Below are 288,358 nucleotides of genomic sequence, written 5' to 3' on the forward strand. Positions count from 1 at the left end.
AATTTAGTAACCCATTTATGTTGTGTTTTAGTAGTGTGGCCTCTCACGTGTTATCTGAGTAAATAGAACAGATGCAGATGCTTGCCAGAGGTTCAGAGTCTCATAAACTTGTCTCTACAGTTTAGCTTGAATATGCCTTATAAATTCACTGCTCTTCATTTGCTCAACTCAAGCTTCAAAGCAAGCATGAAAGCTAGAAATGCAATATTTATACTTACAGATCCAGTTGTTGTCACTCAGATCAGTCAAACAGCAAGAATTAGCTAGAGAGAGAAACAAGAGTGGCACATAAAGTACCACTTTTATTAACAATTTTCCACTGGCTTTACTGAATCTGTCTTCCTTCAGTGTCTGAGACATGGTGAAGAGAGTTATCTTGCTATCTTTGTAGAGGCATTTTCAGTCTCCTGCAGATCTAGTTACCTAATTGAGGGACAACTAGTTTAGAGATGAACAAGACTTTTGCTCTGTGGTTTGTGTTTCTTTTTCTGGTTCCCTCTCAGTTTTCTGTACTTTTTCTGTATGGGGGAATCCATCTCCAGTGAAAGGTGCCTGTGTGCTTTGGAGTGCATTTGCTGAGGATGATGAGAAATAGCTGCTGTGTGTTGATAGTTGTAAATAAAAGCAAATCCGTGAGAAAATCCAGTAGCTAATCCAGTTCTCCAAAAAACACTGATGGACATAAATAAGGCAAAGCTTGTCACCCTTCAGCCCCTGCACCAGAAGGGTTCTCAGGTGAAGGCAGGTAACGTCTGTGTCTTGAGCAAATCCCTGAGCATGCTGGTCCAGCTTCACAGCAAACTGACTGGGTGCAGGCCACCAGCAACTTGGAGGTCAGCATGGAACCTGCATGAAAGGTAGCCGGGATGCTGGGGGAGGCAGAGACACCACAGCATCCTTCTGTGCCTGACAGCAGTCATAAAACTTGCCAGGGGAATGGGACCCACCAAGGGTGACTGTTGTTATCACTGCTCAGCACCATCTCTTTGCCAGTGTAAGAAATAATGACATCTGTCTCAAGATTTGTCTTTTTAACACCAGAGATATAATTTCTTCCTCTTCCATAATGGATTCATTTGAAGCCCTAACTTTCAGCTGGTTTTCCATGAGCATATTAATTTTTTGAGAATTAACTCAGTTTTTCCAGTTGCCTTCTTGATTAGTCTAATGAATATTTGTCCTTGTCTTCCCATCATCAAATACACTTTCCCAGATGATGGGGAGGTTCTTCTCTGGAGGAAAAAGATTCTTTTCTGACACAGAAAAGGATTTAAATGAAGATTTTTAAAGTGCCTAGTGATTTAGGGGTTCTCAATATTTCAAGTACTAAGTTTGAAACATTGTAAAGTGACAGCAAATGCTGGGTACCTGCCCTCTGATTCCTGATGCTATTTATTTGAGATATCCTAAACTGGTATACAAATCATCACTCATTTTTGGCCCAAAATGTTCAATCTAATTCTTTCTGCCTTTTGGAGAGAGAAGATTTCCCTTCTGCCTTGCTTTCTAACTAACTAATTAGCTAGGCTAAGGAGTTAAAAAAAAAAAATTGCACAACTGAAGGAACTTTCCTAAATAGGGCATGTCTGCCTACAGCCCAGGCCTGAGCACAGAGCCTAGATCCTATACTCACCTTGACTCTATACATCCAAGCTAACACCAACTAGTCACTGTACAGGCATGTTGGCAGATCTTCCGTACTTACCTAATGCAAATCTTCTCTCCGTCTTTCTGCACAGCGTCTCCTGTGATCACACATGAGACCTTGTGGTGCCCAGCTGCTGCTTTTTGCCCAGCCGTTCTGCAGGGCTCCATCATGCGTCTCGGCATCCCATGGCAAAAAGACTGGGGGAGGTAACTGCCATGCTTCACATCCAAGGTACAAATCATGTTACTTTTTACCTGTCCTGCTTAATACAATTCACGTATTTCCATTTTTAGATTTATTGTTTACTCTTGCTAGAAACCAAGGATGTTAATGCAGACTTCCTCACTCCCTAGACCTGAACACCCAAAGGCACTGTGAGTCTTCACCAAGCATTCCTTAAAGAACAACTCAATATGAGAAATCCTATTACAAATCCCACACAAATCCATGTAATCAGCCCTGCCAATCCACTGCAGACTGCAAACAGCCATAGGCAGGATTCCAAACAGTTAATTTCAAATAGCTCATTTTCTCTCATCTCCACACAAATTCCTGTCATGTTGCATTACATGTAAGCAACTCAGAAACTTAATGACATGCCTTTCAGTCAAAAACTAGTATGGCTTTTCAGTCTGAGCCGATTAATTGCAGTTTCTAACAATACAGAGTGATGCAGTCTGATTAGAGTTTCTGTTTTTCTTTGGGATAAAGTATTTTATGTGAATGTAAAACCACGTTTTCTGCTGGCATGACTTTATTGACTTCTGTGGAAATAGAAAATACTCATGTAAAATCCATAGTACATCATTGTTTGTGTGCTGTTGTAGTAAATAAATTTTATAAGCTTCTGTAAATTAGATGTGCCAGATCAGATTCCAGACCCTATGGAAATGGCATTGCCAATGAAGTGAGGCAATAGGAATATTTTGCTTTGGAGGATACACTTCTGAATTAATCTTTTAGCACTTTTGAAGGGGTTTTGAAGGGGTTTCCTACTTCCATTTTTTTCACTGCCCCTGTCTTCTTCCTGATATATTGCTCTTAAAACCTACTTGTCATTCTCTTTAGTTTCATTCCTATGTATTCTAGAGTTGTTTTTCTATTCTTGCTACAGGCATTGCTCTGGTGTTTTGTAGTGATCCTGTACACCCAAGCCCAGAAGCCCTGCAACACAAGTTCTGCTAGCTGCCAACAGGATTAATGTGAGGAACTTCCATGAAACCTCTCTGAATACATCCCTCACTAACCAGTATGTCCCTCAACACTTTAGGATAGGATCTTTCTCGTCCTTTTTTTAACCTCCAACTGCTCTCCTCTCATTTTTTAAAGCAAAGCATTGGAGAAAAGTCATTCAAGTGGATAATTAATGCATCGTTTGCTTGGGGTTTTTTTTTTTGGTGGGGGGGCAGAATCTCTCTGACATACTAATGCATAGCTGCTTGGCTGTATTGGTTTTGTGTGGCAAGGTTTTGGTAACAGGGGGGGTTACAGGGGTGGCTTCTGTAAGAAGCTGCTGGAAGCTTCCCCTGTGTTCGAGAGAGAGCCCATACAAGCCGGCTCTAAGACAGACCCGCCGCCGGCCAAGGCCGAGCCAATCAGCGATAGTGGTAACGCCTCTATGATAACATTTTTAAGAAGGAAAAAGTTGGGACAGGCAGTAAACGGCAGCCGGAGAGAGGAGTGAGAACATGTAAGAGAAACAACCCTGCGGACACCAAGGTCAGTGAAGAAGGAGGGGGAGGAGGTGCTCCAGGCACCGGAGCACAGATTCCCCTGCAGCCCGTGGTGAAGACCATGGTGAGGCAGGCTGTCCCCCTGCAGTCCATGGAGGTCCACGGTGGAGCAGATATCCACCTGTAGCCCGTGGAGGACCCCACGCCGGAGCAGGTGGGTTCCTGAAGGAGGCTGTGACCCCGTGGGAACCCTGCGCTGGAGCAGGCTCCTGGCAGGACCTGCGGATCTGTGGAGAGAGGAGCCCACGGAGCAGGTTTTCTGGCAGGACTTGTGACCCTGTGGGGGACCCACGCTGGAGCAGTGTGCTCCTGAAGGACTGCACACCGTGGAAAGGACCCATGCTGTAGCAGTTCGTGAAGAACTGCAGCCCGTGGGAAGGGCCCATGTCGGAGAAGTTCATGGAGGACTGTCTCCCGTGGGTGGGACCCCAAGCTGGAGCAGGGGAAGAGTGTGATGAGTCCTCCCCCTGAGGAGGATGAAGCGGCAGAAAACAATGTGTGATGAACTGACCGTAAACCCCATTCCCCGTCCCCCTGTGCTGCTGGAGGGGGTTGGTAGAGAAGCTGGGAGTAAAGTTGTGCCCGGGAAGAAGGGAGGGGTGGAGGGAAGGTGTTCTGAGATTTGGTTTTATTTCTCATTACCCTACTCTGGTTGATTTGTAATAAAGTGAGTTAATTTTCCCCAAGTTGAGTCTGTTTTGCCCGTGATGGTAAGTGGTGAGTGATCTCTCTCCTGTCCTTATCTCGACCCACAAGCTCTTTGTTATATTTTCTCTCCCCTGTCCAGCTGAGGAGGGGGAGTGATAGAATGGCTTTGGTGGGCACCTGGCAACCAGCCAGGGTCAACCCATCACATTGGCTCAGTCTCTTCCTTTGAAACATTTTTAGTGTGTTTGTCTGTTGTTTTGTATAAAACCAGATTTCTTTAGTTTAGTTGTCTTTGTTTATTTTACCAGTTTGCAGAATGCCATGACTGGGGTCACTGCTCAGAGAGGTCAGAAGTTGTTTGTGGTGTTTTGAATCCCATGTAACTGCACCAGGGGGGGTTTAAACTTTTTGGCAAGAGTGTGGGCTTGCCAGTGCAATTCCACCCTGTCCATGCTGCTGGACTAAAAATGAAGGTCACAAATATTCTACAGAAACTGCCAGCATCTGGTTGTTTTGCCTCCTCCAACAGGAAGGAGGCAACTGGGTTTCACTTTTACAGGACTAGCACATTTTATAGAACAGGAGATATTTTTAATGTAATATTTGCAATATTACATTTCACTATTACAATACTGCCTGACATCGGGGTCCAAAGCAAGAGTACTAGATGGAAAAGTACAAGCTGCTGCACTTTGAACTAAAGCTGTGTGTATTGGCACAGGGGAGCGTGTAGTTCACATCACCAGTGGGACATGTTATATATAGATCACATTAAACCAGGCTGCAGAATTGGAGATGTTTAAATCAGCATTGTAAAATCCTGAAAAAGTGTAAAAATGAGGAAAAAAATTACATTATCAAAATATTGAGTCATTACTTTGATATGTGTAGAAATCCTTTCTATAGAAATACATTCTTTATCCCTGTCCATTGCTGCAAGGCATCCTCTTTATTTTATATATCCACTCTGAGTGGGTAGAAGCTTTTAGTTTTTGATGGGAGGGGTTTTGAAAGAAGCTATTTTCACACTGCATGTAATAGCATGTTCAGAAAGACAATTACTGCAAATTCTTCCATTTCTGGGTGTGAAGATCCCCAAAGGCAGCAGGAACCACTATTGCTACCCATGTGGTTTGTCACTTGAGGGTTGGGGGTTTTTATTTTATTTATCCAGCCTATCTGCTGTAAGCCATCACTCCTTAGGCAAGTACATGGAGTTTTGATCTCAGATTGCATGTTTGCATGTAGTTTTTGCTTACTACGAACAACTTCAGATGAAATATTACTTAATTGTTCAATAATTGTATGCAATTTTAGGACCAATTAATTCTTCTTTGGGTGACTTTAATTACTTTGATGACTATTGAGGCATGGTACAATATGTTCCTTCCATGAGAATGTTTAGCTGTTCTTAAGTCAGGCTGTTGGGAATAAAACAAAACATCTGACAGAATCAGGTTTTCATTAAAAAAAAAAAAAAAACCACCCCTCATAAAGACTTTTTAAAGGGAAACTTCAATGTCAGTTGAACGTTACTGATAATTTGTGCAGCTGGATTCTTTTACAGCTGTGGTAGGTAGAGCATGAGGGTACTGGAAAAAAATGTGGTTTTATATTGAATTTTCCTTAACTGAGCTTTCTTAAAGCAACGTGGGTTAACAGGTCAGGAGGTGACTGCATGGGCAAAAAAGCTAGAGAGCAGAGAATGACAGAAATCAAAACTAAGAGGGATGGTGTTTTTTAGACCCACTCTGGTCATCACCAAACCTTGCCAGTCAAGAACTGTTTGCTGTAGTATAGGCCAGATTTAAGCAGAACATTTATTGCCACAATCAGTAGCTGTAAGTATCAGTAACTCTGAAAACAAGGGATTATATTTTCTTTTTTCTTCAGGTTGTTTTGTATACTGAATGGGGAGTGGATCATTAGCAGAGCACAGGTACGTCCACCTCTGGCTTACCTGTGGCCTCCACCAGCGGTGACCAAAAGCTGTGGTTACCTAACCACCCTCTGAAGTCTTGCATGAGGTACCCATAAGTGCATGTCTGCAATGTGAAAACCCTGATGGTGGGCAGCACTCAGAGCTGTCATCAGCAGTCGATCCTTTAGGACTTCTTCAGGCAAGTGCTGCAAGCACAGAGAGGACAGGCAGCCTTTCCATGCCTATGCTGTAAAAGTAAAGCAGATACATGGGTGATCGCAGTTACCCCACATTTCAGGCCAACACCTTTCACAAGCAATTCAGGATCAGCTGCAAAGGCATGCAACTCAGAATACTGAGAAGATGTGTACAGGAGGTCAGACTAACTGTCTAGTCTTGGAAAAATCAGAATATAATTTTCTATCTTCTTTTTTTTTTTTTCATCAGGCATTTTTCTTTAAAATAGATAAGAAACTTTTTTTTGTAAGAAATCTGGGAATTATTGCTTAAAATCAAGCAATAATACCTAATATTTTAAGTCTCAGTAGAAGTTATTTGTTGGCCATGTTAACATATTTACCTTATTCTAGCACAGTAAAACATGGATTTGCAATTCCAATGAGTATGAGAAGGGCCTATCTGGAGCAGTTGGGTTTATACCCTCAAGGGAGAAGTTGAAGAAAAGAAAGGGAAAAAACAGGAGTACATGATTGTTTCTGTACTGATTCCCAGATCTGTTTGCCATCAGATCTAGTATTGTGGTGGTGACACGGACTTGTTACAGCTAAAAGCAAAGAATGCAGCAAGTAAGGGGGTTTGACCCTAAAGCTTGAAATACTCAAAGGTTTAGTGTTTTGAGTAAAGTGATGATCCAAAGCCTATAAAGGCAGAAGAAAAACAGCCTTTGGCTTCAGTAGGCATTGCATCAGGCCTTCAGATGACTAGCAATCAGCAGACTTCCTTCTGTGTAATTCTGTATGAAAGAAGCATTAGTTCTCCAATGTACAGTCAGCTGAGGAGGAATAACACACTCTGTCTTTGCAACTTACCCTTCCAGTCAGCAGATATCCCCATCACTGAAGGCAATGGAGATGTTCTTGCACAACTGGTGGAAAGGCGTATAGTTGTTCTTTGCTGCTTCCCACTAAGTCATCACCAGAGAGAGAATTAGCAGAGACTCCATCGTCACATACCCCAAATCTGAACCCTGGGTTATATTTAAACAAGCACAGGAAAGAGTCTGAAGACTCTCTGACCCTGGTGAATTGGGGGATTGGTTTTTCCAAACTGGAAGGCGAATGTCGGAAGATCGGATTACAAGTGTCTACCCACATGTTTTCACTTCGTGATGGGTCAGCTGGAGTTCAGGCTCTGCAAATACCAAGGAGGTGGTTCCAGAGCAGTAAGCACTTCAGCAATTTCTAGCACCAGTGGTCTCAACTTGGGAAGGATTTCATAACATGTCTGAAAGCCAAAAGCTTCTTTGACTGCTAATTTAATAAAGAAGAGCGAACCACTGGGTAAGTCCCTGGAAGATAGACTAAATCAGGCTAATTTGTTATATAATCCCTTTTTAATATGGACGATTAAGGTGACAGCAAGATGACTGCGTGTTTAATACTCCAAATAATTACTGGCAGGTATTGACATTAAAGATGGGAGAGAGCAAGTTAATTTCTGCTTGTTGTTTTCGACACCTGCCAAACTCTTACTTCACACCAGTGAGGAAAGGCTGGAAGTTGTGTGTTTCATATGCATGAAGTAACAGTTGGCACAAATCGCCAAGGGGAGAAAAATAAAAACCACTAAAGCCCAGCAACCCAAACTGTCACTTGCTGACAATTTTTTTACTCTCTCTGCTGAAAAAAAAAAAAAGGTAAATGAAGGCCTCATGCAGAGTATTCCACCTGAGTAAACCCAGGTGTCTGGTACTCCTCAAGGCAAATAGTGTGCTGAGAAGGCAGCAATAGCCTCAGTTTTCCAACCTCCTCCTCTCCTCCCTCGGGAAGTGCTATCACGGGCAGTCCCAGAGTGGGACAAGAGCGGAGCAGGGGAGGATGACAGCACTTGACTCAAGTTGGTCCTTTCTTCTGCTGAGACTCTTGGCCATGAAAAACCTATTCTTCCCCGTTGCTAGGAACAGAGGTGCTGGGGCTTTTAATGGCTAACAGCATCTGCCCTTCTTGGGGCAACTCCGCCATGTGGATCAGGGTAATGGAGTTTACATCCTCCCTTTACCAGCACTGCTGGATTTTCCCCAAAACAGCTGGAGGTAGCTGTATCTGCACAACCTGCCTCTAACTCATGTCTTCACATAGGCCTGGGATATCTTTGGCATTTGGGCCATGGCTGCCAGGGCCTTGGAGGCACTCAGGGTCCCTAATGTCCCTGCCCAGCCCCCTGCTCACCGTGCCCAAGGTGCAGGAGCCTGTGTCAGCACCCTGAGCCCATCAGTGTCCGCTCCAGCAATGCCGCAGCAGGGTCAGGCTCCAGCTCCCCACAGCCCTGCCTAGCCATGGGCCCCACCGAGGCCCACATCCCATCCTGTCCCCACAGCCCATGTGGGCCTCTGGCAATGGCCATGGGTTACATGAGTTTTCTCAGCGTGTTTTCTGTTCGAGATGACATCCTGTGCTCACAGGACTTGATGACCATCTAAGCCTTCCCTGTCACTTATGTAAGTAAATATGTGAGTAAATATGTTTATTGAGAGTCAAAACATGTATGTGATATATGGGATATAACATACAGAAGTACTGTGTATTGTTTCTCTATGATTTCCTCACACCTCGCTATCCTGTGATCTCCCTTTCTCCTCTTTGTTCTGTCTAACTTGATATCTACAGGGCAGGAGAGCAGCTGGGGATGAAGTCATGCAGACTGGAAAGCAAGGGATGACACTGGGCAAATTCATATTGAGTTAATTTCAGATTGTTTCCTATCAAATCACCCAGGAATCACAAAAATTGACACTTTCCTCTTATTTTGTTGATGGCTAGAATATTACTTGTAAGCCAAAGCTTGCTTGTTCAATTCGTTCCCTTATTTTATTAAAGAAACTGTTTTTGCAGTTTGACATGTTTCTTGTTTTCAGACTGTGTTGATTTTCTGTGTGGTTCACTCTAGGCTTCCTACAACTGACAGCTTATTATCTCGCCTTATGAAAATCCTGCATGACTTCTGGGAGCCGTCTATCAAAAGGAGAGAACACACTGAGAAGCTGGTACCTTCTCTCTCATTATCTGGGCTGATGGGTTGTTCAATGACCCTATTAACCGCCTGAAGTGACTTGCACCTTTACAGGTACGGTACTGCATGGTCTTTCTCTGCAATGTTTAAATGGCAAATGATACCCCTGTGTAGTGTCCCAGTCTAACTTCACCTCTGGTCTGATGGTTCCCAAATGCAGCTGGCTTCACTCACATTGGACAGTAGACCCCTTCCTGTGCCTTCAGAAGTAATTCCCTCCTCCCCTTATCTCCCATCCTCTGACAACCGCCTCGATTCAAGGTCTATGCTTTTCAGTGAAGCATTTAAACACACACTTAGCTCTAAGCACTTCTTTCCTGTCATTTCATTGAATAGGAATGGGTTTAAGTGCCTACTTGTAGTTCATAGCTTGCCAGCACTTCAAGAGTTTCTTTTGCAGTGGCCGATAAGATAAAAGTTAGGAGCCAGCCCTGGCACTCCTGAGCCTGGGGGAATGGTTTGCCTTCTGGTAGTGATGGACAACACAATTCAAACCTTTTATGATACTCCAAAGTATCCAAAGATTGATGGGGCCCTAGGTCCACCTGCTCACTGAGGATGGAGGAAAGGTGCTCTTCAGAAACCTAGGTCTGACCTGCAGGAAAATGGGAGAGGAAAAGATTTCCCAGCTTTCTCTGTTTGTGGCCCAGTGGTAGTACCACGCTCTCCTGGGGCAGGACACCCCAGCAGCACAGCAGGGAGTCAAGCCTTCGTGCTGTGGCCATAATATCTCAATTCCCCAGCACAGATCTGGTGGAGGCAGCTGTGCCCTATCCCTTCCAAATCCTATACCACCATCCCCAGTCTCCCACACAGATCTCTTCTCTGCTGTGCCTCCTTAAGAGTCAAGAGTATGTATGTTTAAGGGCAGCTCAGGAAGCAAAAAGAGAGAGGAAAAACATCATTCATGTTGTTTAGCATCTGATGAAGCTAACAAAGCCTGAGCACTTTGTCCACACGGGGATTGAGTGCTAAGAAATAACTGATCATAAGAATAAGAGAAAAATAAAGAGAAAAAATACTCATCTGAATGGTAGAAATCATCTTCGGGGGTGATGCCAAAATGAAATGGGATGTGTTGAAATGTGGCCAGTGATAGACTCCAGTTTTTCACACCAGTTACAACACAGATGAGTTCAGAAGCTGTACCTGTCCCGGGAGGAGGGGTTGTAGGGTAGCATGTAGTAAGCTGTCTCAAACTGAGACTTTTTAGAGAGTATTTGGCTGGCATTTGGAAATATCCTTGGAATCTTTACAATCATCTCATTTTGCTTAAATTGGTGTGCATTAGCATTTTTATCTATGGCAATGAAGAAGGAGTTTGGCTTAGGACTAGTTGCCACTGGCTTCCCAAGGATTAGAAAAGCCAGGCTAATAAGTGGGCCTTGGCCAGATGGCAAACCTCACTCTTGTCCCCCTATGGCTCTATTCCACAGAGGATTATATCCAGCCAGTTTCCAGCCCAGGGAGCTGCTGGGGAAGAGTGGATCACTACATCCACCAGAGCTTGGCAGAGCTGTAACCAGCTTTATTTAAAGGCTTTTTTCGAACATATGATCAAGCATACTCTACTCTCAGTTATACCGGGTAAAAACATGATATGAGTTGCTGGCCCTGTTCTGGTCCTTTTGTGCTGCTGCAGCAACAAAAGGAGTCAGAAAACTGCACTCACCAATAAAGCGTGAAGAAGTCATTCTGCAAAGGAGTCACATGGCTTGAGCAGCCCTGTGCCCCTGCTCTGCTCCCTGTGCTGGCAGCACAGCTGAGTGCCTCTGGGAGTGTGGTCACCTAAAACCTCTGGGCTGCTAGAGTGGCTCTGGCAGGTCTAAGTGGCATGGCTCTGCAGAGGAGCCCTGTGGCTGCGCTACCTTGTGCTGGCAGCCATGGACAAGCTGCATTTGTGCCCCTGCACCACCCTGATTATAAGTGTGGCCATCAGGGATGGCTAAAACAGAAGGAAAATCTAGGCAACTTTGTAGACATGGGGCTTTTAAGTTGTGTAGGTAAGGATTGACAAGTTAAGTTGGGGAGGAAGGACACTAGTCAGCCACCTTGGGAATCCCTCTTTCTGAACATGTGTTGTGGTTTAACCCCAGCCAGCAACTAAGCACCATGCAGCCGCTCACTCACTCCCCCCGCCCCCCCAGTGGGATGGGGGAGAAAATCGAGAAAAGAAGTAAAACTCGTGGGTTGAAATAAGAACGGTTTAATAGCACAGAAAAGAAGAAACGAATAATGATAATGATAACACTAATAAAATGACAACAGCAATAATGAAAGGATTGGAATGTACAAATGATGCGCAGTGCAATTGCTCACCACCTGCCAATCGACACCCAGCTAGTCCCCGAGCGGCGATTCCCCACCCCCACTCCCCAGTTCCTATACTAGACGTGACGTCACATGGTATGGAATACCCCATTGGCCAGTTTGGGTCAGCTGCCCTGGCTGTGTCCTGTGCCAACTTCTCGTATCCCTCCAGCTTTCTCACTGGCTGGGGATGAGAAGCTGAAAAATCCTTGACTTCAGTCTAAACACTACTTGGCAACAACTGAAAACATCAGTGTTATCAACATTCTTCGCATACTGAACTCAAAACATAGCACTGTACCAGCTACTAGGAAGACAATTAACTCTGTCCCAGCTGAAACCAGGGCAACGTGGATGGTATCTTTTGTGGCACTGTTTTGGATAGCCGTGTTCTGCAAACTCCTGGCTCTTTAGAGATCCAGTGGATTATCACACAAAAAAACCCCCACATCATATGTCATTCTGGGTACGTACTTGCTGTGAATGAATATAAGGACCTCTTCATCACTCCTAGTGCTCACATAACTGACAGATTAAATCACTCTCTGGCTGTGAAGATGACAGTGGCCCAATAGCTAATGCTGTGTAACAGTTTCCATTAGAAGGCCTTGTTTCCGATTGTTTATAATTTTGCCAGGCTTCAGCTGCTTGCACTGAAATTTCCCATGCCATATGTCACCAGAAACTGAAGTTTTGTGTGTTGAAGGGCCTACATGAATAGTCACGGCATTCCCAAGCTCACGTATCACTGAAAAGTCACTTGAACACAAATTTTCAGAGAGCATCTGTACATTTCTCCTTTATTGAGGGAGCAGGAAAAACATCTGGAGTTAGATGCTCCCCAGCGGTCGGTGCTCAGGCTGAAGTTGGAGTTGCAGCTAAACAGCCTGATTGCAAGAGGTTCCATGTCCAAGGCACTCAACTTGGTAGACATTCTTGACAGTTTTAACCTTTTCCAAAATGACCAATGTCTTTTAAGGCTGTATTTTGGTCCACTGACATACTTAGTCCCATATTGTAGCCCATGTTGTTGACGGAAGTTGTTTTAAGCAGACTGAGATTATGCTACCAGGAAGCACAATTCGGGAAGATGGCATCTAATGGCTTAAGTTTGAGCACATCTCAGGTTTGGGTATGTATGATGGCTTTATATCTTTCTTCTGCTCACCCTTTATCTTCTCCACTGCTGTCCAGTTGTTGTATTTCTGAGTGGCATTCCCTGTCTGAGAGGATCAGGACCAGTTTTTCAGATCTCCTTGCTGGTCTGAGCACCAGGCTGAAGTTGCTAGTTCCTGGAGATGAGTTAGTTTGGCAGCTTTTAGAATGACTTCAATTTGGTCCACTGAATCAATTTTTTTTCTCTGCATTTGCAAACAATACTGGAGAGGTCAACAGGAAGAGCTTTCAGGCTGAACTGAGTTGTCTCCAGGTGAGGTGGTTGTGTTGGGAGGCCATTTGGTGACCAGAAATAAGTGGCATGGGTGCGGGTCAGGAGTGGGATGGGGTTTAGCAGACCTAAAGTAACTTTGAGGATGATAAAGCTATTTCTGGGAGTAGTATCCACAGATGACAGCTCAATTGCACATTGGGCAGAAAGGTGCTCTCTGATCTGCAGCCTATATAACCCTTTCTCTACAGACATTTTTATTGGAGTGAGCTTTACAAGCCCCTAGAAAGGACCTCTAACTGCCATAAGAATCTGAGAAGGCTTGTGTAAGGTCCCTAGAGGAGTTTTTCCTTAACCATTGCACAACCCAGAAAATTTCCAGATCTCAGTAAAAATTCTGCGTGAGCTATGTTTTCCTAAACTGGGCATCAACGTGAATTGTGGGAGCTATTGGCTAGGAACTATCTAGAGGCAGACTTTATAACCACCCAGAATATTTTCATTTAACTACCCACACTACTGGACTTTCAGATGATTTAGAGCTCTGACAAACCTGAATTCCCATTAAACTAGATAGCTTGGGTCTAATTAGTAACATTATCCCAGGAAGACAGTGTTCAGGATAGCCTGCAAAAAATATTTGACCATTTACTGTTCTCTGCTTTAATAGTGGGTTTTGCAGTTGTGCTGTGTTCTGTAATGGCATTGCCATGGTGTTAGCAGCACCTTAGCCGGCTAATTTAAAGCTAGTTGGTTATGTCAATGCCATGCTGCAATTTTAAAAACGTCTGTGGTAGAGACACATCTGCAGTCAGAAATTGTCACCATTCTGCACTGCCACATGGTGTAATACTCTGCACAAATTCTCAAGCCAGACCTTAGGAAATGAATCTGGATCCTATAAACATTTTAGGGGGAGGAAGCAAAAGTACTTGCATGAACTGCCAGGTCTTTTTGTCTCATAGGTAGGACTTCATGTGGAGGAAGTGGTCTTTTCCCTTGGTGATAATAAAAGCACTTTATATTTTTGCCACAATGGAAAGATCATGCATTATATAGATCACACTGAACGGTATTCAGTAAACTGCAGATGTCCTTAAGTTTCCATTATAAACTTGATTTTATTCCTATTCCTCACTTTGCCAAAATTAGCGCTATACACCTACAACTTTACAGGCATAATCTTATTCTGGGACAGATTTTTTGGAAGAGTTGAAGGAAACTGGTCAAGGTGTTTAAGAGAGATGATGGCTAAAAAAAATGAGATCATCTGCTTGGAGAGTTTCCTAAAGACTTTTTGGCTTGTCATATCCTGAAAATTCATTTGCCTAGAGATTCAAAACATACTTCAAATCTGTTCGTCTTGGCTAGAAATGGTGCCTTTGAATAGTTTTAGGCTGTCTGGTGACAGAATTATTTGGTTACTGAAAGTGGTTCCTGCCTCTGTGTGTACGTATATGTGTTATGTGTTCTTTGGAGATCTTAGCTCAATTAGTCAGTGCCAATGTGCTCATAAATTTATGGCGGCATATATAAGGTTTCTAAACAACTCTGCATGAATCCTAACCAGACATGTTCCTTCTCTGAGACTAATCCTCTCTTGCATGTACTGCTGTCTAAAATCCTCACCTGTGTGTTTCCTGACTCCCACTGCAATCCATGCTGAAGCTGACAGCATGCGTTTACAGTCCCTTCTGCACAGTCACTGGAGACCTCTCCCAAAGGGAACAGCATTCAAATCTCATTCTACTCATCCCAGTGCTCTTTTCTGGATCAAAAAATTCATACCTGGCATAACTTGTGCCAATATGTCAGTCTCTGATGGCTGTGAGCCACACATGATGACATTCAGTATTATTTTTCAGCATATATGATTTGTGGCTCATTTCTGGTTTTATGACAAAATAAGTTCTGAGGCATAATGTTCTATTCTTAAAGAGGATTTATTTCAAAATATGTGCTTAGGGCTTTCTCATCATTGGGTCATTTTTAAAGATGGTTCTTGAAGTGTGACCAAAACCAGAGGCAAACAGATTCATTAGACAATTTTCAGTGTCTCTCACTTAAAGAGGAATGTGACATCTGGAAACAGTATAGTTTTGCTATACCACTGCATTAATGCGGTCTCCTGGGATCACTACTTACGCACTGCATCATCTCTTTAGCTTATACTGAAGGTTGCAGCGTAGCAATGTCAACAGTAAAGTCTGCCCAGCATGTATCATTGACCGTGGGACATTGCCCATGTCCCATGAGACCTTGTTTTTAGTTAATAAAGTTGCCAGACTTTAACATTTAAGCCTCAATCTTTCTGAGCTCCTGACTTTAGTCAGTTTTGTTGTTGAAGTCAAGTGTCTGACTTACAAAATGCTGGAGCCTGTACTGGGACAAGTGTGACACTGTGCTTTCTCTGTTTATTATTCCATCAGCATCTGGTTTTGGCCACTACTGAAGCAAGCTCTTGGGCTAGGTGGACCTTTGTTTTGACTCAGTATGGATGGTCTTACGCTATATTCTCAGTGCCAACAAAAATAGTTGCCTATTTGCTGCAAACAGGGCTAGGAATTCACTTTGTCATTTTAAAGACTCTTAACAGTCTTTTTACTATTGTTCATTTTTGTGAAGAAGCTTTGGTATCTCTGTGCTCTCCAGCTGGGACTTGAATCCTATGTGAAGCATTATCTTGGAGTCACGGATAGGCTTTTTTCCCCCATTCTGGTTCAAAGTGTTCACTTCTGGCTCTTGATAATCACGTTTTGAATGTGCTCAGTAGAAACTTGGTAGGGTTTTGCACTTAAATGCTGTTGACAGTGAGCATACCCTGACAGAACTGAGCAGGACATTGCTGGTTGCAGACTGCTCTGCCACGCCGCACAGGAACTCCGTGCAGCAGGACTGTCCAAATGGCCATTGTCTTCTGGGACTGAAGAACTGCCTGACTGGAAGGCAGAAGTGACGAATAAGTTCTCAGGGGCTTTTAAGAGGGAAAATGGGTTGTGATGGTAAGAAGATGAGTTGTAAAACTGTTATCTAGATGGATTAGGGGAAAACTGGAATATGGCTGGTTCAGTAAGAGTTTACAGAGATGATAAGGAGAAGAGGAAAGGCTTACAGCAGGGAGAGGGAAGGATGGTCTGTGATCTTGGAGAAGACCTCTCTGAGACCTTTTGTTGAGCACAGGCTTCCACTATTCAGTTCCTGTGTTCAGCTTTTGGCTGTGGAACCCACCATAAGGGACGACTTCTCCCTATACAAGTCCACACAGATGTTGACAGTCATAGACTCACTGAGAGACAGGCTTTCACTGGAGAAGTCATTAACTCCACCTTTCTATCCCAAGACCAAGTTACAATCACGTCACCCCAAGGTACAGTATCTTATTGTTGATATTGAAGTTTTGTCCAGTGTCTAATCTAAATCTCCCAAGCTGCTTGGTTTATGCTTCTTTATGTTTTATTCTTCCTGATCTTTCCACCAAGGACATATTCCTTTCTTTGCAACAGCTTTTTAGTTGAAGACTATTAACCTTCCTTCTTCTCAGTTGTTACTTCTTCAGCAAAAAACCCCCAAATTTCTTGCAATCTTCCCTCACGTTTTCTGGACCGCTGTCTATTTTTGCTGATCTCCACTGGCCTCTTGCCAACTACATCATATCTTTATTGAAGTGCAGTGTACTAAACAGGATAGAGTCTTCCAAGTGAATCTTTAACAGTGGATATCAGCACACATGGACTCTTTCAGTAGTCTTTAAGACCCTTCAGACATTCCAATGTGAGGGCTTTCCCATTCATGTTCAGCTTCTTCCACCATAGTCCCTGGATTTTTCTCTTGTGAACTGGTACCTAGACAGTTATGCAAGTACAGATGAGTATTTCTGTGTAAGCATGGTATTTTGCATTATTGCATTCCATCCATTTTAAATGATTTCTCTAAATATATCAAGATAATTTTAAATTCTCATCTTTTAGTATCTGTAACATCTGCAGTCCATCCTTGCTCTATCTGCAAGTTTAATAATCATACTTTATATTCCATCTTCTATGCCTTCAATGAAAACATCAAATAAAACTTGATATGGGACCAAGGCCCACAGAATTCCTTGCAAAACACATGTATTTTGATAGGTTACAATGGAATTACCCTGTGGATACAATTACCCAACCAGACTTGACCTCCTGCCCCTTCCCACAGCAGTTTCATTTAGATCACAGTTCACTAGCCAGTTCATGAGAATATTATAGGGAAGTACTGCTAATGGCCTTGCAAAAAATTAAATAAAATAAATAAATTCAAGCTATATGACATCTGTGGCCACTACTTCACCCTCCCTTTAAGACTCCTAGAGTGAAGCTGATCAGGCTTAGGCAACTGGAAAACTTCTAACCTAACTGGTTACTCTCTAAGCAGGTTTTGCATATTTGGGGCTGAAATTTTACCCCTTTTTCTTGGTAATAATTGCACTGTCTGCTTCCTGTTGACCTTTTAAGTAAAGATTGATGAAAAAGGGAGGAAAAAAAAGGACACTAAACTCTTTGGCTTCCTTAATGTCCCCTGCTGGTAGCACCCCCCCCCCCCCAACTTTGAGTCGTAGTCAAAACTTCCCTTTGTTTTCTCTTACAACTGTACCTGTAAAATTTCTTTTACTTTTGGCAAGTTTTGCTAGTTGCATCTTGTGCATTTTATCTTTACTAACTGTATACACACCCCCTAACCCCCCATGAATGGAGTATTGTGCTGGGTTCTCAACCAGCTGACCTAGTTTCTAGCTTACAGATCTCTTTCTCTCTCTTATGCTTGTGGTCAATTAAAAGGTTGTGAATTACCTGACTTCTGCTGAATTTCCTTACTTTCCTCTAAAATGGCATAGGTTGCACTTGGTTTCTTACTAGCATTTCTTGAAGGAACTGACAGCTCTCTGTAATTTGTTTTTCCCTGAATTTGCCTCTTATGAGTTCTTCCCTACCCATTCTCTGAGTTTATGGACATCTGCCTTGTTGAAATCTAGTGCCGTCAGTCATTCAGTTGCAAGCGGCAGAAGTTGACACTATGTTTGCTTCTTGTAAAATGCCCTATCTGGCAGTAGACTTTATATGTTACACTGCCCTCTACCTACGTGTAAAACTGCCACTCAGCTGAGGAAGGTAGTGACAATTACAGTCTGTGTTAGCCCTTAAGATTTAGGCTGCTGTTCAGAATTTAGCACGAAGAATCGGAAGAAAAATGTAACTTCACAGAAACCTTCTGTAAGGCATTAATAACTGCCCTTATAATGGATCTCATTCAACGTGGACAGAGGATCTGTGCTGATGAAACATTTAGAACACAAATTCCTTATGATAAGACTAAGGTATGCAATGATCCTTGCCCTAATTTGTTTACTAAAAACTTAGAACTTTATGCAAGCTGACTTCATGGTGCAATGGGCAGACAGTGAGACCATAACAGGGGAGAGGAAGAAAAAAGCAGTAAGCTTCACCTTAAGCAAAAATGGCTGATCAGACCACACTGGACCTATGCCTTATAAGAACAGTGACAGAAGCTCTTACTGACATCTAATGCAGAACCAATAAGACTTCAGGTCTTACTAAACCCCTCTAATATTCTTTAATGTTGCCTGAGACCACTGTAGATACCTCATGGATCCTCTCATAGGTCAACTACAGATGGTCAAGAAGTCAGGCCAAGCATGGTGCTTGTATTAGAAAGCCTTCCTGTCACACAGTTACTTTTACTGACAATATTGCAATGCAAGTTTCTTTACTATCACTTCAAGTCGATTTGGATTCCCTAAAAAATGCAAATTAATTACCAATAACCAGTCCCAGCTATAGTCAATTTTTATGATGGGTGTGAACTAATAAAAATGTGGGCATCATATGGTGTTGGAAGACCGAGGACCAAGCCTTGACTATGATCAGAGTAGTGGTGATGGTTTAAAGAAATTCAGGTTACTGAGTCACTGCAAGTTACATACAGGAGGGAAGGAATGCGCAGTGTCAACACGCCATCTAGTGGCTGTATCGATTATGACAAGATTCCTGAATTGCTGTTCCGCTTGTGAATTGTAGTATTAAAAAATACTTTAGACGGAATCAGGATATGTAAGTCTGTAACAATTCTTTAATGAATCTAAGATATTTTGAGGTTAGAGGTGATTAATTAAAAAAAAGGCAATAAAGTCTGTGTCAATGTGCAGACAAAACTGTTGCTGGGAAGTTCTAGGCAGTCACTTTTGTAATTAACAGCATTCTGACAAGGTACTGGATAAGCAGTTAAGATTTTTCTCCTTCATATACAATGTTCTAGATCAACTAATAAAAAACCTGCTCAGTTTAGAAACTGCTTCAAGAACAAGTTTAAGTATTTTCTTTAGCTGCTAGATTATGCAGTATTTTGTGAGGTAAAAGCAGACAATCTAGATGAGATACTTTAAATTGGGCACATAGTATATGGTAATGCAAGGCCAGATGTGTTGTCCTCTAATGGGGAAAACTAATCCCCATCCCTTGAGATCATAGACTAGGAAGAAGTGATGGCACACAACAGCATTCTCCCAGTTTTCTGTTTCTGCCTGGGATGTGATTGACCTTCAGTAAATCATACACCCCTTCTGCTTTGATATTTATCTGTGAAATGGAGGTAGTACTGTTCCACAGAAGCTAAAACAGCGTTATAGTTGATGAGTACTTCTGTTTGTTGTAAAGGCTGTATTTTCTATATTTTATATATATATGAAATAGAAAATACTATATGTATATATGACCTGTACCAGCATATTTAGGTACACCACATGAGCTACAACTAGCACACAAGTTACTTAGTTATATTTAAACATCTGACTCACCATCGCTCTCGGCAATTTTGCACTTTTCTACTTAACTGAGAAAGCTCCCTAGACAGCTGTTAAACCATTTATCTTTAAATGCATTTAATTAAGTATGTGTATTTGTTTTAGGAGGCTGAGTAAAGACATGCTGATGCAGGTTTCAGCTTGGGTAGCATTTCTTGAACTGTCCTTTCTAGGAAAGCAGAAATTTTGTTTTCATCTTTCTTCATGCATCGTGAAATCAAAGGTGCCAAGTGTGCTCTCCATTTTGGGGAAATAATTTTTCTATCTGTACATACTTCTGAACCCTTAAAAACAAGTTTAAAATAGTTCATAAACAATGTTCACATTACCTGTGTTTATCATAATTATTTCTGATATAAAGCTTTTATGGTGCACGTCTTTTGCCACATACAATAGCAGTTAATAATTATGTATATGAATACAACATACGTATATAAATGTGCCCCACAGGTGGTTGCTGGACAAATTACAGACTGTGCTTGATAAGAAAACCATGATTTTTAAGAGAAGTGCATAAAAGTCAGTTTCTTGGTCTTGCTCTTTCTTCCCAAATAAATCTAAAACTCAGAAGCTTATGCAATAAGCATATAAGAGTTGACAGGTCTAAAGGCAACCTGCTTGAAGTGATCAAAGCTGAGGAGCTTAACCTCTTCTCCCCTCCTACCTGCAAGCATTTTCTAGACTTTCTTCTGATTCAACATTCACTCCAGATTAATTAACCTCAAAAGAGGTATTTAAAAAATGATTTAACTGAAAGAACTTTCTTTTAAGATGACTGCTAGTAACAGAGATGGGCTTAAAAATACATCAGAAAATTAGGTACGTTTCTCACTAGGACTTCCAGCCTTGCGTGTCTGGCTCCAGAGTGCATGAACCCCAACTTATTTTTACTGCTTGTACAACCAGCACAACCCTGGCCACAAAAGGTATCAAAATAAGTAATTAGTACAAGAAAAAAAGTCCAATGCTCAGGCTTCATTGCACAAACATTTAAACAGAGGAGATAATTTCTTTTACAAATGTGTTTCTCTTGTATAAGAATAATTTTGTACAGAAAATAGCTCTTCATACGTTTTACAGAAATACACTAACATTTAGATTCTCTATTAATGGATAATGATGGAATGCAATTTAAGATTTCAGTTATGTTTTAGAGTCACCAAATATCATAACACAGCAATACAACACTTCTCTAACTGCTTGATTTATCAAGTATTGAGTCAAGACAGTGAAAACATTCCTAGAACCATGTTTATTGGCAAACACTCAAGTATCTTGAAACTGTTAGTTATGAAATACGTCCTGAAAGTAATACCGTTAACTTAAGTGTCAAGGAATATGAACTTAAACCTTAACAAGACAGCATTACTTGCCCACTCAGATTATCCTGCTGGCTAATACTGTAAAAACCAAATTGAACAGAAGCTTTTATATCAAACTGGTTTACTGTTAATGTGACCTTCAAAACAAGATAGCAGAAGCTACTCTAGTAAATGCTATACAGCATTAATACAACATATAAATGTAATAAAAATACTTTCATTTTCTTAAGAAAACACCATGGAAGGTAAAGGAAAACATCAGTTAAGATATAAAAAGTAAAACTGTGAAGGACAAGAAGAAATTTAAAGACACATGTATATTTATGTAAAATGTAAGGGTATGCTAGGAAGTACATATATTTAAAAATACTCAATTTCTTCAAAGACTGTGTTAAAGTCCATATGGTATCATGTGGACCTCAAACATAAACCACATTCAAACGCTTTTCTTCTACAATTGCTGTTTCAAGCACCTGTACTCATATGCAAATTTCCTTTGCAATTAGTGGGAAGGTAAGGACATTTATCCTTGAAATACAACTATATGCAGTAATCTTTTCTTGCTTTCTATGTATTTTATAAGTTTAAATAGAAGATGTAAGCAAACAAGTACTATATAACCCAATGACAGAAAACCTGAAATTTAGATTGTACACGATCTATTTAATATTCATACACAGCTACTTAAGAGTTTGCCAGCTGTACCCTATATGAGTACCATTGACGCTTCCATGCTTCAAGATTCAAATGGTGTAGCTACCTTTAGTCAAACATCACTCTCGCTCTGAGTTAGCCAGTCTCTTAACACATACAACTTTCAAATAAATTCAGCTGGAAGTGGTACACACCTCTCCTTCTCACAGCACAGAGGTTGATATGAGACAGTAATGAATCACATTATACTGGTTCACATTTCCACGTAGTTAGAAGGAGAAATAAGCCCCCTGCAAAACCTTATTCCAGTGATTTTGCAAATTCTGCATAGTCAATGTATCCATCATTGTTCTTATCATCATCTCTTAAGACATCATCTATTAGACTAATCAGCTCTTCTTCTTTCATTGCCTGGGTATGCTCACCACCTTCCTACAAAAACAAAACCACATCAAACAGTTTAGCAGTGTTTCCCATCTAGTGGCACATAACAACAGATTACTGACAGATAATTTTTTGTTAAGCTATTCACATTTGGTGCCTAATTTGGCACTAAGTTTTACGTAATCATTTATACCAATATAAGCAACTTTCACTAGGCACAAGCTACGAAGACCAAGATCTCTGAACTTCAGAACAAGCCCTCTGTATCCAGTTAATATCCTTAGCCAAAAGTTCTAAAACCTGAATAGCGCAGTGTATAATGATGGAGAATAATCTAACAGATGTATTCTTAATTTGGATCTTGATGTCATATAGACATTATAGTTTCTATACAGTACAGAAACATCTTCCTTGCAAAATGCAGAGCTTGACAGTAACAGAGTAGTGAAAAAATCCAGCACTGTAGCTTAATGTCAGTAAAATTCTTAGTAACACCCCTTACAAGCAAAGGGGAATACAAAGAGGTGCCTCTGCACAAGAAACAGCAAGTCATTATTCTGTTCTCGGCTAGGTATTTTTTGCCACAGCTGTATGCAGGAAGTTATGCTATTCTGAATTGTGACTTCCAAAAGGTCAGTACAAGATAATGTGTTAGTATCGTCTTCATAATGATTTTATCCTCCTACTTTGTCCTTAAATGTTCCTAACTGGAAAGAGAATTTGTGTTTAGAAGGCGGCAGACTGCAACTGGTTCTTCTAACACTACTTCTGTACAAAAGGTCTCTTAGCAGTTTGTGTAACCACAGCAGTAACAGTCTGGAGTTGAAAACAGCAGCCTTAAAACCTCGAACAGCATGGTATCACATGCTATTTCTACAAACCTTCATGAGCATTATCATATTTTGGATAATTTCCCTTTCTCCCCATCCCTGCCTCTGTATCCCCTCTGTCAAATAATTTTCACTCTACAGTCCTTCCTCACTCTAACATCTACACTACAATGGAGACTTCTTGAAGACTGCAATGTGACATGAAAAGCTGTGATAAAGCTAGCACATTTATAAATCAAACCAAAACTATCAGGGGGAAAAATAATCTCATTTTCAGGCAAAACTGTAACTCCAATCAAGATGTATTGTAACTGTTCCACTCTATTGTCAGCTGCTTTTACCGAGTCAGAACTGTTTCCAAACACACATGCTGTTACAAAATTCCACCTACCTCTTTGTGGACGTGTGATATAGCAGTAGCAAGCTCTAACCCATCTAACAAATTATTGCCATCATAATCATGCATTTTGAAGTAATGAAGCTGCAACTCTTGTGGAGACATCTCAGATTCTGGTTTCTCAATAACACCTTCTAAATGTTCCATGATGTGGCTAAGAGGAAAAAAAAAACCAAACCCCACAACATATCCATCAGTTAATATTTGATGTTCTGTTTACATCAAATGTAGTCTCTGATCAAACAGTCAAGTACACAGGAAATATTGTATCTCTAAAAGCACCCTGGCCAACCAGGGCAACCAAAAGCTACAGTTTTATACTAAGATAAAGGGGGCACAAAGGTTGTTTCTTACAGGTGCTGTAGTGGCCTCTAATACCTTTGATAGCTATTTCTGTTTCTTCTGGCCTACTTAGCAGGCTATCAAAACAACTGAAGCAGTGCCCAAAAGCTCCTTTTGGCTGCCTTCCAAAGCACAGGAACTGAAGGAAGATCTTTCCCAGTCAAACATGAAGTATTATAGGGAGTTTTATTTGCAGCTACCACTGTTCTGTCTGTATGAAGAAGCAAATGAGAAAAAAAACCTCTCACTACCTGTTCAGAGTATGATTTTGCCTAAAGTATGTTGATCTAGGTAAGCAGGATTCCTGTAAGAAACTCTTTATGGCATGAGTAGGGCTAAAGGCTCCAGAGAGACCTTTCTAGGTCTAGTATCTCTACAAACTTACTGAGCAAGCATATCTCATATCTGACTCCAGCTAGTCATACAACACGCTGAGAAAAAAAGGTGCCCTAGGCTTAAGTCCAACTCATGTAACAAGACTTAGGAGATAAGCAAATCATTAAGAAGTAAAGTTTACATTTTTAGAACATGGAACACATACTCTTTATCTTGTACCAAGTTCTTATCAAGGCGAATATTTGCATGTTGACTCTCTCCTATGTGTTCCTCAGCTAGGGCAGAGATGAAGAACGCAGCCAGAAAGCAGAACAGCAAATGTATTCTACTCCTTTGGGCCATCATGATCTCCTACAAAAAGGAAAACATTCCCCCCCCCCCCCCCCAAAAAAAACAGATGAAAAATACAATCTACTTTCAGCAGATATACAGAGTGCTTAGAAATAACCCCTCTAAGTTCTAGAATAGAAGAACCCGCTTCATTTCAAGCACTTGGCAAGCAGAAGACCAGAGAGCTCCAATTAAGAAATTCTATGAGGGTCCCTATTTCAAGGAAGTATGCAGTAATTTTCAGAGAATGACTTTTTTTTCATGCAGCAAACGTGCACCCTTTAGCCATGCTCAAGTCTTCATACAGCGTCCAAACCAACCACGCCAGCTTCAGGCAGACCTGCCCCACAGCAATGGGAGCAAAGGACGCTTACGGTATCAAAGGGGCTACATCTAATTAGTAGATCTATTAAGACTGCGTACCCTAAATAACGTACAACTTTAAAAACGCAACAGTCAGTGCAGCGCTTACTTCACAGGCAAGTGAAACGCTAACGCCCTTCGGCGAGGCGAGTGGAGCGGAGTGCCCTACCCCGGCGAGCAAAGGAGCCGATCGTTGGGTTCGGCTTCCCTCTTTCTCTCCCACCTCCAGCAGCGCCCGCTAAAGCAACCCCCGGTTTGCAACCGGCTCGGCACGGAGGTCCCGACAGCTAGCACCGCGCTGGCCGCCCGCCTCCCACCCGCGGCTCCCCGCCTGGCAGGTCCCCCGGGGAAACCCTCGCCGCAGCGAGAGGAGGGTGGGCCCGCCGCCCCCCCGCAACACACCCCGCTCCAGCCTCAGCGGGCGAAGGGGCCACACCACCGCCAGGCTACGCACCCTCCGGCGAACCGCCGCCACGCCGGCCGTCCCTCCCGCGGGCTCCGCGTCACGGGCAGGTGGAGCCGAGCTCGGTGCAGGGCAGCCACCATCCCCGGCGTCACCTTTGACCCGACGCACGCGCCGCGCTCCCGCCCCGCCCCGCCTCCTCTTCTCGTCCATTGGCTGCACCTTTCCGCCGAGCGAGGACTACGTCACCGCTCCTGGAATTCCACGTGGAGACCTCGCTGAGGGGCAGGTGGAGCGCCCCACCCAGCGCGGGGCGGGGCGGGGCCCCGGGCGCGGCCGTTGAGGTGGGCGCGCGGGGGCGCCGGTCGCCTGCGAGAACCGCTTACCGGCCTCCGGTGAGGAGAACCCCGCTTCGAAGCGACGCACCGGGAGGGTCCAACCAGCGAAGACCCGGGCGGAGGGCGGGTGCTTCCGGCGAAGCCGAGAGGAAGGGGGGCAGTGGGAAGGGGCAGTGTAAGCCCAGCGTGGTGCCCACTCATGGGGCTGTCCCTGGCCGCCCCTGCTCTGTACAGTTCCCTTGGGACCTCTCACCAGCCCCTTCCACAAAGGACCAGCTGTGCTTCTCCTGCCCCACTGCTCTTTTGGGAACGCAGCGCCGTTACCCTCTGTAGTTTATAAACTGTTCATTCTCTTTGCTTCCCCCTCTCACCAACCGTCAAAGGTCTCGTTATTTTTATACCTGATGTTGGAACAGCAGTGGCTTTCGCCTCTCGAGGTCATAACCCTCGGAGCAAACTCCAACCTCGGAAAGCAAAGTGGGCTTTTGGCTCGTTACTCAGGCCTCAGGCGCTAGCTGTTTACTCCGTGCTGAAGTCGCTATGGAAGGGGGGCGGTGGCTGTCGGGAGCTGCTGGCAGAAGAGGTCTGAGGTTTAGGTGACTTCCGAGGGCCTTGGTAAGGGACTGCACCCCTGGCCCTTCCCGCCGAGGAAGGGAGTCCTGGGGCCTCAGTAGCAGGTCAGCAAACGCACCACCACAGGGGTGATGCCCGCCTTCCTCGGGCGCCACGGACCCGCTGTGTGTGGCAGGCCCAGGGCAGTTGGGTAGGCGCGGTGCCCCCGGTGGGCCGCGATGCCGGGACACGCGTTGGGGCACCGCTCTCCGGCCCGGGCGTCAAGTGAGAGGCGGCAGGGAGGGGCGGCCGTAAAGGAGCCCCAGTCCCCCGTCGCAGGCCTCGGGCAGGGAGTCGCCCCGCCCGCGCACGACCCGCCGGGCACCGGGCGGGGCCGGGGCCGCCTGTCCGCCCGGCCGGAACCGTGGCCCCGCACATGCAGCAGGCGCTTCCCGGGCGCTGCCGCTGGGGACTCCCCGCCGGGCGGGGCGAGGCGGGCCCGACGCGGCGCTAAGATGGCGGCCAAGGGCTCGCAGTCGCACGTGAAGCTGGAGGGGGAGATCGAGCGGTGCCGGGCGGAGGGGCACTGGGGGCAGCTCCGACACCTGGCCCAGCAGCTGCTGCCGCTGGCGCGGCCCCCGCGCAAGGTGGCGGCGGCGGCGGGGTGCGCGCAGGACGCGGGTAAGCGGCGGCGGGGCGGCTGCCGTTACCGGACCGCCCGGGCGTGGGGCGGCGGCGGGGCCGGCTTGTCGCTCCGTGCCGCTGCCCGGGGCTCGGCACTCGCGGCCTGGTGGGCTGACGTGGGCGGGAGCTGCGGCTGCTCCGTCTGCCGGGGTTGCGGGAGAGGGCTGGGGAACGCCGGGGTGGCGGCGGAGGGAGCGGGGCGTCGCCCGGTGTCCCCTGTAGGCGCCCCGGCCTGGCGGCGGGAGGGAGGGATGCCTAGGAGAGGCGGCGGGAGCCCAGGAAACGGCGTTCAGGGAGATAACTCTGTGCTTCATGTCAGCGCTTCCGAGCCCCTCGGGCTGCGAGGAGCAATGCACTGCTTGGGGCTCTCAGTGGGAGTAAGGGGCAGCAGCGCTTGCTCGGTGGCTTCTGTACGTTTGGGATGTTGCCCTCGCCTCGATAAGCACCTGGACGCGGGTGGCGGCTGCTGTGCTCGGTGCCTGCCTTTAATTTAACAAGCTCGGCTGGGCTGCGGCCAGGCTACCGACCGAAATCTTCCGTGTTTGGAAATATCTCTCTTCAACTTCTCAATACGTGTGATGCTGATTCCCTCTTGCCCTGTCCCTACTCTGTTATGGATGCCCTTCTATTATCTCCCTCCCATTTCTGAAGGGGATTGCTTTATTTAAAGGCTTGGGCTCATCCAAGTATCCTTTCACATGTAAGACAGCTTTCATAAATAGTAAATGTATTCTTTTTTTCCTGTTACGACACAGTACTTTGCTTCTTTTTAAATGAAATGGCTTGTGAGAAGTGAGGCAGCCTAACTTAGAAATATAAAATTCTGTGTCTGTAGTCAACAACAGTAAGTTGTGAAGAGGACCTGAACCTAGCCACCGCACTGGTACAAGACGTTCTGCTGCTGAAGTCAGAGGAGCTATTTCTATGAATAAACACACTTTAGAGGAGTGTTTCTAGGATATGGCCCTAGAGTTAATTGAAGCTTACTGGGGTGCAATAAACTTCAGAGTGGGAAAGCATGGTGGGGGAAGATGTTGGTAGCTTAATACATGTTTATTTATGAGGCTTTCCAAGTGTGTACATGATGCAGATTGAACACTGTGTTGAGAACCGCATGGCCAACCTTTGAACTTTCGTCAGGTTTCAGCAGCGCTTCCCAGGTGCAGAGATCATCATGCAGTTTGGGGGTATTAATAGTTGAAGAGTTCGTATTAGTTTGTTCCCTTGTAATTAAGAGGCATAACAGTATGATTGCTGTAAAAACATTTGTTAATTTGCTGCTATGTCATCATAACTTGCTAGTTATGAAAGAGTAATGCTTTGTTATTGCTACAGAACTTTTCTTCCGCAAGGGACTAGCTACAGTTTTGTGTTTCTAGAAACAATAGTGTGTCTGGATGGGATTTTTTTAATGGTGGTATTGGCTTTGAGAGATTCTGTACATTTATTTCTTAATGATATATGGTCTTGTGTAATTCCTTAAGTTTGGTTGAGAGATTAGTGATTACCTGAAAGCTCTTCAGTGTTGTGTAGAAATGATTGCATGCAAGGTTGAGGGGGGAAATATACTTGAACATATATACTTCCCTTTTTATGCACCTATACTTTGTTTATGCAAGTTAGTTGTAGACCTGCAATTGCACAGGAAGATCTATGGTTGTAATTCAATATGCAGCTGAACACTTAAGCCACAACAACAAAAAATCTAAAACAAAAAAACCCCCCACAAGTTGATTATTAATGCTGTATGTAATGTACAGGTAGTAAGTATGCATAAGTTGTCCCATGGACTGAAAGTAGAGAAATATATACACTATTGTGTTTCCTGCATTGTAGAATTTCAGACTTTGAAATGTGAAATATATACGAAACGTAGGGCTTGGCTCTTTGATTTATGAAGAATTTCTTACCCTGCTTGACCCACTAGTCCGCTGACTGAGGTACTACTTTTATGAATAAATGAACTGCAGAACTGGACCCATCATGCAGGAACTCCAGGTGAAAATTTTTTTTTTTTCCAGCACATGATTGCAACATCGCATGATCCGTCGTGCTGTATCCAGTGCTACTACCTATGTTTGAGTTTTGCTTCTGTGGAACTGTGAACAGGAATGGATTTTAATGTAAAAAGAATTTTATGTGGCATGTTAGTTATGTCATTGGATCAAGCCTTCTGTATCTTTAGTAATAGATGTGTAGAATGTGTCTGAATTCTCTATTTTTACTTTTTTCTGTGAATTTTCAGGAAAATCTTAAAAAATTCTGATGTGGTTACTGTTCTGCAGTGAAATTCATAGCTTATGTGTAGTCCAAAGCATGTATTTCATGCTTGCACATTTGTAAATCTAAAGCATGCACTTAAACATTTGCCAAGATTGGTCTTATACTTTTGAAAGTAAGTTTTGTAATGAAAATTCTTAACTGTTATATTAGTGACAACACAAGAATGAACTGTGCTGTCAAAATTAAAGGATTCATTAGGGAAAATCTTTAAGTTAAAAGGAAATGTTTCAGTTTTTCATAGGAAACATACTGTTTCCAATACCTAGAAGTTAATGTAACTTTTTTCTGAGTTACTGTTTCTGTGTCTCAAAGGTGTGTTTTGTTTTTGTAATGTTATTTATCAGCAGTATGGCATTAAGTGATGTTTCTTGTTGGTTGGTATGTGCTTTCAGAGGACTACGGGAGTATGCTGCTTGCAGAGGCTCTGCTGGAAGAATGTTTGAAGGAAAAGTTTGCCAAACTGAAGGACTCCATTCCACTGACAGAGAAGAATGAGCCAAAACTGAGTGAAGCTAAACAGTATCTGACCAATATCTTAAGCAGAGGAAAGCTACGAGTAAGTAGGCTCTGTGGTCATAATGCCTACCAACTGGATGCTTCTTTCATATGATTATTAGTCTGATACATGGTGTCGGTGTTGCCTGTTCATGTCCCTGTATTTTTAGGTATTACTAATGGACTAGTAATTCAATACCTCCTTGCAGCATCTTCTGTTGGGAGACTTGCTTTTTCATATGCAAACAAATTATGTACTACAAGTATATATTCTGTTTATTTTTTTATTAGAAAGAAGCAGGATAAATATTTAGGAATTCTCTGGGGTGGTGAGGCATGGCCACATAACAGTGCTATCAGGCTAGCACAGCAGAGTGACCTACTGCTCCTGGTCTGAGGAATTGTGTACACCTGGTCAGTTCCAGATCAGAGGTAAAATGTGCTGCAAGCTGCTGTCAGGCACTTATGGTTGTGGTGTGAGTCCAGGATTACAGCCTTCCATTGCTTTCAGTCTCTGCCAGAGAAGTTATGCGAAGTTATGCTTTTATTTTATTTTGTGGTCTGGGTGTGTGGTTGGTAGCTGCCTGTCAACTCAGCTGCAGAGTGGCTGCTGCTGTGTTGGTGTCCTTGGACACACAGTTGCATAACTTGCTTTAAAAAGATGAAGAATTACAACAGCCTGTTCTAGACTTGTATTACTTTTAGTGCTGAAACTTACAGGCTAGTTAGCTTGGAAGTGTATGTTACACTTGTTTTTCTTGTTACACATGTTTTTCGTGTTAATTTCCAGGGAGCAGGTGTGCAGTGGCTTTTCTGGGGGATTTCCTTGCTCTTAACTTCTTGAAAGTTGGTTTATTTAAAAAGTAAAAAGGAGGGGGGAAGGAAGGGGAGTCCATCAAACCCTCTTTCTTTATAGTTTAGCCCCAGTGACAGCCAGAACCACTGAATTCTTCCAGGTCTCGGTGTTAAGTTTGGCTGCATGAATTGCCATTACTATTTCTTTGTTCATGGTGACTTGGCTACTCATGCAGCATTGACCTTGTGTTGACTGCATGTATGAAAAAAAATGAATGTGAAGGCTTGGGAACCTTTTCATGCTTTCCAAAGCATAAAAAGGGTCTGAACAGTTGTATTTTACTGAGATTTTTTTGTTACACAGATTTGTATGCATGTTTTCAATCCTTAAGAAATGAAACAAATCTTGGAAATAGCAAGCATGCTTTCTGTTTTTCTACTGTTGCCTGAAAATTCTTTGATAACTTAAATTTTGGGAGCTTTCTCGCTCTTTAATTAAATGTATAGAGGAGAGGGGAGCACTTGACTAAAAAGTGATGCTTTCTGCCTAGCTTAAAAGCAGGGGATTTTCTTGGTGTGTATGTAGGTAGTTATGACAATGCCAGACTTTTATCTGCTGTCTATGGCTGGTGAATCAATAGAGTAGGTCAGCTGAGGTGGCTTTTAAGCTGTGTGTTTCCAAACTGAACTCCAAAGTAGTTGCCTGACCTTTGTTGCCTGCTGCTCTCATGAGCATAGCCCTAAGATGTCTAGACACTTAAATCCTTTCTACTCTGGCCTGTGGAGCTAGCAACATTGAGAGGAAAGCATTATGAATCTGCTTAATTTGTTTTGAATTTTTGTTTGTCTTGCTGTCTGGTATTTTACCATGTAAACACTCTTTTCCTCTCCCTGCTCCATTTCAGCCTAAGTATATGACAGAAGCTATGCTGATCCTAGGAAAGCTTCATTATGTGGAGGGATCCTACAGAGATGCCATCAGCATGTATGCAAGAGCAGGAATTGATGATCTCTCAACAAAAGGTGAACCTCTGTACATGCTGCGTTTGGTAACTGAAGCCTTTGTTATTAAAGGTAAAGGACCACATATGCATATTTGAAGTATGCTTTGTTTAGGTTGAAGTTGAAGGTTTTCTCCAAGTGATTTGATTGGAGCAGAGTTAGGGCAATGTTGTGTGCTTTAGAAAATCCAAGTGGGTATGGTGTGTGTAGTTTAAACTTAAAGACATTATGGAGTCTTAGTCCATGGTTTTTAAACTTGGCTGGCTTTTAAAGACAAGCTTGAAATTGGAAATCTTGTGGTAAGTGTTGGCTGTAAGTCAGCAACACACTTGAACTTGCGTTATCCATTTTGGGAAAATCTAAATCAAGCACTTGGCTGAATTGGGGCCTGTGTTTTCTCTTAGAAAGAGTTCATCTACTTGTAAATTTTAATGATTTCTGTGAATTAAGCAAGGATGATGTTTCCAAGTTTTTAACTCTGGACTAACAGAATATGTGCTTTCAAAGCAGGTAGTATATTTTTGCAATGCATGTCACACGGTATCAGACCTTATGTACAAACAGGAATCTCTCCTCCCGCTTGTAATTCTACAGACATTGCACTGTTTGAGAGATCCTAATAAAAACTGCCTCTACATGTAGTGAAATTGCATTTCCTTTTTGAGTGGGGGAAAGGAAGACCCTAGTCAGTTTTTGACTTGGGGGGGAAAAAGATCAGTAAACTTCTACTTCATTTGCTTTCAGTTCCTTTATAAATGTTGCTCAATACTGCTACCTATCTACTGCTTTCTACTCTTTTCAGCATGTCCACCAGCTAATTAGGTGAATGAGAACTCTGATGATCAGATACCTTCAACTGGTATGTAACAGAGTGAAACCAAATCAACCCAAATTACTGTTTGACTGGGCTGCTAGTATTACTGATAATAATTTGGGTGTTTTATGATGTCACACAGTCATTCGGCTTTTTTGAAAACCTGTTTGTGCTGCTTTGCTTGTTTTGATTTTGTTTTCTGTGGCACTGGTTGAATCTGCTTCAATAATGAGCTTTTGTGGAGCAGGACTAACTTACTTGTAACTCACGCTAACACTTGCACAGTGCAAAGGAGTGAGTAACTGCCAGTGCATTCATAGCAGTGTATTTGAGAGCAAGTATTGGTGCACTCCAGAGTCTGATGGAGATGCACTGTCCTCACTGGGAACTGGATAAGGCGCTTGGTGAGGTGTGAGTGTAATGATAAGGTATGCATGAGCACCGATGGAATAACACTGTTCCTGTAAGGCCTCTTCTATGATATTCACTGCCTCAATTGAATATGAAGGTATTGAGGGTGGAGGTGTTTGCCTCAGAGGATCAGGCTGTAATTTCTTTTTCCATGTGGTTTAGCACGGAATGTAAATATTGTGTTGCCCCTGTGTTTGTGTGTAAACTGTAAGGAGCCCCTGCCATTGCAGAGCAACCTCTGTGTATTACTGTTCCACAGTTTTATGTCCTCCATGATGATTATTTTCAGATTAGCCAAGACATCAAGGGTATAGTAAGTCACTTGGTGTTCTACTAAAGTTTCTGACACAGGAAAGTCTAGCAGAGTGGAGCTTGTCCAGCTGAGTTTGGAGAGGGCACTCACTGCTATGATCACTGTTCCACCATGCCATGTGTTCAACTTCTCAGTCTTAGAGAAGTAAGCCCTTAAATGTTAGAAATTTGTACAGATAACTACGGCAATAGTGGTGTGGATTTAAAATTTAATTTCAAACCATGTCTGTCCAGGCTAACTCTGCAGGGCAAATAACAGCATGGAGTTGAATTATTTAAAATTCATTTATACTTTATGCTAAAGATTTTTCTTATTCCCCGTTTTCATTTGGTATGTCTGCAGAAATTCTGTTGATCCATACCATATTATTGCATTTGGTTGAACTACTGGCTGCTTATGCAAGCTGAAACCTTCTTTAAAGACGCTCTTGAACATCGCTGGTGTCATGGTTTAACCCCAGCCAGCAACTAAGCACCATGCAGCCACTCACTCACTCCCTGCCCTGCAGTGGAATGGGGGAGATAATTGGAAAAAAAAAAAGTAAAACTCATGGGCTGAGATAAAGACAGTTTAATAGGACAGAAAAGGAAGGAAATAATAATATTAATTAAAAAATGTCAATAATAATAATAAAAGAATTGGAATATACAAAACAAGTGATGCACAATGCAATTGCTTACCATTTGCCAACCAATCCCCAGTCAGTTCCTGAACAGCAATCCGCCCCTCCCAGCCAACTCCCCCCAGTTTATATACTGAGCATGTTGTCACATGCTATAGAATATCCCTTTGGCCAGTTTGGGTCAGCTGTCCTGGCTGTGTCCCCTCCCAACTTCTTGTGCCCCTCCAGCCTTCTTGCTGGCTGGGCATGAGAAGCTGAAAAATCCTTGACTTAGTCTAAACACTACTTAGCAACAACTGAAAACATCAGTGTGTTATCAACATTATTCTGTACTAAATCCAAAACACAACACTATGCTAGCTATCCCAGCCAAAACCAGGACAGCTGGTAGTAAAATTTTTGCAAGGATCATTTAAGCAGCAATCCAGAAAAGCCACAGTCCTGTCTTTATTTCAAGGCAGAACTTAGGTTCCCCGCCTAATTTCTTATTCACATTTTCAGTAATGGGAGGAAGCTGTTGGTTTAATAGAATATTCCTGTTCACCCAGCATTAGTTAAACACCAGAACTTTGTCTCATTTAGTATGAACTTGAAACCACTTTGGTTTTGTGTAGGTAGTACTGCTGGGTTGTGCCTATATGCAGCATGGCAGTGTAGGTTCTCAAGCACTCAGGATTATGCTGGAAAGGTCATGGAAGAAAGAAGAGTCAAATTGAAGGCACTCACACTTACCCTTTTGCAGTTGGAAACAAATAAAAATGTAATGAGAAAGATATGGGATACACTGGTAGGAGCTGCATAGGTGAAATCAGTGGTAGAAATGAAATGTGAACCAGCAAAACTGAGTTTGCTTTTTTTAGAGCACCTTTTGAGCTCCAAAACACTGAAGGTTGGACATTGAGCTAAATCTCTGGGGTCTTCCTCTGAAGGTCCATAGCATGTAGTAGGTTCATATTATGCTAAGAAGCAATATGGATTTGCACCCTTGTGATTGGACTGCAGAAGTTGAACAGGGAAAAAGTTTCTTGCTTACCTTGCTCAGTAGACTTCCACCCAAGGTGAGTATCAAGCAGTAAACATTGAAGTTCTTTATAAATGCAGGGACTTGAGCAGTTGACAAGTCAAAGGAGAAGTGGCAGAGAGGGCACAACTCTTCCACTCTCCATCATCTATCACCAATCCGGGTCAACAGGGGAGGTCCCAGAGGACTGGAGGCTTGCCAATGTGACACCCATTTACAAGAAGGGTCAGAGGGAGGATCCGGGGAACTACAGGCCTGTCAGCCTGACCTCGGTACTGGGGAAGATTATGGAACAGTTTGTCTTGAGAGCACTCACATGGCAAGTCCAGGACAAGCAGGGGATCAGGCCCAGTCAGCATGGGTTTACGAAAGGCAGGTCCTGCTTGACCAACCTGATCTCCTTCTATGACCAGGTGACCCACCTAGTGGATGAGTGAAAGGCTGTGGATGTTATCTACCTTGACTTCAGCAAGGCCTTTGACACTGTCTCTCATCATGGCATACTCCTTGAGAAGCTGGCGGCTCACGGCTTCGACAAGTGTACTTTTCGCTGGGTGAAAAGCTGGATGGATGGATGAGCCCAGAGGGTTGTGGTGAATGGAGTTAAATCCAGTTGGCGGTGGGTCACAAGTGGTGTTCCCCAGGGGTCACTATTGGGGCCAGTTCTGTTTAATATCTTTATCAATGATCTGGATGAGGGGATCGAGTGCACCCTCAGCAAGTTTGCAGACGATACCAAGTTGGGAGGCAGGGTTGATCTGCTTGAGGGTAGGGAGACTCTACAGAGAGATCTGGACAGGCTGGATTGATGGGCTGAGGCCAATTGTATGAAGTTCCACAAGGCCAAGTGCCAGGTCCTGCACTTTGGTCAAAACAACCCCATGCAGCGCTACAGGCTTGGGGAAGAGTGGCTGGAAAGCTGCCCAGCAGAGAAAGACCTGGGGGTGCTGGTTGACAGCCGGCTGAATATGAGCCAGCAGTGTGCCCAGGTGGCCAAGAAGGCCAACGGCATCCTGGCCTGCATCAGAAATAGTGTGGCCAGCAGGAGCAGGGAGGTGATTGTTCCCCTGTACTCAGCACTGGTGAGGCCCCACCTCAAGTACTGTGTTCAGTTTTGGGCCCCTCACTACAGGAAAGACATTGAGTTGCTGGAGCGTGTCCAGAGAAGGGCAACCAAGTTGGTGAGGGGCCTGGAGCACAAGTCTTATGAGGAGCGGCTGAGGGAGCTGGGGTTGTTTAGCCTGGAGAAAAGGAGGCTGAGGGGAGACCTTATTGCTCTCTACAACTACCTGAAGGGGGGTTGTAGTGAGGTAGGTGCTGGTCTCTTCTGCCAGGTGGCTGGAGATAGGACAAGAGGAAATGGTCTCGCGTTGCGGCAAGGGAGGTTTAGGTTGGATATTAGGAAAAATTTCTTTACTGGGAGGGTTGTCAGACATTGGAGTAGGCTTCCCAGGGAAGTGGTTGAGTCACCATCCCTGGAGGTATTCAAAAAGCGTGTAGACGAGGTACTCCAGAACATGTTTAGTGGGCATGGATGATGGTTGGACTTGATGATCTTGAAGGTCTTTTCCAACCTAAATGATTCTATGATTCTATGATTCTCAACTGGCTGCTTCTCCTTGTCCTGTTTCTAAATCCCTGCATTGTGAGGAGAGAAGTTATGTGTACACTGTGAGTGGAGCTCTGACAACAGTTTGATTTTTCACTATGACTAACCTCAATGGTTAGTTAATAGGTGGTTGGTCTGTACTTGTCTCCTTCCTCCCCATCCTCTGTGAAGTTAATTCCTCCTTAAAACCTCTGCTTAGTTCACAATGATGCACGCAGTTTTGTCTGTTGCATAAAACAGTACTGAGTAAGCAAACTAGCTCTTATTTTGCTTCTGATTCACTTGGGACACATTGTGGCTTTGTTACCTGGTGTTGTCCATTTGACACAAGCAAGTAAAAAAGACTTTGGACCAACATGTGTAACTGCCAGAGCCCATTGTTTTCCCTCTGTCTGTGCTTGCTGCAGAAACCCTGCAGAGATCTCTGCTACCAGTGGATAAATATTCCTAGTAGTAGGGTAGGTCACAACCTAACCTTTGCAAAGCACAGTATAGTTCTAGTCAGGGTTTCAGCATACCTAAATTCCAAGTTTGTAGGAAGGCTCCTATGTTGTTGCAATGTTTGTTGCACAGCCTTTTTTCCTGCGCTGTGTAAGAGCATGCTGAGAGCCGTGTTAATTGAGGGAGGCTGTTGCCAGCCTGAGTGATGAAAGCTCAGGCAGGGCTGATGTGGCGTGTGGGTCCTATCTTTGTAATGAATGAGAAGGTTTTTGGCTTGCAGTCAGGATGTGTAGCATCAGAGCTGCTGCAAGGTGAGGCAGCCCTGTGCAGAGGAGCTCCCTGTGTTCACCAGATCAGCTGTCAGGCCAAGCACTGTACTACTTTGACCTGGAGTGGGGTAGTCTGGAGATAGGTAGCTATCTGCATCTGTGCAGCAATGACATAGGATTGCAAATGGTATCTAGCTGGTTTTCTAGCGAGTTAAAGCTTTAATAGTCCCACTGCCTCCTTTTTTATCCTTTTCTCCCAGTTCATCCTGCAGTAATTTTTGTGTTATTATTGGCCACATTGAGCTCAGGATGGGTTTAATTTGTGCAGCTCCAGTCTGAACTCTCTATACAGTCAGAATTTGGCAGTTCTGGGGTGATTAATCACCTCTTCAAATGGTGTATGACATGGATGAAGTGCATGGTATTGTACAATACAGCCTCCTCTTTGGCAACTGTGAGAGGAGGTTGTGGACTAACTTGTTTGTGGGTGTCTAAAGATGGGTGAAATGAATCCCTTGTAAATTCGTTTCTAAAAATTTTTTTTTTAACACTTTAGAAAAGGGATCCATTGAATCAAAAGGCTGCATTGTAAGGTCGGCCTTTTTAGGTCTAGAAAAATCCATGTGGAAGAGAATAAGGTGATACTGTGTCTGTGTAAGAAGCCTTGATCGTAGTCTGCGTTTTGGTATAACAAGTCCAACCATAAGTGACACGTACAAGGAAATGAGACTCTGTTAGTTCAGTGGCTTGGAGCAATTTTTATTTTGTTCTTGAGCCCATTTAAGTCATTAAAGTTGTTTAAGATCTGTAGTGTGACACTTCTGAAAAAATGTAAGATCATGAGACAAACTCTGCTGGATTGAGCCACTGGTCTTTAAAGCCCTCCTAAGAGCTGTGAATGCTATTGCTGAAAGCCAAACCCTGAATCCACCATGTGAGGGTTTTTCCTGACCTTGATAAACAGCCTGGAGTGTGCAACCAGGGTTCTGGGTTCAGTCCAGCTCGTTGTGGGTTTTTAGGGGTTTTTGGTTTGGTTTGGGTTTTGTTAATTTTTAGGACAAATTGCTGAGCTTACATGTTTTCCTGTTCCTCTCTTATGGTTGTATCTTTTAAAACTTTGATGATAATGTGGTCGGTATTGCTTGGAAGTATATTGTTCTGCTTTCTCCCCATGTGAAATCTTTGTCATGGGTTTGTAATGCTGGAAGTGGTTGTTTGGAGGTTATGGTGGTGTCCTAAAAGGAAAATGGTGAGCCTTTTACTTGGCTGGTTTGAAAACTACCTGTTTGGTTGTAGTCATGATTTTAAGTTGACCAACTGAAGCCTCAAAACTTGAATAATGTATTTTAAACTTCCTTTGTGCTTGTGCTGCTTAATTAATTTTTTATTTTGTTGATTTGCAGAACTCTTAAAACATGTAGGTTTGCATTCAGCAAACACAAGTCTGGTATTAAATTGTTCATTCTAGCTAATCAGAGGATTATCACCCACTTGTTCACACACTTCAATGGAGCCTTTAATTTTGACATTTGCTTGGTGTCATTCATTTTCTGATAATTTCCTAGGTGAGATTTGTATTCAGCTGCATTTGTTTGGAAATTAGAATAAAATGTACAGTTAAAGGTAGCTTTATTGCAAAAATCTACTTTTTCCTCCTCTCTTGAAAGAATTTGATTAAGAAAATCTTTTAAGTTAAACAAATGAATTTCATTTGCTACAGAGAGTGTTTTAACTCAATGTTTCTGGTACGTGTTGAAACTGGTAAATTTCTTGTCATGTGTGTATTTTTTTTAATTTGTAGATTAAAATGGGAAAAATAAGCTTTCCTGTTTGGTTTTATTTAGTCAAAGCTTTATTGGTTCATCAGCTTTGAAAAGCTAATCATTGAACTAAATTAGTGGAGAGAACTGAAAGGGAGAAAGAAAGGTGGGTTTTTTCTTGTGTGGGTTTTTTTTTGTTTTTTTTTTTCCCTCTCCCTGGAAGAGAGCACCTCTGTTTTAAAGACTCATTTCAGTACTTCATCAAACTCTTATTTCAGTTCCTAAGCCACTAACTTCTCCAGTTCAATTTTTTTTACTGAATGCTACTGATCCCATAGTGCAAGGATATATTCCATTCAAATAATGTTAATGGGTTATTGTGTGTTATGGGCTTAACTTACACAGCCTTACTTTTAAATAGAGTCGTTTTGAAAGAAGAGTTTCCAGTTAGCTTCTCTGGGATGAGATTTTTGTCCACTTAGTTGTTGGTAAGTGAGATGTCAGTACCAAAACTGGTACTGTGTACTGGAGTGTACTGGAATACAGACTGTGTGGAATGATTTTGAGTGCCAGTAGTTTGAACAATTCCAAGTACAGATAAACTGAGTTTGGAAACATTATGTAGCTTTGCAGGGTCGTAATTTCTTTGTAATCTTCTTTTGAAAATGAGTTTACACTTCTAACTTTTTTTTGCAAGAAGCATTTTTAATTCAGGTCATGTTTTACAAACCTGTTAGCAGGCTACATGTGCATTTTCTGAGACTGCTCCTCATTTCAGAGGGCATAACATTTTGCAAGGTGTGTTATCCTTTTTGCAGACGAGTGTTAGGAATGCTATTCTGCCTCTTGGATGCCAAAAAACCCTCCCTGTGGTTATGCATACTCTTATGCTTGGGATCTTTTCTACAGGCTGATTTTTAAGAGTTCTTGAAGTTCTCTAAGAAAAACTTTGATGTAATACCTAGAAAGAGATAGTGTGTGTGGATCTTACTATGTATGGACATACCTTGTCCTGTCAACTGAGACAAGTGTAGGAAATGGATTAATGGAAGGTTGATGGCATTTTTTCCACGTTCAAATAAGTAATGTTCTTTATGTCCTCTCTGGGCACTAATGGGGGAAGGTAAAAGCATGCTGTAATTGCGCATGCCAAGATAAAGATGATCCATTTCTGTATTACTGTTCAGTAGCCACATGACTACAAGGAAAATATCCAGATCTGCTAGTGGTAAAAAAAGAGGGAACTCAGCTCTTCCTCCCCTCCTCCCAGCACAACTGACTCTCCCATAAAAAGCTGAGTTTTCGTCCTGCCTGCTTTGCTACTACTGACTGACATGGAGGCAACGTGCTATAGTGTACCCATTTAGCAGAAATGGGCAGTAGGTTGTAAGGGGCAGGGAAAATCCTAAGAGCCTGAATTCTTTCCCTACCTCTCCCCATTAGTTTCAGTGTTGATTATGATGTTGTTTAGGCACTGTTGACATTATGGCATGCTTCCTGTAGGCTTTTCTTGAAAGTTTAAATCTTCTTTACTCTAATCATCCTGTTTAAACCAGGAGGGTTGTTATTTTAAAGTTTGCTGACTTCCCTGGGGTCCCAATTCACTACTGTCTGGAACTTCCTACCTTGGAAGCAACAATGCTGGTTGAGGTGCTTGAATTCCTTGTAGTGTTTAGGAGGGCAAATAAGACTTTCCTAAAGACACCACCAGCATTCCTTGTAGTCTTTAGGAAAGTTTGTTGATCCTGAAGAGCCAGAATTATACTGGGCACAAAGTTAAGAAGAGAAAAGCATAGGCTTGGGTGACAGTTGAGGGAAAAATTATCTAAAACTTTGCTTACACTTTTTTCGTACAAATATGTTGCTCTTGGTTGATAATGGGCTTCATGAGTATGATTGACACTTGGCAGTGTGCAGCTGTGTTAACCTATATGTTGCTTTTGATATGATATATTGGCTTGCAATAGTCTCCTATTCCTTAACTGCTGTTTCTTCTACTAGCAGCTAGTCAGTGAGGTTACTTTCATCAGTATTTTCAGCTGCTGCTGTGACTAAGTAGAACTGCAATGGAAAAAAAATTTCTTTGCTTTTTTTTTTTTTTTAAATAAAGGATCTGTCAGGGACAGGGTACAAATTCCTTTGTTGGAATCCTTCTCTGATGACTAAGAAGGGGTGAGATTCATCTCTCTGTGCATAGAGATCTGTGGGGAGATGGGTTCCTTTAAACAGAGCCTAAATAATAAAACTCATTTTCTTGCATGGGCATTAGAAAAACTGAGTCCCAGCCACAAGGATATATGATACAATATGACATTAAGAACTGAGTAACTGAGGGTAAGGCATTTTGTTGGCAGAAGTTGTTTTCCCTTTTGCTTTATAAAAGCTCCATCTTTTAAATGTTAATCCACATCAGAGAGAGAGAGAGAGACTTTGTTCTATACCTGGTGTACACTGCAAAGTTCTAGTTTTCACAATTCTCGCAGCTTGACAGGAAGCATGCTGTTTATTGATGTTGGCATCAGAGTAGCTGATAGGCAAAAGCCCCGGTTTTATCAAGACATCAGCATCTACAAAGGGCCTGGTATTAGTATGTCTTATTTGGGTTTTCAGAATAGAAATTTAAGAGTTTGGAGTTGCTTTCCTGTTGTGACAGTGATGACTTTGAAGCTGTTGCATGTTGGTGAATTGTGTGCGTCGGTGCCGCTACTTTCCAGCTTGGATGTGGAAGAGTTGCCAAGCCCAGCCTTGGCATTCTTGGTGCACTTAGGCTTTGCTGTTGCACTCTATGAGCTCTTTTCTGCTGTTGGATAGGATAGTTTACTTTTCGTTCTGTTTGCATTTTAGAAGTAGTTTGTTTAGCACAATCTGCTTTGCACAAATCCAGCATGGGTGTGACTTTAGACTTCTGAGGAGAGTTAGCTGCAGGCCACTAAATGCAAATAACTGAAATTTGGAAAGTGGAAAAAGAAAATAACTTCTTGTTCCTTTTGTTAATGTGATTTGGTTTCTGTGATGGTAAAGTTTTGTTAGTCTTCCACTCCCTTCTCCACACGCAATTCCAGGTGCTGGTTGCACACACGCACAAAACCTTCTCTACCTTCTGCACTATGATTTAGTTCTCTAAAGCTGTGGGGTCAGCAGCACCAGGGGATACAAGAATATTTGCACATGCATTTCTGAGGAGATGGAACAAAACATACAAATGGACTCTCAGATGGCCTAAGCTAGAGGTAGCTTTTAGATGGCTACGATGCTGTCCCCATGCTGGGGCTGTGTTGTGTATCATGATATGTGTCCAGTGGCTATGGGAAGATTTCCATGTACTGGTATATCCTTGAGTACGGTCTGAATGTCTTTGACCATCTTTTAAGCGACAGGGCAACAATCCTGTTAGTCCTCCCAGGCAATGACGGTTCTAACAAATTTGAAGTAGAATTGGCTTGAGTTCTTGATATGAATCAGCATAGTAAAATCAGAATTACCTTCCTCTTTTCTCCCTCCTGCTCCCAAAGTACACATGAAAGTGGGGTAGTCTGGTTCAGTGACTGTGACTGCATCACTGCTGGTGATGCTGCCTAGCTGTGATGCAGGTGAGCTCAAGCTGAATAGATCCAAATACGTGGTTATCAGCACCTTCTCTCTTCCTTGTGCCCCATCCACTTTTCATTTTTTCTCTTCTGCTTCTGCCTGTTGTATTTAGACCAGGGAAAAAAAATTAATTCTTGCAGCATGCCGTGAAAGTTTATGGATGTGGATGGTGTAGACCAAGTCCTTTAGATGTGGGGCTGTAAGAGATTGCTGTTCTCCCCTGTGTTTGCTGTGCCCCAGAGCATCACTCCAGCAAAGATGTCTCCTTAACTGCTATCAGATATGTTATGGAATGGAGGTGGCCTCTTGTACCAGGACAATTAAGACGTTTATAACAGTGGTCCCCAAAGTGGGGTGCGTGTGTCCCAGGGGGTGTGTAAGATGATCCACTGGGGTGCAGGAGAGAAATATTGGAACTTTTATTTATATTTATTTTTTCTTAAAAAAAATTTAAAATTAAGCTCTACTAATGTATTGGATTGACAGTGGTGCCCTCCCTCAGTCTGTATGTCAGAGGGTCCCATGTCACATACAGCCCATGAAGTGTCTTGCAAAAGAGTGGGTGTTCCACACAGCAGAGGGGCTCACAGGGGCACCCTTACTTTTTTGTTCACTGCCAGTGTATTGCAGTTCTCGTGTGCCTGGTTAAGTGGATTTATGTATTATATTATCTAGTTTTAACTAAACTAACCCTCATGAAATAGACAAGTAGCTTAAAGATTCCCTCAAAGAAACTGTGGATTGCAGGTAATACTAATAGCATGAGCACAAGTGAACAGTAAGAAAATGGCAGAGCTAACACTACTCCTAGCATGAGCTCTTCATCAGGTAAAAGCAATGGCAGACTAATCAGATCTCATCAGTGATATTTAAAGTCCAATGATACTCAATTCAGTACTTCAAAAAATTTCATTAAACTTAAATTTTTAGAAGCCTCTGAGGTTTCATACATGAGAGCAAGAGATGAAAAACCACATACCATTGGGGAAACACTTGTTCTTCCTGCCATGGCAAAACGGCTGAAATAATACACAGAAAACAATATGGTAACAAACTAAAATGCGTTCCTTTGGAAGACACATAGAAGACATTGCCAAAGACTTGAAGAAACAAGTATTAGAATAAATTACGCAGTGTGGGAGGTTTGCTATACAGTTGCACAAAAGTACAAATGTTTCTAAGATGTCTTAGCTTAAGGAGTTTGCTAGATTCTGGTTCAATAATGAAATACACTAAGAAATACTTGGCAGCAAAGGGGGACCCAGAAGAGCACAAAGTGCCGTAGGAGGTCATCAGTGGGGTTAACTATAAACACAATACTTTTAAATAGAATCTTTACAATACTTTTTAATGAGATGGGGAGTGGCCATGAAAGTCTTTTGTACCACACCAAAGCTCACTGGTTGTCTCATGGCAAAATGCTTAAAAGAGCTGTCAAACTTAGACGAATTGTGCCTTTTTGGTTTTACAAAAAGTTAAGTGTTCTGAATTTGCAGGCCTTTTCTGTGATGATAGGTAGCTGTCAGTAGCATGCTACTTAGCAGGTATTTTTTAAAAAATAAACACATAAATATAAAATAAAGACATTGTAAAGCAGTGTGTGTATATAATTATATACGTATGTTGAGTGTGCATGCTCAATAATTATTTTTTTACTCATAGGGATGGGTGATCAAAAAAGTTTGGAGACCACTATTACAGGTTAAAGCTAAGGTTCAAAGGTCTGCCATGAAGCTTAAGAGCAGCCAGCTGATAGGCAGCAGGTGTTGATATGCTCAGAAAAATAAGCATCTTTGGATTAAGGCTGATGATTTCTGCTAGGCAGTAATATATGCAGTGTGATGCAGAGCCTACACGGCATTGATCAGGGGTAGGTGACTGAGGTTCCATCTCAGGGGAGTGCTTGCTCCCTTCTGGCTTCACAGCCACTCAATCAAAAAGCTGTCCTAGTTTTAACAGCCAGCTTTAGGTGTAATTACAAGGCTAACAAGATAGAATTCTTAATTTCAAAATAGTTGGGAGTAACATTGTTAGCATTGGTTTATTGCATCTGGTGGGAAGGCTGGGAGTAGGGGTCTTAAGTTCTGCTTTGATGCAACTAAGCAGCCTTGCACAGGTTACTTAAATTTTCAGCCTTCATTCCCAGTTTATGGACAAAAAGGTCTTCAGATAACTTTATTTAGGGTTACTGGAATTTTCTGCCTTTCTACCTTTGAGACTTACATGAAAAATACCTCAAGATTATAATGGATTGCTATGAATATACAATAATTCTGTATAATAGGAAGCAATGGTGAAAGAAGTTTGTGCAGCTTTCTTGCAAAACAAAACTTCTCTCCTCCTCCCCACCTTTCATGAGTTGCAGTATGTATGAATGAATGTGTTCAAAACCAAGGGCTTCTAGGCCTTTCTTCCTGCTCTTTATCTATTTGCATTGCAAATAAATCCTGAAAAATCATAGCTTAATTGCTGGGGAGATGAGTGTCGAGACCCATGATGTTAATTATTTGAACTGCTGTGAATAGTCGCAGAAGTAATGCATAGTGCTGAGTCTTGCCTATGTCAACCTAATCCCAACTGCTGCTTTGGCTTGTTAAGGTTCAGGCTGTTTTGCTTTCCAAGACACTGTAATATAATAGTTTGATTGAGCGCTGTGCTCTTAAGTTCAAACCTTAGCAGGCAGGGCAGGCTGGTCATAATGCCATCTCTAAAATGGTTTGGTTGCGCTTTAAATTTTGTCTTCGAAAACTGTTTAGTATTCTGGTGAACTTTGATTAGTCAGCATGCGTGTGTATTTGTTTGAAGAGCTAGTCTTAAAAATAGTCTTATTTCAATGCTAATTGATTTTCTAGAGCCACGCTTCTGAACTAGGCTGAAAGCTGCATGCTAGAAATGAAGTGCACCCTCCCCTTGGGGATGGCTACCCAGAGTGACCTGGCGTTCGCCACAGAGTGAAAACATGCACACAACCAGTTTCCCTGCAGTAGTTGCCATGCAATATATTCACATCTGGCTTACCTCAAGACAAATTACTTACCTTCCTGTAGGTATAATAGAACTATTGCATGCACTTAGCTTGGCAGCACACTGGCTTCTGGCCAGGATGGCCTTTATGTGTGGCCCAGGAGCATACGTTCTGTAACCTTGCTCTGCAGGCTGGTGCTGATGCAGTGGGCAGGCGTGCAAGTTCCACCCTAAGCCGTCTTTTGTTTCAAGTTGCCATAGCTGTGTTCAACACAAGTGTAGCACTAGGACACAACACGAGGTAAGCTTCATGTTCTATGTGTTGTTGTGTTTCTTTGATCCTTCCTTAGATTGCCAGGTAGCTCTGATGCTCCTGGGCTATGGGGTTTTAGCAGCTGCAGGCTAACACTGTTGGTAAAAGTAGTGTGCTGCTGCTGACCCTGAATTCTTGCACTATGAACCCACCATTCCTCAGTTGTGTAAATTCATCCAAATACAGGAGGCTGGAAGTCTGTATAAAAAGGAAAATGAAAAGAACCTGTGAGTAGATTGGTATAGTCCTGCTACTCAGAAGGAGGAATGCTGCTGTTTGATGAACTAGTTTATGAACTAGAGGAAAAGAAGAAAGCCACCTTAGCCTCCTCTTCTCCCTAGCAATTGTGCAGTCTCCATCTATGCAATGAGGCTTTCAAGACCAGGCTGGGTAACGCCCTGAGCTGGCACTGCTTTGAGCAGAAAGATTGACCTCTTGGGATCCCTTCCAGCATGAATTTTCATATTTATGTTGCTGAGAATCTGATACTGTATGTCCATGTGCACATGTATGTTCCAGTTCTGGTAATAACATCACCTCAGAGCATGGGAGCTACATGATATGATGTCTTCCCTTGACACGGACTGAGTGAGATGAAAGTGGAAATAGGCCCTCATAAAGTCTCCCCTTTCAGGTTTCCATAAATGAGAGCAGTGCATTTCAGCTTTGGGAAGAAATCAGTTCAGTGACGGCTCTTACAAACCTTATGGGTTTGGTTTTTTTCTGACATAAATGCAGAATAGCTTTAGAAGGGGACAAGAAGGGGCAAATATTATAGAGAGATCAAGAGCTAGAGATGAATCTTTGGGAGAACTAGAGATGAATGGAAGCCTTATCTTTATGCAGGAAAGAAAAGCAGTGTTTCTATACATAGAAAGTTACTGCCTCTGAAGTGGGTAGGAAGAGTTTGCTCTTTTAAAAACGATAATCTGGAGGCATGTCTCTCTTTAAATCTTGAGCTTGGGCCATACTCTATTAGAAATCTGTATTTTCACTGTATAAAACTTTCTTATGGTATATATGTATTTATATTTTTAAATTTGGGCACCCGATTCATATGAGAAAAATCTTAGCATAGATAAGTTATAAGTTGGTATTATCTTACCATGACTGGTTGTGAAAAATACCCAAGTCCCTTTACCTTAACCAGCTACCAAGAAAGCATATGGCTTTATGCTTTATTCAGAAGCTAATTCTGTCTTAGCAAGAGCTACACTTCTCTTGCTAAATCCAGTGTGGAAGTAGCACGCGCTTTTGTGGCTTTCTGACACTTCTTGGGAACTGAGCTGAATTTAAAATGTATGTTGTGCTGCAAAGTTTTTTCTGTGCTGATAACTGGGGAATGGAGAAGAGTTAGTGGAATTTGTGCTCTCGGGACTGGATGGCTTGTAAACAGTCTTGTCCAACTGCACCTTGAGCAATTCTGTAATTGTTGGGGCTTTACACTGTGAGGACTGAGTTGGTGGCTGCAAGAGCAGGGAACTTTTGTTGTTATTCTTCTGTTCTTCACTTTGTCTATTGGATTTGCAGTTTGTTTGCTCTAATTTTTCTTTTCATTGCATTTCTGTGATAGGGAAGAATAGCCCTGTTCAGATTCTGTAGAAGATTTTATACTCTGATGACATCAGGTCAGTGCATATGGTATTAGCAGAAAGAACCATGACTAATGTCACATCATGTGGGTCATTTTTCCTTCTTGCCCTTTACAGGTAGAAAAATGTGTGCAATGTAGCTTAGTATCTGTTTTAATACACTGTATATTGCTCTGTACTTACTGTGGCAAGAAAGCTTTCTGGAGATGTTAATTCATTCCCCTGTCTCTGATAAACCCCAGCTCTGTTTTTCTGACTGCGTGGATAGGCACATTTGTTGTCAGTACTTGGTGCTGGCAAAGGCTGCTTGCTTTCCTCTCACACGACAGAGCTTAGAGATGGTAGCTCCTTGCAGTGGGCTGTAGCATGTATGTAAATGTTTTTTTTTATCAGCCTGTTGTCTCTGTGTGACATCTCCCACAATAACCACCCCCATACAGACTGTGCTAGGATGGCTGCAGTTTGATTAAATGCTGCCTGTGTATGAATGTCAGTGGATTGTACTGGATTTCTTTCAGGGCCCTCAGCCCCACTTTGCACTTAAGGGATGGTGACTCTGAAATGAAACACTTCTTAAATTTTACTTTCAAGTAAGGGGAATGACTAGAAATTCAGAGGTAGATAAAACTGAGACAGATCTAAGAAGAATATTTGTAGCCTGATTGTTCTAGCTTCAGCACTGGATGTTTTCTTTTTTTGTATAGAGAGTTAACATCCTCTTTTCCCCTTCATTACATAGGAACAGGGTTAGGAAATAGAAGTTTTGAAATAATAGGAAAGCAAACCATGATATAAAGCCAGAGACTTCATAGATGGACTAGAATACAAAATCTGTTATATGTTGGATGCTGTACAATGTGTATGTCAGTAGAAAGGAGAGAACACAAAATGGGCATTAGTTAAAAGCAGCAAAATGATCATTATCCCTGGCAGTTTGAAGTAAACAGTTACACACTGGCAGTTTGAAGTAAGTCCACTCCCCCTGCTCTGCTCTGGTCAGGATTTTCAAAGGTGAAAGGTACTAATGTGTGTTCCTCCAAGATACAGGTCCTTGAGGGAACATGCCATGCACTTCTGACTTGGGAGAAGGCAGAAGGAATGGGGAGCCACCTCCCGAGCTTGCACCAGTGGGGCATCTTCTCTTCTCAATGCACTGAACTAACTGCTCATGTCTGGCTCAAATCTAAGACATGAGATAGGGAAACTCCTAGCAGAGTAACCAAGGGGACAAAACAGAAATGTTGAACACGAGAACTAAACAAAGCTAAGACTGCCAAGGAACCTCAGGCTCCTCCAGCATGAGCGTTCATATGCATTGTTGATCGTGGCGAAACCTGGCTCCCCATTGCTGCCTCACTGCAGTTTGTTGTCAGACTCCTGAAATGAGCTGTGCTGTAGTGCTGGGCCTCCCAGGATTGTGGGGGCCCAGGAAAGTGTGGCTCCTGGTACACACAGTGGCTCCTCAGGTGGAGCGGAATCTTTTTGCCGTATGCTGCAGCAGTCTAAATAGCTTCCTTGGAAAGGCTGTCCAGACAGCTGAACTCTTTCTTCTTTCGTCACCTCTGTGGATCTGGGTCCAAAACACTAGGATTTTGTGTTACATGGTACACATTTTTCATTGGTATTAGGGAGTGTTGTTATATATAAAATTTATTGGGAAGCATATGCTGAACTTTTTACAACCCGTATTAGGCTACGGGGCACCAGTGCAGTTGCATTTGGTGTAAAGACCTGAGTTTCCAAGCAGTGGTGTATTGTAGAGATCCAGTGTGTCATAAGAACCTACGCTGACCAGAGTAAAATTGGTGTGTGGATGTGTAACCTCTCCAAATAGATTTAGAGATGTAAAGGATGTCATAGTGTGATGCCAGACAAGGATCTGATAAAAGTTTTTGATGTAGGGACAATAGCTGTGGGTCTTCAATTAACTTGCTCTTTGTTTGTAAGTGGGGTTGGATGATGATACAAGAAAAGAGTTTTAGTAGTACAAAACCCAGGGTTTTTTCCTTTCTTTGGAAAAGAGGGTGATCTTGTGGTTAAGAGTCTCTTGTGCCTTGCCAAGAGCTTGTTGTGTATCTATGTGGAATTTGCACGTGCTCAGATTTTCCAAGAGAGGCCTCAGATTTTCCAACTTTGTTTTGGTATTTTTTTTTTCTTTTTCCCCTCAAAACTGCTGCTTATTGAAAGCTTCATTTGGAATAGTGGATGCTTAGAAATTATCAAATCCAGTGCCAAGGTGTTTCTGAAACAGCACTTGCGTTGAAGCATTCAAAATCTATAGCCGTCTTTGAAATATAGGCCTTAATTTCTCTGCTTGCTCATCCCTACCAGAGGGATAGTATGTCCTTTCTTCATAAAGTGTTTGAAAGGCGCTGTAGAAGTGTGCAGTGGTAGTGTGGGTTAGAGCAGCATGACAAAAATGCCTTGCATGCGTAGGAATTATATTTTTCTGGGGACCTTTTACTGAAAGTCACTAAAACAAGGGAGAAACCCACCTATGGAAAAACTTTCCTGTCGGATGGTAAATGAAGGAATAATACGGCCATACTGCTGTTGGTGGGCTCCTGTTAAATGTGTTGCCATTTTGCAGGTCTGTCACTGGAGCGCTCAACCAACTCAATTGCTTCACGTGCTCGACTGTGTGAAAGAGAGGAGGAAGTCATGGCTTGTTTTGAGACAGCATGTGTCATTGCCCAGGTGTACTTGCAGGAGCTTGAAAAGGTAAGAAGAAACGTGCTCAGGGTGTTACCTGGGGTCCTGGGTGGAATTTCCAGGGTTTTGATAGCAAAAAATGATGGGGAAATGCCAAGTGATCATAGACAATAAGGAGTATGAGAACAAGTTGGAAGGAGTGAGATGTCTCAGTATAAGCAGTTGCAAAACAGCAATTTATCTGGTCTCTGCCTGTTTCCTCTGAGAATGAGGTCTGAAAACCAGTTTTGCCTGTGGTAAAGCACTGAATACTTCAGATATGCTCAGGTGGTATCTCAAGCTTAGCTCTTACTAAAGAGGGACTACAAACTTTGCATAGCAAGTGCCAGCGTGAAGAAACTCAAGACATTTTACATATTTGCTGTGTAAATGATACACAGTAGTGGATATTGAAGATCCCTAACGAGCTGAAAGCAACCTTTTTTGGGTCAGCCATAGCAATTTAATTGCCGGTGCTTCACCTTCTCCAAGTGAAACTGGAGGAACCTAGATCATTAGTGAGCAAGTAACTGCTTAGTCAGTGGTTGGCTAGGATGCCGAGCAAAATGAGTACTATGAGCCCTCCACTGAGCTGTAATACGTGCCACTGATTTGCTGGGCATGTGCTTAGTAGTCTCTGTAACTTTGCCTAGCTGAGTTTAACAGGGCACACCATGCGCTTCCATGCCCTTCCTTTGCCACACATTATGCTTGACACCAGCAGCACTCATGGCAGTACATGTTCTTCTGTAACTTAACGGCTTTTGACCTTCTGACCAGGTATTTCTGCTCTTCTCAGCAGCAAAGGTGTGTTTCTGTTCCAGGTTTTGTTTTTAATTGCATTAAAACAAGAAAAAATGAGATTAGTACATATATAAAAATTCATGAAAAAAGCCAGCTAACAAGTTGTCTGGTCTGTTTCTTTGTAGGAAAAAACTGAATGGCTTTTTTATTTAAAATTAAGTACTGTCCTTCCATTGTGGAAGGACAAGTTCCTGCCAGTACTGGCCACTGTAAATGTTTTTGCTAACAGCTTTTGTCTGCAAAGAAGGCAAAAGAGTTTGAACAGTAATTCATTCACCTTCTGGACATAGAGACAAGGATGCAGGATTACTGATAGATGTACTAAAAGTCCTTAGGCCTTCTCCAGTCCTGGATTTAAAACCCTGCTTTGGAGTCCACACAGGGCAACTTTCAGCAGTGGAAGCTGTTTGTTACCAGTAAGGAAGCAAAAGCAAGAAGGGTTTGATAGGAGAAACAGAGGAAATGTTAAGATTTTTTCATCAGGACTCCTGATAGCTTACTAACTCTTAATAAATATCTATGTTATGTTAAGCTAGACATACCTACTCAAACATTGCATTAATATTTCTGGGCAAGACACTGGATCTGTGTGGTTGGAGTAGTACTTCTGAAGCCCTGGGTATTAATGCGTAGCTTTCTACTTACTTTATTAAAGGTTGGAAAATAATAAGGGATGGTGTTTCAAAACTCATATTGGATGCAGAATATTTCATGGAAGTCACTGTATAGTTTATTTTAAAGTTGACTTTGAGGGGTTTTTGAATATCTAATGAAGGTAAGTGTTCAGGTAGTCTGAGGAGGAATCTGATGGCCGAAGCTAACATTTTATTGTTGGAGCTGTCTCTGGCTCATGAGGAACTGGCTAGTTCAACCAGTTGTCTGTAATCCCAGATATTTCTTTATTCCCCTCACAGACCTTAAACAACACACATTCAAGGAGTATCAAGGGCAGCAACGTGACTTACTCTGAGTTTGAACTTTCCTACTTCCTGGAAGCAGCTCTACAGAGTGCCTACGTGACTCATTTAAAGAAGGGGTAGGTGGATGCAGATGTTAATAAAAATAGATAATGTTGCATGTTTGTCTCAGAACAGATGAAGGCTTATTTCTTTGTATATGTTCTGTTCTGACTTTTTTGCTGCTGGCTCACCACAAGTCCCCTCAGTGTCCTTCCTTCCCTCCTATTTGTGTCTCTCTGTCTCTCTTAAGAGTCTTAAGCCTCCTTTTTCCAGACCCACAAGTAGGGTGGAGTCGAACAATTTTGTTGTTTTGACTCAGCTCTGTTCCCAGTGGAGATGAGGGGAGTTTGACTGTAAAGAGAGAGTGGAATTTACACTGCTGTGTGCTTTTAAAATGTTCAGCCACAGGGCCTGGTTTAGAGCTCAGTGAAGTCTTAAGGGTAGTTTCTTTCATTTATTTGTTTGTTTGTTTATTTAAGGTCTTAAATGTCCCAATCAATACCCCAAATCTGTGTGTTTTTACTAGAGAGAATGCATGCGGGAACAGTGCTGCTCCAGGGTATTTATTATGCCTCTGAAACACAGCTCCCAGTGAACCTTGGAAGGGCAAGAGGAGTTGGTATCTGCAAGCCTACAGTGAATTTCACCTGAGGAAAACCTTTTCAAGAACAATAAAAGAGACATTGTTAACGCCCACTTCCAAAGGCAATTGGTGAGGGCACTCTGTTCCCTAAAGGAGGCCACATCTTCAAAACATGATCAACTCTGTTTTAGCTGATGGAGAGGTTGCCATATAGGGAGAGTGTCTTTCCAACATGTGTAAACAGTACTTTTTAGAATCCATCATTCCCTAGTCCTGCTCTTGCACTATATTATCCCATTTTTTCTTAACGAATCAGATGCTGAATTTCTCACTGCTCTGTGTAATATTGCTGGTCAAAGTTTTATAAACTGTTTTTAAGCAAACCATCTTTGAAAGTATTTCATTTTGGCTGGGTTTTTTACCTTCACCCCCAGTCAAAGATATTTTCTCTCATTTTCTTCACTCCTCCTCCTTTTCCTGCTCAATAAAATGGAGAAGAAAGCAAAAAATGAGGGGAGATTGAAACGAAGAAAATTAGAAAAAAAAATCCCAGCAAAAAATCAGTTTAAATTCTTCTGTAGAAAATTGATAGCATTTTTTGACTCTGTTGGAAGAAGCATTGCTTCTTGTTTAGGGCTTTTTTGCTAGTTTTTTATCCCCCAAGAATGACTTTAAATGCAGCTTTGACTAGCTTCTGTGTTCCGCATTCTTTCATTAAAAGCCTGCATGTACAGTGAACCTGTACTCATAAGCATATCCATGAGAGGTGCTTTCAGGTAAACCTTGTTTGTCTTACAAATACACAAAGCCCAAATGTTGTGAAATGACCCCTTTAGTCAGGTGAATATAAGTTTATGTGTTAAGAAAGTATGTAGTTATAAGTCTCAGTATCACCCTGGCAGTAGGCGACAGGTAAATGGTTTTCCCTGGGTGAGTTGGTTGTTGACCAGCCGTGGCCACAGTGTGTGCTTTCCTAGCCTTTTGCCATTCTCGTGGTGAACAAAAAGCTCAGGTCTTGGCAGTAAGCTCATTAACGATCTAATAAAATCTCATTTAGAACATATGGCACTGATGTCTTCTAGGCACCTTTGGAATATCAAACTCAGTCATGTTCATTTTATTCAGCAATGTTTTAAATTCAGTCTTCATCAGTTCAATGTATTCAGTGGGTTGTTTTAGGTATTACTGTGGGCCCTGCTTGCTCCCTTCCCATGTTATTTTAATGACAGCCTTAAAAAAAAAAAAAGAAACAAAAAACCCCAAAACCACCAACAAAAAAACAAACCACAACACCAAAAAACCATACAAAAAAACACCCTACAGGAAAACAATTTGGAATCAAAGTACATGTGTGAATTAAGCAGTGCATTGATTATAAGCTGAATTGCTGCAATAGCAGCAAAATGTTCACTGTAGCTGTCTCCTGATGAAAGAGCATCCCAGTTGGTGCGATGGAGCTCCTGTGGCTGGGACGGGAGCGGAGACCCACGCGCTCCTCACCTCCTCCAGTGCAAGTAAGAAACAACAGCCAGGGAAGTGAAAGGTCCGGTGAGGGGGAAAGGAGCCTGCTGGGACTCTGCAGCTTGTCTCTGTGCCCTCAGCAAGTATTAATGTGTGGTTTCTGCCACGAGAGGGCATAAGCGGCATTGGGATGTATTAAGGAAAGAGGAGGGCAGTGGGAAGAAGCTTTTTAGGATGCTTCATGTGTATAATAAATTCCTCCACCTGATATTGAACAGCTCAAAGAAACACTTTTGTTCTCCTTATTGCTTCCAGCGTGTTCAGGTAGGAAATAAGCCTTGGATGATGAATGCTTAGGCTGGCAGGAGGTTGTCCTTCCCCAGTGGCACAGGTGTGCAAAAGAAATAGCAAGTGTTTTATTCTTGTCTCACCAGGCAGAATAGCTGAAAGATAAGAGTGGTGGTGTTATGCTTTTGTTCCTGCTAGCAGGCACAGGCATGCTCCTCTTGGAGCATGGTCAGGGTTGCCCTTTTCTCGTGCAGTGGAAAGAAGGCACCAGTACAAAACAAAGGTCTGGTCTCCCTTTCAGATGTTGAGCTGCCAGCTTTTGTAAGGACCAGCAAGTCTTGCAGCTGTGGAAGTCCCAGGTGCTTTTAATAAGATATTTACTTAAAAATACTGTGTTGCTGAAGACGTGTTTCCTGCAGTTGTTTGCCCTGCTGCATCCCAAGAAAGCTTTCTTTTTTTCTTCCAGTGAGCAATGTTGATGCTGTGGATGCAGAATATAGGCAGGCAGGTGCTGTCATACTGTAGGAGGCAACCAGTTGTCTTTCATGTTAGCATCTGCACTGGGTTTTGTTTGGGTTTTTTTCTGATGTGGATGTGTGAAGATTAGGCTCATTTCTTACTGCCTTTCCTTTCAAAGTATTGAACAGTTATTACTACTTTATACTGTTATGGGGGCTTTGGTCAAGATGCCGTTAGTATTTTCTTAGGGCAAACAGGCTTCACCTGTATGAAGTAATGGTTATACGTATGCTACTCTCTTAATGGCACTTGCAGTATGTGTGGAGTTTCACAGGCAAGACAAGAAGTCAGAGCTTTCTAGAGGATGCGGTTGGTTTTGGACGCTCTAGATGGAACACTTCTGAAGAAAATGAATTTCTGAAAAATAAATATTAAGCACTTATTAGAAATCAGATTTCCTTATGATCCATCAAGTTAGGACCTAAATTACTTTGGAAAACCCTGATGAAAATGCCTAATAGGGAAAGCTTACACAATTTTCTCTCTTCCCTTCTCCTGTCAGTCTCCTGGCAGTTTTCTGGGGTGCTCAGCTCCCTTTTTGAAATTTTGTAGGCTTCTGTTGCAAGGGCACTTTAAAAGAGTAAGTTCATGTATATGCTGTTTTACAGTAGAATCTAATGTACAAAGGCAGGCAGGACAGTCTCTGCTGGACTATTTGTCTCTTCTGGGGAATTTATGTGGGCTTTCTTGTCATTTATGTCCTCTTCAGTCCTCACAATCTAGCATCTTATCCAGGACACCAGGACACTGCAGCTGGTAATTTGGGAGTGAGTCTTACTGCCCACTGGATGGATCTAGATAAGTGCTAACCTTTGTTTTGTATTAGTTTTTTTTCTGAGCGCCCCACTTCTGTTAGACAGGCTGCCATTAGGAAACTCTAGTGTGCTTTGTTGTAGTTACTTTTCTTATATCTTCATTCACAGGAATCTGAGGCTTGCTTCTTCAGGTGCGTTTTGTGCAATGCATGAACAGCTGTTTAAGGAGAGCGTATGAATTTTTAGAAAGCTGGGCGAGATGCAAAGATGCAAAAGGAGCTGGGCAGAGGCAATGGTGTTGCTGCTGTTTGTGTGCTTCGGGTATCTCTTTCGCCTGGAGAGGTGGTTCCGCAAACTGCCATGTAGTCATCTCAAGATGGTCTTTTTCATCTGTTAGCGGTTAACTGTTTTAACAGTTAATGAGTGGGGATAAGAACATGATCTTCTAGTGCTCATGTTGTTGGGGGACTGTCTTTGCAGACCTCTGTGCAAGGACCCCTGATCCGCTCTGGTTCATTATCAGTATTTTTCCCAGCAATTTGCATAGAAAACAGTGTATTTCTTTATTTTCTTGTATCTTAAAATTTTGTGTAGTGTTAACCAAACAATATAACATAAATGTGATATGACTGCTTCATGGACTGGTATATAATTACTCTGTATTAACAGGGTACTTGTCCAAACAAAACAGATTTTCATGCCAAGCTGGACTGACTGGACTCAAGGTGGTCTTTGTCACAGTTTGTGGCCATGATTTTCTGTGTTCCTCTTTATTAGATTAGCTATAATTGAATTCTAAACTGCATTTTGTCATGTGTTTTTTAAATGCCTCTCTTGCAACTTTTATGCCTAAAACTAAGGCAATTTCATGACCATGTGCTTTTCCCTTCCTGTTCTTCCTCATTTCTTTTTCTGGCATCTTAGCAGTGCAATAGGGGCCCATGGACTCTTCCAACTCACTTACATGATCTGATGTTCACTTATGATGCCGTGGCTTGAGCCAACAGTACCTGGGATTTCTGGACAGTCTTCTATCCAAGTCCTGCAGAGGCTCAAGATTGCTTACTTTCTGATCTAGACAAGATCAGATAGATTCACCATGGCTTGTCAGAGGCTTTATGTTTGCATCCTCATCCACTTACATACATACATGTATTTCTGTTCAAATACATACTTTTGTTTTTGTTAACTTCTTCAAGTCCTAACTTAAAAAAATCTCTTCAAGTGCATGTTTAGTATATGATGGACATCTATTAATAGAACAGTAAGTTCCTTATCATTATGAATAGAGCAATTCATATGCTTAAAATGAAATATGTGCTCACATGGCCTCCTGGCTTGGAACAGTAGAGTGGAAAGACAAACTCCTGTAGTGAGGTATGTTTGCAGACTGCTGGCAGGTGTGTTCTGTCTCCTGTCACGGCTCAATAATGTTCGATAAAGTTCAAAATGTAAAAGCGGCCAAACCAAACGCTCAGTCCTGTAGCACTGGTATTGTTGTCAAATGCTTTGCATGTTTCAGAGTTGAGAGCTCAGAGCATGGAGCAGGTGCTCTCTGAGAGAACCTGACCTCACAAGCACATGTCTGGGAGGTGGTGAATGCTGGGTGCTCCTCCTGTGCTGCCCGTTTTGTACTCCTACCTTCTGTTGAAGGTATTCCTAGGCATTTGTCATGTGGTTCAGGGTTTCAACCCTGACTACTTACAGTTGGGCAGCAATTTGCCATTTATTCTTTCATTCACTTCAGTGTGTCAATATTCCTTCCTTTTCCTCTCCCGTTCCCCCCAGAGCAAGGTGTTTCTGCCACAAACCTGAACTTGGTTTATGGCCTGAAATGGTGCTTCAGTTCTCTGGGTACAAAACTGTCTCTTCTTAGCACATTCTCTAGGTTTTTCATCTCTTAACTACGTGCTAAATGTGGAATTAATTGGCTTTGCAAGTGGTCACTAATCTTCTTTCTGATGCTAGTTAATGGCATTCTTTGGCACTTTATTAAGACAAATACCATTATCCTAACAAGAAATCTAAACATACACATTTTCGAAAATGTTGTAGAACTGTTATACACTATAACTCTTCTGTCCAGCCTTTTAAGGAGCCCAAGGAAGCACAGGAAATGCCAGTAGTTTTCAGTAACTGAGGAAAGCAGTTGGTCATGTGCATTTTGTTTACATGGGGGAATTAATTGATTTTTGACTATCTGGTAATAAATAGCATGTGAACAATTCTGTTGGATTGGGTGTGACTACTCATGTGCATAAATATCACCATGTGCTTTATTGCTTTCCTCAGTTTAAGGAGGTTAAACTTCCTTGAGCTTTTTTCCCTTGATAAATTCAAAGCACATCTTTTACTTAGAAGAAAGTGGAAGGAAAAAAAGAAAGACAGTATCTGACTTTTTCCACAGGGGCAAGTCTCCAGTGTTTTTGCTCTTGCCTTACTTTTTTGCTTTTCTGTAGATTACCCCCAACGAGGTAATCTAGAGATTACCTCAAATTTTAAAATTTTGAGATGTGTATTGATTAGAAGTAAGGCCACATGCATTTGAACTCTGTGACTTGGTGACCATAAGCTTTAGGGTGGCATTTTATGTAGCCAATATTCACAGTAAACATCACATTTTATATGCGCCCCCCCCCCCCCCCTTACTTTCTTTTATTTCTTTAAATGTTTGCCATTGATTCTGGGGTGCAAGAAGGTTTGCAGGGCATGAAAGTGGGCAAAAGCGCAGTCTATATTGCTTACCTTCAAAATTTAATCAGATTGACAGAAGAGGTTGTTATGGTGTATGGTGCTGCTTTTTTTTTTTTTTTTTTTTTTTTTTTTTTTTTTTCCCTTCCCCTCTGTGAAGTCTAGGTTTCATTTGCACAGAAAATTCTCCTGGAATAAACTGAAGTGGTAGTTAATGTACCACTACAATTGCTTATCTGGTTGTCTTCATTTCAGTACAGCATTGCACCTTTTCTTATAGCTTGTATTTCTTTGGGTAGCTTCCACCCGGCAATGAAAGTGAGCTGAACCATTTTATAATTACTGTGGTGGTAGGGCCATGTCCTTAGTCTTGAAGAGTGTATGGGCTCCAAGTGTGTTAACTAGCATGTCCAGTGTTTAACCTTCCCTCTCTGCATCTCTCTAGTGCTCAGACACACAATTAAGATACCATTTGGCAACTAGTCTGCTTTAATTGCTCATGGTTTATGCAGAGTAATGTGATTATTTTTTTTTTCTTTTTCTTTTTTTTTGCCTAACCCTTTTTTATTGCAGGATAAGCTGTGCTTGCAGACAGTTACTGCAACTTAGCTGGCTGATAATAAACTCTTTAAACCACTGTAATGTCCTCATGTGTCTGGACCATCAGACACAAGGCATTTAAGCACCACCTAAAAGGAATCATCATTTAAAAAGCATCATGTAAGCTCAATATAATTCAAACAAGTACAGTCTGTGTCTATGAAGAGGAGATGTGGATGCTTTTAAGAAGCAGCAACTGCTTTATGAATACAAGCTATGAAAGGCTTCCAAATGTCCCCTCTGTTCGTCAAATGTGAATGTGATCTTCTCCTAGGAAGCCATCTGGAGTAGGCATGCTACAGTCGCTGCCTCGCTCAGTGTCATTGTCCTATCTGTGCCTCAGAGTGACTTGTCTCGCTACTGCACACTCAGTGTTAGTGATTGTTTTCATGGGTTTGTTTGAATGTCAAGTTTGTTGCCAAGCTTTGGTGCATCATAAAAATATTTTGTCTCCAATGTGCTAGTTTTTTGGGTTTTTTTATGATGTGGGTTGTTTTGGTTTTTTTTCTGCCTTCCCCATAGAAATATTGTGAAAGGAATGAGGAGTCTGCGAGAAATACTACGGACTGTGGAAACAAAATCTACTCAGACCTTCAAAATGGTAGGGGGAATGGGAGATGGGAAGGGTGGGGTGCTTACTCTGCTATGCAGGAATTCTCTCTGTTTATTAACCAGTGCAGCAGGACAAAAATGTATTTGTCCTCACTTGATTGATTGCTGCCTTTTTTGTTTTCTTTCTTTTATTTTTTTTTATTTATTTTTTTTTTACTTTTGGAAGTGATATGTCAAGTGAAGCACTTAATTCAAAGACCTGCCCAATTGAAACCTCCAAGCCTTCAGACCTGGGCATGTGGGTTACTTTGGGGGTTATTTTCCAGTGTGTTTTCTAGCCATGGTAGAAACAGGGATGTATTTAGTTTGGCAGTGCTGTCCTCAGGTGATAATGTCTTGTTTTCTTTTTTGCTTTTCAGTGTGTGCATGCACACCTTTTTGCATTTGCATGTAGAAGCATTAAGTACTTCTGGCTCTTGCAACAAGCAGTGCTTTTTTTAGACTCAAGTACTTCAGTGTTCTTCCTGTAAAACTCCCTTCAATGCAGTACAGAGTGATTTTAATTTTTAAATTTTTTTTGTTGGTGGTGTTGGCATTCTGCATCCTTGTTATCCTGAGTGCCTCTGGTAAAGGAGGTGACAAGGTCAACAGCATGGAGAATAGCAGTCTTGAGAACATGAATGAAAACTTTGCAGCCCTAAAAGCATTGTCATTCGTATGACTAAACTTGTTTTGTGCTTGGTTCAGCTTTGTGTTTTGTGTAATTCCAGAGAAATTCGGCAAGGGAGGTGGTCGTGAGTTTGCATAGTATTTTGGAGATGGAGAGTGCCAGGTTCCAATGGATGGACTGATTGTGTGTGTAGCTCACATGCAAATACAGAGCTAAAATGAAACTGTGAGCAGAAAGGGTATCCTGGGTGCTTTTTTACCTAGGTTCCTCACATCTGTGTATTTTGGAACTTTGTTCTGGAAATGAATCTTCTCGTTGCCTTGGGATCACCTTATATGCCTAATGGAGAATACAGATGCATGTGGAAGTTTGTGCAGGGAATTAGAAGAGGTGACTTAAATAATTGTCACACTTGGGTGGTTGCATTCTTTTCCAGATTGAGATCAAGGTTCAAGCAATTTTTCTTGCTTGCCTGTTTTATCATTTTGCTGAAATGAGTCTAACCATCTGTTGTTCCTATACCATGACAGAACGTGGCACTCAAATGCTCCTGTCCCTGTGCAACTGGGGAGAGCTGTACAACACCCCTGGGGGATTTATCCCTAAGGGGAAATCTGAAGGTGTTCATCCAATAGTTTTTCCTGGGATTTCCATTTTACTGGAAGTTGCACTTGCATTTCCTTACTTATTTTTAAAGAGTTGTCAAGAGGGCAAAGGGAGGAACGTGCTTAATTAAACAAGTTTTTCGGGCATTAAAGTGAAACACATGATTTGTTTTCACAGTGTTCTTCAAGCATAATGATGTTTTTTTTAGCCAAAGGCAGTAATAACATAAATCAGAGTCTTGGCCTGTTCTGGTTTGTTTGGTCTTATTCAAAACAAGAGTGAAGCTAATTTACACAGCTACTGTACTGTATGTTAAAATCAAAGACCCTAAGAGTATTTGGTGCTTGCCTTTTGAAAGGCTTATCACAAACTATAATCCTAATTCCGTGTGAACCAGTCAGTAGAGATCTTTCTATTGCTGGCATATTATTGTTCCCTCCCTTCTAAAACTGTAGGAAAAAATATAGGAGAGTGGGCTCCTCAGGGTAAAACTGACTAAATAATTACACACTGAGATGATAAAATGATACTGGCTAATGTTGCAGGGCCCTAGGCTGTTTTGCTCATGGTTACTTGCTATAAAAAGCATAGAAAAGCCTGGTTAGAAACAGAAGGCTTTCTGTAACTTGTCAGTAGGAGTGCATCGAAGGTCTTGGGGTTTCCAGGGAGTTGTATGTGACAATATTTCTTTGAGGCACCATCATACATTCAGATCACTTTGCCATTTGCTAGGTACAAGTATGAAACCTCCCTTTCTGGTGTTTAAGAATCAGCGCACCCTACTGTTGTTGCATTTTAGACTTAATTTAGTGAATTCATGTGTGGTGAGGTGGATGAAAATGAAGAACCTTGCATCAAAAGAAGTAATTTTTCTGAATCTGATAACAGGAACTTTAGCCTCAGTATGACTTATTTGGTCCTATAGATGTCATACATCAAGCGGAGTAATGCTTCAGTTTATCAATCGTACCTGTCCTTGTATTTAAAACAAAATGACTCTTGGTGGCCTCGTAACACATCCCAAAGTGTAAATTGCATATAAAATACATATGCAGTAGTCAGAGAAGTTCCAAAATAATATTTACAAGTGTTAGGACAGAAGGGCTGAAGTTTCAGTGTGCCTCTGTTCTGTGCAGTATTTACTTTACAGCTTAGAGTGCTGTGCTGCTTAGAATTCACAGAAGATACCACCCATTTTGATGTCTCTGTGCTTGTTTGCATGTTCATCTATTTATAGTGCAAAAAATTAGAGATTTGTTGGGTGGGAAACAAGGATAAATGCCAAAAATAGTTTTGCAAAGTCAAGTTAACTTGCCCCCTTTTGGGCCCAGCTTGCCAGCTATGCGTATGAACCAGAAAGCAAGTATTGAAGGATCCTTGGCCACTCGATGGTCAAAAAAGTGCATATGATGTTGCTGTCTCAATATAAAGTTCCTAACCCTCTTCTCCCCTCCCTCCGTTATTGCAATAAAAAAAGAGCAGCAGTATTGAGATGGAGCTATAAAAGTCTGCAGGAAGAGTGATACTAACAGATAAAGGGTTGATCTTTTAAACCTATTACAGAAGTAGCCTCTGGGCTGGGACTTCCATACAAAATTCTGAGGCTGAGAATGCAGGAAGTGCCATCGTACTCTAATATAGTAACATTTGTGAGATTATCTCAGCGGTCTGTATGTCAGTCAGTTGTCTTCATTCACCAAAGCGTCCCTTGCTGTCAGGCCTTTTTGATACTTTTTTCTTACAGCATTGCAGCAAGACCATGTAAATGCAGAAGGCTGGCCTTTTCAGACGAGGGCAGAAACTGCCAGTGCTGTAAACTTCTTAGCAGGTGTTTTAGCTACTCTAACTTTCTGAAAAGTGGTACTGTCATGTTGTTGGTACATCTCCTTCCCAAGGTGGAACATGGGGAAGGTTGAATCTTTTGTGTTGGACAAGGCTTCACTAATACGTCTTTTTTCTGTACTGCTCATTGATCTCTAGACTGCAGCCAAACAGCTAGCCCAAGTACTTCTCCATTCCCTCAGTGAAGACTGTTACTGGAGCCCTTTATCTGATCTGCTTCCTGAGTTCATGAACAAGGAAGATCAGTCTTATGTTAGCAGTCTTTGTCGGAGGCCTGAGCTGTACACAGAAGAGAAGTAAGCATTCTTTTTTATTTCAGTTTATTGGCAGGAAGAAGGATAGTGTTTGAACATTCTTCAATACTGCTAATTATGTCAGCGATTCATGTAGTAGTTTTGTGTGCTCTTGTTTTTAACTTCCCATCAAAAGGCCTGCTAGAAAATAAAACATTAAACCTTGAGTGTTTGATTTTTTTCCCAGGAAGGCAGAAAATCCAACCAAATAGCTGTCTTTGCTATGAAATGGAAATAATCTCTTTATGGCTCAGTATAGCTCATCTAGGATATATTGCAGAGCTTTTAATTGTGTGAACCTGCAGAAGAAGGTATTGTCTAGCAAATGAATTATATATGAGATGTTTCAAGTTACTGCTTCTCTTGTGAAATGAGAAGGAGGCTGACAGGATAACTCTCGACCTTCCTCAGAAAAAATGTGTTCTGTCTTTCAGTGCATACTGCCCTCAAGACAACGTAGAAGAGGCTCTTCTTCTCCTCTTAATCAGTGAATCCATGGTAAGCCAAAAATGAGCTTGTAATACTAACAGCACAAAGGAATATCTAGCGTTTCCGTGTCAAGTCTTCTGGTTGGTTTTATGTACAGAATCTTCCTTAGATAAACAGAAGCAAGGATTCAGCTGCTGAACAGGAAATGCTATTTATTCCTTTATTAGTGACACTGCTTTTATTAAATGGAACGTCAGTGAAGGGGTTTGGGAATTGTCAAGAAGAGGAAGTGACTGCATTCACCATAGCTTCATGCAGGTTCTGACATCCAGATACATTGTCAGTAGACAGATGGTTCCATTCAAAACATCTGTGTGGATTTATGGATCAAGAATGAGAGGAAGGGAGCCTTACCTAAAGCTAGGCATGATGGTGGTACCTGCTGTTTGGCATTTGCAGGATACAATATCCTGATTACATTCCTTAGTCTGCAGGGATAATATTTTAGCTGTTTCAGTCCTGAATGATCTTTGGCAGTTTCTGATGCTGATGATACAGGGAGTTTTGTCACATGCAGAAACATCCATAATGAACTACAGTGAAATAATCAGATTTCTTCTATTTGTAACATCAGTTGCTTAAAAAGAATCCCTTTAAGAGGAAGGGAAGAAGGTGGAGAAAAACTGCATGGAAAACTGCATGGTAACCTTTGATCATTTTCATCTTCTGAGAAGACGCAACCATATAGAAAATATGTAAGGAAAGTTACATTGCTTTAAATACTGGGTGGTCACTTGTAGCCTAAAGTGAGATTTGAAAACCTTAGAGCATCAATGACCCTCTTAGGAACTTTTAAACAGCTTTCAGACAAGTTGAAAAGAGATACTGTGGAAACTTTGTTTTGGTTTCTGCTTCCTTCAGTTTTAATTTGTCTGATTCTTCTGGCTCAAGTCCTTCCCCTTTCCTGCAAACTTCTTCAGAATATGGCAATTTAACATTGTTTGCTTTTAAAATTTGGGGAAAAATTCAAGAGGTGGAACCACCCAAAAATACTAAATTGACTTAAAAATTACATACATCTCAATGTTACTATACTTCCTGCTTTTTAGTGCTTTCTAGGTTAAGCCTCCACAGTACATCTGCTTTGTGTTTTCAGGGGCTCTTCTGCAGTTAGAAGGGCTTTTTATAATTGGAAGTGGAGACTCCAGGAGTGAGGGCTTGTAGAGCACCACATGCACTTCTATTAAAATCTGAAGAACACAGGTCAATGTGGCTTGTCAGGGCTAATCCAAGCAGGAGGAGGATCAGGGGTCTGGAGCAGCGACAGTACTGGCTGCTGCAGCCTTTTCTGGGACTGGGCTTGCAGTAAGAAAGGGCTTGTGGGACCTTGAACTCTACTCTTGTTCTGCTGAGGGGCATGAAAGTTATCCCTGTTTTAGCTGATGGTGTGTAAAATGGCGAACTGGTCCTATAACTAAGTTATGGATGAAGCAGTGTGAAAATGCTGTTGATAGGAACTGGACTGCTGTGCTGACTTCAAAGTTAAATAAGTAAGCTTGTGTTTGCTTACGTGCTGTCTTCTATATATGGGAACTTTCTGGAAGCAGATGCAAGGCATTTTGAGCTGCTGCATATAAAGCACTTGAAGATCCTGTAGTAGAGCACTGCAGGAACCATAACTGTCTTTCTGCTTTTTGGGAAATGGAACATCTGAGCCTTCCTCTTGCATTAGCAATAGGCTTGCCATGAGTTTATTGTTTTAACAAAAATACAGGACAAGTGTATAGAAATATAGTTGTGTACAGAAATACACTTAGGAACCACAGGAATGTGCTTCCTAAGTGAAGGAACAGAGGGAGAAATCTGATTCTTACATAGGTTTGCAATCTATAAATATTTTCCTGTAGTTCTGCTGTTATGGTACTAAGAAGGGGCAATTTTGTTTAATTTATGACATGAGACACCTTTTCCGTGACAGCTTTGTTGTAGGCTATTGAGTTTTCTTATGTACAGGTTTGTTGTTTGAAGTTTTTTGTTTTATTTTTTAAAACTTGCTGAAGCTCATGGAAAATGAGTTAACAAGAAGCAGATTTCCCGTTGAGGTCTCCCTAATGATATAATGTTGACAACTGAATAAAGCAGATTTTCCTTCCTGGCAAGAGTGTCAGTGGCAAGTGATAATGATATGTTTCTGTAGGCCAGTAAGCAACGTGGTTGGTGTTCCGTGGATTTTGGCTGGATTAGGCGTTCTTCCAGTATTTACAGTGATGGAGCTCTTAGAACAGAAGTACAGAATTAGGTTGGGTTGCTGGGAGCTCTCCAGCTTCTCTGACACTTTGGTTGCTCTGTCAGAGCAAAACTCACTAGAAAAGTACTTTTTCTGCCTGATTTTTAAAGAGACAAAAGAGCAACCATGCCATTATAACTCTTTTGCAGGACCGTAACGCCAAACAGCTGCTCCACATGCCTGTTCCTGACTTTTGCCACTCCAAAATGAGCTCAAGGGGAAAAAAACGAGGGGGAGGAGGGCCGGAAGAATTGTCAGCATGTGAAGGGGACACAGAGCAAAGATGTACTGGGGAGGAGTGTAAATCATCAGAGAACCTCAAAGTAAATATGTGATACATTTGATGAAAAGGAGACATGGTAGCTTTTTCAAGAAGTATATATCTAGAACACCTTCCCCGCCCCCCCCCCACCCCAGCCATACAGGGAGGGAGTAGATCAGTGCTAGGTAGTTTGCTGCTGAAATTCACTCTGTTTTTCTGTTTGTCTTGCCTTCCTAAGGTGAAGTTAACACCTACTTCACCAGGATCTGTGCAACTCCCCAGAAGATGTTATGGGGGTTACAAGAACTGTTCCTGTAAGGGGGAAAGGGAGAAAAGAAATTGCCTTTAAGGTGTTGTGAGCCAGACCCTACTCAGCAAGCCTTCTGTGGCTCTTAGTGGTGCTGGGTTCTGGCTTGGGATGCTGCCCCAGCTTTTCTTCTTATTCCTTTAACTCACATTGGAAGGGAGTCACTTTGCATATTCTGGTGGGATGAAATGAGAGTATCTTCTAAAGGGGTAATTAAGGGTTCCTTCAGTATTTCACTCACTCTGCCTCTGAGCCTAAGTATGTAAAAGATTTTCAGATGGCCAGAAAGCCTCTTCCATAGCTTTGAAGATGTTTCTGTGGTTATATTAACACTTACAGTGAAAGTCTGGGGCCTGTTTCCTCCCTATACTCTCCTGAGTTGCCTTCTGTATTCTTTCTCTCCTGTTGAAAATGGGAACCTATTTTCATAAGCTAAGGCATCCCAGTTGTTGAGTTTGGCAAGTGCTCCTCCTCCATGCCAGCTGTTATTTAGTCACGGTGGTTGGCTGTAGAGTTCTCGTGAAGGAATCTAGTGAAACAAAATCAGGCAGCCTGAAGATTACTACAGGCAGGACTGCCTTTAGTGGGGGGTTGTGGCCTCTTGGCTAAATCCTCATTCCTTATGCATAGCCTGAGCTATGGTATGGATGGGCTGCATTTGTGAGAGGAGGAAAATGCTCTTCCTCAGACCAAGGAGAAGGCCAGCTGGTGACGGCCTTTACAAGCTCAGGCTGTGGTAGAATGATGTGTTCCCATCACATGTTGGAAAAAATGGACTGGCCTATTTTTAAACCACTAGTCCTCCTTCTTACTGCATTTAACCCATCAAAACCAGTGGCACTATGTTTGTGGGGAGAACTGAGGGCGTATTGTGACTTGCTGCAGTGTGGTTTCTCTGCATCATGCTATCAGTGGGAATGGCCCCGATTCCACCATCGGGGACTCTGGTGCTTTGTGCTGCAGAGTGTAGGCAGGGCAGGCTTGGCAGGACTAACCCTTAGCTGCAGTTTTGTTTATTTTAATAACCATTCTCAGGAGTATTCTGAGTTGACTGCACTTCCCCTTAAAGTTAGCCAGAAGTTTCTCAGAGCCAGGAATGGAACGCTTTCTATTAATTTTTGTTTATTTTTGAGGTAAAAAAAGTTCTTTGCACTTAGAAACATTCCCTTCTTGAATCTGAGGTCCAACGTACAGTCTAAAATCCCTTTATTCAGCCCTGGCAATGCTGGCTCTTACAACTGGGGATTCTGGCTGATGCCGCCCACCAACCATACCAGGTAACGTGAATTTTTTTTTTTTTGGCTCTGTGTTCACTTCACTCATACTGGAAATGAAGCTCCTTGTATCCAAAACTAATAAATTCTGTGCCTGTGTAACAAAGATTAGAAATGTCATCCCCATCTTATCTCTGATTTGAATCCTTAAAGGCGATTTGACCTTGGAGCGCCTGAGAGCACTGAACAGATGGTAAGGGGGAAAGTAAGATACTGGGACTTGTCCTTCTCTTTTTACTGGTGAAAGCAAACTCATGGCTGTGAGCATGCCTTTAACAGAATAATATTAAACCCATGTATTTTTAAGCACAGACATAATTAAAATCTGTTAGCTCAACAGTTCCTAGCTTTATAAAATAATGCTGCCCAAAAAATGGGTTGGTGAAGGAGAAGAATCTCATGTTGCTTTTGTAGGATTTTTTTTTTTTTTTTTTTTTTTTAATGACACCAAACCTAGTGATGATACAACAGCTGGATGACCATCATCAGTATTTTATTGAGGGCTATTGGACTATGGCAGCTGAAAGAGACAACTGGGGACAGGATTGCCTGCTCTGTTGGATCCTGCCAAATCACAGTTGTGCACTTTCAATAGCAAATGTTTCCAGTGGGAAATACACCACCTCTGTTAATCGCCTCTTGAATAAATAGTTCTAATATGAGTTGCTGGAGACAGGGTAGAGAGCTTTTTTCTTCTGTTTTGCAGTAGGAAGTCTTGTTTCCAAACTTGGAAGGAGGATGCAAATTGTTGGAAGATAGCTTTCTAAATGCTGATTATTGATAGCAAATATATGACACTGTTACCCAAGACAGTATCCATAAACAAACTTCATTACTTTCTTCCCCTCTCTTCCTTTTGTGTAGGGTTGTTGGGCTGTTTTGGCTGGGGGGGCATATGTCTGTCTTGCTTTCTGTGATGTTTCCAGAATTAGTTCTGCTACAGCACAAGACATTAAAATATACCTGGTGAGAGATAAGATATATCTATATGGTCATATTTGATAACCAATAATAATGGGCTATTTTGCTGAGATGTCTGAATGGGGTACCAGTGACTTGTGCTCTGTTGCTTACCAGAAATGAGATGGATGCCACACAGTTCACAAGGCAGTAAGTTTTCATTCGCTGTGCTTCTGGTCTGAAGTGGAGCAAGTCGTGGTATCTCTGTAACAGGAGTTTTGGGAGCGGATGGGGTATGGTATTTCCTCCCTGTTCTACCTGCTTCCCATTTTCACAGCAGCATTGCAGTCAACCCTGAATATTTTTTTTTTAATATGTTAGCGAGGGGAAACTTCAAGTGCTGTGTAGAGATTGTCAATAACTTAAGTGAAAAGTCCATACCCTCTTCCATGTGAATGGGTCCTTGCCATTGCGAAGAATTCATTCATTTTGTTGGCAGTACTGGCAAAACAGCCAGAATGGAGACCCAAAGGATATGGGCTAAATATTTCCCAACTCTTAGCAGTAGAGGCATCAATTGCATGATTTCAGAGGCTTGTTGTCAATCTTATACATGTGGCATTTGTTTTTTCTCTCTTAATGCTAGTATTGAATCACACCAATTACATTATTACAGTACACTGTGTAAAACATGCTGCCATTCTGTATAGATGGGTTGCAGTGGATCTGGCAATTATGTCTATTATGAAAAGACACAAGTTGAACATTAGAATGCCCATGAATTAGGGGGCAGGCAGCAGGCACTCATTAAAGATTTTAATTGCTTTCTTTTTCTTCTTTGGAAAAAAAAAACAACAAACCAGGGGGAGCCATGTTTCAAAGTGAGCAGTTAAAGGATACTTCATAGCTAATTGCTGTGAGAAGGGACTGCTGCATGGAATATGTTCTATTGTAATTCATATGATTGCTTGGCATTTTATTAAGAAGCACATCTTTGTACTGTGGTAAAATTTTATTTTCTACAGCGTAACTGCGTGTGTAATACCTGCTGAAGTAATGGCTGTTTGGATTTGCTTTGGCTCTTTTCCTTTCTACATGTAATAAACATGCTATAAATAAGCTGTAATTATCAGGGTCATTGATGTACAGCAAATCCTCTGTGGATAGGTGACTTATCTAGTTTGCAGGTAAGTATATTGTCTATGTAGATAGGAAGATACAAGCTGTCTGTAGCTCAGCAGAGTCCATAGTTAAATTGCAGATCCCCAGAAAGGCAGATCTCTTCCCTGCTGTCAGAGCCAGCATGGGTCTGAAGACAGACCTAAAAAGCCCTGCTGAGCCCCAGGTGGTTCTGTGGCTGGTCAGGTTGAACACCTGAGTTGGGCTTCAGGCATGATACAGAGACATCACAATGGCTGAGTGCTGGGTCAGCTCGGGGGTACCAGCCTGTGCTGGAGCCTTTTGGATGTGTGTGGCCTGCAGACAGGCTGTGTCCCTGGGCTGCGGAAAGGGAGGGCTGAAGGTGCTTGCTATCCTGTGTGCTGCTCAGTCTGGGCTGACTACAGGATGTGTCTTCTCTCCCCAGATAGGATTGGTGTCATGTCTGAGCCACCTGCATGCACAGCTACTGGTGTCTAATGCATCCCGAAATGCAATGCGTCTCTGGGTTGCTCCATTACCTAAGAGTACCTCAAAGGGGCATTGACTGTGTATTCTTGCTCGTATGTATAATGCAAGTTATACTAACTCCTGATGGTGAAACTCCTGTTAGTTGCATTAGTGACCTTCTCCATCCCACACAACAGCCTTGAACAGAGGTTCTCTTCTTTTAATGGTGTGACTCACCATCTCTCTCCATCCTGCTTGTGTGCTGTGAGGCGTGTCTGGGTGGCAATAGGAACAGCTTAAAGGGAAGAGTCATGCTGGAGGTGCTGAAAATGTATTTGTAGCTATGTTTTACTGCTGCTTATAGTGGAGGAGGAGGAAGTAATGCCGTAGGACAAATTGGGAGTTGCTGCTTATGTTATTGATACACTGTTTGGAGATCAGTCTTCTACAAATAACCCTTCTTCCACTTGTGTTCAGAAAAATTAGTGGTCTGAAGCAATAGAAACACAAGTATTGAAAAAATGTTGGAATAAATGGCTTAGAATTTATGCATTCTCAAATACAAAATGAAGTATCTCTCTCTCTGTGTACACTTCAGTAAGTAAAATTCCCCATCCAACAGAATCGGTGTATGCTGCGTTGCAGTAACTCTACAACTACTTTGCAGCTGTACTTACCAGCAACTGTCAGGATTTCTCACTGCCAAACTGAAGTTTACAAAACCAAACAGGTAAAGACAAAAAAATATTGGTTAATGGTGGTCTGGGTCATGGTACCTGTCCTTCTGTGACAGGCAGGCCACAGAAACATGCCAATTTCCCTGAGTGGGTTTCTAGAAATAGTGATTCACATTCCCTTCTCCACCCGCCCGTATGTAACACTGCAATAGTAAGTGATACCTTGAGCCTTGGGATGAGGATTTACATTACCGTGTTAGACGCACTCCATGTTCTTGCTACTGTTCAGTCAGTTTGGTATGAGGTTTGCATCTTTTGGTATTGTTTGGGTTTTTTTGTATCTCTGTGATAATGCAGGAACTTTTTGATTTTTTTTTTTTTTTTTTTTTTAGCAGCTGGAATTAGCAATTGGAAATAGGTTCTGTATTAACAAAAATGGTGGGACAGAAGTGATGAATTTGCTCAGTGGCAACTTTAATGCATGCAAGTATAGAGAGCAATAGATTGCAGAGACCTTCTATGGCTTTGAGATGTGAAAGCTTGAACAAGATAAGCAGGTTTATGACCTTCTTGGAAAGAATATTAGTCATGCCTATGCATAAGTTGTTTTTAACTGCTCTCTGCTTAGGTAAAGTACGATACGTACAGTATGTTCAGTATGACTGCAATTTTAGAATGTTGCATCCTTGTAATATGTCTCTCATTCCTACTTATTGCAGGATTTGGGCATGTTCTTCCTTCTAGTACCAATATCTGTTAGCAGATGTTAATGGGCACTCACCAATTCTGATTAGTTTTCTGTCTCTCCTAATGCATGAACTTAAAAATCATAAAAAATCATAGCTTGGTACTAGATGGATACCCAAAAACCCATCAAGCTATAGCTGACTCTAATTGGAGGTTGATGATGGGATTACAGAGCATGGTGGTGCTATCTCAGTAGCTATTTTCTACAAACAATTGTCATAACAATGTAACAGGTGCAGAAAAAATTGTTAATGCCATTGTATATATGTAGGAGGATTCACTCCGCAATAAGGATCATTCTGTATATGCTTTGTCTTTAACTTTCTGAAGTAGCAATCCCAGAATTGTTTTGTATATGCCTTTACTTTAACTCCTTTTTTTCTTTTAAAGTAGCAGTCTTGGGTTAAATCCAAACAGACCTTAAACATCTTTTTTTTTTTTTTTTTTTTTTTTTTTAATTTTTATTTGTTAGTTCTGCGAATAAAGGTAGATGAGCTATGCATTTGTACTCTGGTTGCAGGATTTTCTCTTTGAAGTTGGTTTCATTCTCTCATGCAACCTATTGCTCTGAACTATTTTTAAATCACAAATTACATCTTTTGCAATAACATGAAAAAGAAAAATACTTTTGTGGCTACAAGAGTTGGTGTAAGTTTATTTGTGCAAACACTAGACTGAGTCTGACCTGTCAGTTTGCCTTTAACTGCAGTCTCCATTTAGCTCTTGGTTGTGATTGTGTTAGTAGTCAGTAATTGTGTTTGCTGTCTTGGCTGGAGGCTGTGATGAAGAGTGCTTGGAACTGGGCATTACACAGGTAATATCATGATGAAACAGTTGCAGTTTAATCATAGTGAGATATGCGTGGGCTTTACAGGCTGCATATTCTGGAAATTTTTATTTCACTTAATTCCCATGTTTAAACTTTTTAGGAAAAAAAAAATCTCCCTACAATTAGAAAGAAATAGATGTAAGATTATAGCAGTAAATATTATAAAATAAATCTCATAACCTACCTGCTTCAGGGAGAAAACACTTGTTGGCCTTTGCCCCAGGTGAAACTGCTGGCAATCTTCTTCATTTTTCTGATCTTTAAAATGTCTAGACCTGAATGTCTGATGTTGCACCCCTTACACTGCCCTGGGCTCCTCAGCTGAATCTGTGCTATCAGTCAGTGCCAGCACTCAGTGGCATCCAGCACTGCCTCTCTCAGAGGTTAGGCAGTCTGGGTGAAGTCCTCTGTGTTCGGAAATCAGAGGGACTTTCCTGTTTACCCTGGGATTGAAATCTCCCTCTTTGTGCTCAGAAAACAGAGAGGCTGGGATCTTGAGGTAAATCTGAGTCTATGGCATATGGTATTTTGGGACATCCTCACAAATAGCTAGACTGATCATCTTCTGTCAAAAGTAATATTTCTTTTTGATCTAGGCTGAGCAATGCACTGATAGATTATGCAACATTAACACTTATAAGATTATTTAAAAAAAAAAAATTATTTGGTATTGTGTTGCCCAGACCTCTAATTGCATTAAACTGATGACAGGCAAATCTGATTACTAAGGCAACCTGCTTAAATTAAAAAATAAAAAGTGTGTAGCAGAAAAGAACAAAACCACATGCTATTGGGAAGAAGTCAAGTGCAGACACAGAAGGTAAAGTATCAACTGTGGAAGCAGTTATCACAGTTGCAGACAACTGAAGTAGTAAGGAATGTGGTTTAAGGATGGCCTTGAATTTTTAATTATTGAGGAAATGGGACTTGGTAGGTCTGTTTCCTAATGCTCTAATTCTGTGAAACAAATCCAGATGAGGTATTCCTAGCAGTTCCTTTCTGTATGTACAGCTATCTTCTTGAGTTTGCTTCATGTAGATAAAAAGTATCTCTGTGGAAACACCTTCCTTATGAATCTCGAGATTATTTTAAACAAAATGTCATGGATGATGGGTGGAAATCCCTCTGGAGGGGTCGGTTCTCCCTTGCTCTTTTGGTGTCTGATGCTTCATTTTTGTCTGCCCAGGCAAACCGGGATGCAGTGATCAGCCGAGCCCCAGACCAGCAGGATGACCGAGCTATCAGCCTCCGGGATGCTTCTGCAGTCTATGACCTCCTCAGTATCACGCTGGGCAGAAGAGGGCAGTATGTCATGCTTTCTGAGGTACCTCCTGGCTTCTGCTGAAACTTCCACTGGAAATGTGCAAGCAAAGCCCCTCTTTGCATTAATTTGTTGGGGAAGGTAAAAATGAAGCATGCTAGTTGGCAGTTAGTAGAAATAGCTACAGACCTATGGCAGCACAGGCCAGAAATGTACACAGAACTGTTTGAGACATTAAAATAATTTATGTGTAGTCACTTGAACAAAGTGGCTGTCATTTGAAGTGATGGTGTATGCTAACAAGGCCCATTAACTGAGAAGAGGAAAATGATGTCGTTAAAAAAACCCCAAAACATTAAAAAAAAAAAAAAAAAATCACTTGGGCCCTGGGCCGCAACAGATTGTTTTCCCTGATTTGACTACTGAGGCAAGTGGCAGTCTTGACAAAAGATATTAGAAAAAAAAAAAAGCCTGATATTTCTCCCAACATTTATTTCTCAGTGCTTGGAGAGAGCCATGAAGTTTGCATTTGATGAATTTCACCTCTGGTACCAGCTTGCCCTGTCCATGGTGGCTTGTGGAAAGGTAAGGTTCAAACCAAAGGACTTAAAGGGCATGTTTTCCTCTGGCAGAGTGTATCTAGCTTACTTGTTTGAATGAGTACAGTCATGTATTTTGTGGTGGTAGGTCCCACCAGACAGGTACGTGGAAGGACAGTGCTCTCCTTTTAGACTCTGATTGCACTTTGTGATCAGGTGTGTGCATTTGGTATTAAGTACCATTCTCTCCATGTAGTGTTTGCTTCTCACTATCAAGGAGAAAACAGATTTTTTTACATAGCTGTGGATTGAAAAGCATTATACAGTTGTCCATTCTCTGCAGGTTTCAACATAAATGTGCTTCGTATAAGAAAGATACTGATGTCTACAACTGTCATCAACTCTGTCTTTGGGCAGTTGAGTTAACCTCTCTTTAAGCTGTGGTTTCTCCGTCTGATCAAGGAAATGTTAATGCTTTTTCATAGGGAGCTTGCAAGGATTAATATTTTTGAAGTGCTTGGTGCAAAAGATACTGTAGAATATGAAATGATGTGTGAATGTTTGCAATGGCATGTGTTTTAGCATAAGTTTGTGTTTGGTTTTGTTGTTTTTTTTTTTTAAATTAGTGTAGTATTTGTCAAAGTTACCAGTTAACCACTGAGATGGCTGAAGTCTGATTGCAAAAGGTAGACAGAGACAGCAGGAGCTTTTCTTTATTAGTCTTAAAAGAGTAGACTTCATGCAGGAAATATGGATGCTACAAAATTTAGCCTGTTCATTCTGGGGGTCCCCACCTATGCTTTTAGGAGGTGTGAGCAAATTAATGCTGTGTGGTAGCAGACCACTTAATATGGTCCTATGTTCCATGCCCGTGGAGTGTAGGGGAATCCATGTGGAACTGGGCAGACACCACCAATTAGCAGTCATCTGCCAAATGGTAAGTACTGGCCTTTTATGGCTATAAGCTGAGTTGGAAACAGTATCTTTGGCATGGAAATGGCAGATGAATATACAGTGGTATGCTTTTGCAAAGAAGTTGTCATCTTGTGATGTATAAGTGGCAGCAAAGCTTCAAAGATGTCTGAAGGGATTCCGTCACTTCTGTGAGCATAGGCAAAGCCTTATCTTGGAAGACTGTCTGTTGTTATGCATTATACTTCAAGAAAATTGCAGAACAACCAGTGAAAGTTTAATAAAGAGCATCATGGACAGCTAAGGGTATAATAAGCAGGACTGTGGAAAGATTGAAAGAATTGGAAATTTTTTTTTTTTTTTTTTACCTTAAAAGGGAGAAGGAAGTCCAAGAGAAACAAGTCTTCAAAAGCTCTTAAAAGAAGGGGTTAATCTTGTCTGTGGTGGGTAGGACAAGATGTGACAGCTTCCAGTTGCAGCAACACAAGTTCATGTTTCCTATTAAGAGGCCAAAAAATAAGGATAGTGGTACACTGGAAAAAGATTCCCTGTGGAGGCTGTGTGGAGCCTGCATCACTGGGGGTCTGTGGAACACCCTAGGCAAATAGCGGTCAGTAGTGACCCCAGAGTAAATCACCAGGGGTGTACTTCGTGGGACCTTGCAAACTCTGACTCTGTTCTGGGACTCCAGTTATCTCATAAATCGGCTAGATCTGTTATAACCCAAAGAAGATACCAAAATTTGACAAAGCATATTAGATCAGCAGGGAGCTGAATGGAGATGTTTAGTGAGAAAGAGGCTCACAGATTCCTGTAGGAGTTCAGTACAGGCATTTCAAAATCCAATTCCAAGCATGGAAACTATGGCTAGACTCAATCATGTATAGGGAAACACGAAGCTACTGGTGGAATACTTTAACAGTGAGCTTGGCGCCATGGTGCTAATACCTTGCACTGGCCTATGTCAGGTGGGGGGTTTACAAGTCAGGTCTGCCTCCCTTTGGCATTCAGCTGGCATTAGCACGTTGTTGCCCTCTGTGCCTTTGCAAATCCTCTGGATACCTGATCTCTTGATACTGAGGACAACAATGGCTAGATTGGCTATGATGGAAAGGCGCAGCATCTTCCCGTGAACACAGGACTTGTCTGGGAGCTTTATTGGCTTTACAGGTTATGTAACCTGTTTCTCAACAGCAGACAATACTATAGCTCTAGTAATCTGCCGTAGAGCAAATCTAGATTTTAACTGCTGATGGCTGAGAGAGTGAGTGTATCCAGAGCATAATTGTGGTTCAATCTTAGATTAGTATGGAGGAGGGAAATGTGGCCTGATCTTTAGCTTCTAACAGTTTGCATGAGAACTCTGTCCTTGTCATTATATGTTTGCATACCTCCTCACCTTCCCTAGAAGTCACTGAATATTTGGTACTTTCGAGAAAAAAGAGCAATACAAGTATCTGTATCTCTGTAACTGTTCTATCTTTTCAGATTTTCAAGTATGTTATGTCTTTTTGCCTGTACTTTAAATATTTACAAGGTAAAATGGCCTGATCTTGCCTATTGATGTAAAAGCTCTAAATGTTCTGAGCCCTATATGGGGCAGAGGGAATTCCCTTACCCAACAATCCCATCTGTGCAGTATTTCACTTCTAATCCCAAAGTATTCTCTGAGGATTCCTGACGTATACTCTGCAATGCGTCATCTTGCTAATGGGAGATGTGGCTTACATTGTTACATTGCTTCGCAGCTTGATAGCAGGACAGAGGTCATTTAAAAGTAAGTGCTCCAGTCTAGCAGAAAGAACTGATGAGAAAACAGTGTGGTCTGTCTAGACTGCAGAATGCAGAGTACACTTGAGCTTTTATAGGTAAAAGATCTGTTTTCACCTGTCTCAGTCACAGCCAAATCCTGATCTCATTTCTTGGTAATGAAATCTCACATCCTGCAGTGTTACTTGTTCTGCAGTACAGCAAATCATGCTCATAAATCCTGGGTACAACAGGAACAGTTTTATCAACCTGTAAACGCTGGAAGCTTTGGTCTCTCTTTTTAACACGTTTTTAGGATTTGCAAACTCTGACCTTAAAAGTGCTGCAAAATCCTATCTTGCCCTCTATTCTACACTGCATTTGACTGGTGTTACTTTTTTTTTGTGTATTCATCATCTTCAGGTTACGTCGATCAAGTTGAATTTCAAACTGTTTTCTTCCTCTGCCAGCCAAAAAATTGCCAAATGGTGACTGTCATTTTTCACAAGTGATCAGTCTGAATGTCAAGCCAGCCACCTAGGCTCATTACTGTATGTAGGCTTGAGTTTACACATTATTCTAAAAAGCGTGTGTCTTAACAAAAATAGGCATATCATTTCAGTAAGTTCTTACAGAGCAAGTGAGGCCTTAGGGCTTCATAAAACAGTGAATGAAAAAGCTCAGAGAAGCATAACCTTCCTGTCTGTCTTCTATCCACTTAAGCTGGAAACAATGGAGTGACAGCAATTTCACTTTCCTGTGCTTCTCAACAACTTGCATAATGAGAAAGATGGTGTGGTCTGGTTGTTTTTTAACCCATTCTCAGGAATGCATGTGTACCGAGCTGTATGTTTTCTGAACAAAAGGAGCATGTTTATTTAAACGATTAAAATCCTCCATGAAATTCAAAAGACTTTTGTAGGCAATTTTAGACGAAATGCTGGGAAAGCCTAGACAATGGCAAAGACATAGTGAGAGATGTCCTTTGTCACCAAGTGCAGTTCTGGATATGCAAGAGAAAGGTTTAAATCGGTCTAATGCAGCACCCCTGTTCTTCTGAACTGGTGCTGGAAAACTGAATGCTTTAAGTTGCTTCTACTGATAATAACCTTTGTGATGTGGTAATACAACAGCCAGAGGCTGAGTGGGCACAGCAGCTCCCTGGCTCTGCCATGCATCGATAAGCTGGAGTCTGAGTGGCAAGTGGTATGATAGCTGGATGCCATCTGGCAGAGTCCTCAGGCAATGAGATGAGTCCTGCTGCCAGAGTAAAACGAGTGCAGTAGGTTGCATCTGCTTGTCTCAAGATTTTGAAAAAGTGACCTGTATTCAGCAGAATGGGGAAAAGGAAGGACCAAAGTCTTATTTACAGAGTAGAGGAGACTTTGTAGTCTTCACAGTAGTGAAGAGAGAGACAGCTGTTTGGGGCAGACTTCTCTGCTGCTGCTTTTCAGCTAAACAGTTTCCACTGGAGGTCGTGGATATTACCTGCACACAGCACTCCTGCAGACTAGGGTAGCTCTACCAACGTATCTGAAGTTGGAGGCAAAATTGTCATAGTGTCTAGGTGATATGTTGCAAGCACAAGGGATGTGAAATAGGGCCCCTGTGCACTTGCAAGCATTTCCCTGGCCTTGGACCAGTTGGATCAGTTACATGTTACCTCATTCAGGTTTCTGTCCCCTTCCACACCTAACAGCCTCACACAGGACCCAGCCTGGGTGTCCCAAAGTGTCACTGGAGCTATCTGGGAGTAGAGACTCAAGTGCATTGTGGGATTGGGCTCTAGTTTAAATTGACAGTACTTCAGAAAGTCTTCTAGATCTGGATCATGTGTGTCGTCTTTTACCTGTCATACTGCTTAAGGGAATGATAAACTGATTTGCCTTGAACAATGTGAAGCAACATTGATGCCTCTCTTCTACCTACCAACCAAGGAGACAAGATTTCTATTTAGTGACAATGATGTGCCATTTTCCGAAGGGTAGTGAGGGAGGGATTTTTCAAGGATAGCTGTGAAATTATTCTGTGAACACTGAGTCTACTTAGTCTAAAAGTGCTGGGTACCCTAATTGAGCCATTCAACTAGCAGCAGTCTTACACTGATCTCTCATGTCCAGTAGATGTTTGTTATTATTATTAGCGTACGCAGTGCATAAAACCATTTTCATGCTCATATTTAATGTTTCTGCCCCCAAAAAACCCACAACACAACTTGGTTAGTGAATTAAAAGCTTTAGGATGTGTGTTGCTTGAGAGGAGGAGTGAGGAGTGTTACAGTCTCAGGCCAGCTGAGGGAGGTGTGAAGCATCTGCTAGGAGAGGGTAATCCGCTCTTAGCCCTCACCCTGTTCACTCATTTAGGGGATGAAGTGCAGCAAAAAGTGTGTAAAGGAAGAGCTCAGGACCAATTAAAGGGGCTGTGGGGAAGAGCCTCTGTGAGAGCCCAGTGGAGCTGGAAGCAGTTACTTGGAGGCAAGGGCTATGTTCAGCAGGCCCTGTGCTGGGATTGCTAATGGTGGTTATGTGTTCCTGGGGGTGCCTGGCACACAGCTGTCCAGCCCCTCTTGTCCAGTGTTGACAGAACATCTTCAGCCCAGTGCTTGCCTTTAGGACAGCAATTGCATGACCTTAGAAACAACTGCATTGGTGCTGATCCTCCCCCAGCCCCTGCTAGCCTAGGAACAGTGGTCAACATTGCCATAGAGATAAGATAGGCTGGCAGTAGGGGGATTTAAGCTCCAAGCATGGTACCTTGCAAAACTAGGCAGATAAAGCTGCTTTCAACTACACAAAATGCTCCTCTCTGCTCTTATACTTTATGTTTGTTCATCTTTAAGGCAAAGAGGAAGAAAGAGTCATGCTTGTCTACCTGAATGGTTTTCTTAATAACATACCACTTCAGGACGTGTCTGGTGTTATACAAAGGGAAATAATCACATCCTTCTTGGCATCTGTCATTCAGCTGTTTTTCTGGGGGAGTAGGCTCCAGCTCTTCTCAGAGCTAATCGTGCAGTGTCACTGTGCTCCCCTTGGCTGCTCAGCAGTTGGAGATACTGCAGCCCTGCCCAGGGCTTGTGCTGGCAGCATTTTTAGGGGTTTGAAACCAGTCTTATGCAGACATGAAGTCTGATTTTGGAGCCCTGTGCAAGTTGCTGATACATACTGGTCATAGTCAAATAATGACAAACTAATGTCTGAGCTGCTTATATCTGTGTTGCACCCAAGAAAAGGAATAGTTCCCCTTATTTAAACAGTGCAGCAAAAGCAGATGTCTCTAACAGCTTTGAGGAGCTTCAAGTTTGACTCAGCCATGCCTGTACTGCCAAACATACAGCTTTCCAGAATTTTAGAAGGAAAGTTCTAAATATATTTAGTACATAATTCTGCAGCAACAGCAGACAAATTTTATGATTTAGGCTGTTCCTTCTGTTGGTTTCCTTGCAAAAGCTTAGGCTAGTTGCTAGGCAACTGGCATAAAAAAAGAGTACATTTCTTTTTGCGTTGCAGGCAGGAACCTTGGGAGCAACAGAGACCTCGGATGGCTCCTTAAATAGCATTGCTAGGGAATGGAAGTTAAAATATTGAACATTCATTGGTTAAAGATCCTGTTACAAAGGTCAGCTACCTAGGGGATATTCAATAGTTTGGTTTCCTTTGGTGCAAAAGAAAGATTAGAAGGGGGTGTGCCTGTGTGCTGTAGATAGTACAAAAAATGGAAATTTCCAAAGATGCCTGACTGTTGAGCAGAATACCTAGGTGGGCTATATAATTGCCTTCAGGCTTAACTCTCTTTTCTTGACAGGATGTGTGAAGTGGGGTGTCTGTCACATTAGCAAGGACAAAGTTATGCTTACAGATCTTAGAATTTAAGAGGTGCTTTTAGAAGTGAGTATTTGAAGCTGGTCAACTCCAATGCTCTAATTTGCTAAACATAAGGTAAAAGAAAAGGGGGAGAATTGGTCCCTGTGTTGAGAGAAGTAAATGTCTTAGGGGAATAATGTTCATGCTGAGGGATTCACAGAAACCTAGAAATTCAGTGGAAAGCTAACACCAAAACAACTAATTCTAGAGTTCTCAGTTGCTGGCTCACTCTGTTATCTTCCTGTGTTGGTTCAAGGTCATTTATAGCTAGATGGCTGTGAATCCCAGGATACAGGGAATACTGACTCTTGCATAATGATGAAGGATTCCCCCCCTGCTTCCCCACAATCCCTTTGAAATAGTGCAGTTTTTAAAATCAGACAGAATGATGCTAGAAATAAAACAGTAGTAGTTGTGGAGATTTATCTGTGTACTAAACTGCCCAGTGAATTGGGAATGAGGCTGTCTACCAAAACCACCACCTTGAGGAACATTTTTCCCTCTGGCTGAAAAGTATTAGCAAAGAAGCAAAAAAGTAGAAAGGTTTTTGGAACCTTTACAAGAGAAGAGCAACTGTTTGTGGTGTGTCAAGTCTGCCTGGCGTGATTTACTGACTGGGAGTTCTTCTTCCTTTTACTTAGATTTGTGGTTTCTTTATCTTCTAAATATGAAGCAAATCTCTGACGTCCTTCTTTTGTTGCTTTGGTATGGTGGGAGAGAAGAGGGGAAAGAATGAAAATTGTGTTGGAGTGAGCTAGAAAAACCAGCATTTGGGCAGCATCTATGTGTTTACTGTAATTGATAGCAAGATCTCTTGAGTCTTTTGGAAAAGTAAGGAAAAGAATTAACTGTAGACTATTCTTCATTCTGTGTAGCTCGTGCAAGCATCTTTGAGGAGTATGTTTGCATGCTTCATTATATAATTAGTAAATGAGGAATGGGAGTTATGTTTTATATTTGGATAGAAGTTTTTCTTTACATTTTACTCCCTTATAGGATTCAAAACCGTGGCTGCTTTAATTACTTAGGGGAAGGTGTCCTCTCCATCCTTCCCCATAGCTTCCTTGTGATTTCTTGCTGCAGATCGAGAAGTGCCACCCCCATGTTGGATGTGGTACATAGAGCTTTTTTGGAAGTCTGTATTGAAAGCAGCCATTTGTCAGTATTGCTTGCTACTTCCCAGAAACTGCCTTTCCTAATTTTCTTTTCATAAATTATTGTTGAGCATGTTTGTGATCTCTGCAGAAGAAAAATACTGTATGCAAGTAGATTAGGGGATGAAGACAGAGAAAACCAGCTTCCTGGATTTAAATCCAGCTTTACTGGATTTAAATATGGAACAGTAGTGCTGTGTTGTTCCTTGTCTCAATTGCAAAAAACACAGAATTGTTGGTATGTGGAGGATGGAGATGCCCAACTCAGGTAATGGAAGTTCTTAAGCCCCTTACACATTTCACCTTTTTTTTTTTTTGGTGTTGGCTGAACATTCCCATCAAAGCAGTGTTTTCACTCTATAACCTGATTTGAGCTCTGTGCTTTGTTGGTCCTAACAAAGGGAGGATGGTCATGAATCTGCTTAAACCTGATGAGGATCCCAAGGCTGAGAACTCCTACGTTAGACCTCCCATAAACAAAGTTGAAACCCCCATGGAGTAGCTGTTGGCAAGCTTGCCATTTCTTTAAACCATATCTGTTTAACGGGTTTGTGTGTGTTTGGGGGGACTTAAAAGCCTTTTTCCCAGAAAGAGGGCAAATGAGACCCAGAGGCAAATCCCTAGCTTTCTGAAATCCTTGGGAACTGGTTCCAGTGCAGTTGTTATAATCCAGCAATTAGCAAGCTAACAGAAAGAACTTAAAGCCTGGCTCTGAAGTTCGGAATTATGAGTAGGAAGCATGCACTCACTTGGAGTTTAAGCTCTGCTCTTCTCAAAACATGCCTTACCAATAAATCTAATTATTATTGCCTTGCAGTGAATCTCACAAACAATGTGCTTGGCTGCTTGGTCCACCCACGCTAAGTGAAAGAATATGTATATTTTAATTATCAGATTATTTCAATGTTACACAAACACTGTTTCATATTAAATATTTTTACAAACCAATGCCATCTGTATTCAATACTGAGTGGATGATACTTGTTCCCTGCCTATTAATGTCTGTAATTAATATCTTTAAAACACCTTGATATTATATGTCACACCAGTCTCCCCTAAGTAAGGTCACTATGGGAGTGGGATATTGGCTAATGTTTTCATCATCTATATATGATTTCTGCTGAGTAAAGTTTTCAAGGTGAAATTATATAGATGTCTTGAATTTTTTAGAACACGGGTGGGGAGAAAGGCTTTATGTCACCCTGTTTCTAAAACCACTTCTGCTCCATATGTTTAATTGCAAATTTTATAAAGTTCTTTAAAATGACATAACTTTGTAAATGTTTTAGTAGCAGTGTGGAAACTGTGGCTCTCGCTCTGTAAATCCATGAAGCTCCTGAGTGCATGTGATAAAGTGACTCCATGCATGAGGTGTTTGGGTGTAGGCACAGGGTGGGACTTTCTGCTTTGCAGCATTCAGTTTTCACTGTTTTGCAGTTGCCCCAGGACAGATATGAGAAGCGCTCTGCAGTTTGAGGCTATTGGAGTCTGCAGGGTTGGCTTGTCCTGAGGACTAGCTTTACTCAGTGGACAGGCTGCAGACAGGGAGGGAGCAGAGTTCAAGAGAAATTGGCAAGGAAGAGGGTTGTATCGCTTCTCTTTTGGTGTAGACCCTGGAAGGTCCTACAGCTGTGGCCCAAATTAGGACAGGCCTCTCGCTGCTCTGGTTTGTGCTAGTGCTGACTGTGCTGGCCTGTCAGGCAGCTGTCACCAGCTCCCAGGTGCCTCTTGCTTTCCCTGCAGTCGTGCTGCTGATGGGGAGCTGAGAAACCACCACCGGGCTCAATTTGTATCTGTTTCCGAAAGTGTTGGCACTGGACAGTGTACGGTCTTTTACATGCCTGACCTTTTCAGTTCACTTTTGCATGGTGAGATGACAAGGGTTGGGGGGGTTCGGCTGCAGATACACTGACCAGCAAGGTGCATGTTGTCCTGCTCTGCTCTTCAGATTTCTCTTGTCTGGAAACACCTGTGGGGCTGCAATATAGGCAGGAAGGCAGGAAGATGATGTGCCAGGCTAGGACCCTTGGGGTTATGCTTGCATTTCCAACACATCCAGCAGTGCTACTGGGAATACTAGCTGCCTACAGTGCAGGTAGTGTTCTGTGAGAGAGAGGAATAAGATGCCATTAAAACCTAAGACACTACTTGTTCTGAACAAATAAGAGTCAGGGAGGCTCATTCTGAGGGATGCTAGTCACCTCATGACAGCAGAGCGCAGCGATGTGTTTGTTCCTGTACCTCAGGGTTGAATTACCCAAGTCTTCGTTTCTGAGAGGGGTGAGGTAATGGTTTAAGCTCTAGCACAAAGTTTATTGATTCACATCTTTGCTCTGAGACAAGCTTCCTTCTGGATTTAGGCAAATTGTGCATTTGGAATTGTAAAATAGCAAATATTTCCTTACTTTTATTGATGATACCTGATGATCTAGGTAGGTGGGAGCAGCCTGGAGAATGTAGGGCACACTGTTGCTCTTCAGACTACACAGCAGGTACCCAAGCTTTTCAAGCAGGAGGGTTTGCTCTCCACTGCTGCAGACCTTGCATCTTTGGTTATGAAACCTGTCTTTGCCTTAGCACGGGCAGGACTGCTGTACATCCGGTTTTCCCTTTTGCCAGGCTCCCTTCCAAGCAAATTCCCATCCAGGCTTTTGAATCCCATAAGAAGTGGACCTTCAGTTCTGTGGAGAAAGGAGGTGGCCAGCGCAGCCTGTTTTGGTATGGTGTGAGGGAGGGGAAGTGCTGATGGCTGGTGGGAGCATGAAGCTGCGGTGCGGGGCTGTGGGGGATTGGAGCAGACACCAGACCCAGCTGCCTGTGCTGGTCAGAGCTCTGGTGGGGAGAGCCCCTGGGGGTCAGGGTCAGGAGGAGATGCCTAGGACTTGATACGAATAGCAGTTGGTTTGACTCTGCAAGCTTCTGTTGCTGCACTCCTGTAATATGGAAAGGCCATGACTTTTTAATGTGCTTCTGAGAGGGAATGCTGAGTGAGAGAGGCCTGTGTGTGGAAGAGTTTGGGAGGAATGGGGCATGTAAGGAGAAATTCTGAAAGAAGAAAACTTCCCCTTGAGCTCAAGGATGAGAGAATTTGGGGGGATCAGTAGTGAGGAGGGTTGGAAATATGAAAGAAACTGTGGTCCAGGTGGGGTGGTCTGGGAGAGTGTGACAGGGCATCTTCTGTCACCTCCTCATTGGCTGACCAGACCTTCTCACCAGCATCTCAGACCAGAGCTTTCCTCATCTCCTTCTTTAAACCTGAAACATGGCAGCCATGAATATGTTCTGTAAAAAGCAATGTATGTAGAGCTTATTGAATCAAAGGGGCTATGTAACTGCTAATCTTGCAGTTGTGCTAGAATCTGCTAAACATCATTCATTAATGGTAAACTTACACCAGAAAGACAGCAAGGGTTTCATGGGCTTTCTTTCTAACACATGCTACTCGGACCACCCACTGAACAAGTGTATTGCTCTGCAGTTGCTTGCTCCACCCTTTGTATGGTGGGATCCCAGTTGTATTCTTGTATACTCTGAAACTGGAGAAGACACAAAACAACCTACAGAGCAGATTACTTTAGCTGCCCAAACCTCTCTCTGAGTAGAGTTGGCCTAAAATGTTAACGTACTGGAGGATAAGCTCTTTATGATCTTTTCTGGCTTGCTGGAAGATGGTTGTGTGCAAGGAAAACTATAGCAGAATTCTTGTGAATTGGGAGGGCAGAGTTAAAATAACCAGTGCATTAACAGCCGAGGAAAACTGTTTAAAGTGCACAGCCAGGGCTGGTTCTTTGGCATGTTTCTTTTGAGCGTGGGAAGAGTATGTGTTTGCTTGCGCATCTGCACACACATGTGTCTGTGTGTGGAGGTGGGTATACAGTTGCTAACTTGTTGCTGACATGATTCTTTACTTCATGACACTTCTTTGTACATTTCACTGAAATATCTTGCTTGTACTCTGTAACAGCATTGTCTAATCAGCCTTTTTTATTTCCTCCTCCTCTCTCCCCCTCCTCCTCCTCCAGTCAGCATATGCTGTGTCAGTGCTCAAAGAGTGTGCTAAACTGCGACCTACAGATCCCACCGTTCCTCTTCTGGCTGCCAAGGTCTGCATTGGGTCACTGCACTGGGTAAGCAAGCTGATACAATTCTTAGGTAATGGATCAGGTGCTGCAGAGACAGTGCCATAGTGTAGTTGCAATAGGGAGAAAGGGAATCCTGTTAAAAATCGTACACATATGCATGCCTTATAAAAAATGAAAATCCCAGGAAGAAATTTTGCAGTGAGTCACTGAAATGCATTTTGCTGGCACATTAAACAAAGGAGGATGGGGGAAAGCCGTAACAGCCATTCTGGGGACTGCTGCTTCAACTGAGTGTCAAGTTGAATTGGGCACTTTTGTAGCCACTGGAAGACAAAATAGTTAATAATTATAAGTTGACTGTTGGACAGTTCAGGTCTGCTGGACGACTCAGTCCTTTGTTCTTGAAGTTGCTGTGTCAGTGTTTTCTGTTCTGGGTGTGTTAATATATGCCCCAGAAGCAGAGTGGGAGTGGAAGTCTGTGCCTGTGAAATTCTGATTATCCCAAGGAACAGAAACATCTCTCTTGTCTTTTGCTGCTTGGTTTAATTAATTGAATGGCAGCCTGCTGTTTTCACCTGTCCTCACCGCGAGGTGTCCCTGCAGTCAGTGAAGGCTTATAATTGCTAATGTAAGTAAAACAAAGATGCAAGAAAGCATGAAAGAAAATACCAGAAGAATCTGCCCAGATTTTGGTGAAAAGCTGTAGAGGCTAGATTTGCTGCTGTTGTGCTCCCTACCCCCTGCCTCCCCATCTTCTACATCCCTATCTGGTGAACGTTGGTATTCAGCTAAACTTAATTGAGTTGTATCAGTTTATACCACCATCAGCAAGGAGATCTGGTTATGTATGTTTTTGAATGAACTATACTGTTCAAACTATAATGGTTAAGCTTCTATGTGAGTCAGCAAAAACTGGGAAGTATCTTGTTCTAGGAAAAATCTTTCAGGTCTGAGGGCTTGAGAGAATCCTTGCTGAACCACCCAACCTACCTCTGTTCTCTTTATAGAGCAATTTAACTCTCTTGTGCTCTTAGCTCAGTATCCAAATTTTGAGGGCTGAAAGTCATTCAGTGATATAAAATAACATTCACAGTGAATGTTTCCTTTTTAATAAAGCAAATAAGGTTTTTTCTGATTCTTAAAGACATTAAAACAATATGAAAGTCAGGCGTTACAACTGTGTTGAACACTCTTACTAGTATCTCTGATGAAGTTTTCAAAGCAAGATGAACTTGTCATTAGTCTAAAACATCAGCAAGTATATTGATAATTTTTACTCTGTAGGCTTTGAAGCTAGAGAAACTTCATAGGCTAAATTTCTGCATTCACTTGGAGCCATAGTGGGGGACTGCAAGACCCTGGCAATTCTGCTGTCTCAGTGATTGCCAGGAGGCAAAAAACAACAACAAAAAAAAAAAACCAAACCAGCAGAATATTCATGTTAAATGTGAGGAAAATCTTTCTCTGAGATCAGGCTAGTTTTTGCCTATGAGCCTGAATTTTAGTATAGGAGACAAACTTGGGATCTCCATATTGCAAATAAATCCCTTACTCTTCTGCCTTCCTGCTCTGTGAACACGAATCCAACAAGGGGAAGGCACTGGAGCCATGAATCCAATGAGGGAAGATGCTCTGTTGGACCTGATACTTACAAACAAGGAAGAACTGTTTGGGAATGAAGTTTGGGGGCAGACTTGACCGCACTGACTGTGAGGTGGTGAAGTTCAGTATCCTGAGAGAGGGCAACAAGGCAAATAGCAGAGTGGTCCATTCAGACCTGCTTTGTCTGACTTTGACCACTTCTAGACACAAATAGTGACATCAGGAAGGCAGTGGTCTCTTGATACTTGCTAAACATGCAACCTCTGCCATAACTAGCCTTTGGACAAAATTGAAATACTGTGAATGCGTCTTGTGAGACGCCATGCTAAAATCAAGATCCCTGGGATGTTCTTACGTTTAAGAGGAGCAGTGAAGTTTTAATGGAGGCACTTTACCAAACACTGGGTCATTGATGTGTGTTGAGGTGAAAGGACAAGGTTTCTGTGCTGCAAGAAAAGAAATAGCATGGAATCCCTTTTCTTTCATGTGTTACCCTGGTGTTTATGCAGCTCTCACTACTGAGGCCTAAATTTCAAATGGTCCCATTAAAGTCTGCCGACTGTGATGGATGAGGAGTTGAATGTGAAATTATGAGCCCAAACTGAAGATGCTGCTATGCCAGGAAGTGGCGGAGTCAGGATTTGTCCTCCTCATTGGTGCTTCTCACCAAAATCTCTTTGGATCTGCTAGGACAGCCAGCATGTAAAAAATACCTTGTTGTAGAGACACTTAAAAAAGACAGTGAGACTGTAATTCAGTCCCAACTCTGTCCTCAGGCAGTCCAGTATCTCCAGACTTCTCATATATGGCAGAGCTGATAAAGCAACAGTCTAACCCTAAAAAATAGGAGAAAGAAGGGAAAAATGAGCTGCTTTTGATTATTACAAAGTAAGAGGGGTTTTCCCTCTATCTACTGCTTTTTCGTTGTGTGAAACACTTTTCAGTGTTAATTCATTGAGACCCTGGCTCAAAACTGGGGTGCAGTATGAAATATAAACGTGATTTCACAAGAGGGTAATTTTACTTCAGTTATCTAGAGCGCAACCTTATGAACTAAAACCAAATTAAAAATATTCCTCTCCCCTCTTCCTTTCACTCAGTGGTCTATGCTCTACCCTGATAGCAAACTTGATGATGGTATAGAAGAGTTTTAATTAAGGGGAGTCAGAGGGAAATCAGAGCATCTTCTGAAAGAACTGAAATGATAGGTTCCCATATCTTACAGTCAAAGGGATGCTTCTGATATTGCTGGCAAACTCCTGTGCCTAATAAAGACCTTCCTGCTTAGCAGAGCTGTTTTTCTAAATGTCATCCTTACAGTAATTATTTGCATTTAAATTACATGGCAATCAAATCAGAATTGAATCATTTAAACTGGAAGTGAACAAGCTGATCAATGCCAGTATAAATAGAAAGGAGAATAGACATGGCACAGGAACAGTCTAATGGACAGATATTAACAGTTACAAATACTCAAATATATCTTGCTTTTCAGAACATATAAAACATGATTAATTTCTCAGTTAGGAAATATATCTATATACTTGATTGCTGGCTAGGCAGGAAAAGGTTGAAATCAGATCACCATTTATCCAAATGAAACAGCTAATTTATATGTCCTGCATCTGTGTACTATGTGCTTTTGGTGCACTGTTGTACTCTGTTTATGGTCCATGGACAAGGACTACTTTTAGTCTTATTTCAGTTACTAGCAATAAAAAAAAAACCCAAAACATTTATGCAGCTGGATAATTACAGAATGTCATGAGGAGCACAGAACAGTTTCTTTCCTGATTAATCTAGTGGTCACTTAACTCATTTTGCTGGCTTTGTATGTGGTGTCTCAGCACACTTTAAGAACTAGGGGAAACAAAAAATTAATTGAAGTGTACCATAGTGATTTACAACATTGAGGATGCTCAGATCGCATCTGTGAAATAATCTCTCAATGCAGAACAAATCAAAGTAAAAACATGCATACATTCATACTGTGCCATGCAAATCAGTATATAACAGAGCCTGATGTGGAAAAGAACTAAATGCCCCCAGCTTCTTTTGTGACAGTATGACCAGATTATTAGCTGATGTAAGTTGGCACTACTCCACTGGCATATTATTGGCACCATGCTGGCTTACATCAGCAGATGATCTGCCCCATCAACCACTAGCTTTTGGGATTGGGCCTGCAGTAAACAACTGAGTGATACAAGCAATATTTTGGTTACCGTTTTCAGAATTACAGGTTTTCACAAATTAAAAAAAAATAAAAATGCAGAGTGGACAGTAAATCAATACTTCATTAATTCCAAAGCTTATGCCAGTTGTTTTGGAGGACCAGAAAACCTCCAAAACTAGTACACCTGTATAGACCACACTTGTCTGGTCAGGGTGCAGTTCAACCTGTTCTTAATAAACCTCAGGAGATACAAAAGTTTTCAGCAAAGTTGGAACTTTTATACTGTATCTAGCCCATTACACAGGTGTTTTAAATGTCTTTGTAGTGGGCTCAGAATTACTTTCAAGGCATCATGCTGCCTAGTCTTCCAGTTTGCTGGGGTTTCAGCACAACAGTTTGCTGAACCTGCATGTGAATGATTCTAGCAAGTGAACACAAAGTCCATTTGTGTTTAGGCAGCTGTCTTTTAGCTTTCCAGAATGCACTATAAAGTTTTTGACTATTGAAGTTCAGAGTATTTTTTAAAATTTTCATAGGAAAGTTGATGTAGCTTGCAGTGAAATATGTCCATAGTGAGGTTGTCCTGCCTTGGTCCACTATAAATTCGGAGTTCTGCTTACTAAGAGGCTTGCTGCAATTTCCTCTTTCACTCAGCCTTCTCTGGCACAGCCTCAGCTGAATGCTCACTTCCTATTTTGGCAGTGACTTTGAGTTGCAGCATGAGTTGTTGTTTTTAGTATTTTAATAGTACAGTACTGTTAATTGCACTACTAATCTGGGTTCTCCAGGACCCTGTTATGGCAGGTGTGAAAATACTAAAACCAGAACTTCTGCCTACAGGCAAGTGTTAAATACTGAATTTCTCCATTTTAGGAGCCTTATTTAAAGGCATTTAGGGTTGCTATGATGCTTTCTCATGCCTTCTACTCCATTAATTTCAATGAAGGCATGTTGAAAACTTTGTAAATACACATGGAGACAAATGGACTATAATCCTAGGATAGGCTTGAGTCTTCTAGGACTCTGGTCTGACAGAGAGTAGGAAGACATGAGGCATGTTCTTACTATTTTCATTGCCCCGCAGTTGATACAACAGCAATAGTGTTATGCTAAACTTGTGTAGCACCAAGTGATCTCAGTATTATCAGCTAGTATGAGCTTTTGGAGGGACTTCACCCCATGGCAAAAGCTTCAGTGCAAGATGGTGCCGTGCCTATTGGACATTTCCGTCATTTCTTTTAACTCACCGATCCTAGTGTGCACAGTGAAGTGCTCTGTTCCAGCAGTTTGCTGGGAAGACAGAGATCATGCCATCAGTAAGGGAAAGGGAGAAGAGAGTGGGGTCGGGCCAGGCCAGACCATGCATGGAGCCATAAAAAGCGAGTAAGACATACCATGAGGTCAATACATCACGGGCGGTCAGGGGTGGGTTGGCAGGATGTAGATTTAGAGCTGCATACTTGTGAGGTAACAGCTTACCATTCATTACTTTCACAGACCACTTAATCCAAGAGTGCTTCTCTCTCCTGTCCGTTGTTGTCCCTGTCAGTACAGATAATAAATGCTGTGCATGTGCTTGTACCCAATCGCCTAGGAGCCCTGGAATTGCATGGAAATGCTTAGGTCTTACTGCAGTATGAATAATACTGAAAGATCAAATCTAGTCCCATTATTGGAGTTATTCTGCCTGCTGAGCGGACACAGTAGAGGACCAACATCACTAGGGCAAGAGACTACTGAGAAAGCAGTGAATGGTAAGGAGCTGCTAGAGATTTCTTCGATCTTTTAAAAGACACTCTTGCTTACATCACAGTTACTGTTATTGGAGCAATCCAAAGGGTTTTAGACATAAAAAATGACCAAGAATTTTTCCTTCTATATATCTCCCTTGTGAACAAATCACTCTTGCTACAGTGGAGGAAAGGCCCAAGTATTCTGAAGTGCTGGGAGGTGAGCTTACATGCAAAGTAAGTTGGTGGACTTAGCCCTGGTGACACATGGAGAAAATGCTGACTAGACTGACAATAGAAAGCGCAGGACTTTTTTTCCTGACATAGGTGACATGATTTGCTTTGTATGCTGTAAACAGCTATGGGATAAAACCTTTCCATTATACTATGCATTATTGGCCACTTCCTTCCTATGCATTTTTCTTCTCATTCTCTTTTCCCAATATTTAATTATTTTCTCCTCTTTGAATTAGTCTCTATACCTACAGCCCAGTATAATGAAACCTATAAGAGGTCAATCCAACTAGTTAATATCATGTGTAATTTTGCATAGATACCCTTTCTGTAGGATTTGGGTCTCTTATGTGCTTGGGTATCACTCAGTCTCACTGGTGTCCAGACTCCCCTGCTTCACTAACCTTGTCTGCTGTCCTAAGTTCAGTGTTGCTTGATGTGTTTCCTGCCTCCTCCCTTGTGCACTCCTCTTTTTCGGAGCAGTAAGGTGCCATTTCCATGCTGCTGTACATCATCAATTTGCTTGTCCTCAATTGTTCTAAATCCATGCTGGTGAGAATTGCAGCTCCCACTTACAGTTCTAGAGGGTATTGATTCAGTGGGGTAGGGCTTGAGCTTTTCTAAAAACAAGCTGGGTGGCGATAGGCCAGGGGACAGCACCTGCTGTTCCCCACTCCCTTGTCAGTATGCCCCCCGGCTTGGCTCGAGTACAAACCAAAACCTGCGGTCAAATAACAAGGGTGGCTGCAACAGCCACTCTGTTTCAGGGAAAACATGCCTCAGGGTTACGCAGCTAACAACTGTTCCTTTTCCATCAAAGGTGATGGAGGGGGTGGAAAGTGGTAGGGGGAAACAACCCCACAGTATTACAGTCTTATTGGTGTCAGCTCACAGTTTGGCAGCCTGTCTCTGTCCAGGTGCCAGGTGTGTGCTTGCTTATGCTGTGGTGGAGAGGTTGCTTAGCTAGTGCTTCCAGGTGCCTCCTGACAGTTTATACAGCTTGAACTCAAAACACAAAAAGTTCCTTTTAGGTTGTTTTTCCCCCACACCTGCTTTCTGAGCTTTCTTCAATGCAGGTCTTGGAGGTAGGGAACCTATTCCTGCAACCTGGGGTGCTGCCCTTCTCTCCACCAGCTATTCAGTACCAAGTATGCAGAAGATGTAAGAATAGTAAGGGCCAAATCGGAGGTATATTTGTGTGGCTTTGAGACTTTGGTTTTTGCTTGCTTCTGAGAGAATAACAAGTAGTGATTCTAAGGAAACTGAATTCAGGCTGTTACCGGCACTCTTGATGCCCAAAGAAATATCTTTTCCATGGTGTTGGGAGCTGCTGTTGGCACTGCTAGCAACCAGGTAACAGTAGTATGCTGTACATCTCCTAATCACAAAGTGATGCTGTGCCATGCCCGCTGTGGGAGGACGTGTGGCATCCTGTGGCTTAGAGCTTACTAGCAAAGTCCTATAAGTTGCAACAAGAAGTTTTGATCCATGTTCCTTGCCCTTCTAATGCAGTGTTGTGTCATGTTAAGATTGGAGTCCTCCTCTGAAGTGAATGAACCATTTAGGCGTCCTTCATATTGAGGCTGGCCCCTGGCTGTGCAGTTGGAGTAGGAATGGACATCTTGATTCTCCTCATAAGCTTTCTGCCACTTAGATCACTTCTGTGTACCTCGAGCTCACAACTTCTGGGAGTCCCACAGGGTGATACTTCACATACCCAGCACCACATAGGGAGAGGAGAAACTGGGAGCAGCTCATGCTGCTTCAGGTCATGTGGCAGCATGCAGGAGCTGCAGCTGGGGATGGTTATATCTGGTGAGACTCCAGAGGGGTTGATGCCTCATTTGGAGGCCTTCTTCCTCTTCCTTTCCCATTGCTACAGCACAGAGTGGAGACACCTTGTATACTTAAGGACCCCCACAGACACAGCTTTACTGGCAGATCACAGCTCAGGCTTACTACTAATCCCTCATTCAGGTGTATGGAGGGGGATTTTTCATCCAGACTGCAATCTGGTAGTCCCTGCAATTTAGCTGGTAGCCCCAAGTATGCCCCAAGGCAGGTATTCCTGGTTTAGTTAGTAGTTTCCAGATTCATAGTTGACTAGGCAATCAGCAAGACTGATGCACTGGAGAGTTGAAACCACACAGTGGGTGATGTGAGCGAAAGTTTTGGCTTTTCACACTTGCCCAGAATGATTGAAGAGTAGGAGAATGGGAGAAGAGGGGGCAAATGGCAGCCACAGCAGGGCTGGCAGGGGAAGTGGCTGAGTGCTGTAAGAAGGAAAAAATAAGCCCTCTCATAAAGAGAACCAGCTGTGCAGGAGTTTGCAAGACCACTTATTTTCAAAGCAGCCTTCAGCTGACCCAAGTTTGCATTCATGAGTATCTTTGTGTCTGGTCAAAGTGTCATTAGTGTTTAGTATTAAGGTATGTTTACAAGAACATTTGTGCTAGAAGTGCTCTTTCAGCCATTCTGAAAAGTTGTGGTTTTAATTATTCATACAATAGATTAATCTGACACTCACATGTGGCCTGGGATAACTGGCAGACAAGAAAGCTGAATGGTGTGCTGCTGATTTGTGCAGTGTAGGCCATCAGTCAGAGACTGGAAACACCATCAGGTGACCATTCAGAGAAACAGTAAAGCAAAATCTCTCCAATTTTAAATGTCTCATTTCAACTCCAAACCTTTCATTTAATCTCTTTTTTCATACACTCCACCTGCCCCTACCCTTGTTTGCTAGTCATTAGAATTCCTTGTATAGATCTTTTCTTCTTCTAATGAAGACTTTGTGGATGAAAGTGTGTGTGGGGAGAAGAGGAGAAACAATGAAGAAAGAGTGGGAATATAGCTGTTTATGGTGGCAAAAGAGGTGTGTAATCCATCTTCTGGCTGCAGAGATTTCATGTCTTACATAAAAGTTGTGAGAGCTGAAGAATTTAGCTATTGTTTCATGGGAAGGGTTTTTTTGTTGGTGGTTTTTTTTTCTGTGTGGCAAGTCATGGGACACTTTCTTCTTCCATTGTCCTAGGCTCTGGTCCAGAACCCTTCAGCGTGTGGCAGGGAAGTCAGTAGGGCTCCTGGTACAATTAAGAGATTTCCTGGAACAAATCTCAGTCTTCCTGATGTGATCAGAGTTTAAAGGGTCTCAGCTGAGCATCACTGAAGTCAGTAGAACTATTTCCAGTATTTTCAGTAGACTTTGGATTATGCTGTTAAAGACAGTCCTTGCAATTCAGTTGGCAGCCCCAAGTATGCCCCAAGGGGGTATTCCTGTTTCAGTTCGTAGTTTCCAGATTCATTGTTGACTGGGGCAATCAGCAAGACTGTAATGCTTTCCTAGTGCTTTCAGGAAAGAGTTTGATGATAAAATACACATTGGTCATTGGGCTGACTGATCTGAGGTTTCAGAAATTTGGGAACTACTGGTCTACATCTAGTTTGAATTGTATGGCCTCAGGGAGCTGTACAAGTGAGGAAAAGACCCAAGCAGTGGAGATTGCTTCTTTGCTTGCACTTTGCAACCTTTCTTCATGCTTACATTAACAGTAAATTTTTTCTTATGTTTGATATCATCTAATAAATATCAGCTCCTTTGTTGATGAAGCTGTTAGTTAATGTTGTCACCTGAATGTCTTCAAGTGATGTAACTAGGAGGCCTATTGACAGGATAGTATGTCAAGTCAAGGAGATTCTGTTCATAGGTAGCGTATTAACAGATCACTGCAGAAGGGAAGTTTCTGGTCTGCTGGTACGTTTTGATTCCAGTTCATTTCGGGTGACTCCTTTTAGATGTTAAGGAACTATGAGGTGCTGAAGTCTGACAAAGCTGAGTATTAAGAGAGCATGTTTCAGTTATGTCTGCAGTACTTGCATTTAAAACAATTGGATTTCAAACAAAAATGTATTTCTTCAAAATTAAAAAACCCATCCCAGAAAGTCAGTTATCATGTAATAGAAGTTTCCAAAAGGAGGATTTTTTGGATAGTGTACTGGTGTCTGGTTCTTGATTAGGGATGACTGATGATGGTTGACAGGATCTGCAGGGTATCTTGTACAGAAATGAGGCCTTCCTGTAGACTCTTGTGTCTTTGAAGCATTACTTACAGCTTTTGCCTGTACCTCTCCAACCTACACCTTTTCAGATATGTACAGTCTACAGGTCTTAGTCTTTTCTACTTATAAGGGGTGAGTGATGTTAACGAGAGTTAAAGGTTAGAAATGAGGGACTGTCTATTCTGTAATAAAATATTCAAACTATTTTTTGTTTAAAATTACCATTAACTCAAATTTTAAAGATACTAAAGCTTTATATTTTCATTAGACTTAGATCTGCATGGTCAGCTGGAAAGGGGGGTTGCAGAGAGCAGTCTATACTGTAGTAGAAGAGAGCAACTTACATATTTCACCATTTTGAAGGCTGATCCTGAGAGGTCATGACTGCTTTCTTTTTCCGTTACAATCTGTAATATAAAATGCATTTTCAATTTGTGTCTTTGCAAAATATGCAAAATGTGGCTAGTGCAGCAAGAACTGCTAAGGTAGTGTGGTATTTCAGATCAAAATTTGTGTCCTGAATTTGCTGCCTCCTCCTTGTGGCAGCAGAACTGCAAGCAGCAGCTGAACTCAGCTTGCAGTGAAGTGCTTTCTTGGTTTACTCTTGTAGTGTTTTAAAAGGAAGTAAAATTTGCTAAGGTTTAAAAACATCATATGCAAAACTAGATGGTCTTCCTTTGAAGGAAGAAACTTGGTAGACCTTTCAATGTACTGCTAGGATAGGATATAAGTAGTCAGTTGGTCCAACATTTGTATTTAAGGTTCATGATTGAAGCATGCCTGAAGGGAAATATAAAAATAAGATGGTGTCCTTCACTAACCTTAAACATCTGGAAATAGTTTGGGGTGGATGCTTAAAACAAAAAACTTTTCTCAAAACTGTGCATGTGCACCAAGGTCTGCTAATCTGACCTACGTCCTCCTTTCTATGAGTGTTTACTGTGATCACTGAAAGCCCTTGTATGAATGACTCTCAGATCACTTACAGGTAAGTTTGATGGGATAAACATACTGAAGCAAGTATAAGGGAAATGCCTGTAAGTCTCAACCTACCTCTTTTGCAGCTGGAAGAAGGAGAATACTTTGCTAAAATGGTGATCGACCTGGGTGAGGTTGCTGGCGAGTCCCTAGCAAAGGGTTACCTGGCACTGGGCCTGACATACAGTCTTCAAGCTACTGATGGTGAGTTATCCTGTTTGTCAAGTATGTTGAATTGAGAGCATCTGTTCAAAGTCTTCAGTGCAAGCAATGGAAATTTATTAGAAACTCTGCTTTTAGTGCTGACTGGACATGAAAAACATTCAGATTGCAAGACGAATGGGGACTGTTCACTTGGTCAGAGAGCTGTCTTCTGTGGTAATGAAAGTGAAGTTTTTAGGTAAAAGAAGAAATGCAAATCATTACTTAGGAGTTGATAATCTGACTGTAGCTGACAATGCTTCGTGTGCTTTATTTGAATATTTGTAATACATTTTTTTCACTTATTTACACAACAAAAAGTCAAACTTTCCATCCATTTTCATATTTTTGTCACCCACTCATAAATCACATAAAGAAATACAATCCAAGAGCTGGAGTCAGAAATGCCTGACTTCAGTTCCTGGCGTGATGCTGATTCCCCACAGAGATTCAACCTCTCTGTGATGTTGTTTCTTTCTCTGCTTAGAAGTAAACAAGATAAAAATATTTACCTCACTGGTATGTAGATGATGTCTAGATACAGAACACTGAATGTAATAAGTATTTTATTTTAATGCTGCTTGCTTGGGTTTTGACTGACTGGACAATGGGGTCTTGCAGATTTGGTGCTTGGTAGCCAGAAGGGCTTGAATTCTCAGTGTCTAGGATAGTTCTAGCTCTGACCTTCATCAAGCTCACAGGTGGGAACAGTCTTTGTTTCTTCTATAACTTCTAACATAGGTAGAAAGCCTTCTAACATAGCTTCTTTGAAAAATGGCTGAGCTAGTGTGTTTCCTAATCAGTTTGGCAGTCCTGCCCACATGCAAGCAGTGGCTTTTCTGTCATATGAGTCCCATGAAAATGAACGAACTTTTTCCAGCAAATGACTCTGAAACAAAGCTGAAATGACTGTATGGTATCGTGGAAGTATGCTGGCCTTGCAAGTTACAGCAGAATTCTGTAAGGCATGTGTATGAGGAAGTGGCTTGTGCTCCTCAGTAGTATAAGTCAGTGTATTTTTTTAGCCAGCCTTATCTGATCAGCTGTTCTGAGAACTGCTTTCCAACATGGAGGCTAACAGGCACTGTAGCTCTCTTCAGTTCTCCATTTCTCTGCCTCAGAATAGTTCCCCTAGAAAGTTCGTGTCAAGAAACATATATCCTTCCTAGCCTGAACTTTCTCATATATGTATTTTTTTTAAGTTCATTAAACATTGAGTTCTGCTTAATAGCATAGCTGTTTAGCACATTTTGCCTAAATTTTGTTTGATCTGTCCATAAAGCTTTAGCAGATCCCAGACACTATTTTCAGAGATAGAAGGTTTTCTATGTTAGCCACTTACTATCTATTTGTTATCCTCAGTATGGAAAGAAGGTGCTTTCTAAAGAGTGGAGCTGTAGAGGCATGTGCTGTACTCTGGCTCTAAAAATACTTTGGTGCAGCAAAATGCAAGTTGGAAACTTTTTTCTTCTGGAAGACAAGTTTTCTCTGAGTTTTCAAGAGATTAGTTCAGATGTTGTAATAAGTTTCCTTTTTAACGTAAAAGAAACAGTCTTCACAACAACTGCCTTGGATTTTTTTTCCAGATTAACATCTGATTTATGTTGTGAAACAGTGGAATATCTGCCTTCTCCTATCTCTAGCCTTTAAGTCAATAGGGCTAGTCACTCAGTTATTTGAGGGAAATCTGAAGAGTCTATTTCCCTCTTTTAGGTTATATTTTAATAAAATAGATTAAGTCCTTCAAAAGCATACTTATGATGATCATGAATATGGAACAGCATTTTACTAGAAAATGTCAAATTTGCACTAACGAGACATTTTCATTAGCATTGTTAAAAAATAGCTTATCACAGTGAGGAAGCAAGAGTAGAACATGCTGAAAGGAAGATAGCAACTCCCCTATGTAATCCTGCCTCATACTGTCAATCTTGTTTATCGTTGTGTTTATACCTGTTCATAGTGACATGCAGACACACAAACATCTGCATATATATATGGTTTCCATAACTTTCCACCTGAGCTGACTTTCAGTGAGTCAGCATTTTCAATGGTAGCTAAGTGTTTCAGAGACATTTGGCCAATTGCCTTATAAAGCTTACAGCATTACATCAAGATGCCTTCCATCCAAGGTTAGGCTTTCTTATTTAATATATCCTTTTAGTAAATATTTCTCCTGCTGTGTGACAAAGGCATTGAGGAGTTGTATTAAAGCCTTTTCTTTGTGACCTGCAGAAAGCACTTTCTAAAAAGCAGAGTCAGAAGAGAGAATCCTACTGAATGACAATTCAAAGAACTTTTGGGAGCATTTGATAAAAAGTCACTTTACAACTATTAGATTTACTCCTGGATGAAATAAGCCTTCCTGAAACTTATGTTGGGTGGCAGTATGTGTAGCTTTCTTGTTCATAATGTCTAATTACATGCTTCTTGAACTAAGTCTCGTTGAAGTAGCTGAAAGATGTGTCCTCAGAGGAAGTCATTGCCGCTTCTGCGTCACTCTTAGAAGCACAAATCTCTTGTTCGTACAGAATGTCCATCTATTGCTATGCTAAATTTTTTGCAGATCTGTTCCCAATGGGTCAATGTCAACTGCAAACCTTTCTCTTCCTCTTCTAGTTCCAATTTTGACATAAGCTGTATTGTCAACTTTGCCTCCCTTAGGTCTGGTGAAGAATCCATTGAAGACAGGGGAAGGTGAGATGAATTTAACAAAGGCTAAAGAGGAAAGACCAGGTTGAGAATGCTTTGTCAAATATAAGTGCTCTTCTTATCTAACATCACCACCTCGCATCTTGTGAAATCTTGGTAGATTTAACAGACACTCACTCTTTCAGAGATGAGAGTGTATGCTGTATCTCTGTTTTCATTTAGAATTTTGGTATAAGGCCACGGATCAGGGACTGAATTGGAAACTTTTTCTGTGAGTCCGTGTGGATTTTATAAATAATGAGTATACTGACAGCACCAGGTAATGTTTAAAAAAAAAAAAAAAAGTTTAGACCTTGCTTATTAGTGAACAAACCCATCATTTTTGCTTCTGGAGATAACAGTCAACACATGCAATCTTTAATTATAATTCTGGGTGCTAAAACTGTACACCCTTCTGTATTAAGTGTCTTAACACAAGGGAATGTTTTTTGACACCACTGATATGTGCAAAAGGGTGCACGCACATTGGTGTTCTAGTTTGGATCAGAAATGTATCTCTGAAGTCTCTCTCTCCATCATCCTGACTTCTTACGTTGTGATTCACATAATGGAACAGTTTTGCACAACAAAACTGAGTTCTTTCCCATAAAACTAATGTGCTACATAAATACACCCAATTATGCTGCAGCTGCTAATGGGTGTTCAGTTCATGGGGCAAGACTAGAACTAGACCCCCATCCCTGTGTTTGTAGTGTTGATGCTGATCCTCAGCATTGTGTTTCACTCCATGCATTCACACCTACTGTGCTGCACCTGCTTGCTAACTAATACAGAACTTGCCCTCCTCTGTTTTCAGATGTGACTTTAGAGCTTTGTGTTTAGGTACCAAAATGTTGCTGAAGATCCTGTTGACTTTTGGTAAGGCTTAAGCTCCTTTAAAAACCCAGAGTGCTTTAGAAAATAAATCTTGGGCTCCTAAGGTGGCATTTGCAAAAGTACTGTGTCTTACAGGAATAACTGCTGAAGTTTCAGAAACCTAAACTCCCCTGTGCTCTCTGCCTTACTGTGGTCAGACTGCTTTTCAGGTTATTTTAATCTAAGTAATAATAATCTAAGTAATAAGTCATACTGCATTTTAGTTGGTAGAACTGCAGCAGCCATGCTCACAGTAGGTAAAGTTGGGTAGAGGCTGAAGAATTCATTAGTGCTGTCAACCTCAGAGAATTGAGCACAACTTTTCTAAAAGTTTAGTCGTAGTAGAAGACTAACTTTAGTCTTAGTAGACTTAGTAGAAGTTCCCACCTAATTCTTTCTCCTTGGTGCAAGCTTTTCTTTGTCTGAAGTGAGAGTTTTTCAGTGATACAAGTGGGTTGCAGTGATGATGACCTCTTTGAACAATTCCAGGAGTAGGGAATCTACATCTCTGGGCAACCTGTTCGAGTGTCTTGCCACCCTCATAGTAAAGAATTTCTTTGTTATATCTAATCTAAATCTTCCCTCTTTTAGTTCAAAACCATTACCCCTTGTCCTATCACTATGGGCCCTGGTAAAAAAACCTCTCTCCATTTTTCTTATAAGCCCCTTTTAGGTACTGAAAGGCCGCAGTAAGGTCTCCCCAGAGCGTTCTCTTCTCCAGGCTGAACAACCCCAACTCTCTCAGCCTTTCTCCATAGGAGAGGTGTTCCATCCCTCCAACTGTTTTCATGGCCCTCCTCTGGACCTGCTCTAACAGGTCCATGTCTGTCTTGTACTGGGGACAAGTACAAGAGCTGAAAACAGTACACAGGTGGGGTCTCACGAGAGCAGAGTAGAACAGAGGGGGAAAGTCACCTCCCTTGACCTGCTGGCCAAGCTTCTTTTTATGCATCCCTCCCAGAATCATTTTTCATTGCTTTTTTTCTAATTTATCTCCTTTAGCTGTAAAAGGCCCTGTAAATGGCATGGTTAACTTGCAGCATCAGTCCTCAGTATTGTCAAACACAAATTTCAATGTGTTCATCCAAGTCAGACACAAATCTAGAGACGGACAACCAGATTTCCAACTTAGTTGTAGCTGCAGATGCAGCTCATGTTGTGGGAGGTGGGACTCACATGCTGTTTCCCAGTAGTGCAGAGGCAAAGCTGTCATTCCCATACCATATTTTGTGCTCTTTCTGGCTACAGGCTGAACATCAGTCAAATGTGTTACCAGGTGGAATCTAAAAGTTCTACCTTTTGCATTTGATGTTTATTTTGGGGGGCAAATAGTAAAATTTCTTCCAGTCTTCCTCATTGTGGCATCTCCAGAACTGCTCTGTAACTTACGTAAGGAATCTTGTAGTTTCCATGAGAAACAGAATCTGACGTATTTTTCGGGATGAATGTTTATAGCTATGATCAAATCCTTTCCAATGTCTCCTCAAGCATTTTTGTGTTTACATCAGTCTTGATTCTTTTAATTCTTTTCTGAATTTTCCTTCTCTGTTACCTTTTTCCAGTATTTGGCAGTGGACCTGAGTACTCAGTTTAAGGCTATTGAGAGTGAAGTATTTCCAGCTACTTCTCATAAATGTTGCATTTTGCATGAAAGTTCATGTCTTCAAATTTATTTTTTAAACTGCAAATTTTTTGTTCAGTTTTTACTACTTAGAGTAGATTTTGTGGCGTAAGCAATTTTTGATCTTTATGATTTGGGAAATCTTGAAGATTGGTGTTCCTCCCAAATGAACCTGGTGTTTTGAAGAACTATTGGAAGATGTAGGAATAAAAAAGATCTGATCACTCTAAATACTTAGGCAAAATAAATGACTTTAAAAAGTTTCACCTACTAGTGTGCTGCAGAATCAAAGAAACTGATTACCTTTGTACCTTGTTACCTTTGTAGAAGAACACAAATTCTTTACTCGTAATAACTTTTAAGAATACTTGAATTTTATCTGGTTTTGTTGCTTAAGTATATACTACTTACTAACTTTCTATTCTGGAGCTTACACTGACTTGATGTATGAAGTCAAATAAATTCATAGGTGGATGTTTGCTGATGGATTAACTACTCATGACTTCTTTGTGCTCTTGATCAGTAGCTCTCAAATTCAGGATAGGCAGAAGAAGAAACAACTGCTATGCAAAATCTGAAAACTAAGAACCAGAACAAGATAGCCAATGTACTTCTGAAAATTATCTCTAGCTTTCCAGATATTTTGGATCTGAGAAAGTCATGCTTCTCTAAGCTCTTCCTCCGTTCCCCTTGCTCTTGATGATGATGATGGTGATGATGATATCTTATGATACCCTGCCATAACAAGGACTTGATTCTTGTGCTCCTTTTATGGTTTTGACTAGGAATTAATACACACATTGAGAAGTGAACGTAGTGGGCAGGATCCATTAGTCAAGCAATTAGAGGCACCAAGGAGGGCTTTAGTGGCTAATGCCATACCTGAAGTAGCCTAAAAGTCTGTTGTGGTCTCAAGGGAGGTGGTGCGTTGTCAAGGGTTTTGTCATAGAGCTGTAAATTTAGCTCCTGGTGTTCCCTGTTCAACCTGCAACACCCTCCTACGTGAAGATGGTGGTGGAGACGGCCTGTATCCGAGTCAGAACATGCTGCTAGTTACTGCTTTTAGCATATAGATCAACCTGGCAGAGGGCCTGTTATGCTCATAGTATATAGTTAGCGTATGTCCCCTTCTTCTCCCAGACCACTTCAGTGGCATATGTAAATAAAAAATGTTTTGGCATTTCAGACAAAGGAGTTGGAAGAGTCTTTAATAAAAATGAAATTGAGAATTCGGGTTAAAATACTGGTTTTGTGCTGTTCTTTAAAAACAAAATGGCATGCTTTCCAGCCATGAACACACACACACACCACCAGATTTCCACAGTTTTTATGTTCCCAGTTTGAAATACTCTGTGCATGTGTAACTCTGTGTTTATTTAAACTGAAACACTGAATTCAACTCTTAAATGGCATTGTATCTTGTCCTCCAGCTACTCTGAAGGGCACTCAGGATGAATTAAACAAGAAAGCACTTCAGACTTTAGAGAGGTGAGTAGGAATCTTGCAGATACTTGCATTGTGTATTTCTTTGGATGAATTCAGAATAATTGCTGGTTTTAATGTTGTTTTTCTTCTGCATAAGACTTCCTTGCCTGAAAATTTAAAAAACGGTTTGGTAGATTTCAGCAATAGTCTGTCAAAACCATCCCTGTGATGGCTAAATGCAGTGATTATATGGTTGAATATCCAAGGGAAGAGTACCTGTTCTGCCACTAAACAGCAAGAACCTTAGCCCCAAATTAGCTGCAGTGAGATCTACAGTGCTGGGAGATGCAGCTTCCTCATATGATGCCAGCAGGCAAATATGGAAAGCTAGTTTTGTCTCCCTTCCTGTGTGAAGCAGGCTTAAACTCTTATTTCCCTCATGGTGGGAAAGTACCTTCACCACCAGGGTGTAGGCTGCTATGGGGTGACCTGGCATCAGTGCACTTACCAGGGAGGGGATGATTACTGTCCTAGTGAGTGTTTACATGAGCTGTTGTGTGAAAAGGGTGCTATGGAGCTAGTGGTACAAAGCAGTCACCACTCACCTGTTCTTCACCACTGTATTTTGTGCGAGAGTCTGATCCAATGGCTCTGCCCTGAAAGTATCTGTGAATTAAACTCCTCTGCAGCTACAGTTACCTCAAGTAAAACTGCTTGGGTTGAAAACCTTTTTTGTCAGTTCTGTTGTGGTAGAGATGTGAGGTGTGAGCTTCCTGACCCTGTCACAACCAAGTTACACCACCCAAAATACACTAGGTGGTGCTTGGGCAGTTAACATTGTAAATGTAGGTGCCTACAGACTTTAGATGGCAACTAAATGGAAGCTTATATGGTCTAAGTCTTGGGCTGAAGTATCTAATTCTGGGTTTGGTGTGGTCATAAATACATTACAAAAGTGAAGAAAATTTGAGATCTCTGGTATCTCAAAGTACAGGTATACCAGTTGAACATGTTACTGGATCTTAGCTGTTTTTCTGACACTGAGCATGGAGTCCAGCATGTTTGTCTTGCACTGGTTTTGCAGCGGTTGCAAGAGCATGTAGTAAGCTGAAACCACAGATGTAATTCTGGATATTTACCCTATGGAGATCTGAAAGATAAAATTTTAAAAAGCCATTTATTCAGTCACTTTTTAGATCAGGAGTATACTTTAAGTCACGCTAGTTCCTGGACCCAATGTAATACTTTTACTTCTGCCTAATTTTGATGTAATTGCAGTGCTTTTAAACTGCATTTATTTTTATACTTCGACCTTTCCCACTGGCTGTGGCTTGTTTTCATGGTATCTTAACTCTAGCTAGGAAGCAGACAAGCTTCTAGCCCAGCATTAGTTACTCAAACTTAAGCCAACAGGGATGTTGTGGTAGTGAGCTGGTTAACTAGTATCTTCCTAAATGCCCGAGTTTGGTTTCTTTTTTTTCTCTTCCTTGTTTTTCACCTGTTTTGAAAGTACATGTATGATCTCTCAGCCTCAAACCAAATCATGGTTTGGCCTGTAGCCATCTTTGTAAGTGGCCTTTTCAGCTGGAAGATTGGATCAAATATTTTTCTAATACCTTTTGAGGAAACTGAGCAGTAAACTAACAACCCTTTGTTTCTTTCCAAAACCACCATTAATATCTTCTCCCATACATCCATGTGAACTTTCCCCTGTTGTTTATTGTTGGAGAGGCTACTGGAGGTTTCACAGGAGCTGCTTGCTGAAGAGGCAGCTCACCCTGCTCCAGCAGCTTAGGGCAAAGCTGGGTTCTATCTTGTGGAGTCTTGTTGTTGTTGTTTGGTTGGGGGGGGGGGGGGGGGGGGGGGTGTTTGTTTTGGTTTAGTTGTTGGGTTTTTTGTTTTGTTTTTGTTTTTTAAAGTGGGGGGAGGAATTAGTGACTTGCCTGTACTAATGGCACCGTGATGTCTTTGGCATTGCTTCAGAATCCTTGAGTGCTACCTTGATTTGCAGAGTTACAGGACACATTCAGTCCATATTAAATTAATTTGTTCTAGAGCCATTAGTTATAAAAGTCAACTCCAACAGCTTCTTGCTCAAGGGCCAAGATGGCATTTAAGAGGTGGCTGCCATTAAAATGGTGTGTGGTTTGTTTCCTAAAGTAATTATTTGATTTTTGTTTGTTTGTTTGTTTGTTTATTATTAGCAAATGAATAGTTTTGGCAGGGTTTTTAACCACCAGCCTTGTCAGCCTGTTTCTCCCTCATAAGGATGTTAATCATGCTCACTTTGGGCAGGGCAATGCAGGTGGAGGCTTCCCTGCTGTCCTGGAATGCAGACCAGAAAGAGGTCGGGAACATCAGTTGGCAACGAGGGACCTTCCCTTTCCCCATATCTCCCATGTGAAATGACTTACCTGTGCCACAGAGCTAGGAGTGAGTGCTGTGGGTCAGCAAGGGGATAATCCACTGGTCCCTGGGCTGGGCTGCCAGTGTGGCATGAGCCAGTGCCCCACGTTGCTCCTAGGTTAGGTCCCCAAAACACTATCTTCACGTTGCCTTGGTTAATGGCTTCTCCACAGGCTAGCAAGCTCAGACTGCAGTTTAATGCCTAGCATAGTCTGAGAGGACAGTTGTGCCCTGGTTGTCCATCCCTGTTCCCTGCCTTGCACAAGCCTGCGTGAAGGGCCTCCACATCTAGTTCTGGAGACACTGCAGCCTTCACTAGCCAAGGGATCACTGCAGTGCACGCTGTTGCCTGCTGTGGACTAGAAGGTAATATTTAAGAGGTCCAAGCCTGAGGAGTGAGGGCCTTGGTTTTGGTCCAGGTTCAGCTCCTGCCACCAAATCCTCATTCCTCCCTCAGTGTCTTCCCTTTCCAAATTAGGAGTCTACTGTCAACGATTAGCCTAGAAGCTGCAGGGTGGAGGATGTTTTGTGTGTTTGAGCACCAGTTTACGTCACAGGCTCCTGATCTGTAGCTCTCTACATGCTCATAATCACAATTACAGCAGAAACAATTACTTTTTCAGTGCTAACCTAACCCTCTCCTATTGTTCAAAATGCAGCAATATAGGAACAAGTTGGACAACTATCTCCCTCACCTAAATTACTTAAAATAATGCTTTAATGGGTTTGTCATGAGTTAAGAACTATTTTCTCTATATTCGTTACCCAAGTTCCAAAACACTAAGTGACATTTAATGAAGGAGCATGTAAGTTGTATAACATCCTGGCAGTTGTGTTTCTCATACTTGTTTCCTGTGAGCCTGGCTTAGCCAGGCCAGCAGTGAGCTGCTTCTTGTCTAGTTTTGGTGTGCTCCCCTGTTACTGGACTAGTTACTAGTTTTCTGTAGGAGAGGACTGGGTTTTGTTCTGTGCTTGTGTGCAACTCATACCAAAGGAGTTCTGCAAAGTACAATCTAACAGTCACTTTTCTTTTTGTATTGTGTGGTCATCCTTAAAGAGCACGTGACTTGGCCCCGGAAGATCACCAAATCATCCTCTACCTGTCACTGCAGCTGGCTCTTGTCAGACAGGTATGTGCAATAATTGGCAACCACTGAGTCATGAGCGAGTGGGAGAAGGACAGGCCAATTGAACAAGACTCAGACTTGCTAAACAGGGTCCCTTCCTTCCTACATTGTAATTGATAACAATCCATCAGAATATGTTCGTGTAAGATGTTTTATATTATTATTTTTGAAATAGTAATTCTATAGCACATGGAACAACCTTGCCTAGGGCATGCATTCAGCTCTAACTCCTAAGCAGTGCTGTTCCCACTTGGAGCAACTTTGTCCGTGTGGGGTGAGCGAGGTGTGTTTATTCCTGTTCCCTGCGTATCATTCTGTGTCCTGCTGTAGGCCCCTCCAAAGGCTGTCTCATTACTGTCTGGTTCTGTATCACACCAGATCACACACTCTCTGTGCTGGGGATTGGTTTATTCCATACTTGGGCACATTCAGCGTTAGGCTTTGATGGGTGCTGGAGCTCTGCAGTGAGTGGGATTAGTTGTCATTTGAATGCTGCTGCAGGTGTTAACTCATAAAAATTAAGCTGATCAGAAAGTACACTGCACTGCCTTTCAGAAAAAACATTTGGGCTGTGCTTTATTTTTCTGTCCCTTCTGTTTAAAAGCCAAAGACTTTATTGGAGCAGCCCCTATTTTTTAAATGCTTCACTAGCTAGATTTGAAATTTCATTGTCACAGTTTCCTTCTTTGACAGGCTTTCTGCCTGCTGCAGTTTTCTCTCCTTAGCCTACACTACAGAGTCAAACAGTTGGATACTTTGTACTTTCCTGAGCTAATTAGGAGAGCTGTGTGTTCACGAGGTTAAACTAATTGTTCCAAGAGACCACACTCTTGATAATGTCACTTTGTAACCCTTTCATAATGAGAGCAGTGTGTTGTAAGGAAGCCTGCAATAAGAAATGATAATTAAAATGGCTTATTTAACTTTCTCATCTGCCTACTGGCTGCTTTATGATGCGGTTTGCTCAGGGTCTTTCATTAAAAAGTATCCAGCTACCCTTCTTTCTGTCATAGCTTTTGCCTCTTAGGGAGGTTGTCTGATGTGCTGCCTCTTCTGCTTCTTGCCATGAGTAAAAGCATTACACCTTTTCAGCTGCTAGCCTTAAAAATAAAGTCAAGATTTTTGTGGTCATTGGTTCTTTGTTGTTCTCACTGTTATTGGTCCACTGCATTTTTAACTCATTACCCTTTCTTTTTTTCCAGTTGTAGCCTGTCCTTACACTGTCATTTCATATGTCTCGTCATTTCCCTTCCCTCCTGTTCTTTCCATTCAGTCTCTTGTCCTCATGTTCACTTTCTCTTTTGTCTACCTCACCTGTATATTTTCATCCTTGATGTTCTGCCAGGCACCCCTGCTACCATAGATGTGTGATCTAAATGTGTTACATAGTGTCAGCCTGACCTCTGCAATGCTGTTCCTGCTCTTCTCCATCTAGTGAGAATAAGTCTTTAATGCATGTTTGGAGAGAGAGGAGATACCTGAGACATCTTTATTTTTAGACTGCTGTAAAATATCCTGCTCTTCTTTTGCCAGTTTACTTAATGATAAACATAATTATTTAAAGTAATATATTCTTGTCCTGATTAACTGAAAGATAAATGATACCTTTTTTTGACAGATTGCATTAACTATTGAACATCACAGTTAGGGCTTTCGTCAGGCGATGCTACAGTACCAACAAATCAGGCCATTCTTACACAGTAGGTGATAATATAATACCTGAATGTTATTCTCAACAAATAGGCCTTTGTGTTTCCATAGTCAAGGTCAATAAATGAGATTACCTTATCCAACACTGAAAAATCTAGCTATCAGCTTGCATAAATAAGAGAGTGTTTTCATGGAACAAAGCAAGAGAGGCAGCTGACTGGTACAGTGCCAAGCAAAGTTGGAGCAATTCATTTTCTTGGAAGACTCTGTAAAATATTTCCAATAGCACTTGTCTCTGTCAGCACTGGGCAAGGGAAAGGGGAAATGGAATAGCATAAGCTTCCTTCTGACACACGATGAGGACGTGACAAAAGAGGAATTGTTATAAAAGATTTTCACAGAGTTGGCAGTTGAAAACTACCAGCAACCAAATTGAAAGATGATGATGATGATTATGATGTGCCTCGTGCTTGTGTCTATGTGTGTGGCTCTGTGTCTTAAAGACCACTGGAGTCATGGGGAGGATCCAGTGACTTCTGAAGGGTCTAGGTCAGCCCCACAGCATTTTAGGGTGGATTTTTCAGCAAAATACAGAGTAGAATACCTTCTTCTGTAAGGAGGGTCTCAATCTGGTTTTCCCCCAAAGTTGAAGTGTCACGAGCCCAAGGTCAGTATTTGCCATGGTGGTTATCTCCACCTGCAGCGCCTGTCTGGCAGCTGGCCGAGCTGATCGACAAATGAGACTTGTAATTCCCAAATCCCAGCGGTTGGTTTGGCTGCTTCTCCTGTTTCTGTGGTAACAGCATTTGGATCAGCAAAAACAAGGTAAAATGAACATTTTAAAGCTCACTGATTTTAATGCTTTGCCTTAGTTTTTAGCAGGCTAGTTTCTATGGAAATGACTAGAGAGTCAGTGCTTTTGTTAATTTTAAGTGCTAGTTCCCTTCTTGTTTTGGGGGGTGGTGGTGTTTTGGACCTTGAATGCCATGTAAATTGGTGTCAGATATATATAAACACATATAGGCGTTTCGTACCATTTTAATACTTGATTCGATGTGACCTTTCTTTGCATGAAAATAGGAAGGGAAAGACAGCCAGGGGCCAGCAGCTGAGAATTAAAGGTCTCACTTACCAGTTTCATCTGGGGGCTGCCAACAGACCTGAAGTTTCAAGTGGCAATATCTGAAAAACACCTACCACCTTCCAGAGTGTCTGGGTGTAAAAATAAGATAGATATCAGTTAAGACACCAGAGAAAATATTTCAGCTGTTTTCTCCACAGTTTTTATCCTGGTTTCAAGAAGGTGAGACTGCTGTCTTGTCTTTGCCTCAGGAGGGGAGCTCTGTTTTACTAGGTATTGAGAGGTGCTTCTTTCAGCAACTGCTGGATGTGGGTAGTTCTGGTCTGTGTGTGCCTCCTCTGTTGAACAGCAACATGCTGCTTTTCTGTCTAGGTCCTGGCCTAGATTTTTCTGGTGATCAAAACCAGCTTGTAGTAAGAATTAAGTAATAACTTAACTCACAGATATGTCTGCACCTGCTTTCCTGAAGTTCTGGTGGACTGTAGCAAGTCTGTTTTCAATGGAAGCTCTTGCCAGTCAATAAAGTTTTCTCCTTTCTATAATCCCCGTGCTATAAAAAGAAATGGAGAGGATAGTTTTAATGGTTAATTAACTGTAACTCACAACTGATGTGAAATTATAAGGCCTGAAAACTCCTTTTATGAGATCCTGTTTCATTTACTATTCTAAATATGAAAGTGCATTCTACTGTTGGGAATTATTTTTAACACTCGCACTGTTTTCTTTTTTATACTTAAAATTGTAACATCCCAGCATTGTTTTTAAGGAAGCATATAGCATTATTGAAATAAATCCTATTATATAAGAGGCAGCCTAAACAATCCATAGTGAGGCATTATTTTGGTAGTGCTGCAAAATGCTGTTTCTGGCTTACTGCAGTATCTTTGTTTCCCAGTCAGTGTGATCTGAATATACCTGTGCGCCATGCAGAACATGTGTGGTATATTCTTTAACAGAAAGATGAATCAGAGAAGGTTAACCTCTTCTAATTGCAGGCCCCACTTGGACTTGCAGTCCAGCTGAAATAAGATTACTTTAAAGCACAGCACTTGTAGGGAATTTAAACTGGCAGCCTACCTCTGATACAGCCCTGAAGTTTCAGGGTGCCATCTGGGCTGCCAGCTTCCATCTTTCTCATATTATATAGCTACTTAAATAAATAAGCTGTGGCATCTGTCAATAGATTGAAGATCTCTGCTTTTCAAAAGAAGTTTGTGTTGACTTCTGCCAAGTATCTTGCTTTTATTGTTCTAGAAATTTAGTTTTTATTTCATTGCATCTGGTCTGTTGCAGGTTGTTGTTTTGTATAATGCTTCCCATAAAGGAACAGAGTCTCCCCCTATTATTAAAGGTTATTTTTTCTTATCTGTGTTTTGTCCACTGTAATTATGCAGTAGTACTTTGCAGGCTACTAAGGGTGTTACAGCACTAAGGAATCTTTTGGGGCTCAAGTTAAACCATCAGGTGTCAGGGAAGCATGATTAACTTCCAAAAAACAGCCATTGCCTGTGATGCTGATGGTGCTAGAAGGAAGCACTGAAATGATATGTAACCTTTGCAAGCCCTATGCTACAGAACAGGCAGAAATTATTTTAGATTATGTCTATTGCAACAGTATGTGACTGCCTGTTCAGCAGGCACAGGTTTGCAGGAGTGACCACAACTGACTTCTGTGCTGCTTTATTTTGTGTATGTTGCAACAGAGTCAGAGAGCTGCTTTGATAGCTGGCATTTGTTAGGGGTGTGAACTTGCAGTTGTGTGATCGTCAGACATTTGCATGGGTAAAGCAAAGTCTCTGTGGCTTAGTTTGCATGTTCACGTGCAAGTAAGTTCAAGTATCCTTACAATTTTGAAGTCCCTCAGTAAGGACACTAGTTGGAAGTATTATTCTTTTTCTGATTCATACTAGCAAATTAGGATTACCTTCCCAAGTCTTTGAATAGAATCATAGAATAGTAGAGTTTGGAGGGGTCCTCTGGAGATCACCCAGTTCAATCCCTGCTCAAAGCCCCCTCCAGTTGTTTGGTTTACAGTTTTTCTTTTTCTCCTAATTAACTTATTTTTCCCCAAACTTGGAATTCTTTATGACTACTTCTACAGGTCTGAGACAGAGGAATAGAAAAAAATAAGAGGTGTCTTTGGTCCCGAGTGCAAGAAGAGTCTTGAAGCTGCTTTCATAGAATCATAGAATCATTTAGGTTGGAAAAGACCTTCAAGGTCATCAAGTCCAACCATCAACCATGCCCACTAAACCATGTCCTGAAGTACCCTGTCCACTCGCTTTTTGAATACCTCCAGGGATGGTGACTCAACCACTTCCCTGGGAAGCCTGTTCCAATGCCTGACAACCCTTTCAGTAAAGAAATTTTTCCTAATATCCAACCTAAACCTCCCTTGCCGCAACGCGAGACCATTTCCTTTCCTATCTCCAGCCACTTGACAGAAGAGACCAGCACCCACCTCACTACAACCTCCTTTCAGGTAGTTGTAGAAGTGATAAGGTCTCCCCTCAGCCTCCTCTTCTCCAGGCTAAACAGCCCCAGCTCCCTCAGCCACTCCTCATAAGACCTGTGCTCCAGGCCCCTCACCAACTTGGTTGCCCTTCTCTGGACACGCTCCAGCAACTCAATGTCTTTCCTGTAGTGAGGGGCCCAAAACTGAACACAGTACTCGAGGTGCGGCCTCACCAGTGCTGAGTACAGGGGAACAATCACCTCCCTGCTCCTGCTGGCCACACTATTTCTGATGCAGGCCAGGATGCCGTTGGCCTTCTTGGCCACCTGGGCACACTGCTGGCTCATATTCAGCTGGCTGTCAACCAGCACCCCCAGGTCTTTCTCTGCTGGGCAGCTTTCCAGCCACTCTTCCCCAAGCCTGTAGCGCTGCATGGGGTTGCTGTGACCGAAGTGCAGGACCTGGCACTTGGCCTTGTTGAACTTCATACAATTGGCCTCGGCTCATCGATCCAGCCTGTCCAGATCTCTCTGTAAAGCCTTCCTACCCTCAAGCAGATCAACCCTGCCTCCCAACTTGGTATCGTCTGCAAACTTGCTGAGGGTGCACTCGATCCCCTCATCCAGATCATTGGTTAAGATATTAAACAGAACTTGCCCCAATACCGAGCCCTTTGTTTTAGCAAGTCAAATTCATATACCTCTGGTATATCTACTGAAGAACTTTGTGGACAGGCAGAGCTGGGCACACCACAGTCTCATGCCTGTTGTCCTGGTTCTAAGTTGTCTTGTCATTGCTAGTGTTTTTACATCGTAAGAAAATGTGTCCTAGTAAGCTGCTGAGGGAACATTGGTGATTTAAGCCAATGTGTTTACCTTTGCAGTAGGCTGTAACAACACATGTGGTTAAAGTAGCTCCACTGACAAGCAGTAATTCATTAAAGCTGAGCACTCAGTCATATATCCCAACCTGAATTGAAGCCAGGACATTCAGCAATTTTGAAGCTGTGGGCCAGATGCCAATTTGGTGTTATGTCTGTGGAGCAGTGGCACTGATCTCCAGACTTGCATGGAGTCACCAGTAATAGAGTAGTTAAGTCCTTTGGCTTATGTATGCACAGTGAGAGTGAAATGTCACTTGGACATTAGGGTGAAGTTGTCCCATGAACAGAATATGTACCGCGCTCCCAGAAGTATACCTGGGATCTAGACCATCAGCAACCTCTGTTGTAACTGCAGGCAGTGTAACTATTGCTTTCCTTAGTTATACGCTACCTGTTTTCCTGAGTGATCTGTGGAGGTGCTGGGAATTTGACACTGGTGGTATGCCAAGGCAGGAGAATGTTTGCAGAGCTTTGCTAGATGGGAGGTTCTCATAGTAGGAAAGAAGGAACTGTGTTCTCCATCCCTTAAGGGAAGGAGAGGGAAGGTATATATGAGGAAAAGAAATTTATACATTTCTCTGTTTTGTTTTCTGCAGGCTTCCAGAACCAAACACTGATCTGAAATAATTTAAGTAACAGTAATTTCAGACACTAGAAAATCTTAAAGAAAATCCTCCATATAAAACTTACTGGAAGCCAAAGGAAAGAAAATCTACTAAAAAGTTCCCTTTTGAACAGAGAGCCTAAAATAGGGTATTGGATCACAAAGAGCGTGTGATACACTTGCATTCATTATAGGTGTTAAGTTTTCTGCCAAGTGAGACTTGATTTTAATGACATGCTACTGCTGTGAGTGTCAGGACTGCTCTTTACATTGCTGCTTGCAAAGATACTTCTTTTTCTGACAGCATTTTGAATCTTGACTGTTTTACTCTTGAGCATTCAAACTTAATTTTTATGTTCTTTATCTAAATCATGAAAGGCCTTGCACAGCCATCACAAGAGACAAAGTGCAGCAGAGATGTGTAATGCTCTCCCCCAGGTGAAGAGCCAGCCACTTATCCTAGAAGATGGACTTGAGAATTGGGTCTCTAGTGAATTTGTTTACAGCATAGAAGCACCATGCCAAAGTTAAGAGTGGGTTGATTGGATCAGGTCGGTTTCTCCTGTTTATAAGCAGTGATTTTGTAATGCTGCAGACTGCTTTCTCTAGAATGTGGTTGTTTTTTTCAAGCAGTACAGTCTGTTAATTTTTGCAAACTTTTCAGATGGTAGAAGTCTTTCTCATAGGTGCCTAAGTAGAATTGTTTCAGAATTTCTAATGACTGTATTTGTTCTTACCTTTGGGATATAATGTAGGACTGAAGGAGAAATGTGTTCTCTTTTTATTTCTACCCCATGTCGTTCCAGATTTCTGATGCTATAGAACATCTTCAAGAAGCACTGCAGCTGTGCAAAGATGACTTGAATTCACTTCATCTACTGGCCCTCCTTTTTTCAGCTCAGAAGCACTATCAGCATGCACTGGATGTTATCAACATGGCTGTTGTTGAACACCCAGAAAGCTTTAGGTAAGAGTTATTGCATGATGTGATACATGCAGTCAGGAATGATCTGCTCACTACCTCTGTTCTCAGTCATACACAAGGAGCCTGTTAAATCAGGTGTGCTACTGGTGCGTCACTCTCCTCCTGGGTGTACTGTGAAGCCAGAACATGTGAGGCTCAGGGTACTCTTTTGATTTTCCATCTTCATGGTCTTTCTGTTTTTAAAACTAATCCTTGTGCTTGTTTGCTTTTCCAGATTTGTCTTTCTGTATTGTGCTGATGGTGTTTTCTCCCATATATCTTCTTGTACTTTTTTCATAAGTCACTTAACATGTGGAGAAATGTGTGAGACAGCTATGATGATGTCTGTCTGTATCACAAATAATTTTATATTTGGTAAACTTCCTGGTTAAAGACAAACAAATTCTTCATGTATTCACCACACTTTTGATGCTCATGTATGACACAATTTGCTGCAATAGCACAGCTGGGGAAAAAAAGCAGTTGAAAATCATAAGTTGTAATAAAGTATAGCTGAAAGGATGATTTGGCTGCCTAAGAGCAGGTTTGAACCAGCACAGACTTCTTGGAGCCAGAGGTTTCCACTGTTCTATGTTTGACTCAGTCCTCCATCCATCCAAGGGTGATAAATTGAATTCCTTGCGATTTACTGTCATGACCTTTCAAAACAATGAATTTGTCTGTTCTGTGCAAAAATTAAAACTACGGTAACACTTTCTGGTGATTGCATACTAGCTGAGTTTCTCAGCCAAACTGCAGAAAATCCTATTGCATTGCTGGAAGACCAACTTCCATTCAGAACTGCCTGTATTTAACTGAAGGTTTAAACCCATGCAGCATTGTCTTTAGGCAGCCTGCTTTCTCACTGGAGAGAGGGAGCAGCCTCCGGAGGTGTAGTCCAGCAGCTGAGTGGGACATTGTCTAAACCAAAGCAAAGGGAGGTCACAAGTGAGATGGAGGCTATCCAAACGTGAGCTTGAATGCTTTAGGATCTTTTATAACTGTGATGCTGTATCAGCATATGCTTTTCATTGTAAGTTGCATGTTGCCATTCAAAATAGCTCTGCTGTCTGTGGTTTTGAGGTTAGTTACTTTGTGTATGTAAGGAGCTAAGACCATCAGTGCACATCTTTGAGAACGAAGTGAAAATTAGTAATGGAAAAGCTCTTAAAATGATGCCAACATCTCTTCAGAGTGTGAACATGGGATGATTGAAACAGGAAAAACTCCAGTGGCTGCTACATTGTGTTCTGTGGTTTGAAAGTAATAAGCATAGTAAAAAAAATCATGTTGTACAGTCAAAGGTCAGATATTCATTGAGGACTGCAAACACTCAAAGATAGATAAGACAGAGGTGGCAGAGGAAGAAGAAAAAGAAACTGGTTGTTTATGTGAGGAACAGAGCATTTGACATCTCAGATCAACCAACTGGTCCATCAAGTCCTGGATCTTTCCTCCAGCACTTACAGGTAATTTATGTTTCAGGGGAGGACAAAACAAAGAAAACATGGTGTGCAAAGTAGCTTGGAGGGCTCCTGAGTAGGTTCCTTTGTGCTGTCTGGTAATCTGATTTCCCCAAAGCAGAAAAGAATATTATCTCCTATGCTTCTATCAGCGCCAATCTTCATGTCCAGAAAGACCTGGTAAGGAGTAGCAGAATAGATCGTTTCTGATAGAAACGATTAATATTGGTAGTGAAAGCTACAGGTTCATGCTTACTCCTAGACACAGGCTTTCTGGAGTGTGTGCTCTTGGAATAACCCCTCTTTGCTCCCTGCGTGCACTGTGGTACGTAACACAGTTGGCAGTGAGACTCATTAACACATACAAAGGGATGCAGGAGTAGAGGCTGGCTTCTTGCGTCTGCTGCTATTAGTAGCCTGTCTCAGTGTGGGTCTTTCTCTAAACCAGATAGCAAATAACTCATGAGTGAGGGAATGGTGAAAAAGTATCAAGAGTTGCAAGACATTAAAAAATAATTTTTTTTTTTTTAAAAAGCATTTCTGAAGAAAAAGAACAGGAATCCAATGAGGGGGGAAAACAAGAAGAGTAACAGAATACATCTATAGTTTGTACCAAATCTGAAACTATTCCAGACTTTCTAGAGGTCTAAAGTATAGTTTATGCTAGGAGGGCTTTACTGCTTTGTAAAGCCTCTTTGAAGGGAGAAAGACCTGATGCTATTGTGTATCTCCAGTTGTTATTGCCTTATAGAAAAATTGTAGTAAATTTTACTACTGCGTGGAATGACTACAGGATACTTCATGTAAATAGTATAGGCAAGTTCAACTGCATGATTTTAAAGCTGTATTTAAAAGTGGTTGAATGTTTTTCCCAATTCACATTGATATGAACCAGGCAGCTGTGTAATGTGGTGCCTGGGGGCTCCCCTCCTAATGACAACTCTTATTGGAAGCATAGTTTGATGGCATGTATCAAAAAAAGAAGACGAATGCTGCATTAAGGGACCTTAGGGCTCTGTAGATGGCAAAAACTGTAAGTATTACCTGGATGTATATCCTAAACAAAAGAAAGTATAATACATAAAAAATTAAGTCTTAGCTGGCCCAAGCTACAGACATCTCGTACTGTTTAGTTGCTCTCTGACTGTATGTAATTAAGATGAGTTTGTTCCTGCTTTTTTATTTTCATATTAAATTCTTTCATTATATATTTTAAAGAAGTGATCGTTCAGGATGTCATGTAGTTGGTTCGTGGCTGAAGCAGTTGGAAAAAATATGCTGCACTGCTCAGCTAACACACAACATCCTTTGGCATGAACCCTATAATACTGACCGAAATGTGTCTCAAGTGTCCCTTGTTGGAGTGTTTAAACTTAAACATTTACTTCGCATTTCAGTGGTTGGTATGGTGCATAGGGAGGAGGGATACAAAAGCTAGACACTGAATACAGAGAGAGATGAACGGGAATATTTTGGATCGAGCTGTTGGAGAAGAATGTTGAAAAAGCACAAATTGTTTAGAAAAATGAACTTGGAAAGATCACTTCTGCTTGAAAGGCAGCATATAGTAATGAATGCATTACGCTACAGTCAGCGAATGACTGAATTTGAGCACTTGATGCACTGTCAAGCAATGACAGACTAAGATTGGATAGAGGAAGAATGAGAGCTATCTATGTTGGGCATATTGCAAGATGGAAGTGCACCAGAAGAAATACACTGCCTTGCCATAACTAGAAAAGATAGAAATAATAGCGACCTTTACATAGGAGGTATCACCTGAAAAATCGCTGACTCCTATGGAGGCAGACTGCCCAGGATAAAACTTCGTGTTTTTACATCTTGTCAATGTTGGTATGCTTTTAAAAGACGTTAATGAATGCAGTAGCAACACTTGGTTTTGGTATATATTTCAAAGCACTATCTCCAGCACATTTGAGAGAGAAGACTCCTGATAGCATCAGGTATCTCCCCTCTAGGTCAATGGTACCGATCATAAGCCTTTCTTAAGATGGATTCCTTCAATTTTTTTCCAACCCAAAGGTCAGCCTTTTGGGCAGTGTTGTACCTGGGACTGGCTGTGATTACCTCCGCAGGCTTGTCTCAGGGATAGATCTTTTACGTGGAAGAAATAATATTAGTGAGCACCCCTCCTCTTGCTCTCCACGTGATCTTCTTAAAATAATGCATTATTTATTTAGAAAGAAAGTATTTCCCTTTTCAAAGTCTGTGTTCACACCTCACAGTGTTCCATGCAGAAGTCCCATAGGTCTGGCAGCCTGCAGAACCCACCACAGAGCCTGTCTGACATGGTCCTTTATCTTCAGCTGGTAATACTTCTTCTTTGCTGTTTTGCTTGTGTAAAATTGACTTTGTCCTGACTCATCCACTATTCCAGAGACTGTTTTGGTCTCTGGTCATCTTTTAGTTCTAATTGGTTAGCTCTCAGCATTGGAAAAAAATTAAGGTCTGTACCTAGCCTGAGGTTGGAAATAGGATATCAATTTTATGGATACTCTATTGCTTTATAATTGCTCACAGACTGCTTATCAAAGCCTATCCTGTTGATTGCCAGCTTGTTTTTTGTCTCCTGGACAGCTCCCCATTAAGTTAGAACAATACATTCTTCTGGCATAAGATACAACAACTTCTAATTGCTGCCCAATGTGATGGTGAATGTTTTTTTTAAATGATCACATCTTTGTATCTGTAGCAGTTCTGTATGTGGCACAGGAAGTCATAACTCTCTTAAGTGCTGCTAATATTCCTTCTCTTCCTAAACTATAAGTCATTATTCTGTTGCTTTCAGAGTCTCAAAACTAGTTTTAAAGAGAAATAACAGAAAAGCACTGCTATTCTACACGTAAAGACCCGAAAAGAAGCAGGTGGGTTGGTGTTTTGGAGCAATGTAGCTGTCAAATGCAGATGCTTTTGTTCTACCCAGATATTTGCTATCAGAAAAGTAATTACTGTAAATGTAGTGCAAAAAAGCTTAGAAGGCCAAGAAATATGAAATGTGTATCTTGGAGACTGTGAATAAAAAAGGAAGTAAATTTTGCATGGGGAATTGTGTGTGTTGTGTTGGTGGTGTTTTAGCAGAAAGGGGTTTTTTTTGCTACAGCTAGCCCTGTAATAAATACGAAATCCTTTTCTAGATTAGAAGTGGTTTACTGATAGCAAATGTCCTTGACTTCATCACTACTACATTAATTTCGTTACGGACATGTGAAGTTATCATCTGGCAAGATTTGTTTATCATAGTCTGGTCAGACTTACTGTGGGGAGAGCTATTCTGTGGTATATAAGCAATGTCATTTACCAGGTGCTTCCACTTGCTACAAAAAAAACCCCAATGTAAAATCAGGATCTCAAAATGCGTGATTAAACTGGCATTTCTGGTTTGAATTCTTTTTCTATTACTTGTCAGGCTATTTCTTGTATGTTGAAAGTAAGCAACTCATGCTGGCTTTGAGCAATATCTTTATGGGCACTAGTAGAGTCCTGCAATATTGCCGACAGCCATAAAATAGAACTGTCTTCTTGCCTGTAATCTTCATGGGGAATAAGGAGTCAGTTGTCTCTCAGTCGATGGTTTGCAAACCTTTGTGTTATGCCTAGTCTATATTACAGTTATGCTAAGATAATTGTACCTCGCACCCCTGCCTCCCAACCCCCAGGTAATACGATTGTGTATGCTGTAGAGTGGTTTTACCACTTTTCTCACAAAAGTGGTGGTGACCTCACTTAGCTTTAGAAGTATGGCTTTAGAGAATCAGATCAGCCTGTTCATATGATTCCAGTTCATCATTAGGCAAGAGGCAAGGAGGCCTGGTACATCTTGTGAGCAGACATGGTGATAAAAGAGCTTGTTAAAATCCTCAGAATATTGTTTTAATTCCTCAAGGGTGCAAGATCTGAGATCTAAAGCAGGGATAAATTAATATTTTGACTGTAGCATTTGATCATGCTAGATAACTTTTATAAACAGGATATTTAAAACTTAAGGGTGGAGCTTTTCTAAGTTGACTTCTTGTAGTGGTGTGTTCGTACCCTGGCTGGTGAGAGTAACCCACAAATGTTTTTGTCTCTGTATTGATGCCCCAGACAATAATACAAAGTAATAAAAAATGGAAGTATGTACCTGGGTGATATGACAGTACTGTGCTACAAGAATACAAACCATCTATTAATAAGGCTTCTGTGATTCACTTAAAAAGAGATGTATTATGTGGAGTTAGAAGGGTTGAGCTGGGTTTTTTGCTATAGTAACCATGAATGTTTGCTTTTGTTGGCATGTTATGATCCCTTGGGTTTTTTTACAAAATTAACCTAAAAAAAACCTTGGTGATATATTGCAATAATCTGGACTATACTCTGTAGCACTGGTAATGATATTGAGTTATTTGTATGCCAAATAATATGAAGGGAAAGCTTTAAGCTAGTCTCCTGACTCTTACTAATGATAAGACAGATACATAAAGCTAAAAAAATTTTAGAAATTGAAATCTAAGGGTTTTTTTCTGGTTTGGATTTATTTCCACGCTTTTAAGTTTTTTTTTTTTCTTTTCTTTTTTTTGACCTATATGATGAGGAAATAGAATGAATTCTTGAGTTATGGTATCCAAGATCAGATTGGCATTTTGGCAGGTTCAAACAGATACATGCACCCCTTTCTAAGGATGAGAGTCTGATCTAAGACAAAAATTCACCAGATGAGCATGGTAGCCTTCTATCTACCATCTTAATGCAGCGGGAAGAAATATCCCCGTAGCTGGTTCATGTCTGTTTGTACCAGGAATGGATTTGTGTTAGTGTACATATCAATTCGTCTTAAAATTATATGGATGGATTCAGTGGTACCTGGGGAGAATTCCATTCCCTCATAGCACAAGGTTCAGGATATGAATAAAAGGAGTTAAACAGAGCTTAGAGAGGAAACCTACTGCAGACTTACTTTTTTAGTATGGTATGAAAAGAAGGAACAGCTATGCGGTTTTCCAACCTTAGCAGCAATTGTTCAAGTCTTTTCTCCAGATGAAAAATCAATTTTATTTCATGATAACTTTTTTTCCTACCACCTGAGTAAATGGCCGTTGCCTCCATTTAAGACCTTTATAGTGAGCAGCAGTGCTTCTAGATGCTGGTTTTGGCATTGGAGAGGTAACAAGTTCTGCAAATGCATAGGCTTCAGTTCAGAAATTTAAGAATAGATTCCAAAATGCAGGAATAGCATGGCTGATTTGAGATGAGATAGTTACCACCTGCAGGTTCTGTACTTCAGAGCAATTTATTTATGTAAAAGCAGGAAGTTCCATAAGGGAATGTCAGTTACTTTGTGTTTGAGACTTCAAGCTCAGATTTTGTGGGTTTTCCTGTAGATTCCTGCTGTGTGTTTGTTGGGGCTGCTAGCTTGTTTTTGACATGACATTTAAAGTTTAGTGATACTGATAAGCCAGAGGAAAATGAAACCTGCAAATCACTTGAGGTAGTAATAACTAAGTTACCTGTTGATCTTTAAAATTTGTTTCTTTGATGGGTCAGGCCTGAATGGAATAAACTCTGACTGTTCAGCACAGCTGCTTTTTGAAACAGCAAAATGTCAATTTTATATTCCTCTACTTGCATTTATCTTATGCAATTAACTTCTTGCCAGTACTTTCTCACCTGGATGGAGAAATGCATGCTTTTTGGTTCCTGCTGGCTCACTTCAGTGCATTGTATGTATTTGCCATATCAGTAAGTTAGTCCCCCCAACACACACTTTTCTCCCTGCTAAGTGCTATTTTCTTTTGAACGGCTGCAGTTTGTTCTGCTTTATATTCAAAGGAAGTGTTCAGGAGCCCTGACTGTCTACACTGAATGCCAGAATATATTGAAAAATAACATGTGCGTATTATCTGGGCAGCAGAGTCAAGTTGCCAGTAGGTACTCCCCAGGCTGGAGTTTAGCTGTAGTATGTGTGTAGGGGTTATTCAAGGTGAGAAGGGACTTGGTGATTGGGATCCCTGTTTCCGCCAGGCAGTTTTGTGAACTCCAAAGGTAGACCTGGGTCATGGAGATCAGAAGGAGGACCTGAGGCATGCTTGCTGCCTGGAAATTAAGAAGAGAACCAAGGGGGAGAGGTGGTGGTGGTGTGGGAAGCTTAGCTCTAAACTTTCCCTTCCTGCTGTGGGGCTACACACATATACAGGGGGACTGCTACTATTTATTAGCAGCTTCAGTCATCAGTTTTGCTGGAAAACATGGTTGTTGGAACCTTTGTGAACTGAACTCCTTCAAGGCTCTTCCATTATATGGATAAAGGAGGAAACAAAATGCCCTGCTTGGCTATTTTTCATCTTTGTACATCTAGTGAAGGTGAAGGCTGTGGAAGGTCTGCTGTCAAACAGACAGATCCAATAATCTGAAATTGTTTCCTGAGGCTCTCAGAAGCTCATCACCAAAGGAGTAGAGGAAGATACTTTCGTGGTTTTTTTTTTTTTTTCCTTGAGAGGCATTCCTGGATTTTCTGAGACCTTTAAAAAGCCTCAAATGCAAGGATGATGAAGAGTCTTATTTTTTGATTGGGAATTTATTTTTCAGAATGAAGAATATCATCTTTATTATTAGCATTCATTGAGAATTTCTGATGATAGTCATTGCTGGAAAACACAGGTCCTGAAATACAGAGAGGCGTGGATGTTATGGTTAGCAAATTGTTTTTCAGTGCAGTAAACGACTTTCTGAGAAGTTTGCAGTGTGGTCAAGCCATGTTGTCTCTCAGATGAGTATAATTCTCTGATCACTCAATGAAAGGGTTGGTTTTTTTCATTTCCAGCTGGAAATTTCAGACTTGAGCAACTTCTACTCTAAGATTATAGGAGTATTTATTTATATAACGAGAAGAGCACAAAATGTTTTGATTTTTATTATTTTCTTCTTGAAAAAGAAGAGGGAGGGGAATATATTCAGACTTTCCGAAGAACTCACCAGGGAATGGGAACCGAGTGTAGTAGTTTTTCAGCCACGAACGTGGGTTTTGCCTGCTGAAAACAGGCCTTGCTCTTCACTCTGTGAGAAGCAGTGGTAATAATTGCATCTTAGATGCTAAGTCTACTTCTGTTGCCATTGTCATTAATGGCTGCAGAACCAAGTATGTCATAATATTTGATATTAGTCAGTATTCATGTTACTTAATATATTAGTCTCTGTTAGTAAAGGACAGAGAATGATGAATGGAGATGTTATAATTGAGAGAGACTGTAATGTAGAAGTTCTGTGTTATCAACATGTCTTTAAAAATGTCCAGACATATTTCTCAATATGCTAACATTTTTACAACACAAAACAGATAATATGAATCATTTTACTCTTTCCTTTTTTCATTTTTACCTTGGCTTGAAGCTTTCTGCTATGTATATAGCAGCATTAAGTTTGTTATAAGACTGTATTTTAGAAGGAAGGGTGAACATGAAGATGGAGAGCTAAATGGTCTAATCAAGTGTCGCAGTCATTAGCAGAGTTCTTCCTACATATACCAACAGAAAATTCAACTTACACCTATGTAAGTATGACATCGAACTGTGTTTCTGAGGGCTGTGGCTGCAAATGTGAACTGCTGGAGATCTAGCAGGTTAGGAAATTAATGCAGTGACCTCTACTCCATATGTCTCTATCAGCTGGAAAAGTGGCAGGAGGCTGATAACTAGCACCTCAAATGAAGATCATACCAGTAAGCAGTTGCACTGAAATTCATAGTGAAAAGACTCCTGGCCTTTTTTTTTTTTTTCCCCTGGAATCTGGCTATTTGCATCTACCGTCTTGAGCACTTGTGATGACTTGAGGTTATTCTGTAGTTTTTCTTGTATTTTCTCAGGACAAGGTCAGTGTCTTTCTGTTGTTGGTAGAGTATGTAGCACAGTGGGGCTCTGAACCCAGCTGAGAATATAGCATGCCACTGGAGTCCGTCTAATGAACAGGAGACATGGCCAGTGGGCAAGGTTGCTGCAAGGAGCTGTGCTGCTGAGTGAAGGAGTGTCCCGATCCAATGTTGGGGAAGGTTTCGATATGATCCCAAGAGCAAGATTAAGACACAAACGAGGTCAAATGCCGTATAGTCAAAAGAATTTTTATTATCAAAAGTATCAATAGTGGAAAATGGTGGCGATAGGATAGAATGGAAGAAGAGGTAGAAATTAAGCAAGCTGTCGGGATAGAGTTGCAAGGATGGTCACCACCACGGATCCAGCGGCGTCCCGTCGGTCCTCAATCTTCAATTCTTTGGTGAGGAAGAAAAGCCCTCCCACAGCTTGTCTCTGTGGGTTTTTATAGGGCATATTTCGATGATGTCATGCGCTGCAGGTTTCATTTATCACACGACCTTCACGACCTTCACGTGATCTACACCAGGAACCAGTATCTTATCAGCTCCAGCCCAGTTTCCTCCCCTGGATGCCTCAATGGCCTGGTAATCGTCCTTATGGACAGAGGAGTGTCCTGCTTAAACTGGCCATCTTAGAGACAAAGGGCTCAAGATGAGCAGTTCACAGTTCCTTGATGACAGCCCAGTCCCTCACACCTAACAATCTTTGAGGCAAATGGTTCAAGATAACAATTCAGTCTCTTACAAGGAGGAAGCCATGGCTCCCACCCCACGAGTTTCAGCAACCAGTCATTTTGTCTGACTCTTCAAAAATTAGGCATTTGCTGTGTTGGGGCGGGGGGAGGAGGAAGAAAATCTTTTGCTTGGCTTAATAAATTTCAGTAATGTTTAAGTGTGCAATATAGCAAAGTAGGAATGACATAACTCAACATGAAATGAAGGGATACAATACAGGTGTGAAGATCATCTTTAGAGTCTTCTCTAGCCCTCCCCAGACCATTGCAGCAGAAGTGCTTGAAGAGGCTGCCATGATGCAAAAGTACAAAAATGGCACTTGAGGAATGTGTGGCATCTGCCCACCCCCAGGTGCACGTGCCAGCGGCTGTGGCCCCACCAGGAGGGGTGGCACTCCCTGCCAAATAAGGATGCAGAACCAATAGATGCTGGCTGCTAGACCGTCCTCACCAGGAGCAAGAAACAGGTGGTGCATTAAAGGGAGCACCAGTTGCAAAGGGTATGTCCACCCTGCCCGGGCTGCTCCTCGCAGGGACGTGGCTGGGCCACCTTCAGCCCAGCTCCTTGGGCTGCTGCTGACAAGAGTCTCCATAGAGATACGGATCTGTGTGGATGAACTGCCCAGCTGTTTGTGCTCGCACTCTTGAGCCTTCTGGACCCCGTGGGCTGCCTTGAACTGTGCAGCAGGTCTTCAGCCAGGCCTCGACTAGCCTGAATGTATCAAGCTGCAGCAACTGCCAGCCAGCAAGGTGGGCAAAGCATCGGTGGTAACTAACACTAGGTAGCAGACAGAGACTCTGAGAGTAACAGGTCAGAGATTTTCCTGGCCTGCACAAACCAAGCACGTGCTAATGCACAGAGCAGTCCCCCAAGCCTTACATGTTCCACGTACTGGGTTAAAACAAAGCTACCGGTAATGTGGACCTCAGGAAGGCACTGGTAAGTGGCATGGGGCCAGTGTTCCGTTTGGGGTAGTTCATGCCACTGCCAGCCAGCTGGGGGCGGGGGGGGGGGAATCTACCTGGGGTTGCTTTAATCTGTGCTTTTCCTACGCCTCCAGAAGGAATGGCTCCTGAGAGGGAGAGCGCAGAGACTTCCTCTTGCCTTTCTGAGCTGGTGCTATAGTGCTGTTCTGTAGAAAGACTTGTTCAGAGCTGTGCACGGTGTTATTGGAGTTTATTATTTGGAGGGGGTTTTTTTGCATCCGAAGTGCTTGTGTTAATTAACGCTTTTTCTTATACAATTGCATCTAGGCATATACTAAATTATCTTTAAATCAAAAACATTCTTCTGTAACTAAACTGGATGGTACATTTTCTCATTTATTGCTCTAGTGTTAAAGCAGATGGAAATGTGTGGAGTCTCCTTTGTTGCCGGGGTATAAACTATGTCACATCTTAATCAAGAGGCTGCACATTGTCAGTTTGGAAATGCCAACTGGAAAAAGATTTTATTTTTCAAGTCCACTTTAAAAAAGAAAAAAAAAAATTTATATATGCGCACTCTTTGGAGCCTTCACACCAGATGATTTTCAAATATAATAGGGGTTAAAGCCTGCTTTACCAGCAATTCTGGGATTATGTTGCCTCTTTCTCAGTGGCAACTAGCAATTGCCTGCTGCTTCCCCGGCCACCTGCAAATGTCAAGGGTTTGCATAGCAGGGGCATAGTCCTGTGCAAAATGTCTGTGGGGAAGAGGAAGGGAGATCCTGCAGGGTAATAATGTCCAAGTCGGGGGGGAGGAGGGAGGGTGCACTATCTGTGGCTTTGCAGGCCAGGAAAACTTGGATCTGAAAGACTATGGTCTTTGGTGTTATTTCTCGTCTCTCAGTGCTGTCCCAGACAGTGTGTATTTCTTACTTCTGGTAGCCATATTTTGTCCCACTTATGTAAGACTGCTTTTGAGCAAAGCCCCATTACATTTCTTACAGTTTTTTTAAAAAGTTTCACAGAGGCAAAACACATTTGAATCAAACCTTCATTGTTTTAAAATGTATTGACTGATGTATACAGAAAGGAAGAGAGCAGAGCAAGCTTGACTTGAGACATACCCTTTCAGTTAAATTTTTGGCAGATGTAGAAACAAACACTTATTAAACTTTGGCAATGTTAGTTCATTATTTAAGCCCTATGATGATATTGTGAAGGACAGTATCTGAATAAGCTGCTGCCAGGGGTATTTTATTCAGCTCATTAGCTGTGATAGTAACATTGGAAAGCATGTAGAGAATTCCAGTACAGATTTTTGATGTTCTGGATGTCAAACTGGTCTTAAAAGAATGAAATAACTTCTTCAGATGCCTTAACCAGCTGAGAACATACCTAATCCCTGCAATGTGGTTTTTTTCATCGGATGTGCATCAGGTATTAATTTAGGCTTTGATCATTTCTCCACCTAGATCTTCTTCAAACTTCTGATGCAAAAACTGTATTTTAGATATGGCAATATCCACTTCTGATCTCATCTAATTGGCCCCTGCACATGGCAGAGCCAGTGTCTCATTTTATAAGGTATAGCAATATGCGCACTCAATCTGGGAATTCTGCATGTAAGCAATGCTGTAGCTGAACAATAATTTATTTTTTCTCTAACACAGTGTAAGCAATGGTACAGTGTAAAGTTGCAGTGCCATGAAAAGCTAGAAGCAGTGCTTACAAATTATGTATTCCAGCAGGTACTCATTATTTGCCTACATAGAGTAGGACATTCGTCTGGGATTAGTTGCAAGACGTGGGAGAGACAGAAATCATGGTTTTAGGTGTCACTGCGAGCACTGTTATTACAGCGAAAAACTGATGAAGCAATTCTGTATCCCAACAGCACCTTAAGGAAATCATGTTTCTTACAGGATAGGGCAGATATGCTCTTCAGCACTTATGAGGCTGTAATAAGCTGTAAGACTGGTTGCAAATAGTGTCACAGCTAAAAAAAAATGTTTTGCTCTATCATTAAGGACAAAGCCATACACAGGTTTTCACAAATGAATGAATAAATTCTAAATGCTTCCTCTGATGTGTGAACTCTGAAATTAACACCACTGATTTCTGCACACTAAGAATAGTACAGGGTGTCGGCACCGAGAGAGGAAGGGAAAGGAAAGGCAAGAGAAAGATACCCTTCCACTCTTCTGTACTTTTCAACTTGCTTAAAGCTTAAGCTGTGTAGTATAAATGGCTATATCTGCCATTTCAGAAGTTAACTAAATAGCCCTGTATCAGTGTTGTAGTAGAAAAATCCCTAGTCATTGGCTTGGCCCCAACCTGAGCAATGCTTACTGCAGGAAAACAAGTGTACGAACGGATGTATTTTCTGACCTTGGCACTTGTAAGTGCTTATCGTGGCTTGTGAGCAGGTTCTGCTTGGGCTGTTGGCCTTTTAAGAAAAAGCTTAGTGGCTAGATTTCAAGCTGAAGAGAAGGAAAGCCACACTGTTTTACCCTACCCAAGTAGGGGAAGAAATACAGCTGAGAACAGCACAGAGAGCCTGAATCGGACTGGCATATAGTACTGGAGTATCAGTATCAGATGACTACCTTAAAAAGTGAGGTCCTGTCATCTCCCTATTTTCACTGGGGATCTCATAAGCCACTTTTCCAAGATTATGCATAATAGTAGTTTGTCTGGCTGAAAATATCCCCCAGAAGAACAAGAAAAAAATTCTGTGAAACCAGAATACGTTAAAGGCCAAGGAAGAGAGAATATTTATTTTTTTCTTACTGATGTTAAACTTTATCAAACTAACCTGATAAAAATGTAACAAAACAAAAAATCACAGTGCTGCAGGATATGTCTTTTCTAGTTGGTGCTCTTCTAACTGGCTACAAGCATTTTTTTCCATCAAATTCAACAGCCTCTCAGCAAATTTTATTAAACTCGACTGCCAGTTTCTCTTGTACATGACAGCTACTGCTAACAGCATAATTGTCTGGGGAGGAAGTTACTGCTCATCTTGGTCAGCGCACAGTCCCATCTAAATTCCTTCACAGTTCTAGTGTGTATCGTGAACAATGTTGATTATGTTTTCAGCACTTAAATAGTGCCATTAAACTGTTGCTCAAGAGTATGCCCTAATCAGTGTGAAAGCATTTCGAGTTTGGGCTTGGAACAGAATTTGCAAGCGGGACTGAGTGCAGAGCTGGTACTTTCTGAAGTTTAAGGCTGCAGTTGCATCCAGGTTTTATGTAACAAATACCTCATGCCTTAGTCAGGGCCACTTATAGTGAGAGTAACTATAGTAACAAAACAAAGTTTCTAGCTAGGGAAGGAATATTTCCAATGAGCAGGACATCAGTCTCTGATCCAGCCCTGAAATATGCATATTTATCAGTTTTGTGTGCCATGCTATTTTAATAGCTACTATTGTATTTTCAAAGCTATTTAGAAATTTTCATTTGTTTGCTTTTGGGGTGGGGGGGGGTTTGTTTGTTGTTTTGGTTGTGGGTTTGTGGTTTTTTTTTCCTAAAACCTATGGAGGGACTTGCTTCTTTTGCCTTCAAATGGAAATGTTCTAATTATTTTCCTGCTTTCTTAACTCATTTTCCTAGAGAAATGGGGATTATGCAGTTGGGCTTTTTATACTTCGAGCATTTTTGAAAATATTGGCTGATTTAAAACAAGTTTTGACAGTGTTAGAAGTCCCAGAGATAATTACGTTTCTGCGAGTTTCCTAAAAGCAGCTGGCTGAGTCGAGGCCAGAGGGGGCAGGCAGAGCCGAGCTGAGCCATGCTGTGCCGCGGTTGGCAGCTGCCAGTGGGACAGCGAGCACAGGTGCAGCAGGTACGACCTGCAGGGACATGGCAACAGACTGCCATGAGGGTGGTGGCTCTGGGAGAAGGGTTAGTGGGGGGGAACGGAGACAGATTGCAATGGGAGACGGGGGCAGAGGATGCAAATCCGTAGGAAGTTGCATACCACCTGGGAAGGGACAGTTTGTGGCATTTAAGTGAAGAGTATATAAATATATACTGTTTGTGTCTTATATGCTCATTTGCATGTGTAACAGGTGATAGCAGAATGAGTAAGGAAGGTAATGAAGGATGCTGCAAGTGGTAATGAGCACAGCTTAACCAAATCTGCGCATGTTGGAGCTGCAGTAAAAGACTGGGGTCTCAGCATGGCCTGCAGGAATCGGCCTCCCTTGGAAACCAGGGAATCGCGCCCCTTTTAGGTTTTCACAGAAATCCTAACCTATAAGTGATGGCTTGGTTAAATAACGGCAGAAAGAATTATTATTCCATTAATAAAAAGGTCTAATAAAACTTCAGTGGAGAGCTTTTCTGTTGCCAAACCAATGTTTTATGAGGACCAGGAAGACATTTTTAAAGGAAGCATGGCATTTGCTGAAGCAAGCTGAATGCACAGTACTGGGCCCTGGCTCTGTCTCCCCAAAGCTGTTACTGCGTTTGGACAGTCTACGTGTGAGTTTCCTTATTCTGGCTTCAGGAACTAAAAAAGTGCTAGTTTTTAAAAGTCATCCCTGACCCTTTCTTCTATTGTCTGTGAATAATTGTCTTTTCTAAAGTTCAGTAACTTTCTGTTCAAATGGATGAGACATAAATGCACATTATGAGCCTCCAATAAAACTAAATGCGTTACTGCACTGGAATGGATTCTCACATTCCATGTATTTCCTCTTTCAAGCAACAGCTGCTTGCTCCTACTAATTCTATAGCCATTTGGTGGTGGAGTGTTTGGAGCAGCAGGCAAGGAAACGGAGGTGTGGAAAATAGAAGGGAAAACAGAGTGAGAGAAAGCCAAAATCTGTTCTTTGGACTTGAGGGAAGGTAGAAAACCCATCTGAAGCTTTTACGTAGTTTTATGGGGCTGTTCCTGCAAATCAGAAAATCTAGTAATTCACCTCTTCTGCATAATAAGATGCTGTTTGTCCACCAGCAGAAAGGAAGCAAAAAGCTGTTCTTTTGCAAAAGCACGTTTCCTAGATGGTGTATAACTGTAGTAAACCATTTCAGCCCCAGGCTCCTTGCAATGATACTCTGCTTGAACTTCCCAGCAGCCCTGTGATGCATCAAACATTTTGTAATCACTTTGTACACCAGTGAAATGCAGCCGTGATTGGGGAAGAGTAGAACAGCTGTTTAACATGGAATAACAATAGCATGTATCAGATTAGGCTGGGAAGTTAGGAAGAATAATCTGCCAGTTGAAGGTGGTGAGATGGTTGTAGAGAGGCAGAATGTAGAGACCAGAGCTGGAGTTTTACCATATCATATGAGCTAACACCTGTGTTCATGTAAAAATGTGACTTGGGCTCCTTAATATTTTCAGTTAATTAAAACTTGGGTTTTAAATTTAATTTAAAATAAATTAATGATCCTAACAAAGGATGGGATGGGTATTACAAAGGATGCATCTTAAGGGGACAAATATAACCTTAAAAGACCCAAATAAAAGCAATTTCGTTCAACATTGTTGTGGATGGAGTGATGCACTTCAGTCATAAGAGAGAAGTAGCAATATGTTTATTGATATAAAACAGTGATTTAACAAAGTTTGATAGTAAATGCAACAGTGGTTTAACTAAATTTGATGGCCAGGTTCACTTGATACTTACCGCACAGAGGACAGGGTCAGACAAAACTGTCAGGGAGACCCTCCCGTTGAGTTACAAGGTTCAGAATAGAACCCCTTGCATTCTAAACTCCTTCTCAGAGAGGAGTCTAGGTGCGGCTGCATCCACTCCTAGTCCCAGACTTGGTCAACAGTTTATGTCTAAACAATTCCATATGCACAATCAATCCTTTATATCACTTAGCTAAGATTTCAAAGTTCAGCACGCTGTTAACTGCTTACCGAGAATCTGTTGCGGCACGATTCTCTCAACCTCGAGGAGTAACCTTAAGAGGCATCTCTGTTCAAGGGGAGATCCTGGCATGCAACCCGCTGCTGTGCAGGAGAGCTCAGTGGGCCCTGGGCTGTCCACTATTTATGGAGTAAGATAGTTGACTCAGTCACATTTGCATACCAACTACAGATGTTAGCTTCTTCCAAATTTGGCTGGAGTTGGACATCAACCAGCACTGTGGTTAGGTGGGTGCATTGTTCAAATTAGCCCTTGGCTATTGTGCGGTTATCTGTGTCCCCTAAATCCACTTTTGAGCCAGATGCAGCCATCACAACCAGACACATCCAACCACTGGTGGTTATCACTTGATAAGGATTACGGGAAATACAGGTCAGGTTGGGGCAGAGGGGAGCACACAGCCACAAACATGTTAAGGAAAGCTGGCCAGATATAACTGAATCCATCTCTTTTCATTTGACAGCTGGAAAGATATTTTTTTACTCCCCCTAAATCAGCTACAGCACTAAATCCCATAACAGAAACATTCTAAAATTAGTAGAACTGGCTGGGTTTTCCATCTTTGCTGCACAGTTCTAGTTAGGATTGTTAATGAAAAACTCAACTTTTGCCTTTCTCTCTGTTTTAACAAATTAATAATAGGATGAGTTAATTAGCATAGGCAGTAAGTCTCAGGCTTCATTCTGTGTCACATCAGTTTGTGGTGTTTTCCCGAGAGCATTTAACTTTGTGTTCTTGCATAGCAGCTGTAAGAGCACAGCAGTTTCTGCACGATGTTTCCTGCATAACTGTGCTTGTGATTTGTGGTCCACAGACTAATGCTGCTGGACTGGACAGGTTCATCCCTTGGATTCTCTTGAACAAAATTCCCAAAATGGTAGATCACAGTTCCCTGCAGGGTAGTGGTAGTGTTCAAAACAGATTGCAATACAGCAGCCGGTGTAGCTCAGTTCCGTGGATAGAGGGGCATGAGATGTAGCTGTAATTGCTGTTGCTAAGGTTGTGCCTTCCTTCTTCTGCCAGTCCACCGTGCTCATAAAAAGTAGTCATAGGTGCTCTGGAGACTGGTCTGCACTCTAAAACTTAAGAAAAATTGGCTGAGGACCCAAGTGAAGACACAACTTAGAGCAGTCATAGTATTTCTTTCACTCTTGTAATTTGGGCCTGCTTCCTGAGTAGCAAAAATAAACCGTGGAATGACTCATTTGACAAGGTAAGTTGCAGTTTAACTTTTATTTATGGCAGCAAAAGAAAAATTTGTCACATGGATGTGTCCTGAGACACAGCCCATGGGAGAGGAGAGGGAGGGGTGAGTCCAGTGCCCTGGCTGTGTTTTCTGTTACACAGGGAGCCTCACAGTTACACAGTTTAGGCAGAGAGGGGTGCTATATCTGAACAGAGCCTCTCCTATCTGCTGCTGCAGATGCTGCCCGCAGTGAAGTGTATCTTAAGTTGGGATGGAGCAGTTCGCAGTGGTGCAGAGCTGTACCAAGCCATTCCAGGCTACCCCGTCAAGGTGATTAGCTGGTTTAATAAGAGGGAACACACAGCTTACAGAGAGAGGTGAAATGTTTCAGTTGAATCCATTTCCCAGGGTAGTCTTTGCTGGGTTAACTTCTACAGAACTGTTTTACGGAGCAAACCAAGTAGATGATGTGTTCTACAACTTAAGTAGTGTCTAGATGGTAGCTTTTATGGACTTGGAAATTTATGCACTGCGGTGGTTGTGATGCAGTGGCTTTGCAAAAGTGGTGGGTTTTGTACTTGACGCTTCAGTTGTCCATTGTTTATAATTCTGAATATAAATATCAGCATTTGTATCCATTGGAAACAGCAAACTGCTCAGAAGAGATGGCAGTCTGGAATACATGGATCTGCAGGGTTTACTGAAGCAGACTTCACCAGATTTGAGTGAATCAGGCACATTACATTATTATTTACAGTTTTCAGTGGAGAAATGAAACTGTACGGGTAACTGGAATCACACTAAAAATTCTGCATTGAGGCTGACTGAATGGCAGGTATTATCTGAAAAATAAATTTATACTTGGAGAGACCTGACAGATAGAGCTGCGCTCTTGGCATAGAGTGGGAGAAGAAGGGGATTGGGGAAAATTTAATGGGAAGGCTTGTATCGATATCAAGTCTGCCAACTGTAGCTACTGTAGAACCTCATTATAAATAAGGAACAAAGTGGAAGAAAAACACACAGGGAAAAAGAAAAATCAGTCATGCCATAAGCAATCACAAATCTGATGCATTAAGGAATCTGTCAGCTTCCAGCAGAGCTGATGTTTCTGCAAATTAATTCATTCTCTGTCTCATTCATGCTAAAAGTGCACTGCAGCTCACATGTTTGTGCATTTACTAACTTCTCTAGGGCTTCCAGGAAAAAGATGTCCAAGAAATTTACTGAGTGCTGTCCTGAATACTCTGTACAGGAATTGACCTCAAGGATGTAATTTGCAGTACTATTTAGTCAGCATGTTGGATTTTATGTTGCCATTTAGAATCATAGAATCATTTAGGTTGGAAAAGACCTTTAAGATCATCGAGTCCAACCATCAACCATGCCCGCTAAACCATGTCCTGAAGTACCCCATCTACTCGTTTTTTGAATATCTCCAGGGTTGGTGACTCAACTACTTCCCTGGGCAGCCTACTCCAATGTCTGACAACTCTCTCAGTAAAAAAATTTTTCCTAATATCTGACCTAAATCTCCCTTGCCTCAACTTGAGGCCATTTCCTCTCGTCCTATCTCCAGCCACCTGACGGAGAGACCAGCACCCACCTCACTACAACCCCCCTTCAGGTAGTTGTAGGGAGCGATAAGGTCTCCCCTCAGCCTCCTCTTCTCTAGATTAAACAGCCACAGCTCCCTCAGCCGCTCCTCATTTCTGTTGGAGAGAATCATTCATGCAAACTGATGCAGAATTTCCTTAAGCACTGGGTAACAAACACTATAGTTTATCCTGAGTAAGGATATAGTTGCACTGTCCTGGAATTGCACAAGTGAAATACTCATACATGCCTCATGAGGCGGGGTAGAAGAGGTGGGGGTGGTGGGTGGTAGTTGGGGGGGGTAGCAGTAACCTGTGCCAGCTCTTTATGTCAGCTACTAACTTTCCCCTCTCCACAAGCTCATTTCCCTGGGTAGCCACACAGAGCAGCTCATGGCTGAGTCAAAACCACAGGTTATATGTGTGAAAGCATTAATTCACTGCTGTAGCTTTGAGGAGCTGCCTCACCCAGTCAGCATTCCTACCCACCCTCCCTACTTCTTTTTTTCTCCAAAGACCCTTTTAGGTGGTAGATGCACTTGATACTTTCACGTGCTCTACCCCTTCCCTCGCAGTTCTAATTGTAGCATAATTCAGGCCTGTGACTTGACAAACGCCTGCAAAGTGCTCTCATCACCATTCAGCTTGGTGTGTGTATATACTGAGGCTTTCATATCCAGTCTCTCCATTTCTCTTCTGCTTGGAGTCATCTTATGCCGAAGCCTGGTGAACATGGTAATTATTTGAAAAAGGATTACAGCTCTGAATCTTTTCCACTAAGGCTGAAGGAAGCTATTACTTCATCTTATATTAAATGGCACATGGTAATTTTAAACACCTTCTGGATTTCTAATGAATTAAATCAAATTTGTTCAAGAGCAAGAACACTGATTTTTATCTGTACGTTTCAACAGTTTTTTAAGCCAGTCTCTATGACAGGTTTTAGTTTATGCCATGTATCTACACTCAAGGAAAATAAAAATGTCAGATCTTCCATGGATGCATCTTAGGTATTGGGAATCTGATTCAAAATGTCAAATTTCAGGTGCATGCTGTGTATTTGAACCGTGCTTCCTCTGGATGTCGTTCCCTGAGGGGAATTAATTATGGTAGCATATATCACATACATAATGACAGGCTCTGTTAAGCCTTCCAGAGGCAAAACTACCAGTCAGGTCAGCAGAGAGCCTGAGTGCTTTCAGTTGCCTTGGAGTAAGGAGTTCTGCACAGTGACTTTGGATATCCTTTCAGCAAGGTACTTCAGGAAAGGTGTGGACATAATAATGCATATACAATGCCTTCGGTGTGGTGGGAATGGAGAGGAACGCTATACCTGTGTTTTGGATATATTGGTTTAGAAAGGAAAGGAAATAGAAATTAGATTGTGCACTCTGAATTACAGCTGCCTTGCACGATGGCCTTTTAAGAGGGAAAGTAGAGGCATACATAAATGCAAAGCTTTTTTTATGCCTAATGGTAAAACACAGGGCAGTTATAATACTCTTATGCTTTCAGGTTGACATCTGTTCCTCCCCTTCAGACTTATTTCAAGGAAAAACTGGTACATGCTGCTAACTTATCAGATGGCAGAGATTATAAATACACACTTCTGATTTATCCTAGTGTGATCCGATCTCTTACTCTGCAGAGAGCTCTGTACTGAATTAATCGGACATGTGAAATAGAATAAACACAGGGATTTCATTGTGTTCTGTCAGCAGGAGCAGGTGTGAAGGAGTTCAGTCCAGCCTCTTTCTGTCCCCCTTCTTGGCTGAGATACAGAGATGCAGAGTTTGACCTCGGGCACCTTGCAGCTCTGCTGCAGGGCTGCTCTGCCAATCGGCACTGGCAGTCCTGCAGAAGGCAGGCGTTTCCTCACAGGTTTCTTTCTGCAAAGGAGAAGGGAAAGTATAAAGCTTTTCCCTATGAAAGGCTGGGACTTGCTATTCATCATAGCTTCTGTTAATTTCTTTTTTTCAGTTGCAGGATCCTTATGGAAGAACTGAACAGGGGGTGGTTAAGTGGGGTTTGTTTGGGGATTTTTTTGGTTAGTCACTGGAATGTTTCCAGTAACTAATTTCTTTTTTCTTTTTTTTTTTTTTTTCAATTTGCAGGCTAGAATTCTGCAAATGAATGGTTTATTTAAAGGGATAATGTAGGAAGTCAGCTGGTACAAGCTGATCAAACTGCACTGACCCTGCACTTCATTTCTGTGTTTATCTGATGCATGCTCATTTTTAGGGAGTTGAAGACAGCCTGCCTGAGCTTTTCTGACTTGAAGCTTGAGTGCCAGCTCCCCAGCTAGTTTAAAAAGATGAAAATCCATTCATTTCAGTTGAACAGAACTGATTCCCTTTAGCTTACTCTCTGGCCCTGAATGTTTAGTTCCTTTTACCTGTTTCATTGCAGCTATTAGCTCTAAATTTTGGAACACAGTTCAGTTTTATAAAGCACTGTGGCATTAAAAATATGTAAAGGTCAGTGGTTGCTAAGTGCTGGACTGTTTCTCTGAAAAAAAAAAAACCCAACCTTCTAGTAGTCTGTGGGTGAAGAACCACAACTATACAACTGATACTATCACCTGCACTGTACTGTATAAATAAGACCTGTTTTTCAACAGTCAAGCCTGTTTTATTCTATCCATCATTTAAATTGTATTTGCAGTTTTACACTGAGGTGTGTTTTCAGGCTGTTATGGAAAGAAGGCCAAATATTGCTATTTTTGAACATTTCAAATGTAGTAACTATACATGTTTTCCCAAAGGATTCTCTTTAATCATACATGCAGTGCTTGGGATCTATAATATTGTGTCATCTTTTCTCAGCACATCTGGAAGATTTGTCACATTGGGATGTAATAGATATTGCAGAAAAATAATCCATTAATCTGATTTTAGGCTCAATCTGCCATGGATTCTCTTTTTATTTGAGGTTTTTTTTAGCAGTGCATGTATTTCTCACCTTTCTCTTGAGGCTTTTAGTTTTTGTTGGCAGTTCTAATTGAAATTTGTTAGGTATTTCTGACAGATTGAGAGACGGCTGATTTTTCTTTGTTACTCATGAGCAGTGACTCAGCTTATTTGTACAGTGTAAGGTGCACCTGCTGGAGTCATATGTGCAACATTGAAGTTACAATTTCCAGCAAGGCTAGGAAATGAAGCTTCACATTTAAAATACAGCCTGCACAATCCTGAACTGTATTAGTGTTCAGCTGAACTGGGCACAGGTCTCTGCTAGGAAAACCTTGTGCTGAAGTAATAGTCAAGGATGCAAGCTGTGGAACTGGGTTCTGTAAGTAGGCAGTATCCTTGGGTTGATGTGTATAGTTGGGAAATTTTTAGGAAAAAAATCCAAAGATTTGTTTTATATTTAATTATATTTGTGCCACGAAAAGAAAGAATATTTAGGTTAAACTGAAATGCTTATGTGGCTGCACACATACCTTATCTCGGAGAAGAGTGTGTCTATGTATATTGAACAAGCTGGATTTATTAAAAAATACAGTCAGTTGGACTATGCTTCCAGTGTGTATTTAAATCATGGTGACGCTTTTCGATATGACTGGAAGCATACAGAGCTGTTCACTGTTATATCCTGAGTTTGATTTTGTCTCAGAGTAACGGTTAAGGAAAGCTATCACGATATCAGTTCAGCCGGCTGGCCTGACATCTGTGGGGAACCTGTACTGTATGGGAGGGTAACAACATGACAAAAAGTGCCGTCGTTGCCAAAGCCAGTCTGCATGGTCCCAAACCTGACAGGAATTAAGGGCTCCAAGTCTTGACCATGCAATTAGCTTTGTACAGGATGAAAAGGAACTATAAAGGAGCTTCATAAGGAAATTTAGTGCATCTCCAAAAACAGTCTGTGGTGAAAAAGCAACCCAGCACTACCATGAATACAATTTTGTCTGTCTAATTTTTGTAAGTCAGTGTGCTATGTCAAGCCAAATGGTAAGCACAGGTTTTGTGAGGTTAACTTAATTGTGCCAGTAAAGGATTGAGTGAAACTGCAGTAGCATGATCTTCAGCACATCTGTCTGTTAAGTACAGACCTGAGTCTGTACACTGATTGCTAGCTCTGCGTTAAGGGTCATGCTCCTGTGTCTTCCTGCTGCTGTTACTGTGCGGTGTTCAGCTGGTGCTAACACAGACTGCTTACATCATGGTTTTGGTTTGCAGACTTAGACAAATGTGTTTCCTGCTGGTAGCAAAATATCTATTTCTTTCTATAGGATTTTCTTTGGTGAAGCCAGCAGTTTTCTGAATACTTATCACAACACAGGTTTGTTCTAGATTATGTGGGGTTTTTTTCTGAAATGAAGGAGCTTTTGTCTGTCTTTGCTTCTGTCACTTCTTTGACCTTTTAAGCATGTCTTTCCCCATCTTTTTTCAGGCTGGCATAGAAACCTGCTCCTCCATATCTTACTGAACAAGTTCATCTTATAAAATGCACTGCCTCTGAACTGTCATAAGTATATGGTGGGTTGTCTTAGCCAGAACACAGGTTGAAACATGCGCACACTTGCCCCAGAACCAGTATCCTGTAGTGAAATTCAGTGGTGTTTGGCAGATTGATTTCCATCTTTTTCACCTCTGCTGAGACACACAGACAATGAGCACTAAATATTGGCAGACTCTGGCCCTTCTTGTGTTACTCGCGTTTATGCTTTGTCCTCTGCAAAGTTAAGCAGTTAGAGGAGACTCTCATAAGCCTTCTTCTCATAAAGAGCTGGATCTACCAAGGTTCTTAAGCACAAGCTGTTTTAAGGAAAGGAATAATTGACTTCATGTTGACTTCAGCAGGACTACTCATGTGCTTAAAGACCTTTTATAAGTGTTTTGCTGGAGTAGTGCCAAAGTGGCATAAATAATATTGCCCCAAAATAAAATTATAGAAAAAGTGAGGTGTGTTTAACAACATTGCATAATGCATTTTGAAAAAGAAAAGCTTGTTTTACAGTAAGCCTATTGTTTTTATAGCAAAGCCAAATTTTGTGTGGTTCTAATTTACTAATACAGTCGGGGTGTGATGCAGTTTCAGACTGTTGGCTCCAAGTATCAGTGTCCTGGTTTCAGCTGGGATAGAGTTAACTGTCTTCCTAGTAGCTGGTACAGTGCTATGTTTTGAGTTCAGTATGTGAAGAATGTTGATAACACTGATGTTTTCAGTTGTTGCCAAGTAGTGTTTAGACTAAAGTCAAGGATTTTTCAGCTTCTCATGCCCAGCCAGTGAGAAAGCTGGAGGGGCACAAGAAGTTGGCACAGGACACAGCCAGGGCAGCTGACCCAAACTGACCAACGGGGTATTCCATACCATGTGACGGCATATCTAGTATAGGAACTGGGGAGTGGGGGCGGGGAATCACCGCTGGGGGACTAGCTGGGTGCCGGTCGGCGGGTGGTGAGCAATTGCACTGCGCATCATTTGTACATTCCAATCCTTTTATTATTGCTGTTGTCATTTTATTAGTGTTATCATTATCATTATTTGTTTCTTCTTTTCTGTTCTATTAAACTGTTCTTATCTCAACCCGTGGGTTTTGCTTCTTTTCCTGATTTTCTCCCCCATCCCACTGGGTGGGGGGGGGGAGTGAGTGAGCGGCTGCGTGGTGCTTAGTTGCTGGCTGGGGTTAAACTATGACAATCAGTAACACACAAGATTTCATAAATGTGTCAAGTTGGGTAAAAATGTTTTATTAATCCTCTAGGGGGCTTCTGCTTTACTATATTTTGTTGTATAATTTATGCAACCATAATATCAATAAGCTATCACTTTTTATTACCTTGACACTAGGTTAATTAGGAGGTATTTTACTCTATTTTAAATATATGAATCGGGATTCTGACATACCTTTGCAGACAGAAGGTGTGTTCTTGGTTGCAGATTGAGGTGACTTGGAGGTTGATGTTGAATGTTACTTTATTAGCCAGAGTCCTGGTATCCTTTCCTCTAAAAGCTGCCTAAACTGCATGTCCTAGAAGCTTTTCTGAAAAATACAACAGTTTAGAAGTGTAAGTGAAGCATCCAGTTCTGCGGTCTTTGGGGAAAGGAATATTGGCAGCATATTAAGTAATTCAGCTTAGTCCTGTTAATGCTCTTTTATTGTCTGGCAGGATCTCAGCTCAGCAATTAGAGACCCTAGGCCTTGCTTCCTTTTCCGTTTCTGTAAATCAAGAGTTATTCCAGTGGTTGTGACAGCATGATATTTCTCAGCTCTGCCCTTCCAAATTAATTTGTATTTAATCAGGGCTGGCTGGATTTACCCGGGGGCACATCTGATGAAATTCTGAAGAACCAAGCCCAACAGGTGAGAAGATGTTTTAAAAGTGATGTCAGTTACAGAGGAACTCAACCTGCTTTCCTTCCTGTCCACAAGTAACTCTAAAGTTGAGAGCACCAGTATTAAGAGATCAAATGTAAAGGATATGGGGAAGGCAATGATGAAGAACCTAGTTCTCCGAATGCTTTGCAAAGGTCATTCCCGTTATCTGCTCTGCAGTTAGAAGAATTGAAGTACAAGGAGCTGAAGTGACTTGACCAAGACTGGCCAAGAAGCCATGTGAGAGCAAGAAACAGAGCATGGCTCTCCCATGTCTATGGGATGTTGGCCACACGGCCACCACGGGTGAAATACAGTGGACCACAGTTTCCAGTACACCTCTGAGATTGCACTGTAGGTGTCCGTTTCCACCCATAAATGAGATACTGCACCACAGAGTCACCTGAATTTAAGTGCCAGGGCTCGCATCTGCTGGAGAAGCGATGCATTGAACTGCTACTGAATTCGTGATTGAAATTAAATAGGAGGTAGACCTCTAAGCTCCTAGCCTTGGATGCTTGAGACCTGGTCCCGGCTTTCAGATATGCTCCTGCAGTGTCCAGTGCAATGGGGGGTACTCTGTGTAATTGGAGCCTGTCAGAGAAAAAACAATTCACAACAAAATGTGGGGGGGTCACTTGCAAATTAGACCTCAGATTAACATCTTCTGAAGTGTTGCAAGGGAAATTCTAATGCACTGTGCTTGGAGAGGGAAATTACATATAAAAAGTTGACGTAAACACTCTGCATAGCAAAACCAGAAACTTTTTTTTCCAGGTTTTGCTGTAAAACTTATAATTGTGAAAATTATTTTTGTCTTTATTCAGGCAAGATATGGACTGAAATACATATGATTTGTGGTGGCACAAAATCATTTTCTTGCCAGTTCCTCATCAGGGTGAGAGGAAGATAAAAACTCTTTTCAGGTGTATCACCTAAAGGATCCTACTTAACACAGGGTGAGAGAAGAGTTTTTATCAGCTCTGCTAACAATTTGCTCGATTCCTGCATTCTTAACAAAAAGCAAAATACCACAAGTCTGGGATTCAAAATGAACAATCTAACTAAAAGGAAAGGAGATAATAATTCTGATCACCTTTTTTTTTTTTTGTGCCTTTCTTCTTCTTTTCTTTTCTTCTTCTTTTTTTTCTAGTTATGGCTTGATTCTGAAGGTGGTGAAGACAAGGAAGGCTTTCAGTGCTTCCCCACCCCCAGCAAATCAGTGTGCTTTTTCTTTCAGCAGACTATTAGTTAATTGTTGTTTTTCCTTCAAGTGACAACCTGCCTGGGTTTAGAGGATAAAGGGGCTTTGTTAAAAGACCTCCTTCCAATATAAGTGGCAGTTTCGGGATGAGCCACATCAACATTGACTGATATTTGCCCTCTGTATCAAAAGTGAACCTCATGGACCTGAATGCTGAAATAGGTGCATGAGGTTGCTGGACTGGCTGCAAACATGTTTGTCTTGGGAAGTGACGTTTGGGTCCATGCAGAGATATGCAATGTAGTCCATCGGCAGGACCTTCACCTGACTGACAGGAGGCCCTTCTGCCTTCACGTACAAGCTGCAGCTTGCAGGAGGAGGCAGTCCAAGAAAAAACACCCAGAGCTTGAGCCGTGCCAGTGGCCATTCCTTTGTTTTTGCTGTGCAGTCTGACAGGTTGGGCTGCAGTCTTAGCTTTTCTGATCACCTCTTCTGTTTCCCTCCTCTACGAGCAAGAGCCTTCTGGGTGCCTCATGTCATAAGACTAAGCCTCACAAATTGTCTTCATCATGTAAACTTTTAAATAGCCTAGAATCTACCTCTCTGGAAGCTGTTCTCACCCAGTGCTGTGCTGTTGCAGTCATAGTTCATGGAACAAAGTTAGCTGACTTGCTGTTGTCATGCAAGACTGGGGCTCTGAGCAGGACATTCTTCTAAGATGTCAGCTCTGAGTCGGCTAGTTTTCCTGGGCTGGGAAGATGAAGTCAACAGTTCTTTGGATATGCTACTAGGCTCCCCGTTTTTATTTTTTGTTCATATTGGGGGATAAATGGGCAGGGAGCCATAAAAAAAAAAAAAAAGGACTGTATGTCTGTAAAAGTATATGATCAATTTATTTTTGTAGGTAAAGTGATAGATAACATGGCACAGTATGAAGTTATAAAAGGAGGTTGCAGTCAGGATTGCTGGCATTACTTTAACTAGAGAATGTGCCCTTAAATGTCAGGAGACTGCAAGAAGCACTGAGTTATTTGAGAAGACAGCAACTTTGATGTTGATTTTATCAACAAAAATGCAGGAGATTAAAAGCAGCTTTCCAATTTTGCCAACTTTTTTTCTTATTGATAACGTCACTAGGGCTTTAGCAGGTGCTCTGGGAAGGTTAATGAAACCATAATGGTTGTGGTGAAAGAGTATGCATTAACTAATTGGCTTGTATAGGTGACTCCCCACTGAAGCTAAACTCAGCAACTGGTAAACTGAGCCGCTAATTTGCTGTGAAGATACTACAGTTCCAGATACACTGTCCTCTCATACTGGCACATAAAACAAGACCAGACAATCTGGGTTATAAAAAGAACATGGGCTGCAATCATATTTCAACCATATCAAAATGGGAGAGTGGCCATTCTTGATCAAACTAAGGGCTTGTCTGGCTTCAGCAGGGTATCTGGTGAATGCACAGGGAAAAGCAGGTAGAAACATGGCAGTAGGATGATCCTACCCCTCATATGTGATCCCCGCTTCTGTCAGCTGAGTGGTTCAGAGGCTTTTGGAGCCAGAGGTTGCATTAAGTTATGTTAATGCCCCTGATGGGCCTGTCATCTGTGAATTTATCTGATCCCTTTTTGAACCTATTTATGTGTCTGCTCCAGAACATCCTGTAGCAATGGGGTTTGCACTTTACTTTTGCGTTGTATGAAAAAGCACTTCATTTGCTCATTTTAAATCCACTGCTTGATTGCTTTATTGGATATTCCTTACTTCTTTCATTGAAACAAGACAGAGTGCTTTGATTTCCTGATTTTCTTCATGCTATTCATGATTCTATAAACCTGTCATCTCTTCTCTCAGCCTGTTTTCCAGGCTGAGAAGTCTGTTTACTATCTCTGTATATCAAAAGCGTTCCAAAACTTTGATCATTCTTCTTGTCTCCTCCATCCTCTTTCCAGCTCTGTTAGATCAGTCTATGTCCTGTATCCACTTGTATCCAAGGGGAAGAAACTAATTCAAGAGTTCAGTGACGAAGTGGGCGTTTGAATCCATGCCTCGCAGTTTCTCAGAGAGTATCTTCAGGCCATCTACCGGTTCAGGTTGTGGCATTCCCCTGCTTTTCATTGGAGCTGGTATGGAATGTTTATCTGGGCTTCAAAGAGGTAGGAGGGTGAGCTGGTCTCTGCTGTCCAGTGGCACTTGGGCACCTGCATGCTGCTCCAACACCCCATCAGTCAGTCACTGGATAAAGTGCATTTGCTGTCCTTGGAGCTGTGACTACGATTCTGGTTTCTCTCTCCAGGCAAATGTCTGTAAACACACACAAACAAACAGGCACATGCATCCTGTCATTTAATGAAAGAAAGAAACAAAATACAACTATTAGTTGCAGAAGTTCAGTATCTTCATGCTAATACACACAATTGTCTCTGTGAATTGGGACATATTGCTGCTGGTTTGGGGTGTTTTGTTTCCTTTTGTATTCAAAATCCAAAATAACCCAGCAGCTGTGTGTGTAGGTAGGCAAATCTGGGTAAATAATGAAAGACTTGGGGAATGATGGCCCTGATCTGGTAAAGCTCAAAGACATGTAGATCTTTGAGCAGCTGCTGACAAGCTCTGAAAAACTGGAGGGATTTATAAGCAGCCAGTGAATGGCAAAATATATAGCAAAACATATAGATAAATGACTACATAATAATCATTGTTCCTAATTTAGTCTCTCAACCTTGAAACGAGTGGAATGTGTTATTGTTTGTTATAGTACTAGCATTATTTATCACTTGTGAGATGGTAGGGCACAGAGATTCCATTGTGATGCTGTATAAACGTGTAAAGAGCTACATTTGATATGAGCTACATTTGATACTAAAAATGCCATTTAAAGGAGCTTTGAAAAGTTCCAATAATTAACTGATTAATAAATCTTTATACAGTCTTAGAGCATCCATAAAGTAGTCAATAGGTTATTACTAAACAGAGCAACTTACAACTTCCACAGATGTCCTCATAAGCATTTATGGTATACCATATGCACATGTGAAACCTTCTGATAGTAAGTATTAACTGTTAAACCTCAGGAAAGAACTCCCTCTTTTCTTCATGGGTAATATTAAAGAACTTAAAGGCTGAGCATTTAGCCATGTAGGATTAGAAGACTCTCAGGAGAGCTCGGTAGGTGTATTTGGCCAGACCTTGAGACATGGTGAGTATCAGTAGCCGAAATTAGTCTTTATGAAGACAAATGTTGAATACCTCCTGAAAACAACCAAAATAGCTTGCTTGCTGCTGAAAATTTTCATAGGCCTTCCAGTATTGCAGTCCCTGCTTTTTTGTCAATGTATGGCATATTACAGTGATATTTCTGTCATACTGCTGGAATTTTGATATTTGGGAAACCTAATTTTGAATTTTCAGACCTTCATATTTCAGCAAAGTCAACCGTATACAGATTCTAATTTGCCAGAGTTAATGTTACTGTGATAGTTATGTATGTTTGCTTGTGGCAGTAACCTGACATTACATCAGGGAATAGAAGCTTTTGCATACTGTCCACGTACACAATAGAAGAAAACCTCTTCTGAAAGGGAGCTTAGAGTCCAGTATCAAGAATAAGCACTGGTTATTTTCCATAGTTACTGTCCCTGACATTATACACATTACAAGAATGATTTGTAGATTTTTTGCTTTCTTTGCCTATGCTTATTTAGTAGCAATTTTATGTGTTTACTTTAGCCCAAATCACTCTGTTTTCATTTTCAGAGGCTAATGGAATTACCAATGACTGTATTGATAATATTGGGGCTATTTTTATGCATTGAATCTCTTTAAGAGTCTGCTCTGCTTAATATTACAAGCATCATACAAAAGTACAGTAAAATGATATTAAGAAAATATGATGAGGTGAGATCTGTGCATACATATCTTTTATTTAGGCCTTAGAGTTGTGTGCAGACACTGATATGACACAATACCCATTAGATTTCAAATTATTTGTAGCAAGAGTGCTATCTCAGTAATAAAATAAGCTTGAGATAAGTGATACTGTGTCACCTACTTTAGTGTTTTCCCTATATTTTTATTTATCTGGTTTTGCTGTTACAAAACCTATTAGAAGCTGAGAAACACAAACAGCATATAGTACATGTGGCCTAATGTACTGATTGTATTTCCACCTTTTAATAATCATGTTTAATTGTGTTGTTCACTACTGCTGTCAGTATGGTTTGATTCCTTTTGCCACTTACATTCTTCCTATTTGCCTTTTGGTTTGGTTCATTATATTATTACACAATAATGTGAGTAGCACTACTGCAAAGGTGAACTACCACAACAGCTAACAATGCGTGATATATCCGAGATCTGGTAGTGTTGCACTGCAGAGACAGTTGCTATGCTGAGGCTTCATTATGTTTTTGTGAGAGATTAGCTTTTTTCCTATGTTTCACTAGTTCTCTCTGCTGAGATAGAACATTGCATCTTCGCCCGAAGAAGTTGACATATACTCACTGTAAGCAGTAAACAGCAGAGTAATGGAGAGAAGAACTTGATGTGCTTGTCTTTTTAATGTTTAACTGCAATGTTTAAATATAGTATGTAGTGTTTTTAATTGCCTGCTGATAACTAAGCCATCTATATCCCTACTAATGTGAAAGGGAGAAGGAACCCTTAATATAACTCTCCTGTACAGTAGTTTGGCTGCTAGTAGAGTCTTCTTTCCTATATTCTTCTATTTCATTAAGAGTGGTATCTTAGAGCATTGAAAAGCGTGGAGTTAATAAGGGATGTAATACGACTGTTCTCTAGGCCTGAGGCTCCTTGACCACCACTCTTCTGCTGCAAGGAGGGTCATACAGTGCTTTAGAAGGTCTTTCATTTTGAAAGTTTGTAGTGGTTTAAAAAATATTCTGTATGCTTAAAATAGCATTGATTGTTCAGTGTTGTTTGTTTCTTGGACTAGTAGAATATTTTCGACAGAGTAATTGCCAGAAGGAAGGTGATGATGCAGTCTCACCCCTCTGCACAGCACAGTCCAAAGAAGCTTGCTCACAAGCCTATGCATCAAACCCATAGCTTCTATTTGTGCATTACCATTGCTTTCTGGATGTTATCCTGTCTTGCTAAAACAGACTTTAAATACTACAGAATTTACTGTGCACACAACGTAGCTGCTGCAAAGATTATTTTCTTTGATAGTTATGTGTCTGCATTTACCTATAAATCTGCATTTGACTAGTTTCAGCTTCCAATAAATCCTTGGATTTTCTGATACCTTTTCTTTTAGATCAAAGACTCTACAATTAGATACTTCTCCATGTACGTGATTGCAGGCTGGGGCAAAATAATTTCTTGGCTGCTTCCTGGTTAAACCAAATAAACTGAGCTTCTTAAGCCTGTGACGAAATATGTTTTTCTAGCCCTTGGATCACTTGCCATAACCTTTTTCTGAACCTCATCCCATTTTTAGTCATCTTTTGGAGTTAACTAGAAACAGGATTGTAGTAAGTGTCTTGCTGATGCTGTGAACAGGAATAACCACATCTTCCAGCTCCTACTTGATTGTGCTTCCGTATATGGATGCTAAGGGTTGCTTCACCTCTTAACTACATTGTTGTTCAGGAAGCTCACGTTCATGAAGCTATCTTTTATAATACTGTTGCACTCCAGGGTATAACCTCCCGTCTTTCTAGTGTGGTATGTATTCCTTGCCCCTGAGTGACTGATTCTACATTCTGTTGTATTAAAACAAGCTTTGTTCTTATGAGCCCAGTTAACTAAGGAATACAGAGCAGCATGCATCACTGACCAGTTTCCATTGCTAACCACTCCTTAGAATTCAGTCTCATTTTTATTAAGAGTGCGTCTACTGTTATATTCTTTGTCCCAGCAAAATTTTTGATCAGTCCATGGATCTAGCCCAAAAATAACTACCTGAATCATAATAAGGGCACTTCCTTTCAGTTAGGGGGTCAGTATCTTTAAGAGCAGGGGATGTTTTTAATTAGTATTTGTTTTGCTCAGATCAGTAACAAGAAAATCAAAGGTAAACATAGAGTAGGGATATAAAATAGTAAAAGACAAAGACAAATTCCCTTGATTATGAATCTTGATCTTCCTTTCCTAGCCTAAGTTTGTACCTGGGAAATTTAGTTGAATGCTTGTCCTATGAGGTCAAACTGTAGCTGCAGCCATGAGCAGACTGCACTACAGCAGTGGATACAGTTGGGCTACATATTGGTGCCTTCCCTTCCTGCCCCCCTGGAAAAAACCTCTAATGTTTGTTAGTGCAGAATGGGACTACCATTTTAGCACATTACTGTAGATACGCACCAGAGTCTTGGCTGCAGATTTCTAATTACTGCAAGTGAAGGATCTCTTACTCAGCTGCAAAGTCTTCTCTAACGTCATTTATGCAGTTGCTGTTCTCTCTTTCTGAAGTTGTTTGGATTCCCCAGGAGCCTGCAAGTCACATCAACAAAACTGGTTTTAGGATTTTCAACATTCGGCTGTTAATGTTGTATGCATATATGTACATATATGTGCATCCAGTGGATTAATTGCTAGCCATATTGAGCTAATTCAAAATGAAAACATTTAAAGCAGAGAAGTAAATTTACATTAGTAAATCAGAAATAAATTCAATCATCTTGGCAGTTAAAAAAATATCATGGGTGTTGTGAAGGATGGTGTTAAAAGCCATGCTAGCAGCAAGTGGTAGGTTGTGTCATTGCCGACCCTATCTTCTAACCTCTGTTTGACCTAATTCTGCTGAATTCCAGTGGTCTGTGCAAGTACATATTCTCTAGGTATAAGAATAGTAGCAGGAGTTACACTACCTAGAACAAGAATGTACAAGGGCTATCAGCTGTCTTGCCGAGGGGGATGAGATGATTGCCAGCTGAGGTTAAAAAAAAGGCATTTCCTTCCTGTGAAGTGTTACATAATTGTCCGCGTGTATTAAGTGTGTCTGAAATTTGTTATATAAGCCAGTGCTATAAGAAGATGCCAGACTAAGAAAAGAGCCTGGCATATGTATTAAGGCAATTCGTTTTTATTCTGTTTTTAATGCTCTCCAAAATAAAATGAGATTCATTTTATGTTTCACCTTGTTAGCTTTGCAATGCATTGCTTTTAACACTGTCCTGCCAGCTTTGTGACACAAATTTGACTGCAGCTGAGGAAGATTGTTAATCCCCTTGTCTCCTTGTGGGGAAACAAAGTTCAGCCAAATGAAATGTTTTGTGCTACAGTGTTTTCTTTTATTGCTGCACATACAACGCAAGTAAAAATGCCAGCTGCCAGGATCTCGCTAGAGTGATACTGATTCTCCACATTTATGAGATTCCAATAAAACAGAAATTATTCTTTTTCATCTTGCAGCTTACTCTTCACCAAAGTAAAACTGGAATGGATACATAAAGGACCTGAAGACGCTCTGGTGACATGCAGACATATGTTGCAGATGTGGCAGATGGTATATAATGTTTTACAGCACAGGTAGGATTTTTTCCACTGTCTAACAAGTTCAGATTTCATAATGGAGATGCAGTTATCTTCTTTAATTGTCTAGATACTTAAGTTATTTTGCAGAAAGGGTAAAAAACAGTACTGTTTAAAAAGAAACATAAGTAATATTTCTAGCTGTGATTAAAAAAAAGTGCAAGATTTTAATAGCCATGATTAAAAAAAAAACAACAAACAAAACCTCAATATTTTAAGATGGAAGAAGCAGTTTGAACCAAGGGTTTCTGATTTGAACGTCTAAACATCTCTATCCTTATTCAGATGTCCAGAATGGAGAGCAGATTCTGCCCCCCCCGCCGAGTGCTGAGCATCCATGAGTTATTGCTCAGAGTCTGCAGTAGTTGGCACCCAGGAATGTGGGGGGGGTGACACAGTCCTGAACTGAGTAAGCCAAGGAAAGGCACACGGCTAAGGCTCTTATCATATGCTGTGGTTGCATGCCAGTAGCATAGCCTGGTCCTAACAGGGCAACGAAAGGACTGAAGGATGTAGCATCTTTCTCCCTTCCCTTGTCCTAATAAATCTGCATTTAAACAGTGCTAGGTTCCCTGTTTGTTCCCTCCCTCTCATCTCCTTCCCCTCTAAAATGAGAAGTTCAGAAAGTGTGAAAGTTACCAGGTTGGGTTTTCTTCCTTTCCAGACCCTTTGGATATTGTCCTAGTTATGATACCACTGTACAACTGTCTTGGGAATGTTATCCCAAGACTGTACTTATCTCTCACCTGTAATGTCCATAGAGGTTGTGTTTGAAGGGAAGGACAGCATGCTTGATGGCAACAGTCACAACAGCAGACTGATGAAGCTTGTATTGTTCCCCAATTTCTGTATGCATTTACATAAACTTTATAAACACCAGAAGTGTATGTACAGAATGATGCATGTCTGTATACAAGTTGTCCTTGAGGGATTATTAGTAATTCCTTGTTGCTTTAGCTAATGAGCAGCAGACCAAACACAAAAATCAAGATATTTACATAGCAGCAGAGAAATGGTCTCTTACAGGCTGGAATCATTGATTTCCTTAGGCCTTAGTCTCTTTAGCTAAAGATTCAGTCGTGTACCTCTCACATGAATAATCTTTATACCTATGAGTAGTCCTCATGAAGCTGATCAAATTCACACTGAACAATTATGACTAAGATTTACTCTTGCTAGGGGGGGCTGCAACTCTGAGACTGAAGAGAGTACATTGGAAAACAGACAAATGGATAGTTCAGCCATTTGGACTGCATTCAGATCCCAAGCTGTGCTTTGGCTGTTATACTGAAAAACCCAAGATGTGATAGCTTTAGAGACTTCTTATAAGCTTTAGCCATAGAAGCCTAAACAAAACAAATGGCTTTGCTTTTGCTTTTAGGATCTCTTAAATGTGTATTTCACTGCTGTTTCCAGTGGGACTTTTTGTCTTTCTCAAAAAATACGTCATAAAGCATTTTCTATTGGGAAGTACTGCTGGAAAGGTAACAAGAATGAACTTGGTACCTGCAGTTTTAGACTGGATTTGATGATCCGGGAAGCCCCTTGTATTAAGCAAATTGCAGCAGTATCAGCTAACAAATATGTAAAATATTCCAGGTTGGCCTTGTAAAGGAACTTAAGGAGAATTCTTATCAATGAGACTTGGACACAGCCATTTTTCTCTTGGAGCAGAGAAGCCTGTATTTACATAAAATTAAGAGTTGTTGCACCCAATACTCTTTACTAGTTCAATCAGCAGTTGATCGCCTACACCATTAAATTGCACTTTAGTTACATTTGGTTGCATTTGTCTGACCTAAGTTTCCCAGCTTTGCAATCTTGCTATGACTCTGCTAGACTAGAGAGTCTTTCAGGGCCAATATTTTCTCCCCAGGCAGCTATTCACATGCCATGCTTGAGTCCCCTCTTGTCTTCTCTCTGATAAACTGGTGCCTCTGCAGTCTCTCACAATCAAGTGTTTCCTTCAGCAAACATGGGCAGTGGAGTGGCAACATGTCCCACTGTCAGCCTTTCCAGGCCTGTATGTGGAAGGCAAATCATCTGGTTGCTGTCCCTTCCATGGTGCATGGAAAAGCTTTCTTGGCTGAAGGCCTTGTACTGCAGCTTTGAAGCAGTAGTTCATTTTCAGCCCTTCTCCAGGATAATAAAGCTGTTGGGAGTGGCTGTTTTGCACAATGCAGTCCACTTGGTTTTCAGGCTAGGATTTCAGTCTGTTTTCCCAGTTAAAAGGCCATTGCTGTTGACTGTACTGAGGTGGATTTTGTTAACAGAAGTGATCTCATCAAGCCTTCTCTGAATGCTGCTCTCCCGTGGTCAGTTTTTCTTGTGGCCAAACTTATGCCATCCACCAATCTCCTTACCTGTCCTTTGTGTAGGAGTATAGCATATAAGCCAGTGTTCAGCCTTGTGCCTGAACAGTGACTTCATGGTGATGGCTGCTGCATCAAAGCAGTGCTCACCTCATGGGAGTAATATTTTGAAGTGCAGCTGCCATGTTCCTGCATACGCAACGCACCAGTAAGACAGAAATGTCCCTACGGTTCCACCAGCAGGCCCCAGCCAGGGCACTTACACTTGGGTTAATCCTGGCTAGGCAAGGCTGAGCCCCAGGACAGAGAATTTAATTCTCCCTTGCATCTGTCACTACATGATAGTCTCAAGTGGGGTATCAGTGTAGAAACCTGTATGGAAGGCAGGGAGGCCCAGTCAAGGCCAGAGATTTGTGCAGACAGTCAAATGCACAAGAATTCAGGGTCCCTTAACAGAAACCCTAATGTTTGATCCCGAACTCCAAGTAAAAGGTTAATTAGCTATTGTAAATATGATTATCACTATGATGAATGACAGTAAGTGTCTTTCAGTCCTAGATTGTTAGCTGGGAATGATGAGACTTGGTTTATCTTTTGCTATTGTTTTCTGTGATAACGGAACAATCATGTTTAAAACAAAATAGCAGTCCGAAGCTAATTCTTCTGCTAGATTAATGCAAATTCAAGGGAGTCCTGTGCAATCCCTACCAAAGGACTGATCAGACTGGAAGATGGGGCATCCACAGCAATCATGACTCTGTGACAGCTTGTCTCCTAGGAGGAATATTGTCCAAAGGCTGAGCTGCAGGCTTGGAAGTGTGCCAGAAAAAGTACCCAGGGCAGTCACTTTTCCTTTTGATATTTTGTCCCTTAATGGATGATGAGAGGAGATATCATCACCATCTGATGCTGAGGGGATGGCAGACTATATGATGACAGGAAGGCTCAGGAGATCTGTGTTAAGTGATTTTTCGTTAGGTACATGTTTGGGTTTTTTGGGGTTTTTTTTTTGAGTTTCCCGTTGGAAGACCTCTCTTGTGAGGACAGAAGTCTAGTAGAAGAGAAGACCAGATAGTCCTCCTTTCATAAAGTGGTGCTATGTGGTAGCTTTTATTTTCCTCCTTTGTTTGAACAGAACAAAGAAAATAATCCCTTTGAAATTAAGAAATTGGCGCCTGGGTGGAAGGTGGTAATTGGTCTGTTTCAAAAGGATCAGCACAGCAGACCTGTGAACAAATCTTTCTGCAGACAAGCCCAAGGGATGGTGGTTCTTACTGGGCATGGGGCTGCTGGTTGGCCTCCTCTGGTCTGGCTTCTAGCTGCCAAAATGTTCCTCATCCCGTGGTTTGCAAAGACTCCCAACAGCCAAATAAACTGATACCGGCATGTGCCTTGAGGACCTTGCTGGGCACTGTCTCTCTGAGCTTCCTGTCCATTGGCAGGGTGGGGGTGTTACATTCAAGAAGCTCCTTGCCTGCCACTGGAAAGCTTCAGTTTTCAGTTCCAGTGGCAGCTAGATGAGACTATTGCCTGCTTTCAGGGGAACATTGTCTCTCCGCTGAAAGGTGGCCAGGTAACACAGTTTTGTTTCTTTACAGTGGCTCTGAGAAAGGAAGTAGTGTGACAGAAACACCAGTGATCAAAAAGCATAATGGACTGCATCTCACACTCCCGGATGCTCATGATGCTGACTCTGGTGAGGAAACAAGATTTGTGCTTTCCTGTCGTAAAGTCATGCTTTTGTGAGAGAGGAATGTTTTATTTTCTCCAGTGAGGGCAGGGGGGCTGGTGGTCAGGAGGTCCCTATCAGTCTCCAGGGCCATCTCTGCTGCACAATGTGTCACTGTGGTTTGTCTGTACCTTGGCTTCCCCATGCATAAAACAAAGAGATGAGTTCCTGCTTTCTTTTACAAAGCTCTCTGAGATGAGCATGAAAGGTATTAGATGGGAGTTCACTATACTTCTGCAAGAAATTTATAATTCAGTCCTTTTTTTTTCCTCCCCTCCCCCAATTTAGTCCTTTTTAGATGTCCTGATCAAGCCAGCTATTATTGTGGTTTTGGAAAGCTGAGTGGGAGTGTCAATTCCTATTAGAGAGTGATTTGCTTTGGGATTTGTACATAAACCTTGTGCTGCTTTATTATATGGTAAATACACATTCACAGTAACAGATATAGTCAGATGGAAATAACTGAGACATCAAAGCTAATCTTGGCAGGAAGGGGAAAGGCAGCTTTCAGAGTGCTGCTGACTTGTGATTTTATCATAAGTCTCGTGATATTTGGTGCTTCCTTTAAAACCTTAACTCTCAAAATCAGATGATTATGTGAGAAACTTGCCTTTTAACTTGGAAGTTTTTTTAGGGAAGCAACTTTCTACCCTTTCTATCCTTGTGGATGTAGAAGAAACACTTGCAAAAAAATGAACCTTACAGACTCAGGAATTGGACAAGAATATGAAAGCTTGTTTAACTGTTAGCTTCTTTTAAAATAAGTCTCATGCTTTGGGGCTAGGGAATTAGGGTTTGTCTGAGTTTTAACCATGAACATTTGGAATTGGTAAAACTGAAGTCACATGCTCAGCATATGTGGCTGAGATGGAGGACAAGTTCTTATGTGTTAAGTATGTGACTTGTATTAAATTATGTGTGTTTAAAACCCATTTACACCCACCAATGGTTAAGAAGCATTGCAAGGTTAGGTCTTGAGCATACAAACATTCAAATATCAAAACATTATTCAGTGTGTCTGCTCTTCTGTTTGTAGTGTTAAACCCCTAGGGTCTATATTTATGACATTATAATCTTACTGGTTCTATACACACATATTTATGTAATTTTTAATCTGTTTATTCCATTTCCCTTTTATTACCCTTTGCTGAGGCGAGTCTCTGTATTTTGTCATTTTTCTCATTGTTTATATGGCAGCGTTCTATAGTCTTTGGCTTAATTAAAGAGAACAGGCCAAATTCAGCACAGATAGATAAAGAAGATACAGTAAATTAGTATGTGCTGTTTGGCATATTAAAAATTATCTGGAAAAGGGAGTTGATATGACATGAAAGTTTCCTAGTGATACAAAATCATTTAGGATAGTCGTCACTTGACAGTAATTGTGAAGATTTGTGAAATATATCCTATCATCCCTGATGCTGGGCAGTAAAATGGACTTTCAGTTTCAGTGAATATATGAAAATGGTTTGGAAAACACTGTAGGTAGTTTCCAGAATCCATCAGCCACTAGGCATTACTAGGAATGCAATAAAAACCAAAAAATACTGTTTGTCACAGTACTTCAGATATCTATCCAATTCCTACTCTGCTTGGTGCCTAGACGGTAGGGCTGAGCCTGGACTGATTCCTGCCCCTTCAGCTCTAGCTGGTGCTTAATGGTATGTGAAAGGAATTCTGGGTGTGGATCCCATGATCTTCTGGAGATCCCTTACCTTGCTTTGTAATTGTCTGGAGAAAGGAGTGTGGCCAGGTTTGGGCTACATGCACTTCACAGCCATGTTTTGAGATTTTGAGACCAAATTGTCAACAGCAGAGCCTGTAATATTTTGATATGCTGGTGTGCTGCCATTCTAAGACCTCACTCCTGCCTCCTGCTTTCTCCTCTGCTGCAGACCTGCAGCACCTCCTCCAGAGTCACAGCAAAGCTCAGGCATGTTTGGTCTCTATGTAGTGCCCTCCTCAAAAAGAACCTGGGTTGGGTACCTGTTCCAGCCTGCTCATAGCCCAGTTCTAGCACCCAGCATGCAGTGGAGCAGCTGTAGTTCAGAAAGTGCTGTATGCCATGGTACTGCCTGCCAGAAAGAGCAAATTAATGTAAAGTACAAACTTTAAACCAGCTTTTCACACATACATAAAGTGATTTGCACGGAATGCAGTTTAGTTTTAGCCAAGAAATTTATTCCTTCTCCACTTCGAGAATCTAGGTTTCCATGCTAACGTGGTTGCACCCACAATGGATGTAAGGATGGGGCTTGTACTGAAATTACACCATCCACCTTAGCGCAGGACTGGCACTGGCTGATTTCAGCAAGGGTCTGTGGCTCGCTGCTCTGCAGGCTCTAGGTGCTGCCGTTCTCCATCTGCAGAAATGAGGCAACTGAGTCTGTTGCCCTGGTTGGGAGCCTCTTTGAAGACAGTAGGAGGTGAGAGTGGAGAGTACAGCTCTAGCCCCTCTCACCCTTGTGCCTTCCCAGAGCTGCGGCTGTGGCTGGCTGCTTTGAAGGAGGGAGGAGGTCTGATTTTTTTTGCATCATTCTGGAACAGGCTCTGGTTTCCATCGTGAAATCCACGGAGAGTGCAGCAGTATCGCTGTAATGCACAGGCACTCTGTGATCTCTGGGCTCATCACTAAAGGGGGGATTACTGCGGCCAGGTTTGACACTGGCCTCTCCCTCAGTTAGACCACAATGAGATTATTTGCTCTGCCAGAATTTCAGGTTTGCTGCCAGGAAGATTAATTCCTCTTTATTTTCTTCATCTTCTCTTAACAGAAGCAGTGTTCCTAACTAAATTCATTGATACCAGTCAGCTGCCTTGCTGTTTCATTCTTTTTCGGATTTAGTCTTATCTTATAATGCTCTTGCCTGAAGTGATTTAGACTAGGGAATTCTGTGTTTCTTATAAGCCTAGTAAATCTACTGAGGTACATTTCTATTTTGATAGCAGTTTTTTCGTAGATGCAAAATATTAAACGTGGTCCTTCTTGGTCTTATATCAACCCTAGAACAGTGCTTTAAAATTATTTAGATATATTTTGTATGGGTTATATGCAGGGCTCATTGTGACAAAATCAATTCTGTTATTTTTATGATTTCCTTCCAAAATGTGTGGAGGGCTTTACTGTAAAATGTGAATTTTATATTCTGTGTAGTGGAGCTGTTAAAAAGAGAAAGAGACTGCACTAAAATAACAAATTGATGTGATGTCTTCTTATGCCAACATTTGCATGTATTTTGAGGCATGACATTAAAGTTCTGTGAGACAGGTTTTGTGGTTTGGTTTTTTTTTTAGCATATAAAGATCTACATTTCTTTAGGAAGAGATATTTTATAATGAGACATTCAGAAACCTTTTTTTAATGTTTGAAGTTTTTCTGGCTCCCCCTGCTGTCACGACCCAGACTGGACAGACCAGGGTGTCGTGTTTAATTTGAAATTTCCTTGGACTAAATTAAGGTGAAACGACACCAAATGATCAGTTAAAGATTTTATTTATGACAGAAGCAAACTGAACTGGGGAGGCATGGTAGTAGGTAGCAGGGTTTCTCACAACAGCAACTGGCATAAGACTACTTCTGTAAACTGTGTAACCCAGGGTCACCATATACATCAATTCAGGGAATAAAGAGATCCCTCCCATTGAGTCACGAGGTTCAGAGCAGACTCCCTTGCTTTCCAGACTCCTCCTCAGAGAAGGGTCTAGGCGCGGCTGGATCCACTCTTAGTCTCAGACTTGGTCAACAGTTTATATCTTGAAACGGATGAGGTGTAGGGATTGTGGAAAAGGAAAAGGAAAGAGAGAAGACGACAGTGAGAGAAAAGGGAAGACAGAAAAATTTCACCGGTCCTGGGTCCAGCATTGGTTCAGTCAGCCGAGGGGTCCAGTTGCGGTGGACTTGCGTGCCTGGGGATTCAGTTTGTGTCTTTTTATCATCCTTGCCCCTTCTTCTGGCGGGCACCCAAACTCCTGAGGTTAATGAGCAGTTTGTGAGCCTTTGGGCTTGGGGGTCATTTGTGGAGTAACTTCTCCTTCCCTGCAGACATGGCCATTGTTTGATCTTTGTATCAGAACAGGGAGCTGCACACCCTCCAGCACGCCCTCCCCCTCCTGTTGCTGATGTCTGAGCTGATGGGCTTTTCATTGCTGTGCAGTGTTCATCTTTAAGCAGAATTTGCCCCACCACAATGTTTGAGATATTAACTCTTTCAGTCTCTCACACCTGCCATGCTGAGGTCAGAGTGATACTGGTACAATACTTGCCTATGTCCTCTCTCGGGAGACAGCGTGTGTTAGAGGTATACTCTATTCCGGCTCCAGTAGCTTTCAGCCCACCCCCAGGGTGACCATATTGCCTGAGGTTCAGAGCTGTGACTGACCCTCTTTCAGTCCAGAAGGGCCAGGCTGGCAAAGACCTTCACCTACAGAGTTTATTTGGGCAGACAAGCTTTAAGGAGCGTTCCTGTGAGCGGTCCAGCAGAGATGGGTACGAACAGCAGTAGCAAACATGCAGGTATGGGCTGGGATGGAGAGAGCCTTTTCATCTGGTGTGTGTTTGTCTAGAACAAGGACCATATCTGTGTCTGAGGCTGGGCACGGATGGGAAGGGATTGGATGGTCTCTGCCTAGTGTGGTTTGCTTTCTTGTGTAGGCTGAAATGGAAAAGAAAGTAAACATCAAAGGACTGCAATGCCAAAGGCTGTTTAATGCTGTAAATTGCTAAGTGACTTGGGTTCCCTTTTTATGGCTGTGCAAATTGAAGCCCACAGCACTGGGCAAGATCAGTCTCAAATTGCAGGCTTTCCCCTTCTGGCAACTTCTGGCTAATGAAGAGAAGAAGAGGAGCAACTAACTGGAGTTCCTTTGAGTGCAACTAGCTCATAGTGATATTCCTGTAAAGCCTGCTTTGTGAGGGAAGGATGCTTTAGTAGATCCTAAGTGGCTGTTCAGCCTCACAGCAGCATGTGAACCTCTCCAAAACGCACAAAGGTGCCTTACAATGACATGGTCTCCTTGGGTTGACTTGGAAGGAAAAGAGCATTTCCCCGAGCTCTGTGAGGATGTGAATAAAACACCAGCCCATCTGCCCACCTAATACAATCAGACGAGCATTACATACTGGTGCTTGCAAGCACAGCTCCAGAAAGCCTCTCTGAAAGAGGGCGGTCTTGGCAGAGAAAGGTAATATTGAAAGTTGCTTTCAAAGCATGCTAACATGATCAGGAGTGCTAATATAAGAATCTGGTTAGGCTGACTGCAAAATCCCCAAAGCCCATGTACTTTTTTCCAAGTTTGCCCGTCTAGAAGGCGGGAGGTCTGCCCTAACTTCAAAGTGCTCCTAATAACATCACTAGCTGTTCACATGGCCATTTTCTTGTTGCCTCTGCACTGCAAAGAAGCTGTCTGTTGGATGGCTGGGGGTGAGCGCCTGGTAGTTTTCCCTGTGTTAAACAACTCTTAGAGTTTCAGTGAAATTTCTCACAGATGGAGGTAGGGATGGAAGAGAGGAGTGTGAATGGGCCAGGCAGAGGGAGGAATCCCATGCAGTGAAACAGGCTGAAGATGGATCTGTTAAATAAACTGTTAAATATAATAAATTCTCCGTGCAAAGCAGAATGGCTTTTACCCTACCATTAAAGCCATAATTGCTACATTACTGCACTGTCATCTCATGGAACATTAGATCAGTAATGTCTTTGAAAATATATAGGAATTTAAGAAATGCATCTAGGAAGAGCACATTTGCATTTTCCAAGGGAGCCATGGGAGGTGCTTGTGCTGCAGGGATGTTTTGAAGTTCTCCTGCTTAAAATTAATGACATTAGTTAGTGGTGAGATAATGGGACAAATATTTCCCATAGCAGTTTTAGGCTTAAGAGTTGCACTTGCGACCTCTCCCTAACCATGACGCTCTCAGGGGCAGGCAGCACTGCCTCGGCATAGGTAAAAGCTGTAGGCCGTATCCTGCCCCGCACCACAAAGGTGTCTTTGGGAAGGAACGTGGGCCAGAAATGTGCCTCCCCTTGCACCTGGCCGAAGGCTGGCTCCCAGCTCAGCGTTCAAAGGAGTGCCAGCCAGGGGACCATGCTGCTCTGCCTGTCGGCGCCCTGGCCCCGGATGATGGTCTGCTGGTGAGGAGGTGTGGTTTAGCAACCCTCTCTTCAGCACGCTCCAGCTGGAAAAGCATGCTATCCCTCTCAGAGAGATCACTTAATGCATATGCCCCGTGACAGGTTTTTTGCCCTTCTGTCCCTTCCCTTGCCCAGAGCCATCCCAGCTTCTCTGAGTACCTGTTCCTAGGCTCTGCTGCTCCCTCAGGGTGGCTGCGGTGAGAGAAAGTGGGATTTTAGCTCCGGGATCTTGTGGTCTACAAGGTCAGCCTGTAAGGATAGATCGAAGGGTAATGCTAATCAGCGCAAGTGCTTCAGTCACAGCAGCTCTCCAGAGAAAGAGCTTATCAACCTTAAAGTCACATTAAACATATGTATATTAAAATATTTATTTCCCAAAGCTTTACAAAGCCAACTCTGAAATCTCATTTTGTAGCTTCTTATTTTGTTACCATCCTATTGGTACCCCTCTGAGAGGTTGCCTCACCAGTATAATCCCACCAGCTGTACTGGAGAAGATGGTATCTGCCCATGCATTCTTCTTTGGACTAGCTTTTGATGTCATGTTTTGTCCCGGAGACGTGGGCACCAAATATTTTATTCTTGCATAAATGTTAAAGTGCATACTAAAGGTTAATATAGTCAAAGCACTGAGCTCTCTGCTCCCCAAGGTTAAATGAAAAACCACGCTGCCTCTAAACCAGTAGAACAGTATTGATGTTACCTTGAAATGTGTGTGCTGTGTGAATGGGGCCAAGCTACTCTAGTGCTGTACTAAGATTTTACATTATTGGGCCATATTTTGTAATTGTGTGGTGACAGTGTGCTTATAAAACAGGTTACTAATATGCATTCATGGGAAATATTTGATGGTAGAGCTCTGCTTTCCAAATGAGCAAAATACGGTTGCTTCTTTGATGAATGCTAAGCAGACCTTTATAAAATTACTGTTTCTTAATTCGCTTGTTAGAGCTGCAGCCCTTGGGTAATTTAATAGGGTTTTTTCAGTAAATTAACCTTTTATAAAACATGGTTCTCCAGTTGATCATGCCAGAACTCAGTGGCGTTCTTATTACAAAAAACTGATGCAGTGAGTGGAGAATCAGACCTGCTGCCTTAATGAGTCAAAGAAATATCCCAAAGAAGTATAAAATGCATTATTGTTCTTGTTTGTTTGGTCCATAGGATCACAGCGAGCCTCTTCCCTTGCTGCATCAAGACTGGAACAAGCCATGTCCGAAATAACTATGCAGAGCAGTGCAATGAAGCAAGGACCTATGCAGCTGTGGACAGCTCTTGAACAAATTTGGCTACAAGCTGGTAAGTCCTGGACCACCTGGAGTTCCTTTTTCCCTCCAGTCATGAAAGAGATGACATAAGTGTTGATGGAGTAGTTGAAATCAGTAGTTGAAAATTGCCTTATTTCAGCAGAAAATCTACCTGTCTATCCCAGCCGGTTTTTGAAATACCACTTATTTGATTCAATATAACAAAAAAAATACTGGAGTAGTGCGATTTTTCAGCTCACCTCTATTTTTCCATAACACACAGAAAACTTCAGTCATCACTAAAATATGCTTTTAAAAGAAGAGAGTAGATTGTTCTTCAATAATAAATGGTAGTTGGTAGGGACAATTATTTGCATTCTTTTCCTATGTATTTCCCTGTATTAAGACTGGGCAAACCATGTATTAAATGTTATTTAGACTGGGAACTTTCCAATCTTTGCTGAGGTTTAACTGAAAATTATTTAAAAAAGCAAGTCCTCCACTCATTTTATCCCTGATTGTTTGAATCTCCCAAGGACTTGTAGGTTGCATGTCCGTTCAAGACACTCATGCAGAGATGCTACAGCAGAGCACATAAAGGGAAAAGAGAACAGCGAGAAGGAACTCTACCCAGAGGCAATCTCCAAACTTATGAGAGGGTTTTATGTAGGCCATTTGGTGAGGAACAGAGTTGCCCAGCACATTCCGCATTTTGCACTCCAACATTTCAGGACTGATATAAAGAGTTCTGACCCTGCAGTTTTGCTTTTAAGTGACACAGCTTGTCTTCCACAACTGGGCCTATGGTTGCGCACCTGAAATTACATTTGAGTGCTGTGATTGCTTCTTAGATGTCTCTGCTACCATTTGCAATGAAAAAGCGGAGTCCACTGGAACCTTGCTGATAATTTGCTATTCTGTATGCAGGAGAACCTTTCAAATTCTCATTTAGCTAATCTGTACAATTAACAATTCTCACATAAAACCTGGCAGTCTCACCCTACTTCTCAGCAAAGATTTTTATAGCTGTTTTTGTGGGCCATTTCCTACCAATTAGACTTCAGTTCTGGTACAAAATATGTGACATTCTTTTTGTTACAATTTGACTATTAAAGAACAAAAGAAGTTACCTTATGGAACGCATCATCCTTTAAGTTAATCACATGTGTTCACTTAATGGTTTGTGTGTATGTAAATTTCAGTGATGTGCTGTGGGCTTCAAAATCACTAGCAAGATTTTGCTTTATTCAGTTTATGGTCCTGATCTAAGGCTGCAGAGGAGGCTGGTGGGGAGCAAAAAAACCCAGAGTTTATTGTGATGACAAGTCAGGTGTCTGTTGTCCATCATCCTGCAGATAGCTCTAGGCAGTTTACATTTTTGCTGCTGTGTGAAAAGACAAAAGCAATAGTGACCTAGCTGTGAATTGCTACGATTACTTTTCAGTGTAAATTGAGTGCCTTTCTCAAAGGTGTTAATTCTTTTAGATAGAATTTATTTTTGTAAGCTGTAACTTTTCTGTCCTATCATTTTTTAAATCTTTTTTTTTTTCTTGCTTACTTTTAACTGGACTTGAATCAGGATTGATATTCTGAAAATACATACTGTTACTGCTTTGTAATTTCATTACTGAAGTCAGTTATTGTTATGGATGCAGCTTAATGGGCTCTTGGTGAGGTACTGCCCATTGTCTTCTCACAGTAGTGTGGAAGTCACTGCATTCTGGTATCCTGAGGAATGAGGAGAGGTGCAGGTATTTTGGGGTAGTCTTTACTCTCTGTGGAGAAGGGGACAGCACCTGAATAATTAGAGGAGCTCTTTGAAGTGGGTCAGATCTTACACTGGGCTTAGTGAGTGGAATAGTCCAAAAGGGCATCACTGATCCTCTGTACTAGAATCTTTCTGTCATGGTTTAACCCCAGTCAGCAACTAAGCACCACGCAGCCGCTCACTCGCTTCCCCCCAACCCAGTGGGAAGGGGGAGAAAATCGGGAAAAGAAGTAAAACTCGTGGGTTAAGATAAGAGTGGTTTAATAGAACAGAAAAGAAGAAATTAATAATGATAATGATAACACTAATAAAATGACAATAGTAATAATAAAAGGATTAGAATATACAAGTGATGCACAATGCAATTGTTCACCACCTGCCGATCGACGCCCAGTTAGTCCCGGAGCATCGATCCCCCCACTCCCCCCAGTTTATATACTAGATGTGATGTCACATGGTATGGAATACCCCGTTGGCCATGTTGGGTCACCTGCCCTGGCTGTGTCACCTCCCAACTTCTTGTGTCCCTCCAGCTTTCTCGCTGGCCGGCCATCAGATGCTGAAAAATCTTGACTTTAGTCTAAACACTACTTAGCAACAACTGAAAACATCAGCATTATCAACATTCTTCTCATACCTAACTCAAAAACATAGTACTGTACCAGCTACTAGGAGGACAATTAACTCTATCCCAGCTGAAACCAGGACACTTTCCCATCTGGAAGGAGGGAAAAGGAGGAACAGGTATAGTCGTAAGAAGTCGATAACTTCCAAAATAGAGATATTTCATAAACAACAAATTAAACAGAAACATGTAGTTAAAAACAGTTGAGGTAGTCACATGCTTTTGCGTTACAACTCACCCCAAAATTAACAGCTGTGGAAAGCCACAGGTGATTAGCGTAACATTCTGACACCTGCGTCCCAAGTCCCTTCACATTCATGAAAGAGCTGCACCAGTATGCTGTAGATTTCTATCAGGTTTAGCTTGGACTTGTCCTTTTTCAGTCAATGACTCATCTTGTGACTCTAGGCAAGTTGCCTAACTTTTTCATACCTCAGTGTCCTATCTCTAAAGGGAAAAAATGTTAATCTGCCTTTGGGAAATGAGTCGTGTATTGTTGGTTTTGTTGTCACTAACACTTTAACCTTTTTAACGTGAATCACAAATCTCTAGATAAAATTATTATAATTTCCTAAGCTCATACTACAGTAAAGTTATAACAATGCATCTGTCCTTTTCAGGCACTAACCGGACGCAGTTGGCTATGTCTCTCTGTGTGGGTATGGATTTAGAGTGCCAGGCTGCAATTGTGTCTGGGTTCCGTTAGAGCCTTTACAGTTCCCATGCCTCTTCACATCCCAAGGCATGAAAAGTAATGGTACCAACCGACTGGTCCGTTAAAGCTTTCTGCACTTAGATTGGAAAGAGGTGTACAAAACCAGCTATCCCACAGCTATGTGAGGCTGTTCTTTCATCCCTCCAGCGGCCAGGCCAGGCCACAAAGCCAGCACATACACTTGCAAAAGAGACCATTAGTGGGTGGTAGCTATCAGATGGTGCTTACATAGGGGAATGCTTACTGTATAATAGTCCACCTGCAGCTCCAGTAGGAGTTCCTGCCTTGTGCAGAAGCATTCTCAGTCCATCCGAGCTGGAGAGCCCTTGCGCTCCTAACTGGTCTCACAATTAGCGCATGAGAATATGTGCATTCCTTTAACAATGGCTGAATTCGAGACTGTGAACCCTGTGCAAATAGTTAATCTCTCTTGTGCTGTGATAAAGATACTTATCTCACGCATAAGAGGGCATAGACTTAGTGTTTTTATCTGTAACTTTTCTGGGTTTATGACCAGCACAGTTATGTAGGGAAGACAATAAAGCAGCAGCTTTGGAAGTGCAGCTTCTAACTCCAAATGTGCTGCACTACAATGGATGCTGGACCTTGTCTTTCCCTGCAGCAATGCTTAGTCCACTTTGGCAAGCTAATTTTTTGTAGCTTCCTGTAAGCAACCAAAGAGCTGCTTGATGGATCTGTGGTCTCTAGGAAGAGTCCTCTTCTTCTTTTTCACACATCCAAATAAAACTGTGAATTCTCACTGTTAATGTTATGTCCAGCCATCTCTTGTAGGACCAGCTGGGAGTACAGTCATCTGCAGCAGGGAACTTAGCACATTTCTTCAGTGGGCTTCCATATATTCCTGTTTTCCCTGCAGGTAGTCACAATTAGCTTTGGAAGAGTACGAGGTCTGCTGTCTCCAAAGACTAGAGAGGTGGTCCACTCCCTGCAGCAGGCATGCTTGGAATACTAATAAGCATACTCTGTTTTCAAGTGTTCTGCAGCCGTGTTAACATGGCTTGTCTGGTCCCTTTTAACAATCCCCAACCCCCCACCCCACCCCACCCCAACCCCCGTCTTCTTGAAATGTAATGGCTTCTTAAAAGGAGAGAGTCATCTCATTAGGCTTTAAAATTAAAAAGCCTAAACATTATTCTTGGCCCCAAGTCTGAGAAACGGCTCATTTCAGGGAGTACTCAGGAAGGGTGTGTGCTAGGTGGTGCAGCTCTAGGAGAGGTGGTCTTTATGTGATCCATATGCTAATTTCTCCTCTTTGTTGTTCTTTTCATGACTGAGAGCTTGAATTCAACTTTGAGAGAAGAGAAGGAACTTTGGTGGCATTGGTAAAGCTTGTTAACTCCTTCTGCCTCTTGTTGCAGGAAAAGCTGTAAGAGGAATCCTAGAGATTACTGGTGATAATACTGTTTGTGTTACCAAGAGAAATGCCTGACCTAGGAACTATTTCTACCCCTTATTTCCTTTTTAAAATCATGCCAGTACTCCTCCCTTCTATTTAGAAAATACAGTCATGCTGTTTGGCTAAGGAAAATGTACTTGAAATGGTTCGAATTTATGACCAAAATTTACCTTCATTCGAGATTTTTATAACATCACTTTTGACCCAGACAGCAAAGCATGTCAGTACTGAAAAGAAATAGTTTTAATAGTTTTAAGCTCTTTGGGTAACTGGAGTGATTTCTTATCTGAAGTATGTGTGATTATATTTCCAGGCAGTAATAACCTTATGCTCTATTTACGCAGAGCTTTTTAGAATGCTGCAAGCCAGTTTTAATAAGACTTCTAATATTCCAGCTCCTGTTGCTATATTATTTTAAGCTTTACTTTTAACAACAATGTCCACTTTGTTTGTCTTTACTAGTACTTTATATCTGACAATTTAGCTTCTTGACTAACCCAGTACTTTACCAAATATGGCCACTCACAGCAAAGTAGGTCTGGTAATATGATCTAAGACTGGCTAAATGCCTGCTAAGCACAGTCTGCAAACCTCACCAGGTAGACCTAAGACTAATTTAAAGGAGTATTTAAAGAAAAATTACTAGGATAACTATTCCATGTACTCACAGTGGGGCTGGAGCGGGCTACCTGCTGGCTCAGTAACGTGCTGAAGTTTACCCTAGGGAAAAAAATATTATAATGAACATGCCATGAACTAGAAATGTAAAGAGAGCCAGTTCAGCAGAGAGCAGTGAGCTAATGGAAAAACATCTGCTCCCTTGAGTTATGTACAGCAGGAACTTTTTTTCCTTGCCCCTTCACAAAACGGTTGTGATTTATTTATTTTATTCCGTATGGGCCAATTCCTGGGAAAAAGCTGTGTTAGAGGAGATGGGCTTTGTTCCACGAGAACATGTCGTCGGGGCCGGTGGGCTGTAATCTTCAACCCCGGCTGGCCCGTGGCCGCACAGCCGCACTGCCGGCACCCTGGCAGCAGCCAAGGGCACAGCCGGGCCCGCCCCTCCTGCCCCTCAGCTCATCCAGCACAGCTTCTATTTGCACAGCTTGCACACGGGTATTTAAATGATTTTCCTTCCTGACACTTTTAGCAATCCTAAGCCCCCTCAAGTTACTAGCACTGATATTAAAGGTGTTTGGGATACATCTTTACTGACATTGCCAGAATAGCTGGGATCAGATACAGTCTCATGATGCAGCACTGGTTGTTGAAGCAATTCTAATATTCTTCTTTCTTTTTTAAAAGTGCTTTCAAATTTTAGAATTTCAAATTTAGAACTTCCCTATTCCCTGAGTTCTTCAGCTCCATAAGCACTGCTGATTTTTGTGGCTCTTTACAGTGACACAAAGCAGTATGAAAAGCTGGAGCCTGGCAAGGGGGGGCAGGAGGGAGTCCTTTATTACACAGCTGTTACTGAGGAGAATAAAGGTGTACTGCAAAGATGGCTGCCCTGCAGTGTTTACTTACTAGGAGGGATTAGGAACACTTCACACTAGAGATAGAAATAGTAAAGTAAGTTGATTTTGTCCCCTTTGAAATGGTACTAGTGAAGTTAAGAAGCCAGGAGTGGTTCTGCTAAGCTTCCTGGTTTAGCAACCTCTGTCCTAGGCTTTTCTTGTGCAGGCTAAGGATCACCAAATTCCCCATTTCTCTTCATCTGAATGTCCTCAGGGGGATACCAGGTGTTGATCTACACTCTCCAGCTTGGTTTATTTTATTTTCTATCAACAATGAATTTCAAAAGTCAAAAGGAGTCTTGGCCTTATACCAGTACTGGGCATTTTGGATTGCGTCCCCCATTCTTGAGGCTTCTGGATATTTCTCATTGCTGGAGCAGGATGTGAAACTTCGTGGACTGATAATTCGTTGGCATGGGCGTTCTTCAAAGAGCACATGCCATTTCTTGAAATCCGGGACATGCAAACAAGCACGTGTGTGGTGAACACTCGCTTGTGAAGGAAACAGGCAGCAGCTAGCAAAGCTCTTTGTTAAGCAGTCTGTAGATCCTTTGCCAAGAGATTGAGAAGAACCTGTTGCACTGCCAGTGGTACCCAGAGAATGACAGAGGGTACCAAATACTAGCATTTCCTCAGCTGCTCAGTAAGTTTTGGGCAAGTGATAATGTGTACACAGTCATGAAGAAGGAAGCAGGGCATGTATTCATACCAGAGACAGAAGATACGAATTTATACTTGACTGGGCTGGAATATGAAGACTTAGAAGTCCTTTCTTTGACTATAGCCAGTAATACATGTTTTGAGAGAGGGTACAAGAAAACCCAAAAGGTGCCCTTCCAACGGAAGGCATTTTTATGTCACCCGTATCAGTGGTGGTCTTACTGCCTAAAGATGGTGGCTTGCTTCTCCCAGCTGGGAAAGAGCTGTTTCCTCACTAGTGAGCAGGGCCCCACTTCACATAAAGGAACCAGCTATCTTGTAGTATTTCAAGTAATGTTTTGACTGTGCCATTTAGTGTAGAAGGTGGCTTGTGGTAGCTCTGTGTCTTCCAGAAGCTTTCACTCTAATGCTGCATTTGTAAATAAAGCAGCTTAGTGGCCATTTCAGCCCCTCAGAGACCCGAAGCCTGGAAATTTAAAGAGGGTCCCTGGACTCCAGTTAACTGCCAGTTTGCATGCAAGGACAGCTTTTGAGGATGTAAATCTGTTGCCTCATTCAGAAGAGCAAGTGGCCGAGCTCAAGTGGATGGGAACACATGGCAGTTTCTATTCTTCATTTCTGTATCAAAGGCTTGCATCAAATGCAATTATTGCAGTCAGGATATGGCTTGAGGAACCTTCCATCTAATCTGCCCGTGAATTGTCAAGCTACTGTGTGCAGGGTGGTGTCATAACATGGAACAATGACTAAATGTCACCTGCCAGAAAGGAAGGGTGGGACAACGCAATGACACACTTTGTCACAGTAATAGCTCTGTATTCACTGCTGAAGGCCGAGCTGTCTCAGAGGAGTGGGTCTTTCCAGCTGGCTAAGGGCTGCTGCAGTAACAAGCATTAATAGCTCCTGAAGGCAGATGATGTGGATCAGAAATCACCTCCCTACACATCCTCACGGGTACTCTCACCTTCTTAGTGTGAAGGGCTGTTCTCCACTGTACCATCCTGCTGGGCATCTGGCTGCATTGTGCTGGCCATGTCCCTGTGCAGTAGCATTTTTGGGGTGGACAAGAGTAGACAAGTGCTTTAGAACTGGCGGGCACACACAGCCGAGTGATGTGGAGCAGTCTACTTGTGGGAATTAAGTGCTCTGTCTTGGGTGACACCAAATGTGATTTGCAAGGAATGAAGTTTTAACTCTTGGGTTGTTCACATTGCAGAAATACATTTCAAATCTGTTTGATTTTTTGGCTAGAATTACAGCTGTTGCTGCTTCTGTCGTGACAAGCACAATCACTCTTGATACTGCTTTGAAACACTTAGGAAATGGGGAACAGAGTTAGTGTTCAAGGTGATGGCAAGCAACTCCGTTCCTCAGACTAGCGCTGTGATGCAGACATGGCTAGATTACACTGTTGTTACCCCTCTGATGGACTCCCTAACAGAGCTCTGTCAAATTGTTTATCTTGGAGACAAAAAAGGAGCCTGACTGTAGGAGACCTGGCTTTGTCAGTGTTCTGGGAAGTGCTCTTGGTCTGTGCGTTTGTTACTGGTCTTTGGAGAGCAAGCAGATGATATGCATCTCAAAATTCTCACTTGATTAAGGATCTTCACTGTAGATGAGCTTAAATGCTAGCAGAAACAGCTGGGAGAACTAGGAGCTCATGTTAGGAGCTAATGATAATCTGAATGGAGATGTGTGCTGCTCTCAGAGACTGGGCCCAGCATTAAGACTGGTGTATCAGTGGAAGTCTAGTTGCAAGTCAAGACAAAGGAGGCCATAGCCACAAGAGGAGACAACAGGTATTTTGAAGAACAGCAGAGTAGGCTGGACAGTACTGCAAGAGAGCACAGATGGGAAGCATAATGTGGATATGAGAAAGAAATGAATCATGCTAGGCTGGACCTTGGAGTCAGTTGGATAGCTGCTCGTTGTCTCAGTGGGTGCAGGCTCAAGCTTCAATTAGTGAATGAAAAGAGACAGTGCACAATTCATCCTGTCTTTGCCCATCCACGCAGTGCACTGTCTCAGCCTGTACCTACAGGTAACAATGCTGAAATATTTCCTAATAATCGTTCACACTCAGTTTCTAGCATTACTCCAGAGAGGCTAATAGAGGAGGTGGTATATCCAGGATGATCATCTCTCTTTGCTCAGTAGCATTCAGAGAGCTTTTGGTCGTACTTAGTTCAAAACAGAATGTAAATTTGTGTAAGTTTTTATGAAGATGGTATTAAGTGAGAGAGAGCAAGGAAGCTTGCAAACATGGCCTTTAGATTCAAAGCTGCGAAGGGTGTCAGTACCAAGAATGATGTAGTCCAATAGTTGGAGGTTCATAAATGGTTTCCCTGAAGCATTGAACCTTTCACAGGGCAAGGATTACAGGTCTTCTGTACCTGTGTGAGGCTAAGGAGATACCCTCTGCTTTGGAGTGGAATTGGGTACCACATCTGTATAACAGAACTTTCTTGTGAGGGCTGCTAATTTGGTCAGATGTTTATTTACAGCATGATTAGGTGATATAAGGAGATAATGCTGAATAATCCAGTGGACAGGAAGCTGCTACGCAGGTAACGCAAAGGCAGGTGTTTCAGTACCTTCAGTACCATTGAGGAGGCAGTAGTTTTACCATGATAAATTTAATGAATCCTTGTTTTTTGGATTTGATTTCTTCCTCTAGCTGTTTTTTTAATTCCATGTTGCATAAGGGTGTCTTGTTAATCTGTAAATAAAATAAGTATGTAATAGAAGTGAAAAATGAGTTTACAGAAAGCACATTTTAATGCAGGCCTAAACTATTTCCCTTGATGTCTATTTTTAGCTGGATGGGTGCACTCCTTTTCTTTCATAACCCAAAGGCACCTCTCATTCTTTTTTATGCAAATTAGGCCTCCCACACCATTAAATCATTTTTTATTGACTATTGCGCCTGCAAAGAAGTGGACTGAACTTTAATATGCTACATTACCATACCATAAAATTTGTAGATCTTATTTAGATTCTGTGTTGCTGCACTTCCTCTAAATAATTGTTATTACTGAAGAAGATTTACAGGCACCATTGAAAGAAAGAGTAAGTACTCTCCATTTTGTATGCATTAAAACACTGGCTGTGCATGATTTCACATCTAAACCCCCTTGCTCCCAATTCTTTTCTGAAGTGAAACAAGTCACATTATGCTGTTAGTTGCTAATAGAGGTTTTAATATGGCAGTATCCAGAACTTCTGCTGACTTCAAACAGTGCCAGGATTTCACCCCTTCTTTTGTGCTGCTAAGTTTGTGCTAACTTTGCAAATGAAGTGTTTATCTTCAGGCTGTGAATTGTCACTTTGCACATCCCCATCCTCATTACTGCCACATGCACCGCCGTCAGCTGCTATGCAGCACTTGGCAGGAAAATGCTCTGTTCCTTGGGAAGTGCAAGTAAAAGATTGTCCTCCCACAAACTTTTGAATAAGGGTGTCCACATAATCAGCTTGACAAGGTACATGGCCTTGCTTTCTCTTATTATAGATAGCTGCAGCCTCTTGGAGCCAAGGGAAGGGATGCATGCTGAGATTTTATAATAATTAACCAGAGAGAAATGTATATGAGTCACTCTTAAAGAGTATAGCTCTTACCAAGAAACTAATGTTTTGCTCATGTTGACAGCCTTGGAGAATGATATTTATCTGTAGCACAACCTAGGGACGGCTAAGAAATATTCGAGCACTTTCTCGATGTCTCACCCTTCTTCTAGGACTACTTCAGAAGTGGAAGGGTGTTCAGCCATGCTATCATTTCAGTACACAATCATTTACAGTGCGCCAGTAGAAGGGCTATTTGTGGTCCCAGTCTCATGTCACATAGGCCAAGGAGGAGCTTTTCCATGGTCAGGCAGGACTGCCTTTGAGATGCTCTTCTGCTCACTTTTATGCAGCAAGCTCCATGTCAGTATGCCAATTCCCCCCAGTCATCTGGGTCTCCCAGTATTTTGAAACTGGCAGAGTTTCAGAGCTATTTAGGAGGAATTTTTAGGCTAATTTCCCCCCCCACAGAGACTTCCTGAGAATATTCATTACCTTTAAAAGTCAGGGCATTTAAGGTTGTGTCTAATTTCAGAATGATTTATCTAAATCTGGAGCCTGAATTAGGCATTTCAAATTGGACTCTTGAATTGTCAATACTTAACTGCATTACCACATCAGTTAAAAAAAAAAAAAAAGAGAGACTTTGAGCTTTTGCAGTGATAACGTGTAGAACACAAACAGGTTATGGACCAAAGAGCAATGGCTGCTGTATGAAGAAAGAGAATTATTTTATACACATACATGCATACATCTCTCTCTCTCTCTAAAAACACAGTTTCACTTTTCAGTTACGTGTGGCAGTGAAAACTGGGTATCGCTCTTGAAGCATTTTGCAAGGATTTAATGCATAATAAATCTAAAATTAGAATAGACTATTTCACTTGGAAGGAACCTACAATGATCATCTAGTCCAACACAACGATCATCTAGTCCAATGATGATCTAGTCCAAATCCTAAGAAATGTTCAAGATTAACCATGAGATATGTTATAGAATTTGTTTAACATGAGAAATTATTTGATTAACGAATTGACAGTCAAGCACATTAGTATGCCTCTTACATTGTTTTTTTTCCTAAGAAAACCACTAAGATAGCTGCTGATAGCTGAAGAAAGTAAAGGACTGAGCATCTCTTCCAAGAGCTCTCTTTTGTTTTTCTGTAGAGTATGTATAAGGAAGTAAATGTGTGAATACACAATATAAATAAGTCTCTATGATAAAAGCCTTTTGACTTTAATAGTCTCTGAAAAGTTAAGAGACAGCCGTCTCATAAACTAGACAAATAAGCAGAGAGAAACACTTCCAATCATCTTTTAAATTGTGGAAGTACTCTTTTAAGTAAGTTACCTGATGTCCAGCTCAGTCAGATGTATCTTATTACTCTGACACATTTAAAGTTCTCAGTACACAGTGACGGCCTATTCTGTTCTTTTTTTCCCCAGATTATTTGGAAATACATATGATGGCTCCAAGAGGCTACCAGTCCTGCTTCCTTAGGGCTCTGTTCAGCACTGTTTACATTCCTGATTGAGGAATCCTTAAGGCCGTCCTCTGTCAGGACAACACCTAAAGATGTCCATGAACATCTGCATAGAGCCCTTAGCATTGAAAAAAGATCCATTCAGTGAATCCACTTGTGATAATAAGCAGTAACCATAGTAGTAAGCAGTGTGCAGGATCATAGCCTCATGTTTTAATATGCTTAGGGGAGATGATATGTAATTAATGTGAAGAAAGGTCTCTGACTTATTTCAACTAATGGTAGGGTGTTTTTTGGTTTTTGGTTTTTTTTTGTTTGTTTTTTTTTTTTAGCTGAACTCTTCATGGAACAACAGCATCTCAAAGAAGCAAGCTTTTGTATCCAGGAGGCAGCTAGTCTTTTCCCCACATCTCATGCTGTACTGTACATGCGTGGGAAGCTTGCAGAGATGAAAGGCAATTTGGAGGAGGCTAGGCAATTGTATGATGAAGCACTTACAGTGAATCCAGCTGGAGTGGAAATTATGCACAGCCTGGTGAGTTTGCAGGGGCTCAGCTCCATTATAGTATTTATGTTCCTGATTAGCTGTAATAAGAGGGGAGAGGGCTCATGGTTGCTCTGGATGCCATTGTCTTCCTAATCCTAAGAGCAAGTGACTGTTCCAAGAATAAATTGGGTAGCATAAACCTCTATTTTAAGACTGGATTGAATGTTTTAACTAATTAGGACTTGTGTCAAAGTTAAATATTTTAATTGACAAAGGCTGATAGTTTTGGAAGTCAATTCACTGCTTTGTTGCTTTTCCTACTAACTGTTATGCATTTCAAATAAGCAGTGCTCTGATGTTTTAAAAATTTGAACTAAGTAACTATAAAGTATAGATATATGGGGGGGGTAAACCTTGGGCTGGAATCTTATGTCTACTCAAATCAAGATAAAGTATGAGTTTACGATAAAATTAATGTTGTTGTCTTAAACTGTGGCTTAGCTCCAACCTTGTGTAGGGGCAGTGACTCTGCATTTATGGGATTTTTGGTAACATTCCTATCCAGCAAGTATTTTTGCTGTTGCAGCATCCCCAAAACAAACTTATTTGCAGACACAGGGCCTAGAGCTTAATAATAATAATAATACAGGGAGCTTTGTGGAAGACCAAAACCCACTTCTCTTATGAAATCAGAACAGTTAATTTTATTTCATCAATGACATATCTTGTAAACTTTGCCCTTACTAGGTCTCTCTGGGATTTTAGATGTCTTTCTTGACTAATTTAATTTTTACAGGAATTCTATATCCATGTGACCGCTTTGTGTCTTTGCTAGCAGATTTGTATTTCCTGGTATAAATTTGGTCCTGATGAGGTTTGCAGGCAACTCCAAAACTGAAGGGGTATCAGTGCACAAGAGGAGAAACATAAAGTGAAGCTGTAACTGAGAAAAAATAGTAGAACCTGCAGGCAAGGGGTGAGATATATGGTAATAATGAATGTTCAGTACAAAACCAGCAAATGAAGAGCTGGTGCATATGTCAGGAGAAGGTTACAAAACAGCTATGCTCATATCAGGCTTATATGGGGCAATAATATTACTTTGTTGCTGTGATCCAACCTTTACAAAATCAGTTGGTAAAAACCTGGCAAAATAGAATGACGTTGTTTTCTCAGTGTCATGATTTCAGACAAGTCACTGGTATCAAAGCAGCCATCAAGTTAGATGCCAACATGATACTAACAGCTTTCATTTTTGTCCTATTTTATGGGCAGAACCACATAGCGTGTCTTCCCATTTCAGTTGCTTGCAATTATCTGAAACTATAGTAATTTGGAATAAAAATTTCTGAGACGCATATCTGCTTTGGCCCAGTTTACTTTGGAAAATGTCACCCAACATGGTCTGAAAATGGGGCTAAAGAAGAGACTTTAAAGGCTTCTGTGACATCTTCTTTACTGTGCTTTAGTGTCTCCAGGTTTTGTCAGGAATGGGTAGTCTTTGTAACATATGAACATGCTTTTTACCATCCCTAAGAAAATCCCTCCTAGGTTATCCAAGTTATAACCTTTTAAAAACACATTTTATACATGCTTAGTAAATAGGTATTTCTGAAACCTCTGAGGAGCCTATGAATGCTCATTCCCCTCAAACCCCAGTAAGGTCTGTAATCTCTTAGTCAAGAGATGGAAGTAAAATTTAGGAGAGGTGAAAAAGACAGTGAGATGGGGAATTTGGGGGCAGAGACTCCATCCATAAGCAAGTAGGGAAGAGGAAGGGTAAACTCAATAACAAAGTGAGAGAAATAAGGACAGATAGAAAATAAGATAAGATGGGTAACACTGGATAAGACTGGATAGGTAAGAAGAATGAGACTGGGTTAAGGAACCAGGCGGAGACACTTGGGTTGAGGGGTGGGCCTGTTGGAAAGGATGAATCAAAGGGGTTGGTCTTATGAGAGAGATAAAGGAATGTGAATCTGTAAAAGTACTTCCACTCCATAGCCTTCAGTCTCCTTAAAATTCTGTATCTTCCCATTCTGGTGCCAGCAAATATCAGTGAAAATCACTTGCTTAAGCACATGCCTCATCTCCTTCAGCTTGGCTATGCTGGCAGCCTGTTAGCTAAGATAGCAAAAGTCTGGTCTATCCCTGCTGATATAAATCATGGCAGTAGTTACAGGATACCACATAATGGCATTCCTTTGTATGCTTTTCCAAAAGCTAGGAAATTGCACATAACAAGTTAGAAGCATCTCATAAGCACTACAGAAAAGCCTGTAAAGAAATTAATCATTCTGCCTTCAGAACAGGGCTGTAATAATGTGCAGTAAACAAGGCTTCTAGGGCTATGCATCAAATAAAAAGGGCAAAAATAAAATATTGAATGGCTGCTAGCTAAGTGATTTTGTCCTGTGTACTGAATGAGACAGTGTCCCTGTGGAGAACTTAAGACTGGGTTTATGCAACTGAGGATATAATGTAACAAGTGGTAAATTCTGCATCTCCTCCAGGCCATCAGAAGAAGACTGGATGCCTTTCTGAAATGTATGTATTAGCCAAGCTGTACCATTATTAAAAATACAAGGTCTAGAGCACAGTACGTTCAGTCCCCTACCAGAGGGAAATCTATGTCTTAGATTATGCAAGAGGCCAAACTAGATTATCAGCTAGTTCCAAGTGGCTTGAAACTATGCAAGACACATGCAGGCAGCTGAAATTAAATTCACACATGCTGTTTCAGTGCTAGACTCCCCAAACATTTGAGCAGATAGTTTTCCCACTGTAGTAATACTGTTGTGGATGTGTAATAATTTAAGGAAAAAGGGTCTGGTTATGAGAATTACTGTTTGACTTAGTGCAATTGCCATCCAACTGACCTAGTCCACTGTAAGGGAAAACTCTGCTGTAGACAGTGCCAATTCTCCCTGGTGTATCAGCATCAATTATCACAGTAGTCATGTCTCTTCCCCTGGGCTCTCAGAACTGGGTTGTCAGAGCTATATTTGGAAAATTCCAACCTGAAGAGTGTTGCTGGCTTTAAATGAAGGGCACAGATCTAGCAATGAATGAGTCCATCGGGTGTCAATAACTTCACTTTTACACAGGATAGAGTCACTACCATAATAAATGCAAGCTCTTTCTCTGCGTAGCTGAAAATGGCTGTGTTTTACTGGGACTGTAGGGTGTTTACAATAGCTGTCAAATCAGTGTGCTTTACATATAAAGCACATTGCTGCATGGAAGAGCAGCACCGTACAGCAGGACTGCAGTGCTGAGTGCATCTGTTGAGGTGGGTAGCACGCTCTGCTGCATCGCAGGGTCTGTTGGCACTTGGCGTCTGATACTGTGGATAGGAAACCACAGGCACATTGAAAATACCACATAGTTTTGTGCTGCTTCTTGCTAGCACTTGCAGTTTGTAAGTGATGCCACAGGATCCTTAAGCCTGTATTAAGAATCCACCAACGGCCTTTACAAAGTAAATATTACTGGCTAATACCTAATCTAAGGAAGCACATTTGTTGAGGACTTCTGTTTTCATTTGGAAAAAACACATAGAATCAATATTTGGGGCTATTGGGATCATACTTCTGTACCAAAGTACTCCTGGTGAGGTGTGGAGCTACTCCTTTGGTTGAACAACTGTTTGCTGTCAGAAACAATTAGCTTGGCTTGGCCTGTAGAAACTGTACATACTGTAAGACCACAGCTCTCTTTAGGAAATAGGACTTGCTAGGGTTTTTTTTTCCACACTTCTGATTCTGTCTCTCACGTTTCTGTCTTCCCGCCCTTTACTAGAACAGCCCTGTTCTTTTCTTCTTCCCTTTCACAGGCTCCTTCAGGGGCTTGCTTGCAAAGATCATAGAGCACTTCTCCCAGGGGGGCTGATGGAGTTTCCACTGAGTATGTATCTTCACTGGTCCAGAAACAAGAGCTTAGCCTATATCACCTTGTCTTACACTGTGACTAGTCAGCCATGCCAGATGCTAATCTCTGACAGCACATTTCTAAACCAAATAACTATGGCTTACTTCTTTCATTATGTACCAAATCTGGTTATATAACATCATGATACACACAGCTCTGGGATGGTGATAACAAAACTGATGCATGCCCAACCAAGTCAGAAAATATAAGCCGGGGCAGATGACACCTCCTTGTAAAGCGATAATACAAATCCACCTACCTGTATGTCACTAGAGAAAGACATTGAAATTTGCTAGTTCCCAGCCACAGTGCATTCAGTACCATTCTCCCTTTTGATTCAGAGGAGGAGAAAATCAATGCCAGCATGTTGGATTTGAGTCCTAAAGCTCTGAATGTACTATCACAAGATAAACTAAAAACATACTGAGATACTCAGAAGACTCCTGCCCAGCATGCATCTCATAGCACTTTGTCGCGTTAGAGCAATTCTCAACATGTTTTAGTTCAGGGAAGAAGAGAATCATGTATTTAAAAGGGAAAGAAATGGGCACCCTTATCTCCGTCACTGTGCCAGTTTTAATGAAAACAACAAAAAAATACCATCAAAACAAAGAAAAAAAATTCCCTTGACTCATCCTTGAGTCTCATTGATTGCAGTGGAAGATTGTAATGACTCCTCACTTCTCTTGAAGGCTGGGGCAAGGATGATAAGGTTGTTATCAGAATGCCATGTAGCTGTCTGCACTGCATCATCCCTATGCTTGATAGTGAGACAAAGTGAAATACATATTGGGTTTTCTTTGATGAGTTTTTGTGAAGGTTAAAATGGAAAGCAGTCCTCATAATGTATTTCTGTGTTCTGCTGTGACCACATAAATGGGTGGAAAACATAACCTAGTGAAAATGTATTTGATTTGTTCCATAATCAAGTCAAATAGAATATACAGGTAACACTGGTTGTTCTTATCATGAGAATTCTGCTTTTTCTTAGAGAGACTGTCATCTGCACCACAAAACATGAGATCGGCAGCCATGCAGAAAGGGCTTTACAGTCATATAGTACATGCCAACTGAAGTTGGAAAAACAAGCTTCCCACTCACCCGAGTTTAAGTCGCCTAAGCTGAGCCAACAAATTGACTGCAGGCTGTTTTGTGACCCTTGTTTTCTGTGATTAGTGTAGATTTTGGCCTTTCCCGAGGAAGGCCTGGTTATTTTTTGGAGAACTTCCTGTGGTAAGTGCAGTTTGGGAGGTATCAGCCACATAGTAGAAGCACAGAATTGTGGGAACATATTTAGCTAACGGTCACAAGAGCATTCCAGACGCCTTTAGAAGGCCTTGAACAGAATAAACAAGAAGACAAAAATAAGAAAGATACCAATTAGAAGAACACAGGTGCGCATTCCATGATAAAGGGAACTTGGCACAAAGAACCTCAATTCGGCAGTTTATCTTGACCAATTAGACTGAGACAAGTTTCGCATGTTTTAGTTAGTATAACCAATTATGTCTTATGTTTATGCGCGTGTACAGCGTTGGTATAACCAATCATTAAGTGTAACTAGGCGCGTGGACAGCGCGTGAATAATGTGTGTAACCAATAGTAAAATAGCTAAATGCATGTACAGATGTAACCAAGGTATAAAATGATGTCTGATGCTCTAGTAAAGGGTCTTCAACTGTGATCATATTGATCTGTCGTTGAGTCCATGATTATGCTCCCGCACAGAATGGTTGAGGTTGGAAGGGATCTTGGGAGATCATGTAGTCCAACCACCTGCTCAAGCAGGTTCAGCCAGAGCAGGGTACCAGGACCGTATCCAGCTGGGGTTTGAATATCTCCAAGGATGGACACTCCACAACCTCTCTGGGCAACCTGTTCCAGTGTTTGATCACCCTTACAAATAAATAAAGCTTTTTCTCATTTTTAAATTGAGTTCCTTGTGTTTCAGTTTGTGCCCATCCAGTCACTGGATACCACTGAGAAGAGTCTGGCTCCGTCTTCTTTACACCTTACCATCAGATATTTAACCATATTGAAAAGGTCCTGCCTGAGACTTCTCTTCTACAGGCTGAACAGTCCCAGCTCTCTCAGCTTCTCCTTGTAATGACAGATGCTCCAGTCCCTTAATGATCTCAGTGGCCCTTTGCTGGACTCTCTCCAGTATGTTCATGTCCTCCTTGTACTGGGGAAGCCAGAACTGGACACAGTAACTCCACGTGTGGCCTCCCCAGTGCTCAGTAGAGGGGAAGGATCACCTGCCTCGACCTGGCAACACTCCTCCTAATGGAGCCCAGGATACTGTTAGCTGCCTTTGCTGCAAGGGCATATTGCTGGCTCATGGCCATCTTGTTGTCTACCAGGTCCTTTTCTGCAAAGCTGCTTTCTATCCAGTCATCCCCCCCAAAGCGAATCTGAAGCTAATACCAGGAATGTTTTCTGCAAGTAGATACTAGATGTAACATTGGCATGACTGTACTGGGTCAGACCAGAGGTTCAACTAGTCCTTCTCTCCAATAGCAGCATAAGGAAGTGCCTAGGAAAGAATGAGAGCAGGGCAGGCATATTATGGTACTTCTAAGGTTATGACTTAGCTCATGGACATCCTGAAGTAGACGCAGATTCTCCTTGCTTAGTAATTCGCAGTGGATTTCTACTTCGTGAACTTGTCTTGAGCCCGTGTTAGCTTTCAGCATTCACAGTACCCTTCGGCAAGAGACCTGCAGGTCTGCTTTCTGCTGTACAAAGAACTGCCAAATTTTGTATGTTCTTGATGCAGCTCTTCCTAGCCACACTGATGCACCTTGTTCTTACTTTGGAAGACATAACACACCACTGATTGTTATTCACCCCCCCTCCCATTACTGATTTTATAGACATCTATCACTGAACCAGTCCCATTCCTTTCATTATTGCCGTTGCCTCTCTCTGAACTTCTTACAGTTCTTTTTACGATGAGAAGGCTAGAGCAAATAATGCACTTATAAAAAAATCAGCTTAGCTTCAAAGGTAGTGTTGTAGACTCAGTGTTAAAAAACCCTCACTGTACCATGGTCTTCTACTCTTATAATTATTACCTGTATACATTTTCATACAAATACAACGTTCTATTTCAAATGTTTTGTATTAACCTGATCTCGTTACCACAGATATGTTTCCATTTCCTTGTGCCTGTAGGGGCTAGATTTTTTTCTGAACGGTCAGCATCTCTAATGAAGGCATGGTGATTTATAATAGCAGCATGGAATGTAACAGTGTTGTCTCAGGTCCTTGCAGAGATGTCAGTGTCCCAGTCTGCGAATACAACACAGCCAGGAAGGATGCAGTCCTAGTCTTTGATATATATTCTTCATTCTGCTTGGCAGAGACATCCTTTTAGCCAGTGGAACACCAATTTCTCTCTGCTGGTAATGCTAGAAGCTGAAGAGCTTGATTGAGAACAGGTTTTTGTACAGATTATGTTCCTTTTGCCTAAGATAAGTACACTGCTTTTGATTAGATTTGAGCATTTAAAAACTATGTGATGTTTTGTTTAAATCTTCTGCTCTTAATTGTTCAGTGGGATGAAAGGGCTGAATAAAAAGAAAGAGTCTTTACAAAGAGTCTTGGACTGTTTAATTTGGCCTTCATTGTGTACTTAGGATGCAATTTCATGTTCATTTTAGTAGAAGAGTCAACCTATTGTCTCCAGACTCGCATTTGGTAGCAGGATCATTTGAAGACTACACTTTCCACTGATTAGAACATGGAAATGAATTATTTCTGTTCATTTATTTCATTTTACCTCACAGTATGGTGCATGCATCCTTGTTTTCGAAGGCATCCATTCACATAATAAAAACATGGTTTGATTGCTTAATATTTTCAAGGATGACATGCATTGCTTCCTTGGGGATTTGTTTCATGCTTCCATGAAGTAATCATATAAATCGTAGGGCAGAGTCTCAGCATGGGTAAATTATCATAGCTCCATCATACCAAGGTATGTATGTCCTGTAAGGTAGCTAAGACCCTAATTAAAAGCATTTTTACCTTGAAAGCTGAAGTTAGAATGCTTTCTGTGCTTAAATGTGGGAACAAAAGAGCATAGTTTTCACATTAATAGAGTTATTTATCATCTAAGGAGCTGCTTTATGTCTGTAGTTTATCCACTTTGTTTGCTATTTTATAGATCAGTATGCCATGCTCTGTTTCCATTTTCTGGTGACATTTCTTGCTCAGTTTTTTATATTTGTGTACAGAGAATTGAACATCACAATTATAATGCATTCCCCTGTAGTTAGGACAACTGTGCATTTGTCCTAAGTGTAATTAGGTGGATAATTGTATCCAGAGACACAATGAGCAACCTGTTTTTATCTGTTCTGAAGTTATTTCTTCCTAGCTGTATTTGATGTTCCCCTTGCTCTTGTTTTGGCAAAGCTGGTAAGCAGAGTTAGGAACTGGGTGATTTTGATTAAGTGGACAGTTGTACTACTTTTGTGATACTGAGAGTATTTTTCATTAGCACAGCTACTACTTAAACAAATATGTAAAGGGAATCTTTGAGAAATTGCTGTCATAAGAACTTGAATTTCAGTAGATAATGACAGCAAAATGAATTTCTAACTGTTCTTTGACACACAAAACAATTGAAGCTTTACTAGTAACACTATTTTTAAAGTTGGTTTTTTCTTAAATACATATGTACATTGAGTTCATTACTTTAAATATTTTTAATGGTATCAGATGTGTTTATTATTTATATTTATTATCCAGAATTTCTGTATGTAAAACCTGCTTCAAGAGAGTGTTATTTTAAGGTTTTAATGTATGTATTGACTATAATTTTTAATTACATTGTGCCTGTGTGATCCTAGGTCAGTGTGGCTTCTGAGTTATAATACAGTAAAATGCGTAGAAATAGAAAAATAAAAACCAACATTGCAGGTTAAAGCACTTAAGATATTACGTACACCATGTCCTCTAAACCTGAGAAACAATGAGCCATGTTATTAGGACTGTTTGGGGGGATGCTGACACAGAGGCAATCTCTTGGCTTTTTAGAAAGAGTGAGATAGAGCACCCAAAGCAAATGTATGAGAGCGAGCGAGCTCCTGGTTTCTCTTCCCAAATTAAGCACCCTCTCATGGTGTTTGTCAAAACACTTCAGGCACGGGCTTTGCTACTGTTGTGCAACAGGGTGGGTCCTTCCTCTTCCAGGGAGCAAAGAACTGCAACTCGGTCATTTTCCATTGAAGGCAAGTCACTGAAGAGGGCTGGAGAGGAGGTGGAGCATGGCTCTTGCCATCCCTGGTTCAGTGAGCTCCGCTGCACTTTCAGCAGTGATTATGTGTCGCACATTAATCTAAACCTCTGTAAAACAGGGATGAAGTTACTAATCTACTTCATCTGGGGTTTGTGGAGCTTAATTAATATCTGTGCATACTTTAAGATGACAGGTGCTCTGTAAGCGCAAAATCTTATTTATTCTAATTATATGTCTTGATTCCTATGGTGCTTTATTCATCTGGGCTTTTGGACCACAAATTATTTTGGGCAAAGTACTGCGACTGTTCAGCACAAATGATGTGCTTTACAGCTCTGAGTACCCTTACGTCCCTAAATGTAAGTAGTGATGAAAACATTATTGCAGTGGGAGTGGGATTTAGGAGGCAGATCTGTGAAGTATTACTCTCGCAAGGATTTGTTTTCATTAGAGGAGTCTGCCTTGCCTGTGTATTGTGCCTTGCCTTCCGTTGTATTGAAAAATTGTTACAGCAGTCCTGTGAAGGACAGAGTAAAACAGAAGCAAATGTGAATCTGATGGCTTTCTAGCACAGCACTCTTCTCTTCCTGGGGATAAGATATGACAACGCCTGCAAAAAATAGCTTTTTGTGGGGCAGGGGGGAGGGTGCTTCCTTTCTCTGACAGTGAATGTATCCTTCTGCTCTGCAAATTCAGTGCAAGCAGAACATGTTTGTACCAGTACAGTTCTGCAGTTTCCCCTGGTGAGATGGGGGTTGGATTTTTAAGAGAGACGACAGACCTAAAGGTAGGGAAAGCATTCAAGTAGACAGTCATTACAAGCCTTTCCAAAAATGGAGCAACCTTGAACAAACTGCCTTTTTTTTTCTTTCTTTCTTAAGAAATTAAGTAAGTAATAGTAACAGTCAACAGGAGATTCTAGCAACCCAAAGGAAGACCAGTGATGTCTTCTGTGATGGAGCTTGGAGAGCTACAGACTCTGGGACTCTCTTAGATCTACCTAATACGGAGCGTACAAGAAAACACTGGAAGGGTGAATTTGCTAAGTCCTAGTCTCCAGCAGGGTATTTGGGGGCTACTCTGATAGTACAAAACTTTTAAACAGTTTAGCCCACCCCATAAGTTTTCCCTCGATGTGGGGAAATCCCTATATGCTGTTAACAATTTTTCTCACAATTTTTTTCTGTTCAATGCACTGCATTTCTCCAATACATTTGGAGAACAGGCAAATGGTGATGTATAGGTGTATATATATATAGGTGTATAAGAGAGAAGAGGAGGGGAAATAATTGGAAGGGACATAGAAGAGACAGCAAAAAGCATAGACTGCTGCTTGCTTCAAAATACCAAGGTAAAGCATTGACTACTCAGAGACAGTTTAAATCACTTCTTTTCTCTTCCATTAGCCATTCAACATGTTGTTTCTTCCTTTTCTGCCCCTCTCTGCCTTGTAGATTTCTGCAGGAGATGAACCCAACCTTAATTTGCCCCAGAAGGCTCTTTCAATGCTATTCATTTGCTATTTTATCCAGAAAGGTAAAATTCACTACAAAGAATCTGAAAGTACACGTAGGTCAGAAGCTTGTTCCAGTGGTGTTGAAGGAGTGTCTGAAAACAACAGAACAAACAATCCAGGACTAAGAAATGGGGAGGCACAACTCAGCCCTTTGGAAAATTCAACTCCTGAGGCAGGAACTTAATAGAGGTTTCCTGTTTGTCCTTTGTGACATCTAAACTTGTGCATTTTTTAAGTGTTGAAAACACTCCTCTTGCTCCTTTCCTCTTGTCCTTCCTCATGCTTCTATAAAACTCCAGTCTATCAATGAGCTGCTGTTTAATATTCCTAATGTGACTTTTGCCTATGTTTTTGCCAGAGTGCTCAAGAGAGAGAAGCCCCAGCTAGAAAAAGAGCAGGGGAAAAAAAAACCCAAACTGCCCATGATGGTGAGGGATAGGCAAGAGAGAGCTTGACTTCTCAGGGTAGCAAAACAAGGCCTGGGAAGGGATGCATTTGCTCTCTGCAGGTACCTGTGGAAACAAATAGTGAATGCTGTGGCGAGAGAAAAGCTGCATCAACTAAAGGATTGCTATAAATTGGTGCTGGAGATGGAAGAGGCTTCCCTGCCACTGGTGGAGAGGTTCTGGAGCAGCCTTCCAGGATGAGATGTGGGAAGAACAATCCAACCCCTCTGATACTGGAGCTTGATCAATTTACAAGGGAGGGAGTGGGCAGCCCTGAAGGTCCCTGTAAGTAGGACTTAACCAAACCCAAAACAGTGCTTGCCAATTCAGGCATGCAGGCTGCCCTGCCCAGACCACCAGTGACTGAATTCATACTGTCCTCACATGTGACCTGAAACCCAGAGTGTCCAGCTAAAAATGTCTTGCAGGCCCAGCTGCTGTCGTGCTTTCCTATTTCCTTTTTCTGTTGAAGAACTTCTATTCACATAATAATTTTGTAATTACTTTGAGTTTTATTATTTTTTAAATTAGAGGTGGAGTTTGAATGTTAGTAGGGCTTCCCTGGAACACAGCCCTGACCTCCATTTTTTATGTGTATTTTTAATGAGTTGTCAGGTGGCTTGTGTGTATCATGGAGTGGAATGATGGAAGTAGCTGGACTCAGGAGAGTTGCATTGAAATTCTCTTAAAAATAAGCAGCACTGTGGCAGCTCAGCTCTATTGACAATAATGTCAAGTCAGGTTTAATAGCATAGTTCCTTATTGAATGAATCCACCCTCAAGGAAACAGTATGACCTTCCTGTGTGTGCGCAACAAAAAGATCAATTATAATCCCTTGGGAGGAAAAATATAGGATTAGTAGAACAGTTGAGTGAGTCTAATGAGAATCAGATGGCAAGAATGTTAATTTGGAAAGAAGTACTCGTATAAACTGTCTGAAGGTATAACACGGTAGTTTCCATATATCACCAAATGCCATGTATTCTCCATAGATACATATCTGCAAGATTTAATTTAATGGATTTGCAACTCTTCTGTATGGATTCCTGACAGAACAACAGGAAATTTTCAAGCTAATCACTTTTCAGTGGGGAGATTTACGACCAGTGTAGTTAGCGGAGCCTTTCTTCTATCAGGAAGGGCACAGACTGGAGACAGTCATTGGGCACAACATGCGAACTGGGAACTGCTTAATCAGAAACAGGCTTGAGCATCTCTGTCTTGCAGTTGCTCTCTGGAGTCCTGCAGTTCACTGGCATTGTTGAATATAATGTTTGCCTAAATCAGTCCTCATTACTAGTATTTTTGGAAGTTGGGTGGGTAGTAATTTTTCTGTCATGGTTTACTTAATAGCCATCAGCTTTGTAAGAAATAAAACAATGGGCTTTTATACTTCCTCTTTGCCTCTGAGAGTCTGAGGTGGCAATTCCATTTTAAGTGCTTTTAAGTTGTAGGTAAAAATTCACATTGCCTAATTCTCAGCCTTCAGCTTAGGTAGATGAGTTGGTCACTCTCTCCACCTGCTGCCTGGAGAGAAGGACTTCTCCAAGGTTGGTGCAGAGCGCCTTTTGTTAGGCTCCTGCTCTGCATTGCCTTGTGGAAGAGTCTGCCTCTGTTCTTCTCCTGAAGATAGAGGGAGACTGTGCAATTAAAGTGGGTGCCTATGTTTGTACAGATCACATACCTCTTTAAATTAGTCACGTGAGGCAGCTGAGTTATCTCCTAGTGCATGGCCTAAGGCAGGAAATGAGGTGAAATTACATTGACTTGTTCCAGAGAAATTACTGCATTGATGTTTTCATATTTAGCCCAGTTCTCTCATTGCTTGTGTTCACCTGTTCAGCATTCATTTTAATACAAAGAGTAGGCTCATAAAAACAGTTTTACAGTTGCATCACTTACTGGGCTGTATCTGCTTTCCAAGATTGTCACCAGCATAAGAGACTGCAAATAAAAATAAACTGGAACACAAGTGGCAGCATCTCAGCCAAGCTGTACAGTGGAGATATTTGTTTATGCTTTTATTTGCCAGCATTGACTAAACAAAGATAAGAATGTAAAATGCTGTAGCAGACCTTCCCAAACAGGATTACAGGGGTGATAAGAGCTAGCACTTAGCATTACAAAAACAGATGCCAATGTGCAAGAGATGTCACTGCCCACTGCTCCTCTGACATCCTAAGAGCAAAGCAATAGAAGAAGAGGCAGATCTGTGGAGCTCTCTGTGAGGTTTGCTGCTTTATTCAAGAACATTAATCTTTCAGGGTTTGATTCATTAGGTTTGTACTGTGTGAGCTTTGCTTTGATTCCCCCAAAATCCAAATCGTGGTTAATGTGAGTCTGAAGGAGGGCCTTACTTTGTGAGCCTTAGTAAGTTTTACAGCAAACCAAGCAAGCTCAATATAAGCTCTGAATTGAGTGGGGAACAGGCCTCCAGGTCAGCTAATTTGGAATGTCAACATGCATGGTACAAGGCTAATTGAGATACAGAGAAACTGCCATGTGCCTCTTTAATTGCATTTAGACAAGATGTACAGTATTTGAGTCAGTTTGGCAGTGTTCCAGCTGATGAAAGTGTTGATGATACCTGATACCAGTGATGATATATTAAGTGTGCTTAATATGTTAGCACACATGTCATGAGGCACGTTAGAATCATCGAAGAATTTAGGTGAGAAAGGACCTTTCCTCTGGAGGTCATCTGGTCCCACCTCCTGCTCACAGCAGGGCAACTTCAAATACAGAGCAGGTTCCTCAGGGCCGTGTCCACCTGAGCACTGAGCACTTCCAAGGACAGATATTCCATCACCTCCCTGGGCCCATGTTCTGATGCTGCGCCACCCCTTATTAAGAATTTTTTCTTAATAGCAGATCAACCAGAATTTCCCTTGCTGCACCTTAATCTGTTGCAACTGAGCACCTCGGAGAAAAGTTTAGTCCTGTCTTTTTTCCAGTCACCCCTTAGGTAGTTGGAGGTGGCAGTCGGATACCTCCTTAGCCTGGAGAGGGAAAGGCTGAATAAATACTCCTCTCTGACTCTTCATGATATCATGGTCCCTCCAGCCATCTCAGTGGCCCTCTGCCTACCCTTCTGCAGTTTGTCATTGTCTTTCTGGTACTGGGGAACCCAAAACTAGTGACAGCACTCCAGATCTTTGCAAATAGAAGGAAATAATTAACCTCAGTCTGCTGTGATGCACTACCTAATGCAGCACAGTATGCCATTACCCTTCAGCACTGCATGGGTGCTCTGCTGACTTGTGCTCAGTTGTTCACCAGCATCCCCAAGTCCTTTTCTGCAGAGGGGCTTGTCCCCAGTTGGTGTCCAGCCTGAGCAGTTGCATGGGGTTATTCCGTCCCAGGTGAGAGATGTCACTGTTCAGCAAATGCAGTTCCTCTTAAAGCTCCAGGGAGACTGAGCACTGAAATGACAAGAAAGACCTGCATCATTAAGGGCTGGAGGCAAATCACACATAATGATCACTTACAGCAAGTACGACTTTTACACTCAGAATAAGTAAAAGATTACGTTTTGTCAATGCTTAAATAAAATACAGAGCTGCCATCTCTGAGTTACACTGAGATTTTGGTATCAACACTGAATTTTTCAGTAACCCACAGTGCCCTTTGTACAGAAAGCCACAGTGTTCAGGGTTTTTTTCTGCATTGTAGACAGTAAGGAATGGTATTGCCCAAGGCAAGATAAACAAAAGCAGAGAAATTTGATAAAGTTAGGCCCATTGGGAAATCACTAGTCAGTGGAAAGCTGTTGGAGTAAGACACTTTTGGTGGGAGGGACCCTTGTGTGACCTCATGATTTTGTGCTTTCAGTGATTGTCAACAGGCCAGCTGCTGGAAGGGTTCTAGCATCCTCTGTGGCCTACAGCAGGGAAGTAAACGCATGTGGACTTGTGTACACACACACATTTGTCTACCTCCAAGCTACAAAAAATGTAGTGTCAGCTGGTTTAACAGGCTCAAATTTGGTTATGAAACACTAGATGGAACAAGCATCTCCTGTGCCCCTTGAGCAATCTCTTCTGGTTGGGATCTGGTGCTTTGGAAAGGGGACAGGTCCCCAATGCCATTTGGTAAGTGTGCTGTGCCCCAGGGTAAAGTGGAGTAAGAAGATGAAAAACCAGATTCTCAGGAGGACTTTCCTTGCAGAACTAGCCAGACCAGGGCAGGAGGAGTCTAATTTGTTGAAAGAGTGAAGCCTTGTTTGTAAGCAGTTAGCGATCCTGAAGCGAGTAGAGCAGGAGGCTGAGTGAGGGCAATGCAGGATACCTGAAATGGAGAGCCACTGGGAAACCACTACCCGTGCTTTGGCTCTCATGTATCTGGGGCTGTTAACCCTGGGGGTCATGAAAAGCTGCTACTCCATTTATTAGCACAGCAAACACCACTGCCATTCAGTGTAAACTTATCCTTGTGGTCTCTGTTTCTACTTGTGTTACAAGCAACAGCTCCCCCTTCTCTGCAACCTGTCAAGCCAATCTATGTATTGCAGACCTTAACACCTGCATTGAACATGACATGAACCAGCACTAAAGAGGCAGCATACAGCTGAAATACAGCACTTGTTCAGCACATTTACACATAACATACCAACCCGGCCAAACCTAATTGGTAGCGAAGGATGAACTATGAATTGCATTTAAAATAAATTCTCAAGCACCTCTGAGATTGTGATTTTTATTTTTTAAACAAGGAGAAAGGTTAGCTTCGTCCTTCTGTAAATATTCCCTGGGGCAGTGTTCCCCAAAGCAGCTAATGGCGAGCAAGTTTGGCACTTCTATGGGATTGTATGTTTTTTAATAAGAGAGCAGTATTATTCCCTTGCATCTTAACAAAATCTCTAGAATTTCTGAACTTATAGTAATTTTTGAGACAGATTGGCAGGCAGTGGTATTTTCTCTTTGAGGCTGTCGCTCGCAGCTCAGCAGAGCACAGGAGTGACTAAAACTGACAAATGAAGCTAGGTCAAATTAAACAAATGCCATAGTAAAGCATTTCTAAAGTTCATGTATGAACCCGTACTGCATTGTGAGGTTTAAAGCTTGATGTTGTAGGAGAGCTTATAGACTTGTTAACATATAGCCAAACCCCACAGCATTTAAATCTTTTCCAAACTGAGATTACATACATGAGGATAGTTCAGGACAGGCTTCTGCAGTACAAGCATCTGCAGAATGATGGTATCTATGAACTGGTATCTACCAGTTCTCTTTGTGACTTCAGTGAGAGTAAGAGATTCTGCACATATTTCATGCACATTAAAAGCAAAATTGCCTGCAGTATCTTAGGCACCAGGTTCATGGACGATTTGATATCCTGTTTGCCTGAAAAGTGTCTTGCCTTGAAAGCAAGAAAAGTAAATAAATGTAGAGAGAGACTGATAAAACCCACAAGCCCTAGTGATTTCCAGGCTTCAGGAGCAGAAACCCTCACTTTAGGATTCCTTGCTGTTGTTCCTAGAATACCACAAATAGGTCAAACAAGCAACCCTGAAAGTTCAGAACTGCTTTTCACTAATGATAAATAATTATTTGAGATAAGTGTTAATTTCACAGTTCTGCAGCTTTAAATTATTTTTATTTGAATATCACCATATTCACCAGTGGTTGGAAGACTTTCTCAGCTCTTAGATTTTGCGTTCTCTCAGAAATTCTCTATTACATATTATTTGCTGGCTGACACAGCAAATCAGACAGACTGGAAGCATATACCGTTTTTAAGTAATCTCTTACTTTGAGTAATGAATGAAGAACAATCAAAGGAAATGGTTTGAAAGTAACCCATTGTTTGAAATCAGCTTTCCCAAAGCAGCAAATATAAAATAGCAGCATCAAAAATAGCAGCATCACAAAGTAAAAATGGCATATATGTGAGATCCTTGAGCCAAAAGGCAGCCTATTTTTTATAAATTTATTTTTAGTTTGGTCAGCTGTATTAAGTGATTTTATCAATGTAGCTAGTCTCTGGAATAAGAATGCTCACATAATGTAGAGTCAATGCAGGCAGCTATGACAAGTCATGATATATGCATGTAGCACAAATCCTTTCAAATCAAATTCATACAACTGAAATACTGTAAGTGGATTAAATCTTGATAGTCTTGCACTACTCAGTTTCACTCTCACAAGCTGGCATCAAACAGGGACAGAAGAGCAGCCTTGTTGGAAGTGCAGACCTGCTATTTTTGCATACTTCGAACTAGATGACTTGCAAACTTTTTCCATCTCAGTGGTCATAGAGCCTGTCACAGTTTGAGAAGAACCAGAGGGACTGTTTCTCTGTGTATCCTATTAGAGGAGAGCTCCCTTTAGAAGAAACTTCCCTTACTCAGATGCCACAGAGCTGATGGTGAAAAGTGAAACCTTTCAAATTAAAAGGAATTATAATGGCTTTTAGGTATCTATGGCAGCATATCCCAGTGGTTGGGGCAAGGAGGAAAAACCTATACTGTACCTTTAACACTACCTTGGCTTCAGATGTTAGATAGGATTTGTTGTTCTCAAAGAAGGGGGGTAGGGAAGCACCTGTGTATGTGTGGATGCCACCCCCTTCCCCAGGTGGCTAGCACTGCTACATACAGCTTTGACAAGCCTAAGTAACTGTGCTTGGACATTACTGTTCCTCACTTACTGCATGCAACACAAGAACCTGATGCTTCCACAGCTCCTCCAGGATATTGAGAAATCAGCACTTCAAGAGGTAAACCAGGGAAGAGATAGAACTAACTATCCCAAACCAAGTCGCTGTGCTTCCAGTAATTCCCATCCGAAGGAGAACAGGCAAAGGCGGCCTTGAAAGCAACTGGCTTTCTGCGATATTATACATCTCAAGTGCTGCTGCTAGTGCTCTTACACCACAAGTAACCAACTAACAGCAGTTGTAGTCAGCAGCCCTAGCCTCCCAACAAAGGATAGGGGATGGCCAAGGTTAACAAAGACAAAGTATTTGATAAGCAACAAGTCTTAATGCCTTAAAGAGGGTAGGGGAGGGCCATGGGAGGATTTTTTTAGATACTACTGGCCAAAAACTTGAGGGCAGTTTCAACACCCAGGCAGCATACAGACTTAAGAGCAAACAAACTTCAACTGCAGTAAAGCAGATGGGCAATGCATAGCAGGCATAAAGTTAATTTTAAAAGAGGGATTTTAAAAAAAAATGAATGAAACTGCAGCAGGTACAATCTGAACGTGACCTGCTGTGGCTTCCTTCCTATGCATTGCAATACACTGCATTGTGGGGCTGTTTATCAGCAACAGAGCATGGTTTTGTATTCAATGTTTTCCCTGTTATCCTCCATACCACCAGCACCCCTAAATCAACACTTGCATCATGTGTTTGGCGCAAGCATCTTATGCTAGTTCTGGAGTTACTTTGCCTTGCAAGTGATTTTGTGAACGAGTTTGCCCAGCCTTTAAAAACCAAACCCTCAGGTATACCTTTGCAGAGTATTTTTCAGCCTGAGCAAAGCTAGTGCTTAAGCAGGAGTGAAGAAAAAGAAAAAAGCCTACTTTCAGATTTCTTAAGTGCAGTAGTGTCACATAAATTTCTTCTTAAGAAACTCCTGCAGCTGTCCATCAGAGCTAGCCAGCAGCAAGGGCTGGAAGCAGAACAGGGGCTGGGGGAGGGATTTCATTCTCATACTGGGCCAGATCCTCTGAACAATAAAGCCAAGTGGGTAAAAGCAAAAGATATGTTAACTGAAGCAAGCTGAACTGTTGCGTCCTCAGTGCCTGAGGCGCTCTCAGTTTATACTGCGTTTAATTCTGTCATTTAGGGCCCCAGTCCTGCATTGATGATGGATAGGAGGGTGACTTTCTCCACCCATGCCTTAGTCCATCAAAAAACCCAGACCTTGACATCATGAAAACCAACCTAGCTACTCTGAATTTTTGTTTAAACCAAGCCTGAACAAAAGTGTTATTATTTTACTTGAAGCTCCAGTTTAAAAAATAGTGAAAATCCAGTATTGCACGTGATAAACTCTAGATCCTAGTTAAGCTATACTGTAAAAGCCACAAAATGGAGATGATGTTGAAAATCCTCAACCAGCCTCACCCCATTAAAGCTACTGAAGTTTTGCCAACATGTCCTCACCGGAGCTGTAGCCAAGGATTTAAGAGGTCCACGTTTGTTTAAAATTGTCTCCAGACTACCTGAAACTAGAGGCCCAGGATCTCTGCAGAGCCATTGGGCATTGTTTTTATCTGTTTTCATCTGTGCATGAATTTGTTTGAAGATGCCCAGCAGAGCAATAAGAAGGGATTGTTTTTAATCTTTAGAGATGATAGCATGCTGTTATGCATCAAGGACACTCAAAAACAAAGCATCAGACAAACTGTACCAGGAGATTTTATTTTTTTTACCTCTGGGCTTTTCTGAAAATAAACCACATTCTGCATGGAGCTTGCTGTTGATGAGACATCTATAGGTTTGATTTGTCATCCCAGAAGCATTAACACCACTGTGTTCAGACAATTCACATGTGTGCGTGTGTGAAAATGCAGCTAGATTCTGCCAGTGCTCAGCACCCCGAGGGAGGGTGGTCATTATCACTACAGGGACAGCTGGGACCTGGCCTTGAGCCAAGACCTTGCTTAATGCAATCAGAAGATTTCAGTGATACAGAGTGGATTTTACATCCCCTTCTCTGGGAGATGGTAGCTGAAGATGAGAGTTTTATGCCCTACTGCTGCCTGAGTTTAAAACAAGTCTGTGCATTTTTGTGCTACACTGGACAGCACAGTGGACAAAAGAGTGCCTTCTGCCATCCAGGTTTCAAATCATATTAACAACTATTTATGTAGCTGCAGGTACATCATTTCTCTTGTTTGAGATCTCTTCAGTAGCATCCTTCCCTGCCTGAATGAACGAGGTTATAAAACACGGTAATTATAAATCTCATTGACTGCCTTGCATTCAAGGGCGTGTCCCCTCCGAGCATTGCTGTGAAGCGCGTTACCCAGGAGACTGTCCTGTACAATCCAAAACAGAATTATTCTGACCCAGTGAGCTTGTTGGAGGGGAGAACATTTGGGATGCTGACCTGCTGCCACAGGACAGTAAGTGCATTTTTCTCATTTCACAGCGGGGCAATGCCGCAGAACAACAAGGCCAATACATTCAAGTATTCTTTTGAGGCATGACTTACATCTTGCTGACAAGTGCTGGCTCCCTAAAGATGCAGAAAGGGAGCCTAGGACAGCAGTCACAAAACCAGAAGTAATGCTGGCTGTCCACACAATTTCAGCAGTTTTCTCTGAAGTTTTGGTTGTCTTAGACCTTTACGGGCAAAACCATAAATACTTCAGATAATGTAACACAGTACCAATAAAACCCTTTCTTAAAACATTCAAGTCAGGCTGTGCTCCAAAGACAGGCTAAAAAGTGTTTAGTAAGTGACAGCTGGCTGTTCTGCCTGGCACTACTAACCATAGCATGCTTCAATACCATCCTTTCGCCGTTGATCTGATCATATTCAGGATCTGTATGGGTACTTTCCTCAGTCCTGAGGGGTTTATTATCAGCATCAATCATGATGCCCTACAGTCGGGAAACTACACAAAGCCCTGTCAGTCCCCCACTTTCCCAAAAGGGCTGTAAAACCTGCACAGCCTAGGCAGTTGCGTCCTCTTTGTGCTCAAGCAGGAAAGGGAGATGAGGTGCTGAGCAGTCACTCCCAGCAGGTGTGCAAACCAATTGAGTTTAATTGGAAACATCCTGCCGAAAATGTAAATGTTTTACAAGTGTATCACCCCATCAGGGGCTGCTGCTGGAGCCTGTGCTTTGTTGAGGGTTTGATGCAACAACTGAAGATGCCCCTCTCCCTTGCTTGCTGTCTCCAGTGCTCCCCAGACATGAGCACTGAACTCATGTCATACTGCTACACAGTGGGTCTTTTCCACATTGAGAGATGCAGGGTCGTTCATTTAACGTACCCATCCCGTTCCTCCTAGCACAAAGGCAGACCAACCCCATTAAAGTGAAAGGGCTTTGCTAGACTTGGGAATGGATGCAATGCTAGGGGTTGTACTGCTCTGTAAATGTCCTCTTCACTCCATATGAATTAAAAAGACTTCACAATGTTTGCGATTTAATTTTTTTTTTGCTTAGGTCTGTGGGCAGCACTAAAATGTATCTTATATGTATGTTTCTGTGTGTGATTGCAGGAGTTACCTAGTTCATTATTTTTAGGCAGTTGAGATTTTTCACTGGTTTGCTGAAAATCATGAGAGATTGATTTTACCCTCTTTCCTGATGATCCAGTATTTTTCCTCTGGCAGTTCTCAAGAAAATTTGTTTTTCCCTCCTCCAAATACAGTATCCGTCATTAAACTACTGCCAAACTATGTAACCAGAAAAATAACTGGTCTGTAGTGCAGGCAGCTCTTGTGCCATCTAAACAAGAGATACTCTGCAAAAGTTTTCGGTCAATTCAAATCTGGTTTAGGTTACTAGTCATTAGAAGTCATCCCCTTACCTGCTGTCTCTGGAGAGTTGCAGCTATTTTTTCCATTCTCTTCAATTAAGTGATGGGCTGATGAGCCCATTCCTGCAAAGGAGGTATGCAGATGCTTTAGGAAATCAGACGTATGGTCTCTATAGATGGCAGGCTGTCTAGAGTCAATTCTTTCATAGAAAGAGAATTAGCTTTTCCTCCCCACACATGGTTTTAGACAGCGCTGTACTGCTTTAACGTTGTTCAGAGCTCATGTAGAGCCATGTACCTGCCAAACAGACAGTTCCTATGGTCCTTCTGTAGGAGCCAGGACTTCTCTGAATGGTGAACTGCAACTAGATAGTTCTGCTGCTGAACCAATTCTCTACAAATCCCATGTGCTTGTATTTATGTGAGAATATCAGCACCTTTTCTCAGTATACCTACATTGCTCTTAAAACTAAAATGCAAATATTATAGTATAAAGCTAAATACCTTGATCACATGCCAAAAAAAACAATTACTGACTGCTATATTTTGGCTAAATACTTTGATCTCAAGTATCCATCTATAAAAGAGCTTCATATCACTTTGGACTTTTAAACAGTTACAGAAATGCAGCCAGATCTGGACAAAATATGCTTGATGCTTGGACCAGTAGCAGGTTTTCTCATGCTTGACTTCCAGAAAGATGACTGCTATGGAAGTGTCTGGTTATTACATGACAATTAGCAGTTGTTTCTCTGCTGACAGATGTCCACATCAAAAAGCACTGATTGTCTCTTTTGTTTGCAATTTTAGAGATACCATAATCAAGTAGCTTAGACCATCTCCAAGAGATATTGTCCTTTGCACCAGAAACACAGCCTCATTGCCTAGGTTCATGCTGGGGAAAGTCAGATGATTGTGAAATACGGTAACAGATGAGTTATGTGGAAGTTTAAGTCCTTTCTCCCCATAAAGAATTAAAAATTGCAGTTATTTCTGTGGATAGATCTCTTATCCCGGATAGATGAGCAAGCTGTATTTCAGCATTTTGATTACTAATGAATTGTTTCAGCAATGAAGCAACATACAGTATGTACACATCACTGGTGGCATTGGTCATCTGGGACTGCTAAGAAGCAAGAGAAGGGAAAGGAAGAGTTTGTAAAGCAAGGAAGAATGACTTCGCATGAACACATTCTGGTGAACAAAGTTCACAAATTCTCTTACTGCACAGCTATAGCACGGAACACGTCTCAAAAGAAAGCTTCTTAAAATGTCACAGACAAAATAGTATTATTCAGATAATTCAGGGGAAAAAATAGCTGGTTTACATTAGTGCTGAAAAGAATGCAGTGCAAACTATGACCTAAATGAATATTTCTGCCTGTAATCCAGAGGCCTGTCCTCTAGCCTTTCCCTCCTGCAGCCCAGTGAAGTTAAAAGGAGTCCTTGCATGAGGGTTTTTGCCTGAGGTAGGATTGCAGGATGATGTGCTGTGCCTGACAGTGTGATCTTGAAACATTTGCTAACAGGCAAAGGTCTGTGGGAGCAGACATGAGACTGGCAGGTGGGATTTAATAGCAGAGATTCTGTGCAGCTGCCAAAAAATCAAAGCCCAGATGCTGGAGCTGAACACAGGCTGCCTGATAGGAATGATATTCTGGGGAAAAGAAGCCAGCAAGTGTCTGTCAGAGAGAAGAATTTGATTCTGGGTCCAGTGCTGCCTTACCTTGTCCTTCTCCTGTAGTCAGACAAGTCACAGCACTTTTTATGCATCAGTAACTTGCTGGGCACGGAGATGTACTGCATTTTTTCATTATGCTGCACTCAAAAAGTACCTCACCAAGTCAGACTCCTCTTTGCCTCTCCAGAAGCTTATTTAAATCCCCACCTTAACGTCTGCTTTTCCTTCTCTCTCTCTCCCCCCCCTCCTCTGCATGAGCTATCTTCTCTGAGCTCCCTGTTCCCCTCACACATTCATTCTGCAAGGTACATTTTTATTGCTGCTCCTCAGAGAACATATTCTTCCCAAGACATTGATCTTCCTTACTTTTTTCTCCATCCCTGCTCTGTTGGAGGTCAGTTCCCTCTCTGAAAAGCACCAGCAAAGAGAGAAACAAAGCACAGCAGCAGACCAGCCATCTTACACCCTTCCACAACCATCCTGATCAATAGGTAACTAGGACTGGCACTGTATCGAGGCACTAAGGACATCCACAGACTGACTGGTGGCTAACATGCTCCTACACTCTAGTATGAAAGATCTGGGCAAAGCCAGCAGCCTGCAAACCAGGCCAAGTACTTCAGCCTTTCTGCCCAAAGGAGGAATTTCCTAAAAATACATGTCCTGACATACCACTGAGCCACATGGCACAGTGAGTGCAATCCTATTTTCAGCCTGCTCTGCAGGGTGACATAGCTAGTTACACCTCCTCCCAAAAATGGCATGTCAGGAGTGCAACACTTGCTGGTGGACCATCAGCACAGCCTCCTGTGGGACGGTGCTCTCCACTGGAATTCCCCGTCAAGTGATCGCACGCTTGTTGTGCGTAAGGCTGCGGTTGCAGGAAGCATCCCCAGTTGTGCTGAGTGTAATCAGGACAGCTGCTTTCTGCCTGTCAGCACAGCAGTGGTACTCTGCAAGTCCCAGATAGGTGGGTTATGGGCTGGGGAGGAGAGAGCGATCAAAACTAATTCTAATCTGGCCCTAAGAGAAGCTCTCCCAATGGATGTTATGCCTGTCTGGCACCTTTTTGCAGCTCCACCAAGTCGGACAACGCTAAAGCAACATTTGGCTTTTGAAGATGGCTTGGTAGCCTCCTTCAAACCATGGCTGGTTAGCATTCTGTTTTCCCAACTCTGAGGCTTATTGCAGAATCCCAGGAATGTTCCTGTACTTCAGATATCCCAAAATAACTGCTCTAAGCTCTCCTTGGGGAAAAGCAATCCTTAAAGCAGCCTTTTAACTCAAATTTTTGTGTTGAAGCAGCTGAGCTTGAGGGAGAGAACTTGTCTTTGCCTCTAGTCACTGGCTCCCACAGGAGAAGTGAGCATTTTGGATGCTCACATTAATAAGTTTGTGTGTCAACTCACTCACTGTCCAAGGAATTGCAAACGCTTTGTTCTCCTCATTTCTGTTTGCTGCAGAAACCCTCGTCCCCCACCGCCATCCTCCTTGCAAAGCCACTAGTTGGCTGGGAGCTTCAGTAGCCCAGCCATGGGAGCAAATCCCTGGCTGTGCAGTGGGATCACGGCTCCTGAGCACCAGTTAGGAGCTGACAGAGTTGTTTTGCAGGTTTGTTGCCTGCTCTCTTCCTCTGCAGTTGGCAGGCTTCCTTCCTCCATCCAGAGGAGACAGTGGAGCCATCACAAACAAGGTGATAAGTGATTCTCTGACACCCAAGCCATCGCTTGCACGCTGTGAGTGGCCACTTCCTCTCCTGGGGGAACTGCGCATTTCCCTCATCAGCAAGAGACCAGACCTGCTGGGGTGTTTGGGGTGATTGGAACAAGCAAATCTGATCCACTGTGCAGCACAGACATTTCAGTCCATTAGCGGGAGGGCTGGTGCTCTGCTTCTCAGAGGTGGATTATCCTGGTTTCCAGGGGATCTGTAGCTCCTGTTTATCTGTGCCAATCACTTGCGTTCCTCTGTTGCAGTAAGTTATTCTCCATGTCCCTGAGGTGCTCATTACCACATTATTCAGGCTCTGTTTATGTAACTTTAGAAACCAAAATAAATTCCTGAAAGACAAAACTCCCCAGCTCTTCTCTGATCCCTTCTCTAAAGTGTGTGTAACACCGTACAAGAACCTGATACATTTCTTTTAAACCCCTTGAGTTCCTGGGGTGGTTCAGTTGTCACTGGAGAATAAAACTTGCATCCAGTCCTAAAGACATTGTTCTTAGCCTGATCTCTCCCTGCAGCAGATGCCTCTCCACTGAGCTCCAGCCTGATCTTCCAGAAGATTACTAGCTTTAGTTGTGGTTTCCCATCCACAGCCCTCGAGATACCACTGCAGCTCTACTAATCTATTGTCCTCATGCTGTGCTTTGCTCTGAGATCAAATTAAAGCCTAGAAATTGTAGTACTCAAGTTGGTCTACAGCTGAACTCATAAATGGGATTTGAGAAAGTGCTCAGGGAACTGTCAGAGGGAGAAGGGGTGGAATGACTATCCCCTTTATACTTCAACCTTCAAACACTGTTTTTCACAAACAAGGAAACCAGTTATAATTAGCTACAATTCTGTACTATTTAGGCTGCCTGTTACCACACCAAAGACAGGACAGAGTGATAGACTATAGTAATATAGTATATAAAATAGTGTGTAGCAAAATAACAGAATATGTTGCCTCCTGGTACATAAGATGCAGCTGTGCAAACGGGGTGTGGGAACTAGCAAGACTTCCAGATTTTCAGCAAGCTGTGCCAATGCACTGAGCTGGCCACAGTCAAGAGAAGGAAGCAGAAGTCCCTTCTTGCCAAACAAATAGGAAACATGAAAACATCACAGCTCTCCAGTGTCGCTGGAGCTTCCGTTTATACTAATGTTATGTGCAGTATTTATCAAAAGTCGTCAATTATTTATCTTCTCAATGAGTTTCTTCATTCATTCTCTTTTGAGCATGTAACAGAAAATGCTATCTGTAATTCAGCAAAATTGTTTTGTGCATGGAGGCTCATGATTTATGAGAGATTTTATGTTAAGAGACAATAAGGAAACATGCTCCTTGCGGGATCAGAGGCATCTGAGCAGAAGCCAGAGGCATTGGCTGGACCACAGCAGTGTGTTCCTGCCCAGCTTGCTCTGTGTTTCCCAGCAGCTCAGCTAGCTTAGCGCTCAGCTACAATATTGCACTTTGAGGCTCTGGCTGTAGTTGTGCAGAGGATGTCATTAATAACATGCTATCACAGAGAGTGCCAGTAGTGGAAAACTAAGCAAATTAAGATTTTTTTAGATATCTCGGCTCCCCTTTCAGAAGATATCTGCTGTAATCTACATTGGCATGCTATGTGCTTCTGTCAGCCAAGTCTTTGCTGCACTACACCCTTCCTCAGAGACATACTAAATGCAGCGCTTGCTCTGGCGATTACTTCTGTGGGACTGAGGTTCACGGAGACCCCCGGCAGAGCTGAAGCTGTTATCTAGGAGAACCTGTTCATGAATCACACATTCAAACAAGATTTACTCTGTACAGAAAGGCAAAGATAACATGCATGGGAAATGTGCACATCAGCCCCTCCTTTGTTGCAAAGCAGTGCATTAAAAACTGGGGAAGATCCAGCATTGGCACTGGAGGAAACCTAAGCAGACAGAAATTCCCTGTTCATCAGCTACAGCACACTGTGGGCACTCAGATTAATTGGGTGTCCAAGTCTTAAGCCTAGACATTCCCCAGCTATATGCAGCAACATCTTGCTATGTGCAACAGAACATAGGCACCTGCATACTATGAAAATAGAGGCAGAGAGCTGTTTCCCCCTCTGGGGGTGATGGGGGTGCTTAACTGCTGCCCTGACTTCTTACAAATATTTGCTAGAAGTTAGCATGCACCCCCTAGGCACGAGAGGCAAGTTCTCAACCCTTCTCAGCCTGAGAAGACTTAAAACCAGGACTTCTGCCTCCCAAAGCTTGTCCCTTGACCCTGTCCCTGCTCTCTGAATTGTTCCTGAGTAATGGCAGATTATTCAATGTGAAATGCATTAGCAGCCAATGAAGCACAGCAGGCTTTCTAGTCAAGTGCTTTAGCTGGCAGGTTACCTGCTGCTCTTCAGCATCCTGCATATATGTTGCATGCCTTTTCTCTCACTGCTGATGCTGATCAGTCTCAATTCCACACATATTTTGAAATAATTGGTTATATCTAGGCTGAATCTCACTAATTTCAACAAAGCTTTCTGCCGGGGAAGCAGGTACAGTGCATAACAGAATTGGGACCTTAAATTATAAATTATGTATTCTAAATTACTACTATTATTAGTTTGGAACCTTCTCTTAGTGCATGTTTTTACAGACAACACCATGAGCTTGAGTCCTAGTTGAAGCTACGGTGTGCTCTACTGCAACATTACCATGACAAGTGCTAAGATCAGGGCTGGGAGAAATCTTGCCTTCCCTAGGAAAAGAGAGTGCGAAACAAATACTGCATTTAGTTAGTCTCAAACATGTGGTCGAGGCATCCTGTTAGGTTTCCTTGCTTGCAGCTTCATCTCCATGTACGTCTCAGCAAAGAAGAACTATCTAGAGAATATTTAGCATGCAGGAAATTCTGCTTTGAACGAAGCTTAAGTGATGACAGTCCAACAAGGCATAAAAACTCTTCATTCTCCCTAGGCTTGTATGAGCCTCCCTATGAAGAGATCAGAGCCTCCTAGTTTGAAATGCTGCCTTAGGGTTTACTTTTTATGTCAATAAATGTTTTATCACATTTAAGCTTCAAACACAGTACAAACATCCCTGCTAACATTTGATGAACTCAAATAGGGACAGCAAACCTGGGCAGAGTGCAGCATGCCACAGTGCTTCCCTTCTGCAGGGGGGCTTGCCTTGGCCTCACAGAGGGGCCTGGGCAAGATGGTGCCTTTGCAATTATACACTGCCTTGAAAAACATGTTGGCAAGCTAAGGAAGGGGATGTTCCTCTCTTCAGGGCTTCACCACTTTTGATCTTTTCTTTCTTTTGCTTTTCTTCTCTCCCTGCCAAAGCTACCTTGGTATAGTTGGTAAAGCTTATCCGTGTGCCCAGGCCTGTGGTGGGCTCAGGACGTCTCTGTCTTCACGCTCAGCTAGTCTGTCTCTCCTGATACCTCCTTGCAGTCTCATTTCTTCTCTCACCTGCACACAAAGGTGCTGCAGTGAAGTTTAAGCAGCAGTCTGCTGCTAGGCTGCCTTTGGTGCCTGCAGTACCAGAGCTGAAATCTCCAGGTTGAACCTACTGAGCTGAAACCCACAGGCAGTGCACAAATGCTACAAATCGTCACGCAAACTCAGGTTTTTGGTTTTCCCAGCACTTGCCAGTTCCCCCCCCTCCGGTGCTGTTCCTTCGTTTTTCCTTCCCACATGCCGGGTTTTGCAGTGGCACTGCTTGCCTTCCCTCTCCTCCCCTCTCCTTCCCCTCCTCTGCTTTATCAAATGCAGCACTTCAGCGTCACTGACTGACAGAGGATGCAGCAGCTTCGCTGGAGGAGACGGAGAGGGGGAAGGAAGAGAGGGAAAAGCTGCTCGTGACAAAAGAGGCAGCAGAAACACTGAAAGATGAGCTTTCCTCCAGAAGCGGATCCCAGTCACCCTTTGTTAGAGCAGCAAATTTAAGATACGGTCTCTAATTCAGTGTGTTTGGTGAGTGGACCCTGACTGCTCCATGTATTCCTACGGTGAATTTTCAGAGAACAAAGCTCAGATTTATAGCTCAGGTCTGCCACAACCTGGACTGAAGCAGCAAAATGGATAATTAGCTACCCCACACACTGCCAACCACTGAATAGCTAAGTGACAGCACAACAAAAACTCTCTGCTCACAACTTAAAAAAAAATCCTGGCTCCTCAGAAATGCAAAGGTCATGAATGTAGGGGGAAGGAATCACAGAGCAATTGGCTAGTTACATGTCTCTCTTTATTCTAGGAGACCTGGAATTTCCAGGTTAATCTTTGCCATTTTCCAGAAGGACTCTCTGATATTTCATGGTTTATGCAACAGATTTTGCTTACAACTTATTCTGATTGCTAAATAATTACAGAAGCGTATGTTGCCCTGTAGCAATGCGGATTTTTCTGTTACATGAGACTGTTATCGCCAAGTGCCAAATGCGTCTTGAAAGGCTTTTTGTAGGTTTCTGCTGAATAAGCATATTTTTGAACGAGCACTTTTCAGCAGCATGCCCTGATCTTGCCAGCTGCTGATTACCCCCCTACTAACCACTAGTGACATATCCGTATTACAGATTGGAGTAGACAGTAAGGATACCCCATTTACCTTGAAATTAATTAAACAATGCACTAGCAGAAGCCCAACAGCAAAGTCTAATTTGTTCTGGAAACTTCTTAGGGTATTTAGACAATAATGGGCAAAAATGCTCAGTTGTGAAAAGCATCAGAGACAACCTCACTTTCTGATTCTCATGCAAAGAAAGAGAGAACTTGCATTTAAAGTAATTATTAAAACAAATTTGTAAATTATAGAGTCTAGTCCACCTATACAGATTCTCCAAGAATGAGATGGCCATGCAAACAAAACAAAAAGCAATCTTCCAGGAATGAAATAAAAAGTTTTTCTGGACATCTCTTTCCAATGCAAGCCCCAAAGAAAGAACAAGTAAATCTGTGCCACCTTAGTGGAAGGAAGCAAGGACGCCAAGACTCAGGATAACTCCCTGCAGCTCATCAGGTGTTTGAACTAAACATTTGCAAAGGAAGTTTTGACTTTCATTACTAAAAATAAACTCCATCTTGTACATGAGGCTTATTTTGTAGTCTTCCATAATGTCTTTTCTGCACTATTTTTCTTGGAATTTTATGAGCTAACAACTTACAAGGAGGGTTTGTCAAACTCTAAGGAAATAAAGGCATGGATCAGAAATTTCATGACCTTCTGAAGTGGGACTTATGCTCACTTTATTAGTGGAAATTGGAAAGAAGTCACTTTTTTGCTCATCTAACTTAAATTGAAATATGGCTCTCCCATTCTAAAACAAAAATAGCCTCACTCAAGTATCAATTAGTAAGTGTCACATCACTGAAGGCAAGGGAGTCCAACGTGGACAAGGTCAAACATACCTTTGAAAAGCTTCCTATATGCACCCCCTGTCCCTTGAAATTAAAAACAATAAATTCAGGAGTCCAGATGCCAGCATAAGGCACCCTAAATCAGCAAACCAAATTCGCACTCTCCCCTCTGCCTTCATGCACCGTTAGACTGTACCAGCTTCGCTGTGCCACAGCTCTTCACCTCAAATGAATTTCTTCCAGTGCTTTCAGTGCTGTCTTTTACAGTCTGGCTTGAAATTGCAACCTTCACTACTCTGCCTGTGTTTACTAGATCTGAAGTATGTCTTCAGACCTAAAGAAGAAAATTAAATTAGTGTGCACAAGTTACCCTCAGACCACCTTGAGTGAGTGAGTTAGCATCCAAGCGCTATACAACTATATTAATGGAAGCAGCACATGAAATGCCTGCGTGTAGCTAGCACAGGCCCGGTGTGAGCCCTAGCAACATGCTGCCCACAGAAGCTCGAAAGCAAAAGGATTCCCACATACCTTTTGGTATGGTTTGGGGTTTTTTTTACTATTTACAATATGCTTGAGTTTAAAAAGAAGCCTGTCCTCATTGCTCCTTAAGGCCCGACCCGGTACCAACACCACTGACAGAGAAGACCATACTTAAAGGTACTCCACCATCTTTGGGAGGAAAATAACCGGGCAAAACCAGAAGTGCCAGTGCTAGCCAGGAGGTGGCAGAGGAGCAAGGCTACCTTGTACACCAGTTTCTGCGTTAGTTTGGCAAAAACACAAATACAAACCAAGGAAAGACAACAAAACCCAGCCCCACCCTCCATCTTCAGGAATAAGAGGATGAAACCCTTAATCACATACCTGCTTGTATTTATACTAATTGCTCATCTTCCTGAGATCTGACTTTATGAAATTATGCATGCACACCAAGCAGATGAGTTTCCATAGAAACTCAGGAACTGAACTTTCATTAGAAAAATCTTTTTTAAAAAAAAAATATCTTCCAGATAAAAATGCAAATTACCTGTCAGTGGGTGGCTTTCTGAATTTATATATAATTTTTTTCTTTTGCACTGTAGGCAGATTCCAGCTGGACCTACATAGCAACAACATGCAGGCATTGTTTATAGCAAGCCAGACTCCATGGGGAAATAAATTCAGTAGCAAGGAGAAGCTCTCAAGTGCAAATACCTCAGGGAAACAAAAAACTGAGGTGCTCAGTGCTGCGTCTTCATGAGGCTTGGGGATTGTGCAGCCTCCAGCTCTCAGAAAATGCTTGTGGTTTGTAAGGAGCAGGGTGGGGAGGAGGAGAGAGAGGAAACCCAAAGCAAGAAACTCTACTGCATGCAGAATTAGTGATGTTCAACCTGTCCTTTAAACATCCAGCAGGATATTTCTGCTGGTTCAGTTAAGCCTCACTGGAAAGGCTGACACCATCTGTCACAGCTCACTCTGAGCGAAGGAGTTGGTCTCTGTGCTGGGGTTTGGCAACATTGGCAAGGCCTGGGTTGGAGAGCAGGTTGGCCACAACCTGACCTCCGCTTGGGCTGAGGCCTGAAGCCCAGCCTCTTTTGCCTACACCACATGGAGATCCAGGCGCATGGGCAAGAAGGGGACATGGGGCTGTTCCTGCTCCGAACAAGAGGGGAGCAGGACTGCGGGCACACCTGGGAAGGGCCATGGACCTGGGCAGCCTTTGGCACTAACAGTTGTGCATGTAAGCAAGGAGGAGGCAGGAAATCTTTACCTCCTTTAGCAAATGTTTCCTCCTGTGTTTCTCCCCAAAAGCATACAGCACTTTTTCACTCATGCAGAATACTGCAGCATCAACAGGAGGCTTTCCCCTGGCTTTGGAGAGCCTGAGATCACCCTTTCTGAGGGTTCACAGATGTTCTTTCAGCTAAACTGGCATGCTTGAAAGTACAGAATACCTAGAAGCAAATGTTCACGTGTGCTGCACTTACTGGTGGGCATCAGCTTCAGCATCTTCCCCAGGCGAACACAGTACCTGTGGTTTGCATACAGCCTCCTCCCAGTGCTGCAAGACAGCTCAAGCACAGGCAAAATACATGCAGCAGCTCTGCACTGGGGAGCTGTAGGGGAGGAAGCCACGGCAGCCTCTGGTCATTGACCAACAAGGGTGGCTGGGGCAGACAAGAGAGCTGTGCTGGATGAGCAGTTTACGATGAGGTGGATTCCACTGCAGCATTGTTGAGAGGTGTGAGATGTCTGCCGGGGAGGGAATTCCCTTCCTCATTGGAGAAGGATGACAGACAGCAGCTGCACAGGCTTGCTGGCCCCTGTGCCTCCGGGGCCCTCCGGGAGTGTCAAGAGGCTTGATGCCACTTAGTGTCAGGGTGAGGACAGAAATGGGTCCCCGGCCACCAGAGAGCACAATCGGCTCTGCTCGGTCAGCGCAACAGGAAGAGTATTTAGGAAGTGTGGTTTTGTGGTTGAGGACAAACTTGAGCTGAGATAGCCCCTGTCTGTTCTTGGCTCAGCAGCAGATTTGTTATGGCCACACTACTTGCCCTTTCTATGCCTCATTATCCCTGTCAAGCAGGTGACTCAAATTATAATTGCACAAATGTCTTTCAGTCTGTCATTACGTGCCTGTGGTTGTCTCCGGGCAGCTACCTCCAGAGGAACCAGCCTCTCCCATCGGGGTACCTCTGTGCCACCTGTGCCTGCTCGCAACAGGATGGTAAGGTTAGGCCCCATTGCCTCGCCATTTTCCAACAGAGAGAGAAACCTAAAGAAAAAACAGCCCCACTGCATCTCTAAATGATCAGATTTGATACTGAGTTGACTATTCAGGTCAAGGTTATGGGCAAGAAAGAGGCAGTGAAACTTCACAGTACTGCTGATAATTGATTAAATGGGTGTTTCTTAATTTTTCTCTCAGGCAAGGTAATGTGTTTCTGTAGGTGTTAGTACTATCACTGGCTATAGGCTCTTAGCCATGATGATGCACTCTGTTTCTAATGGCACTTTTGGAAAAGCAAAGAAAACAAGACAAAGGAAAAATCTTCACTACTTCCAAAAGTATCACCTTTCTTTCATCAGAAATTTACTTGGGTTCTAGTTGTGAGAGATTTCAGGTTTCTTATGTCTTTTCATATCAACTAAAGGCAATTAGACACATAAAAGATGAAGCTAATGCTTTTCTTCATATATATATGCATCCACATCGTATATAGTCCCAGGAAAAGCATGAAGTCAGGCAGTCATATCACTTTCCAGCATTTCCGCGGGTGAGTGCAGGCAGAGGCCATGCAGAGCTTGGCAGGCAACATCCAAGTGTTGGCTGCTTCTTCTACAGGCCACACCTGGATGAAACTGGTGGGAGGTTCATCCTGGTGTGTGCACCTTCAGTAGGAAGCAGAAGAATGCCACTAATGCATTGCGGACTGCAAAGCCCACATGACCACCTGGGCTCGGTGGGGTTGACTGCTGTACAATTAAAAGGGAGCTTGGCTCATTAGACACTTTGAGGGTTCAGGCACATCCATGCGAGCCCTATAGGAAAACATATTCTTCCTACCACTTCTTTCATCCTCCCCCTCCTGTTCCTTCCAGATGATTACACCCACTTATGTCTTTTCTTACCCTAAGGACAGCTTTTTAAACAAGGTTCCTCCATCCTTCTCTTCCCCCACACTGCTTTAGGATCTACATTGGAGTGCAAGAGGACAGAGGGCCCCATGCTGTTACATACAGCCTGCCCCTAGAAGGGGACCACATCTGTCTAGCCCCATTTGTTAAGAAGAAAGATCTTTCTATATGGTCAGGATGTAGGAGCTGAGATACTTTGCCTCAGCTGGATCTTCCAGATGTGCAAGAGTTAATTTAGATACTGGATGTAATTGAACCTGTGTATATTTTCCTGGAGATTAGAAGCCAGTGTAACCTACTCAAGGAGAGAGGGATGCTTAAAGGGCCTATAGACTTTCCTCTATATAGCACCAGTGTATGCTCTCCCAGTAACATGCAGCAGGAGCACTTACAGAGCTGGATCAGTCTCTGCTTAAAAAAAATTATTTTCACAGCTGTTTTTTTTAAATTACACATCACAGTCAAAAAAAGTAAAGCTTAACATCTGATTGCTTCTGTTCTCCAGAAATAGGAGGTCCCCCGCTCCATAGGACTCCTGCACCTGCATTCAAACATCTGCCCAGCTTGCCGGGACCTTGGGGGGTTCCATTTCTTCCTCTGTTTTTTGCCATTGTTAACTGCTTATCACTTGTTTGTTGACAGGGCCTGGTGCTGAGCAGACTTGAGCGGAGGGACCTGGCCCAGAAAGTCCTCAGAGATGCCATCCGGATCCAAACCACCAGTCACAGGGCCTGGAACAGCCTTGGAGAGGTCTTGCAAGCTCAGGGGAAAAATGAAGCAGCCATCGAATGCTTCCTCACTGCTCTGGACCTCGAATCCAGCAGTCCTGTCATCCCGTTCACTGTCATACCCAGGGAGCTCTGAAGCTTTGCCCTGCAGCTAAGCAACTTCATTCTGTGGCCAGATACCAAAACCAAACAAATAAACAAAGAAAAAGCCCAACAGAAAAGTGCCATTGTAACCTGGAACTGGGCAAAATAATTCCAGGATGGAGCTCTGGTCTACATGCTTAGCTGAGACAAGGCTAACCATAGACGAATTTGCAACAGGCAGAAATAGAGAATGCCTTTTTCTTCACAGGTGCCTGGCTAATCTCCTGTTCAAGTTAATAGCAAATCTTACTTCAAAGTGTTGGTTCAGGGTGACTGTCTGTAGAAAGATCATGCTAGGGTACAGCTGTTCAAAGCACTTGCACCTTTCAATTTTCATTAAAGATAAAAACCCCAAGCCCTGAATTAAAGCCCAGACCTGCTCTGAACAGGAGTAAATGCACCAACTAGCTTGACCAAGTTGTGCTTAAGCATGTGGCTGCCTCCACACAGATCTGACAGGATAGGAATGACAATTAAACCATATAAACATGCAGTATATGCTGTTTACAAAATTATTTCAGCTATTTTGATAATCCTTTTTTCTGCCTTGCTCTTATATACTGCATATGCTCACTATATTTAGTGTGGCACTTGCCTAGACCAATTTAAATAAAAAATACTTCTTTTTTTAAAAGCTGCTATTGCAGTATGATTCACAAAAGCAGAAAGACCAAAGACCAAATCAGTTCACACTTGAACTAGTATTAAAAACATACATGTCTCTCCAATTACATATTTATTGAAAGACCTTACATGAAGTTGCTAATTATAAACTCTGAGCTTCATTCTTATTAATCACCTATTGCATCACTTTTAGTGAGAAATATAGTGATTACCAGTATATAGTAACTGAACTCTGTGCTCTACTGCATTACCATTCCTGGCACAAAACATTTTCATATCCATCCTTTCATGATACAAAAGATAGCAGCAGTCTTTTAAGGGAAAGCATGCTGAAAGCAGTATGTGTATATATGAATTACTTTTGATTGTCTGTAGAAATTTCATATTAGAGGTATGGAGTTGAGCCTTCAGCAAAGCAGGATAATTTTGTGTATCCTATCAGATGTAGGAGTGAAGAGCTCCTAATCCGCACAGCTTCCCCACAGCTGGCAGAGCTGGGGAGGGGGACACAGCTGCCATACCCCCTGCTAAGCTGCTCCTCAGCTGTGCTTGACCTCCCCTGGGCCTCAGCAGCAAGGCAGAGCTGTGCCTTGCTGTCACATGACATGTGAGAGCCAGTCCCATCCAGACCAGTCCCAAGATGAAGATGATGCAGAAGTGAGCTGCAGGCACTTTTCTACACAAAAAGTTGGGGTTCTGTACCCGTTTCTGTACAAAGAAGATTTGTGACTATGTCATAAGTAGGTTTGCACTAAAACACACTGTACTATAGTTCTGCCCAGTATTGTGATCTGCAACTAGTTCATTCTGGAAATAATAACATCCTCGGGCAATAAATGAGTGGGGGTTATTTCTTAAAGAGCCTGAGGCTCTGGCAGCAGACTTGAAGTCAGCGTTGTTTAAAATTATTTGGAAATCTGCAGGCTAATGCAGAGGTGGGCCCCTCACGCTGCTCCCAGACCACACCATTGCAGAGCTCCTAACCTCAGCCTCCCCTCCAGGCACCCGTGCTGAGGGAAGTACACTGCCCTCAGGTTTCTCTCAGCAGCCTGTTGCACTCCCAGGCCAATATTTTTATTTTTTCCCATTAAATCATGCTGGTGCAATAGCCCAGGTTATTCATCTGTTCATTGAGAGGTCTGGAGTGAACGCAACGCAGCCATGAAAGGTGCTCAGCCCATGAGTTCTCTGCCTTTCCAGTGCCACACAGGCACCAAAATGGGCTTTTTAGGCCAGAGGCAGGTTTCCAATGAGGCAGTGTTACCCGGACACGTTTCTTGTTTGCAATAGCACCAGCAGCAGAGGAAGGAGTAGGTGTTAAAGTACTAGAATTAAATGAGTTTCATGAAGACAAAAAGGTGCAGCAGAGACCCATTTTGCTGTGAAGGATGCTATGAAGTTGGCTTGCTCTGCACTGCAGGTGGGAAAGGGAAAGGGGGGCGGGAGAGAAGTTGTTGACATAATATGTAAATTGTTACCCAGGTGTTTTAAACCCAGTTCCATAGTCAGATGCAATCTGACAATAGACTTGAGATATATATAGATAGGTATTATATTCCAATATTTGTTCTGCTCCACAGTTCCCAGGTTGGGAGCAAGTCTTCTGTTTAAGACACAAAAAAAAAGTCAGTGTGGTCGGACATCACTGCTTTCTTGTGCAATGTATATCTGTAAAGCGCTGCCATAGCAACTTCTGTGTACTGGACAGCTATTTGAGTACAAGCTATGCATCCACCTCTGCAACTGAGGAACTACTTTAAGAGGTCTGTTACATTGCTGGTCTGTGACCTGGCAGGAGAGTGCCTGTTTCCCAGCAGCAGCTGAAAAGCAAACACAGACCCATTTACTTGTGCATGCATAGATTGTAAACAGCCACCAGCCCATCACATTTGCTGCCATCAGGCAAACTTCATCTTGGTGATAACGAGACTTGCCACAGGAGTCATCATCCTAGGAGAGTTGCAAACATGCACAAGTACTTTGAGTGCATCAACCAGACAGATGTTGCCAGGGTGATCCCCTATTTGTCATGTGCATTTATGAGTTTTACTGGCATTGGAATTGCAGTCCTAAGAGCCTCTGCTCTGCCTCTTAGGTGTAGCAAGGAAGATGTACATGAGTAAATGTCATCAGCATCAATAGGAATTACATGGGTAAGGTACCCTCTACCGGCACAGCACACCACAGCCCCTACATCAATTGCAGACGAAGTACTTTGCATGCATACTGGACTCAAGCCTGAGATTTGCTGCGTGCTTCCCAGAGGATACAAAGCACCTGTTGGCTGGAGGGGTGTTATATTGGCCTGAAATACCCTGTACAGTGCAGGAAAGGGGGCAGTTGTTGCAGACTTGCAAGTATTTTAGGGGTAAATCCTGTAGCTACGTTTATTATTAGTGCTCACCAAAACAGAAGCCTTCCCAAGCTTACATGCTGCCTCTGTTCTTCAGCATGGATTTTGTTCATACTTCCAGGTACAGAAAACCAAAGACAACTACTTCAGACAAGCCTATGTATTGTATTATTTATAGATAGCAATGTTGATAAATCTAATAGGCCTACTTCCCTGAGCCCAGTCAGTAATAGTTCTTTGTATAGCAGGGAGCCTGGCATGCTTAATGCTCAGGATCTGAGACTAAGAACGTACAAAAGATTTACATCCCATCCTTCATACGATTATTAGAGATGATCATAAGTAATGGAAGTTTGGGGAACAGTAAGTGAAATACCAGTTCTGTGAGTTTGAGCACTGACTTGAGTCCAACAGTTTTCTCATTAGTTTAGAAAGAGGAAGAGAAAAAAGGCATTGTTGCCTAAAGGATCCAGGTATACACCCAGGTTCCTCTTGTTCCACCGTGAGGTTATTTTCCTTTGTGTTAGCAGAGTGCATACAAAAGAAAAAATAATTAGCTTCTATTTTTCTATTGTGCAGTAAAGGAGCAGTATTTGCCGTTGCCTTTGACCAACAAGAAGGTTTGTATATTGTAACAAAAATGACTCTGCCTCCGGGATAACAGAAGCCCAACAGGCCAGGGAACAACTCGCCTCCCAGCTTTACCCTGTGTAAACTGTCATTAGCTCCACTGGAGTTGGTGGTGGTTACAAGCATTTCCTCCAGCTGAGGATCTACCCACTGGTGTACTCATTCGGTACAAGGAGTACAACAGAGCTGCCATATTCCTGCGCCGCACAAGTACGCCAGTCTGTTTCTATTGGTAACAGTTCATGCTACTGATTATCACAATGCTTCAGAAGTGCTAATTATCTTTTCTTGGTAATGACTAATAAATCCAAATGGAGAACAGTCCTGGAGGGTTTTTACTTTAAAATTCACTGGCTGTGTACCAAAGTAGGCACAGTGCTGACTGCTGCAGTTTGAATTACAGTTATTTTATCCAAAAAATGTTTCATTTTCAGAAAGTCTTGGTGAAGACAGAGTTTGGTTAGTTTATATTTCGTTTTAATGACAGCAGAGTGGGAAACAATCCTTTTTAGTGAAAAGACATCACGGCCATGATCTTTTTTCAGCCAAACCAACAGAGATATGATAGTTGCAATTCGGCCTAGGAGAGGAAGGCTTCCCAGAGCAACCACGCTGCAGCAATAATTGCCTCTGATAGAATTGTATTACAGGCATATTTGACAATTATGCAATGAGCCCGTGCAGCTGAGACGTCTCTCTCCCCCAGCATGTCACATATTTGGCTAAGGAGAGCTGCTTTATGCCCAAAGTGACAACTGCAGTGCCTGTCTGGGTGCCCATCAGCACTGCCCTGGTGCCTGCTCTCACCTGCAAGGTGGCTACTGCCACCAGCTGCACGGTCTTCTTTGCTCGTGCTGGTTTAACCAACACTCTGACTGTTCCCTAAGCCTGGCTCCAGGCAATAGTCTCCCTACTGTTAAGTTGCTGTTCAGTGCTGCAGGATATCAGTGCATGGTCAGATAAAGAGTTAATTTTCTTAGAAATGAGAAGCTGAAACATCCACCAGTTCAGTGATGTGGCAGGAGGGGAGGTAACCACTGACCCAGCAGCTGCCGAGATGGTTCTTCTGACTTTGCCTTTAAGGAACTGGCTCGCACCTTCAGCTCCAGCAAACCAAGGCAGGTTCCCAAGTAACTGGATACTAAAATGTCCAGCTCGTTTCCCCACAGAAACACATGCCAGTCTGTAGCTAAAAACCACTGATAGGGATGCAACACTGCACCATTGCAGAGTGGCCTGTGATGATACAAATAAGAACCTCCCCGAGCCGGTGCACAGAGAGGTGCTCAGCTTTCACATGTATGAGCATTTCCTGTCCACCACTTGAATACTGTTAATGTGGTTGTCAGAATCGGTTTTCCATGTAACTTAACTTTTTTTGTCATTGTAAGATGTTTTCACCAGATGAATAAAATTGACCTCGTGGAAAACAAAAAATGCTCCTCATATTTCCTGACAATTTCAGGACTTTTAATATATTCATGCCACAGATACTTCAAGCATTATGAAATGACCATTTGTTATATTAACTGGAACCTAGTGTGCCTAGGAAGTTACCACTTGCAAAGGGTATTCTGGCCTACACCCTGTAGTTCATGAGAAAAATGAGAGCGAGCATGCAAGTGGCGTGCTTTCAGAGAGGAACAGAGCCAGGAAAGGAGTAATGTAGCTTCAGATGTTTGGATTTATGGAGATTTAAGTGAGCATCATGCTTTTCTTATGCTTCTTCCAGTAAAAATAAACAAAGGTAGTGTGAGAAACTTAACATCGAGGTAATATGCAAATACTATGCTATCAAGGTTAGGGACTTGCCTTCTGGCCACAATGCCATTAATCATCTTTTTTGCTACAAACAGTTACTCCTGTGTTTAGTTGGAAATAAAATGTCTCCATTCAGGAGCTTCCAGAGCATTCTTCACATTTACACATTAATCTTTTTGGCAAGCTTCAAGAGGGCCTTCTTAAAAAGCCAGCCCCTTAGTTTCATACTCAGATTAAGGACAGGGTTTTTGAAGAGCATTTCTTCATAACTGTGGCTACTTTGGTTTACGAGTGTATTCAGTATAATGCAAGCAGAACGAGGTTCCTCTGTGGCAATAACAGCATTAAGTCCTTCAGCTGATAGTGCAAAGTCATAAAAACTGAAAATTGAAGCGAACAAAATACTAGCTCTGACCGTTTCCCCCTCTTTCCCACGATAGAGAGAGGAAGAGAAACAGTGGTGTGGGGTGTCTGTGGGGGACAGAGGGAGGAAGAAAGCTGCCACAGCCTCTCCAGGCAGGAGCCCAACTGGAGGCATACAACTCAACCCCAATGAAAACTGGAGAATTTCATTGTTCAGTCCCCTCTGAGGGACACCACTCATCTTTGCTTCCATCCTAATGCTGGTACATCTCCTGTTATCCTCTCTGCATCACAGAGATGTTTAATATTCCCCTTCTGTTTAAATGGGAAGAAAATAAACCTTTTTGCCCCTCACTTTCGCTGGGAGGAGCTCCAGACGGTTTGGGTACTCTCCACCCTTAATTCAGAAACACTTCTTCCCTTAACAGAGAACCAAGTTATATTTCAGTGGTAATTTTGACACAGAATCACAGAATCATAGAATGGTTTGGATTGGAAGGGATCTTAAAAATCATCTAGTTCCAACACCTTCCCCTAGACCAGGTTGCTCAAAGCCCCATCCAACCTGGCCTTGAACACTTCCAGGGATGGGGCATCCTTCTCTGGGCAACCTGTTCCAGTGCTCCACCACCTTCTCAGTAAAGAATTCTTTCCTAATACCTAATTTAAATCTACCCTCTTACAGTTTAAAACTGTTACCCCACATGCTATCACTACACTCCCTGTTAAAAAGTCCCTCCCCATCTTTCCTGTAGGCCCCCTTTAGGTACTGGAAGGCTGCTATAAGGTCTCCCCAGAGCCTTCTCTTCTCCAGGCTGAACAATGCCAACTCCCTCAGCCTGTCTTCACAGGAGAGGTGCTCTAGCCCTCTGACTGTCTTCATGGCCCTCCTCTGGACTCACTCCAACAGGTCCATGTCCTTCTTATATTGGGGGCCCCAGAGCTGACCACAGTACTCCAGGTGGAGTCTCACAAGAGCAGAGTAGAGGGAGAGAATCATCTCCGTCAACCTGCTGGTCACGCTTCTTTACACGCAGCCCAGGATATGATTGGCTTTCTGGGTGCAAACACACTTGCCAGGTCTCTTGAAAGGTCATTAAAAGTAATTTATTATTTTAGCAGTCCCATAAACAGCAAGGGAAGAGATGAGAAGTGTCGCTGCTGCCCAGATACTCACTTCCATGACAGTCTCTGGCTGTCAGGTTTTTGTGGAGTCACCAAAGCAGCAGTGTTGACTTTGTCTGTGTTTAACTACATCCCTCATGAGATGTCACATCCCAGTCAGACATGCCTGAACTAGCCTTTGGAACAAAGAAAAAGTATACCCATAACCTACTGATCTTCAAAGACTGGTGTTAGAGAAAGAAGACCTAGGTATCACTGGCTTATTCTGTTACCGTTGGCAGTCACTACAGCATTTAACTGAGCTGTGGCTGTCAAGTGAGTTTCCTTTCCTATGTTGTCTCCAAAATGAAGAGCAACATCTCATAGCCAAAACCATCCCCACAGGTTCACCAACTGAAGAGCAAGATCCAAGGTTTTCTTAGTGCTCCAAGTTAAGCAAGTGTTGAATTATGGAGGAAAAAAGCCTTACAGGTCATTCCCCTGAATGTGCAGAGCTGCCATTTTCAGATCTGATCCCATTTAGAACTGATGTAGCCACTATGATAATCTGGCTGATGGAGGAAGAGCAGCAGGTAGACAGAACGCCTGAATTTTATACAGCAAAAATGGCAAGCGTCGTAACAGAGCAATGAAAACTGTAAAATAGGAGACATTTTCCTTACTGAAAAGCTCTCACAGGGAAAGCCCAGCTTCACCGGCTTTTCTGATGGAAACATGCAAAAAACCCAGTCTGTGAGAGTAAGAGCAAATGTAAAGCAGCCTCCTACCAGCCTCCTGACTGCAAAGGCCTCTCTGAACCTTAATTCTGCCTATACCCTGTGCCATAGCCAGAGACCCCAATCCAGCCTGAGAGCAGGGGGCCCTGACCCTTCCACAGCATACTTAGGGCAGATGCCAGTCCTGTGCCTCTCAAAGGACAGCATGGTCCTCAAAGCAAAAGATACATTACATTATGTATGACAAGTCAAACATCTTTTTTATAATGCGGTTGCTTACGATATCATAATTAGGTCTGGGAATGGGGATGTTTGTAAATTAATCAGCAAGAAGTATTCCTGTATTTTGTTGTCCTGTGAGAGGAGCCAGCATACACAGTTTGCAATGCTGGGTACCATTTCAGAAGGATGGGAGTTCAAGGATATAATGATTTTCTGGTCAGTGGAGGTTAGAGGTGATTTTGTGCTCAGTGTAAATGGCATTGTCTGGCAGAGACAATTAGCAAATGAAGCACTGCCTCACCAGAGGCTTTGCAGCCTTGCTGTCTCTTCTTCTAGGCTGGCGACAAACAGAAATTTGAGATGGCCTCTCCGGTTTCCAGAGCAGGAAGCTGCTAAATCCAGCAAGCGAGCAATTAATTTCCCAGTTATAATGATGCTGCTTTTATACCTCCTTGGAGCATACTGAAGTGCTTTTTGAATGGTAGCAAGGGAGGTATTTTATCCCCATTTTTTTTTGCCAGATGGAAAACCAAGTCCACCAGGAGTTGAGCTGAGAGGAGTGTTTTTCTGTGCAGAACTGGTTAAATTACTATGACTCGGGTTTTGTTCCTTTCTGCAGTCTGCCTCCCTCCTGTGACTACAATGTCCTATGCATCGCATGGCACGGTCCTCCTTCAACCCCCTTTTTTTTCAGGTTTCTTCTGTGGAGGGAGAGCTAAGGGAAGTACGTTATTAATGCGGTATGTATGACTTCTATGAATCGGCAGAGTGACCCACATTAGACATGTGTTGGTGCAACTACAAGGTACAGGAAGGTACAGGTACCTCTGTACAAGTGATCCAGGTCTGGCCTTGAAGTGCTGCTGGGTCAAGGGGATGACTTATCACAACCAAAGCTTTTATTTATTAATTTCTTCTGTTTTCCCATCATCCCCTCCTGGGTACTTGCAAAGTGCTTTCTGCTCAGCCAGCTAACCAAGAAGTAATAAGCTGAAAAAAACTAGTTTGTTTCAAGCTACATTCCAAAGGAAAGCTTCAGAGACTTGCAACTAAATAAAGAGCTTGAAAAAACTTCCAGTTAAACAAAATATTGTTCTGACAGGAGTCCTCAAGTAGTATCTTCAATAACTCAGATTTATATGACCAGAAGTTTTGAGAGAATTGCCAGAAGGGAGAGCATTTTGAAACAAAAATACAAGATGTTTAATCCTGAAACAATCTACACAGAACATTTAAATTTTCCTTTTTGTCTTCCAGCCAAGAACTATTCGCCAAAGTTATCTCAAGTTTATATGTGGCTCCATTTTCCTGGAACTTTGCTTTTCAGCAAATACCATACTTGAAAGAGTTTAGAAGTGCTTTTCAGTCCCATTTTTTGTTCTCATGTGTGGCTAATGCTGGAGTTCCCAGTGTGAAAGCATTCTAAAGTGCTTCTGCACATTACCAAACATCACCTCCACAATCCAGCAAGCACAAGTTGTTTCCTGGAGATCAGTACGAGCTGCTGAGTAAATATCAACATACACTGCTCCGCAGGCAGGTGCACGCACAAGGTGGAGTTGTCACCACTGAAATAAATATGGACCAATCCCAACTACTTTTGCAAATCCCACCCATGTACACATCACATCTGCAATTCAGATGGTGGTGATTACAGTCTATGGTTGGCTCAAACACACTCCGGGTAAAAACTGGGTCTTAAATATTTTGGGTCTTGCTACCAAAACAAGTACACTTTTACGTATAGCAAAGCACTAGTGAAGTCCTGTGGTTGTAGTGCCGGCAGAGCTCCACTGCGCTGTGGCAGTGCTTGAGCAGGCTGTGAGCTCAGCTGAATACCTTACACAAGCTGTTGGTTAGAGCTTCACATGTGGACATTTCTGTGTGCACCTGCTTCCAACTCACCCCTCTGTTGGTCACTACCCACTGCTCAACAGCAGCCTACTACAGAGCTTTTCAACTTTTTGTGATCCCTAGGAGCTTTTCATGGATGTCTACATCTGTAAGATTTACTTATGCAAATTTCTGCATAGGATATGACCTTTTGAAAAAGGACATGTTCAGGGTCCTGTACTAGTTGGCCATAGACACCCCTGGGATCTGTAGCTCACAGCCTGAAGACTGGGGATTTAGAAGTTTTCTCGGAGATTCTATTAGAGCTTCTTAATTAAAAGACCTCTTTGGGGACCTGAATTGAACTGGAAACCATGGTGATCACTTAGGTCAATCACGCACAGAGATAATTGCATTTGGGACAGTGAGATGAAAGATGAGAATGTGTGCATGTTCAAGAGCTTTAAGAAAAAAACAAAAAACCCCATACATGTGGAAAAACAAGGAGCATGCATGTTTCGCAAAAGAGCAGTTAGAGGATTCATCGTATAAGGCTCACTATTCACTATTGAACTAGAGACTAACAGCTGTCTTACGGCATTGAAAAATGTCTTCAACTTTTATCTCTCTGAACATTTGACCAATGGATTTGACAGTCTGTCCACTTTCTCAAACCTCTGTATGCACATTTTCACTCATGTTGATAACTATACCAGGAAACCCAAAATGCTAACTAAGCAACTGTTCTTCCAATCATCCCACATGAAAGAAAGATGTTGTTACCAACCTACTATGAAAATAGAAATGTTCATCCACATACAGTAGGTCCTGTAACTTCATTATGCAAAACCTAAAGAGATGCTCAGTATCCAGGAAGCATTTTTGTTTAAGAGTTGAATTCCACTGTTATAGTTAGGAAATAGTCATTTGTGACAAGATATACAAAGTTCTGGTTTAGTTTCAGCTTAGAAATCATTCTACTCTAGCTCCAGGGCAATGAAGTCGGTTTCAAAATCAGAGCTGGTTTGGTTTCACTAGAAAGAACAGTTCTAAAATTCATTGGTTTTTTCTTACAGAAAAGGATGAGATACCACTAATCTACTTTAGTATCTTCTTCTTTTCTCTTTCCCCTTACAGGAGAAAAATCTAAATAGCTATGAGGTATGTTCTTCTTGTAAGTCTCCACCAGAAATAAGTAACCTTGCTTCACTTGTCTTTGTGAATTACAGCATTTGGATCAGGAGCTTTTACAAACTAAACACTTCAGTTGTTCAGCCCATGTGTGAAACACTTTGCATTGCTCTTGAGAAATCTTACAACCCCAATACATGGGATTAACCTGTTATAACCTCCAGCAATAAATAAGACTATTCACGTAATTCATAGGAGACTGAAGTCTGTTGATCCACAACCTATCTAAATTAGCAGTTTCTTACAAGCTGCCTCCTTTTCTAAGCTGGAAGTGAAACACCAGAGCACAGAGGTTGTAGGAATTCAGATCTTCCTCTCTCCATCACATTGATTCCTCCCCCTGCCCCCTTCCAGGTCTTCTACTTACTTTACGGGCAGTATCTATCTGCAACACCCTCCATACCCACCCCTCTTTCCCTTGCCGGCAACTATTCCATACCGAATTCACAACATGCAAAGGATAAAGCAGTAGGTGATGCTGATGTGCAAAAGCAGCAAAAATTGGATTTTTTTCTCTTCTTACTCTACAGTTAAGTAATTGCAAGACTCAGATATGCTGCCAGCTAGAGCATACTCATCCTCAGGTCCACCACCACTCCCCACCCCCCAATGTCAGCCTTTTCAGTCAGTGCCAGGGCTTTGGACCTGCAAGGAGTCTGGTGTTTTGGTCAGGTTAGTATTGCTTGTCAATTCAGTTCAGGATGACATGGCTTGTATGATAAGTTTAATTATTCCAAGTAGCCTTTTGTTGAAGCATTACCCTCAAGGCCAAAGTTTTATTCTATTTGTATTAATATCACCTGGAACATATCAGTGGAAGTTAATAACCTTTGCTCTCTACTGACTTACTCTGCAGGGTTATAATTACAGCTATATGAGATTCAAGCATGATGTAGCATGCATACAATGACATGTATTTTTCCAGCAAAGGTAGAAGCAACTCTGTGCCACAGAAGTAGTATCAAACCCCACAAATCCCAAATACAATGGATTCAAGGAATGTCTGTCTGCTCCAATACACATCAGTCACTGTTGGCTTTAATTTCCATTAGTATGTCCCTGAAATAAGGCTACAGACTTAAAATGTACTGAACCATTTTTTTTCCATTGCCTTCATTACATAGTCCCATATATACATGCAGTCAGCAGCATGATGGCAAGTGAATCACACTGACATGCACCTGCAACAGCTTCTCAGTTACCTGGGTCACAGTTCTCCCAATAAACAGGACAGACCACCATCTTGCCACAGAACGAGTCAGAAGTCAGGTTACTTGAGGTCACTTGACATTTTCAGTGACTGATCACTAGCTTTTGTTATCACAAAAATACTATATAAAGCTTCAGCGATGCTCTGCCATTGAAAATATCTACTGGTGCAGGTCTCCACACACACATAGCTTCCTGCAGCAGTGCATTTATGTGTGGGTTACTCTGTACCAAGCGTGCTATTCCTGATGCATCCTGTTTCTACTACTTGCAAAATTACTAGAATTGCCTTATTCCTGCTAGCGGTCTTCCTGACAGAAATATGTGCATGTTGAGCGTTGTTTTTCTAACTGAAGTAGACCTTTTGCCAAAAAGTTAGTCTGCTATTTTCCCTCATCTCCATTTGCTGTTGGAGAAATATTTTCCAGAGCAAAATGTTAGCCACAGAGCCCTGTGGACAAATCCTGATAAAGGCTATTCAGTGAAGCTTTCCGCTTGTAATCAACATTTGCCCATGGAAACCAAAGCCCTTTTTTTTCCCTTTCCTCTTCCAAAGGAGTTTAGCCCTGTATCATTTGGTTCTGTTTTCGAAAGTCTTTGCACAGGGGACACAGCTGTACCTTTTATACACGGATGCAGGAGAGCAGAACAAGACCTCACTTTTTGCTTTCTGTATAATTATTATGTTCAGAGGAAATCTTAATGCTGTACATTAATTTTCAAATCTGGAGTATGTTTTCAGATAACACAGAGATAATACTTCAAATCAAAGCAAGGGCATTAATAAACACAGTACCAGGGAATCCACAAAGGTTAAGTGATTTTCTACAGAGTAATTCATTCTCCTAATGAGTTTGCTGCAGACAATGCTCTCTGCAAGCAGTTATTGCATATGTATCTTTAATTTGTGTGTTTACGTAATTCATGGTAGTGCAAAATAAATTTCGATGTAAAGTGTCCTAATAGATGAAGTGAGGCTATAATATTCTTCCAAAGCTTGTTCATTACAGTATGCGCTGGCGCAGAGTCCAGAGGGAGAGGAAGCCATTAAACATTAAGCAAAACAATTGCTGCCATCCTCCAGAGGGATCGGCTTTGTAAATGCTTATGTTAACACTGTACAAAAGAGCTGAGTATTTGGGTAAAATTAGAATGATAAAGGGAGGCAAGCACCTCGTCCTCAATTTCATGAGATTTGGTTGGATAACTAACGATATTTAGATCTTTGTCCTAGAAGAAGAGAGCTCATCCTCTCCCACCCACAGACTGGGCACCACAAAGCTGAAACGCTCCCCTGTGTGTGTTTTCAATTTAACTAAAATAGATCACTGTGTGTAAACAGCCACTCTATCTGCATCATTCATATTTGATGGACTAGTCAGTACAACAGATACTTTTATCAGTCCCGTAACTGATGAGAAACTAGACACTTCAGTGTCTTGTGCTCCTCTCAGTTAACATGAGTGGCAGCAGCTGTCATTCTAGGCTCCTTAACATGTAATGTTTGATGTAGAGACAGGAAAATTGGAGATGTATTTAGTGGAATTGAGTATAACAAAAGTAACTTCCATGACCAAACCCTCCCAGAATACACAGAAAAGCTCTCGCCATGTTTGTTAACAGCAGCCCAGGCATTTGTGTTCTTGGGCTTTAGAGGCCATATGATAATAGTATTCTTATCAGGTTAAACAGTAACTTGCAGAAAAGGTAGGGCATGATCTCAAGATGCCTTTGTTCATGTTGGCAGCAAAGCACAAATGTGGTCCAGAACACCATCACCAGAGACTGTAAAGTACATACTAAGTAGATGAGCTTGTGTTTCAAATTAGGTTTTGCACATACAATTTCACACGCCTGTAAGAAACATGTAAGCAGACTTTTGTATATATTGGAAACCAAGAGGAGATATTGCCACTTTCTTCTGCTTGGAAGAGATGAGACTAGCTGGTTGACATGGGAACAAATGTAGCTTCCCAGAAAGAGTGCACAAAGGCAAGCAATCCTTCCTCTCTGAGCAGATACCTGAAGGCAGGAGCTCCTGGCCCAGCTCAGACAAGGGTGTGTTGTTGGTGACAGTGAAATACCAGAAATTCCATTTAAACATGAAACCAAACTTCTTTTCAGTGAAGGTGGTCAGCAGAGGAATGGGTTTCCTGGAGAGGTTGTGGGGCATACACCCTTGGAAATAGACAAAAACCCATCAGATCAGACACCTGCTCTGGTTGACTTTGCTTGGAGAAGGGGGTTGGACTAGGTGGTTTCCAGAGGTGCCTTCAAACCTCAGCCACGCTGTGATTCTATGAAAGGGAAGCCCACAAAGCAAGGCCACAGGCAGAAAATGATGTTGCTGGTATTTGGCAGCAGGCTTTGGAGAAACCATGTAGATATACCAAAAGAAAAGAGCTTCTTTTCCTTTCCAGTCCCTCCCACCCCAGCACACACCTTCTGTGCTAGCAGGTAGGGAGGGAGGAGAAGAGAAGGCAATCCCATGGCCAAAGCTTCAGAGCTCGGACTTGGAAAGAGCAGGTGCAAAGGAAGACCCCTCGCCTGCTTTAGGACATACTCCAGGGAAGTTCACTAGACCTCGTGCCAGCTGGCATTTTAGTGACCCACCCTGCAGACTAAGGGGTTAACATCTCCTGAGCTAAAATGCAGTTGCTTCATTTGTGGCCTCACTAGAGAGGGCAGCTGCAGACCGTTTTTTAAGCCTCTGCTCTGAAGCAAGACCCAATGGAAAGAAAACTGTAACTTCTGTCTTCTCCTCTGCGAAGAAGATGGAGAAGGTGTGTGTGAAGGTCATTTTAATATTAAGCCAAAGGTCCAAGAAGCACCAGACAAACAGTTCTGTTTTTCCAAATAAAGAGTTAGTAACTACACAGATATAAAACTTTCTCCTCTCATTTTAGCCAGGCTGGTTCTTCCTTATTCCTGAGGGAACACAGTCATTCCTCGGGCATGTTTGTATATGTGCCACTGAGAGCCAGGAACAGGAGACAAGATGTGCTCAGTCATGGGTTTAGGGCACAGGGCCTCTGCATAGAGCAGAGTTGCAGGGCGCAGGCTGGCCATGCGGAGCAGGGGATGGGTCCCTTGCAAACCCAGGCTTTGTTGCCTTCTGGAGCCAGCACTACATCCAGCTTCTGACAGCCTCTTTGGTGGGCATTGTAACGTGCCTACAGCTAAGGTGGGAAGATCACTTCGTTACTAAGAATATAGTCGGGGAAACAGTACCCTGCAAATCGCTTTAATATGGATCACACTGCCACGTATAGTTTCTGACTCTACTTGCACCCTATCTGTCAGTTCAGCTCAAGCCCACCGCTGCTGCCAAGCTCCTGCAGCTACTAACTTTTCCCTCACACGCACTGGAGAAACAGGGAGAGCAGAAGACAAGAAGGCTTTGTATGAGGCTTCCACTGAGACGCAGGGATGAGGCTCGCCTCCTGTCCCCGCAGCATTGCTTGGATCCACCGAAGGCAAGCCGTGAAGCAGAGAAAACTGCTTAGGGGGCACAAGTGGAAACTGGGTGGCTTAAAGCTACAGGGCAGGTGGGGAATGCAAGAGCAGGTTCAATTTTAGATGAAATCAGCCCAAGCTTGCGACATAATCCACGAGACATGAGCAGCAGAGAACTGCCATTGGAGACTTCCCCTTTGCTTATGAAGTGACTCACTGGCTGATGGGCACAAGGCAACATGTGTGACAAACACGCTACCAAGGTGACCTCTAGCTACAAGGACCACACCAATGGCATGCACAGAAGCAGAAAGAGGGATAAGAAGTCAAGGCTCCGGCTCCCTCCCCATCATCTCCCTGTGCAAAAGTCTGCCATAAGTAAAGGCACAGGTAGAAGGAGTTGTCCTTTCTCTGTAGCTTGTCACCTAAGATGGGGAGTACAGCTGCTTACTCATACGACCTGCTTCTTCTGCTGTGTGCTGCAGCTGTCTGCAGGAGGGGGAACATACTGCAGATCCTTACAATTTAATGCTGTTCCCAGGCTAACAAAGATTAACATTTCTTTTGGGTGCTCTGGACAAAAATAGGATGTTGCTATACCTCTCTCCTGAGTGCCTAAAGTCCTAAATATTGAGCATTCAGGGATTTTTATATATTCCTTATCTTAAACTATTGCTTAGCAACAGACTTTAACCAAGAACATGTTTGTGAAACTGCCAGGCATATTCATATCTGCTGAGTGCAAAGCAATAAACACACCTTTCCAAATTATCTCTGCTAGGATCATATATGTAGCAGATGATCAAACTGACCAGAAGGTTATCAGCTGTATCGGCTCTTAGCATTATTGCAATGCTAATAAAGTGATCTGGACCTGGGTGAATCAAAGCCTTTTCACTGCAGAATAGGTAACTTTGCATACCAAGTAGGCTGCAGACGGAGGAGCACCCAGCAGGACTTGGTGTGATGCAGTTCTGTGGCTGCTCCTCCCACGCAGAGAGGAGCGATGAACATGTTTATCTTGCAATTGTTAGGTGTTCCCCTGACACAGTGCTAGGTGTGTGCATACTAATAAAGAGCCCTGTTTTGGAAAAAAAAAAAAAACCCACCACACTATCTTAAACATGACTTTAGATACCATCTCAGTATCTATCAACCCAGTTATTCTCTCAAGCAGTTATAGGGCAAAGCTTAACACCAGTATTTTACCTCAAACTGGATTGCAGCTGAAAGTCCAAGGTTATACTTCTCAGTTACGTTACAGAGGAATCTTTTCCCTTCCAGTCTCCAGGCTGTACTTTACCACTATAAGCCACAATGTAAATGTAACACACATCTATATGATAATTGGGCCTGGAAAGACAGGTGAGCACATGGGCCCTTCTCACCTCCTTGTACCCTTGAGCCCCAGCAGCTGGTGACTGTGCCTTGCAAGGAGCATCTTGTGGAGAGCTCACAGTGGCTTTCTGCAGCTAAAGGATCCTTTCCTTTGTAGAGTTTCTTTTATGAAACAGGAAGAAGAGATGAATTTCACTTCATGTCTGGGCTCAGGGGAGAAGAACCACTTTCCTGGCTAGAGCAGGGGTGAGATGCATTGAATAAAGGGGGGGTAGCGGCTGTGAAATACCCACTTTTGGTGTGCAGGGAGGCAGGTAAGGAGGCTGCAGCCTCTGCTCTCACATGCTGTAAGAAAATATGGCTGTACGCGTGGTGTATCATAACATAGCAATACTCATATTGCTGTGCTTCTCTCCACTGCACACACCCTGTCCACTGTGCACCAGCATCACAGTGGTGCGTGCACCTTGCAAAAGGGCAGAGTTTGAGAAGCAGAGCGGCACATTGTTCAGCATACGGTTGTCCCCCTAGTTTCACAATAATTGCTGAACTATATTTTACAATGTTGTAAGAGCTTACATCGTCACTCCAAGGGCTTGGGGAGGCAGAAGGCAACCCTACATGATCCTTATCTTTGTTAGCACATAGCCTGTAACACCATCATTAACACAAAGGCCAGGCACACTGGTGCTCCAGCTGCTGCAGTGCTGGGTACTTCCAAAGACACAATAAAACTCTTAATGCCCAGTCGGAGCTACAGCAAAGGAAGACCTTCAGACTGGAGGAAATATGAAGCACTAAACATTAATGAGCAGACAGCACGTTAAAGCAGTCCCTGTGGACAGCCCTATTGTAAACGATATCATCTCAGTGCTGACTTAAAACTGAGCAGTATACCAGACTTGCAGCAGCTTTTAAGGTTTCAATCCAGGTTTTAAATGATTCATTTGAGACCCTTCATAAGCCGTAAGCACTTAGAACAGAAGCTGCAGCTGGGTCTATAGTGTCTTAAGACGTGCTCACATTAATGGCCATGCTGGCAAGAGAGAAATCGGTGCTCAGTTCTGGGATGTGATGGACACCTACATCTCACACTGAGGTCAAGAACTGTACATCCTCCAGCTTTACTCACTTTCTCACTGGTTAAAAGGGGGAGTGGAGGAACAAAGGAAAGAAAAACAGGAGAAAGAGCAGGAGCCGCTATCAGATCTCACAGATTGTACCCAATAGCCCAGAAAAGCAGATTCAGCTGAGTTTCCAAAACATAGATAATTTCCTGGTATGCTCTCAGTCTGGGAAGGCTGAGTACATCCCTGCTGGGGGCAGAGGGGAAGAAGGAGAGATGGTTCTGTGCCAGCAGGATCAACTCACTTTTGTCAGAGCTCTCTGAGCAGAAGGGGCACAGGGGATTAAACCCTTTCTGAAATTCTGACGACAAGAGGAAACACAGCTCTCCCATTACCCTCCTGCAGATAAATATTTGAAAGCAACTATAAAGAAAACTCAGCCATGCGTCCCCTGCTACCTACCAGGCAGCCACATCAGTACAATGGGAGCCATGTTCAGACAAACAGCAACACAAGGAGGTTGAATATACCAAGTTCACAGGCACCGACTTCTATCAATTTCTACTGAGAGCTACTATTTTATAGAGATACCTGTTTATTTTAAACCCATGAGAGGATGTATTTTCACTACATGGTGGGAATACCAGTATCACAGACCGTGAGGTTTGTTTTCAAAGGGGAGATGAGGGAACAGCAGAACCACCTCACCTACTCCAAGGGGATCCCCAGCGTTACACCAGCAGAAACACAACTGGTGGCAAAAAAACCCTACATATCAGATTGCAGGTTTGAGTTATTCATTAGTCTTTTCCTTCCATTCAGGGAAGGAGAGGGCAGTATAACCGCTTCTCACAGAGACTCATTAAATCAGGCACCACAGATCCATTCACAGTAAAGGTAACCTGAGAGCAAAGGCTAGCCCTTAACCTGACACAAGTCAAGAGCCGTCTTTGGTGGACAATAGCTGAAGTGTTGGTGGTAAGGCGCAAGCATGTAAGCTACTGACTTCTCCACAATGGGGCAAGTCGGGGGGGGGAGCTTCAGAACTGGGATCTTAGGACCTTTCCTAGAAAACTAAGTCAAGCCCAAGGACACTTAGCAGGAAGGACAGCAGCTTACCAGGCCGTAGGATGTCCCACCAAGCAGCAGGCAGGGAGCGTGTCCTTGGGGCTCCTCTCCCTTCTTACTGGCTCTGTAGTGGTAACACTGCTGACCAGAGTGAAGCCACAGCTAATTAACATTGCTGCAAGCAAGGAAAGGATCAGGTTGGCTACAGCATTCACACTTAATTTCCTTTCCTGGCCCAGCATTTTCAAAAGCTCTCACAAGTCTTTTATGTGCTAGAGGAGCAAAAGGTCCCCTGGGCAGACCTGCCCTATCAGCAGTTCGGTTGGCAGATCTGACATAGTGCAGTAAAGCAAGTCAAGAAACCTTTACACTTCCCAACACTAAGGAGCAGCATATAATTCGTCTGCCCAGAAGGCCATGTAGGTATAATCAGACTCTTCTACATAAACTTTGTCCCAGTCATTTAGATGGAGTACAAAGCAATCTATTACTTAGAGAGATTGACAAAAAACATGGTGTCAGGCAACTTCCATGTTATGAGTGCTCACAACACAGAAGCAGATGGCCACCTAAGCTCTCTCTTTCCTTCGGGTGCAAGTTTCTCCCAACCTCCACAGGAGCAGCGACCTTTAGAATTATTCAAATTCCAAGAAAGTCCAAAGTCTGATCCGAGATTGGATTCCCTCTGAGCTAAGCACTGTAAAGCCCCAAGGGCCTTTCTCGCAGTGTTTATGGCCTAAGCAGATAATGCCTGGGCTTGCGAACAGAGAATGGGAATGCAATTTTTCCATGGATAAGCACCAGGGCACAGAGGGGGGGGGCTGAAATACAAGGTACATTTCCTTAATACCGACGCAGAACTGCAGGCAAGCCAGGAAGCATGCAGACCCCCGCAGCAAGTCTCTTCCCTTGCCCCTTTAGGAGCACTGTGCTGCAAAAATGGCAAGTAGGGCACAGGCAGAACTGGTTGGTAGGTGCTAGACCACACTGTTTCCAGTATCTAAATGGCTCCCATGTGCTAAGTGCAGTAAACCACTCTGTTTTATCTCATATCCTTAGCTAGTTACCGATTACCAGAGCCAATGACACTACTAAAAATAATTCACAGGCTGCAAAGACATCGTTCATCCCAGGGACAGGAACATTTACCAGTCCCACCTGATACTGGGTACAAGTCTGCTCAGGGTTGCCCCAACTCTTCTGAAGTCTTCCTGTAGCAAGAAATACCAGAAGATATTACAACTTTCTGCTTTGATGTGTCTCAGTCAAAGACAGATTTATGATGCCTGATAAGAGTGGCTCTCCCAGCCCTATGTTTCTCCGTTTGTCCTTACTCTCCTTTGAGGCAGATACACCCATCTGCTCCACCCTCTTTCTGCCATGTCTTTCCATAAGGAAAAGAAATGACACACAACAACATTTGTTTTCCCTTGGGTGTAGCAGGGGGATCCACCTCCACTCCTGGCTAGGTGGAAAGCACCACACCAGCCAAGAGGAACTTCACAGGGAAGAAGACTTAGGAAAGCTGTGAGAGACAAATGAAAGGGGGCGTAAGGCATTTCTGTGATGCCATGCCTTGTTCACAGGGCTTCCCTGGGCAGGGTGGCAGCCCCTGGCCACGCTCACCTTTCTGATCCTAAGGGCAGCTCAGCACCTTCTGGATGGTGGCCCAAGGACATGGCACATGGCAGCCCCCAAGTTTCCTTTCTTTCCGTTTCATCCAGAGTAACAGACCATTTTTCACCACTGCTAAGGAAAGCGTGCCACCAGAGAAGGATGTAAACAGCTGAGACAAGAAGGGATTTCCCCTCTCAGCAGCTGGACACCTTCCTCGCATAATACATCAATACAAGTACATCGGTACGGGCACATGCATTGCTAACACCAGTCAGCAGATAAGACAGTCACACACAGGACACCAAAGCCACCATACAGATTTGACTGCCAAATTAAGAGCAGAATTTTGTACTGCCTTTCAAAAGCAGTTCAGCGTTTCCCAAGTGATTCTCAGCCACAGAACTTTGTGGAAAGCTTGTTCTGCCTGAGGAACACTGGGAACCACATGAATAAAACACCTGCAGGAGGGTCTTGCTGTTTTGTCATCAGCAAAGACCTACCCTGTCCTACAAATCTCGCTCTGTTAGTGCAAGGTTTTCCAAGACTTTGCTCAGCCTTGCATAGAGAAAAATTACATGTAACATTTTTCAATTTCAGCAAAAGCAATGGTGATTAATTTAATACCCTGTGTGTTTGTATGTTCCATTTTAGGAAGCTTATTCTACAGTTTCCCTTGTCCGTATCCCACCTTGCTTGTAGTATTAAGGCCTGGTTATTTATTTCACTGATCTAAGCAGAAACCTAAAACTTCACCCACACTGGGAACACAGCACACTATCATCTTATGAACAAGTTGTTACATATTTTTAGGACTACTTCAATAAAATTACTAAAATGGAAAAAGGTAAACTTTATATCCCCATGAAGTGTTCAGTCTTACAAGTCTCAGGAGAGAGGGTCCTTGCACCTTGCAAGGCTGACCTCTAACTGAAAAAACCTGCATGGGTTAGAAAGCATTTCTCAAATATTTAAAGCCAGCACATAGAAGTAAAGGCTATTCCTGATTTAAAATGGCTGAACTGGTTTCCCTCAAGCCCACATGCACAAAACCAATTTGAAAAGGAAACCATCTGGAAGAGTTCTGCTCGGTATATGAAGTTTCAGAAAGTTATAAGCAATTGTAAGCACTGGAGAAGGAGCAAATATAGAATTAAAAACACTTTAGCAACCTTAACCAGCACAGAGAACACCACTCCCACCAGAGCCCCTGGCTCTGACAGACATATAACACACACAGAGCTCTCAGACCACAAGTATTCCCACTGAAGTCAATACTTTAAATTATACACTGACCTAATTACAATCCTAAAATTGGACCAGAAAATAAAACTTCCAGACTTTGCACCTTCTTTTATTACTATCAGTAAGGACATTCCCTTATGTTTAGAGCCTTCTTTTCTGATTAACATTTACCTAATCACAGTTTCTTGTCACCAGGTTTATTTCTATTACTTCTGCCAGAAGGCTGTTCAGGGTTTTTTTTAGACATCTTTTTCAATCGTTGGCCCCCCCGAAGATTGTTCCATCCCCTGAGCCTCACGGCCTGTGACTCCCTCTTCTTTTGCAGTTACTTCCAAACCACCTCCCAGATTCTCCCAGGTGTGAAATCGTCTCTGGAGAGAGAGAGGGCATTGCCTTCCCCCTTGTACTCCTGACACTAGTTTGCAAGTTGAAGAAGATGCTGTGCTCCTGACCCAAGCCAATAATAGTTCATGGCCGCCTGGGAAACCACCTTGTGGGTAAATAGCTTCCAGGCCCTGGTGTTGCCCACACAAAATGGAAAACAAGAAATGCCAGATAAAGGAGGGAGGAATGAGCGGTAAACTCCCAGGACTGTTAGAAAAGGACTGCCTTTAGGAACACTGTGTTGCAAAAAGGTCTGAAAGTTCCAAACAAGAGCCGAGCCTCTTCTGTGCCACGTACTGTTCAGTATCAATTAATGCCTTTGAATAGCCATTTTCACCCAGACACCTCCAAAGTAGTGTTCATAGGGTGAGAGTGTCATTATCTCCCTAGGTGGGTAGGGAAGCCAAAATACAGAAAGAGGAAATTACTTGTCCTTGGTCACCACAGCTTTTCAGTCCCATCCTCCCCCAAGTGCACCGCTGAGCCATGCTGACCCCAGTAACACAAAGCCCTCAAAAACTGTCCAGGAAGATCACTGGATTCTACTAATTTACAAGCATATATGACCCAATTTTCAGTTCGACTCATGCACTTGGAAGTACAGGCACAAATCTCTGCAAAATCAAGGGCCAAGAATGACACAGCATGAGAGTGTACTAATTTTAAAAAGTGAGCACTTGTTTGTTACCTCCATTGCAGAGCTAGTGACCAGACCACAGCACGTTGTGTTACTCTCTGTACATGAGTCATGCACCAGTTTGGGACTGCCAGGCTCTTGGCTAATTCAGTGAGGCCAAACTCTTATTTCAGTTACTTACATTTTTAAACTTACTTTCTTTTAGTCATTCCTCATTCCTGGCACTCAGTGGGGACAGGATTTAATTCTTTGGCATTGTAAAGATTTCCAAGCCAGACCAGGGGTTTGCCAAGGCATCTATTACAGTACCAGGGCCTCCATGTTAATGAGTCTGTGATAAAGCCCAGGATCAATCCGCAGGCAGCAGCAATTTAAACAAATTCCAAAAGAAGTTCTATCTTCCAACAAAGAAATAAACTTTCTCCCCACAGGATTTGCAGCCACTCAACCACTGGAGAGCTATGCTGGTGCAGAGGGAGCCTGGAGTGAAACAAAATGTGAAATAATCATAAACCATCTAATTGGTGTTATCCAAGCTGAAAAGTATTGCTAGTAAGCAAGCACAAATAAATGACACTGGATTTCTTTTTAAACTGTTTGGCTTTAAATGTGCAAAGTCTTACATGTAACACTTCTATATCTATGTAGGTATATAAGGATTTTTCATTTTATTTTGAATTTTATAGGAATGTAAACCAGAATGTAATTGGAATACGACATTGAAATAAGATAATGATCTCCTGCAGCTTCAGAAATTAAGAAGAAAACAGACCTGTGTATATATTTCCTTCTCCAAGGAAGAAATAAATGTATGGTGATGATTCTTGTCTCCAGAGAAAGAATCATTGTGTTGCATTTTGTGGTTTTCTAAATAACATTCATCAAACGAAAGGCTATTCAGAGGTGCAGAGTACAGCACATGCTAATTGGACCCAGGGCTAGCTTGAATATCCAGACGCCTGTGAGAATTTAAGTCATAGCTGATAAGGAAGTCTTCATTATGCTTATACTTGGGTAAACTGAAAACAGTCTTGTCCTTGTTCGTATTTCCTTCTCACAATTGGCTAAGTAGACCTAAGCTCATTGTCACTGAGGTTTATCATCTCTGAATGTATATCCCTATGGTCATTGTGTTAATCAAGTTGCTTGCTGTTTAGATACTTTACATAGAAGTTACATCAGAGAAGTGATGATGAGTAGAAAGTAGAGGAAATAGAGATCTTTTTTCTCCAAATCTAGGCAGATGGGAATGACAGATTACAGGACTCACAAGTGCCAATCGGGTCACACACTGCTCTGGAACTGAAATTCCATTATCCTACTGGGGGATTCTTCACCCACTAAATGCACTAAATGCTTTCCTGGCAGATGGAAATTTCAAGGTACCATTTCAAGATGTTATGATATTTATAAACCTAAGACAGCAAGGATCTGCCCACAAGGAACGAAGGTTGATGCCCTCTTGGCCTTTGCAGCTTATGATAGGTGTCATTTGCCATTTTGTCTCTTGTAACAGCATGTTGTATGTTTGAATCTTATCACTTCTCCATCACTCTTGTTGTGCGTCTTTCCCAATTCAGTGATAGACCTGGAAGATGAGTGATTGTTTCTTCTAACTAATACAGTATCAGGATAAAAACAAACCAGTTGCCTTTAAAGTGTTCTCAGATCCATTTTAGAGAGCTATTCTCCCGGTTTAGGAGGAGACAAAACTGAAGCACATAGATGTTAAGCAATATGCTCACCTTTATGCATTTTGCCAAGAGGAAGAACACAACCCATTACTCAAACTGACGAGCATATTTCCTGCCCTCTGTATTCTGGTGTCAACTGATCTTGGCAATATGCAACACCATTTTCTCATGCATGATTTTGCTCTTTACTTTTTTTTTTTTTTTTTTTTTGCTTGCTACTATAATCATTTACTTGAAGTGTTTGGTCTTAATTACTGTAAACATTTTTCCATTTCTGTACAGATGGGAAATGCACTGGAATAGAACTGGATGGTTTAAGTTCATCATCTGTTCATCTCTTTATAGAGATCAATATAGATTTGAGGTAAGTCTGTTTATCCATATTCATTTTCAAAAACCAAAATGATATGCAACAGATTTATAATTAAGCACAAGTGATGATGGTTTTGTACAGCTTAGTTAAATGGATTTGCCACTATGCATTAGAGTAGGAGCTATAAAAACAGACCAGATGTTGCATTTTTCCCCCCGCCCTCTGTGCCGCAATTTGCATGAGAGTTCTACATCCTAAATAAAACTTGAGGTCAAAGTTTTCTAACCTGGGGATCTATTATTAGTTTTCTAAAACCATACTGGCTACCCAAATAAGAGGGCTTCATTTACAGAGGGGATGAACAACCCCAGCTAGGAGTAAAATCTGAATTAAATTTACTTGGGGACTTACTTATGTGCCTGAACACAGTGGCAGCTTCAGGTTCCTAAGCCTGCTGAACTCAAAGCTGCTCGTGTAGCTCCTGCCTTGTAGCCCAGATGTTTACATTTCTGCCACAAATAAAACCAGCTGAGTCACAAGACTGCGAGGACTATCTTGTAAGTGAACTGCAGCAGGAATCCTGCACTGGGTGTTGCTCTGCCAAATTAATGTAAGCCCTTCCAAGAGGCATACACAGCCTCCCTTACTGTACAGGGGAAAGTCAGCTAGGCAAAACTTGGCGGTCTTGCACGTTTCAGTGCAGTGGTTGCAAGAGTTGCAGTCATAACCCCGTACTGCCAGATCTGAAGTAGGGATTGGAGCTCCCTCTGACTTTGTGGAAATACTTGGTTGAAAGCAGGATCCAGCCTGACATATGAAAAAGACAGGTTGTGTAAGCCAATACAAAGCACCTGAGACTCCAAGACATAAAGAAGTATCTCTGCGTTCGAGACTGGTATCAGCTTGGCTGGCAAGCATTTCACCCTGTTCACTTAGTGAGGACATAAGAGGACACTGGCCCCATGATCCTCATCTCTCAGTTGCCAGAGCTGGGTAGAGTGAGACCCTGCAGGTGAGATCTTGTCTTCACCACACATAATCCGTGTTTTACCACTGTCTTCGGTGGAGTCTGGCTTTCACAATATTCCGTGTTTCAATCACAATGAAGTCACCAGGGTCATTGATGAGGCAGCGATGCTAAGAGATAGCCCTCACATCATGGAAAAGGGTAGGCTTGGGCAAGAACCTATTAAAATCATCATTACACAACTGCTTCCATGGGGAGCTCCTTTTCGCCAATTATAAGCCACAGTGATTAAGTGTGCTGGGTGACTCACGGACCTTACATTGCCCATCAACAGCAAAAGCCATTTGGAGTTAGATAAATGCTTTTAAAATGTATTCTTTAACGTATGTAGCTCACAATATTTTGAGCACCAGTAGCTGTGATGTGAATCATCTTGATGCACTGAAAGTTTTTTTGTTGCTGCTTCATTTTTTTAAACAAAGAGCATGCCTAATAGCTCTTAGAAACTACAAGATCACCCCAATCCAGCAATAAAGAATGAGCACTGATGTTGATTAGGAGTTTTTGCTCTACGCATTCAGCTTCTAGCAGCCTGGCTTTACAGTGTTCTACACATCCAGCATGTCCTCAGGGCGGCTCATAGAATGAGCTTGTAACCAAGGAAAAACATTCTGCAGTGTGTATGCCAAATTATCATTTCCAGAAGTAAGAGGAAATAGTTATTTCTCAGTTCAGGGGTCTCTAATTTCCAACTAGCTCTTTAAAAGAATATCTTAATTTTTGAGCCCTCCATACTATTTATAGTACTTTTATTGATACAAGCACTTTTAAAGAAGCCAGTGCACAAGGAAGAAACTTCGTATGAGTACTGGTTTCAGAGTAAGTGGGTATTTTGAAGAAACATAGATGCTCACTGTATGCCAGGATTTTAAAAAATGCCTAAGGACATCATTAGCATCTCTAGGCAGCTAAATATTTTTTTAAAAAAACCTGTCCTTTAGTCTCTTGGATTGATTAATGGAACATTTCTTGTTGTGAATAATTCAATGCCATGGAACAGTATTCCAATCACAGTTGATTATAAATTAACACTCACTTTAACTGATGCAGATAATCATGCCAATGTCACACCAAATACATTATCAAGCATTACATATGGATGCTGTAATGTAAACAAGAAGCTGAGAACTCCATTATCTGCCGGTGCATCACTAGCAAGTAATTTCTAAATATTTCATCATTGTTTAGACTGCATTCAGATTGTACAGAATAACTTGCTACTTACAAACAGTAGATGCAACTGTTTTTTAGGTATAATTAGAAACAAAAAGGAGGAAGATTTCCTTTGTTGCCAGTTGAAACACTTGCTCAGGATATTGGAAAAGATAATATCTTCCCTGGACTCCCACGGTAGGCCATACTTCCCTCCTAACAAATAAAGAAGCTTGATTGAGGGGAAAGTACTAATAAAAGACTAATAAATAAGCTCTTGTTTTTATATAGAATCAAAAGGAAAACATGACTGCTCACAGCACTGCGGACAATAACCCTTTGCCTCAGTTTCCCTCCTTGGTGTTGTGAATAACTGGTAGGGATGTAGACCCTTTTTATATTACTTTATTGCTTTTCCCTATCCAGGGAGTCATACTCACGTTTTGTGAGTTAACACAGTCCCAGAATAAGGAAACACACGTGGGCACATTCTTTTTCAGTCCTCAGAGCAAAACGCTGCCTGTTATCTTTTTTTACCGTAGTCCTCCTGCCTTTGTTCATTGAACAGCTGGAGCTGCTGCGGCACTCAGCGAGGTTCTTCTGCATGTTTCTTTAGAGCTTTTTAACCAGTGGGTTTATAATGCGCAAATGAGATCCACACTTTCCAGAGCAGAGCTACAAACACATATTTCATGCTTGAGATACTCTGATCCCTGCTCTTCATTCACAGAAATAAATGCAAGGTATAAAATAAACGTAGACTCATCCCGTTGAGCTGAAGTACTTTTGTATATATAACAGATTCTGGCCTCGTGTTTTTTGGTCAGTGTCACATTAAAGGCTTATTTCTGATTAGACTTGATAGATGCTCTCACATTATTTGAGCATCTCCTGTTATTTTGGGGTTAGAAGAGAACTAACTAGGAGCAGTATTTAGAAAAGGTCCTCCTGCTACAAAACTGAAGTCCTATCCATGTCACTTGTTTGTAGACACAGACAGTAAACTACTCCGTAACTCAAGCTTTCCTCTACATATTCCTACCTCATCTTAAGCCCAAACTTGAGATTTCTGCAACTGAAGCAATCAAAAGCAATCCAGAAAAGGCATTCCTAGTCATATTTGGAAGTTGATCTCAGCCATTAAGAAAATATATAGCAACCCCATGGAGAGGAAAAACACTGATGTTAAAATAGCCCTAGCATGTTATGTAATGCATTTTCTTTATATTTATATGTTTCTTTGTAATAGCCATATTGTTTTTTACTGGGAAATGAGCTGGAGCCTACATTTTTGAACAGATTATTCAATCCTCAATCCTGTTCCAAACCAAAACCAAATAATAATTTTATAGCCATAGCAGATGTAGGTAATGTTGATCAATTATAACAGCTGTGTCTGCTTCTCCAGAAGTTTCAGGTTATGAGTCTCATCTTGAATGAAAACATACATTTTGCTGTACAAACCAAGAGGATTTTGGAATACTCAACTAAAAAAACCCCAACAACTTCCACTAGCCAATTCTGAGTTATAATCTTCCATAAAAGACTTTCATATTTGTCTCCAGAAAAAAAAAACAAACAACTTGGTCTTTAACAGCTGTGGTCCAGCCTAAGCCTGTTCATAACCATTAGGTAGGGTAATGCATATTTATTAATTGTCCCTGCTCCCCTCCCTTATTTTTGATTGTCAGGTTTAGTCAGGCATAAAAATGAAGCTTTTGTGCAGTCAGAACATCTCATGATTTTTCATGTAGCACTTAATTTTGTTTGTCTACAGAAAATGGTTCTGAAGTTAGGGTTTGTTCAGATAACAGGACATTTCACTCAGCCGTCACATTTTGACATTTGATAAGTAATTAACTAAAGGAAAGAACAGCTGTTAAGAAAATGCTTAGTGACAGCATGTAGATGAGTTAAGGCCAATTCACGAACCACATAAGCCCCATTTAAATCTAAAATTTCACAAGATGCACAGTAAAAAAGATGCATTATGTGTTTCCTTTGCAGTCTAACAAAGAGTTAGCCTTCACCAGCTTGAATATCTGAATGTGCCATCAAGTACTCCTGTCATCTAGGATGGGAAGCTGACTCCCATATCCTAAAGGCTAACTTATGACAAATAGTAAATACGAAACACAATAAATAATTACAAAAGAAGGCAGCTTACTGGATTTCTGTCTTAAACTTCAGCAGCATTTTCCCTAGCTTTCATGTCATAATTTCTCTCATGTCAATCATTTTGAATAAAAGATCAGGTAGATCAAAGTTGGTATGTTGGAAATAAAAGTAAGTAGTAAGCTCAGTACAACACTATGGGCAAGTCACAGAAGAGGGAAAAAGAATAAGCGATATGGGAAAAACATGACAGAGGTGGCAGATGACAAAAGCAAGCAGGTTTATGAATGAAAAGCATTCTGAAAAGTCAGCTCTCCAAAAGAGACCAGAGTTTTGGCAGATCTTGTGTACACGGTTACTGTTACTTGCACAGCAGATAAACTACTCTGATACCAACCCAGTGACCATTTAAGGACTATCCATAAAAGCAGATTATTAGTTTTCATAATATAGATGGGAAATAAACAATTTTGCTTCTTTAAAGATACCTTCTTGAGACTCTCCTTACCTGGATCTTAGCCACAGTACTTTGAATGGTATTAATAGATCTCTCTTGGCTCTTGAAGCATTTTAACCTCAAATGGCTGTGGTAGTAGGTAGAGTATGTGCCAACCTACAAGCTAGCCAGCACTTGCCACACACTGTCATTACAAATGCTGCCATTCTCATTCTACAACTGCTTCATTGATGGGTTATTTTTCTAGGACAAGGATTCAGTTGCTGGTGGTTAATAATAGTTATTATGCATACTTCAAAAGAGAAGTAAGAAAGAAGTTGCAAGCACCTTAATACCACTCCCAGTAGCCACCAATTGAAACAGGTTTGCTGCAGCCTCCCAGAGAAGTGGCAAGGCTTGCCATGGTTCTCCTGTGCTTGCAGAGACATTCCTGTATACATTCAGCAGATTTTAATATCCTGGTCAGGGGGAGGTATGAATAAATCCATTTGACTGGATGTTGTTATGCCATGTGGGAATGGTTCTTAAATTATTTATGTTTTCTCCTTCATCAAAGAAAAGACCAGTTGGTCAGGCAAGGCCGGGGGGGGGGGGGGGAGAGAAATTACTTTCTGCTTTTGGAATGAGGAAGAGTAAGAAGGATTCCTGCTAAACACAAGGTTCTGGTGTGCTGGGGAAAGCAAGCAGCAGAGCTATTGAGGAAAGATAGCCATGGACATAATCCACAACAAGCCAGCATACCACTCAAGTGGTAAAACAAACACTGCAGTGACCAAGCCCTACAAAAACAAGCTTCAAAGCTTTGCAGAAGTGGACTAGAGTGCTTGAGGCAGAAGCCTTACAAGTATGACATCCATAACTGGACTATAGAGAAGGGAAGAGAGTGCTGAATGCCAGAGATCAAGCCCAGAGCCTGCTCTGAGGCAGTGCCAGTTCCGACCCTCATCAGCAGCTGCAGGGCTGTCCTGAAACTACAAGGCAGCCTCAGAGACCTGGTCAGGCTTTCAGCAATTAGCAGTAGGGAAGGGGAAATGCATAACCAAACTGGGTTTGGAGGCCTGTGATCCTTCTCACTGAGCTAAACCAAAAAGTGCTGCAACTTCCTTGCATAACAGCTAACAAAAGATTGGGCCCTTAATTTATAAGCTTATCAAATTTGACTTAGGTATGATTAGTTAAGCAAAGGTGATTAATGGCAAAAGCATTTCCTGGCATGGTCAGGACTCCAGACAAAAAAAAAAAAAAAAAAAAAAAAAAAAAAAAAAAGAGCCCTTAATCCTGAGAGTCACAGATCCTCAGGATCATGACTGTTAAAAGACTGTTGCTTTTTTTAATGAAATGAATGTTGGAAATATAAAATGTGGATGTGACAAAACAATACTCTTATATGTGGAGAAGCTGTCTATTTAGCAATAGACATGGGACTGTTAATAACATAGAGCTTTCTCCTGACAGTTAATACCAGGATAAAAAAAACAGCTGGAAAGTAGGACTTGTATATATTCTGCTATGCTTATAATTCAGAATGAATATAGAACACAGAGACATTGCTTTTACAAAATCCTTTTCCTGACCGTAACTGTTATCTTAAGCCATTCACAGGATGTTGATAGCATTTATGAAATTGAAAAGCTAGTCCCCACAGATAGTGGCACTGCACTAGTGCATCAGTTTGTGTCATTATGATGAGATTTGGAAGGGGAACAGTTGCTTATGAGATTACTTAGGGCATATGATCAAAAAACCTCAGCATGGATGCCATTTAGTTGTTTGCTCGAGGTCAAACTAGAAGGTTTCAGGCACAGAACAATTACATAGCAAAATAAACAGAAAGTCTAAAGCTATTCTCTAAATCAGCAGCCAAGCAGATCTAGTCCGTCAATAAAGCACACCAGATTCAGGCTGAAATTCCAAAGCTGCAAGTGCAATTTTAAAGGGTGTTACAGATCATTTGTTGCAAATTATTGTATACTAGCAATATCTGTAACTCATTTAAGAAGTTGCTGTTTACTCAGAATAGCTCTCCTACCACAATAGGCCACCTGACATGGAGCAGTTAATGAGATCCTAAAGGATTTTCAAATAAAAGGTTAGCAGTTACTTAACCGAGAAAGCCTGTCCCATGATAATTTGTATTAATACAATCCTTTGCTATACTTTCAAATAAACACTGAGGAACTATACTGATGTTTATTTTATTTCTTAAAGATACCGTTCCTTCTAGAACTATAAATGTGACAGAGAATAAATAATTTGTTTTGCAGGATAAAAAACCTCTTCTCATTTCCATCAGATATCTAGAAATTACCAGTACCTTGAGATTGTTTATCAGCAAATAGATTCAGCCCCAAAAGGGAAAAGGGCTTATCTATCTACTATGAGAAATATAGCCAAGAGCATGGCTGAGTTAGGCATGAATTCCTGACAGGCAAAGGGCAAAACATACACAAGCATTATCGCTGCTGATTCTGGTTTTAAAAAAGCGAATTAGCAGCTGTAATAAATTACCTTTTCCAGTAGGAGCTTCTGTACTTAATTTGCATATATATATATTTTCCCCAGAGTCATTCCCAAGTATATGTCAAAGGCTCTTGGGAGGCATGTGTTAATAAATATTCTGCTTATAAATTATAAGAGGGGTGTCATCAGCTATAGCTGGAGTTCAGTCCATCTCCAACTACTGCAAACTTCTCCTAGTCAAAGATGACAGATCCTTGGACCTCATAAAAAGCCTTGGAAGGAGCATGCTGTCCTCGAGACGCACCTGGTTATGCCAAGCTTGAGGAGGTCCCAAAAATGCAGACGTGTTGAGGGAAGCAACATCCACATATTCGTATTTCAGCTGACATCCAGCTGAGTGCTCTCAGCAGTGTTGTTTTCACCGTTTAGTTGTGCTGGGGGAAGAGCCATCTGCCAGGGCTCAGCCTACTCACTGCCTTCTTTCTGCCAAGTCTGTTCCATGGGGAATATGTGGGCAGCAGCCCCTCAGCTCCCCGGAGAAGCAGGGCTGCAGTTCAGCCATCCCTTACGTGCCCCTGCCCTCAACAAGTGCCTGTCTACAGGACACTGATGCCATAGTCCAGTCATTAATAAATATTAGTGATCGGTTCTCTTCAGACCGTATTGAATTTTGAAGCACAGTAAGTCTCTTCAGTTTAAGAGCAAAGACTGCCACTTGGGGCTGCCTGACTATGAAGTTAATCACAAGAAGATGTCCAGTAAGTTTTGACAATTCACCCTCTCCGGGAATTATCACCTTCCTTTATTTCAAGCAGCCAGCCGGAATCACTTGCTGTTACACCAATGGTTTTCCTTTTATAGTTTACAGATTTTGTGGCTAATTGTGAAGAAAGCCATTTTTGGAATGCCTGGGCAATACAAGCATGAATCACAGCAGCAAGCCATTGCTTCTGTCTCCCAACATGTATCATGGAACTATTTTCTTCCATCTCTTTTGTAGTACAGTACATTCTACATTGTGAATCATTTTCATACAAAAATAGAAACCAGTGATGACTCTGTGTTCGCTTCACAGCAGAGAAGAAAGAACTAGCATCTCATAACTAAAGTGCCAGGTTTAGTGGCATTGTAACAAATTGCTGCACAGACTGGCTTGAGTGTCAGCTGCAGAGAGATTAATAGACCCCTAAACACGTTTCCTAATAAAACATGAATTTAAAAAAAAAAAAAAATCAAAATCAAATTCTGGTCCTCAGGGAAGATCCAAAATAACACACAGATATTTACTGCCATGTCCAAAAAGGGGCTTGGATGTTGTGACACTTAATAATGCCATACCTAAAAGCAAAATGAAATGCTACCATTCACAATGCTGAATTAGGTGCCTATCATCCCTATGAAGTGAATGAGGGGAATCAAGCACCTGGGAATCAGATTTACAGTCTACAGCATGCTGGGGTGTGGGAGGTGAAATGCTTAGGTCAGGCAGCATTTTGGCCGTCTCTTCCAGAGATCCTACCTATATTGCATGCTAGTTCTGCTGAGCAGCGTCTCCTGGACATGAGCCACTCTGAGCCAGGAGCACAGTCCTCCTCAGCAGAGTGCCAAATGTGACCTAGTAATCCTGCTGGGAGGCTGGGAACATTAACTCATGCTTATTGCCACCCTAACATGGCTGCTCGGCTTCTCTCCAGCCTTGAGCCTGCACCTGCTTGGGATGCAGGTAGATAAAGCCTAAGCCTTCCTGCAGAAGATAATGTAGAGATTTCCTTAGGTGCCTAACTCGGGCCATGACAAGTGTTCATTCTGTGGAGCATGCTAGTGACTGGAGACTTTACAGTTTTCCAGCTGCTTAGCATGGCCCATCATTTAGTTCTGCTGGAAGAAGTGACTGCAGTAATACTTCCATTTCCAATTTAGCAAATTCAGTCAGGTAAACTTAAGACAGATTTCTAATCTCAGTGACTCTGCCTGGCAATTGCCCCTTCTGTAACACTCCAATGCTAGAGTAACATGAGCATTCTTCAGTGAGAATACACCAAACTGGCTTTTTTTTTACTGGAAGTTGTGGGACTAGAGGGTTATTCAGTGGGGTACAGGATCCACAGACAGGAGGTATAGCTAGCTGAGAGTTACACAGGTTGGTAATGCCTGTGCAGGGAGAGCTGGCAATTTAACAAACAACATAGAGGATATTTTGAGTCAAGGTGTAAAATGAAGCTGCAGTGGCCTTGAGTTTCATCTCTTGCAGTAAATCAGGAATTGTATTACAGAGGCCAGAGAAGTCATGCTACTACTGAAGCGATTAGGATCAGCCTCAACACTGAAAGGGCTGAAGGCATTTTAAATTTTATGGAATTGTAATTTAAACAAGAAAGGAATTTTAAAAAATCATTTTTCTGCCACATAGACATGGTGTGCATCCAATCCACTCACTCCTGTTTTCAGCTGCAGAAATATTCATGCTTTGGCTCACCTACAATCTGAATTTGTCTTAGCCACACCGCCAAAATACACCTCCTTCTCTATCTGGCAGATCCATTTAGTTCTTTTAAACCCTTACAAGGGAAGAAAAATACTGTTTATCTTGCCTGTTTTTTAGAGGATGCTTAACAATAGCAACAACATATATTGCTTTTCAGTATGCACACCATGAAGGGCCTTCAAGATTGAATAGTCACAAAGAGAAAGCAGCGGTGTTTTAGTAGCCTCCTGAAGACATTTTGGCCAAAATTCTGTAAACATGAGCTGATATGTCACCTTTCTTCCAGCAGTAGTCTCATTGCTATTAAAAAGACAGTTCCTGCAATACAGTTCTTCACAAGCTGTGCTTAAAAGATCACTGCCCTAGTGTGCTACAAAGGCCACCACATGCCAGGCATGGGAATAAAATTGTCATGAGGATAACAGGATCTCAAGCACCAGCTGAGATGAAGTTACTGTTGATCATTAGGGTACTAACAGATGAACATATTATGCCTTTCTGCAATAATTTAAGGAGTTTGCAATAATTTAAGGAGTTAGTATCCCCGTGTTTGTGGTTGTCATGCTCACAGCGAAGTCAAAAGAAGATAATACAGCCAGTGTCTCAACAGCTTCAGTTTGAAGTCTGTTGGTTTAGCTTAGATTTCACTTCACCTGCAGTTTAAAGCGCAGACTGTGGCAATAAAGCAGCTGAGGTGGGGCACGCATTCTGTTCTGCTAGTTTTGCTGTGGAAAGACATAACCTCCAAGACAGGACTACAATCAGTAACTGGGGGAGGTGACCTCTTAGGCCACCCCAGAGAGATTCACTGGATCTCATTTATCAGTATCTCTAGTCTCTGGCAAGTGTGAGTTTATTCAAATAAAACTGCCCCTCATAGCACTAGCTGAGCTGACTTGAATTACTTCACGTGTGCTCAGGGCATACATAGAGCTCCTATGCCTCAGCCAACACACAGCAATTTATGTACACATTTTGCATTTCAGATGTCCATGCATGTTTTATTAGTGGAAATATTCATTTGCACATAGTACTTACTGGAGTGAAGTAAGTTTTTGAGGAGCTCTGGACAGCAGAACAAAACAAACTGCCTGGACTTTGAAAAAGAAGCATTTATGGCAAGTTGAAGCACTGTTGTCAGTTTCTGTTTTTTCAACGGTTTCTATCAGGTTTTATTTCAAAATAACTGTTTTTCATTTGTCTGAGGACATTCCTAATCAAATTTACTGTACACAGGTCCTTCATTTTACGTGACTGGACACAAACAAGCTGGGGTGTTTTTTTGCACCAAAATTGTTGGATTTTAGACAGCTCTGGTCTGAAAGATCTGTAACCACGGTGATATCTACTGGAGTTGTGTGGCTGCAGAAACCCTATTTTTCCAGATGCTGAATGGGGACAGCCTCTAATGTAAATTACTGTTTAAGTCCCAGTTCAGCAAAGTTCATGCTTGACTTCCAGCACAGGCTTCAACCTCTTACTCAAGTTAATCGCACACTTAATAGCTTTATTAAGTGGGGATGGAACTAAGCATATCCTTAAAAATATGCTGTATCAGGACCTACCCCACAGATGGTCAAGATACCAACTGCAGCCTTAATCCAGATACCACTAAAATTAATGGGGGACTTCAGTGGCCTTTGGTTGAAGCACATAAATGGGAATCACAGGTGTGCTTCAATGTCAGAATACATAATCAGTTTTCCTATGATGTAATTTTCCTCTGCTTTACTTACATGCATGCAAACCTGGGAGCTGGAGGAGAGCTGAAGGCTTAATGTCCTGGGGTAGTGTTAATTTCCTGGAAGAAGTCAGCACAGACAGGAGGATGTAGGACCTTCAAGCTACTGATTCTTCCCAGACTTCCACACGACAGCAAAGAACAATGTGGTGGAGCTGAGGGTAGAATGTGACTCAAAAGTATGGCCCATTGTTTTGCATAGGTATCTTTCAAGGTTCTGATCTCACTTAAGCACAGCACCCCATAAAGCTGAGGCTCTAATGCTTTTCTAAAGTGTTAGTCATAACTGAATAATCTTATAAAACTACTCTGAATAGTGCAAAAATACTTATTTTACCATAATCATGTCTGACCAGAGGATGTTGGGGGGGGGGGGGGGGGGGGGAACAAACCACTTAGGATAAAAATTAAATACTTCAGTCTTCAAGCAAAAATGGAAGTATAGATGGCAAAAATCCCAAAACCTCTTCAGTAAATTAATTTAAGCTGAGCTGAGACTGTCAGACTCATTGCTGCAAGGTAGCTTGACTGAACGGCTCAAAATTCATATGCCGCTTTTGTTTTCATCCCCACATTACTGCGATTGCTGTGCCAAAGAACAAGTAAGTCTGGAAAGGATTTCCTGGCTAGGATCTGCTTTGGGGCTATAAGTTAGCAGAGAAGACAGGCCCTCTCTATGATGGGTGAATTAGAATATACATATATCATGAGCAATATTAAGGAACAGAACCTGGGCTGTTTTCTGCCTGGCAACAGGTTTACATAGGCTATAGTCAATGGGCCTCTGTAGGCACCCTGAACAGCCTTCTAAGCTTCAATGAGGAGGTAAAAACCCTGTTCAAGAGGTGAAGAGCTTTGTTGCTGGGTACCTATCATACTAGACATAGTCTCCTGTTCCCCATGTTATCTCAAGCACAGAGATTCAGGACAAAAGTACTGCCCAAGAGGATACAAAGACAACAACTTTTGAGCAGTAGAGTTAAGAGCAGCTCTGTTGGCAAGATGAAGTTCTCACATGAATGACTGTGGACCACTAAAGTTCAGAATTGCTGGAGTTCATCAAAATATAGAGCAGGTGGGTTTGATTTTTGAACAGAAAAATAAGATGAGGAAGGAGCAGCAGCACCTGTGCTTTTCACAGAAAGAAACTCACAAGTTGAATATGCAGGTTTATTTTGGGATAGCTTGCATCCACAAAGGGGAGACTGGTGGTAAGAACTGAGGAAATAGGACAAGTAAGCAAAAATGTGGACCTTTGACTACACTACCCAAATCTCTACCTGGGGGGAATAAAAAAATACTTCTTGTACATGAAAACTGTAAAAGACACAAAAGCAAAATATTCTGAAGAACATATTTTAAAGCTCAGGTAAAGTAGACAATACAGGTTATGTATTATCTACAGAACTGATCCCTGAAGTCTTCACCCACTTACACTCTGGAAGTGAGCCACAGCTATTGTTTCTCTCTCATACGTATGTATCTACATAAATGCTTACCTTGTCTTTAAAACATAAGGTGCTGGGATTTCTTTGTGGTGTTTTTAAGTTACTGTTTACACATTACTAGTGTTTTCCTTGCCAAATCTACAGAATTAGAAAGAAAGTATGCAGAAGCACTTAGTAGCAAGACACTAGCTTTTGGTTTACAGATAGGTAGATACTGTCTGTCTCTGCCTTCTCCTTCATAACTGTGTGGGCTTCACTCAGTTGAGCTGGGATTCTTGGAAAAAACCTCATGCTGCATAACTACCTAGTATTAGCATTGGCTGATTAAGCAAGTAAGCTGAGCTTGCAGTTTATCTTCTGAAGGCATTATCAGAAATGTAAACTCTCAAATCTCAACTTGTCCTTGGTCAAAGTTGGTCAAAGACTGATGAAAGCAAAAACCGATACTGGATCCTAATTGTTTCATCAGTGAAATTATTAAAAATGGAGGAAAGTGGATTCTTAGGAAAATTATTGAAATAGCTAATCAATCCAGAGCTATGGACATGTTTACAGGCTAAGACAAGCCTCTTTTCTGGAAAGGCTCAAGAGTGTTCCCCAGAGGTATACTAGGTCAGCAGTGAAATTTTGCCCTTCAGCATGATTGGCAATGTAGGGTCTGCCTCTCCCCTTTGAGGAAACAAAGTGCAACTGAAGTGGAGGTTACCATTTATATGACTCCTTTCATCCTACTGTGCTAACAGTGAATAGATATAACTATCAGCATTTTTGATGAAAACATCCTACTTTGGCTAGGTGCAGAAAAGGCTGGATGAGGGCTGAAGAAACAAACATGTAAATTTGAATATTGGATGCATTTTGCCCATGCTTCTGATATAAAACGTAATTGCATCAGATGCTCTCTAAAAACTGCCAGTTTGCTTAAGATTATTCAGCAAATTACCTCAATAGCTGCTTGCCTACACTTCACAGACAGATTGCAAGGAAGTACTTTTCTCTCAGATGCAGATGAGGAATAAGGTCTTGGGATTGATGTAGATGCTTCCAATCTCCTTCACTAGCAAATGACTTTTTTTAACTGCTCACACAGCAGGCAGACTTATCTTTAGATAGAGGTAGCCAAGAAAGGAAGGACCATGGATATGAAACCTCCCCCTCCCCCACCCCAATTTCATTGCTTTGGTAATGGAGATTACTCTTTAATGAGCAAAACAGCAAAAGCATTTTATACTTCTTTTCAGTAGCCAAAGAGAATTTATCAAAACCTTGGCAATAAAACCCATCCTCAAGTGTAATTTATGCCAGATAAAGGATGAATCTACAGCACAGCAATCTGGGCCATTCTGTGAGAGACTGCCAGCTCAGATCACATGGAGATTTCTCCAGGGTATGTGGAGATGTGTCTCCTTAGCTAACGCTTCCTTAGGGAAGAGTAGAACATGGGCAAATTCTGGCAGCTTTTTCTTTCCCTTGAAGTAAAGGAGATTTTTTTGTCACATTTCCTCCAAAGCCCAGTAAAGAACCACAAAAGGATTTTAAAAGGTTTTAGGGGAAGCTACTGCCTGCAGAAACTCCCACAAGCATGAATCCAGTTATGATGCTACAGCATGAGAGTGGAAGAGGATGGAAAAGCTAGCAGAGGGATAACTTCCCCGCATATTTAGCCTGGGCATCACAGCCCATTTAAAAAAATGAAGAAAACTTGTCCTACTGGTAGAATAATGAATGATTAAAACAGGAAGAATTGCTGGAAGTGCTCATTTGCTCTTGCTTCCAGATGATCTTGCAAGCTGGCCTGTTAACCTGGCTGGTGGGGATGGCTTCCTCAGTGAAAGTCAATAGAAGACAATCCTCTAATACTTTTTATCTTGGCAGCCTTTCAAAATGTAACATGTATAAATAAATGCCAACATTAATTCCATGGAGAAATGCCTCGCATTCTCAGAGTTGAAAATGCAAATCAATTACACAGTCTATCTTAATTCTACCATCTTAAAAAAAAAAAGGGAAAAAATTCTAATGACATATTACACTGCTTTGTGAATCAATTCCAAATTATTGGTAATTTTCACACATCCTAATCCATCAAGAAGTTTTATTTTAAAGCATATTCAAGGCCTTCTGAATCAATGTAAAGACTACACTGGCCATAGAGCTATATAGTAGACCCTGAATTATGATTTTCCTATTCTGTGTGAATGATTTGGCAGCAACAAAAGACTCTGCATTTCCACTTCAGACAGAGGGAGCTTCAAAGGTCTCTTTCAAAGGCTTCAAGTTTAGTTAATACCAGAAAAACAGTGCCTATTTAAAAGAAAAAGAAATGTTTGTAGTAGTCAGAGACTTAAACACCTTATAAATAGAGGGAACTGAGAAACCCCACAGCCTTCCTGGGGTTGCTAATCATCTAATGCTTCAGAGTAAGATTGGGAGGAGAGGGGATGATCTGAAGCTCTTTTTTGTCTTTTATTTCACTAGCAGTATATTGTAGCTGTGTAAAAAAAACCCTCTCAGTTTAGAAAAAAAATGCTCACTTCAGAAACAGACAACTCTGCTACAATCCTGCCAACATGCAAAGCTAGCAGAAATTCCTTCCCTTAAGGGCCATTAGTTTCATTTTTCTGACTGCCAAAAAGCACGTGCCTTTTAAGAAGGTGCCAGAGGACCAGGGACATATTGCTGTAATTATACAGTAGGCAACTAAGCTGAACTCAGGGCTTGTCAGACCTGGAAGGAAGGGGGATACCTGTCTGACCTCTGTAAGGTTGCCTTGTCATGAAAGGAACCAGCCAGCACAAGATGGCTACTTAAATGACTAAGGGAGGGATGCTGAACAGAAAGCTGGTATTGTTTGCTGATCAAGATGTCAATTACTACTGATAGAAGTACTGGTTTACTAACAGGGAGTTTAACTTCTGAGCAAGTACATGCCTACCCAAAGGTCTTATCTGCAAGATGAGGATGATGCAATTGGAACAATCTAAATACTCTATTCCAGCTGTGGGGGCCACTAGAAATGTATCAACAAACACCCTTGCCATTTGAGAACAACCTGCAGGAGCAAGCCAGGGGCTCCAGCCCTAGGGTCTTGGTATTATTCAGAGAATAGTGTTGGACTTTGTCTTGCACCACTTATGTTTGCATCAAACTTACTTTCTTCTCCTCCCACACTACTGTCCTTATTTTATATTTTCATCTTTTCTTTTCCCTGTCCCCTTTCTTTCACTCTCATTTCTAGTTCATTTCCAGTTCAGCTCCTCCTCCTCCAAAAAAAAAAAAAGCCCATCAGCAGTGTGCTGTCATTACCTGACACTACATTAAATCCTGCTTGTATGGCAAGATCTTAGAGCAGGAACTATCTGCTACTCTGCACACATAAAGCATCCAGTAAAATGCAGACCCATTCTTCTGTAGCCTACTGAAACTTTGACTAATGTTAAGAGTTATTGTATCATATCACCCAAACAGAGTTTTGCAGGGAATATGCCTCATCTTTAGGCTATTACTGTTAAAATCATCTTTACCAAATCTTCCACATCTTTTGAAAAATCTCATCTTAAGGTATTCCAGTTGGACTAGATCTTTGTGCAATTCTTAGGACCCTCAAGTTTAAGACACTGAAATTGAAATAAATGCCCTCTTCTCCATAGTTCTTATTAAAAACACCATATAGGTGTTTTTCTAAGTAGTAGCTAGAAAGTCAATTTCAAATAAAAAACTGCCATTTACATCATCCAAAGGTGACACTATGAGATCAGCCTTGCACTTAGGAGAAACACGAAAATTAAGGTCCTCAACCCCACTCCAATATTTTCTTCTGATTTTTTCTGTGCAAACAGTGTCTTTAAAAAAAAAAATCCATTTTTTAGTGTATACAAAGCTATCAGACTCTTCTTCAAAAACAGAGTAAACCTGACAAACTGTGACTATTCTTGTAGGAGACTAATAGCTTTTTTCCAGAAATTGGAGTAGATGAAGTATGGTTGTTCTCACACCAGTCACAAATCTGTACTAATGATAATGTAGGAAACAAGATAGCTGAGGAGATATTACAATATAAAAATACATTTACTCTAAGAAACTATCCATCAGCACCACTCTGTCCCAATGATGACTCCATCTCTTTTTCAAAGGTCTGTTAAGCATAGATTTATTATGTAGCACCCAAGTTTTTTCAGCATTGTCCCTTTCGGCTGAACATGACAAGTTTTTTTTATACTTTGACCACACACCCCAGCATACTCATATACACTGTCATCTCAAATACCTACTATGCTCACTTGAAAAAAGTTTGCTTTTCAAGATTCATTTTTACACAAGTTCTTCACTACACTGAACATTTTTAACTGAAAAGTCTACCATTTGACAAGACTAACTCTGAATTAGAAAGAAACTTAAGTATCCACTATATTAGTGAGAAAGCCATTTTTAAATGCAGTATTTCAAGGAGAATTTTTAAAATCTCTAGTATTTCTCACCCATCCCCACTGGAAATGACCAGCAATGACAATTAATCCTGAACTATTGAAACTCCCCTTACTTAACACAAGTTAATAAACTAGTTTAACACAGCTTCTCTCTTAATTGGACTGAGTTACTGTCCAAGAAACACAGTATAGTCATGTAATAGAAGTGATAATACATACATATATGAAAGCAGTCCTTTTGCTACTCATTGTGTCCAGGTTGTTACCAAACAATTCCTGAGAGGGACTACTCGATGCAGCAGATTTAGCTACCTTACTCCTGCAGTCAGGTCTTTAGAGACCAAACAGCCCCATTTGAAAGACTAAATAAATACCCAATCTGCATAACCTCCAGTGGATCCATCAGCTGTACTCCTGCATTATATGCTCATCTACCTTCTGAGCAATTGTCTCCCTCAAATAATTAGACTGATCTTACTAGCAGGGTCCTAATCCTCACTCACTGTCTCCTTTACCCATTAGCTGTCCCTAATTTCTTAGCTGTATCTTAACAGGCTGCAAGCTTACCAGCTACTATTCCTTATCCAGTGATATATTCCCCAACCAAAATTCTACTTCTACAGGTCATTAGGGAAGTATTTCTTTTCATGACAGCTCACAGCCTTGAGGTACAGTGTCTTCTATAGTCCCACTTGGTGACTCCTTACACTACTAGAATGAGTTGGAGGCATGCTCTAAAATTTATTAGGCTGTAGCAAAAAATTACACATTTTCCTTCACTGGGAAAGACCACCATATGAAGATAGCATTGCACACCATGGTAAGCCTAGGAAGCTAGCAGGGGCACCTTCCCTTCACAGAATCACTTAGATTTAAGGCACTTCTTGAGATCACCTAGTCCAACTCCCTGCTCAAGCAGGGTCAGCTAGAGCCATTTCCCAGCACCTTGTCAGCTGGGTTTTGGATCTGCACAGAGACTCCACAACCTGTGCTTGACTACCCTCATAGTAAAAAAGTGTTTTCTCCTGTTCCGATAGAGCTTTATCTTTTTAGATTTGTGCCCATTGCTTCTTGTCCTGCCAGTGGGCACTACTGAGATGCTTCTGGCTCCATCTTCATTCCTTCCCATCAGGTTTTTAAACACATTGATAGGGTCTCCTCCTAAGCCTATACTTTAAGGGGAACATGAGTCTTTAGGCATAAGATCTCTCACCTCAGCCCCCAGTTTAGAATAAAATAGCACCACCAGGTGTTTTACTGCAGTGTTGTACCACAGAAGTTTTTGTTCTTGCTATTACAGTATAGAACATTTAACCATATTTAACAGACAAGATGAAGGATTTTATCTTAGCAAGCTACCAGAAGCTGAACTTGAAATTTCAGAGTATTCCTACATACACACATATGCAGAGATCTGCCTAGAGTGATCTAAGCACTACCTGTTTCACAATAGGAAAAGCACCTGCAAATGCACCTCAGCCAAGAGGTTCAAGTTCTAGAGATCAATTCCATTAGCTTCCACCACACTTCTTTACTGACTGTACCTCAGAAGACATTCTTCCATTAGCAGAAGTACTGAAAAGTATTACCCCCATTCTGCAGTTAAAGTATGATGTAAACAGGGCTACAAGACTTCAATATTGATCTGGAAATGAGGCATTTCACTTAAATAACAGCAAAACAGACACTTACACTAAACAAAAACAGCAGCTTTGATTCCTGTGACTAAACACTCTGAACAGGGAGCAGCCAAGATGACAGTAAATAAAGGTGGCATTCTTCACCTATTCATTTTATGAAAAGGCACTTATCTTGGCCAAGGCAGTCTTTCATAATGAAGAGGAACCTCTCCTTTTTACCTTAGTCAGATGCTTCCAAATGCATGCTGAGTTGTAGCAGAAGACTGTGGGTCAAAGTGTGATTCCCAGCCTACTGAAAGTCAAGACACCAGATCAGCAAATACAAATTCTCCTCAGATCCTTGTTTGCATTACTTACCTCTAGAAGTGACACTTCCAATACTCTTGCACTTCAGAATCTCAAGTGGTTGTTCTGACAGTTCTGTCAAATTCTCCTCATCCTGTGCCAGTTTAAGCACCTATGTCTTGTCCCCAGTCTCCTAGGCCACAGGATGAAGACTGGATAGTGTTTGTTCAGTCACTCTTTGTAGAAGGCAAACCCTAACTGCTACAATATTTAGACTGCATAAGCTTCCTGAATCAGATCGCCAGTGCACAAGCAACAGTTCTAAGGAATTCTGACGCTGGCAATTTAAACACTTTTAACAAGCCTCCTTTGGAAAACCAACAGAACTGCTTATAGTCCTTAGGGAACAGGGCTTTAGGATCAGTGACCATAAACATTTGATCAAGTGTTCCTGGGATCAGGTTGATCAGCTGTCCTAATTTTACATTTTCACTGTAATTATAAATACCTCAAAGATGATTAAAACAGTTTTACAACATTAGGTAACTGCTCTGCCTGAACCAGTGAGGGTAGCCAGATGCAGGGGCCAATGCTTTGTTTAAAGGCAACCAGAATCCCCAAACAAGATAACCATACAACACATGTAAGATCAGTCAGTTCTTGCCAGGAGAGTACCAAGGCAAGGGGCATGAACAGCCTCTGGCATCCCTTTGAGGTCTTAGATTTGTCCTTGGTCAAAACCAGGTTTGTTTTCTGCTTTAAAAAAAAAAATAATTTAAAACTTTGATGAAAACTAGTGCTAGAAGCACAATCATGCTCATCAGCAGATCAGTAAGAGAATGTTTTCCTTCTGTACTTTGAGCTGACTGCATCCTGAATAGCAACTCAGACATGGCAACTTCAGAAAAGTCCAAGTGTGAGACTAAGTTACCCCGATGTAGCAGCTGATAGGGAATAAACTCCAAAATAATTAAAAGAAAGCAAACAGGTTTAGTTGTCCGAACAAGGAATTTTAATTTTAGGTCAACTATTGAACTAGGTCAACATCCAGTTCACAACGTCTACAGATAGTGGGCATAGGCAGTCACTATGGTAAGTTTATTGAAGCACCAAGCTCCACACAAGACTGTAAAATACATTTTAAACTACTAGTAAGAAAGCTTCTTCAAGTCAACAATACTATTAAGGGCCAGAGTTTAAGGACTAAGTTTTCACCTTCCAAGCTATTTTAAGACAGCCAATCCATTGCATAAGCAAACCAAACTGCTACATACTGAAACACATAGAGCAGCAACTGTATTGAACAATTCCTGTAAATAATTCAAGGATACATTGAAACAGTATGGGTAAATTGTAATTTTTTATTGGAAAACAAATATACAACTTGGAATGGATTTGAGGCAAATCGTGCCATAAGCAGATTTTTTTGAAAATAAGTGGCTAAACAAAGTTTAAAAAGCATAGTAACAAGAGGAGAAAATGTTTTCTGGTACAGGACCAGCAGTACAAAAAAACTTGTGTACGAGTACCTGGATAAATCACCCGTTTTGCATTAGTGCAACTTAAGTTTCATATTGTTGACTGTCAATCGTCCACAATGTTAAGACTCCACATTTCAACAACATGTTACAGGTATGGCCACAAACAAGTTACTGTGAAGTAAGCTAGGAGAATGATTTTTACAGTGCATTAGCCACATGTATATATACCATTCACATGGTTTTATCCTGCAGTTAGCTGCAAAAGTCCTTCTCCTCCTCCATCACAGAAAGCAGAATAAACTCCTTTATGTACTGGAGAACTAGAGCCAGCATGTCACTTTAAGGAATTGCTAATGCGTGGTAAACCCTAGCATACTTTTTGTAACTCATTACACTAGTCATACCCAAGTCTCCTAAAGAAAGCTACTTTTTTTTTTTTAAAAACAGACAACCCAGATGTTCCCTCAGTTAAGCAACTCCATCTAACTTTAGATGTGCAGAAGGGCTTAAATATCCAGAGTAAGCCACATGCAACATTTGTTACTTAGATCAATTTTCCAAAAATCAGAACAATGACAGTAAGATAAAGGAGAAAAACATGGAGGAATGGCCTTCTAATTACTATACATGCATATTCTTTTGACAGTAAGGGAAAAACCTTTTACAGATAAGTTACAAACAGAGAAAAGGCAAATAAACAATTTTGTACAAGAAATTTAACACATTCTGTACAACGTCTTCACTTCGCTGTCATCATTTGTACAAACTCTGTAAAAGGAAAGAGTTGTACAAGAGTTATTCAGAGAAAAATGTGAATTGCAAGATCTGAGAAGTGACCTGCCTTACTAGTGCTGAACACTGTTTCAAAACTGTTTTCAGTTACATTCAAAAAAAGCATCTTCAAGACAGTCCCCTTCTCTAATCACACCTAAAAACCTCTTATTTTTAATGGCAAAAGGCCTCTACTTTTATCAAAAAAGTTGGTCCCTCCATGAATTGGGGAACAGCCTTACTTCCAAAATAAAACATTACAGGGTCATCATGCCCACTGACTTACAGATAGGGACAAGATACCCAAGAATGACTAAGAGATCAGTAGAAATTGTGCTGAGGTGATGATCAGTTAAGTAGGTGTGCAAGACATTGTGTTGGCCTGAATCTTTTTCAAAGCAGAATAGCTCAAGTCTTACTATTTTGCCTGACCAGCTTTAAGCAACTGAATCATTGCTTATTCACAGCACATTGGAATTTAGATCCCACAAAACAGGATACTTCACTTATCTTGCTGAACCATAGTTTCAGATACAACAAAAAGAAACCAGGAACCTAAGAGGAGTTAACTGCTTGCTTAAGTCTCCAAAGAGCAACTGGAAGTGAGAGGTGCCTACGCTCTCAAGTGCCAGCCTCTAAACAGTCTATTTGTAAGTACAGTTATGGAGCAGCAGCCTTGTTCATAAAAAACACCTTTTCACTTGCAGATGAGTGCTCATCCCACAGCCACAACCAAAAAGGCCTTCAAGGGAAGCCACACCTACACCTCAGAAACAGTGAGGGTATTATCTAAAAATACCCTAGCTCTTTTCTATAAAATGTTCAGAAAGTTAAAATGAAAACAAGCTTAGTGATTCTGAGCTGCAAGCAATTGTCTAACACAACTCCTCCTGCTTGCATGACTTCATTTAAGTTTCATTGGCAGAAAGAAAGGAGGAAATAGAAATAAGGTATTGCTGCAGCTGATTTATAGGACATTATTTAAGAGGTCTTCTAAAGGTCTTGAGATTTCTGCATATTTTAGAGGCTTTTCCCCTTTAATTAGTAATTTTAAAAGCATTAATGAAGAATGAGTGACTTGCTACAGTCAGATCAACATTCATTAGTGAACAGAACAGTATGAACAATATGTGAACATCTCTGCTAGCTTCCTCATTCTAATGGTCATTAGACATCATTAGATTTAGAAATTTATTTCTTATACTGCAGAGTTAACAGTAATTTTTTGCCTTTGGCACAAAGGTAGCAATAACCCACTTAAACCTATTTAGACATACACTATGTAGATACTAAAAGACATTAGCTTAAAGGAACACTAACTGTTGAGAAGATCTCATCTGAACATTGCCCTGTTTAAACTTGGTGTGGCTATCAGCATCTACACAGTCACCAGAATGAAGAGTGCTACACAAAAACAATTGGTTAACAACTCCTTACCTTCATAGTTTACTTGACCATCACCATCAATGTCTGCTTCCCTAATCATTTCATCAACTTCTTCATCTGTTAGCTTCTCCCCAAGATTTGTCATCACATGACGGAGTTCTGCAGCACTAATGTAACCATTACCATCCTGGGAAGGGAAAAAAGGAAGGCTGGAATAGACTTGCCTAAGGCCTAGTGACGTAACCGTAACTCAAGAATATTGCAGAGCAAGTTGAACATTAAGAAGTTATCATAGCTATAACCACTAGCATTTGCACAAGGCAAATGAGAGCTGTAAGCATATCTTCAGTATTGTCCAGGATCTTAGTCTTAAAAACACATTTTAAAACCAACTTATCCAATACCATCTACCTTGGCTGTCCTATCCCAAGAACTTTTTTTAATCACTGACAAAGCAATGAGCACCTTTTGCAACCTTTTTAGGTGACAGATGCTTATTCAATCACATGACTGCCTGGGTCAAGTGTCTTTCCTGAACAGAAACTACTTCTCATTCACCTGTTTCATGGGAGTCCAGCACAATGCCACAAGGCCTTCAGAGACCACTCTTAACATATTCCATCCTAGCCAGGACACTGGGTATCAAAGTACTAGTGTATACAAACTCTGGACCAGCTTTTTCCTCCCCACACCCCAATGTACTTATCATATGTTTCCTGTTTAAAAGTGCATGTTGCTTAAGAAGCTGATTAACTTTAGACTCAGTCTTTACTAAGTAAATTGCTAAATAAGTGAAAGGTTTAAAGATTACCATTTTAAATATTTAAGCAATCTCCCTGCCAGCCTTGTACAAGTATTTTAGTATCATAGTAAGTGGTAGCTTAGTAGTATCACCCACTACCATCATGATGACTCAGCTGACTTTCGGGTATAGTACCACAGTAGACTGAATTTTACAGAGACTAGTTAACCTAGAGGTTCTAGATGACAGGACTGCAGATACACCTCAATTCAGTGAGGAAGCTAATTAGAAGTCAGACTGAGTTTTCAGAACACATATTTAAGGGAAAGATTTTAGTACCTTGTCAAACACACGGAACGCTTCTCTGATTTCTTCTTCACTATCTGTATCTTTCATTTTTCTTGCCATCATTGTCAGAAACTCTGGAAAGTCAATTGTGCCATTGCCTGCAAAATAGTTACTTTGTTAGAAAAACACATTTTAGGCACTTTATTAAATTACTTATAAGTAAAATCCTACCATCAGCATCTACTTCATTGATCATATCCTGTAGCTCTGCTTCTGTGGGGTTTTGACCAAGCGATCTCATCACTGTCCCCAACTCCTTTGTAGTTATAGTACCATCACCATCCTTGTCAAATAGTGAAAAAGCTTCTTTGAATTCTGTACAACAACAAAAACCAAGTTAATTCCTTTAGCTTTGAAATATTAAGTTTACTTAATCATATAAGAATCCATTGCTGCTTATTGTTGTAAATTACAAAACTTGATTTCATTCTCTTAAGACAATTTCTGTATACTGCTCAGACTGCTATAATTGTAATGCCAATATGGAAGCACCAGCATCTGGAAAACAACCCACCAGTCTACCAATCAACCACATTTTGACCTAAACATGATAGAAGGTCTTCCATTATAGAAGTACTCAGATGTTTGTTACTATCCATCTTGAACAAAGATCCCTAATACAGAGCTGAAAGGAATAGCTGTCTGCAACTAGAATGATCCACATCCTTGGTAGGAACTGTTTATCTCATGAAAAAATAATATGAAATTACTTTGAGAAAGCCAAAAAATGGTACTTAAAATACACATGCTACAGCTTAATAGCACTTCTGTTACTAAGAGAGGAGACAAGTCAATGGTAAAAGGTATAATCAGACCAAACTAAAAATAGGACAAGGAGTAATGGTTTTAAACTGAAAGAGGGTGGATTTAGATTAGATGCAAGGAAGTTCTTCACTGTGAGGGTGGTAAGGCACTGGAACGGGTTGCCCAGAGAAGTTGTAGATGCCCCATCCCTGTAAGTGTGCAAGGCCAAGTTGGATGGGGCTTTTGAGCAACCTGGTCTAGTGGAAGGTGTCCCTGCTGAGGTCCCTTCCAACTCAAACCATTCCATGATTCTATGAAATAGTTTCTCATTATAACTCACTTCCACTGGACATGTAAGTCTGAACAGTATATGCTATATAAAGCTGCAGTACCTAGCACCATTGGTCTTAACATTTGGCCATACCTAGCTAGAAAGGAACTTCTCCCAGCACTCTCTCCCATTGGACTTCTGTAGTTCTTCAGTCTATGTATATACACAACTCCAGTGAGCTGTTCAAGGAGGAAAGTCACTGGAATCTTAATTTCTGAAAAGCTGCTTAGAAAATTGCTTCAGCCCTACTGTATCCTGAAACAGGCTTCATAGAACTAGTAAAAAACAGTTGTAAGACTGCCTAACTGTGTTTCAATGCTACCTCTTAACCCCCTACAATGGCTGTATTGTAGCCAGCAATATTAATACAAGCATAACATGTTTAATTGTCCAGCCCAAAAATGGAGCTGGTTTTAATCCATGCCATCTGTTTGTCTTTGGCCACAGACCTTAAACTAGCTCACTGGACTATAGTAGCTCATACACAAATTACAGTTAAACATGGAAAACTTATCTATTCCCTTGCATGGTTCAGATCCTTTTACAGCTTTCAAGGCACCCAAGATTATGACTTTGGAGAACTCATTAGCTCAAGGGTACTCCTGCATCAGAAATACTTCCAAGAATTAATTTTTCAACATTTCCAAGCAGCCAGCTTTCCAGATGGTGGGTTTCCCAGGCCAGAATTAGTCAAAGTAAAAGTTGTTTTCACATGAACTGTATAAAGTCTTACTTGATCCATTTCATACTCTGAAACACTCAAGGTGAGTACAATCTGGAAAGCATTAAAAATGCAACTACAAAAATAGGCTTTTTATAGTTCATGAATGCAGTTATAATACCAGAGCCACAGCTGAGTCCCATCCAGGAAAAAAACCACTCTTCTACCTACATCTAAGAGTTTGAAGTGTCCCAAAAGCCAACTCCCACTGTTTAGCACATGAGAATCAGAGCAAGGCTACCACAGGACCAGACAAAACAGTTTCAAGCCAGTATTGTATAATGAAAAAGCAGATAGGCCAGAAGAGGCTTCTGGGTCAAGCCTAGTAGAGAAGTTCATAGTCTATCATGGAAGGACCTCAAAAGGGGAACACTGAGTCTTCAAGTGAGATACTCAACTGTTAATCAAAATGTTTAGCTGTTAACCACTTCATCCTTAGCTTGAAGGTCAACTGTCACAAACCCAAACATGAAGCAGACTTCACAGTACTGCAGTGACCCTGCTTAGAAAGAGTAATATTTAATTTTTACACAAAATTCAAAGACTTGCTTTCTACAACACTGGCCATTTAGTGGTATATTCTGAACACTTGACATGAACCACTCAAAGGACAACTCTCTACCTTTCTTTTACTCAAAGATGCTGTAGGCTAAGAAACAACCAGCTATAAATCACAACCATAAAGAAAGTAAAGCAAGTCAAAGATCAGCAGCATATTCCTGTTTGAAATGCTGAATCAAGTTAGGAATACATTAAAATACCTCTTTAACCACTTCTAGGAACCACCTCCAGTAATTAGAACAAAGGAACAACAACCCATGCAGATACAGTTTAGACTAGAACAAGAACAACCTAGCAGAGTTTTGGAGGACTTGCACCAATGGCCAGTGAAGGGCAGCTAGTTTAGTGAGCAACTCAGTTGTGGCTTCCTGTAATGCAAGATTATAAAACACACCTCCCACACTTAAAGCACCTTATGACTCCATGTAGCATGTAAAACAAATCCTCCCTCTGTTCAACACTCCTCCATAACAAACTTAAAATGAAAATTCTCTTGTATCCTAGATAAGGCTAAACTGTCAGAAACCTGAGGAGTGCTGGCCGAACCACTCATCTTCAGGCCAGCCTGTGATGTTTCAGCCTTTCCTTCCCTCTGAAAAGTACACTCCATCAAGAGAAAAGACTACTTCCAGGCACTATGAAACAAAGGCTAGTCCAACAGAACATGAACTCTGACACCCTAGCTCAAAATGTTCCATCTAACAATAGCTTTTGAGGCATCTCAGCACCACATCACCTTTCCAGATGAAGTGGCAGTCTTCAGTGACCTAATATGTTCAATGAACCAGAACCACCATTCCCACTCTCACACTGTTCAGCCAGCTATGTCTGGAACTTTTATAGGAGAATGTCAATTGTTCTCTTCAGCTACCAGGAGCTCAACACTTAAACATGACTACTTCTACTACAAAATAAATTCTAAATAACTCTTTTGGTCAGATCCCCAACAGAGAACCACAGCACACTACAGGAAGAAGGCATAACAAACACCATACATAGCCCTACTTGTTCAGAGAGCTCATTTACACCTCTTTTGAGGTCTAATGGTAGGAAGTATAGCTCACAAGACCAGGTGCTTTGGGACAAAAGCATCTTTAGAATTTTCCCTGACCACCCACATCAAATGGTCCTGACCTACGTACCTTTTTTAATACAACACTTAACCAAAGAGATACCCATTTGACTTGGCAACTTCAATTCTGACTGAACGAAGCTGCAACTAGCACTCACATTCTGTACCTATGCAGCTTTCAAAATCAAGTCTTTCATATGAACAAAACCTGGGAAGTCTTTCACCCCTACCTATAATAACAAGAAGCTTCAGTCCTATATGACCAATGACCTCCATAGAAAATAAGAACATCCGGAATCTTTAACAACTGTATTCTGGTGCTTGACAGCAGAGGTGGAAGATTTATTTCAAGCCCAGGAGAAGTGGCTGCTTTAACTACTTTGGCCTTCTATTTAAGAAAGGGAATATTGTCTCTACCTTGTAGTACAATTTTCTTAAGCCCGCCTTCAAATCAAAAGCTAGGTATCTTCATATAAGCTGAAATGGAACGGTACCAGGCTCAAGCCTTTAAAACCACAGTCTCAGTAAAACATGCAAACTGTATGTGTTGACAGTTTTCCCATGCAAGACTACAGCCTTCAACAGGAAAACTAAGCAGCCTGCTTAGTCAGCTGCAACCCCTCCTAAGCAGTACTAGGGATGGTTCCCTAACAGACCAGCAGTGGGCTTATGTCTTCACATCAGAGGTTTACAGTTTACTTGCAAACACATTTCCTTCATGAAATACCACAGCTGAACTGAAAGCGGCAGGCCATTTTACACTGGACACTAACACTAAGTTATACTTTTATTCTTTCCATACAGATGAAAACCCCCTATTCCAGTATGACAAGCTTATTAACACTCACTTTTGGCTCCGAGAACTATACCATCATTACTGAATAGCTAACATTTGCACTAATCCTGAGATAGCATTAGTAAGGTTCCCGTTTATATTCCATAATCAGCTACATCAACAAATAAAGCTTCTACAGTTAAGAACTGGAACAATGAACCATTATTGAAAAGACAGCAGTGACAATTGGTAAAGCCTGCTCCAACTAAACTGATCACAAAACCCTTAAGATATGTAGGCCACTTCCTGAAAAAAATCTCCAGTTGAACTAGATTTGGCTTGTGCTTACTCATTAAGACAGTACCATGGCAACAAGTAAATAGACTAAGGACTTTCCACAAAACCATAATTAGTCTCCTATGAGTTAAAGCAAGCTTCTGAAGTCTAAAAGCTATAGAAAAATGTTCTTACACTTCAGATTTGGCAATAATGGTAAAACCAAAACTAGCTCATCACGACACTTCTGTTTAATGCAGTGTCCTCAAGAGCTACACTGTAGTTAAATAGCAATACATCTCAGACACTCTTATTTGTATGCTTGACCTGGTACTATCAGATTAGCAGAATCCTAACACCCTCTAAAATCATTTTGCATGACAGTTATGCACACTGAGACTTTCTAGTATTAATACTATACACTTGTCAATCAAAAACCCTTAAGTTTTTTAATGTCCATGGCAAGGCTGAATTCTGCATTACCAGCTTTAAGTCACATCAATTATTGAAGTTGAAATCAGTCTTCAGGGAACAGTGACGGACACTAGTTTGTGCAGCCTGCACGAGTAGGAGACATGATAACCAGAAGTCTTAGCTGCCAGTAGACAGTTGTCAGTGCATAGAAACCATTGTTAGGGGGCCAATACTAAGATGCAAGAGATGCATTTTTATTTAACCATTTCAGAGCAAGCACCAGACCAAGTGCACAGAACACTTGTGTCCAAGTACACAATACAGTTCCAAACATGGAATATCAAGAGTTGTTATCACAAAGCCAGTCTCTGCTGTCATCAAGAACAGCCACTCTGTAACACCTCCACTGACAGGAAACCACAAAGTAAATTGGTTTTGCCTTCTGTTAGAAGAACACTCCAGATTCCAAGTCTTCACCAGAGAGCCACCTCCCCCAGCCTTTCAGTTTGCACTTGGGACAATTCTGTAGTCATGAAAGGGGAAAAAAAAAAAACCACAACACCACAGAGTCCCAAATCTACTAGCTAGTAAAGCTGTGAGGATTGTCTAACTATTCTAGAGGACAGAACTTCAGATTCATTGTATCCGTGGTGCTTTTATAGTAGGTAAGCCTTTAAAACTTAGGTGACAAATTAAAACATTCCACAATATTCTTCAGTGTCCAAGTAAGCTAAATAACTTGTGTAACACAGACTGTCACTGGATTAAGAGATGTGCCAGGTCAAGTAGGAGTCACAACACAGCATGTAAAAACCTCACCTGCAATCTGCTCTTCTGTCAGTTGATCAGCCTGCAATAAAAAGAGAATATTATAGTTGTAGCAAAAGTTTAAGGCAAAATAAGACACAGACTTGTAGAGGCCTCTGAATATGATAGCTACTCTTCAGGACTTCTGTAGCATTCTGAAATAGTTCTAACTAACACGGCTCAAAAGTCATCAGGATTGCTTGCTAGGTAAGAACTGGCAGCCTGTCCTCATTTCCTGACCCTGCAATATCTGATACACCCAAATAATGGATTACCATGTGTATCAATCCATTACCCAAGCAACACTAGCAAACTCAAGGCACACAGGTAGGTCCCTCTAGACTGGTTTTAAAAACTTAACACAGCAGACTACTGGTAGTAACATTTTGGTAAACTAGCCTCAGCTTTAACACTAAACACTTTAGGTCTAAGTAATGCAGCAGTAACTCCCAAATCCCAAATTTAAGCCAGACTAGTCTCTTTTGCTAAGTTACAATGCTATAATTAGAAAAATATACTCTTCTCTAGAATTAAATAATCCTTTGATTAACATGAAGCTTCATGTCCAAGACCTGGCCATAAAAAACAGAGTCCATACAATCAGTACTAGCAGCTTCAGCCCAAACTGGTAATTTCAATGCATTTGTCATGTGGCTGTCTAGACTTTTTTCAGACTGCTGTCTACAGACTCAGGTAGCATAATGTAGTTTACAGGGCCACTAGAGAAAAGTTTCAGTGGTGTAAGACATATTATTTCTTTATCAGTTGAGTAAGCCCCAGCTTATACCTCATTTTGCTCTATCACTGAACAGTTTTGAATCAACTGGATTTGACAGCAATAAACCCCCCCCCCCCTCACTCTTCCGAGGCCAAACCCAAAATGGACTTCACTCTTGAAAGAGCACAAAGGCATTTGAGGACTGCAGAAGTACTTTCCCTAGGTTTTCAAGTCAGCTGATTCTTCAAACAAGTTCTGGATAACTTCAGTGGAGTTGTAGTAATAAGGCCATACATTTCCTTCAAGGAAGCTCCTTGAGCTCTTTACCCCATAGTACTCCAAAGAGTCAACCCCCCCCAACTTTAAAATACAGAAAAGATACACTCACTGCCCAAGTTCAACAACAGCCCTTTTTAAAGTTTTGTTCCTATTGTTCCTATTCAGCAACAACCTTTTAATAATTATTGCAATATTGACAGAAATATTTTCAGTCATTAGCTGTGCCCACAAAGGTCTCTCTATGCATTAGCCATCTACCAATGAAATACTTAGAAAAAGGTATATACATCACCTGTCAATTTTTACTTATTTCAGTTTGAATTACTTTTCTATATTGCATGCAAACTTAGAAGTTTCCCGCTTCTGGTTATTCTTCCTGTAACAAAAGTGAAGCTAGCTGCTCAAGCAACTATACAAGAGCTAAATCGCTTCCAAAAAACATATGCATACAATACAGCAACAGCCCAAGATAAAGGCCACAATCAGTGCTTTCTCAGACTGCCTGTGGCTCACCTACTCTAAGAATAAAGACCACACCATGAAGAGCTTTTAAAAGAGCAGCCAATGGGTATTTACAGCTATAGACTCCACTTGTTCCAATTTCAGCAGCTATAGGAAGTATTCCCATGCAGGTTCAACTTTGTTTTTAAAAAAAATTGAGATAGTCTAGGGTGGCAGTAACACTGCTGAGAACATCACCAATTCAACATTAGGCTTTGAGATGGAAGCATTCTGATGGTCACTTAACAGAAGCCTAACAGATTTTCACTTGTCTGGAGTGTATCATTAACACAGACTCACTCACACCTTTGCATGCCATTTACATTTTTATTGCTCAAATGAAGATAATGTGCTACATTTCTGTAGGATATTTATATCCACAGAAAGCTGTAGATCAGATTTAAGTAGCAAGAACCTAGTTTATTTAGGTCAATACTTATGGGTTACCAAGTTGAGTCACATACTGTTTTATATAAACAGTTTTATATCAAGACATGACATTAAGCAGTGTTTAAGCTGTTAAGTGTTCCCAAACTCTAACTCTTCCAGCAACTTAAAACATCCTATAGCCACTAACCATAAATTTGGATAAGCTTTGTCAGTACCTGTAAGAGGTACAGTGAGAAGAGCACGAAGCTTATTAGAAGCCACAGGTATAGGGCAGTTGAAAGATAAGCTAGGAGGTGGGGCAAGGTTGAACAAACACCATCTGTACTCCGCAGTGCTAGGCTCTGCAGGGACTGCTGCGCAACAGCAGTAAAAGGCGGAGCCAGCAAGTCTGCCAGATCACTCCCTCCCATGCCACTCAGGTGGTGGGCTATCAGCCTGGATCCGTGCATGTGTGTCACAGGACACTGTGGTCTTCCTAGAGGGGCCTTCTGGAGTTCTTTGTCCTGAATTTAAGCTAAATACTCATGGCACCATACATGTGACAGTATGCACACCTTCAGTAATGCAACCCAACTTCAGAAACGCACTTAAATTGCAACTGTAACATGCCTATACTGAAGTTTTGATATACCCCTTACTACAGCCAAGATCCACCTGAAAACCTCCTTTGATAAAGTCACGGAACCCATCACAGCTTTGACACGGCATTCTCCGATCCATGTTGCAGCACTTTCATTTTCACTGCAAGAGCTTGCATCCTCCCAGCCCCAGATTATGTTGAGGGGCTGACAAAGAATCTAAGCCTCCTAGGAAAGAAGGGGAGCTCTTGTGTGTGTGCGTGCAGCACTTTCAGTGGCACAAGCAGCCTCTAGAGGTAGTGTTTCATTACAGTCGTAGCTGCTATGCAGTAATCAGTTTGGAAGATCGTCAACAGAGCTGACTAATGCTGCCCAATAGAGAGCTATCAGCAAAATCACAGAACAGATGACACTGTTCCCCTCCAAAACTTGGCATTTTGGTATACTTCACAGGTGTTAGATCTGAATGGACAGTGTTGTTCTGGCAAGATTAACTGAAGAATAAGTACTACACAGACTAGCATACAAGGGCTAAAACTACACTTATAGTAGGTTAGCTTATTTTGGGAGCAAAGCATTCTGCTTTATCTAGCATGTGCACTTTTGGACAACATATATTCACAGGTTTAGACAGTCTGGTCTGTCAGGATGAACTATAATCACATTCAGAGTGTCACTGTGCCTCCTGGACACACCCATTTTTATATAGACCTTGCTTGAAGATACTCCATTTTTGGTTCTGTACGGACGATGACTAAAAACAGTAAGCCCTTTGTGGCTAGATTCACTGTTTTCCTTTAGAGATGATTTGCTGTACAGGTTCACAATTCAAGCACAAGAACAAATTCAGGCTTCTGTTCACCTAATTTCTTTGCCCAGAGAAAGCACTTCAAAAAACCCCTTAAGTACCCACCGTTCACATTAGACATGGTGAGTGGATAATGATCTGATTCCTTAAAAGCATGTAATGAATGAAAAGGTAATTCCACTATACTGCATCTTCTCTTAATGCAGAGATAGTACTAAGTGGTCATTGGTGCTGCTTTTGCAACAGAATTGTTCCTTTTTGTACGTGCTTCAGTATCCACTTGTTTTAATTAAAAAGCCCAAACACATATGCTTTAGACCGAATTTGAAACAATTCTCCAATTCCACACAGTGTGTTCTATTTCGACAGTTGATTAAAATCCTAAACAAACGTATTGGTAGGAAAAATAAATTGTGTTTGCTCAAGAAAATGCAGGACTATCCACCGCAATGACCAAAACGGAAAGCCAAAACTGCTAAAAAAAAAAAAAAAAATCCCTCGTTCAAGAGAGCCACCGACAGCAAGGCGCTATCATGAAATCGGCAGAAGAGAGCGGCTCCAGCGTGAGCTGACAAGAGGTCTAGCAAGGAGGGAGATGGTGCAGTGAGGCAGCATGCCCCTCATCATCATGCTGCTCAGAAGCTGCAGGGCTCCGCATTGCATTATTACCAGGCGCAACACACCTCGCTAGCGAGCCAGACATCTTAAGCGCTCGCAGCACCCGTTGCTGCGCCGCTGGCTCCCCAGCCCCATTCAGCCGCACACGCCGACTTGCCGGGGTGGGGTAAGGAAGCGATAAAAAAAGTGGAGCTGGTACCATCATGGTAGGCTACTTCCCCCCTCCCGGCACCCCCCAACGCGGGTCTCCTCCCAGGAGGAACCGTTATCTGCCGCTCCCCACCCCCTTCCCCCCCCCCTCCCCGACACACGCCCCAACAAAGCGTCATGGCGCTCGAACCGAGTGGCAGTTTGAATTTTGAATTCGCACCAACGCCCCAGGGCGGGAAAAGGACCCGGGCGGGATTCGTCCACCACGACTTCCTCCTACGCACACAGCACCTCCGAGCAGGACCCTCCGCCCCAGCCCGCCCCCACTGCCGGGCTGAGCCCACTGGCCACAGCAAAGGACACCTTCACCCCTACCCTTCTGCAGGCGACCTCACCCCACACCAGCCAAACCACCTGCCCCTCTCCTACCTCCCCGCACCCAGCCACAGGCATCCCCCCCGCCCCCACACCCCACACACTAGGCACCGGACCAGCACCCGCAAAGCTCTGTCACTACCCCATGCCCAGGGACTCACCATGGTGGCTCGGCCTGGTTGTGGGGTGTGGTGGAAGCTAACGGCTGCAAGGAGCACACAAGCAACTACCCTCCTCTGCGGCTCGCCTCACACTGAGCCCTGCCTGGTCGCCAGCAGTGCCTCATAAACCTCTTCACAGCCCTCCCGGATCGCTCCGCGCTGCTCCCTCCCCCCTCCCCTTTCCCCGTCGGGGAACGGAGCTGCGAAAGAAGTCCCGGCTCCTCCCGCTCTTCTCGGCAGCCCCCCCCCCCCCCCCCGCGAGCGTGCCCTTTTTGCCCCTCAGCCCCCAAGCCCGGGCGCAGGAAGGGGCGAGGTGCGGGGAAGAGGGGGGGGTGCGCTTGTGAAACGGTGCGGGGGGGGGGGGGTGACGGTGCTGGAGGAGTAGTCTGGGGGACTATTTTTTCTGGGAGGAAGAGGATTTTAGAAAAAATACCGAGGAGTGCAGAGACTCCAGAAGGAGGGCGCTGATTGGTGGATTTGTACCTGCAATGCGTCACTTGGACATGCACAGTCTGGGCTGGGAAGCGATTACCCCTCCCCCTGCCCGCAGTGCGTGAGGCTCGACGCGACGCGGCCCAGTGCTGCGGGGTCCGGCCCGGCCCGGCCCGGCCCGGCCCGGCCTGGGCGATGCCGCCGCCGCCGGCCTGTTCCGCTCCCTGCGCCTGCAGCGCCGGGGGGGCGGCAGGCGCTGCGGCAGGGTGTGCCGGGCGGGCAGGGCCCCAGCGCCCTGCTGCCGCTGCGGGCACGCGCGGAGGAGCGGGAGCGGCGGCGGCCGCCGCAGAGGACCCGGGCGGGGGGAGTGGGGCGGGCGCCGGAGCGGGCCCGCCGCCGCCAACGCGGCCTCCTTCCACCGACAAGCCGTGCAGGCCGTGGCGGGTGTTGTAGCTCGGCTGCTGAGGCGGGGTGGGGGGAGGCCCGGGTGGAGCACACCCCGGGCCGAGCAGACCCCGGGCCGCAGGCCTCGAAGCGGGGCTGCGGCCTGGCGTTGGCTGCAGTCTCTCACGGTGCATTACCCTGAGACTTCACCGAAGTGCACCTGAGAAACATATCCCCGAGAGCACGTTGCCAGAACATTTCAAGCCTTATCTTGCTGTGCTCCGGAAAGTCGCACCCACGGAGTTACTAAATGAAACTCGCTCTGCATCCAGCACAGTCCAGAAAAATTCCCACCTCGCTCTGCAAGCCGGAGATGCTTCGTTGCTGGTAGCATTGTTTAAAAGAAGATTTCCCTGTGACAAACCACGTATGGCCTGGTCTTGTGCCTGAGAAGGACAGATGGCCAGCAATTCTGAGCTAAAATCTGGAGTCTTACCAGGGTTTTCTCTTAAGACGCATTTGAGCAAATTACTCCAGACAAAATTGTCAAACTTGCAAATACATTTTCAAGGGCATATAGTGTGCTTAAAATCAACAGATAATTTAACAAATAGCTGCAATGTTGGCTGAGTTCAGTGAAAGCAGGCCTACCTGTCATCTCTGAAAACCACGATGCTTATTTTGGGACCATAAATATGTTACTAAACTTCGGGGGGCCCAAGCCTGAGTTTTCTGATGTAAGTTTGGATACAAATTACCAGTCACGTTACAATAAAAATTAACTACTTCCATATCTATTGCAAGAATTATTTAGTTGATGTTTATACAGTACTTAAATAGTATTTTATACCTATTTACTCGTTATTACACAAACTAGAGCAATGGCTGTCACTTTACACACTAAAGAGGTTTCGCTCATCTCTGCAGTCTTTTTGGCCATATAAATAGGATGTGCTTGGGAGGGGACTGGCATGAACAAACTCTTAACAAAAGTTCTGTGAGTTTTTCCCGCTGAATATTGAAATTCTCAGGCCTGCTCTCTTCAGAGCTAATCTGGTGTCCACTGAATTCAGGAACAAATGGAAAAAAAAAAAAACAGAACAAGGCCTGGTTTCTTAAAATAATCAGAGACCCCTTTATCAAGCCCAGTGCCTCTCGTCCTCTCTACCTCACTTTGTGACCATAGGGAGTGCAGAAAACAACACCGTATACTTAAATTTGTCCTTCAGCCTTTAAATTTGCAGTTACTATTTCATGAGACACTAGTTTTTTCGGCCTCCTTTCCACTTAACCATATTTATAGTCCACAAATCAAGCACATCTAAACTATTGTCTTTTCAAACTCTGATAACATTTTTTCAATGCATAATATATACCTAGATGAATAAAATACTTTTCAGAGAAAGCAATAAATGCCAAGGTTATTGTTATGCACATGTCCTTAATACCTCTGCAGATGCCCACCTATGGTCAGGCTATGCTCTACGCAGATAGATGAGGCATCAAGATGGCTTCAGGCAGTTTTACTCCTCCCCGTGCCCCCTTTGGTTCAGTTTTAACGGTTGCTCTGACGTTCCCAACTTCTTTACAGTCCCAGAGGCGTGAATCACTGCAGATAAGTTTTTGACCAAAAAATTCATCACCTGCTCCAGATTTGGGATAAAAGTGGCATAGCACCGCTCAGGGTGCATGTATGTCATACCCTCAAATCTGGAGCAGAGTGCTGGTGCATCTGTGTGGAGCAAAACTATCTCCTGTGGAGATGTTGGCTTGGGTCCTGGCAACAAGATGCCTGCATGTGCATGGTGCTGGGCCTGATTTACCAAGTCCTTTCCTTGGCACCTCTCCTTTATCCTCACAGTATCTCAGAGAGGCAAAACATCATGACACCCAGGTTCATGGGTGGGTTACTCAGGTGCCAAGGCTCAAGGAATCAATTCAGATGAGGTATATAAACATTTCTGTGAAGCAGGTCCTGAGAGATTTGATTAAAAGTATATGGAAGGGCTGTACTTAGGCAGCATGTTCTGCCTGAGTCCTGTTCCTGGAGTTTGCCACTGGCCATCTCAGGAGCACGGAGGCTGTAGGAAACATGAGGCCCACAGTGTAAATAAAATGTAGGCTCTTTAATTGTGGCCTAAGGGTCTGCTGAGGAGCAGGCACTTGAATGCAAGTATTTCAGGTCCCAGAGAACCTGACCACCATACCGCTTATTTCTGTATATGTCCACTGAAGTATTGGGTATCTGTAATTTATTAAATTCTTCATACTCTTTTTAGTTACATTCAATCTTCTATAAAGGCAGAAGAAGTGGTCATTCAGAGCATCCTCTCTCTGCCGTATGTTTTTATGGCCCCTGGTTCCTTGATCTCTTTCTCTTTCCTTTCTCAGTTCTTATGTCTCCTTTTTTCCATCTGCATTTTCCTCCAGCAGCACCCATTTCCTGTGGGTTTCATCACCACCCCCACCCTCCTTCCATCTGTTGAAGAGATCAGCCACGAAGTTAACTTGCAATTACACTAGCAGTGAAATTACACCAACACTTACAGCAGCATTACTAAGCATTAAAGCGAACACCCCAGTGAAATTAATGGGGGGGGGGGGGAATTCACCCCTCTCACAAACAGGTTGTCAGCCATCCCAGGTAGATAAAACAGTAGCTTCTCAGGTATTTTGAGGCCAGGGTCCTCTCTCCGTAGCCTAGAGAGGCAGAATTGCTTTCCAGCAGCCTAGCTGACACTCTCTGCAGCCTGCATGTGCCATGAGAGTCAGGGAAATACATCAAATGACCGGCCGCAGCTGCGGGCTGCGACTCTGACACCTCTGACCGAGCAGTAATGGGAATTGACTGTAATTTCTCTGTTGCAATGGTCCAGTATAGCTCTATCAACTCAGACTTTTTAACATGATAATTCCTCTCTCTGGTATAGAGATTTGTCAATGTTTGTGCACTGTGGTTTGTTTCCCCCCGCCCCCCATGCAGAAATGTAGTCTTATAAAAGTCCACTTTCAGGATTGGGGCAACAAATTAGAAAAGTAACTTGAGTTACAAGGTTAGATAAGCTGTATATGCCAGCAATTTTCACAGTTACTCTATGTGGTATATTTAATATTATGTAAATTGAATTTATTCTTTCATTTTAATAATACGTTAATGGATCATGTGGACTGATGTATACAGACTACTGTGCAATGGTATAAAATGCTGTAGCTGCCTCCTCAAGTTTTGCTATGTCATTTCTGTGTAGATTATAGTAATAATTTGAACAACCTAATTAGAAATTAATTGCAAATTTTATAAGTGAATTTCTGAGGTAAGAAGAAAAAAGTTCTTTACTTATAGTGAGTACCAAAACTTAGCATTTACCTAACTGCTTCATACAGACAGAAAATAGCTCACGGCTGATTTTGCATAATGGGTCTAATTTTTTCCAGCTTTGTCTGTAATAGAGAACCCGCCACCCTGAGAAAGACCTTATCCCCAGCTCCAACTTTATGGGAATAAAACTAGGGTTGTAAATCAATATTTAGCCAAACAGATATACTTGGAAGGCCCATTCAGCTCTCAGCAAGGAAAAACATTGCTGTGTGCAAAATTTTAAGGTGCTAAATGAGACATCCCTATTTCTGGTAACCTGAGAGCATCTATTGATCAAACAACCCAGAAAGCTGAGAATTGGGAGGAATTGGGCTGACTGCTCATCCAGCTACCCTCGCTTCACCTGGATGGCAGCAGCAGTTAGGAAAAAATAGAGGTTTGTTGAGAAACTTCCGTGTTGGATGGAAGACACCGCCTCTAATATAAACACGGTTGTGGGAATAGCTGTGCTTTTTCCTTGCATGTTGAAAGCCTTGCCCTGTACTTTGTGCCTGATCCCTGAAGCACTCACACCTGGACTGCATAGTGCCTGTAAATCCCTGGGGTGGCACTTCTTTCCCTACAGAATAGGACAGAAATTCCTTCCACCACTTCGGTTTTTGTGGGAAGTGCATAGACGAGAGCCCTACATGGTCCGAGTCCCAGGTAGAAGGGACTACATCACACGCTTTCAGAATATATTGTTGCGTAGCTGTGTCAATGCTGAAGGCGATGCAGGCATATCCAAATTAGCATTTAAGTAACTCAGATATGGATAGCAAGGCAGCTCTAACAGTGTGGTGCTTAACACGAACTGCTGGACCCACTCAAGAAGCCATTCAGGTTTGCAGTTAGCAGATACAAAGCTCTATTGTGGGGATTACACGGCTCCCCTACTCGGCTAGATGTTGTAAAGCTGATTCAGGTGACCTAAACCTGAGTCTTTAACTATACTGTGACCACTCACTAAAATGAAACAAGACGGGAAAGTCCAAAAAAGTGGATAGGTGCACTCGCATAAAACCGAGAGAGGCTGGAGGAAGATGTGAGATCTGATCATAGGCTGTAGACTAGGATTAAGAGTAGAAAGCCAGTGGGACTCACAATCTTTTTTGTTTTGTTTTGTTTTTTTAAGAGATAAACAACTGCTTCCGTTTTATGAGGATTTCCGATGGAACATTGTCCATAAACCTGCAGTATTTTCTGGACTCCTGTGAGGAAAACAGCTCTAGGTCTTCATCTCACCAGCGTATCTGTCTAGAATATGAGAAAGCTGCCTGGGCAGAGGCAGTAGGAGATCCCTTTCCAAACCACCTTCTTGAAGTACAAGAATAAAAGGCCCTCAACACTAAATGAGAAAGATCTTGCTTTTCCTGTGTTTCATTTTCTAAAATACCTTAATAGGAGGGAAAGCATAAAACCTATATTTGCTTCAAAATAACAGAAATCCCACAGTCATCATCTATAGCACAGTCCTGTTTTCCACGGACTGGAAATAATAACATAACACTTACAAGAGGTAGCATAAAGTCCAGGAAATTGCAGAATGTATTCCAGTGTCTTCAGATTCTGGAAAGGCAGCTTTTTCTTTCCTTTGATGAGCTGTAAGAGAAAGAGAAAGTCTTCAAGAGTCACCTGTACTTCCACACATAGGCCAGAAGCCTTCGCCCCTGAGAACCACCACACAATTATTATCGTCACAGCGCTTACAGCTGAACTGCATGAGTCATAAGCCATTTGAACTGCATGCTGCATTTCTGCAGACACGGTAATGAACCTCAGTCTTGAATGCAGACTCTCTTCAGTTTGAAGAATACAACTGAGAAAGTACTTGCAAATGCGCAGTGGCTAGGATTTTGCCATTTTCAGTGGGAAAACACATGCTTATTCACCTATCAGGCTATGCCATTGTTACTGGTTGGTTTCAGTTTGCCCACAGCCAAGCCCACAAAATATGGAGTGAAGAAGGAGCATGATGGAATTAATAAACTTGACAAAATGCGTCTGAGCAACTGTTTAAACTTCCCCTCGTGTGAAGATCTAGGAAGACAGTGGTCAAGGAAGAACTTGGTAATTCTCCATTTTGATGGAGAGAGATGGCTAGAGGAAAAATATGCTCTTCCAGGTCTAAAGACAGTTAGTTTTGGTGGCTTGCTACATGGGAGGTTCTTATCCTAACATATTTTTTCTTTATTAGCAAACAAAAATAACAGAATAATAACTAACTCCTATTAAAAAATTACTGGGGGAGGCAAAGCAGTGCTTATAATAGAGTTATTGCTGCAACCTTAATTAGGGCATAGTGCCAAATATGTCTGTGATGAAATCCAAATCAATGTAATGATGCTTTCCTATTACCTTTTTTGGAGGGGAATGAAACTTTACAAAATATTTTGCATACTTCCTATTGGGGACCAGGGCGTATGGGACTGATTTACAACAGAACGCAAAAGGATTTTGTTTAAAATTGGTGCAGGCAGACAGACAGCTGCTGGAACTGAAGGTTAAAATATGTTTTCATTTTCTAATGACAGCAAAGGATGAAGCAGTTCTCAACTATAAAATTTCAAATATAGTATAGAATCTGACTAATCTAAACATAGTATATCTACTTCCCTTTTTCACCCAAATAGACATTGTTTCACCTAAACTGAAACTGCTATGGAAATTCAAACCATGTCACTTAGCCTTGTGCTCTAAGGTCCTGCATGTTTAAAGTGATTTTTGTCCACATACAGACAGTTGAAGAACCCCACCTCTCTTGAAGTCAGCAGGCATTTTGCAGGCTTTCTTTCAGTGGGTCACATCCTGAGCATCTTATTCACTTTTTCCTCTATTTGTGCTCAGGCATGCTTTCAGAGGAGTTTATCCACATAAGGGCTGACTAAATACCGAGCAAACAGTTCAGAAGTTGGCTGCCTTTTATAAATAATGATTCAAAGGTTTGATTTAGCTACAGATGAGCCTGAGCCACAAAAATTGCATCTAGCTCCTAACCGTGTCAACTCCCATGGCAGAGATTTTTTTTTCCCAAGATGTTTTATCTCAGCCAAAGCTGGGCCTGAAAAGTTTATGCAGAAAGACAAACTGTGAATCAGAAGCCTGTATCAGTGCTCCGCGTGAAGTACGTACCAAGATAGCCTGCAGCCACATGCCAGCTTGCCATTGACCTTTTATCTGCATAAATAGTCGTGACCTTTGGGCTGCTCAAATTAGTGCTAGCTGCTCAAGCAGTCAAGTATCACAATCCTGTTCTGCTCAGGCCGCATCTCTTTGCCTCTAACCACTCATGCTATCTCCTTCACGGGTTGATGGAGGTAGGCAGGGGCATGGGGCAGCTTTCTTACCTCTGTGGACATCCTCAGCCTCGGAGGAAATCCACCACTGGCTGGGTAAGACCGTACTAAAGCCTCACTACATTGACTGAGTGACACAAAGACCAAGTGAAGGAGCTGACAATCTGCCTTTAGATTGACACTTTTCTATAGGGCACAGTAAACATTCACTTTCGCTCTTGCTTTAATTTATTGTGTTCTCTTATTAAAATAAGTCCTAAAAAAGTTTTGAAATCAAAATAAATGCATCGTTACCAAAAAAGTTATTCTCTTCCTAAGCCTCAAAGTGAGTGGTTTTTGCTTAGAAACTGCAGTAGACCACTAAACCACAGATCTCTCTTTAAAATATAATCTACTTTTTATTCAGTGGACTGTATGCTTTATAGGGTTTAATGCCCATTATTTTCTCAGTAGACCAGAGCTAGCATGTTCTCTCATGTAAATAAACATTTAGTCCTGTTTCAAAATGCATCATTTGTGTCCCTGAAACTACAGCAGTTTTAGTTATTTTTGGAAATAAGTATTCGCACAATTTAGAAGCACATTTTTTTCCAATTGTGTAGAAGACATCCTTTGGTTGCTTAAATGACAATATTGACTAGGCCTAGAAAAAAAAAAGAGTGGGATACTTTTAAGGATGTAAAGCAGGAAAAAAATACAAACATTTTCAAGATTCTTCAAGATGATGACTGCACAGACACATTTAAAAGGGAGGTTACTATCCCTGAAATTTGCTCCAAAGCTCTTTTTTTCTTATTTCCTTTAACTAGGGCTTTTTTCTCTTTGGCTGTTTCAGTTATGGGATAGCAGATACCAAGTATATTTTTCAACCTGATGTACATTGTCTGCTTTAAAAATTCAGTTGACTCCTATTACACATTCTGGAGACATTTTTAATTGCACCAAGGAAAACTGTCAGGTGAGTAGTGAGATAGCTAGTCACTAATCCCCTTGTTTTTAAAACTGAATTTGAGGGAGCCATCCTGCAAGTAAGAGTGGCAGCTGCATGCTGAAGCACACGCCGGCCGCCTTGGGCAGACATGTTGGAAGGGAACTAACTGTTCTGCTGCATCAGGTCCTTCAGCTCCACACCAATGTCTAGCCCACAGTGGTTGGAGCGTGCTGAATTTCACCCCAATTTTCAGGATTAACTTCTCGCTGGAAGGGCTGCAATGCCACCCATATGGTCCTTGGTCAGCCACCCAAAAAGCAAGTGTCCTGCCTCTCTCCCAGGAGGATGATTTGGACAAGGGCTACGAGCTCCGAGAACGAGTCGGGAGAGTGCAAGACTTGCAGACATGTCTTTATGCTGTGCGGTTGGAGTGGGTGCAGGAGAGGATAAGGGCTTCTTGCTCCTATTTCTGTGAGCAGTTGCACAGAAACAAGACCCTATGACTCTCAAAGTCCATTTGCCAAATTACAGCATCTCCCTCTTCAGTTATGCCTAAGAAAGGATGTTTATGTTTCACCAGAGAAGCAAATGAAGGGAGGGCTTGCCTGCAGCCTTCTCCTCTGCAGCCACCGAGCCCCTTACGCACAAGCTGCATTACAGCTGCAGAGAGGAAAAAATGTGGGCTACCCTTGCTGAAACATTGGCAGCACATCACTGTTTACAACTGGAATTCTTGCTGCCTGCTTTTACTAATGACAACTTAGGACAGGAATAGGAAACTTCACATGATGATGAGGTCAACTTTTTTTCACTTGTCCAGTGTCCCCAGACGAGCACAAAGCTGCTGAATTTAAGATTTATGATTGCTTGCAATAAAATTTTTGCAAAAAAATTGAGCTTGAGCCATGATTTTTAGCTGGTGTTATCTTTTATAGCACTTCCAACAGTGTAGTCATTTGAAACATTTAAAAGCAATTTGGTTTGCTTTCATTTGTTCCTCATTTCAGCTCTCCCGCCTTGATTATCTGTGGCTGTACCAGGAGCAATTTTAACTTGACCCATTCTCGAGTAAATAAGAAGGCAATGCATGTGTTTGCAAAGCGTGTTTAACTTGTGTTTTTCATCTGTGGTTAATATTAAATCTATTGAGCTACATAAATAAGTAATTCACTTACAAACCTGTCAAACCGATAGTAATTTCTTCCCCTTGGAGTTCACGGCTCTGAGGTATCCCTTCTAATGGTTTAATTTCCTTTTGTGTACCTAGAGATAAAAGCAATCACCTACACAACTTTCACGTGTGGAAGAGGGAGGGGTGCTCAGCTGTTGTTCTCCTCTGCCCCCATCCCACTACATGCAACATACATAAATGTGCATAAAAATATAGCGCGGGAATAAAATAACCACTTTGCATGTCACTTCTGCTGTGGTGGTTTGTGCATGTGAAGTAGACTCCTGCTTGGCCTTCTGGTTTGGATAACAGCCCTGTAAAATCATTTCTACCAAGAGACTAGGGATCTGTTTCTGTTCTCATGGAAATGAAATTAGTGGAATTATATACGCGTAAAATCAGGGGCAAATGAGAGGAAACTCTTGTTTGCTCTTTTGTGCTTATATGGAGTTGGGCTCCTTAAACACGAATAAGGCAATGCTCTCATAAGAGACGGAAAGCATGTCATCAGGCACCTGGCCTCGGGAGGACTAACCAGAGCACTTAAGACTTGCAAGCCATGTGATGCATACAGATAGCTGGGTGTCAAAGAGTGATTTGAAACAAAATAAACTCCCCAAACTGGGAAGCCCCTTAGAGCTAAGCAAAAGGAAACACTAAGCTCAGGGGGTCTAGAGGAAACCCCATCCCTTCTCCACCTTGTCCAGGTGCCTAGATCAAAGCTGCAGGGAAGGATCTCCTTATAGCCAGGGATCCTTTCCTAAAAATAATTGTGTAGGACCTCTCTTCGGAAGCAACGATAGGAGTGCTTCCCCTCAAAACCCACCCTGGCACCATTTCAGGCTGTGTGCTGTGCTGGTACTGGGCTATAGCTCTTTATCCGTGGGAATTCTCCTCCCTCCACCATTAGCTGCATATGCTAAAACCCTGCATAAGCCATTGTAGTCTCTGGGATCTGGGGGTGGAGAGAGGAATGGAAGAAATCTTGTAGCAGAATATATTTAGCTTCCATCTCTTCCAGGATGCTCCTTCACACCTCTCAGTTAAGTGCATCCAGCCCTGTACCGAGTCATGGAAATGCAGCAGAACCAGCAGAGCTTTCTGCCTTGATGAAGGGGCCCAGATTTACACTTCAATAAAACAGCCTCAGTACTGAAAACATAAAAGGGACCCCCCCCAAGTTATTTGACAAAAGACATTTTAAACACAGTCCACAGGAGAGAAGCTAAGTTAGTTCCTATTCAGCTATACTGACAGGAAAGTAAAATTTTATGGCTGTGCAGAAATAAAAAATGGGATCAAGATTATTGACTAAAAAGGCAGAAGTCATGTTTACTAAGCTGCCTTTTGTCTGCAACGTTTGGTCATTACTGTTTTTCACTTAACAAGACCGCAGAACTTATTACTTGTCCTTAAGGAGTGCTACTGTATGCAGGGAGTAACCAGCTCGTGGTTATGTGCTGCGACCAAAATGCTGACATTTTGAAATGGATGTTATTCATTGCAACCCCTTTGACTGAGGCCATTTCATATGGAAACAATTAAGAGGCAGAAAGCATATCATAACAAAGGAATGAGAAGAAAGATCAGGAAATACAAGCAGATTGGATCATTCTCTAAAAATGGATATGGTATTTACTGTTAGCAATTATAATAAATCTAAGACTTGGATTACCACAGGAGAGCAGACATGACTCTGAACTGTAGATTTTCTTATGCAATCTAAGAGGAAACAGTTCAGATTAATGATGAATGTAAAATTTAGGTCCAAGATAGAATGAAATGTAACTTATTTCATATGTGCGCAGAATGGAGGGAGTCTGAAAAGAATGTGTTCAAAAAGTGGTCACAACGGGAAATTACAGAGAAATAAAAGGCAAATAGGAAATAAAAAAAATCTAGTCCACATGCATTTCCTTAAAAGCAAGGGGAAAATGTACATGTACATTGAAGAGCACTCACAGAGATTTGCACATCTTCTTGAGACCAATCTAAATGCAACTGGAAACAAAAAAAGTCTAAAGAACAAAATCTATTTCTAAGAGGTGCGTACTCTTACAGGCAGGAAATACCCAGGAGGAGGGTTTTTTCCCCCACTACTATCAGAGAATGCGAAATAATGACTGGAAAGCATATATTGTAATAAAGAATTCTGAAACACCATTTAATACTTTTGTCTGGTTGAGTAATTAAATGAACAGAACACAGCACTAAGCAATATGAGATAGACGAGACACTGTCAGTCATACAGCTGAGAGGCAGGATGTCCATGTCTCTCAGTTCCTGAAGCAGTCATCTGTATCTGGAGGAAAGTTTGGAAATAATTTTCAGTAGCTACCAACACTAGGTCTCCTAGTGCCATAACTGCCATGCCTCAGTGCTGTATGCACACTCACACACAGAATTTCAGTATGTCCCCAAACTTGAGTGAATTTAATTTAAACTTGCACTGCTAGGCAATGACAAACTGCCATCTAACTCCTCCCTCTTGACCACTGTCTAGGAGACTAATTTCTATTGCCGCTGAAATCAATTTGAGTTTTATGACTGACCTCACTGGAGCCAGGATTTGGGTTAATGTCTTGATGTAAGCAGCTAATGGTTCTTCTGACAATAGCTCGGAACTGGCGTAAGTCAGAGCAGAAATATTTAGTGCTTTGTGATGGGGTGAACATCCCATTCATGCTATCAGCTTACCTGGCAAAGGGGATATCAGGTGTTGTTACCTTCATTCCTGTTCAAATGCCCTGCTTTCCCCCTTAAATAATAGTAATGCCTAAGTGGAAGGCATCTCACTTCTTCAGGAAGCTGAGAACTGTGCAAATGCCCACTAAAACTGGCCAATGTACATTGAGCGGAGGGACAGTCAAGGGTGCACCTGAACCCCTGAATGGGACACTACAGACCCAGCATAGTGCTGTCATCCTCCATCATCCTGCCCTCCCTACACACCTCCCTGACCCTCACACTGTGCAATATTCTGCAACCACACTTGTCTGAAGCTAGCAGAGCTTCAGAAAGCTGAGATGCCGGGGTGGGTGGTATTTGCCGACAGCGCTCTCCCTCCGGCTGCTTCTCCCTTTCTGGAGAATCACTTGGAGGCAGCGAGCACTCCTCCTGCCACTCATCCCCAGGCCACCAGCTTTAATCACTCAGGGCAACCGCTAAGGTTGCCAGCTGGAAACCCATGCGATTTCCAGTCCTTTCCCAACTTTGGGAAATACTTTCGCCTCAGCAGTAGCAAAGCGGAGCATGGCAGGAGGCAGGCAGTTGGGAGAAGGGGTAGCCCCGCGCAGGATATGAGCTTCATCCATCCACCGGCTGGCTGCAGGAAGCAGCAGTTGCTGAAGGAGTAATCCTGGATGCCACTGGCATTTTAGGAAGAGCTACATATTTGACATAGTTTCTCCAGAAGATCCCTTTAAATAGTAGAAGTTTCACACATTTGTATTCAGGGCTCTTACAATTTTATTTTTAAAGGGAATGTAGGTGTTCATGAACAGTGGGTGTGAGACTGACAGCACTAGACCAGAGCGCTCTGTTTGCAGAATAACTGCTGCTTTGACTACTGTATTGCAAACTGCGGTAATGAAAAAAACGAGGATTGAGAGGGTCTTCGCATCCTTGTGCTTATTTTGCTTTTGTCCTTGCAGCTGATGCTGCCCCAAAGGGAACTAGTAGCTAAGATGGCCCATGCATGTGTGCGCACAGGCATGTTTGTGTTCAAACACTTGCTAGAACAGACACAAGATTGTCAAGCCTTCCAGACAATAATTACTTTTAAGCTTTAGCAATGCATTTGGATTTTGCACTCCATTGCCACAGAAGTAGCTTTTCGCATGATGTCATGAGTACTGTGACACATCCTTAAGCAACATGTTTGGGTCTATTTTTTTTTCTTTATTTGCTGACTTTTTGTTCTTAAAAATAAACAGCTTAGACTCAGATACTTGTACCCAACTTTGGAAATATCAAAGGTTCTTGCCAGGTTTCCAAGGACTGGGGAAACTCCCGAAAGCACGCCTGCTGATCTCTTAAAGAAAACGCCCAGAAGTACACTATTTTCCATAGCTGGGGTAGCTTATACCTCTAATCATTATTTAATATGTGACTTTGCAAATGAGAATGATCATACTCGGCTTCCGACCCTTTCTCCCACTCCAGCCCACTCAGAAATACCTTCTGAAAAAAACCTCCATGGCAGAATCCCTCTAAACATTTAAAAAGCCTCTTTTTATTCCTTACCTGTTCCTTGAGCCATCTATTCTGCACATGATATGGTCAAGAGTGGTGCCAATACAGTGTAGAAACTATCCTTTTCTTGAGGCATGCCAGGTATATTACTAAATTGAGTTCCTACATTTTCCTCCAAGACTATAGGCAGGCAATTTCCTTCCAGCTATTTCTCAGAATCTTCCAGTCCTCATATGTTAATGTGCTTTACTTTTTGGTTCAAGTTATTAGGAAGAATTCTTCTTTAGCCTATATTTTATTTCTTTGCTTCCTTTGAATAATTTAGGGTCAAGTTATCATTTTCTCTCACTGGTTCTAGTCTTGTGCAGAGAAGAGCAAAATTATTCTCATTTTTGTCATCCCCCTACCCCCCACTGCCAGCTAATTGGAGTGGTTTTGTTAATGTGCTATGCTTGTATGCATAGCCCTCTGCTAACCTTAAGAGTTGTTTTTTCCTTGCACATTCAATAGGCAAAATCAGAGGTGGATTAAAGCATCATGCCAGTTCTGGATGCTAGAGAAAATGCAGGCAGGAGCTGCCTGACCCAGAGTCCCTCTGGAGGTGGCATCTGCCTGCCAGATTACAGGGGACTGTGGTCAGGCAACAACAACTGGAAGAGACTGGTGCCTTGGACCTGCCTTTTCATGCTTCACCTGGGAAATCTGACTTCCAAAGTTTGTCTGCTTTCATAGTGCTAGAAATTTCTGTTATACAGACAGAAATTCTTTTATAAAAGGAATATAAATGCTGTTACACAAACAGATCAGACCCGAGGCTCTGAACTAACTGCAAGCCCAAAGACTCAATTCAGGATGATTCGAGGTCTGCCCCTGCAAAGAAACCGTATGCAAACCAGCAACACAGCCTCTTGCTGTGAGGTCATCTAATGCTCCTTGTGCGTTCTCCTGATTTTATGGTGGGATATTTTGTGATGAGTTTTAGCCCTGCCTTCCTTCTACTCATTTTTTTAAAGTACTTTTGCAGCAGTCAGTTTTCTGAAGCACTGTTTTCTTTCCTTGAACTGACCGAGAATCTGGGTTAAAGTGACTGACTGATGTGACAACAAAGGAGAGATTGTCATCAGGTCCAAAGGGTTTGATATGCTGTTGGTTATAAAATGTACTTGGACAGCCCAAGTTCTGTGCCAGATTAATATTTGATGTCATTGGACTTGACTGGCTGTAACCAAAAGAGCTGGGGCCATTGCTGGGAAAATGGCCATCTCCCTTTCAGAGGGGAGTTAGGGTTCATAGAAGCTGACAGCCCGATCTTCCATTTACCCATAAGCACCAGTCAGTGTGAGCAATGACAATGCAAATTTCCCCATATTTAATCACTGATAGGTCAAATTCTCTTTGCGGCCCTTAGGTATTGTGCATACTTTCTGTCATCAGCAACAACTTTCTGTCTTCCAACAGTTTAGAGGGTATCGGTGCATGGCTCCTCTCGACGGTAGCTACTCCTTCTCTCCCCCTCCTCCCTTCCCAGCCATCCCCACCTGTCCTAGTGCCTGTGGTAGCAGCAATAGCCCACTTTCTCTAGGAGAGACAATGGCACCTGTACCAATCTGCCTCAGACTCCTCTGCTCATTCAGTAGTGGCAGGCACTTTTTAATCACAGTCACAGACAGTGACCCATACACCAGGTAGAGGGAAGCTGGAAGGGTGCATGTCCGGTTGGTGAAATGGCCCCAAACCAGGCTCTATGGGGAGGACCCCACACCAGGATCCACTCCCAGCATCAGCCTTTCAACACCAGGAGGATTCTGGCTTGACGCCTTGCAGTACTGTGCCAGGCACCCCGTCGTGCTCGGGGAGTGCAGGGAGAGTCACACTGGAGGGCAGAATTTTTCCCCAAGTAACATTCATGCATTTGCTACCATTATTTGTTAAGAGTCATTAAACACCACCTAGGATCCAGACTACGTATGCATGAGACCCCCCCTACATAGTCCATGCAACTATATAGTAGTCCAATATGCTCAGAAATCCTAAACTCTCACATAAGGAGAAAACAATTTTGGGTTGCATCATCAACACTATCCTAAATGGCCCTGTTTTGTTTGCCTGCTGATCCTTTGTCTTAACTTATCCAAAATATCTCAGGGCTAATGAGGACCACGTGCCAGTGACACTTCATTTAAAAAGGAAAAAAAAAAAGAAGTTGGTGTTGTGGCACGTAGATGTTAAAAAAATAAATCAAATAAAACTTGGCATTGTAAATGGAAATCAATGGACTGCAAAACTGTATTTGTTCTAGCTGGCTAGAGTACTTGCCGAGTTCCAAGCTGTTTGTGCTTTTCTGGAGGGATAGGGTCTGCTCCATTTGTAATTGTGAGGCTGTTGTGAAATACGACTTGGACCTTTCCACCTTCAAAACAGTTTATGCATACAAGAAAAAATTAAACTCATAATACCCCATGAGACACAAATCCTAGCCCTTGTTTACAGAGAGAATGAAGGGAAAGTGGATATTCTGCCCAAAGCCGTGAAGCAGGTCTCTGTTATAGGTGAAATGTTTGGCTCCTGGTCTTATACTGAGAAATTCTGACTATGTCCCTCTTAAAATTCTTTCAGTATCTAGAAGCTGCAGGCAGCATAGTATCTGAGTAATAATAATTAACGATAAAGCACTGTAGTTGATAGCAGGTATTACAGTTGCCCTGTAATTCCATGTGACACCTGACTAGATGTAACTTTCAGCTCAGGATGTCTGAAGACATCACAGGGGACAGTGTTGCTTCTCATCTGCACTACACTCAACTCTGCTGCTTTTCTGCAAATCTGATTCTTGATCTTATTATAAATCTTAAGAAAACTATATACGACCTAAAATTCTGCTCAACTGAAATATTTACATATTGCCATGTGGAACACATAAAAATATTCCTGTTATGAACAGCCCACTATTACCAACATATCTACAATATGCTTTTTGTCTTCTTCCCTATTCTGTAATGTTGATAATGATGATTATTCATATTACACACACACACACACAAAAAAGCTTTTCTTACACATTCTCATTGACTCTCAGTGCATGTAATTGCCATACAAAAGTTAAATTGTTCTAAGGATTTTTATCATGCTGAATTGCATTGGTCAAAAGCCCTCCAAAACTCTTTTCCTAGGATTTTCACATGTACAATCCTGAGAACTGAAGTTTTCATTTCATTTTCCAAAGACTGTGGGGTTTTAAACTCATCACCTTGAGGATGGGAAGCCAATCAAATGTACCTTGCAAGGCTGAAGAAGGTTGTTTTCAGGCTGGAGAAGGTACAACTGAACAGGAAGACTGGGAACCAGAACAAGACCTGCCAGCATTGACAACAGGATAAGGTGAAAGCTAGAAAGAGGAGACAGGTAAAATGAGCACATCTTATTCTTTGAAGTCCAAACAGGTGATGCTTGAGGTTAGAACAATACAGTAAAAGATTATTAGGACAAAATACAAAGAACCTGGAATTCGCGACTTTTAGCTCTGTGGCCTTCCAGCGCTGTGTCTGTAGAAGGAGCCTGTTCCAGCCACCAGGACTGTCCTACCAAAGAGCTGTGTCTTCTAAAACTGTTCTCCAAAAATTTTAACCATATGGAGTATGCTATGCAAAGCAGTTATCAAAAAATAGATACTAGCTCTGTCCTTGTTGTTAAATAGGAGCATTTGGATTACTGCAATCAAATATTTAAAAAAGCATTCATTACGAATGTGAATATACATCCCCCCAATTGTAGAAATTATCAGAAGAATATCTTATTTAAAATTAGCATTCTTTAACTAAGGCTTAAAAAATTAATTGATTGGAGAGTAATAGCCTATCTAACTCTTTGCTGCCTTCAACTCTTGCATGTATTTATTACCAGTCTTTAAAATAAGAAGAACTTTTTCTTAAGAAATATATAGACCATTATTATTTTCAGGCCTGTTTCAGTTACACAGCCCTGATCAGTTTGGGGCGAGAGTTATTTTGCGTTGCTTCCATTGGGTTGAGAATGGTCATGGGAGTCGGGCAATTCCTTACATCAATGCTCTTGATTAACACCAAATGCACGAAGCCCTTTGTACTTCAACTTGTAAAGTGAGGGGCTTTTTTTGCAGTTTCAAGTGTCATTTGCTTGAAAGCACTGTGCCCAAAATCCCTCCCTTGGTTTTTGTTTGGGGTCACACTGCTGGGGGCTCCTCCAGCTATACCTGAGCCTTCTTGACTCTCTGCTCCATTTCTGTCTTCCTTCTACCCCCCAAGGAAATTGCTGCCTCCAAGTTGATCTCTACCTTAATAGGTAGATTAGCCCCTAGCCAAACCACCCTGCTGCTCGGTTCAGATTCTTGAAGAGCTTTATGGGGAGCCTGCCCAGCTCCAACTGTTGCTGTTATCTGTAAGCGAAAGAATGGTTAATTCTTCTGTTCTCACCTGAATGGTTGGCATCCATCAGGAACATCAGCCCAAGCCCGCAGGATATATTGAATCCTTTCTGAAACACCCTAAACTCAATCATCATTGTTGTAAATGCTGTCCCACCACTACTGCCTCTTCTTGAGACTGTAGCCAGAGAGCTGAGGCTCCAGTATCATCCAGCCCAGCACCAGGGGCTCACCACACTTTGTACACCCAGGCACCGCTTTTCAGAACAAGAGGTATTAGGCCATGGGGAACTATTCGGTGCTTGACACTGCTGCTCCTGCTATTATCTTGACTTTGAACTCGTATTATCTGTGATGGCTTTTTGTCTGTCTACATCTTCCTGACATGCATAGCTAGACACTGCAGTGGACATGCTGTTAAATAGGAACCTGCCTAAGACTCCTGGGTTCCATCGTGTCCAGGTGCCATCTGCCGTAAACTTGGGCACTCCTCAACACTGCCACCCTTGCACCATGCTGACCAGGCTGGAGACAAAGCTTTCAGCTGCCCTATGGACAGAAAAGGAATTTCTTTTCTTTTTCAGAGGCTACATAGAGGGAAATATGTGTTGTTATGGTAGAAGAAGAGGCTATCTGCAATGAATGGACAAGCTCTGGCTGTCAGCATAAAACGTTCATAGAGTGTATGCTGAAGGAAAGGCAGGTTATTTCTTGGGGATCATAGTCCTTCTTTTTGTCCTTTTTGGTTCAGTGGTTTCTTACTCCATTTCTTGTCTGTTGGCAAACTAATTTCCCTTATATTTCAGAGGAAACGTGCTGAATGGCAGATCACAGGCCAGTCAATCGGCTGATGCCAACTGATATCTGTACGTTAAGCTAAATCAAGTGATCTTTGGCCCTAATAGAAGCAAAAGTCAACCATATGTACACATTACATACACACACACAGAGCAGCAAAAAAAAACCCCAAACCCAGGCCACACCACTCCAAAGATTATAAGTAACTAAGCAGAACAAAGGTCTATCCCTAAATCCTAAAGATCAATGTAAGGGTTTTTTTATGGCTGATAAGATACCTTGCCCCACTGTTAAGCTGAGGGCTTTTTATAGCCAAACAAAACCTAATGATCAGCTTTTATGTAGCACGTCTCATTAAAAAAAAATGAGAAAGTGCTCTACCGAGAAGGTCAATATTGTTATCTCTGTTTCTCAGAAAGGAAAGCTGAGCAGCAGAGAGCGGAGGTAAGGTGCCTTACTTAGAGGGGTGTAGGAGTGCAGAAGAAGACTTCCCCAGTCCAGAAGTCAGAAACAAGTACAAAAAGGCCAGCCTTGCTTTACTTGTGTTGCTACACACACAGCCCTGTTTATAGTAGGAATGTTTCCTAACCACTGCAAACACTAACTGAGCTCCACCAACTGTGCTGAAGGTGCCTGCGGCAGCCAGGACCATGTCTACGCTCGGGGACAGGCAAATGAACAAGTTCCTGCACCGTCAGCTGGAGTATGAAATTACAGCGCTTCAGCTGCTTTGCAGGAGCGGCCGCCTGCACGCCCGGATGCCGCCGCGACGGCAAGGCTGCTCACCCTTCAGTGAAGGGATGTAAACCACGCCGGCACTGGGGAAAGGAGCTGAGGAAAGGACAGGTTAGGAAGAAAGCCAGGAGGGGGAATTTACTGGATCTGTCGCTGTTTAGCTATCCCAGCCGGTACATCCTTACCACAGTTCTGAAACCCAATGTCCAGTTGGGAGCTGGTGCACTGCAGCCGCAAGCGCCTAAGGCAGAGCCGGCACAGCGTTCGCAGCTGTGCAGGGTCAGTCCCTCTGCAGAGCAGCCTGAAGGAAAGAGCCAGTCTCCTGACCCCATGGGACTGCTCATCGACCCAGGGTCCTGCTCCTCACCGCTCCAGGAAGCAAGTAAATGACACGGCAACTTTTATTGTTTGATTTAACGTGAAACTTACGGAGCAATTAAATCCAGTGCAATAAACACCAGGGACTATGAAAGGGGAGATAACCACACACAAATACACACAGAGTGAGTGGCAGGTTCCTCTTCTTGGTCCTAGTCTGCTCATTTGCGTGTGAAGAATGGATCATCCATCTGGGAAAAGCCTTGGCTGCATGTGCCGCTGGCCTAGCCTGCTGACCCTGGTGTCCTATGCGCTGCCGGGGAGTGGAGAGTGAATCTCTTGCCACTGAGTTCAGAGTTCTCCACCGGCGAGATTGAACAGGATTGCTCTTCCTTTCCTTCTACACATGCAGAAAAAACCCCACAACCTCTCGGGATAACTCATTAACCCAAATTACCTTCCGTTCTTATCTCACTCTGCTGGTAAGTCACACTAACAGCCTTTCAGGAAGACTTTCGAGAACCCTGCAAAGGTCCTCTGCGTGACTCTTCAGACTCAGTGGAGACCTGCCAGTGCCCATTCCTCTCCTTGACCAAGCGGCCTCAGCAAGGGAAACTGTAGTGCAAGGCTCACCTCTTCAGTACAGCTGCTCCATTTGCCGCCAGAATGAATCACGGACTGTGGTTTCCACATTTAAATCCCAGCAACATCCTCTGCAGCCAGCTACCCTGTTGGTTGGTCTCCCTTTCAGCTCCACGTGGGAAAAATCTAGGAGCAGTTAATGTCTTGATAACAATGTATATAGCAGACTGTGCACCTGTATGTTGTCATGGAGATGCCATGGGATACATCTGAGGGTTTTGCTGGTTGGGTTTCTTCTGCATCACACATTGGTACAGAAATTAGGTTTTGACTAAAATATAGTATCCAAAGTTTTCCAGAGGATAAGTGGAACATAGATCTGTGTCAGAGCAGATCAGGTCACCTTATTCATGATAACTTGCATGGGCCTTAATATTTATTTTCCACTTAAATTGCTCCTGATTTCATATCCATGTAACATCATCAAGTTCAGAGAATTAAACTACTTGAAAATAATTGAGAGGGAAAACAAACAGGCCATATGTTTTAAAAGCAACAACTAAAAAATGCAAGATGACAGAACATAATAGACTTCTGCAAATACAGTGGGACTGAAATAACTGGTCGGGGAATTGCCTTTAACAGTTAACCTGAAACACCTGAAACCTCCATAATTTTCCACCTTTACCTGATGTTTTTAAGGTAAGCAATTTTACTGCTTGTGTCCATCTTTTTTTTTTTCTATTGATATTCTCACAAGATTAATAAAAGGTATTTTCAGTTAGGGATTTTTTTTTAATCTTTTAAAAGAAGAAAGAATTAATCCATTTCTAAATCACACCTTGTCCATAAAAGACAAATCACATGGCCAATGGAAATCATATTCCAAATAGCATAGTAAATGCCTGCAATCAAACAGGCCAAGGACCTATCAGCTAATTATGTAATCAGAAGCAAACTTGAGAAGCCACCATGAGCTTACAACCTGCAGACCATCTTCAATCTGAGCATTTTTTAAAAAATATCATCTTAGTCTTTCTACATAACATCCTTAGAGGACAGCCTTTTCTATCTATCCACAGTCAAACCTCTCACCTATCCAAGCTCTCATCTAATTGCGCTAGATGAATTTTTTAATTGTACTTGGAAGTGACAGTCAGCTGTTGGCCTCCTGAAGTTACTCAGATTTGACATGACTCTAGAGAACCTGCTACATTTTCATACCACTACTAGTGCAGATCCACTGACTGAGAAAAGCTCCATTGTGTCTGTTGACATAAATAATCCCCAACATTTTTAATATAGGCTGCCTTTGCCAGTTGGCTGACACTTGTGCTATGCTGTGAATAAAAGCTATTTGATGACAGTTGAGAAATGGACGTGAGACACTTGCCAATATATTTCCTCTGCTATATCGGAGCTAGTCCCTATTGTTTGTCATGTGCAGGAATGTAAAGATGTTAAAGGCTCCTTGAACGCAGCCAGTGATGATGTGGTAATGCAAGGCAATACAGAGAAGTGAGACTCAAAACCTCTTCTAATAGCATGCTTCTTATTTATGTTCCTCAAATGGCTTTGCTGCCTATAGGAAGTTTAAGTCACTGTAAGTT

General features: G+C 42.0%; 3 protein-coding genes and 2 long non-coding RNA genes across 13 annotated transcripts in view; 2 read left to right on the forward strand and 3 right to left on the reverse strand.

The window, feature by feature from the left end:
- LOC115350517 overlaps positions 1-3,144 on the forward strand; it is an 8,777-nt gene extending 5,633 nt beyond the window's left edge. The window contains exons 2-3 of the long non-coding RNA XR_003926475.1: positions 1,740-1,879; positions 2,763-3,144. This is a non-coding gene — a long non-coding RNA (uncharacterized LOC115350517). The remainder of the gene's footprint in view (positions 1-1,739; positions 1,880-2,762) is intronic.
- Positions 3,145-20,706: 17,562 nt separating this feature from the next.
- On the reverse strand, positions 20,707-25,295 carry MCFD2 (multiple coagulation factor deficiency 2, ER cargo receptor complex subunit). 2 transcript variants are annotated; one of them, XM_030036164.2, is made up of 4 exons: positions 25,159-25,295; positions 24,217-24,362; positions 23,328-23,487; positions 20,707-22,154 (listed from the first exon to the last, which is right to left on the reverse strand). In XM_030036164.2, the coding sequence occupies exons 2-4, from the start codon at positions 24,354-24,356 to the stop codon at positions 22,023-22,025; spliced, it is 432 nt and encodes a 143-aa protein (XP_029892024.1). In that variant the 5' UTR covers positions 24,357-24,362; positions 25,159-25,295; the 3' UTR covers positions 20,707-22,022. The 2 variants fall into 2 exon arrangements, with proteins under 2 accessions (XP_029892024.1, XP_029892025.1); XM_030036165.2 differs by lacking the exon at positions 25,159-25,295 and adding an exon at positions 25,107-25,127.
- A 1,171-nt stretch (positions 25,296-26,466) lies between these two features.
- On the forward strand, positions 26,467-212,107 carry TTC7A (tetratricopeptide repeat domain 7A). Of its 8 annotated transcripts, none has more exons than XM_030036155.1 (21): positions 26,467-26,678; positions 29,357-29,520; positions 31,160-31,328; positions 49,564-49,694; positions 51,383-51,504; positions 58,847-58,925; positions 62,133-62,290; positions 62,722-62,785; positions 72,794-72,931; positions 73,370-73,453; positions 85,108-85,212; positions 96,033-96,150; positions 98,812-98,883; positions 102,766-102,823; positions 106,224-106,296; positions 113,773-113,933; positions 148,490-148,606; positions 152,520-152,617; positions 159,946-160,080; positions 172,110-172,312; positions 206,834-212,107. In XM_030036155.1, exons 1-21 carry the CDS (start codon positions 26,513-26,515, stop codon positions 207,053-207,055), a joined length of 2,637 nt encoding a protein of 878 aa, XP_029892015.1. In that variant the 5' UTR covers positions 26,467-26,512; the 3' UTR covers positions 207,056-212,107. The 8 variants fall into 8 exon arrangements, with proteins under 8 accessions (XP_029892015.1, XP_029892016.1, XP_029892017.1 ...); XM_030036156.1 differs by having other exon boundaries at positions 98,812-98,844; XM_030036157.2 differs by lacking the exon at positions 206,834-212,107 and adding an exon at positions 178,146-180,499.
- LOC115350479 lies at positions 185,401-193,980 on the reverse strand. Its single transcript, XR_003926454.2, has 2 exons — positions 193,901-193,980; positions 185,401-186,827 (listed from the first exon to the last, which is right to left on the reverse strand). It is a non-coding gene; the product is annotated as an uncharacterized LOC115350479 (long non-coding RNA).
- Positions 212,108-252,132: 40,025 nt separating the features above from the next.
- On the reverse strand, positions 252,133-266,393 carry CALM2 (calmodulin 2). The gene is made up of 6 exons (XM_030036163.1): positions 266,151-266,393; positions 261,585-261,615; positions 256,043-256,186; positions 255,863-255,969; positions 254,833-254,968; positions 252,133-253,392 (listed from the first exon to the last, which is right to left on the reverse strand). Exons 1-6 carry the CDS (start codon positions 266,151-266,153, stop codon positions 253,364-253,366), a joined length of 450 nt encoding a protein of 149 aa, XP_029892023.1. The 5' UTR covers positions 266,154-266,393; the 3' UTR covers positions 252,133-253,363.
- Between the last annotated feature and the right edge of the window lie 21,965 nt (positions 266,394-288,358).

This window comes from Aquila chrysaetos, chromosome 13 (assembly GCF_900496995.4).
Source record: "Aquila chrysaetos chrysaetos chromosome 13, bAquChr1.4, whole genome shotgun sequence".
Lineage (NCBI taxonomy): Eukaryota > Metazoa > Chordata > Aves > Accipitriformes > Accipitridae > Aquila > Aquila chrysaetos.

What these genes read in the sequence shown, in the direction of transcription:
- MCFD2 (XM_030036164.2), bottom strand. Translation starts at nt 24,356, where the DNA reads ATGATGGCCCAAAGGAGTAGAATACATTTGCTGTTCTGCTTTCTGGCT. An exon ending in AACTTGGTACAAGATAAAGA is followed by an intron (nt 23,488 to 24,216) that starts GTATGTGTTCCA and finishes TTTTCCTCTTAG; the next exon opens with CCACATCATGGAACATTTAG. An exon ending in TATCACACGTCCACAAAGAG is followed by an intron (nt 22,155 to 23,327) that starts GTAGGTGGAATT and finishes TTGTTTTTGTAG; the next exon opens with GAAGGTGGTGAGCATACCCA.
- CALM2 (XM_030036163.1), bottom strand. An exon ending in GACAGAAGAGCAGATTGCAG is followed by an intron (nt 256,187 to 261,584) that starts GTGAGGTTTTTA and finishes GTTGTTGTACAG; the next exon opens with AATTCAAAGAAGCTTTTTCA. An exon ending in TGGTCAAGTAAACTATGAAG is followed by an intron (nt 253,393 to 254,832) that starts GTAAGGAGTTGT and finishes TTCCTTTTACAG; the next exon opens with AGTTTGTACAAATGATGACA.
- TTC7A (XM_030036155.1), top strand. Translation starts at nt 26,513, where the DNA reads ATGGCGGCCAAGGGCTCGCAGTCGCACGTGAAGCTGGAGGGGGAGATC. An exon ending in GGGGTGCGCGCAGGACGCGG is followed by an intron (nt 26,679 to 29,356) that starts GTAAGCGGCGGC and finishes ATGTGCTTTCAG; the next exon opens with AGGACTACGGGAGTATGCTG. An exon ending in TGAAGCCTTTGTTATTAAAG is followed by an intron (nt 31,329 to 49,563) that starts GTAAAGGACCAC and finishes GCCATTTTGCAG; the next exon opens with GTCTGTCACTGGAGCGCTCA.